This window comes from Dryas octopetala, chromosome 1, assembly GCF_963921425.1.
Source record: "Dryas octopetala chromosome 1, drDryOcto1.1, whole genome shotgun sequence".
NCBI classification, from domain to species: Eukaryota; Viridiplantae; Streptophyta; class Magnoliopsida; order Rosales; family Rosaceae; genus Dryas; species Dryas octopetala.
The window spans coordinates 5,700,315-5,920,568 of NC_141366.1; the positions used below are offsets into that span (position 1 = coordinate 5,700,315).

The following is a 220,254-nucleotide window of genomic DNA, read 5'->3' on the forward strand; positions in this document are numbered from 1 at the left end:
TCGGGACCGGTATCGCCGGCAACCGTCGCCGGACGACGGAGCACGCGTCGGCGACAGCCACGCAGAGAGAGAGAGAGAGAGAGAGAGAGTTTGATTTGTAAGTGAGTCTAATATGATTTGTTTTATAATCAATGTGAGAGATTAAAAAAGGGTAAAACTGGAATATTAAAAAAATAGGAGTCAAACAATTAGTTGACTAGGGAGTTTTGAGAGATATTAAATGTCCAATAGGGGGTTGGGAAATAGTTTTATTAAGAGTGGAGGTTTATAAATAATCAAGCTCGTAGAGGGTTTTAAATAGTTTACTATAAAATATATAGATGGAAGGGGAGTGTGCTTGGGTTCCCAAGAATAAAAGGAGTACTCTTAAGAGGCTTGAATAGCTCATAGGCGAACAGACAAAAAACAAATTAAAGTAACATATAATTATATAAAGTGAGATAAAAAAGTTTCTCTTTAGTTAATAATCTTTCCTGTCATGTCTCATATCACTGGCTGAATATTTTAGGAAAATTGGTAGGATTCTGCGTACTAGCTAGCCCACCATGAAGCAAAAGACCCCCCAATTAAGAAATTAACAAGCAAATGGACTTGAAGACGAATGACAGCAAATCGCCAAATGAAGAATTTAAAAAATCTCGCACCAAAAAAAACTTTAAAATATCTCAGACTAAAAAAAGGAGAATTCCAAAAAGAAAATTAGATTTACAAACGTGTGGGCAAGATACATTTATATGCGGCGCTTCACTTCAATAAAAAGAAGCACTACCAAGTGGAAAAATGACCTTATGGAAAAGGGGTTCCATGTCATGATGGTTTATTTTATTTGTCCACCTTTAATTCGATCTTCCTAATTCATGTTCAACATTTTACGTGCACAAGTGAAGAGTGCATGACATAGACAACAGTAGTTTAACGGAAATGCATGAAAAGTTATAGGCAAAGAGGAAGGATAAAATATAAGCTATATTAAAAAACACAGCATTAGAGCTCTAGTTGTAGTTGTAGGAGGTCTTGAGGTTGAAATCTCTAACTCAATTTCTCACTTTCTTTGTTGGTTTTTGCAAGGCGTAGAATGCGGCTACACCAATGTGTTTTTGTCTAATTGCATTTTTTCGTCTCTCTTAAGTACAAAATAGAATTGCACAAATCAAGATTTGAGATCAGATCAGATCAACCAACGGTGGAGCAAGTTTCTGTCTTTGTTGCAAGTTGCAAATTAGCACATTTGTATAATTGTACATTAATAATATCGATTGCGTTCCTAGTGCATGTGATAATGCCTCTCAGCTATTAATTAAGCATATATCATAAAAAGATTAAGACTCCGCCAGAAGGCATATGTATATATATCATATAATCTAACAATTTTTGTGTAGGATGTCCGTTTTTCAATTAAGATGCGTACATTTTTTGTATTTTTTTTTTTCTACCTTTTGATCTTAATTTTGGCATGATTTAATACTTTGGGCATAAATCGTTAATTCAGCTCGTTTTTCGGTTTTAACTCTCATAGTTTTGGGCTCATGTTCCTTGATTAGATATTAAGTTTTAACTCTAGAGTTTTAGGCTCATAATTCTATATCTTAAAATATAGAATCTTATACTCTAAAACATTGAACTCTATCAAAAATGAAATAAAAAAAAGTGAAAAATCATTAAAAAAAAAACCCACGCACATTCATTCTTTAATTAAAAAAAAAAGACATCCTGCACAAAAAATTTGTGCATCATAAAATATAGCAAGGACACTGCATGTTCTATCGGACAATGTCCTTCTTAAGAAAAATTAAATATTGATAAATTCATCTGTTTTCTTTTGGTGTCCCTTATTCCCCTAGAGATTAAGAACTCCCATTATACTAATTTATTATTTCTTTGATTATATCAATATATTGACTTGAAACTGAAATTGAATGTATCAAAACCTAAGAATTAACCCTATATAATTAACTTAAGTAATAAATATATAATTGATTTTTTCTGTGATGCCATTCTTTTTGGCTCATATATAGCTTTGAAGAAATATAATTTATTTGTTTGCTTAAATCAAGGCTATTGACTTGATTATAGTACGTACTCTCCATATATAGCATATACAATGATATAAAGATATTCTAACCCCATAAACCCTCAAAAGAAGGGAAAGAGAGCGAAAAGATCTTGGCCTTTGACTCCTGTCAAGGGTCAAAGTGTCAATATTTTAAATCTATTATTTGTATATCTTCCTAAGAAAACCTGTCTAGTTTTTCTTGGTCGGCTAAGAAAACCTATATATATATATATCACTTTTAATACTTTTGATATAGATATCCAAAGAGAGCTAGCTGTTCTAAGCAGCAAATGTAATCATGAAAAGACACAAAGATGTGTAGTTGCCAATTTTTAAGAAGAAGATGACACTTGTTTATTAATAACGATGTGGAAAGAAAATCTCCAACATTCAAAGTGGGGGATATACATCTGCCCATAGACCTTAGAAGACTTAATTTCAATTGTATATGAAATCAAATGCATAATCAATATTGATTCCGCATGTGCTGTCTTCAACCTTCGAAGATCCGCATATGCCTGCTTTTACTCTAGAGTTCAAAGGCTTCTGTGTCATTTCTTTAGTCCTTGGGTAAACTTTAGTCCATAATTTATGTTGAGAACTGTTCAAGCATTTGCTTGTAAAGATTCGAGGGTGACTAGACGAAAATTTGTAATCAAGTCCAATTGGTACTGCCATAACAAAAGGGGTCAAAGAGGAACACTGTACAAATACACAGACCAAATTTATTTATTAAATTTTATTTACCAAATAATATTGTAACAGTGTTTTATTTATGAGTTCAAGTATGAATTTGAAAATTTTGGCCAAAAAAAAAAAAGTATGAATTTGAAAATGAACATCAAATATAAAGTGCTACTAGCTAGACTTCAAATTTGTTTACCAACTAACGTGAAAGTGTTTTATTTATTCAAATTTAAACTCACTGGAAATTTTGATAGACAACATAACATAATATATAGCAACATTGAAAAAAATGTGATTGTGTGAGTGGGATCAAAGAAGCAAAGAGTATTACTAGCAAATAGAAAAAGCAAAGATCCACATTGGATTTGTCGGCTTGTAGACGCCCTAGCTAGCATTACAGTATAATATTAATCAAATCAAATAATCGATCTCTGAGGTCTTGTACGTACATATATCTTGGCATTTGACGCACTACTATAAATTTGGGATTGTAATACAAGGAATGACACTACTGCGCGCACAAGCTCTGCTTATACTTTCTCGATCAATTATAATCATTGCATTGATCGATCAAATATAAACCAAAATGGGTGGAGCTTCATCATCTGTAGTACTGAGCATGCGAGTTTCAATGCTGATCATCATCATCGTACTCATCTTGTCATTGCATGTGACTGGTTTGGAAGCAAAAGAGTACTATGGGGGGCGCAAGATGAGCATGCAGAAGAAGACTAGAATGAATAGCAATTCCATTTTACGTGAATTAGGGTATGATCATGATTTGGCGAAGATGGAGATGAAGCATGATGTTGAGAAAAGGAAGACTAGGAGGAGATTAAGTGAGGACAGAGTGGCACCAGGAGGACCAGATCCGCAGCATAACTACGCATGCCCACCAGCATTGCGCGCTCCCTGTGCTACTAAATCTCTTGATCAAAAGACCAAGTGCCGTAATACCTCTGACATCATTGCTCGTAGATGCTAATTAATTAGTATCATGATGATCAATTTCCAGATCGACCGATCGAGTTCATTGTATGCATGCATAACTAGGTGCGTTATCTATCTATCTATCTATATATTAATTAAGTAGATCGAATTCAAGATGCATATTGCTCAGACATCCGTGTGAAATGTACGTACGTTTCATGCAATATGCAATATGCAATATGCATTTTCTTTTTTTCTTTTTTGTTGCTTGCAATCAATGTTAGATTCTATGATTTTCTTTGTCTTAATTTTAAGTGCCTTGCATGTGTGAGACTAGAGAAAATAAAATGTGCTATGTACATCATGTTCGATCATCAGTTGGTATCGTTGTAATATGTTTGCAGAGTAGTTTGACATGTAATAAATGCAGCAACATCAATTAGGGTAAGGTAATCAGGTGTTTAGGGGCCAGATAATCAGAAATTAATTTTCTTCTTCTTTTTTATTTTTATATTTTTTTCTATTATCCTCTCTCAATCTTATCAATTGCGCGCCAATCCTTTGATCCTTTCTCTAGACTACTATGTTCTGTGACTTCTGTCAGATGACTTTTTATTTATTTTCTTCTAAGCAAATTAAAGCTAAATGTAACTATACATGTTCTTTAAAAGGTGTAAACTGGAAAACTCGACCAATGTATTGTATTCTTCGTGATCTATAATCTATTCTATATACAAAAGTGGAAATATTGTTGTTAAATATTTGTTGGACGAAAATAATATATTTAGTAGATCTACATTGTTTTTTTTTTTTTTTTTTTTTTTAAATAAGTTTCCTTCCTTTTTTATTCTTAAAATACGTTACGTGTCAAAATAAAGGCAATTGTAGACGGCACAAATTGAGTGGCACAATGTCGAGCATGCACTGCCCACATTATAACAATGTTGGTGCAGAAACTTTCCATGACATGGCCCAGACTCAAAATGGGGAAACACTCAAAAGTAAACGGGATTGCATATTCACCGTTGAAATCTCTTCTCAGTTATCACGTCTCAATGACCTATTAAGCTAATTACATAATATAATTTAAATGACACATTGTGGAGCCCATGATAATAAAACTTCTTGTTTACCCTAGTGAAGCCTCAATGTACTTTTGTAATGTAAAACAATCGCCTTATTTTAATTTCACACTTCCTATTCAGGGTGTTTCAGAAGTCCATTTGTCAATTTCTGGTCTGATTTTCATAACCAATTTATGGCCCAAAATATTACCGGTAATATGTAAAACTAAAGATTTTTCCTTTTAGGGTCAAAATATAAAACTAAAGAATTTAATTAAAAAAAAAAATCAGCTAGTCTTCACCAGTCAACAAGGCTGCCAGCAAAAACAAAATTCTCTGTTTCATGACTTATGAGCATGAGAGCATCCATGGACTAATACAAATTAACAAAGGTCACACCAAGGGCTTCTGGATTCATCAAATTCACCTTAAAATTGTCACAAAAGAAAAGGCAACTTGAATTAACCTTAATTGAACCTGATCATACAAACACAGTTCTGTTCATAATATTTGAGTGGTAGGGAGACGAACGCAAATTAAAGAAATGTCTAGTTTTCATGGGGGAAAGCGATAGTCAAGTTAATTTCAACTGGTTCAAACCTCCATGCTGTACCTTAAAAACCTTTTTGCCTTTGCACCCAGTAAGGCAACAAAGGAAATGAACTGAAAGAGACTTGTATAAAACTAAAAGAAGTGAAAGAGAGATTAATGTTAATTGGATGAAAGAGTGTTTTGCACCACTGGATGTGAAACAACCACAACCAGAATAAAACCACAAATCAACATCACACGGTCTCTAATCAGTTTGTTTATAATAATTCTTAAATTATGATAGTAGCAAAATAACCCTCAAAAAGGGAAGATCCTTCACATGATACACAAGTGATTTATTTTTCTCACTTTTTAAAGGCCTTAAGAGGGTCACTAGGGTCGATATTGGATATAAGTGGAAGATCAACTGGCAAAGTTTCTAAACTCAAGCCTTCATCCCTCAGCTTACTAACCACTTCTTCAAACACAAGCCTGTTGCCCCGCGGAGTAAGGTGCAAACCATCCCTGCAATTCCAATCAACAAAAGATTATTACGCATTTGAATCATTTCTTAACAACTCACTATTCAGGCAAAAGGCCCATGGTACCAAATTCTCATAACAGAATAACTCCTTAAACGTTTACCATATATTTTTGAACCAGGCATTCCACTCAAAGAATGGCCACTTCAGACATACTCAACCGTCCATTGGTATGCCACAGCCCAATGTGAATTTAAAATTACAGAACAGATTCTTCATTCTTAGTTGAATTGAAGAGGTTCCTATAAAATCATGCAATGTTCCTATTAATCAGGGCAGCTTTTTTTTTTTTCATAGCCAGTTAACTTTACACGATTTGGATACAAGCAAGGTCATATGATCAAATGAGCTGCATGCTAATGTAGAGATATTATCGAGGGAGGGGAGGGAGGGAGGGAGGGACCTTAGATGAGCTTTTTCCCAGTCAGGAAACTGCTGCATTTTGGTCCAGAGATCTACCACTGGGATCCCACTTTCTCGAGCTACAGCAACACATGCCTCTGCATAAGCACCAGCAGCTTCATTGGTCCTCTCAGGCTGATTCAATGGATTTTCAATATAGGGATGTCTGAACCAAAAGCATCAAGATTGAAAATCCAACAGTTTAAATTGTCAGCTTAATCTAATATCTTGATCTCAACTGAGCAAATAATTTACATTACGATTTAAATAATCAAAGAATATTATGAAACTATAAAACGAAACTAATGAACAGAGATGATGAAACTAAAAAATCATAAATATTAAAGCCATACTGAAGGCGCCCATCTTCATCAATTGGAGGAGGAGTGATTAGGAGAATGTGAGTTGTAGGCCATTGCTTCTGAAAGCCAAAAGATGAAAACAAAATGTAAAATATGTAGAAAGCCTAAAACTGAAAAGCAAACATATAGTGTAAGTTGAACAAAAGAGCAAACAATTTTTTATTCATACAACAGCAAGAAAATAATTTTTGTTTCATAGAAGTAGAAAAGCATCAATATACATGCGCGCATGTGCCTCACGAACTTCCCAGTAATGGTAACACCATATGGATGTGGGTGCATTCTTGAGATAATAGCAGATTTTGATCCCAAGGTTCCACAATTTTATGAACTGTATTTGCTAAAAGAAACCTTAAGCTACTTGTTACAGTCTGTAAATAGTTCATACATGTCACCAAATTACTATTATAAACCAATTTAAATGTTGACCATCTAAAAGTCATGAAACGCATTGCTCTGTACTTGCGTGGACATTGTTCTGTAACTAAGAGTTGTCAAGTTAATATAATAAAAAACTTGATTGCACAATGAATGTGTCAAAATCTTAACTGAATCTTGATTATTGGTGGAAAGGGTACAGAGAAGGTATCAAAATCAATGATGGGTTCTATATTGTTGCCTAAACGGGCAACCGAATCGGACCAAACCAATTGTCAGATGCCTTCTTTGTTTCATTCAGCTATTTGGAAATTTATGCCTCCTTCCAAGATACTTTCTCATCATAACAGAAATTGTTAACCAACTTCTCACATACATTTAAATCTCAAAGAATTACAAAGCAATTGAATCTTTTAAAACAAAAAATTTGAGTTATTCAAAATGCCAATGTTATGCTAAGGCAAACAGTGGAACACCGAATCAGAATTGCAATCCCTGGACACAAAGAAATGATGTGATGATTGATGTAGTATGTAAAAAATATCTGGTTTTGGTGTAACAGAGATGTTCCCTACATGATACCCATCATTTGAAGGCCATGTAAGAGTCCTAAGCCTACACTAGATAGACATGCTAAAACCAACTACAACCACAAGCACAAACCAAACTTTAGTAAATTGATCCCACCATCACTAGCAACCATTTTAAAGTTGCCTTATACTATAGGAAATCAAAAGATGCCTACACTGATGTGGACCTAAGGTTCATTATGACACCAAAACAAAAGGACCAGATTCACCCTTGTGATATGAGAACTTTTTTCAAGAATGTACATCAGTGCATCAAATATAGATCAATCCTCAACAGCTGCACAGGCACAAGAAAATTTATTTCGTCTAAACCGCTAAGGAATAATTCTTCATAAATAAGAATACATATCAAAGTAGACTGGTTTAAAGAATGAACTATAACATGATTACCTCATGCACGTTGCTTTTTCACCTCTATATCTATCCATACTATCAAAGTTGACATGCATGAGATCTCAACTCACAGGCTCGCAGCCTTCATTTCTGCCAGCATGTCCTCTTTATGATTGCAACCAGATTATATGAGTCCTATCAATAGGGCTGTAAATCGGCTCGATACAGCTCGAGTTCGTATTGAGTTCGGCTCGAGCTTGGTTCATTTAAGTTCGGCTCGAAAACAAACAAGCCAAGCCGAAGCTCGCTCGTTTAAGAAACAAGCCAAGCTTGAGCTTTAGTATGTTCGGCTCGAAAAGCTCGTGAGCCGCTCGTATTTTCTAGTTTATATGTTTGATATCTCATTTTTCATAGCTTATATGAGGACTTGCTATTTTTATTTCCTAATTTATTTTTGTAATGTTTGGTTATAAGACTTCTACTATCTTACATCTCTTTTTTAATGAGAATTTTTGCAAAAGTTATAAATTATCAATGTTTAGATGGAATTATTTGGTACAGTTGTATTTCATGGAAACCATATTCATCTATATAGTGTTTTAAAGAAGTCTTTGGTGCCTATCTAATTTAATTAACAATATATATTAACTTTAAGTTTAAAATTAACATATTATAATACTTTCAAGAAAAAAATGTTCAATAGAAATTAATATTTTTAAAAAATAGTAGTTAATAAAATATTTTCGATAAAATTATGTTAAAAAGCTCGATACAGCTCGAGTTCGTATCGGGTTCGATTTTTTTTTAGCTCGTTCGAGCTCGGCTCGTATAAGAAACAAGCCAAGCCAAGCTCAAGCTCGAAAAATTTAAAACAAACCAAGCCTGAGCACGGTGGTATTCGGCTTGACTCGGCTCGTTTACACCCCTACCTATCAATTTGCTTGTAAAAGATGGAAATAGAACTCTAATACCTTTTTCCCTCCCCCCGCAGCTGCCCAACCCATCCACATTTTTTTCTGATTTTTCAGATGAGCAAAAGCAATACCTACTTACAGGACTCTTGCAAAAGTAACACCTGTTGGGCATCAGATTCACATGGACCACCATTGAAGAACCGATATGAATCAGGAAATCTAGAATATCTCGTAGTCCCTGGACTATTTTGCTACAATAGTTTGAGCATGTGCAACAGGAGTTTCTCAAATGTTCACTGTCCCATATCTTTATCTAAACATTGTCTAAACAATAGGTTGAAGTAACCCATGATTCTTAGATTTTCATGCAAGGAAAGTGAACAGTCGTACAGTCAAATTCGTTTAAACATGCTGAAGTGACCCATTGATACACCCCAAAACATTAGAAATCAATAAAGGTACATAAGAATTGAGAAACACACATGGAAGAAACCAACAAAGAGAACGTGAAGACTCCCAATAACCACGTAACTTGTGAAATCATGGGATTTTGCTAAAACAACAGTGAAATCCCATCAATGGCCATTTTTAATTATGTGCCAATTCTGAGGGTCCCAGTTTCCAAATCATGAAAAGGAAAACCAGACCCGATTGCCTACACAGCACATGTTATCAGCAAAGAGCCATTTTTCTGTGCAACAATGGCCAAGTGGTGAAGTGGCTAAGGAGAAGAGCGACAACCAGACCTGATCACCATACCCATTTGGATCACTGTTTTTGATCCCTCACCCATGAATGTATATTCTTGCATATTGATTGGTTATGTACCCAGTTGGTGTTGTGAGACTCTGTAACACCCAGTGTAACATTATCACATTTTATTAGTCAAGGACAAAATCAAAAGGGTTGATTGCGCAAGTATCATCATCCCCAACAAACAATGATCACCTTCCTAGGTCCATTTCTCCCTATCCCACAATACCCACATCCTTTAATCCCCAAAATATGACAATTAAGTCAACCCTTTAAAGGACACTGCTCAATCCATAGCAAAACATGGTGATTGTGCTTGAGAGAGAGAGAGAGAGGGTACCTTGAGAAAGGAGACAATGGAGCGGAGATTTTGGTTGTACTCATTGAGAGGCACGTGTTGAAAGGCAGAGCATCTATCGGGAAGGCAAGCGTCATTAGCGCCAAAGAAGACGGTGACAGCTAGCGGCTCTTCACACTCTGCAGGGCCCGGAAAAACCCTCTCCAGAACTTGCAAAGCCCATCTCGTGTTGTACCCACTATACCCTCTCAGCACCACGTCAACCTAATTAGTAATGAACACCAAATTCAAAAGGAACACTCAAAATCACAAAACCCACAAGGCCAAATATAGATTATGTTGATCATGAAAGTAGTGAAACCCAGTACAGTATTCAATACCGTGCGAGAGAAATGGTGGGCAAGAGAAGCACCCCACCCACCATCACCGAAGGACTCCTCGGTGATGGAGTCACCAAAGAGGAAAATCTTTGGCCTCATCTTCTTCTTCTCCTTTGAGAAACTCTTGTCTGTCTCGATGTTGGGTCCGGTACTCCGGTGGGTTTTGACTTGATCACCAAACTGAGCAGACTGAGGCACACTGATCGATCACCAAACTTTGACTTGATTTGTTGTTTCTGGTTCAAAACTAAAAAGGGGTTGTGCTTATATAGCGCCAAGCCAACTACCTAAGCTAAGCTAGCAATCCAGTTTCACGTGGCATGCATTTGCAATACGACACCTCAAACCTCATTAATTTCTCATGCTTTTGCTTTCTCTCTCCTCTCACTGCAAACATATATAGGCCCAATTTAAAGGGAGAGCATGCCATGTGGAGTGATTCTTAAGTAAATGTTTTTATCGAGAGAATAACGTAATTGGGATCGTTTTAACTTTTAACCGATTATTTTATAGACTATTTTTTTAATTAAGGGGAAACTCACTCATATAAAATTTACACTGATAGGTTCAGAGATTAATATTTTTTTCATTAACAGCATTCTTGTTAGGGGTAAATATAAACTTTTTTCAATGCCCACGCAATTGATTAATTGGGTTATTGACCAAAAATAAAATTGATTAATTAGGTTGTCTAATTGCCTTGGGGAGAAATGCAGAAGAGTACAAACAAAGGAAAAAGAGTAAAACTGGTTTTGTACTATGGCGCTCAGTCTTGGTTGTTTGATTAGTAGACTACACCTTCTCCTTCAAGCTGGATTGGTTTAGTTTGGTTTGGTTGGTGTTTACGTTGCACCACCCGGTCCGCCCACTAGTCACGACCGCGACCATTAATTTAGATTTTGGAGGACCAAAATAGCCTCCAGAGATTGTTTTATTTACTGAAATAAGCCATTAATTGATGTTGCTTGGTGACATGACCTACTTGACTTTACATTAAATTGGGTGTGACTGTGAGTGATGGGTGGTCTTATTGGTGGGTCCACTGGGCCCTGCTTCTCTCAGCCGCAGAAAATAATTTCACATCGATTCAGTCGCCTACCTTTTCACCTTCTCAGACGCCTGAGACTAAAAAAACCAGCCGCTTCATTATATTATTTGAGAAGGTGATGACATCAGATGAGGTCATTCATTGCTTTCGAAGCCAAGATGAACGAGTGTATTTCGCACACTGAGTTGATGGGTACAACTACAAGTCTACAATAGCATGTCGTAAGCCACGTTGATGTAGTATAGAGGCCCTCTATACATATGATAGTTAGTAATATATTTTATGTAGGCATGTTATTTGGAATATTTGCTTCTAAAAGTATAAGTGAAAATTTTGGATATAAATATATAATACATTTTTTTAATTCTTTTCAAAATACATGAATAATAAGTAAAAAATACGAAATAATATGTGTTTAATGTGAAAATGATACGTGTATAATTGAAAAAATGCATGTAGTATATGTTTGAATATAGAAAACATAATTTTTGAAAAAAAAAAAAAAAACATAGAAAACATAATTTTTTTTCAAAAAAAAAAATGCTTATACGCAAATTTACTAACTATGATATATATATACAAAGTTCTTTATGCTCAAATTTACTAACTATGATACATATACAAAGTTTTTTATTTATGCAGATGTATTATTTATAAAACTCACTTAGTATTGTAATTTGATGATCCAAATCATCAATTTTCTTAATCTCAATTCAAAAATTATTTTTGTAAAAAATTAGAAAAATTTAAAAATATTTAATTATTTGATTAATTTGTCATCATTTTAAAGTATTTATTGAAATTATTATGTTTGTCTTTATTTGATCACAAATAAATTTTTTAGTAATTTTTTGTAATAATTAATGATCATTATACAAAGACTTAAAACACCTTTGGTGACCAAACTATGCAGAGTGAATCCTAACTACCAGTGATACTTAATTATGTCTAAACTTAATTATATCTCAACAGAAGGATTATGTGTACAACATATTCATATTACTCGATCGGCCTCTTTGAGGCATTGAAGAGTAAACAAGTAAAACTCTTCTGACCTATTTGGGTACACCTACCGAGACAATATCTGCATTATGCAATATCAGTTGTTGTCATTGTAACTGCAAGAACAAAAATACCAATCAAATGTGCATAGCAAATTGAGTTAATTTAGACATGAAAAACAAAACAGTATCATGCATGCATGACCCATTGCCCTCGCAACTCGCAAGCATGGGTGGGGTACTGGCTCTATGACGCACTTATTAATTATATATGATAGATATGGCAATGCCATAAACAAAATTATATGTTCTTCATCTTCTCATGCCCTCTTTGACTGAATCAATTACACAACACCTCTGTTCCCTACATCATCCACTCGATTTAATATTTAAATGGTGTTTTTAGCAGCAAATGAATGGATGCATATATAAATTAAATAAAAGATTGAGGCTGCTTAATTAAGTATCTGCACGCACTTACGTACTATGATTGCGAATTGAAAAAAACAATTAGATTTGATTGATTTGATGTTAAAATAATCAAGCACATGCAGTTGCTCATCATTTCAATTGTTTCATTTTCATCGAGGGCGGAGAAAAAGAAAAAAGCCTTTTAAGGCTTTAACCATATGTTAAACGTGTGGAGATCCATGTCCTTTCTTAAGGTTCTAAAGTCTCCTTTACCATTTTATACATTTCTCAGCATTTAAACATAACATTGGCCAGTGGCCAAAAAAAAAAAAAACATAACATTGGCCAAAAAAAAAAAACATAACATCGGCGGGGGAAAAAAAAAAAAAAACAAACAAACATAACATTAATGTTGCCAAAAAATAAATAAAAAAAGAACATAACATCAATAATAGTGCCCAAAAAAATAATGACATCAATAATTTTAGAACAAAAATAAAAACATAACATTAAACAAATGCGTGTATATTCCATCTCTCTAAAAAAAAAATTCTCTCCAACATGTGTGCACTCACGCAAAGACATTATAATACACTACGTACTCACTACTAAAAGTGAAGCATAACTGTATAAGTTAATTTTTTTGTCTGAAAACATAAGTTGTATAACCATAGACTTAATTACATCTCATGAATTTAAGTGATAATATATATTGCACTAGCTTTGTATTTGATTCAATGAGTGATACCCAAATCTTCAAATTAAGTTATCAACTCTTTTTTTTTTTTGGTTACATACCATCTTATGTCCTATCCTAACAAAAAAAAAAACTGATCGAAATCCTCATTAATTCATCTTTGATACGCAATAAGTGAGATTGGATATCTTAACTGTTTTGATATTAACAAGCCAAGTAATGGTTAATATAAACTTTTTGTTTTAATTTCAATTAGATTGTTCTTTCATTATTATGTGTATGTGAAATGTCTAATATAACCGAATAATTTTTATGTTCTTTTATAATAGTTAGAAATAATTTGGTCATACTGGCCAAAAAAAAAAAATCAATGATTTGGTCATGCACACTACTATTATGAGTAGTACGTGTGTATAATTCAAGCCTAACTATGGGCTAAGAATTTGTCTCATGGCCCGCTAGTGGTTGACCATAACTTATAAAACCCCTGCTCTCTTTGGACAAAGAATGACAGACATGAGACATCATCATAATATATCATTATTAATCCAATTTCAAAAGCATTAAACAAGAGGTCCTTTCTAATGGAAGATACAGATATGGGATAAATATAGAATGTTTATTATTATTAATAACAATAATTTATGATATTTAAATTTAAGACATTTTTTATAATAGAGTGATTAAATGGCACTACTGCACTAAATAATTATTGGCGTGAAAGAACATTTAAACACTTATGGTACGAAAATTATTGTATTAAAAAATTCAAAAGGCATAATGGTGGGCATTTGTGGTATGAGTGGAACTCAAAAGTCATAGCTTGGATCTTAAATTTGATATTTTATAATGTTACTCCATGGACGGTTTTGTGGATTTCGTTTTCATGGTAGGCAACAAAATTGTTAGGTTTTATGAACGAAAGTCCATCAACCCCACTTGGTTAATATCAATCATAGAGACGCAACAAAGCTATAATTATTGATTAGTGCGTGCAATCCCGAAAGTTCGATTTGCAAAGCAAATGCCACCAATTAATTTGTAATTTACGTAGCTTTGTTATATACAACGTTACATTATAATTTATAAAATGTGGTCATGACCACTTGATGAAGAAGAAAGTAAACGACTACTAAAAGGGGACTTGAATGAATCAACTAATCCACTCAAGGGATCAAATGGAAGTTGTTTTCAATTCCTATCCCCACAATGAAAAAAAGTTCCTCATGCGTAGTCACTTTCTCTCAAAATCATTCTTGCAAGTGGGATTGCAGCAAAATCGCTCCACCACTGGCATTAAAGTTAAAATTATCAAAGGAACAAAAGCTTTAGATATTTTTCATATCATTCTTCGTGAATTTGACTATAAAAAATGTTTATTTTGAATATATATTATTGATTCATGATTTAAGGGTATATTTTATGAAATTGGATAATAAAAAATTAAAAGTTAAAGTACAAACAAGCAGGAAAAAAATAATTTGGATCCTATTACTCGTTAACCAAGTCTTTTGTATTGGTTACAAGGGGAGTCAAAGGGGAGGGGGATTCTAACTCTGGCTTTAGGTGTAGCTTTAAGTATATGGGTAAATATTTTTAACCACTAAAGCTACAAACTCCCATACTTCTTAACCAAGTTTCATTAATGGCATTTCCTAGTCTTATCACCTCGAAGGGATGGGCCTGATGACTATCCCTCTTGGGCCTATTGTACAAATCGGGCCTCACCATTGAGGATGAGAGTGGGTTTGGCCCAAAACATTCCCTTGAAACCAAAATAGATCACATGACTGAAACCTTACCCAGTTTTGCAGTGCCTACTACGCTTTGTCGCTTTGAACTGAAACAAAGACATTATTGGTATGAGATCGAAGGGGTGAAAATGAAAATTGGAAGACTAGTCAAAACTGGACCGTCCATATTCTTATCACCCCAAAAAACGCCGATCCAACCAAATCAAATTTTCCCGCCATCACAAGGCCATGTCGCTCACCCAAATGCCACCGTTCTATCCTCTGCTCTGCAGCACTACATCAATTCAGATAACCCTTCCCATGGCCAAAAGATCCATACCCATATTCTCAAAACTGGGTTCAGACCCAATAACAATGTCTCCATCAAACTCCTTATACTCCATTTGAAAAGCGGTTCAGTGGAATATGCACGCCAACTGTTTGATGAATTGCCTACACAAACTCTTTCCGCTTATAATTATTTGATTGGTGGATACCTCAAACGTGGGAGAGTAGAAGAATCGCTTAATTTGGTCCGTAGACTGATTTTATCTGGTGAAAAGCCTGATGGGTATACGTTTTCGATGATTTTGAAAGCGTCTACTTGTGCTGGTAATGTTGCTTTGCCATGTAGTTTAGGAAAAATAGTGCATGCCCAGATAATTAAATCAGATGTTGAGTCTGACGATGTCCTTTATACTGCGCTTGTTGCCTCTTATGTTAAGAATGGTAAGGTCGGCTATGCAAGGACTGTGTTTGATACAATGTTGGAAAAGAATGTTATATGTTCAACATCGCTGATTTCCGGGTACATGAATCAAGGCTCCCTGGAAGATGCTGAAGATATATTCAGGAGAACGGTTGAAAAAGATGTAGTGGTATTTAACGCAATGATTGAAGGTTACAGCAAACTGGTTAATCATGCTAGGAAATCACTTGAGGTTTACATCGACATGCAACGGTTGAATTTCCAACCTAATATCTCCACATTTGCTAGTGTTATTGGGGCTTGCTCTGTGTTGGCAGCTTTTGAAATTGGTCAACAAGTCCAAAGTCAACTTATGAAGACCAAATTATTTGTGGACATAAAGATGGGAAGTGCTCTTATAGACATGTACTCAAAATGTGGAAGAATTGAGGATGCACGGAGAATTTTTGACCACATGCCTGAAAAGAATGTTTTTTCGTGGACTTCAATGATCGATGGTTATGGGAAGAATGGATATCCTGATGAAGCACTTGAGCTCTTTGGTACAATGCAAAGAGAACACCAAATCAAACCCAATTTTGTCACATTCCTTGGTGCTCTCTCAGCTTGCGGACATGCTGGGCTCCTTGATAAGGGGCATGAGATCTTTGAAAGCATGGAAAGGGACTACTCATTAAAACCAACAATGGAGCATTATGCTTGCATGGTTGATCTCTTGGGACGTGCAGGAAGTTTGCGTCAAGCATGGGAGTTTGCAATGCGGATGCCTGAGAAGCCCAATTCTGATGTTTGGGCTGCTCTTCTTAGTTCAAGCACACTACATGGGGATGTTGAGATGGCAAGTATAGCTGCCAATGAACTTTTTAAGTTGAATCCTGATGGTCGGCCAGGGGCATATGTTGCACTCTCTAATACTTTGGCAGCTGCTGGGAAATGGGACAGTGTAAGTGAGCTTAGAGAGAAAATGAAGGAAAATAGGATATCTAAAGATACTGCCTGCAGTTGGGTTGGTACTGATAATGGTTAATAAGTTTTCAGTATCAAATTGCTTTACATGCAGGGATTGGGATCCCCTATTTAATAGATAGAGGAAATAAGGGTACTTCATATAACATATTTGTGCTGAGCAAAATTTATGAGGTTCACTACAAAAAGGTTCTGGAAAAGGACATTGGGGGACTTCCTTCAACTATAAGGTTGGATAGTTGAGGACTTCAAAGCCAATATATGCTGACTGCTAGAGCACGAGATGTTGAAGCTGCAGGATATTCAGGGAAAGCTCTGTTGGTTCTGAGCCTAGTGAACAAATTAAAGGGAGCTGCAGCTCACTGCAAACTCCGCCGGTGGTTCATCGAGTTTCTTACACATCAAGGCAATCGGACTGACTTGGAATTTGGGGCAGAAATCAGAATGGACACAGTGCCTGCTGCTTAATTTGAGAAACAGTGACTAAGTTCAGTCTGTTCAGAGGTAAAGCTATTCTATGCTTCCTTAAGTTGAGCATTGTATGACGAAAAATTCCACGGTAGGAATTTGTGTGGCATTTAAATACTTTTTAATCTTTAGATCTGAACATTTTTACTTTTTTCATATTAGGATTCAAATTTGTAAATAATAGTTGCATTTGTTGGTATGACATAGTGACAAAGCCAACCCAAAAGCCAACCAAAAGATAAGGGTGGGTTGTCGAACTTAAGATCTTTTTTCTTACGGTGGACTTTAAAGTGGACGGATGCAAATTATACCTGTTTGGTCATCGAATGTTGGTCTTCCCTATTTTCCTTCTTCATGCTGAAGAAATTTATACAAGATTCAATATACAAATTAGGGAAAGAGACCATTTATTGCAAACGCATGAGATGTAGACAGACCACTATTTACAAAATTATACTCTCTAAAATAGAAAAGAATGAAACTGTTGATTTAACGGTGAAAAACGCGTCCACACCATATGGACTCCACATTGTAACAATAGCACAATCCCCCCTAGGAAAATAGTACAATCAGCTTAATTACAATTTACAAGTAATGATATTGATTAGTACCAATCAATCAATATTTTATAACAATCTTCCACGAGCCTAAATTGTAGGCAAATTACACTGCCCCTTTTTGTGGGGAAGGTCAAAGTTTTCCTTTTATATTTGGCACTCAATCATTGTTCAATATGGAGCAAGAATAATGTTGTCGATTGTTTTCCTTCTTTGTATATTACAGTATCAATTAGCTGTATCATAGGGGTTGATTACATAGACTTGTGATTATATATAGCTGTATTATTGTACAATCAAATTATCAATTCATGGAAAAAAAAATTCTAAATTTTTTATAATATCAAAACAAGTTATTCACGTTGTAGACCCAACAAACACACGTGCTCCTACGTCATCCGATAAGAATTGTCTACATATTAGGTTTGAGTAACGTCATACTTGCGCGGACGTGTTGAGAGAAATATTTCACATTGAAAATAAAAATGTGAGATTTTACATAATAACTTCTAAGAGTTTGAGCTACTTCTCTCATATCCTAGATTTCTAGGCTTTTTCTTATTTTATACCTATCCATCTTATACAAGCCTAATCAATCAGCTTGATTACACGTGATGAGATGAATCAAAATTAATACCAGTATCAATCATTGAATACGTTCCAACTTGGGCGAGAGGGGGAGGATGACGTGGGAACCTATTATTGGTTGTTCGTCCCGGTTGTTTTCAAAGATTGTTGATGGACTTTAGTTTTGGGTAACGAGGACGGCAGCAGATTACACGTCTCTGTTTGTCTTACTGTTTAGTATTTTGTGCCCTCCGTTAGTCAAACAATATTATACGATCGACATCCCTATTCTCCAGCTGTACACAACAACTCTACACAACAAGAAGCAAAGATTCAAAACAAGAAGAAGCAATCATGAGCTGCTGTTGCGGTGACGATTGTGAATGCAGGCCTTTGGGCTTTCTACTGGGCCTGCCCTTCGCCTTCGTCGCTCTCCTACTCTCCGTCATCGGCGTCGTCATCTGGATTGTCGGGTTAGTTCTTCTCTCTCATCATGGCTTCCTTCATTATTAGAAATTAATCCCAACAGGCAACAATTTAATTTCTTAATCATGTAATTTAATTAGGAAGATGGTGTAATTATGTTTTTTTTTTTTTTTTGGGTAATCGATGCGCGGTGCAGGCTGCTGTTGACTTGCGTATGTCCATGTTGCTTGTGCGTGACCATCATAGTTGAGCTTGCGCTGTCCTTGATCAAGGCTCCCTTTCATGTCATGGAGTGGTTCACATCTAAGATTCCTTGTTAGATTCATGTCCATATATTTCAACACTATGTGATACTTTTATTAGTATTGTTCATTCATCGATTAATGCTCTAATTTCTGGCCATGATTATTGTATATTTAGATCATTGGTTGAACACTTGAACTTGAAAGGCATGATGGGTCGGTTTGTTTAATTCCCAGCTCATATTTGTTGAACGTCTTGGCAAAAAACGTAGTCAGTGAATTTATAGGGCAATTTATGGAATTTGTGTTCCAATTACAAGTTGTTCAGTGCTAAACGAAAAGGCCAACGACTCACCTTGAAAACATGGAGTTGGTGAATTAAGAGCAATGGGGTGGTTGAATGATCCGTACCCAACCCGTGAATGGATTGTTTGGCTAAGAAACAGATGGAGTGTCCATGTGGCACACCATGTATGTGTTTCTTATTAGGTAAATATTCCTTTCAAAGTTTAGCCTCGATGGAGTTCCTGCTTTGAAAGGGTTTTAATTGGCCTAACAATAGATCCTTGGCCTCGGCAACATAACACAACCACTAATTAAATAGGAGTGCTTGGCAACTACTTCAAATATCACATGCGCCTTTTTGATGTTTCTGTCTTTTTTGGAGGTCATTTCTTCTTGTTAATTTGCGTATTGGCTCATTCAAATGCAATCGGGGGTGGAAGAAAAACTTGTGTGTATTATGTATACTATAGGGCAACTATTAATGCCACGCCGCGGTATTGAGCAAAATAAAATCTCAATCAAAAGAAAAGATGTATTTAAAAAATAAAAAATTATCACCAAATTTCCACACAATATCATATTTTAGCTGGAATATTTACCACTTAGCATTGCTTTGGGATCGATTGGTGATGTGCCATACCCTCTAGAAATTAAGGTGGTGTTTAGGATGAAATACAATCAAGGAATGAAATTCACTTCACTCTCTGGTTTGCAAATTTGAAATCCAATTTGGTGTAGGACTATAAGGTCTTGAGTTCATGTTTCAGAGTCACGAGTTTGAGTTTCAAAATTTTGGAATTAAATTTAGAGTTATGAGTCTCATATTTAATTTCGAGTCTTAAGTTCAAAATCTTATGTTCAACATATAAGGCCTTGGTGTGGAGTCCCATGATATACTAATATGCATCATAAATTGATTGGTTGAATTGATTAATAAATTAATTACTGTAGGATACATGATAAAAATTTTATTTAATCTCTATTACACCTATTGTTCAAATTTAACAATAAAGAGACTTTTGTAAGTATTAGTCACATAGCAGATGGTCATACCATTCACGTGTCATGTTGCCTTGTCGTCTCTGGGTGAAAAATTTATTAGCTGCCTTTAACTTCAAACATACAATATTTAATAATTTATTAGCTCCCTTATTTCTGAAATTTATCTTCTCTTTCTCTCTCCCCAAGCACTCTCTCTATGTTCTCTCTTGCTCTCCCTCGCTGCAACTTTCTTCGACGGTGTGTGTGTGCATCCGGCCATGGATGGCGACGAGAGGACCACCCCTGAGTTCCTCTATCTTCCATCTTCATCCCTGTGAGCTCGGAACACCCAGCAACCCCCGGACCCGATCGGAGCCCTGATGTTGACTCTGATCCCGGCCTTGTCGCGACGTTGCCAAAGAACAAGCCAAGTTCCTCACTATAACAACGCCTAAAAAGTTATTGGGGAAGCCAACTCCACCCTCGTGCATTCCTTCTCAGTAGTAGGTTCTTGATTTTTTTTATTTAGTTCAGTTTCTGGAACTGCAAGTGAACTGAAACTACAGTTTATTGGAGTTGCGGACTTGCAGTTTCAGTTTCCGTTCTTTTGGTGATGCGTTGATGCTAGTATTTTGGAAGATGTCAGCATGCTATGTTTTTGTTATATCTATTTTCGTCAAAATAATGCGCGGGGTAGATTGGGTTTTTGTGGCGCGGGGATCTAGTGATGATATGGTGTCCGCAAATGAAAAATGAGTTTGTGGTAGTTGGCCCGCAAAAGAAGAATGAGATTTTAGGTGGTTTTGATTAATAAAATTAGATGTCAATACCTGTATATTAACAGACTCTTGATTAATTAGCTAATGGTTGGACCAGTATTAGTGTTGTTAAAAATCCAAATTGATAGATCAATTCAAGTGTTTAATATGAGATCAACATCAATCCAGATCATATAGTGCCCACTCTATTAAAATTCATAGCAAATTATATTTAAATTAATAAAATATTTTAAAATTACATAATGGTCAATATAAATTTTTTTTCTTTAAAAAGTCAATAAGTTTTAAAATTATATCACACTTTAGTCACTAAACTCTATTCACTTAATAATATCATATATTTTGGTGTATTAGAAATAAGAATTTGCCATTCCTTTTTAAAAATACCAATTAGCCCTAAAATGCAACGGATGAGAAAGGTCAAAACACGTATTTTTGGCAACCGGAAAGGAGCAAACAGTAAACCAAAAGCAAAGACGTAAAGAATTCAAAGTGAAAAGCAGTAATCAGCTTTGGTTTTCTGGTTTCCCAAACAGTGTTCTGCTTTGGTAATCGAATTCCCCCCCCCCCCCCTCCCAAAGTCCCAAGTCACAATCCAAACAATCCAAAGATTCCTACCTTTGTGATTAGAATAATCAAACCCACAGCCTAAAACCAGAGCCCCTCAAAACGCAACTAATAGAAATATTAAATGAACATTAAAAAAGCCAATAAGAATTAGTACCTTTTTTTCAGTCCTTACACACCCACAGTTTCCAAAACCCACTCACACTAACCCAAAGATTTAGACTTTAGAGTGTGTGCATATAAACACCACCAAAACCTCCCTAAAAACCCACAATTAATCAAACACTCTTATCAAAACTTCCAACCATCGTTCCTATTCTTTCTTTCAACAATTCTACATGGAAGCTGCTAATCACGTCATCTCGCCGCCCACCACGGCTCGGCTGCCGATCATACCCACCGCCGCCTGCAGCGGCACGCTTGGCCGACACCTGGCTCGCCGCCTAGTCGAGGTCGGCGTCAGGGACGTCTTCTCCGTCCCCGGCGACTTCAACCTAGCCCTCCTGGACCACCTGGTCGCCGAGCCCGAACTCAACCTCGTCGGCTGCTGCAATGAACTCAACGCTGGCTACGCCGCCGACGGCTACGCTCGAGCCAGGGGCGTCGGCGCCTGCGTCGTCACGTTCACTGTGGGCGGCCTCAGCGTCCTGAACGCGATCGCCGGCGCGTACAGTGAAAACTTGCCTGTGATTTGCATAGTCGGTGGGCCCAACTCGAACGATTACGGGACGAGCCGGATCCTCCACCACACGATCGGGTTGCCCGATTTCAGTCAGGAGCTTAGGTGCTTCCAAGCTGTCACCTGCCATCAGGTAATTGTTGAATTGGGTGTTGGTGTATAGTTGTGAACTTGTTTTTATGTTTTTGTTTTTTTTTTGTTTCCAAATTTGTTGAATTGGGTGTTGTTGGTGTAATTGTGGTTTTAGGCAGTGGTGAACAATTTGGAGGATGCTCATGAGCTGCTTGACACAGCGATTTCAACAGCATTGAAAGAAAGCAAGCCGGTTTATATAAGCATAAGTTGTAATTTGCCTGGAATTTCTCATCCCACATTTGGTAGAGACCCTGTTCCTTTCTTTCTTGCTCCAAAAGTAAGCAATCAATTGGGGTTGGAGGCAGCAGTGGAAGCAACGGCTGCTTTCTTGAACAAGGCTGTGAAGCCTGTCATTGTAGGTGGACCAAAGCTGAGAGTAGCAAAGGCACAGCAGGCCTTTGTGGAGCTTGCAGATGCTAGTGGGTACCCAATAGCTGTTATGCCCTCGGGTAAGGGTTTGGTGCCGGAGCACCACCCACATTTCATTGGGACGTATTGGGGTGCTGTGAGTACAAGCTTTTGTGGAGAGATTGTGGAGTCTGCAGATGCTTATGTTTTCGTTGGTCCCATTTTCAATGATTATAGTTCTGTTGGGTACTCCTTGCTGATTCAGAAGGAAAAGGCAATCATTGTGCAGCCTAATCGCGTGACCATTGGCAATGGTCCATCCTTTGGCTGGGTTTTCATGGCTGATTTTTTGAGTGCATTGGCCAAGAAGCTCAAGAAAAACAGTACTGCTGTGGAGAATTACCGTCGAATCTTCATCCCCCCAGGGATCCCTCTAAAGAATGAGAAAGATGAGCCTCTAAGAGTCAATATTCTCTTTAAGCACATTCAGGTAGAAGCAATGTGCTTTCTTGTATTTTGGTTCATGCCTTCATGGTTACTTTCTCTTTGTCTACGACACACATGTGCTTTCATGTTCTGTTTGTGGTTCTTGTATTGAGTTTTCTAATTTTTAACTTATTTATTGGACTTGTTAACAGGGGATTGTCAGTGGAGACACTGCCATAATTGCTGAAACTGGAGACTCGTGGTTCAATTGTCAGAAGCTCCGCCTCCCTGAGAATTGTGGGTAAGCCGTGCTTTCCCTTTCCCTCAGACAATTCAGTCATATAGTTCTTGAGTTCACCCCTATATAACTATGTATATTAAGCAACAGGCTGCCAACCAGTTATATCATTTTGATTCAGGTATGAATTCCAGATGCAATATGGATCTATTGGATGGTCAGTGGGTGCCACTCTTGGCTACGCTCAGGGTGCCAAAGATAAACGTGTAATTGCTTGCATTGGTGATGGGAGTTTCCAGGTGAGTTATAATAGATTAAAAAGAACACCATAGAACTGCAATCCAACAGTAAACAAAATACGGGAAAATTGTATAGGAAAAAAAAAAAACAAATGATAAGATTGATAAGGGTAGCACGAGTTCTGTTACAACACAATTTTTTCTTAGTTATTTAAACCAATAATAGAAGCTAGTGTTGGTTGGCTATTATAGTTTGTAGGGACCAAGGTTTGGTTGGGTAGAGTTTCTTGCCACTAAAAAGTTCCACTTTTTCTTGAGATACATGATGTTCTAGAGATTGGCATATGGTCGGTAAATAGTATTTCCTTTCAGGTAACTGCCCAGGACATTTCGACAATGATCCGATGTGGACAAAACAGCATCATTTTTCTCATCAACAATGGTGGCTATACAATCGAAGTAGAGATTCATGACGGTCCATACAATGTGATTAAGAACTGGGATTACACTGGTCTTGTTGATGCCATCCACAATGGTGAAGGCAAATGCTGGACTACCAAGGTTAGCATAAAAGAAACAACTTTCAAATCTTTATGGTTAATCAGACATGGGGCATAATGATTCTTATTCACTTTAGATAAGCAGGATGAGGCCATTGTTGGTTTATATTTGTCGTATAAAAGTATGATGTTCATGTAAATACAGGTACGAACAGAGGAGGAATTAACAGAAGCAATTGCGAAAGCAACAGGGGAGCACAAGGATAGTCTATGCTTTATTGAAATTTTTGTGCACAAGGATGACACCAGTAAAGAGCTGCTGGAATGGGGATCCCGAGTTTCAGCAGCTAACAGCCGACCTCCAAATCCTCAGTAGTAGATTGGAATTGAAAGAAGTCAAAACTGGAAGATCTGAAATTGTAAGGCGTTGTAAAGCTCCAAAGTACAACCTGAGAAGACATAATGTGTAATAAAGACAACTAGAAATAAGAGAAATGGAAAGAGTAAAAGGTGGATTTGCATCCAGTGGCTACATTGTCCTCTCTGTTGTAACAATGTAATGTGATTTTGCTTGCTGTATATATACCCAAGAGCTATATATAGAATATGGACGAGTTTGAAATATTTGATGGAGTCTATGTGCATTCCATTTAAGGTAGTTCAAATGCAGTCTATGAATTTGTATTGCTACATTAGCTCGAAAGTTGTTGATTAGTAAAAAAAAAAATAATGTTTTGAAAAAAAAAAACCATCAAAAATTAAAAAAAAAAAAAAAAACAATTACTTCCACCCTCAGTTATCAGTATTCAGTGAACCGGCAAAATGAGTGGCACCGTGTTGAGGTCCGCTCTGAGAAGAAGTGCATCAATCAGCGGCTGCCCATCGTACATCCAGGCTGTCAATCACACTCATCATCGGACCCTGATCAATCTCAGCCGCAGCGCAAGGTGGTCATATTAGGAGCCGCAGGAGGCATAGGTCAGCCTCTGTCCCTCCTCATGAAACTCAAGTTGTTTGGGGTGACCACGCTTGATATCGTCAGGGCTAAGACTTTATATGCAGGCAAAGCTAACGTTCCCACAGATGGTACGGTACCCTTCTTATCTTAGACTTTTCATAGCTGTTTGGTTGCTGAGAAAACTCTTAGACAACTGACGAAACAGCATTTCAAACTTGAACAAATGGGAAATGGCTTCCCTGTTGTATTTGTCTATTAACAAAGTTTCTAATCTTGGCGACGTTGAGCGACCTGCCAGTGTGACAAAAGAAGAAAATTTACTATTTTTTTTGTTCCCACCCCATTTTTCTGTATAATATTTTTAATGCGTTTATTTTATCATGTTGTAAATTGCAGAGGTTAATGTTCCAGTGGTTGGTGGTCATGCTGGAATATCTTCTTTTGTTTTGTTAGAAATTAATTAAGAATCTTTCTGTGACTCAAGTTAGTTGACTGATTCAGTGGTTTTGAATCGATACCCGGCTGGATTTTTTTTTAATGAATAATGTGAATAGGCCTCACCAAATTCTAATAATTTGTCAGATGAAGTGATTGAAGCTCTTACTAAGAGAACACAAGATGGAGCCATCGAGGGACAGAGGTTGTTGAAGCGAAGGCTGGGAAAGGATCTGCAACTCTATCAATGGCGTAAGTTTGCAAGGCTCTTATGTTAGTTTCTTGAGGAAATTTGAATTTCACAACTTGGACAGTTTTAGGTGAAAAGGCTTTGGTTGTGTTGTTTGCAAATAATTTGATTAGTGTAGAAGGTCCATGACATGTTTTCCGGCGATTCATTTCTCTGTTTCTATGCGCTCAGAATCCCCGTCTCATTCTCAAGAGCATAGCCAGCTCAACCTTTCCGGCCATCCGGGATTGTCATGTGTGTTTGTGTTACTTGTCTTATAAGGTAAATAGTATTGATCCGCAAGCAAGTAATATCTGGTAAGATGAGATCTATCTTCTATGAGATGTAGACTCAAATTACATGGAGGTTGCATTTTGGATGGAGCTGTAATACGTTTGTTTGTATTCTGCAAGAGATCTTTAAGCCTCTATACAGAAGGGAATAAAGTTTGCCGAGGAAAGTTAACCTGAAGAATTATATAATGTTTTTGAGATTTGTAACCCTTCTTTATGTTGGGAACCATGGCATTTTTGTTCCACTAAGCTATTGGTTGACTAGCTCGAAATATCTCATTAATAAATGTGGGCACTACGTGTTTGTTGTTGTTGCAATAAGTATTTGAATTTGCAGTTGGGATTTTTCATTGATATTTATGGCTGCTTTTGAAGATTTAGTGTTAGACATGGTGGGAGGATTTGGAAAATTCATATGATGATTTTAGAGAAACCATATACTTATGGAAGATTTGACTTTTGATCAATTAGTGTCGCATTGTCGAAAATTCGAAATATACATATGATGATTTTAGAAGAATCATGTAAGATACCAGAAAAAAAGTGTTTAGAAACTTTGGGAAATATTTTGGTCGTAATTAGAATTTCCAATCCAACACCTCTGCACGTAACAAATATCATATTTCATGCATGAAACACGCGCTATATCATTAATAATTTTACACAAATATACTATATGTCTATATGTGGATCGAACCATGTGCATATACATCATTATATAAACTTTTGACAAAGTATGTGCATGTGCATATGAGTTAAAAAGCAGAGAGAGAGAGAGAGAGAGAGAGAGAGAGAGAGAGATGGGTTTTTCTTTTCCACCATATTTGATCCACCTCCTCCTGCTCCTCCTGCTCCTGATATCAACCTTGTTGATCCCACATGCGGTTGGGTGCTACAGTTCCATCTTGAGCTTTGGCGATTCAATTACTGATACTGGCAACTTATACATCAGCTCCCACGACAAACCTCTCCACTTCTCCTTCCCTCCATATGGAGAGACCTACTTTCATCACCCCACCGGACGATGCTCCGATGGTCGTTTAATCATAGATTTCATTGGTACCCCATCCATCCACACCTTACATACATATATATATATATATCTGATTTTTTTAGCTTCTCATTTAAGTCTTTCCCTTCATGTTTTTTTATTGCAGCTGAATCTCTTGGACTTCCACCAGTACGACCTTATCTTGAAATTAAGAACAACCAGACTGTCCAAAATTTCCAAGGGGGTGTGAATTTTGCGGTGGTAGGAGCCACGGCGCTTGACGCGGCCTTTCTCGAAGCAATGGGAGATCATAATGATTATACAAACAGCTCTCTCACAACTCAATTGGACTGCTTTAAGGAAATGCTGTCATCTTTATGCAACAACACAACTCCAAGTAAGTTCGCAATTTTTTTTTCCCTTTTTTATTTTAAATTATTTAAAGCAAGTGGTTGGCTAGTCTTTTTCAAACCAACCAATGCACCATAAATAAATAAAGACCATATATATGGTAAATCTAAAAAAGTTGACTCAAGGGGGTAGTTGGCTTCCCAGCTTTAAGTATTGGACTTGGTTGACATGTATATATCAAAGAGGAATGGGCCATATCAACATACAAATTACATTAGTAAGAGTGTTATCGAGTGTCATGCTTCTCTTTTCTTTTTTTCTCTTGGGCTACATGTCAGACCAAAAGACACATTTTTTTCCCTTTTTTTTATCTATTATATCTGGAGGAGGAAACACTAAACCAATAGCTTATTGGTTTGCCCCTAGCTACTTTGTGATGGGCCAAAAACATCTATGCAACATATATCTTGCATGGGGCAGAAAATCATAGAAATAGTTCAGTATTATTTTAAAGGGAACTGAAGCAGCAAATATTTGCATATGATTTCTAATTTTCTTTTTTTCCTTTTTATCTTGGATAAGCGATCAGTTTTTAATTGATTCTTGATTTACAGACTGCAATAAAGTCCTTTCCAGATCTCTAATTCTTATGGGAGAGATTGGAGGCAATGATTACAACGATCCATTGTTTATGGGAAAAAGCATTGAGGAGGTTCAAACATATGTACCATTCGTGATAGAAGTAATTGCTTCAACCATCAAAGTAAGAGTCTAAAAAGTTGGAATCATAGTTGATACAAGTCTACAACAAGGCTTCTCTAATTTTTTATGAATGCATTGCTGATCTGCAGGAGTTAATTGAGCTTGGGGCAACTACACTTTTGGTACCTGGCAACCTTCCAATAGGTTGCCTTCCTGTTTATCTAACAAAATATGAGACCTCAGATAAGAACCAATATGACCCTGCAACTGGCTGTTTAAACTGGTTAAACAAGTTTGCTGAATATCACAATGAGCAGCTTCAGATAGAACTCAGTCAGATTCGAAAGCTTCATCCTCATGTCAATATCATTTATGCAGATTACTACAACGCTATGATGGATTTATATCATTGTCCGGATCAGTTTGGTAATTAATTCAACTCCCTTCCCATTTCTATCTACCTATTTTACACTTTTTTTTGGTTCAACCTGTTTGATATTTAATGAGCTATTCGATTGATGCATGTCAATATATATATTGCAGGATTTAGTGGGGAAACTCGTACCAAATCATGTTGTGGAGGAGGAGGACCATACAATTACAACTCATCAGCAAAATGTGGGTCTCCAGAGGCAAGTGCTTGTGACAACCCTGCACAATTTATCAGCTGGGATGGTATACACTCTACTGAAGCAGCATATAGGTGGATAGCCAAGGGTTTATTAAAAGAAAATTACACCATTCCTTCCATTAGTACCTTGTGTTTATATGACAGATCATCCAATGATCTTGAGCTTTGATCTTCATGTGGATATGTTCCAACAACTACTCTAAACAATGTTTGCTTTTTGTGCAAATTGGTTCCTTGGGATTTATTTATTTTTGCAGGTGCCTTCAAATTATGAAATTAATTAACATAATCAGAAAATGAGGCACCTGCTGCACCTCTAATCTTTTGTTTTGTTCAAATAAGAATAAAAAAATGTTTTGTTTTTGGAGGCATGCATGGCAACCAATTGGTCACAACATTACAGGCATACATAATGAAGGCATGCCAATCCATTTTGTGCAGAACAGCATATTCGGCTTAAAAGTTAAAAGATGACTATTGCAAGCTCGATTAGCATGAAAAGAACAATGAAAAAGGCCGAAGGCCTTCATTCTCCGAGTAACAGACAAACAATTACAATAGAAACCCCAATTTTAACCGGCCCAAAAGTGAACTGGGCTCAGTACAATGAAGAAACCCAAAGCCCAAACAGATATTCGGGATCGACAGGCTGAGCTTGTCTCATCAATGCCCAGCATTTTAGTCGTGCATGAAATGGCCTAATAAAGCTAAACCATGTTAGAAAATGTTAGAAAATAATGAAAGGATCGGTAGAAAACTTACGAATTGAAATTTCATGTGCTAGAATTTTGGCCACAACTCAAAACTATAAGGTTGATAGAGTCCTTATTAATTACTTGTGTAACCAGAACTTGTGAAATAGGTATACCTCAAAGGAAAAGGCTTATATATATTTAGTTTTTCTCGGATTGGCAACATTATTAATTTGCCACCCATCTCTCCATCTTCACCTATAACATTGCAACGACATGAAGATGTTAATCCTCCTAGCCTCTTTTATATGCCTGAGTTTGAGCAGATCAGTGTCATCAAGTCTTCAACCATACCAAGCAGTATTTAACTTCGGTGACTCCCTCGGTGACACTGGAAATTTTCTTCTCTCCGGTGCCCTTGCATTTCCGGTCATCGGAAACTTCCCTTATGGAGAGACCTTTTTTCAACACGCAACTGGGCGCTGCTCCGACGGACGCCTTATCATCGATTTCATCGGTACACATACATCAGTTATAATGTTATACTAATACCATTTAGATTCTCTGCTACACTTGTTTTTACTCATTTCATCTAAAGATTGTGATTCCTAGCTACCTCGCATGCACGTACTATATTATGATAAAATTTGAGTATTTGACAATATTATTCATGTAGCTGAGGCATTTGGGTTGCCGCATTTGCCACCCTATCTAGCACTAAACAAAGGCCAAAATTTTCACCATGGAGTGAACTTTGCTGTTGCTGGAGCCACTGCACTTGACCCAGAATTCTTCTACCAAAGACAAATTGGACACATTTTGTGGACAAACGATTCCTTGAGCACTCAGCTTGGTTGGTTCAAGAAGCTTAAGCCCTCACTCTGCAACACCAAACAAGGTGGGACCATGATTCATTCAATGGTTTAATATTAATTTGGGGGTTGAGAGTTAATTCTTAATTAGATTTTTTTTTTCTTAATTAATTGTTGTTTCACACGCAGAGTGTGACAACTACTTCAAAAAGGCTCTGTTTCTGGTGGGGGAGATAGGTGGAAACGATTACAATTATGCCTTTTTTGTGGGTGGGAACATTAAAGAGCTCAAAGCTTCAGTACCACTTGTTGTTGAGGCAATTTCTAAGGCCACCAGTGTACGTTATATACATTCAATGCCCTCAACAACACAGCTAGTACAAAAAAAAAAAATTTGTCACATTCATTAATTGTTGATGGTTATAGGCATTGATAGAAGAAGGTGCGGTGGAGCTGTTGGTGCCTGGAAATCTGCCAATTGGGTGCTCAGCCGTGTACCTGACTTTGTTTGGGAGCCCCAACAAAGCTTATTATGATAAACGAAATGGGTGTTTGAAGGCGTTCAATGCTTTCTCCAAGTACCATAACAGTGAGCTCAAACGTGCCTTGGGGGCACTCAGACAAAAATACCCACATGCAAGGATAATGTATGCTGACTACTATGGTGCAGCCATGCCTTTTTACCATGCTCCTCAACATTATGGTCCGTTTAAGTTTAAGTTTTACGTCCTTGGTTTATTCCTATTTTATTTGAATCTGAATTATTGATTAAGTTGATTTTTAATTGAATGTGAAATCCAAATTTATACATGTGCAGGATTTAATAGTGGGACTCTAACGGCTTGTTGCGGAGGGGGAGGACCGTACAATTTCAATAACTCAGCAAGGTGTGGACACATTGGTTCAAAAGCATGCAAAGATCCATCCACGTATGCAAACTGGGATGGAATTCACTTAACTGATGCAGCTTATGGCTACATTGCCAAGGGTTTGATTCATGGCCGTTTTACCACACCCCTCTAGCTAGATGATCACTTAATCACTCTGTCAGCTCCCAGCGAATACAAATAAATAAATTAAGTCTGTGTTTTCTGCATGTATGGAGTTCAATTTCATTGCTTTATTTACAGTGTTGAACATTAATGTGTAAGCTTCAACTTCATTCCTTGCTGCAATTATTGTTTCCTCTGTAGTTTTATTAGAAGTAATTAATTTGCAGGCGTATCATAATAGTCAAGTGCTGGGATGTATGTGATAATTTTATTGTAAACTTAGAAGGAAAAACACACAAAAATTTGTTTCTTATGAATCCGAAAAAAAAAAAATGTAAGAGAAAACATAGCTACCCGAACTTAATAATTATTTTAAACATCAATTCATAAAAGGTCGATCTTATGATTGGCAGGATTAAATAATATAAAATCTTACTGATATAAAAAATATATATGATATTTTCAAGTTTCAGTTTTTAATAAGGCCTTCCACTATGGTAAAGCCATTTTTTGTGACCCAAAACCCATTTTGGGTCACAAATAGTGCTGTGACCCAAATCTCCCATTTATGGTGCTGTGACCCATTTTGGGTCACAGTGTTTTATACATATTTAAAATATGCCTAATATTGATTAAGTGATATTTAATTGATAATTTTAAATTTAAAGTATAATAAAAATGATTGTAGTGATCTTATTTTAATGAGATCTTTAAAATAAGGTCAATATTGAATATATTTAAAATAAGAAAATTTCATAAATTAGACAACATAAGCCTTACAACATCGGGACTTCAACAACCACAAACAAGAAAAACAACACGATGATTTAAAAGAATAACAAGTACAACATGATCACTAAAACGACAAACAAGAACAATACGATGATTTAAAGAAAAAACAACAACAACAACTGCATTCGACATGACAGAAAATGAATCGAACTTCTTATTCGGAGTCCGATGATGAAGAATTGACACCCACGTAATTATACCAATCTGTGATCTTCTGTTCGGTTTCACACTCATCACATGGTTGAATCGGAGGGTTCTTCCCGCATGTGCATGGCACGGGTGGTTTGGGCTCTGGCAGGTGGTTCAACCATTGGTGGCGAAGATTTGGGTGGTTGGCTAGATCGTTGAGCTCCAATCTCTTGCAAAATGCACACAAAGGGACCAAAATATCATCCGAACACTTGCAGCACCTCCAGTCTGGTTCTTTTGCACGCTCCATCATTAAACAATAATCGCACAATGGTGCAGCACAGTTAGGAAGGCACTTACAGAAGCTTTGATCGCACTGTTGTTTGGAGATCTCACCGGTGCCTTGCTTGGAGATCTCACCAACGCCTTGCTTGGAGCTCTCACCGACACTTTGCTTGGAAGAGGAAGCCATTTCTAAATGATAGTTATGTGGATGTGTTGGCCTTATAGTTAAACCTTGGTATTTATAGGGAAAAAATGTGCATAACTTGCCCATTGGATTCCCTGATGGATAATTTAATACTCGAATCTCACATGTGAAGCAACAGTGTTATGCATGTGATGGAGTGTGGAGTCAGTGTATAGTCTTGTCATTGGTTCAGTGAATTATTTTGCTATATGTGATGGTTGTGTCATGTCATGTCAGGTAAGAGAAATCAATGCCTTTATTTCATTTCAGAAACTGCAACTGACAAACACAAACACACTTAAACGGCAAATACAAAGACAAATAACAAACTTCAGGATCAACTGCGAAGATTAACCTAACAAATCATAATGAGAACAATATGGACGAACCATGATCCAGGTCGTCAATATGTTGGGGCAAGTGGTGGGTTCCCCTCTCGGATCCAGATGTGCTCAATCAAATTAGTTTTTAGGGATTCGTTGACATTTCGGTCCCTAAGCAAATTCCGACGAACATTCATCTCAGGTAATGATGATGGAGCGGCACCGGTCGGACATGGTTCTACACCTTCGTATTCAGCTTCTGCCCTTCTAGTGCTCGCTTCTGGGTCTATTGGGTCATCCCTACCGTCATCCTCAGGGCGCTCATCCTCCACGATCATATTGTGCAATATTATGCACGCCTTCATGATATACCCAAGCTCAATCGGACGCCAATAACGAGCAGGTCGTTTTATAATCTGCCACCGGGCTTTTAAAATTCCGAACGCCCTCTCCACATCCTTCCTGTATCCCTCCTGTCGAGCGGCAAACAACTTATGGTGGGGAAGAACGGGACTGTGCAATGTAGTGATAAGAGTTGACCATTGAGGGTAGATCCCATCTGCAAGAAAGTATGGAATGGTGTAGTCTATCCCATTCACAGTGAATTTCACCCTGTGGTTTCGGCCGGAAATCATATCATCAAAGAGATGAGAACAGTCCAGCACATTGATATCATTATTCGACCCAGGTATACCAAAATTTGCATGCCATATCCACGTGTCGTACCCAGCAACGGCTTCAAGGATAACTGTTGGGACACGATAATGCCCACGGTACACAGCTTGCTCGGCCATTGGGCAATTTTGCCATACCCAATGCATGCAATCCAAGCTACCAATCATACCTGGAAATCCTCTACGGCTCCCCTTTCGCAAAAGTTTCCTCAAATCGGCCGGAGTAGGCCTCCGGAGATACTCTGGTCCGAAGACGTCAGTGATGGCTCTCACGAACTTCAAGAATGATTGTCGTATGGTGGTTTGGCTAATGGTCATTGACTCTGAGACCAAATCATATGGAATGCCATATGCCATCACCCGCAGTGCTGCAGTCACCTTTTGGTGAGGTGTGCAACCCACTCTACCGACGGCATCAACTGTTGGCCGGAAATACTCATCCTGGAGGCAGACCGCTTCGAGAATTCTATTGAATAGCGGTTGGTGCATGCGGTATCGCCTGCGGAAAGTCACGGTGTCCTCGATTGGCGAGGGGATGAAGTAGTTGTCCATGAGACGTTCGTGGGCGGCTTCTCGATTCCGGTGTGTGTACCGGCGATTTGAAGATGTACCGCCATGCCTTGGTGTACCGGCGACGACGGTATGACCCATTGACACAATCAACTTACCCACCATCTCCCTTCCATCCTCTTCCCTATCCCATTCAGCATCAGAGTCCGAAGAAGAGGAGGAGGATGAATACACATACAAAGTATTCATTTGGGTGTTTATGGAATGAGAAATGATCCTGAAATAAGATTGAGTGTAACATGGTAAGTATAGTGGTATTTATACTGAAACCACTTGCATTTGAGATAAGGAATGAATGGTCCACATTCATTTGCTTTATGATGGTGTAGTCATTTCATGCATCAGTCTTATCTACTGCAAAGCATGCATCAGTCTTATCTACTGTAAAGCATGCATCAGTCTTATCTACTGTAAAGCATGCATCAGTCTGTGGTTAATAAGGGAGAATCCAATGTTGGGTGGAAATGCAAACATTAATTGAATAAATAGCAAACCATGACTTAAAACAAGATTGACGTTCAAATTAAAGGATACAATTAAAGAGCAAACATAATTTAAAACAAGATTAACATTCAAACTAAAAAACACAATTAAAGAGCAAGGTCTAATTCTAATTATTAGGCGGGTACCCCTGGTTTGAGTGAGTGAGGTTGGAAAGATCCGGGTAGTATCCAGATGGAGTGGACTCCGAATGGTGGTTAGCACGCATTTGCCTCCTTGCAATGACTTCAGCCATCTTTTGCTCCCAATACATCCGTTGCCCATCATTCATTTTGGAGAGGTCTTGGCCCATAATATTTTGTTCTTCCCATTCTAGCTGCCTCTCGATCCTCATCCTTTCTCTTGCCTCCTTTGCGGCGTCTCTTTCACTCCTTGCACGCTCTCTGTCAACTCTCGTTTGTATGAAAATCCTTGAATTTTCATTATAATGATCTACTGCCTCAACCATATGAGTTTGGACGGGCTCGGCTGCCTTGGCCCGTTTTGCATGGTTTCTCCCTGGTGGCCTTGGCCGCGAGGATCCGCATGGTTGGAATGGTGGTGGGTTTTCGTCCTCGCCAAGTGGTATGACTGGATCGGTCTCCTCGGGATCATCATCGGCGGGAGTGTCGGCATCGTCGGTGGCGGGGGTCTCTGAATCACTAACCCGAACAGGAGCATGAACGGCAGCATACTTTGCACTTTCCTTTATTTTTTCCCAAATGTGCACCCATGGAAACTTGAATCCAGTCTTGTTTCGAAAGCCTTCAAGTGCTTGCGTAAACTACAATAATAGAATAAAAATTAAAATATATAAATTTTCTTGTGGAAATGCAAACATAACTTAAATAAATAGTAAATTTGCTACATTTATAAACAAAACAAAAACCATAATCATACAAATATATAAATATGCTTGATAGATAAACAAAATAGTGAAAATACAATATAATAATATCATTATACAAATATGCTACATTTATAAACACAACCAAAAATAATCATACAAATATATAAATATGTTTGATACATATACAAAACAATAAAATAGTAATACCATTATACAAAGTATGCTTCATTTATAAACAAAACATTATATAATTATACAAATATATAAATATGCTTGATAATTGGATAAAACAAAAAATAATCATGCAAATATATAAATGCATAAAAACTTACCACATTGGCATCATTTGCACCGCTTGCACGCATTCGCTCGGCCTCCAATAAGCAAGCATAAAATTTGTTGCAATCACGCGCAATATCTTTGAATCGTGCTTTAACACCGCCAACCTTACGAATTGTTTCACCCCCCATGTTACGCTTGAAAATTTCATAAATTTGTTCCCAAAGCATGGCGGCTCTAATTTGGGCACCAAGACAACCGTCGGGAGACCTCTCTAGGTATGCCATCACTAGGGCTTCATCTTCAGCTACCAACCAAGCACTTCCTCTTGGAGCCATGACAATGAAAAAAAATTTTTGTGTAAATTTGGTAAACAAAGGTTGTAAATTGTGATGAAACCATATGAGTGTTGTGTGATATATATAGGCATCCTTGAAAATATAGCTGTTGGAGGGTTTGGGGAATTTTTTAAAATTTTTTCGAAATTTTTTGGCAATTTTTCGGATATTATATCTATTTTAAATGATTTATTAAATATTTGTTATCAAAAAAAAGGATATGGCCGATCTGGACCGTTGATTATCAACGGTCCATTAATCCCAGCCGTTTACACCATTTCCGGCCCATCTAAAAAAAAAAAAAAAAAAAAAAAAACCCAAAACGCACCAGCCGTTGATCACCAACGGTCGGCAGATCTGGACCGTTGGTTTCTCTCTCCTTCAGCCACGCGTCATCCAAGCAGAAAGGCAGGCGCTGCTTCCGAGCTTGCTTGCGTCAGCCGACACCTGCGTCAGCTTGCTGCAGCTGCTCGTCAGCTTTGTCAGGCGCGGGGCCCACCTCTCTCTTCAGCCCAAACCGGTTTCTCTCTCCTTCACGTGGGCTTGAAAATATTTTGGGTCACACCACATTTTGGGTCACAGTCCAGCACAAATATGGGTTACACTTTGAGTTACACTTGCATTTGGGTCACACATTCCGGCCCGTAGTGAGGAGTTGTGACCCATTTGTGGCCCAAAATGGGTTTTTGGGTCACAAAATCCGGTGCATAGTGGAAGGCCTAATGTGGGGACCTTCGTAAATCGTAAGTCAACCGGTCAAGGTAGGTGTTCAAATTACGAATTTATGAGCAATAAAAAATGAAAAAATTGTACGACGGTAATTTTGATGTCGTTGGGTCTGGCGCAAGAAAAGAAAGACAAAGGTGGAGATGCGGGGTATCGATCCCCGTACCTCTCGCATGCTAAGCGAGCGCTCTACCATCTGAGCTACATCCCCATTGTTGTTAAGTGCGTCGGTTTTTACTATAAATATCGTGAAAGTCAAAGTGCAGCACTGGGCCACCTCATGTGCAATTAAATAGTTCCATTTTTCAAGAAAATGCAGATTTTGTCGAAATGTTAATTGAAAAGCCCTTTGCGAACATATTAATGGAGAAAACAATCTACTCCTAACCATATATGCCTAATTAAACATGGGTTTGTAACTTTGTATATAGGGACAGAGTCCAATTTGGGTCTCAAACTACATGCATACTTTTCCTTCCTTAATATTGTACAATGGAAACACAAATCAATGCCGTAAATACATATCAAACCGTATATTCCACATATTCTAAGGCTAGTGGACAATGAAAATACATATTATAACATGAAAGCCACATCTCACTATCACATATAATAATTTAATTGTACGTGACATTTAATGACAGAAACATGCAATTCCAATCACATAAACAGTTAATCTTCTATATATAATCAACCCCAAAAAAAAGAAAAATCAAGATTGCAAATACTCCTCCTCAATGTCCTCATGGTCCATCAACTTCCAAGACCCATCTGGGTGTTGAACCATACCCTTGTCCTTCTCACAACGCCAAGACACCGGCACAAGATACTCCTCCTTCAAAGCATCTGTGGACTTGTTAATCAGCGCTATATCACGCTTGACTTCCAACTTGAAGTCTCCTTTATCCCCGTGTGTCCCTGCAACTCCATGCAGGTACCCCTCCAAGTTATGCCAACTTGAAATACTTCCAGGACTCTTGAGGTACTTGGACTTGCGAGTGTCGATTGCCAGCTCTTGTCCCACGTCGGAGTAGCCGAGAAAAAATGGGTAGTTTGGGACAACATCTAAGGCATTGCGAACCCGCAAAGCTCGAAGGTCTTTGTAGCTGGAGAACACTTTCTGGTAGTTTGAGTCTCCAACTCGAGGGCTGGCGAATACAATGGCTGTTACTGGGCAGGCTTTGTTTGGCTGCTCTTTTGGCCTGTTCATTCCACTGGCAACAATGTCTACCGCGTTTAGTGTGGCAATTGCTGCACCCAAGCTGTGCCCTGTTACTGTGATGCTAATTTCTTCATCGTTGTATTGCTCTACTAGTCTCCTAACCTCCTCAAGAACCTGGCATAGATTTAAAAAGTTAAGAAACAAAACAAAAAGACCTCAGAATATATTATGGGTTATGTTTGACCTATGTTAAATTGTCAAATTGTTAATCTAACCTAATATTTATACTTGATCAATAATTCAAATATATCAAACTATCTCACAAAAGATATTTTTTTGTGGTAATGTTTTTCTTACTAGACAATCTGTGTTGTGTTAATGTGTTATGTTATGGTATCAGTCTATCAATAGAATCATGCTCTTATTTATTCAATCTTTCATAAAAAATTTCATTTCACAAATGATATATATAATTAAATCCAAGACTTACTTGGTGTCTGGCACTGTTTTTGTTGAGAGGCGAGCGCGAATCATCTGAAGTGTAGATGGAGTACCAACCTTGGTGCACCTTAGGATCACCTTCCTCCCCAAGTATTTGTTTTACAGAAACCATATTGAATTGGAAGTCATTAACCCACTCCAAGGACTGTATTGTGCCTCTCCAAGCAATCACAATGTCCCTCCTGCCCAACACAGCCTTCCCTTCATCTGTAGCCACAGCAACATACCCCATCCAATTTGATTCCTTGCTCCAAGCCTCCCTTGACAAGGACTTAATGATAAAGGCCTCTGGGACTTGAATTTCTGAGGTTGCATACACAAACTTGGTCACATTGTACTTGAAAGCATTGCCCTTCCCCAAACCAACCTTGGAGAAGAAGCTCTTTCTGTCATATCTGCAGCTTCCAGCAAACTTAGATGCCTTCTCTGTGTTGAAGGCATCATAAGTAGCCTGAGCCATTTCGCCGTAGTGAATTACGTATCGGCGGAGATCAATGTCAAGAGGATCCAATAGGCCTTCCCAGTTGTTTTGGCCGCTTAGGTTCCTCCACTTTTTGGCTATGTTATCCATCTTTCTCTTCTGACCAAACATCCTTGTGAGGATGAAGAGTTTTATTGTCTTCTTTATATACACTCCTTGAAACATTCTAGAATGAATTTAAAACAAAGATATATATGGGCATGCATCATATTCACCATGACTTAATTTAGTGGCTTACTTCCTGTGAAAATTAAACCACGACTGGAAGAAAACATCACGTTTAAATCGATGACTCCATGGATATACCACTTTTCAAATCTTTGCCAAAATGATGACATTTAGTGTTTGATCTCCATTTGGGTTGAGATTGGTCATGTAGTCTCTCATAGTCAGAAAAGCATGGCACCCAAGAATGGGAAATTTGGACTCTTTGGAGTAAAATTTTGTTATATTATTGCTGCAAGCAATGTGATTAATTGCATCCCTTAGACACTAGGGCATTTGCCATATCTGATGAAATCCAATATATGTGTCCAAGTGAGGTTGGATTCCACTATTCTTGGCTTGGAAGGTACAACTAAAACCAGTTAACTCCTCAAATGTGGTGGTTGGAAACTTTATGTTCAAAACTTGGGTCTCCTAGACTTCCTTGTTCTAGTAGTTAAGCATCTTTTGGCAATGCCATCATGGGCCTTGAACAAATGTATGAACAGCTTTTTGCGTTACAAAAGGAGAGGTCAATTTTTTGGTTACAGAAAACAAAAGAGAGATCATGACCTTTTGCTTTAACTGAAAGGAAACATATATGTTTTGGGAAAGTATGATGCCGGCAAGTTGAAGAAGACAAGTCTTGTACATCTTGGATACATTTTGGATGATTTAAAGAATAAATAAATGTGTGGATGTCCCAGAATATTGAGATGTATGTTTTTTCTTCCTTTTAACAAACACAAGTTCTATGTCCAAGAAGACAACTGTGTCAGTTGATTCTTGGCCCTGCAACTGTGCCCATACCCAGATTATAGGATATACATATACATATACTCACATTTAAGTAGATGTATAACAAAATCAGCAGCATGGGCCAAAATTATACACTTAAGGCCCACTGGCACAGGCCGGTTTTCATAGGCCTAATTTGTCACTCAGTGGCAGGCTTCCGTTGTCTTCTTGGACGTAGAACTTGTGTTTGTTCAATTTTTCCTTCCTTGACATGTAATTTTTTTTTTTTTTTTTTGTCAATTGGCATGTTTATTCAACATACATGGAATAAAGGGAAAGTTTAAAACGAGGACACCACATTTGATGTAATGCATTTATGACTCTTAAATTTGATAGGTTCATTTTTTCTAATCCTTAAGATATAAATTATAAATCGTTAAATCTAAATGTATAATGTGTAGTGTCCGCATTTTAGCTGGTCTCCATGGACTAATCATAAGTTTTCATTTTAGTTGGTCTTCTTCTTTTCAATATACATGGAATAAATATAAAGTTTAACATGCAAATATTGTATGTAATGCGGACGCATTTTTTACTTTTAAATATATCGGGTTCACTTTTTCTATCTTAAAATATAAATTATGGGTTGTTAAATCTGAACGTATAAAGTGTGGTGTCTGTAGCTGGTCTCCATGGCCTAATCATGGGTTTTCAGTTTCTTTTAGGATGATCAAGATGAAAATTAAGATGGCATGAAAGTTTTGGCCTCTAAAAAAGGTTCAAGTGGCACTAAGGCAGTAAGGTACATAGAGAAGGGGTCTATTTAAATAAACAGTCTTTTCTTTTCCAGTCCACTTGTTTGGCTGTACTCCACTGCATTTGGCATGGAGTCGTTCGGACAACATATCAGTCCTTATTCTTTTCCAAAATATATCAGTCCTTATTTTTTGGTGCATGATCTATCAAACTCAAATCTTACAGGGATTTTATTCTCCTGTATACATACATACATACATGTATATACATGAGAAATGGGCAACAAGTCCCACCACCACCACCACCAAAGTCCCATCAGAGTCCGTGACCAGGTTCTGCTACAAATTAATAGCAGGTTCACGGGAGTGGTTCCCTAGAGCCTAACCAGGCTAGCCTAGGGGGACAAATCGTTATGATATTGCCGTACGTACCACCTATTCACTATTCAATTATTCACCCCCGCCCCCCCAAATTCAATGCCACACGATGGTGGCATGTGATTTGTGGTTGGACTAAATAAACGATCCACCTTATGTACCCATTTAAATAGTCTACCAAGATGTACGCACGTCCTTCACAACCATATAAATAGGGCATAACCTAATTAAACCCTACAAAATTAACAATGCAGGCAATTAATTGTCCGCGTTTATTAATTATATATTAAATGAATGGACTGATTATTAATGGACCCCCAAATTAAGATGTACATACTACATGCATGCATTAACCGATGCTTGGTTGGCTTTGCAATGTGTTGTTGGGAAATATGCACGAAACTGTTATCCCAATTTGAAGGATATGCAGCATTGGAGGACCACTTTCCATCGATTACATTTACACAGTACACACAACATTGCACTTATTCATAGGGCTTGTTGCATTACTTTCATTCTTTCCTTGAAACCGCTCCATGCATTTATTTTTTTCATTCATACAAGTTAGAACATCTGAGTTTAGCTCACAATTTTTTACCACGTACTGTGCAACTCTAGCTGGTGTACTATAGAGAGATACAAGAGTAATTCCAAGTTGCACAGCTAGTGTGTGTGATAGAGCGAAAGTTGAGGTGACTAACACACTCACATGGACACTAAATGCCACAATTGAACGAAAAAGGGTAAGCAAGCAAGACGATTGAGAGGGCTAGAAGCCCTTTTATACATTCTCATGTCATCCTCAGAGCAGCTGTAACAGAGGTCCCTCCCCCTTACACATGCCACTTCCCGACAGAAAGGCGCACTCTTTCAATTATACACAAAATAATGTAGTAAGCATGAAGAGTTAAATGAAAATAAAAATATGAAGTTGTTCCCAATTTTACACAAACAAACAAAAAGAAAGGGCGCTTCCATATTCTGATTTATAACTTCCCTTTTGCCTCTTTGCAATATGTGATCCTTTGGGGTAACTATACCACAAAAGTTATGAGGAAAAGAGTCAAAAGGCAGGTAAATTCAAGGAGTAATCCTTTGAAATAACTACCCCATAAAACCAAGAAATTCAACAAATATGACATTGTTTCATCACCCTAACTACATCCTAAACCCTAAACCCAACAAATATGTAAGTTCAGTATGAATCTAATTTATATCTTTCTGTGCCTGGGCCTAAAGCCTCACTATCCCACATTGACCCAAATGTAAAAGGGACTACCCTTATTTCTCTATAAAAGAGACCCTCTCCTCACTTAACAAATGATCTTTCATTCCACTATTCACCACATTCCTTACTTTTACTATGCATCTCTACAAAGTAATTGTAACCTTTTTCTCTACACAGTGAACTTACTAAATTATCATCATAAATGTAGCCCATTTAAATCGATAAGATAAATCACTTAAATTACTTATATTCTTATGTGATTATATGATTTTAATCTTCGTTAACCGAATATTGGCACCAACAATTTCTTTTTTTTTTTTTGCCATGGCACCAACAATTTCTAATTGTTCACATATTTGCCATATCATATGCACTATTAAGTATAATTTGAAAAAGCTTTTAGTGGCTATAGAACTATTGGAGTTTAAATCTCTGTGATGTGACTTCGGCATCCTTGGAACTACAATCTTTCATGATTCCTACGCAATAATCCTTCTATCTTTGAGTAATGTTAAAGCAATTAGAATCCTTTAACAACGTTTATGACATGGACATTTTTTTACTTATTTATTTATTAGAAAAAATTGAATGAAAATTATAATATAAGAGGGTAAAATGAGGAAGTGATTAAGTGAACAACCAAGAAAAAAAAAAAGGGAGAAAGGACCTCAAGTAACATTACCAAATAGAGAATAACCAAAGACCTATGTTGACTTCACGCGGCAAATCAAACCGTCAAATTGAAAAACTCAAAAGCAAGTGAGGAGATATCGCGAGCTGATATCGCGAGAAACACTTGATCAAGCCGACCGTTAGAAGCACCTTTCTAGTTTCCAAAATCTTCCCACTCTTTCTAAATCAGTTTGATCACACTCTCACTATCCCACAACTAAACCCCAAAGCAAATTACATTACCCGCCACTCTAATCTCACGCGCCTATTTCTACAACCGCCCCCGCTAACGTATCAGATTTTCAAAAATTGCCCACCAAATCTCCCATCGCGCGTGGATTGCCTTTTCCTTAATTTTAATATTTTATTTTTCCTTTTCTTGACCTGATTTGATATTTTTGTAAAAATTGGATCCGAGAAAAGAAGACCGTTCCTCGTTAACGGTGCCTTCTGCTTTTCCCTCTCTCTATAATTAATTCCTCTCAAAAATCAAAATTGAAATAATATATTTATATATTTATTGGTCGCAAACTTCAAGTTAAGCTTCACTCACTTTCTCCAACACAGAGACAGAGACTCAGACAAGGACGTCTTTGTAAGCCTTCACTAAACAAGAGGACTTCGAGTGAGAGAGAGATAGAGAGAGAAACCGAGTTTAGAGAGAGAGAGAGAGAGAGATATGGTAGCTGGGAAGGTGAGGGTGGCAATGGGCTTACAAAAATCGCCGGCGAATGCAAAACCAGAAACACCTCCGAAGTCGCCGTCGCCGTCGTTGAGCTCCGGAAAGGTCTCGCAGAAGACGGTGTTCTCACGCTCTTTCGGCGTGTACTTCCCGCGCTCCTCCGCACAGGTCCAGCCTAGGCCACCGGACGTGGCGGAGCTTGTTCGTCTGGTCGAGGAACTCCGCGAGCGGGAGTCGAGGTTGAAGACCGAGCTTCTCGAGCACAAGCTTCTGAAAGAGTCCGTCGCCATTGTCCCTGTCCTCGAGAGCGAGATCTTCAGAAAGAACGAAGAGATTGAACGAGCTTCGAAGCGAATGGAGGCCTTGGAGGCTGAGAACGAGAGGTTGAGAAACCAGGTGGAGGAAGTGAAGGCGAAGTTAGAGGAAGAGAGGAGGGAGAGCGAGAGGAAGGTGAAGGAAATGGAGGCTGAGATTTCGGAGTTGAAGAAAATGGTGTCGGATCGTAGTAAAGCGGAGATAACGTTAGAGAGCGACGAGCTTTCGTCGTCGCAGAGATTTCAGGGACTCATGGAGGTCTCTGTGAGGTCCAATCTCATCAAAAGCTTAAAGAAAGGAGTCAAGTGTACGGACATTAATACGAACCAGGAGAATCAGAAGCTCGAAGGTTCGGATTTGAAGGAAGCTGAAAGACCGAGACATTCCAGGTGTAACTCGGAGGAACTCGCCGAGTCGACTCTGTCTAATATCAGATCTCGCATCCCTAGGGTTCCTAAACCCCCTCCAAGACCATCCTCATCCAACGGTGAACACAAGGCCTCATCAACCGAGCAAGCCATTCCACCACCGCCACCTCCACCGCCACTGCCTCAGGCGAATCTGGTACCTCGCCCGCCACCTCCGCCGTCATCGAAGGCGGCACCGCCTCCGCCTCCTCCGCCGCCGAAGGGGCGAAAGCCGGTGCCAGCGAAGGTGAGGCGAGTACCGGAGGTTGTGGAGTTTTACCACTCGCTGATGCGGAGGGATTCTCGCAGAGAGTCCGGTGGCGGAGTCGGTGACGTTCCGGCAACCGCCAATGCCCGCGACATGATCGGAGAGATAGAGAACCGCTCTGCTTACTTGCTCGCTGTAAGTTCCGGTATTTGGTTTTTGTTTGTCTAATTACGATTTTGCCACTGCCTTTTTTCAATGTCAGTGACAAATGCCCCGCCCTACCTGTCCTTATCGTTTGTGGCGCTTTCGATCCTTTATTGTTTGCTTGTTAGATAAGACAGTGCGTAGATTCGAATTGCTTTTTTAAATTTTGAAAAGGTGTAAATTTATTAAAGTTTAGTGGCAATTTTAATGGCTCTGGTTTTAATCGATATAATTGATGTTTTTGTATTTACAGATAAAAACGGATGTCGAAACGCAGGGAGATTTCATAAGGTTTTTGATCAAAGAAGTTGAGAATGCAGCATTTACAGACATTATCGATGTGGTGCCTTTCGTCAAATGGCTGGACGACGAACTCTCTTACTTGGTACCATTTTCATTCCCTATCGGAAAATATATGCTTCAAGCGCATTTACAAAATCTCATATTTGACTTTTATTCTCATTTGTTTAGGTGGACGAAAGAGCTGTGCTGAAGCACTTTGACTGGCCAGAGCAGAAGGCTGATGCTCTGCGCGAGGCTGCATTCGGGTATTGTGATCTCAAGAAGCTTGAAACCGAGGCCTCGTCGTTCCCGGACGATTCCCGCCAGTCCTGCGCTCCAACCCTCAAGAAGATGCAGGCTTTGCTGGAAAAGTAAGTGGATTTCTTGGTTTACAAATTAGTGTCATTTTTAGTGTCCTGTAATAACATTGTTGGTAAAAACTTTTAACAGATTGGAGCACGGTGTTTACAATCTCTCGCGGATGAGAGAATCTGCCACGAAAAGATACAAAGTTTTCCAGATTCCTACCAATTGGATGCTGGATACTGAATTTGTAAGCCAGGTAATTCATTGTTTCCAATTTTTAGTGTTGATGTGAAGTCGATGAACATTTGATGCATATTTTCCAAATAATGTGATTGGTTTTTGTGATTAATTCTTGTATGGTAATTTCATGTACACCCATAAGGTCATCTTTCTATTATTGACTATGATTTTAGGCGGTCCCCTCTAGTGATTCACATGTAGATCATGGAGGAGATAATTGAGAAATCGTTTTGACACGGTCTACCATGTAATCTAGCTAATGGGTTACAACTTACAAGATGACAAGAAAATGGCTAGATTTCCCTCATTTTCTATGCCCACGCCTTCATGCGCACATGTGAACCCCAACATTTCTATATATAATATGTTTGTCTTCTTCACTTTTTATTTCCGAGTTGAGTAAAGAAGTGAGTAAGATTCTCTCCATATTGACTTTATAGATTTTTATGTATTGTCTCGAGACTGGCCCTCAATGTGGTTTGATCTTGACCATTGAATTTGATTGATCATTGAATGGATAGGATGCATAGACATGCTGTCAAAAAATATACTATTCCTTCTAACTTATGCCACGCATAAATGTTGTGTTATGAATCTTAAAAAAAAAATAAAAATAAATGTTGTGTTATGCTGTAGAATGAATGTAAATCAGTGGGATGCATTATTGCGTAACTTTTTCGAAGGCAGACAGATGTTAGAGTTAAAAAAATGCTCATCTACTTTGCACTTTTCTTGTTGAGACGGATCCCAACAATGAATGTAAATTTATAGTACCCTCGATGTTAGCTAGCTAGATTGTTATTGTACTACTGAAAAATGACAATGGTGTTCATCTACCAGATCAAGCTGGCATCCGTAAAATTGGCAATGAAGTACATGAAGAGAGTCTCTGCTGAGCTTGAAATAGTAGGTGGTGGCCCCGAAGAAGAAGAGCTGATAGTTCAAGGCGTTAGATTCGCCTTTCGCGTACATCAGGTAAAATGCTCACTCCAACTGTATCTCTTTAACTTGTTCAGTAATTTCACATTCTTATGGTTGGCGGAATACAACAATAACACGATTGTTCTCTCCAGTTTGCCGGGGGTTTTGATGCAGAAACGATGAGAGCTTTCCAGGTTTTGAGAGATAAAGTTAGATCATGCCATGTACAATGCCAAAACCAGCAGCAGCAGAAATTTGTATGCAGGTCTACACCATGCTAATCTGTAGCAAGCTCAGCTTCAGAATTGCTCTGATCAGTTTTTGTTGTAAAGATAGAACATTGTGTTTGTGAATATAATGGCAGCAGCCATATTGCATTCATATTATTCATTATCGACTCATCATGATGTACTCGATCAGAAATGCTCCTAGGAGCCATTTTATTGCAGAACAACTAACATGTATAATAGCTCATTAGCTTGTAACAGGTTCGGGATTCGCTTGTTGAATCACGAATAAGATCAACTTAACCTTTTTCATTTAGTAGTATGTATGCGATCCATCTTGTCTAAGATTTGCATCTTTCTAAGGAAAAGCCTGATGTTTAAAATTTGCTCCAAATGCGGATAAATAATTAAGCCCCAAAATCTTGGCCCCATTACTTTCTTATTTAGGGCATTGGAAGGGATGGATGTTACTATGTTAGCAAACACTTCCTTCCAGGGGTTCAGCTGTCCAGACTTGATATTCATCAATTTGGAATCACAAGGCATCCGACACGTGTATACGATGTTTGGTGATTATATTAAGTAAGAAGTAAAAAATATAAATAATAATAAAATAAAACTTTATCTAATATAATTTCGTTTAGAAAAAAGCAGATGCGTAATTTATCAAAAAAAAAATAATAATAATAATAATAAGGGCCGGCTTGGCCTGTTGAGCCTTGAGAGGCGGTGCCGATTATGTCGGGGCAACGAAAATATTTTGCTCTGGGCAAAGAAAATGTCGGTGTGCTGCTTCTTGTTCCTAAATCTGCCCCTTTCTTCTTCATCCACTGCGTTTACTTGTCATAGTAATAAGAATCACCCCTCAGCTTCACACCCACTTCTCACTCGAATCCCAACCCAATCCTCTCTTCGAACCCCTCGATTCTCACGCCAAATCGTAGCCGCCGCATCAGCTGCCATGGAAGCCCAGCAAAGTGGGACCAGCTCCTCAGCCCCAATTATGAAGCTTTTGTTCGTGGAGATGGGCGTGGGCTACGACCAACATGGGTCAGCTTCCTTTTCCCATTTGACGATTGCCCAATTGAGAATTTTATGCGTTGAAGATTCAAATATTTGTATTTTTTGTTTGCGACGAAAGTAGTTTGGTAATTTGAAGTTTGATGAAATTTTGTGGTGCAACAGCCAAGACGTTACGGCTGCAGCCATGCGGGCTTGCAGAGATGCCATCTCTTCCAATTCAATCCCTGCGTTTCGAAGAGGTAATATCATGTTATGCCTTTTTAGATATTTGTGACCAGACAACTAAATTGTTATAGCCTTACTGTTGAATTTTGCTTTGTGAATGCAAATTGGGTTGGTTCTGGGGATTTGTGTAATGACTGAGAATGAAGATAGATGTAATAGAAACCCTTTTCTGATGAATGATGATGTACTTCATTGCATAATCTTGTGTTGGATGGTAGTCACATTTGGAGGATTGTTATGGAGTTTGTTTCATTAGTAGTCATATAGTTTAATTGCTGCAGGGTCAATACCTGGTGTTACATTTGAGGAGATGAAACTACAGATCAAGCTTGGAGTGCCTCATTTACTGCAACAGTCACTGGATATCGAGAGAGTTAAATCAGTCTTTCCCTAGTGAGTATCTGGCTATCTCAATCTTTTGATTCTGGATGTGTGAACTTCATTAGCTAGTTTACTTGCAACTTAACCAAATCTTTTAGCAAATTGTGCACTCAAAATTCCTTTGACAGCATTCGTAGGTAACCAAAGGGAGTGGCATGTATTGTTTTTGTGGAATCAATCAAACATAAGCGTTTATAATGCTGCTGCGGACACATAGTTTACAATTGCGCCTGTCAGTGCAATCTAATGTTGGATTTTTATTGGTGACTATAATTATATAATTTATATTTCATTAAGAACTTTGCTGGCAGTACTAATCCTGTTCAATAGGAATTATATTAAGGAGCTTCAAATGGCATCTAGTAGTTTGGTAAGATGGAAAAATATTATGGGTTAACTTTCTTCCTCAGAAAAAATTAATTGAATCTATCTCAATAATCTCCAGTAGGATTATTCCTCTTCAAAGGGGCAAACTTCTCTGTACGTCCATCTTCTTCCAATTAGTATTGAGCTAGCTTACAGACTGTATTAGGGGTTTGAACTAATTGTCTAGGTTTATCCATTGCATTTTTACGCAAATAATCTGTTTTCAATGCAATGATTTTGGAACCACAGTCCACAGATTCTTTTTTCACATTACGTAGTCTCCTCTCTCTCTCTCTCTCTCTCTCTCCCAAAACTTAATTGCAGTGGAAAAATTGTGAACGTTGAAGTTGTGGATGGTGGACTGATATGCTCAAGTGGCGTGTATGTGGAAGAAATGGGAGATAAGAATGATGACTGTTATATAGTGAATGCAGCAGTTTACGTTGGTTACTAGTGTCTTCTTTCCTCTAATCCCCCACCAGAGTTTTTAAGGTTAGTTTTCACATTCCATTTCCCACCATAAGATGCTGAATTTTTTTCTCTTTTCCTGCCTGCATTGGTATATTGTACTAGCCTTGGTTTAATATCTCATATATATTGTTGCAGAACTCTTCTAGGAGGACCATGGCTGGTGCTTCACTGTCTTCAACAGTGAGAGGAATGGCTGCACTCATAAACATATCTGTGATTTTTGGTATCAAGAGATGCCTTCCTCTCATATTTTGTGATTGATGATTATTTCGACAATCATGGTGTCTCTACACCTCAATTTTATTTTCAAGCAACAGGTACTGCAAATGGGTTATTGAAACTTTTTCTGGTGTAATAATGAAGTGTTTGAATTATCTGATGAGTTCTAGATGTTGGTCTTTTAGGCTACTTATTATTATTTAATAATTGGAATTCCTACATATTGCTAAAGATGATCACTCTTCAGCTTAGTATCCAAGATTCCTAATGATGATAACCATCACCAGTTCATTGTCTTCTCGTTTCAATTGGTTTGGTGAACTCACTTCAAACCACTCAAGCCTTGGGCTGAAATTGTCGGCCGAAAAAGAAAAAATGCTAGTTGTTCATTTAATGTCATGATTGGAAGCATTATCAAACATTCAAGAGCTTAAAAATAATAATATTGAGCACAATGCATGAATCCAACTAGTCAATGAGTTTAAGTTACTATCAAACAAGTAGTTTTTGCTTTCTGTAATCATAAATACAGTGTCCCTTGGATGTGACTGTTCTGTCTCTATATATCTACGAACCCCAATCCATCATTTTTATGGTTAAATAAACCATTCAATTTACAACTTCTTTTGCCACCTTATTGTTGTTTACCAATGTAAATGTGTGAAATTCAAAACCTCCTTGATTTGCAAGCAATGTATAGAGAGAAAAGAAACTAAATATGGTTGCTGCTGTTGCTCTGTTTTGATCTTCACATTACGAGAGCTGCATATAGGAGTTGGTTCCAAGTATCAGGCAAGCCAGGTAGGCACCAGTGGCTGCAATCGTTGCCGGAATGGTCGCCACTATAAGTAGAGGGATGAGCATCTTTTCTTAGCTGTGAGAGTGTTGTGATGTCCAGCAAATAAACTGGATTCTTAATCGTACTCAACACCTTATTTACAACAGCAGTAGCTGGAGGTGCACCTGCTGGGTATGATGATCCAGAAAGTGGCTCAAGTTGTCCTTGGCAATTCTTCTTTGGCGAACTCCATTCCTTGCCCCTGGTTCAACAAAATAAAATCACATTGTCAATTACATGTTTAGCTCTATATACTTCATATTGTCAATTAGGTCCATTTTAAAACAAAAAAAGGAACACATATAATTAGAAAGACAAATTACGTTTCACTTACTGATAATGGGTTGGGGAAATTCCCTGGAAGAAAACTCTGGTCTTGGAAGGATCAACATTTGAGTCAACCCATTTGGCCCATGTGGAGAGCCCCTTATAAAATGCAGTCAAGCGGTCCATATCTTTGTACAAGGTCGCCCCTTCCCGAAAGTAATCGAATCTGCATGATTACACAGCCATTTTCATGTAACGAAGGAACTAATCTCATGTAACATGTATATATTAATTATATTTATTTTTCTTATTATGTGACTTAACATGTGATTAAGTTAAATGATGGAGTTGAAACGTACGGCTGAGATTTGCCTGTGTGGGTCCACCAGTGCCAAGAGTTGAAAATCAACATGTCCATTCCTTTCCATGCATTTCCTGCCTGTATGGAGTCCAGCTTCAATACACGACCAACGTTTTCTCTGACTATGTCGACAAGGTATGGTGTACGGTATAGAGTCAAAGTCACTCCATAGTCCTGCACACAGGTAATTAAAATTAATTAATTCCAACTGCTTCATTCAATAAAATACTGCCACAACTTTCAGTGACTAATTAATAATAATAAAACCTCAAAATAATACAATAAAGTACTTGTTTAATAAAGCTAGCTATCACATGCATGAAATTAAAACCTACTGGCTATGAGTAATTGGTTATTTACAATTTTGACGATGAATTAAATTATTGTAAACCCACCAAAGGGATAGAAATGATTGATTGAAGAAGGCAGCCTCCGGCCCACGTACATATGATTATTTAGTATTTACAGATTGGCTGGTTGGTGTTGCTCATCGCAGCCTGTAAACGCTACCTCATGTCTTTCAAAATTGAAACACATCTGGAAACTAACTAATAATATACAACATATATGAAACACAAAATATATATATATATATATATAATTGAAGCTAGCCTCACTTATCTGGCTTCAATTCTGTTTGCCAAGCCAAAGAATATACAGTGAAAAAATTCAAGGGGAAAAGGAATATTGTTTATGCCTGCACTTTCTTAGCTGCTTTGATTATCAAATCTGTAGTAGTATATCGGCTTAGGCCCGCCAATGTACCCAAAAAAAATATATATATATATATATGTAGTAGTATAAATATCCGGACATACTTTCTTTATGAAGCAAGTTTTGTAAGAAGTTCTACCCGTTATAAGCACGTACACTTTAAAGGCAAACAGGACAAACTTTATCTTTTAACATTTTGTTTTCTTTTTCCCCACCCAAACCCACCACAGTTCTTTCACTGGTTTTACTTCAATTTTGTTATCTTGGACCAACAACAAGAACCCTTCATAAACATGATGAGTTTTTACCCAATAATGGGTCCATAATTGAAGTAATTATGAATGTTATATATACTTGTATAGTTTATAAAGTTTAGCATAAACAGCAAATATGGTCATAATTAAACATATCTGTCAGAAAAAATAGATTAATTAATATAACAGTACTGGAAAACAGCGAAGTATATTATATACAGGCCGGGCTTCAAAAAAAAATTATTAAAACGAAAAAGGGCATATATAGAACATGTTGGGAAAAGAGACAAAAGGAGGTTGAAATAAATTATGGTGATGGAGTCATGGGGTGAGAAAATAATCACAAAGAGACAAAGAAACATGCAGTCATGCAGTGAGAGAAATATAATTTTGGAGTGGGAAAAAAATAGAGGGTAGGGGTCTCTGGTTCACGGTCTCACCTGAAAGTTCACAGAAGACAGTCCGTCCTTTCTCACAAAGCTGCTCTTGGCATTTGGCACCGACGCATGTATCATACAAGACAATGATTCCCACATGTTCAGACTCAGTGAGTCACCCACAAACATTATCTTCTTCCCCCTCCACCTCCTCAGAAAATCACCCCCATCAAACCTATACATTAAAGTATTAAACAAGCAATATTTAATTAATCACTAATTAATTAAGACAAAAAGTAGTTACTAATTAACTAGGTACCTGGGCAAGTCACAAGAGTCAGGCTTCCAAGCATACTTGAGGTACTGCTTGTCTGGTCTGCCATACTTGATGCAATCAAACTCAGGATCTATGAAGGGACAGCTTGAAGAGTCATACAAGGGATAAGAGGCATCAAATACCCAATTGCCTTGGAACAAATTGCACCCACTACTCACTTTCTTTCTTTGTCTCACAGACATAGTTGTTCTGTTTCTATGATGCCCTGCTGATTTTGCTTCCTGTGAAAACAGGACCAGAACTTGGAGAAACACAAGCAACAGAGCTTGGAGCCTAAAACCCATTTTGGATTTTGGTCCCTGAATGCCAAATAAAAACATGCACACTAGATTAATGGCTATCTGTGAGGGAAAGATGTCTTGGGTGGGTGTGGGTTTTTATAGTATTAGGAGGAGGGAGAGGTTGACTTCAATTCGGCGGTTCACATGGCTTGGTTTAGAGGCAGAGGAGTGCAGTAATTATTACATATAGATTTCTTGACATATATGGGTTGGAAAATTCTGGGAGTGATTTGGAAATAGTGCAATTTTGGAAGGTGAAGGGGTTGAAATTCAGACTCTGTTTTTAACAGAAAATTATTAAATAAAAAAGTGGAAGTTTCTCTTTTGCATTCCATTGGTCTGCATGTCACGGGCATATAAACCTGTGGATGCGTGTTGTGCTGTGTATTGTATTGTGTGTACTCTCAAGAATTGGAATTTCACATCACAAGGTTTAATCATGTGTTGCTTAATTAAATATAAGATTTCAAGTTTCAATTTACATGTAACTTGCAATTCATATCTATATCTTTGCAATATATAAAATAGAGAGTTAGACACATCTGTTGATGTGCCTGCTGTTTGGTCACAATGTCTTCCTGCTTTTATATTTGCAATCATATTACAATCAAATTTTTATTCCTTCCACACTCATGCAATAATTGTCAGTGTAATAGAAAAAGTCAATAATTTTCATATAATTATAACACTATTCAATAAAAGTTTACTGTAATAAAAAAAAACAATTAATTAAAGTTTATGCAAAAACATTTATCAAGTGTCAATGATGAAACCAAACCTAAACCTTCATAGTTTGACTTAGAGAACCAGATTAACCCAGCCCAAACCTAAATGAATTATATTATTAATTTTAAAATAATTAGACTTACAAGAAATTTTTATTTTGCTCGATCTTCAAATTCTATACTTTCTCAATACATAATAATTCTGAAGCTTGGAAAATTTTGGGAAATTAAAGTTTTGGGAAGGTTTTGCTTCTCAATATTTCTAGTAGAAATCTCAAAAAATTTGGCAAGAATTTGGAAATATATTCTAGCATCTAAGAGATATGCATCTTTGCCTCTTTGGTGATCTTGGAGATGCATCTCCTCGGAGATCAGTATCTTTGGAATGTTAGGCAATAAATGTATGAATTTGGACATCTCTTTAATCTTGGGTAAACCTTGCCTTTTTTCAATTTTGATAGTTTTGAGATTTTTATTGATTTTCCAGTTGTAGTTAGGGTTCTTACAGTTTTAAAATACAAACTATTGTATATTTTTGGTATTGTGCATCACATCCTTAGTTTTACCTTTTCCATTTTCTTTTGATTTTTTTCTTTGATTAATCATCAGAGTCGAGCTAACTGTTTCTAGCTAAGTACTCAAAAAAAAAGAAAAAAAAAAAAAAAGAGAAAAAGATAAGAGGTTGAACCTCTTGAAGCAAACAAGTGAGCAAAGACATAATTTTCTTCACCAGGCCATGATAGCCATATTTTTTCTCTTTCGATTGTAGCCAAAAATACAATTCACTCTGATTGGGAATTGAACCCATGATCTGACATTTCCTTTATATTGCGGAGTACAATAAATCATTTAATTGAAAGAAAACAAATCTAATACAAGTTAAAGAAATTAGCTATTTTTGATGGCTTATGAAATGTATGGCCTCATCTGAGCTTATTTTTGATGAGATAATATTATGCTATGCCATGAAAGAATAAATTATACGGTTGAAACACATGCTTTCATGCAAAAAGGAAAAATCTAATGGAATGACAACAAAGCCAACTCCTATATTGGACATTTGGACATACCCAACAAATCAAAAACCAAAAAGAAAGCATTTACTGTTCATGGATTTTAGGGGAACATGGAATATTACTGAAACCACCAAGGGAGTGAAAACAAAAGGGTGGGCTCCACAGGCTTTTATAGCCATTAGCCTTAGGTAAGCCTTTGGGTTTATGTATTTTGGATTATTCAATGAACTTTGATCCCAAAGCCCCAGGCCCACCACCACACCATACTTCGGCTTCTGAGTTCTGGCCCAGAGTTTCAAAACATTCTGTTAGAGCTCAAAAGGCTTAGCCCCATTGCCAAACTTGGGTCCACCTTGGGTTGGTCCCATAACTCCCATCTCACCTATGATATGGGGTTGGTAAGCAGTCCATTGTGGAACCTGATATGAAGGTTACCAAAAGCAATTTTTCATTGAGATGCCCCAGTTTCACAACTATGGGAAGGCATTTGGTTGGTGCTTGAAAAGCATTAAACCTCCATTTAGAGATACTGAAAAGCTAAATGTTCATTTATGGAATATTTTTACTCAATTAAATAAGCTCTAAATTCTTCCTTTTGAGTTTATTGGATAAAGGTAGCTAGCTGTGGAGGTATAGAAAATTAATTGCTCTTCATCGGTCTATAGACCACCATGGAGGTACAAGCATTTTCAAGTGAAAGACTCTTGTGACTTGTAAATTGTAATGACTACTTTATGATATTTGCATTTTCCAACAATCATATCTTGTTTCAAGTTGATCGGAATCTTCAATTTTAAATGAGTGAACCAACACTTAAAATAATGATGATAGATATTGGTCATTGTGAAGTCTTGCTGGCATGGACATTATCCTCAGAAAATGATCAGTAACACTAACACATACCACATTTGTCACTAACCAATAAAAAAATGGGAGAAAAGAAATGGCACTGATCAGGCACTCACTAGTGGGTCAAAATTGGTTGCCTTTGGAAGCTGAAAGAAGCCTGGCCTACCTTGAAAAGGTTGAAGATGAAATGAAACAAAATGATTTAGTAATAGATTTTTAAACCTTCAGAATCTTCTACTTCCTTCAATCCCACTCTACAAAACAGGCTGCAACAGATATTTTATGCCAAATTGGTTTTATGTGGGGGATTATGATTCTCTGCTTTCATTTGCTTTTGTTTTTACCAAGAAATTGCAATGTACGTCTATCCCAAAATAGAAAACCCCCAACAACTTGGTAATTAATTAGTAATTTGTACATGCCACAAACAAGGGAACAAGCTTGGAAATAGAGTTTCTTTGGTAAGACTTTATAGAACTGAATGAGTGAGAGAGAGGTGAAATCATAATGGATTTGAATAGTTGGGTTGCACAAATAGTGTTAGGCGACCCCTACAGCCCAAAAGCATAGTTCTTAGTGCCTGCTAAACACAATTATTTGTCCAAGAAGCGTGCTTTTTCAGCTAGAACTTAGAAGGGATGGATTAACTTTTTCAGCTAGAAGGGATGGATTAACTTTTTCAGCTAGAAGGGATGTATTAACTTTACACATGCATCTAAAATCTAGTCCCCACCTATTTCAAATCCCTTTCAATCTGTGGCCCAAAGATGATGATATCATGGAATTTATAGTAGCGTAGAATAAGTGGAACTCCAGAGAGGATCAAATTGTGTCTGATATAGAAGGTGCTGGGTGGGATACAGATTGGGCAGTTATCAGAATCTGAATGGCAGAGCACCCACTTGATCTCCCTTTCATAAATTGCTTATTGCCTAAAAATGAAGAAATCACTGTATGCCAATGCCAGTAACCCTTTTGCCACCTTTAATACTTGGAAGTTGGAATTGGTCCAATTGAGCATGCAAGCATTTTGGTCCACCCTCACAAAACTACAAAACTACAAATTTCATAATATTAAATGTGAATTGGCTGGATTTGCTTCGTTTTCCCACTTATGGCAGACCACTGTAGCTAGGTGATCATGTCTAGGTTAGAAACTCTGGTGGATGCCCACGTTCCAATTTGCAAACCTCAACCACCAACACTTCTATCAGAGGATTGGAATCTTATATAGTATGCATGCACTTGGTGTCCAACTGAGTTCATCAAGTTCGTCCATTTCTAATTACTTGGATGTTGACTTCTCTAGCTCTTTCTCTGTGTCTCTCTCACCAAGCAATAATTGAGTACCAAATACCACATGCTTTCAATTTATGAGTAGTTATGCACCCAATTAATTCTTATAATTAGGTGAATGTTTATCTACTTTTTCTGAACAAGGCAATACCTTGTAAACCTGTTGATTTTCATTATTTCATAGAAGAGTAGAATATATAATACTGCATCTACCAATCCATTTGTGACAGAAATACCCTGTTGCTTCTGAGTAATTGAGCAGTTCATTCATATGGTGTGAAAAACATATAAAGATAACAATCATTTCCCATCTGCTTTACCAAACTTTTGTAGGCCTAAGAGAAAAGCTTATCCAAGACTGTTGTTTCAAGCCCAAGCCAAGCAAAGGCAACCACTCCTGGCCTGCAGTGCACACCTTTTCCCCAGCAAGATAAGACAATTGGAGGCTGGAATATAAAGGGGCTGATGGATTAAAACTGTACTTGGTTAGATTCATGAACAAACCCCACTGACCCACTTATCAAAATTAGGATCCACTTTCTATAGGGAAAATATTGATTCAAACACAAATACTGAATGGGAAGAATTAAAAAAAAAAAAAAAAAAAAAAACCAGCAATATGGTTGTTGCAAGTAATAGAAAATGCAACCGAAACAAATATAAAAGAAAATGGACTGGAGATGCAGGGGATCGAACCCTGTACCTCCCGCATGCAAAGCGGGCGCTCTACCATTTGAGCTACATCCCCATTTGCTGTTTAGTTACAAACAGAAGGTAAATAAACTATTTTTATTCTGTCCGAGAAATTGGGCCATAGAAAGGCCTTAAAGTGTCTTCAATCTTGGCCCAGAAGAGTAATGGACTGGCTCAGCCCAGTGGGTTTGATGTTAAGATAAACTGGTCAGAGTCCAAACCAGTTGTACGGACACTGGATAAGGCAAAAGGCAGAAAACCTCGTCTTCGTCTTTGGTTGGGGATAACAAAGAAAGAAGGAAAGCAAACGAAGGAGGCTAAGAATGGCTTCAATATCAGCAATGTCATGGTCACCACCTTTGCTTTCAAGTAGAGGCACGCAACAAGCTTCTACACCTTGTGCTTCTCTCACATTTCTCACTGGGTCACGAACAACAAGAAGCTCTGTGTCTCCGAACGTTGCCAACAACCCCGCCACGCGTTCTTCATTGCTCCACTGCTCATTCATCCCCTCCTCTTTCGCTTCTTCGTCCTCTCTCTCTTTCCCTTCCTCGTTTTCAGGTAATTTTCGTTAATTTTACTGTTACTGAGTGGGGTGGGGGTTGATTTCGGAAAATGGGTGTTTGCTCCTTTTGCTCAAGATTGTGAAGTAATGCAATTTTTGTTGACATTTGTCTTCTGTGTTAAAATGTGGGATTTTGTATGGCCTAACTTGTGATGGGTATACTTTGTTAATTCTAAATTATGCATTTTGGGTGAATTTGACAAGCTGATAGGTTGTTTATTTGAAATTTTGTTGATTTTTTTGTTTGGTTAGATACTCTAGCTTCATGTGGCCCAAAAAAAAAAAAAGATACTCTAGCTTCATGAAAGTAACTTTCTTACTTAGAAGCAAAAATCTGTGCTGTTTTTCTTAGAAAAGCTACGTAAGCACTTCAATTGCTAATCAAAAGATGCCTTGGCATAGTGATAGAAATGGTTAGAATGTTAGATACTTAATATGAGTACTTCGTTGAATATGTGAGAACATTGTTGATTTTTCAACCAAAAAAAAAAAAAATACATTGTTGCTTATAGCTTATCAGTATTGGAATGGTAGTAATGCTGATAAACGATAATACTTTCTTATTTTCCTCGTAGTATCCTCTTTTATTTAAACAAGCTGACGCCTTTGCTCTATCTAGTTATGAAAAGTAAACCTAGTATCTTACAGTGGAAAATAAGTGTAAAATATCTATGCATATAATCGGTAGATGAATTAATCATACTGGAAGCAGGGAACTTCATTTAGGATATTGCTTGGGGCCTTGGTCTAAGTTTGATTTGTAATTTGCAGGTTTATCTTTGGGTTTGGATTTGAGCTCTGATATTGCGGTTGGAAGAAAAAGAGGTTCTGGCTTGGTTGTGAGGGCTGGAAAGGCTGCTCTGTGTCTAACCAAGAGAAATAGGTCACGTAAATCACTGGCTAGAACTCATGGCTTCCGCAGGCGGATGAGAACCACTAGTGGTAGAGCAATGTTGAAGCGCAGACGTGCTAAGGGACGGAAAGTCCTCTGCACCAAGACCAATTCCAATAGTGGCAAGCGGGCCTGATTGTGTCTTTTTCCGATTCATTTCTATTAGGTAACTGCAATGGTATGTAATGATGTCCAATAGCTGATTCTTGTGAAAAATGGCAGAATTTCAAACTTGTTTCTCATGTTGACTTCTGTATTGTTTCATCTTGCAAGGCATGTTATTCAGAACTCATTTTGCATATTCATCATCTTCTTTTAGCTTGTCGTATCAATTCATTATTAGTTGAATTTGGAATGAATTTATGGGCTTCCTTTGAGTTTAATGGGTTAATAAGAGTGTGATATTTCTGGCCTACGTTCATGAATGTATATGTATGCATGAGTAAATTAATGCTAGACGGGTCCCTTAGAGCAAATATTAATATTTGTGGCATGCTTTTTACTGATAAAAATTGAAGCCAGAGTTATTGTTAAATTGGTCTTTCTATAAGTAAAGGTTGATTTTAGAGTATGTTCAAGTTTATTAATATGTAAAAGGCCAGGAGTAGGGAACGAGGGAATGGAAGGCACACTCTTAAGAGGAGATCAACGCTTGCAAACTGCAATTCCAATCATAATTACACTACACACTTCTGTGTGAATCTTGTCTAGATTAACTTGTATCAGACTTTGAAACTTTATTCAGTGGTGTAGTTAGAATATAATTTGCTAGTACAATATTCAGGCATTTTCACAGCCAATAATAGTAGAAACGAATAAAATATACAAAAGAAGAATCTGGCAGTTATTGGTTCTATCTGTAGCTATAGCCTATATGTGAAGTTAAGGACATTACTCCACGCTTTGCTTGTATAATTATGCAGTCGGATAGGAAACGCTCATGCCAAGGCCACAAAGACCTTCTGGGGCATCAACATTTCTAAGAATCTTCATATAGCCTTCCTCACCCCGGTTCTCGCCCCATGAATTCTTGACTAACCAATAGTTGGTGCCATCTTCAGTTATCCCATACCCAATGACTGTAACTGCGTGGTTGATTTCTGTCCCACAAGGACCGGAGAACACCCCACTTGAGTATGACGAAAAGGCTGTTCCGTTGGCGTCAATGCCAACGGAGACTGGTTACATGGACACAGCCTTGAGCAGATCACTTTCACTGTTGGCAGGCACATCTTCATAACCAGTTATCTGGGCAGCATGCACATTTGCCATGTTAGGGTCGCATGTTCCATTGATAGCCTGGTATTTGTAATTTTCTTCACTGGCAATTCCTCCATTTTGTTTTATGTATTCAAAGGCATTATCCATGAACCCACCCGCACAGCCAGCATTATAACTTGTATCACAGCTCACAAGTTGTTGCTCGGAGAGTGAGAGCAATTGGCCAGTTTTGATTTGGGTAATCCCTTCCACAGCTGCCACTGCAGAAAATGCCCAGCAACAACCTACATACATGTATACAAAAGAAAATGGATGAGGTTCCTTAGAAAATTAAGAATGGGCAAAGAAAGTAAACAATACAAGGAAGGTTTGAGATATGGTGTAGACAATGATCTTACGTACCACAGTCTCCTTGATCCTTGATCGGGTTAACAGCTCCATGTTCCCTCCAGTCCATGCTAGGTTGAACATCAGTCAAGCTTTGGTACCTAAAAGATTTAGTTCCAGACGAGTTTGAGAGGGTGGCCGGTATTTTGTATCCAGTATGATGTCTGAGGAACTCTTCACGGCTCACATCAGCAAATTCATTGATGCTTAACTTGTAAGTCTTATTCCCTTCACTGTTGAATTTTTCCACAAATTCCACATTGTTCTTGAATATCGTGAAACGCCTTTCTTTCTCTGCACTGTCCTGGTAAACGCGCCCAAACTGTTCCATCCACTGCTCATGTTTTTCAGCAATGGAAGCTTCATACAGTTTGCGGGATGTGGCTTGAGATGCCAAAATCCCCATGATGATGAATATGGAATAATCACAAGGTTTCTTTCAAAAGCCATTGTTTACAGAGTACTGATCAAGACAGGGCTCTGTAAGTAGTGATTGATTGGCAACCTGTGAAGAAGAATGCATACTATCTTGCGTTTATACTTTATATAGAAGAAGGGCATGCATTTTCTGCTGAGATGTGCAATGTGATGTAATTCTTGGGGTGGAAAATTATTAGGATGGAAATTAAGGGAGCCAAAATTCCAGGCACCTTCCACAAGTTGATGACCACTTGACCAGAGTAACAATCAGTCTGACTGCTACAAGTATATGATAATTTGCTATTTTGTTTTGTAAGTGGAGTATACGCAACAAGATGAACTCCAACGGCCCAACCTCACCATGCATGCAGCCAGGTTGTAATGTCAATTAACTGGCCTCTGATTGATTTGGTGATGACTGTCCTCTTGCTGGAGTGTTTGGCCTTTGCGAGTTATTGTGCTGATGACTACAAGTCTTCCCAGTTTGAAGTCTTCCATCCTCATTTCTTAACCATGTGGAATATTGTTCATCAAATTTAATTTAGACAATAATATTTCAGTCCCCTATGTGACCCAAATTGACTAGTTAAATTAAACCTGAATTAAGACTATTTGTTTGTGAAGAAACTAAAGCCCCCTAAGTGACCTGAGTCAATCAAACGGGAAAGCACCACTGATTTTTTTAGCCCCCTAAGTGACAACTAACGAATTTGACACCTCTCTTCAGAGTCTTCTGATTAACTGGTAACTTAAACTAAAAAAAGCTTGGGCACTTTAAGCATGGGTTACACAGACATGGCCAATTATGCAGGCTTGAGCTGCTAACTAACTGAACTTCACTTCTGGGTGTTGTTGCAGCTAAAGGTTTTCTCTCACAATCTTTCTCTTGGAATTTTGTTGGAAGATGAATGCTTCTGTTTTCTATTAGATTTTAGTTCAATTCAGGATTGTTAAAATATATTGAATTGTTGACTTACTTATTGCATAGGGCCTCCTAAAGTTGAGGACGTGCCCTTTTTGGAAGAAGAAAAAGGGTTCCTGGTGATTATATAATTAGGCAGTATAAAGAAGCTTATATGTGAAGTTTCGAAGATCACTCCACTTTTTGATTATATAATTAAGCAGTCGGATAAGAAGCTTGCTTAGCAAGGCTACAAAGACCTGCTGGATCAACATAATTCCTAAGAATTTTCATGTTGCCCTTCTCACCCCACGAATTCTAGGTTGGTTTCGTCTGTCAATTAGCGGATCGCCGGTTAATATGTTGATATGACTACAAGCTAGTCTTCCAAAGTTTGTAGTCCCCAATTCTTTACCGTGTTCATATATGTGGAACATTTTTCATCAAACTAGCTTTCACATTGACAATTAATAAATTCCAGCCCTTGACGTGAGTTTGATGTTCAGGTTGATGGTGTAAATCGTGGCAAATGACAACAGAAATTGACAAATTAAATTAAGCTGAATATTAAGACTTAACTTTTCTAAAAAGCGGAGGCCCCCCCTAATGGCCTGAGTCAATCAACCCGGAAAGCAAGACTGAATTTTTTTCTTTGTAGCACAGAAAATACTCTTGCACGTCTCCTTAGACTTTAGAGTAGTCTTCCAAATTAACTGGAAACTTCATGAGCTGCCAAAAAGCTTGGACCTTGGATTACACAGACACGGCCAATATGTATTATCTGCAGAGATGTGCACTGTGATGTAATTGTTAGGGTGGAAATTAATTAAGCGAGCCAATTAAATTTTGAGGGATCTTATTCCACAAGTTGATGACAAGAGTAACAATCAGTGTGACTTCGACCAAAAAAAAAAAACAATCAGTGTGACTGCTACAAGTAGTCCATATATGGAGTATATCCATTCCTTATCGGAATGGCAAGCCGGGTAAACAACCAATATAATAAGCACCACGATAAACTCCAACCTCAGCATGCATGCAGCCAAGTTGTAATGACTTTAATCAATCAATGAACTGCCGGGCCGCTGATTGATGTGATGATTAGCGTCCACTTGCCAAACAAAAAATCATTTGCTTTACTGGTAAAAAAAAAAAAAGAATTAATTATTCTGGGCTACATTTTACTTATTATTTGTAACATGTAAATATATAATACACATATTTATAAGGCTCAAGTATCTTTACATCCACCAACTATAGGGTCTATTTCAAGTTGATCAACGAACTATAAAATATTTCAAATTTTCTCATTAACTATAGGGTTCATTTCAAGTTAGTCCACAAACTATAAAACATTTCAAATTTCCTCATTAACTATAGGGTTCATTTCAAGTTGGTTCACGAAATAACAAAAAAATACAGAATGGTAGACAAAATCGGGTTGACAAAAAAACCGAAACGAACCGGATTATTTATATATATTTATATTATATAAAAGTAATATATATTGAATAAAAAAGATGTAAGTTGTTTTTTGCACATATTAGGATTTGAACCCATGACCTTGTGAGGTGAGTCAAAGTATAAATTCACACTACACCACTTAACCACTTATCAAATTCAAGTACATGCAATATATTTATAGGCATACTGATACTTGAAATATAATAATTTATAAAATTAAATATAATTTATATATCATTCCTTTTTTTTTTTTAAGATATTATTTTAGGTCTCTATTTAAATATTATCATTGCAAAAAGTCTAAAAATTTTACTAGCTTATATTTTATATAATTTATAGTTTTTTATTGTAAACATATTACTAAAAGTCCAAAACTATAATTTATAATTTATATACTAAAATTATTAGAGTATATGGTTAATTTTTAAGGTATAAGGTTTCAGACTTTATGGTTTAGTGTATAAGGTTATGGTATAGAATACCAATTATAATTTTATAAATTATTATATTTTAAGTATCAGTATGCCTATAAATATATTGCATATACTTAAATATAAGTGACTAAATGGTATAGTGGAAATTCACACTTTCATTCTCCTCAAGTGGTCATGGGTTTGAACCCAGCATGTTCCAAAAACACCTTATACTTTTTTTATTCAAAATATATAACTTTTATTTAATAAATAAAAAATATATATAAATAATCCAGTTTGGTTCGGTTTTTTTGTCAACCCGGTTTTGTCTACCATTTTGTATATTTTTTGTTAGTTCGTGAACCAACTTGAAATGAGCCCTATAGTTAATGGGGAAATTTGAAATATTTTATTGTTCGTTGACCAACTAGAAATGGACCATATAGTTGGTGGATATAAATATATTTGAGTCTATTTATAATATTTAACAATTAAGTCACTTTACTGTAACGTCCAGATTAGCTGGCCGGCTTCGCTCCTCTCTCTCCCACCCTCCAAAGCCGGAAGAACACGTTAGGTTCCTTACTATAACAACACCCAAAGAGTTATCGGGAAAGCCATCTCCACCCCCATGTATTTCTTATTAGTAGCAGGTTCTTGATTTTTTTTGTTTAGCTCAGTTTCTGAAACTGCAAGTGAAATTGTAGTTTCACTTGCAATTTCAGCTTTGTAGAACACTTGATATGAGTATTTTCTGAAACTCTAATTTCAATTATGTTAAGTGGCTCAGAAGAAAGTTAGAAAAAAAAAAAAAAAAAAACTTGAAATAGATGCTTTTTGGTTTAGGATTTGGCCCGCAAAGAAATTATAAGGCTTTGAGGGTGTTTGAGTAATAAAAAAATTTGTTAGTACCTAATAAAAATAACAGACTAAAAAAAAATGTGATTTTCTGTAGATTCAGTTTCCTAATACCTCACGAGTCACCACTTTCGTATACATCAAGAAATAAAGCCTGTATAAAGAGTGGAAGTTAAGCAGTAAGCCTGTATGTCTGATGTTTATATATTTATTGGGATTACCTTTTTTTTTTTTTTTGGTCTCCTAAGCCAATGGAATGGCTAGCTAGGTGCAACTTCAAAAATCATGTTGGATCGATAAAGAGGCTATGTGGTTGTAGTCCTTCTTCAAGATAATAATTCAATAATTTACATAATAATTCTTCAATAATATATATGGTTAACAAGAGCTTGATAGTTCCGGTCTACATCCATGAGGAAATTAATGCTAGCTAGATGGTCCTTAGAGCATTATTTATGACATGCTAATTTTAACTCTTATATAACTCAATTAAAGCCAGAGTTATTGTTAAATTGTTCTTCATACACTAGAAATGATTTGCCTTGTGCTGTGTACGTCTTTCCTGATAGTACTTTGCAGTGCAATTTGGACTATGCATGGAAATTGGATATGAAAGAAAAGATTAATCGATTTGGGACAATTCTCAAGTTAATTAATATAGGAAAAGCCATGAATATATAGGAAACAAAGTAATAAAAGGCACACTCTAACAGGTGGAATCGAGTAGATCGATGCCTCCTGTGTACAAACTGAAGGCATTTTCAAAGCCAATAACAAACAGTAGAAACGTATAAAAATATGGTACAAAGACCTTGTTGCTTCTGTGTATAGCTATAGAGCCTATAGCCTATGTGTGAAGTTTTAAAGATGACTCCACTCTTTGATTACATAATTAAGTAGTCGGATAGGAAGCTTCCATAGCAAGGCCACAAAGACCTGCTGGATCAACATAATTCCTAAGCATTTTCATGTAGCCATTCTCACCCCAAGTCTCACCCCACGAATTCTTGATTAACCAGTAGTCGGTGCCTTCTTCAGTTGTCCCATACCCAATGATTGTAACTGCGTGGTTCAGTTTTGTCCCACAAGGACCGTTGAACACCCCACTCGAGTACGACTGAAAGGCATCTTCGTAGGCGTCAATGCCAACGGAGACTGGTTGCACGGACACAGCCTTGAGTAGATCGCTTTCACTGTTGGCAGGCACTCTTTCGTAACCACTTATCTGGGCAGCATGCACATTTGCCATGTTAGGGTCGCATGTTCCATCCATAGCTTGGTATTGGTAATTTTCTTCACTGGCGATTCCTCCATTTTGTTGTATGTATTTATAGGCATTCACCATGAGACCACCTTGGCAGCCATAATTATTTTCTGTACTGCAGTCCACAAGTTGTTGCTCGGAGAGTGAGAGCAATTGGCCAGTTTTGATTTGGGTAATCCCTTCCACTGCTGCCACTGCAGAAAATGCCCAGCAAGCACCTACGTACATACAAAGAAAAAAAAAACCAAAAAGGATGTATATAAGAAAGTAAACAATACAAGGAAGGCTAATTAGAGATATGGTGCTTCTCTTACCACAGCGTTGTTGATCCTTTATGGGGGTGACAGCTCCTTTGTCCCTCCAGTCCATGCTAGCTTGAACATCACTCAGGCTTTGGTACCTAAAAGATTGATTTGCTGTTGAGTCTGAGAGGGTGTCCTCTTGCATTCTGTACCCAGTACGATGTCTGAGGAATTCTTCATGGCTCCTATCAGAAAAAGCATTGATGCTTAACTTGTAAGTCCTATTCTCTTCACTGTTGAATTTCTCCACAAATTCAACATTTTTCTTGAATATGGCCAAACGCCTCTCCTTCTCTGCGCTGTCAGGGTAAACGCGCCCAAACTTTTGCATCCACTGCTCATGCTTTTCAGCAATGGAAGCTTCATACAGTTTGCGGGACGTGGCTTGAGATGCCAGAGTCCCCAAGATGATGAATATGGAAATAATCAAAAGGTTTCTTTCAAAAGCCATTGTTTACAGAGTACTCTGCTCAGAACAGGGGCACTGTAAGAATGGCTTTGATTCTAAGTAGTGATGGATTGGCAAGGTGTGAAGAAGCAAGCATACCCACTTGGGTTTATATAGAAGACGAGCATATGTATGTTCTGCAGAGATGCGCACTTTGATGTAATTCTTACGGTGGCAATTAATGGAGCCAAATTTCCAGCCACCTTCCAAAAGTTGATGACCAAAGTCAGTCAGTCTTGCTACTTTGCTAATTTGCTTTTAGTCCCTATGTATCCGCACGAAGATCAAATCCAAATTCTGCATGCATGCAGCCAAATTGTAATTGATTAATACCTCAATTAGCGGGTCGCTGGTTGGTTTGGTTTTTAGTCCCCAATTCCTTGCCGTGTTCACTGTTCATATGCATGGAATATGTTTCATCCAACTAGCTTTCACATTGACAATACAATCGCAGTCCTTGACGTGAACTTGATGTTCAAGTTGATGGTGTAAATCGTGGCAAATAACAATAAGCTTGACTAATTAAATTAATCTGAATATTGAGACTTAAATTTTCTAAAAAGCAGAGTGTCCCCTTAGTGACTCGTTAAGAGAAATCCCACATCTTCGTTAAGAGAAATCTCACATTGAAAATATGAGGGACTTGCTAGTAGTTTATAAGGGTTTGGGCTACTCCTCCCATTGCCAATTGGTTTTGGGATGAATGCCTAGATTTCTTCATGGTATCAAAGCAGGTTATTCACGTGTGGCGGTGTTGAGAGAAATCTCACATTAAAGATGTGAGGGTCTTGCTAGTAGTTTTATAAAGGTTTGAGTTACTCTTCTCGCCAATTGGTTTTAGGATGAATGTCTAAATTTCTTCGAGTCAATCAACCAGGAAATCAAGTAATCAACACTGCTTTTACTCTTGCACTTTAGACTCTTCCGGATTAACTGGAAGCTTCATGAGCTGCAAAAAGCTTGGGCCCTGGATTACACAACGCAGACACGGCCAATTTGATTGGGGAATTGAAATAATCTAATGAAAGCTTGCTAATTCACTGAGCTCAACTTGGATAGATAGGGAAATAATGTACAATAAAAAGACTTAAATTCTTTGTTCGTTGATTCAGGTGTTCAAGCAAGGCAGGGTACATTTAATGTCTTTATGTGTAATAAACTAATAATACTGGATACTGGAAGCAGGGAACTTCATATAGAATATTGCTTCTAGCCATGATCTAAACTTGAATTTCAATACCCAAAAACAAAAAGAAAAATAATAATTGAGCATATGTATTATCTGCAGCCATGTGCACTATGATGTAATTCTTAGGGTGGAAATTAAGCGGGCCAAGTTTTGAGGCAACTTATCCCACAAGTTTGTGACAAGAGTAACAATCAGTCTGATTGCTTCTTGTGCTATCTGGTCATCTGAAGTATAAGCACGAAGATAAACTTCAACCTCAGTATGCATGCAGCCAAGTTTAAGTTCTAATCACTTAATCAATCAATTAACTGCGGGCCGCTGATTGATGTGATGGTCACCGTCCACTTGCTGGAGCCTGGAGTCTTTTGCATTTTTTAACAACAAATTAATTGACTCAACTAAATTAAGCTGATTCAAGACTAATTCTCCTAAACAAAAAAAAAAAAAAAATCAAAAGCCCCCTAAATGACATGAGTCAATCACGCATGAAATAAGCACCAATGATTTTTTTAAGACTTATTAGCACAAATGCCGCTTGAAAGTAACTTTTATTCTCACTTTGTTCTCTTAAAATTTAATCTTTTCACTTTGCCCCCCAAACTTTACAAACCCTTTCAATAAGTCAAGTCTGCCAATGACTCCGTAAAAAGGGCTAACATGTCATTCATCCACGTAGACGACACGTTGAATTTTTTAATGGAGCCATTGACGGACTTGACGAAATATAAAATTTGTAAAATTTGGGGGGCAAAGTGAGAAGATTAAAATTTAAATGGGCAAAGTGAAAATGAAAGATACTTTCAAGGGGTATTTGCATAAATTAATAAGCCATTTTTTAATGTTTGTCGACTCTAACACCTCTTTTTATAATTTGAAGGAAATTGGTATATAGTCCACTAGTTCTTGCCTTAATAGTGAAATCAACTTACTAGTTTTGATTTGGGTAATTCCCCTCCACTGTCACTGCTGAAAATGCCCAACAACACCCTACAGATCACAAAATAGCATCGTTTTGAATTCAAGGATAAGTCTTTTGAGTTTAATATTCAAGGTTTATATATAACAAAAAAGTGTTAAGTGAAAGTCTAAAATGGCCTAATTTTAGGCATAAACACCATATCAACATAACGTGGGTTCATTGTACGTACCACATCGTTACTATTAGAGGTGATACTCAATGTGGTACAGAAATGTTGTTCAAAATCAAATCATACGATTAACACATGCATGAAAGAAAGAGTCATACTAAAATTAAGATATATATTTGGGCAGCTTTGAGATTTTGGTGCTCTTGATCTTACCACAATAAAAACCTTGGCTTTTTATGGGAGTGACAGCTCCATTCTCCCAACAGTCAATGCTACTTGGAAGGTCGTCATTATAAGTCAGGTTTTCATACCTGAAAAAATTATTGATTTTGAATGAGCTTGAGCTGGTGGGCTTTCTGTACCCTGTATGTGACTTGATGAATTCTTCATCTGTCAGGTCTGCAAATTCATTGAGGCTTAACTTGTAACTGTGATTATTCCCTTCATTGTTGAAATTCTCAATGGATTCCGCGTTGTCCTTGAATATCTTGAAACACATTTCCTTTTCTGCATTGTCTCTGTAAACGCGTCACTACTGAGCAATCCATATATAGCTCATGTTTTCTAGCAATGGAAGCTTCATGCAATGTGATCATGGATGTGGCTGTTAATGCCCAATCCCCCAACAGCTTGAACATGATGATGTCAATTATGCATTTCCATTCAAGTACTGTCTTAATAATAAGCTGAAGAGAGCTCTCAAGGACAATGCAGGCATTAATTGATCATTGATCACTAGATGTGAGGAAGCAAGAACACAATTTTTCATATATAAAAGATAAGCAATTGAGCATCTTCATTAATCTTCAGTGTGAAGGAAAGTCTTAATTTGGATATGGAAAGGGACCTAAAAAAAACCCAATAAAAAAGTTGAGTCAAATTGAATCACTTTCTACACTGTGATCACGCACACATAATGTTCTTCTTCTTTGCTGGTTTAGGAACTAGCTCACAGATTGTCTACAATTCTACATGCTATGTGGTAATCAGCTCCAGAAATGTTGTTGATGATGCTAACTTGATGCCTATTCTTCGTGTTATTTTTTGGCACAGGTGGTAACCTTTTGACCCGCCACTTTATATCAAATAGCTATTAATTAATGTGAACGTATTTGAAATTGGGATATCTTTAAATATCTGATCTGCTCAAATACGTACTTGTAAGGCATTTGATAGAACAAATATATTTTTGTCATTGGTGTGAGAGGTGTATCTATGGCCACAATTTGAAAAGGCCTTTTTTTTTTTTTTTTGGCACAATTTGAATTTTTTTTAAGTGTCGGTTGAATCACCTTGCAAGAATTATATTAAACTTATTCAAAGCCCAATGAACCAACTTAAAGGAAGTGTGGCACTTGAGCGTAGGACTTCTGGAATCATAGTCTAAAAAATAAAAAACCTTATAGTGTCATTCTTAAAGAAAAATCCTATAAAAGACATTTTGTATTCAATTGTAGAACTCAAATATGGAAAGCAACTTTTTATACTTTTATTCAATCTATCATCAAGTTTAGATTAGAACACACCAGTACAAACATTTTCATAACATATATGGTCTTATTCAAAGAGAAACTAACAACCTAGTTTATCCAATTTGAGGCTTCAATACACCACGTGAAATGCATATATGTTGAAGTGGTATTGCATACACTTTACATAATCGGATAGAAAGTTTGGGTGGCAATGCCACAAAGACCTTCAAGAGTCCCAACATCTTTGCGGATTCTCATATAGCCACCTTCACCCCACCCCTCTCCCCATGAATTCTTGAGCAACCAATACTTAGTAGCATCTGCAGTCATCCCATACCCGATGATTGTAACCGAATGGTCCACTTTAGTCCCACAATCTCCTGAGAAGACGCCTCCTGAGTAAAACCGGAATGCTGTTCCCGAGGCTTCGACGGCAGCTGTGACCGGTTGCATGGAAACAATGACCTGCAGTGCTTGCTCGCTACCAAATGGAAATACTCTCAAGTAGCCTGTGATGTGAGCAGCAACGTCCTTGGACTTGTCAGTGTCACAAGTTGCATTTGTTCCTATGTATTGGTAATTTGCTTCACTGGTAATGCCGTACGTTTTTATGTATTCCAAGGCGTCCACCGTTCTTCCAGGATTGCAACCCTTGGTACAGTCCACTAGTTCTTGCTCTGAGAGTGAAATCAAGTTACCGGTTTCGATTTGTGTAATCCCCTCCACAGCTGCCACTGCTGCAAATGCCCAACAACTTCCTATATATAGAAAACCAATATTTAATTGTCATACAATTCTTGTTAGGAAAACAGTTAGTTTAATGCTGATGTTATGCAATTTATATCCAAAACCGCTAATAAAATAGTAGCTAATAAAATATTTTAAATAAAATTATGTAAATAAGCTCAATACAGCTCGAGTTCATATTGGGTTTGATTTTTTTTTTGCTCGTTCGAGTTTGGCTCGTATAAGAAACAAGCCAACCCAAGCTCGAACTCGAAAAATTTATAACAAGCCAAGCTTGAGCATGGTGGTATTCGGCTTGGCTCGGCTCGTTAATTTACACCCCTAATTATAAGGCTTTGGTTGTGTTTGAGTAATAACAAAAATTTGTCAGTACCTAAAAAAAATAACAGACTAAAAAAAAAAAAAGTGATTTTCTGTAGCTTCAGTTTCCTAATATCTCACGAGTCACCACTTTCGTGTACATCAAGAACTAAAGCCTGTATAAAGAGAGGAAGTTAAGCAGTAAGCCTGTATGTCTGATGTTTATATATTTCGTGTTCATATATGTGGAACATTTTTCATCAAACTTGCTTTCACATTGACAATTAATACAATTCCAGCCCTTGACGTGAGTTTGATGTTCAGGTTGATGGTGTAAATCGTGGCAAATGACAACAGAAATTGACAAATTAAATTAAGCTGAATATTAAGACTTAACTTTTCTAAAAAGCAGAGGCCCCCCCTAATGGCCTGAGTCAATCAACCGGGAAAGCAAGACTGAATTTTTTTCTTTGTAGCACAGAAAATACTCTTGCACGTCTCCTTAGACTTTAGAGTAGTCTTCCAAATTAACTGGAAACTTCATGAGCTGCCAAAAAGCTTGGACCTTGGATTACACAGACACGGCCAATATGTATTATCTGCAGAGATGTATTATCTCCAAAGCCGGAAGAACACGTTAGGTTCCTTACTATAACAACACCCAAAGAGTTATCGGGAAAGCCATCTCCACCCCCATGTATTTCTTATTAGTAGCAGGTTCTTGATTTTTTTTGTTTAGCTCAGTTTCTGAAACTGCAAGTGAAATTGTAGTTTCACTTGCAATTTCAGCTTTGTAGAACACTTGATATGAGTATTTTCTGAAACTCTAATTCCAATTATGTTAAGTGGCTCAGAAAAAAGTTAGAAAAAAAAAAAAAAAACTTGAAATAGATGCTTTTTGGTTTAGGATTTGGCCCGCAAAGAAATTATAAGGCTTTGAGGGTGTTTGAGTAATAAAAAAATTTGTTAGTACCTAATAAAAATAACAGACTAAAAAAAAATGTGATTTTCTGTAGATTCAGTTTCCTAATACCTCACGAGTCACCACTTTCGTATACATCAAGAAATAAAGCCTGTATAAAGAGTGGAAGTTAAGCAGTAAGCCTGTATGTCTGATGTTTATATATTTATTGGGATTACCTATTTTTTTTTTTTTGGTCTCCTAAGCCAATGGAATGGCTAGCTAGGTGCAACTTCAAAAATCATGTTGGATCGATAAAGAGGCTATGTGGTTGTAGTCCTTCTTCAAGATAATAATTCAATAATTTACATAATAATTCTTCAATAATATATATGGTTAACAAGAGCTTGATAGTTCCGGTCTACATCCATGAGGAAATTAATGCTAGCTAGATGGTCCTTAGAGCATTATTTATGACATGCTAATTTTAACTCTTATATAACTCAATTAAAGCCAGAGTTATTGTTAAATTGTTCTTCATACACTAGAAATGATTTGCCTTGTGCTGTGTACGTCTTTCCTGATAGTACTTTGCAGTGCAATTTGGACTATGCATGGAAATTGGATATGAAAGAAAAGATTAATCGATTTGGGACAATTCTCAAGTTAATTAATATAGGAAAAGCCATGAATATATAGGAAACAAAGTAATAAAAGGCACACTCTAACAGGTGGAATCGAGTAGATCGATGCCTCCTGTGTACAAACTGAAGGCATTTTCAAAGCCAATAACAAACAGTAGAAACGTATAAAAATATGGTACAAAGACCTTGTTGCTTCTGTGTATAGCTATAGAGCCTATAGCCTATGTGTGAAGTTTTAAAGATGACTCCACTCTTTGATTACATAATTAAGTAGTCGGATAGGAAGCTTCCATAGCAAGGCCACAAAGACCTGCTGGATCAACATAATTCCTAAGCATTTTCATGTAGCCATTCTCACCCCAAGTCTCACCCCACGAATTCTTGATTAACCAGTAGTCGGTGCCTTCTTCAGTTGTCCCATACCCAATGATTGTAACTGCGTGGTTCAGTTTTGTCCCACAAGGACCGTTGAACACCCCACTCGAGTACGACTGAAAGGCATCTTCGTAGGCGTCAATGCCAACGGAGACTGGTTGCACGGACACAGCCTTGAGTAGATCGCTTTCACTGTTGGCAGGCACTCTTTCGTAACCACTTATCTGGGCAGCATGCACATTTGCCATGTTAGGGTCGCATGTTCCATCCATAGCTTGGTATTGGTAATTTTCTTCACTGGCGATTCCTCCATTTTGTTGTATGTATTTATAGGCATTCACCATGAGACCACCTTGGCAGCCATAATTATTTTCTGTACTGCAGTCCACAAGTTGTTGCTCGGAGAGTGAGAGCAATTGGCCAGTTTTGATTTGGGTAATCCCTTCCACTGCTGCCACTGCAGAAAATGCCCAGCAAGCACCTACGTACATACAAAGAAAAAAAAAACCAAAAAGGATGTATATAAGAAAGTAAACAATACAAGGAAGGCTAATTAGAGATATGGTGCTTCTCTTACCACAGCGTTGTTGATCCTTTATGGGGGTGACAGCTCCTTTGTCCCTCCAGTCCATGCTAGCTTGAACATCACTCAGGCTTTGGTACCTAAAAGATTGATTTGCTGTTGAGTCTGAGAGGGTGTCCTCTTGCATTCTGTACCCAGTACGATGTCTGAGGAATTCTTCATGGCTCCTATCAGAAAAAGCATTGATGCTTAACTTGTAAGTCCTATTCTCTTCACTGTTGAATTTCTCCACAAATTCAACATTTTTCTTGAATATGGCCAAACGCCTCTCCTTCTCTGCGCTGTCAGGGTAAACGCGCCCAAACTTTTGCATCCACTGCTCATGCTTTTCAGCAATGGAAGCTTCATACAGTTTGCGGGACGTGGCTTGAGATGCCAGAGTCCCCAAGATGATGAATATGGAAATAATCAAAAGGTTTCTTTCAAAAGCCATTGTTTACAGAGTACTCTGCTCAGAACAGGGGCTCTGTAAGAATGGCTTTGATTCTAAGTAGTGATGGATTGGCAAGGTGTGAAGAAGCAAGCATACCCACTTGGGTTTATATAGAAGACGAGCATATGTATGTTCTGCAGAGATGCGCACTTTGATGTAATTCTTACGGTGGCAATTAATGGAGCCAAATTTCCAGCCACCTTCCAAAAGTTGATGACCAAAGTCAGTCAGTCTTGCTACTTTGCTAATTTGCTTTTAGTCCCTAAGTATCCGCACGAAGATCAAATCCAAATTCTGCATGCATGCAGCCAAATTGTAATTGATTAATACCTCAATTAGCGGGTCGCTGGTTGGTTTGGTTTTTAGTCCCCAATTCCTTGCCGTGTTCACTGTTCATATGCATGGAATATGTTTCATCCAACTAGCTTTCACATTGACAATACAATCGCAGTCCTTGACGTGAACTTGATGTTCAAGTTGATGGTGTAAATCGTGGCAAATAACAATAAGCTTGGCTAATTAAATTAATCTGAATATTGAGACTTAAATTTTCTAAAAAGCAGAGTGCCCCCTTAGTGACTCGTTAAGAGAAATCCCACATCTTCGTTAAGAGAAATCTCACATTGAAAATATGAGGGACTTGCTAGTAGTTTATAAGGGTTTGGGCTACTCCTCCCATTGCCAATTGGTTTTGGGATGAATGCCTAGATTTCTTCATGGTATCAAAGCAGGTTATTCACGTGTGGCGGTGTTGAGAGAAATCTCACATTAAAGATGTGAGGGTCTTGCTAGTAGTTTTATAAAGGTTTGAGTTACTCTTCTCGCCAATTGGTTTTAGGATGAATGTCTAAATTTCTTCGAGTCAATCAACCAGGAAATCAAGTAATCAACACTGCTTTTACTCTTGCACTTTAGACTCTTCCGGATTAACTGGAAGCTTCATGAGCTGCAAAAAGCTTGGGCCCTGGATTACACAACGCAGACACGGCCAATTTGATTGGGGAATTGAAATAATCTAATGAAAGCTTGCTAATTCACTGAGCTCAACTTGGATAGATAGGGAAATAATGTACAATAAAAAGACTTAAATTCTTTGTTCGTTGATTCAGGTGTTCAAGCAAGGCAGGGTACATTTAATGTCTTTATGTGTAATAAACTAATAATACTGGATACTGGAAGCAGGGAACTTCATATAGAATATTGCTTCTAGCCATGATCTAAACTTGAATTTCAATACCCAAAAACAAAAAGAAAAATAATAATTGAGCATATGTATTATCTGCAGCCATGTGCACTATGATGTAATTCTTAGGGTGGAAATTAAGCGGGCCAAGTTTTGAGGCAACTTATCCCACAAGTTTGTGACAAGAGTAACAATCAGACTGATTGCTTCTTGTGCTATCTGGTCATCTGAAGTATAAGCACGAAGATAAACTTCAACCTCAGTATGCATGCAGCCAAGTTTAAGTTCTAATCACTTAATCAATCAATTAACTGCGGGCCGCTGATTGATGTGATGGTCACCGTCCACTTGCTGGAGCCTGGAGTCTTTTGCATTTTTTAACAACAAATTAATTGACTCAACTAAATTAAGCTGATTCAAGACTAATTCTCCTAAACAAAAAAAAAAAAAAAAATCAAAAGCCCCCTAAATGACATGAGTCAATCACGCATGAAATAAGCACCAATGATTTTTTTAAGACTTATTAGCACAAATGCCGCTTGAAAGTAACTTTTATTCTCACTTTGTCCTCTTAAAATTTAATCTTTTCACTTTGCCCCCCAAACTTTACAAACCCTTTCAATAAGTCAAGTCTGCCAATGACTCCGTAAAAAGGGCTAACATGTCATTCATCCACGTAGACGACACGTTGAATTTTTTAATGGAGCCATTGACGGACTTGACGAAATATAAAATTTGTAAAATTTGGGGGGCAAAGTGAGAAGATTAAAATTTAAATGGGCAAAGTGAAAATGAAAGATACTTTCAAGGGGTATTTGCATAAATTAATAAGCCATTTTTTAATGTTTGTCGACTCTAACACCTCTTTTTATAATTTGAAGGAAATTGGTATATAGTCCACTAGTTCTTGCCTTAATAGTGAAATCAACTTACTAGTTTTGATTTGGGTAATTCCCCTCCACTGTCACTGCTGAAAATGCCCAACAACACCCTACAGATCACAAAATAGCATCGTTTTGAATTCAAGGATAAGTCTTTTGAGTTTAATATTCAAGGTTTATATATAACAAAAAAGTGTTAAGTGAAAGTCTAAAATGGCCTAATTTTAGGCATAAACACCATATCAACATAACGTGGGTTCATTGTACGTACCACATCGTTACTATTAGAGGTGATACTCAATGTGGTACAGAAATGTTTTCAAAATCAAATCATACGATTAACACATGCATGAAAGAAAGAGTCATACTAAAATTAAGATATATATTTGGGCAGCTTTGAGATTTTGGTGCTCTTGATCTTACCACAATAAAAACCTTGGCTTTTTATGGGAGTGACAGCTCCATTCTCCCAACAGTCAATGCTACTTGGAAGGTCGTCATTATAAGTCAGGTTTTCATACCTGAAAAAATTATTGATTTTGAATGAGCTTGAGCTGGTGGGCTTTCTGTACCCTGTATGTGACTTGATGAATTCTTCATCTGTCAGGTCTGCAAATTCATTGAGGCTTAACTTGTAACTGTGATTATTCCCTTCATTGTTGAAATTCTCAATGGATTCCGCGTTGTCCTTGAATATCTTGAAACACATTTCCTTTTCTGCATTGTCTCTGTAAACGCGTCCCTACTGAGCAATCCATATATAGCTCATGTTTTCTAGCAATGGAAGCTTCATGCAATGTGATCATGGATGTGGCTGTTAATGCCCAATCCCCCAACAGCTTGAACATGATGATGTCAATTATGCATTTCCATTCAAGTACTGTCTTAATAATAAGCTGAAGAGAGCTCTCAAGGACAATGCAGGCATTAATTGATCATTGATCACTAGATGTGAGGAAGCAAGAACACAATTTTTCATATATAAAAGATAAGCAATTGAGCATCTTCATTAATCTTCAGTGTGAAGGAAAGTCTTAATTTGGATATGGAAAGGGACCTAAAAAAAACCCAATAAAAAAGTTGAGTCAAATTGAATCACTTTCTACACTGTGATCACGCACACATAATGTTCTTCTTCTTTGCTGGTTTAGGAACTAGCTCACAGATTGTCTACAATTCTACATGCTATGTGGTAATCAGCTCCAGAAATGTTGTTGATGATGCTAACTATGCCTATTCTTCGTGTTATTTTTTGGCACAGGTGGTAACCTTTTGACCCGCCACTTTATATCAAATAGCTATTAATTAATGTGAACGTATTTGAAATTGGGACATCTTTAAATATCTGATCTGCTCAAATACGTACTTGTAAGGCATTTGATAGAACAAATATATTTTTGTCATTGGTGTGAGAGGTGTATCTATGGCCACAATTTGAAAAGGCCTTTTTTTTTTTTTTTTTGGCACAATTTGAATTTTTTTTAAGTGTCGGTTGAATCACCTTGCAAGAATTATATTAAACTTATTCAAAGCCCAATGAACCAACTTAAAGGAAGTGTGGCACTTGAGCGTAGGACTTCTGGAATCATAGTCTAAAAAATAAAAAACCTTATAGTGTCATTCTTAAAGAAAAATCCTATAAAAGACATTTTGTATTCAATTGTAGAACTCAAATATGGAAAGCAACTTTTTATACTTTTATTCAATCTATCATCAAGTTTAGATTAGAACACACCAGTACAAACATTTTCATAACATATATGGTCTTATTCAAAGAGAAACTAACAACCTAGTTTATCCAATTTGAGGCTTCAATACACCACGTGAAATGCATATATGTTGAAGTGGTATTGCATACACTTTACATAATCGGATAGAAAGTTTGGGTGGCAATGCCACAAAGACCTTCAAGAGTCCCAACATCTTTGCGGATTCTCATATAGCCACCTTCACCCCACCCCTCTCCCCATGAATTCTTGAGCAACCAATACTTAGTAGCATCTGCAGTCATCCCATACCCGATGATTGTAACCGAATGGTCCACTTTAGTCCCACAATCTCCTGAGAAGACGCCTCCTGAGTAAAACCGGAATGCTGTTCCCGAGGCTTCGACGGCAGCTGTGACCGGTTGCATGGAAACAATGACCTGCAGTGCTTGCTCGCTACCAAATGGAAATACTCTCAAGTAGCCTGTGATGTGAGCAGCAACGTCCTTGGACTTGTCAGTGTCACAAGTTGCATTTGTTCCTATGTATTGGTAATTTGCTTCACTGGTAATGCCGTACGTTTTTATGTATTCCAAGGCGTCCACCGTTCTTCCAGGATTGCAACCCTTGGTACAGTCCACTAGTTCTTGCTCTGAGAGTGAAATCAAGTTACCGGTTTCGATTTGTGTAATCCCCTCCACAGCTGCCACTGCTGCAAATGCCCAACAACTTCCTATATATAGAAAACCAATATTTAATTGTCATACAATTCTTGTTAGGAAAACAGTTAGTTTAATGCTGATGTTATGCAATTTATATCCAAAACCGCTAATAAAATAGTAGCTAATAAAATATTTTAAATAAAATTATGTAAATAAGCTCAATACAGCTCGAGTTCATATTGGGTTTGATTTTTTTTTTGCTCGTTCGAGTTTGGCACGTATAAGAAACAAGCCAACCCAAGCTCGAACTCGAAAAATTTATAACAAGCCAAGCTTGAGCATGGTGGTATTCGGCTTGGCTCGGCTCGTTAATTTACACCCCTAATTATAAGGCTTTGGTTGTGTTTGAGTAATAACAAAAATTTGTCAGTACCTAAAAAAAATAACAGACTAAAAAAAAAAAAAGTGATTTTCTGTAGCTTCAGTTTCCTAATATCTCACGAGTCACCACTTTCGTGTACATCAAGAACTAAAGCCTGTATAAAGAGAGGAAGTTAAGCAGTAAGCCTGTATGTCTGATGTTTATATATTTCGTGTTCATATATGTGGAACATTTTTCATCAAACTTGCTTTCACATTGACAATTAATACAATTCCAGCCCTTGACGTGAGTTTGATGTTCAGGTTGATGGTGTAAATCGTGGCAAATGACAACAGAAATTGACAAATTAAATTAAGCTGAATATTAAGACTTAACTTTTCTAAAAAGCAGAGGCCCCCCCTAATGGCCTGAGTCAATCAACCGGGAAAGCAAGACTGAATTTTTTTCTTTGTAGCACAGAAAATACTCTTGCACGTCTCCTTAGACTTTAGAGTAGTCTTCCAAATTAACTGGAAACTTCATGAGCTGCCAAAAAGCTTGGACCTTGGATTACACAGACACGGCCAATATGTATTATCTGCAGAGATGTATTATCTCCAAAGCCGGAAGAACACGTTAGGTTCCTTACTATAACAACACCCAAAGAGTTATCGGGAAAGCCATCTCCACCCCCATGTATTTCTTAATTATTAGTAGCAGGTTCTTGATTTTTTTTGTTTAGCTCAGTTTCTGAAACTGCAAGTGAAATTGTAGTTTCACTTGCAATTTCAGCTTTGTAGAACACTTGATATGAGTATTTTCTGAAACTCTAATTCCAATTATGTTAAGTGGCTCAGAAAAAAGTTAGAAAAAAAAAAAAAAAAAACTTGAAATAGATGCTTTTTGGTTTAGGATTTGGCCCGCAAAGAAATTATAAGGCTTTGAGGGTGTTTGAGTAATAAAAAAATTTGTTAGTACCTAATAAAAATAACAGACTAAAAAAAAATGTGATTTTCTGTAGATTCAGTTTCCTAATACCTCACGAGTCACCACTTTCGTATACATCAAGAAATAAAGCCTGTATAAAGAGTGGAAGTTAAGCAGTAAGCCTGTATGTCTGATGTTTATATATTTATTGGGATTACCTATTTTTTTTTTTTTGGTCTCCTAAGCCAATGGAATGGCTAGCTAGGTGCAACTTCAAAAATCATGTTGGATCGATAAAGAGGCTATGTGGTTGTAGTCCTTCTTCAAGATAATAATTCAATAATTTACATAATAATTCTTCAATAATATATATGGTTAACAAGAGCTTGATAGTTCCGGTCTACATCCATGAGGAAATTAATGCTAGCTAGATGGTCCTTAGAGCATTATTTATGACATGCTAATTTTAACTCTTATATAACTCAATTAAAGCCAGAGTTATTGTTAAATTGTTCTTCATACACTAGAAATGATTTGCCTTGTGCTGTGTACGTCTTTCCTGATAGTACTTTGCAGTGCAATTTGGACTATGCATGGAAATTGGATATGAAAGAAAAGATTAATCGATTTGGGACAATTCTCAAGTTAATTAATATAGGAAAAGCCATGAATATATAGGAAACAAAGTAATAAAAGGCACACTCTAACAGGTGGAATCGAGTAGATCGATGCCTCCTGTGTACAAACTGAAGGCATTTTCAAAGCCAATAACAAACAGTAGAAACGTATAAAAATATGGTACAAAGACCTTGTTGCTTCTGTGTATAGCTATAGAGCCTATAGCCTATGTGTGAAGTTTTAAAGATGACTCCACTCTTTGATTACATAATTAAGTAGTCGGATAGGAAGCTTCCATAGCAAGGCCACAAAGACCTGCTGGATCAACATAATTCCTAAGCATTTTCATGTAGCCATTCTCACCCCAAGTCTCACCCCACGAATTCTTGATTAACCAGTAGTCGGTGCCTTCTTCAGTTGTCCCATACCCAATGATTGTAACTGCGTGGTTCAGTTTTGTCCCACAAGGACCGTTGAACACCCCACTCGAGTACGACTGAAAGGCATCTTCGTAGGCGTCAATGCCAACGGAGACTGGTTGCACGGACACAGCCTTGAGTAGATCGCTTTCACTGTTGGCAGGCACTCTTTCGTAACCACTTATCTGGGCAGCATGCACATTTGCCATGTTAGGGTCGCATGTTCCATCCATAGCTTGGTATTGGTAATTTTCTTCACTGGCGATTCCTCCATTTTGTTGTATGTATTTATAGGCATTCACCATGAGACCACCTTGGCAGCCATAATTATTTTCTGTACTGCAGTCCACAAGTTGTTGCTCGGAGAGTGAGAGCAATTGGCCAGTTTTGATTTGGGTAATCCCTTCCACTGCTGCCACTGCAGAAAATGCCCAGCAAGCACCTACGTACATACAAAGAAAAAAAAAACCAAAAAGGATGTATATAAGAAAGTAAACAATACAAGGAAGGCTAATTAGAGATATGGTGCTTCTCTTACCACAGCGTTGTTGATACTTTATGGGGGTGACAGCTCCTTTGTCCCTCCAGTCCATGCTAGCTTGAACATCACTCAGGCTTTGGTACCTAAAAGATTGATTTGCTGTTGAGTCTGAGAGGGTGTCCTCTTGCATTCTGTACCCAGTACGATGTCTGAGGAATTCTTCATGGCTCCTATCAGAAAAAGCATTGATGCTTAACTTGTAAGTCCTATTCTCTTCACTGTTGAATTTCTCCACAAATTCAACATTTTTCTTGAATATGGCCAAACGCCTCTCCTTCTCTGCGCTGTCAGGGTAAACGCGCCCAAACTTTTGCATCCACTGCTCATGCTTTTCAGCAATGGAAGCTTCATACAGTTTGCGGGACGTGGCTTGAGATGCCAGAGTCCCCAAGATGATGAATATGGAAATAATCAAAAGGTTTCTTTCAAAAGCCATTGTTTACAGAGTACTCTGCTCAGAACAGGGGCTCTGTAAGAATGGCTTTGATTCTAAGTAGTGATGGATTGGCAAGGTGTGAAGAAGCAAGCATACCCACTTGGGTTTATATAGAAGACGAGCATATGTATGTTCTGCAGAGATGCGCACTTTGATGTAATTCTTACGGTGGCAATTAATGGAGCCAAATTTCCAGCCACCTTCCAAAAGTTGATGACCAAAGTCAGTCAGTCTTGCTACTTTGCTAATTTGCTTTTAGTCCCTAAGTATCCGCACGAAGATCAAATCCAAATTCTGCATGCATGCAGCCAAATTGTAATTGATTAATACCTCAATTAGCGGGTCGCTGGTTGGTTTGGTTTTTAGTCCCCAATTCCTTGCCGTGTTCACTGTTCATATGCATGGAATATGTTTCATCCAACTAGCTTTCACATTGACAATACAATCGCAGTCCTTGACGTGAACTTGATGTTCAAGTTGATGGTGTAAATCGTGGCAAATAACAATAAGCTTGGCTAATTAAATTAATCTGAATATTGAGACTTAAATTTTCTAAAAAGCAGAGTGCCCCCTTAGTGACTCGTTAAGAGAAATCCCACATCTTCGTTAAGAGAAATCTCACATTGAAAATATGAGGGACTTGCTAGTAGTTTATAAGGGTTTGGGCTACTCCTCCCATTGCCAATTGGTTTTGGGATGAATGCCTAGATTTCTTCATGGTATCAAAGCAGGTTATTCACGTGTGGCGGTGTTGAGAGAAATCTCACATTAAAGATGTGAGGGTCTTGCTAGTAGTTTTATAAAGGTTTGAGTTACTCTTCTCGCCAATTGGTTTTAGGATGAATGTCTAAATTTCTTCGAGTCAATCAACCAGGAAATCAAGTAATCAACACTGCTTTTACTCTTGCACTTTAGACTCTTCCGGATTAACTGGAAGCTTCATGAGCTGCAAAAAGCTTGGGCCCTGGATTACACAACGCAGACACGGCCAATTTGATTGGGGAATTGAAATAATCTAATGAAAGCTTGCTAATTCACTGAGCTCAACTTGGATAGATAGGGAAATAATGTACAATAAAAAGACTTAAATTCTTTGTTCGTTGATTCAGGTGTTCAAGCAAGGCAGGGTACATTTAATGTCTTTATGTGTAATAAACTAATAATACTGGATACTGGAAGCAGGGAACTTCATATAGAATATTGCTTCTAGCCATGATCTAAACTTGAATTTCAATACCCAAAAACAAAAAGAAAAATAATAATTGAGCATATGTATTATCTGCAGCCATGTGCACTATGATGTAATTCTTAGGGTGGAAATTAAGCGGGCCAAGTTTTGAGGCAACTTATCCCACAAGTTTGTGACAAGAGTAACAATCAGTCTGATTGCTTCTTGTGCTATCTGGTCATCTGAAGTATAAGCACGAAGATAAACTTCAACCTCAGTATGCATGCAGCCAAGTTTAAGTTCTAATCACTTAATCAATCAATTAACTGCGGGCCGCTGATTGATGTGATGGTCACCGTCCACTTGCTGGAGCCTGGAGTCTTTTGCATTTTTTAACAACAAATTAATTGACTCAACTAAATTAAGCTGATTCAAGACTAATTCTCCTAAACAAAAAAAAAAAAAAAATCAAAAGCCCCCTAAATGACATGAGTCAATCACGCATGAAATAAGCACCAATGATTTTTTTAAGACTTATTAGCACAAATGCCGCTTGAAAGTAACTTTTATTCTCACTTTGTTCTCTTAAAATTTAATCTTTTCACTTTGCCCCCCAAACTTTACAAACCCTTTCAATAAGTCAAGTCTGCCAATGACTCCGTAAAAAGGGCTAACATGTCATTCATCCACGTAGACGACACGTTGAATTTTTTAACGGAGCTATTGACGGACTTGACGAAATATAGGATTTGTAAAATTTGAGGGGCAAAGTGAAAAGATTAAAGTTTAAATGGGCAAAGTGAGAATGAAAGATACTTTCAAGGGGTATTTGCATAAATTAATAAGCCATTTTTTATTGTTTATCGACTCTAACACCTCTTTTTATAATTTGAAGGAAATTGGTATAGTCCACTAGTTCTTGCTCTGATAGTGAAATCAACTTACTAGTTTTGATTTGGGTAATTCCCCTCCACTGTCACTGCTGAAAATGCCCAACAACATCCTACAGATCACAAAATAGCATCGTTTTGAATTCAAGGATAAGTCTTTTCAGTTTAATATTCAAGGTTTATATATAACAAAATAGTGTCAAGTGAAAGTCTAAAATGACGTAATTTTAGGCATAAACACCATATCAAAATAACTTGGGTTCATTGTACGTACCACATCGTTACTATTAGAGGTGATACTCAATGTGGTACAAAAATGTTGTTCAAATTCAAATCATACGATTAACACATGCATGAAAGAAAGAGTCATACTAAAATTAAGTTACATAATTGGGCAGCTTTGAGATTTTGGTGCTCTTGATCTTACCACAATAAAAACCTTGGCTTTTTATGGGAGTGACGGCTCCATTCTCCCAACAGTCAATGCTACTTGGAACGTCGTCATTATAAGTCACGTTTTCATACCTGAAAAAATTATTGATTTTGAATGAGCTTGAGCTGGTGGGCTTTCTGTACCCTGTACGTGACCTGATGAATTCTTCATCTGTCAGGTCTGCAAATTCATTGAGGCTTAACTTGTAACTGTGATTATTCCCTTCATTGTTGAAATTCTCAATGGATTCCGCGTTGTCCTTGAATATCTTGAAACACATTTCCTTTTCTGCATTGTCTCTGTAAACGCGTCCCTACTGAGCCATCCATATATAGCTCATGTTTTCTAGCAATGGAAGCTTCATGCAATGTGATCATGGATGTGGCTGTTAATGCCCAATCCCCCAACAGCTTGAACATGGTGATGTCAATTATGCATTTCCATTCAAGTACTGTCTTAATAATAAGCTGAAGAGAGCTCTCAAGGACAATGCAGGCATTAATTGATCATTGATCACTAGATGTGAGGAAGCAAGAACACAATTGTTCATATATAAAAGATAAGCAATTGAGCATCTTCATTAATCTTCAGTGTGAAGGAAAGTCTTAATTTGGATATGGAAAGGGACCTAAAAAAAACCCAATAAAAAAGTTGAGTCAAATTGAATCACTTTCTACACTGTGATCACGCACACATAATGTTCTTCTTCTTTGCTGGTTTAGGAACTAGCTCACAGATTGTCTACAATTCTACATGCTATGTGGTAATCAGCTCCAGAAATATTGTTGATGATGCTAACTTGATGCCTATTCTTCGTGTTATTTTTTGGCACAGGTGGTAACCTTTTGACCCGCCACTTTATATCAAATATCTATTAATTAATGTGAACGTATTTGAAATTGGGACATCTTTAAATATCTGATCTGCTCAAATACGTACTTGTAAGGCATTTGATAGAACAAATATATTTTTGTCATTGGTGTGAGAGGTATATCTATGGCCACAATTTGAAAAGGCCTTTTTTTTTTTTTTTTTTATTTGGCACAATTTGAATTTTTTTTAAGTGTCGGTTGAATCACCTTGCAAGAATTATATTAAACTTATTCAAAGCCCAATGAACCAACTTAAAGGAAGTGTGGCACTTGAGCGTAGGACTTCTGGAATCATAGTCTAAAAAATAAAAAACCTTATAGTGTTCTTCCTATCATTCTTAAAGAAAAATCCTATAAAAGACATTTTGTACTCAATTGTAGAACTCAAATATGGAAAGCAACTTTTTATACTTTTATTCAATCTATCATCAAGTTTAGATTAGAACACACCAGTACAAACATTTTCATAACATATATGGTCTTATTCAAAGAGAAACTAACAACCTAGTTTATCCAATTTGAGGCTTCAATACACCACGTGAAATGCATATATGTTGAAGTGGTATTGCATACACTTTACATAATCGGATAGAAAGTTTGGGTGGCAATGCCACAAAGACCTTCAAGAGTCCCAACATCTTTGCGGATTCTCATATAGCCACCTTCACCCCACCCCTCTCCCCATGAATTCTTGAGCAACCAATACTTAGTAGCATCTGCAGTCATCCCATACCCGATGATTGTAACCGAATGGTCCACTTTAGTCCCACAATCTCCTGAGAAGACGCCTCCTGAGTAAAACCGGAATGCTGTTCCCGAGGCTTCGACGGCAGCTGTGACCGGTTGCATGGAAACAATGACCTGCAGTGCTTGCTCGCTACCAAATGGAAATACTCTCAAGTAGCCTGTGATGTGAGCAGCAACGTCCTTGGACTTGTCAGTGTCACAAGTTGCATTTGTTCCTATGTATTGGTAATTTGCTTCACTGGTAATGCCGTACGTTTTTATGTATTCCAAGGCGTCCACCGTTCTTCCAGGATTGCAACCCTTGGTACAGTCCACTAGTTCTTGCTCTGAGAGTGAAATCAAGTTACCGGTTTCGATTTGTGTAATCCCCTCCACAGCTGCCACTGCTGCAAATGCCCAACAACTTCCTATATATAGAAAACCAATATTTAATTGTCATACAATTCTTGTTAGGAAAACAATTAGTTTAATGCTGATGTTATGCAATTTATATCCAAAACCGCCATGTTTGGGTTGGATAAGCATTTTAATCGGAGTTAAATATTTGGGAGATGATTATTAATCAATTGTACGTACCACATCAATATTAGAGTTATTGATACGAATAATACATGCATGAAACAATGAAAATTAAGAAAGAGTAATAGCTACTAAAAGATGGGGAGCTTTGAGAATTTTGGTGCTCATGATCTTACCACATTGACCTTGTTTTTTTATGGGGGTGACAGCTCCTTTCTCTCTCCAGTCAATGCTACTTGGAACATCATCATTAGTGAGGTTCTCATACCTGAATGAATTAATTTTGGATGACTTTGAGAAGTAGGTGGACATTTTGTACCCAGTACGAGACCTGACGAATTCTTCATCTGTGAGGTCTGCAAATTCGTTGAGGCTTAACTTGTAACTGTGATTATTCCCTTCATTGTTAAACTTCTCTATGAATTCCATGTTGTCCTTGAAAATCTTGAAACGCCTTTCCTTTTCTGCATTGTCTGTGTAAACGCGTCCGTACTGAGCCATCCATAGATCATATTTTCTTGCAATGGAAGCTTCATGCGATGTGATCGTTGATGTGGCTGTAAATGCCCAAGTCCCCAACAGTACTGTGAACATGATGGCAATTGTGGATTTCCATTCAAGTGTCAAAGCCATTGTTTAATTATAAGCTGAAGAGGGCTCAGGGACAATGCAGGCTTTAATTGATTGATCACTAGATGTGAATTAAGAAGCAAGAACACAATTTGTCATCTATATATATAAGATGAGCAATTGAGCATCTTCATTAATCCTCACTGTGAAGTAAAATCTTAATTTGGATATGGAAAGGGACCTAAAACAACCCAATAAAAATTAAGTTGAGTCAAATTGACTCACTTTCTACACTGTGATCACTCAAACATTATCATATCTTCTTCCGAAATTTCTATGATAACTGTCTAGGAACTACGTATACAGCTCACAGATTATCTACAATTCTACATGCTATGTGCATCCACGTACACCAGGCATCTTGTTGATTATGGTAACTTGATGCCTACTCTGTGTCATTTGTTGGCACTGGTGGCTCCTTTTGAGTTTTGACCCACCGACTTCATATCAAATACCCAATTAGCTACAAATAAATAATTAGAAAATTCGACACTTGGTGAACCTGAGACTGAGAGTCAAAGAATGTGATAGTGCAACACAAACCGGTCTTCAATACAAAGAATATAGGCCCATCATGATTAAGAGATCGAGCTCCACTTCCCTCTGGGGCAATAAGGGCCTTAATTGGCAATTAGAATGTGCGAAATTCTCGACTCTTAATAATGGGTCCTACGGCCCATGGCCACCTAAATTGTCTGACACTGCTGATGAACTTGATTTATGCAATTGGAGCTTCTATTGATATACAAATGTTTTAAAATATATTATTCATTATTTTGTAACCTTTCCTGGCGTGCTAAAAAAATAAATTCTTTAATTTGTAACCTTTGTTCAGCTTTTTAAAATATGTCTGTTTGGTTTATGGTATGGTTTTCTTAAGGCAATCACAAGAATTGATCCTAGTGAAATATTAATTCCCTTGTGAAATATATATATCTGTCTGGTTTAATATAATTTATGGTATGATATATTTATTTATTATTTCAAAAACAGAAAACAAAAAACTCTTGACGCACGATAATAATAATGAATGTATTGTGAAAAATATATTGTAATAAAAGTCATAATTTAATTTCTACAAACAATTGCAGAAATTAAATAATATATGAAAATTAAGCAGCATCGATCATATCGTTATTCTATTACCAATTAAGTTTAGATCATAACATACTATATATCAACATAACAACAATGCTTACACAACAGGATACGAAGCCTCCATGACAATGCCACATGCATATATAGCATTATTGTTTAGAGAAAAATCCAATAAAAGACATTTTGCACTGAATTGTAGAATTCAAATATGAAAAGCAGCTGTACCAAGTTTAGATGATTAGAACACACCAGTACAAACATTTTCACGGCCATAACATGGTCTTCAAAGAGAACCTGCCTAGTTCATGCATTAATGTCAAACGTATTGATCGGATAGAAAGTTTGGGTGGCAATGCCACAAAGACCTTCTGGAGTCCCAACATCTTTGCGGATTCTCATATAGCCACCCTCACCCCATCCCTCTCCCCATGAATTCTTGACCAACCAATACTTAGTCCCATCATCTTCATTCGTCCCGTACCCGACAATTGTAACAGCATGGTCTGTTTCAGTCCCACAATCTCCCGAGAAGACACCTCCAGAGTAAAATCGGAATGCTGTTCCCGTGGCTTCAACACTAGCTGTCACCGGTTGCTGGAAAACAGCCTCCTGCAATGCTTCCTCGTCATGAGATGGAAATACTCTCAAGGAACCTGTGATGCGGGCAGCAACGTCCTTTGATTTGTCGGTGTCACAAGTTGCATTCGTTCCTGTGTATTGGTAATTTGCTTCACTGGTAATGCCGTGCGTTTTTATGTATTCCAAGGCACTGACCGTTGTGCTGGGGTTGCACCCGTTGGTACAGTCCACCAGTTCTTGCTCTGACAGTGAAATCAATTTTCCAGTAAAAATATGGGTAATCCCCTCCACAGCTGCCACTGCTGCAAATGCCCAGCAACTTCCTATATATAGAAAACCAATATTCAATCGCGATTCAAGTCTTGTTAGGAATTCAATTAATACCGGCGGCCTTGTTTTGGGTTTATTCGTTGTAAGTACCACATCCATATTAGAGGTGGTTTACAATGTGGTACATAAACGTGGTTCAAAATTCAGATAGTTAATTTTATTGATACGATTAATACATGCATGAAAGAAAGAGTAATGATAATAAAAGTTGGGGAGCTTTGAGAATTTTGGTGCTCATGATCTTACCACATTGACCTTGTTCTTTTATGGGAGTGACAGCTCCAATCTCCCTCCAGTCAACTCTACTTGGAACATAATTCTTAGTCAGGTTTGGAAAGTTGAATGAATTCATTTTGGATGACTTTGAGAAGGTGGACTTTTTGTACCCAGTATGAGACCTGATGAATTCTTCATCTGTGAGATCTGCAAATTTGTTGAGGCTTAGCTTGTATGTGTGGTTCCCTTCGTTGTTAAACTTCTCAATGAATTCTGCATTGTCCTTGAATATCTTGAATCGCCTTTCCTTTTCTGCATTGTCTGTGTAAACGCGTCTGTGCTGAGCCATCCACAGATCATGTCGAGCAATGGAAGCTTCATGCAATGTGATCCTGGATGTGGCTGTATATGCCCAAGTCCCCAACACCATGAACATGATGATGGGAATTATGGATTTCCATTGAAGCGTCATAGCGGCCATTGTTTAATTATAAGCCGAAGAGAGCTCTCTCTCAAGGACAATGCAGGCTTTAATGGATTGATCACTAGATGTGAATTAAGAAGCAAGAACACAAGTAATTTCATACAATTCTTTTTTGTTGGTACAAATTAACATGCTAGCTATGTGCATGGTTTATATGAGTGATAATTCTCCCTCACAAGTCAATGACAGATATCATGCTCATATTAAGCCACAATCTCCTTCAATTCGTCACGATCCACCAATCATTCCCATTGACTTTAGATTGTCATATCACGTTTCTTGAGTTTAGGAACCTCTGAATTATTCTGCCTTAATGTATATTAGCAATTCATTGTAATTTTCTTTCCTTGTACAGCAACAGAAATTGGGGAAGTTGGGGGATTAAATGAATAATATTGTGCCTGATGCTCGACTCTTAAATAATCATGGGTCTTAGATCACGGCCCATGGGTATCTAAATTGTCTGATAGTGCTGAATGCTGATGAACTTGATTGATGCTATTGGGGGATTCTATTGATACCCCAACAAAGTTCTTTTGCTACCCCACACACAAATATTTTTCTCATTTTCACTCTCAAAATATTTAGAAAAATTTAAAAACAAAATCCCAAACCCTCCACCTGATCAGCCCCCTCACCCCGGCCACTACCCTCGCCACCGGCAACCTGTCTCCTTCTCTACCTCTTCCATTCTCTCTCTTTCCAAATTGGTGGTAGACGACTTCCAGAAATTGAGTGTCCATAATAATTTATTTCCAGGAATTATATGAAACTCATTTAAAGTCAAAAAAATGTCCAATGGACCAAAAGGAAGTGTGGCGAGACCCAATTGACCAGTTATTAATTAGGTGCCTAGACAATTATGATTTTTGGAATCACAGTCATTCTTCTTTGTTAGGTTGTTAAACTAAATAGGTACCTCCATGTCTTGTTCCGATCATTCTTTTAGAGAAAAATGGTAATAGAAGTCATAATTTTTTACTCAATTGTAGAGCTTAAATAATATGAAAATTAAGCAGCAGCTAGCTTTATTTTATTACCAAGTATAGATTAGAACACACCATCAACATCAACCTAGCTAGCTACAATGGTTACACAATCGGATAGGAAGGAATGATGGCAATTCCACAAACACCTCCTGAAGCATCAACATCTCTGCGGATTCTCGTGTAGCCACGCTCACCCCATCCCTCTCCCCATGAATTCTTGACCAACCAATACTTAATGCCATCTTCAGTCGTCCCATACCCGATGACTGTAATACCGTGGTTAAGTGACATCCCACAATCACCACCTGAAAAAACCCCGCTGGAGTAAAATTGGAACGCTTGTCCGGTCTCAATGCCAGTCGAAATAGGTTGCATGGAAACAGCCTTCTGTAAATCGCTCTCGCTATAACCCAGCACATGTTCGTAGCCCTTGATATGGGCAACATAGTTTTTTAACTTCTCAGTGTCACAAGTTCCATCTTTGGCTATGTATGGGTAATTTGCTTCACTGGTAATGCCGTTCGCTATTATGTATTCGAAGGCATCTTCTATGAGACCACTTTTGCAACCTTGGTTAATGCCATTTTTAGAACAGTCTACTAGTTGTTGCTCAGACAATGAGATCAATTTACCGGTTTTGATTTGTGTGATCCCCTCCACGGCTGCCACTGCTGCAAATGCCCAGCAACTTCCTATATTGTATAGATCACAAATTAATTAGGAAAAAAATTAATAAAATATTATATGCATGAAAGAAATTAAGAGTAATAGTAATGTTGTTTTTTGATCGAGAGGGTTATACTAGTTAGTAATAATGCATGTTCACCTGCCACGTCCTACTAATAATTTGAGTTTTTATGAATAGTGGTAAACAAACAAATTTTAACAAGGTATGGGAGTGCACGAGAGATCATGAGTTCCATGCAATCACATCCTCTTGATACAAGTTGAAATATTAATTTCACGTATGATCAGTGTTAGAATATGAAACAATCGTTGGCTCACATGCAATAATTGATATATTCTAAGAAAATTAAAACTTTTGGAAATAGCCGTAAATTAACCAACAATAATTATCAAACAGTTAGTTAGCTTTGAGATTTGGTGCTCATCATATGTTACGTACCACAATGACCTTGGGATTTAATGGGGGTGACAGCTCCTTTCTCCCTCCAGTCAATGTTAGTTGGAACATCATCATCTGTCAGGTTTTGATACCTGAATGAATTCAATTTGGATGAGCGGGTGGACTTTTTGAACCCATTATGAGACCTGACGAATTCTTCGTTTGTCAGGTCTGCAAATTCGTTGAGGCTTAACTTGTAAGTGTGATTATTCCCTTCATTGTTGAACTTCTCTATGAACTCCAGGTTGTCCTTGAATATCTTGAAATGCCTTTCCTTTTCTGCATTGTCTGTGTAAACGCGTCGGTGCTGAGCCATCCATAGCTCATATTTTCTTGCAACGGAAGCTTCATGCAATGTGATGGCCTTGGCTGTAGATAATGCCCAACTCCCCAACAGTAAGAAGATGATGGAAATTATGGATTTCCATTCTAGTGTCAAAGAGGCCATTGTTAATTTATAAGATGAAGAGAGCTCTCAGGGACACTGCATGCAGGCTTTAATTGATTGATCACTAGATGTGAAGAAGCAAGAACACAATTTGTCATATTTATAGGATGAGCAATTGAGCATCTTCATTAATCTTCAATGTGAAGCAAAATCTTACTTTGGATATGGAAAGGGACCTAAAACAAACCGATACAAAAGTTGAGTCAGATAGACTCACTTTCTACACTGTGATCACTCACACGTTATGATCTTCTTCATCTCCTTTGCTGGTTTAGGAACTAGCTCACAGATTATCTATCTACATTAATTCTACATGCTATAACGCGGTTCACACCAATTAATCTTGTAATTAACTCGATGCCTATTCTTAGTGTCATTAATTTGTTGGGCACAGGCAGGTGATAACCTTTTGACCCATTGACTTTATATGAAATAGCTATTTGAACATTTTATCAAATTGGGACATCCTAAATATCTGAACTGCTCAAATGCGTACTTATTATAAGGCATTTGAAAGACCACAATTTGCACTACTACCGCTAGACTATAGGGGGTGTAGAGAAATACCACCCATAAAATTTAAAAAAAAAAATTACAATTAACTACCCAAAGAAAAGATTGGATGGCAAAAGGTGATAATTTTGTGTTATTTGTGCACACCCTTTATACTCAGGGTGGTATTAGTGCAAAAAATCCATTTTATTTTTATATTTGGTCTGAACATTTATTATTGACAAGTTGGCCAACAAATAAATAATTAGAAAAGTTGACAAGTGAACCTGAGAGGAGACAAGTGTCAAACAATTAGATAGGAGATAGCAAATGTGAAAGTGCAACACAAACCGGGCTTCAGAAAATGTAGGCCCATTATTATAATGTGCAAAATGCTCGACTAACTCCGGCCCATGGGCATCTATAGTTTCTGTTAGCGCTAATTCATGCAACAATCTGCTCAAATGGACTTGGATTTATGCTACGTGGCCCATTTTCACCAGTACTAATAATTGAATTCAAATTTAATCAAGTAGAATTGCATATCGCCTAGAAATTCAAGCAGGAAAGATCCATTGATAATCAAACTTGAGGAACTACATAGTCAGCAATTACATGATCAATAAGATCCCAGGATGAAGATTGATTCACCATTAACAATTGCTACAAATTCAAGCAGTAGGATAGGAAGCTCTCATGGCAATACCACAAAGGCCTTGCTTAGCACTAACACCTCTTTTAATTCTTATGTATCCATGGTCACCCCAAATAGTACCCCATGAATTTTTGACCAACCAATAGTTGGTGAAATCCTCACTTGTCCCATACCCAACTACAGTGACACCATGGTCTAATTGAGTCCCACAATCCCCTGTGAACACCCCACTAGAGTAAAACTGGATGGCATATCCACTGGCATCAATTGCAACAGAGACTGGCTGGTTGGCCACAGCCTTGAGCAAAGCCGTCTCACTGTTGGCTGGCACATCTTCGTAGCCTGTAATCTTGGCTGCATGAGGTGATACCTTGTTCTTGTTGCAAGTGCCATCAACTCCCTTATAAGGGTAGCTTGCTTCAGCTGTCAGGCCTTTGTTGTGCACCACAAACTTGAAGGCATCATCCATGAGACCACCCTCACAGCCTAGGTCCTCACCTTGTCTGTCACAATCCACTAGTTCTTGCTCTGAGAGAGAGACCAACTTCCCAGTTTTCAGCTTTGTAATGCCTTCTGTGGCTGCCACTGCAGAAAATGCCCAACAACATCCTACATATACACCATGAGTTAGAAAAAGTTACATAAATGTTATCTCTTGTCGCTATTTTACCCATATAATAATGAGCTGTCCAGACTGACAGTCTGACATGAGAAAATTTTCCTAAATAATATTATAACAAAAATCCCATAGGGGTATTAGTATTTTTTTTAATTACCACATTGGCCCTGGTCCTTGATGGGGGTGACAGCTCCCTTCTTTCTCCAATCCATAGTGGGTGGGATTGCAGTCACATTCTCATATTTAAATGGTGGCTTAGACATTGACATGGGATTGGGGGCCATTTTGTATCCATTGCGAGAGACCTTGAATTCTTCATTAGTCAGGTCTGCAAATTCATTGAGGCTGAGCTTGTAAGGCCGATTGCTAGCATTATTGAAAGACTCTATGAATTCCACATTGCCCTTGAATATGTTGAAACGCAACTCCCTCTCTGCATCGTCCCTGTAGGTGCGTTCGTGGCGAGCCATCCACTGCCCATGTCTCTCTAACATGGACTCAGCAGATGCACCGTGCAGTTTGCGGCAGTTGGCTTGAGAAGCCCACATCCCCAAGACTAAAAGTGTCACTAGAATTGGTGACATTGTTTTACTGGATTTTGATGATTTTTTTTTTTCAAGTAATGAATTTGTTTATGCTTATGAGATTATACAAACATGTATATGATGGGGTGAAGGCACACTTTAACACTGAAGAACTGGTGTGGGTATATATAGAAGATGTCATGCACATACACTGCAGCAAACCCCACAAGTGATGTGGAGGGTTTGAAAGGAGGGACTCATTTATCGGTGTGCTTTGACAAACTGGTTGCAATCCGTTTAGGTTGGCATGTTAATAGGCGAAATTTTCTTCTTCTGCGGTTGATTAGGAATATTGCATGTATGATTAAAAGAATAATTATCTACTTATTGTTTCAGTGAGCCAGTCTTGGGACTAATTAATCTAAGCGTCGGTTTTTTTTTTTTTTTGGGTTTTTGAAATCTAAGCACAACTGTCTACTGGTGTTGCTAGCGTACGTATGTTTATTGCTAGTGAGATCCTAGATCCTCTATGGTCGTTAGTCAATTCATGCCCTTATGTAAGAAATGAGGAAAAAGACAGAGGGCACCTCCTGTAGAACCAACTTACTGTTGAAATGTTAGTTTGATTCAAATTTAATCTAAATTACCGTTGCCTTCAGTTTTATTTCTTTTATTACAATTCATAGTCATCATGAAGGACATTTACATTAGTTTCAACCTAACCGTTAGTCCGTTACATAGAAATGGCAATCTTATAGCATTTATCCATTATTTGTTTAAAGAACTGCAGGTCTGCAGGGCTCATATTACATGGTATCTTTCTACTACAGGTCGCTTGAATTTTTTTTTTTATTTGGTACCATAGAGCGGGACAACATGCTAAATGTGCTTTACCCTAGAGTTATAAGCTTACACTACTTAGATCATTGTTGCTTGCCAACTGTTCAATCAAAATTTTGCCAATCTGGGCCCAAAAAAAAAAAAAAATTGCCAGGATTATCCTCATCCCAAGTGTTGAAACTATTGCAGGTACAAACACAAAAAACAGTGCAAGATGATTCATCTGGAAAAGTTGCATCGTGGTTATTAATTACGAATTTTGCTATGTTTACTGTCGATGTGCGACCGCTAAGGCACTAATCACCCCTACGAGAATCGGCATTTGTTAAACAAAATAGCAATCTCTCGAATTCCCACACCCTATAATAATAATAGGACTCGGAGATTACAACTGGGTTTGGGAGAATTTTCAGAAGGATTAATTTCTCATCAAGAATACGAGGACTTGAAGATATATTCAATACGTGGGCCTTAACTATTGGCGTACAAGACACATATATACACAAAACAATTAAATATTTAATACAGCCCTCAAGCGTGCTCAAAAATTGCAGTGACAAACATTTGAGTTTCTTTTTTCGGTTCATGAGTATGTAAGTCAAATCTGTACAGAATCTGAAAACACTTGTGAGAGGGATCAGCGTCTCTGATTCTTTATGGGCACCAACTTGCTGCAGTTCAATTAAATTACGATTTCAACTTTCAAATAACATTACCAAATTTCCTACATATATCCTTGAACTGAAGATCAGTCAGAATAAGCAGGGAAAGTGTTCCTGAAATCAAACAACATAGTCAAATTTTAACATCAGTAATGGAGATGTGTTGTCAAAAGATTTATTTGCTATTGAAGTCGTACCTCAGGAATAAAAAGCCACATGAAAATTACTAGCATCGCTCCTCAATATCATCTTAGTCTGTCATCAGACCACTGTGACACTTTTACTCATGTATCTGCCTATCAAATCAACAAGGGCTTGTATTAACGACTTTGGATCAAATACTACACCCACTTTTGGATCATGTATAGAATCGACAACAATCTGCAAAAAGTCACTCTCGTCTGAGCTTTGATATCCAGTCAAGCACACTAAAAATGGAAAATTGATAGAACGCACTCTACTTAAAAAGCATACATACCACATCAAAGATTCCTTGGGCAGCCAAGAAATGAACATCTACAGGAATCTCACCATCTTTGGGCACTAACAGGGTATTGATGTATTGACTTGGCTGCATTGAAATATAAATTTGAAATAAATGAGCTGTTCCCAAACATAAAACAAATGGCGATGCCTAAAAAAAGTGTCCACTTGATTCAAAGGAAAACCAGGTGTGTACCCAGCTAGTGTCCAGTGGGGTCAGTGACTCCAAATGATAAGAAAACTTTGTTTAGTTTTCTGCAATTATATAATGAAGGGTTATGAGCCCCAACAAAAGGAACCAATCATGTTTGCCACCAGAGATGTCTCCTTAGTAAATAAAAAAACAACAATAGTAGCAACTGCAACTGTATTAACTGACTTACAAGGTTTTTAAGACAGTTATGAGGATCTCCATATGTTCGATTCAGTGCATCTGTAATAGCAGTTACAAAGCAAGAAGCTGAGAAGCCACTTGTCTCTCGATCACGGGTACCATTTAACAAAAGTACCTAGTATCAGGACAAACTAAATCCACTCAACATATAACTTGACATGACAGATTAATAATATAGTTGTTTATGTACATCTATAAGGCAAATCTGAAGGACATAAGAATATTTCGCAACGACAACTGAACAATATGACAGCTTGTACTCAATTGGGCACTTGTATCACATAACATGTAACTTAAAAGTATGATGAAAAGGTACCTTCGGGAAGGATCTTGAAGATATAATCTCCCCAATGCCAATTAATACCTAAACAATGATGCATAACAAATGAAAAATATAAATATACAGGCTTCTCATAATCCAATAGAAGTAACGATAAAACAAAGCATAGAAGTAAAGAGGGATCTTTATAAAACAAAGCAACGCATATTGAAGATGGGCAGTAATATTACCAGCGATGGGCAAATAGAAGTAAAGAGGGATCCCATGGCATAAACAACGCAGTCAACATTACGTAACTGATCCAGGACAGCTGGGTTTGCAGCAGGGAAGACCTAGTCATATAGAAAATCTCTTGTTATGACTTCTGATTTCAGGAAGTGCATAAGCATATACACAATTGAATATACTACATGAACAGCCAAAAAAAAACCTATTAAATATCATGCACCTCGTGCAGCAAGTTTTGGCCCTCGCTTGACATGTAGAATACCCGCTTTATTCGCGAAGGAAGTGCTGTAGCTGAAGAGCTTCCCTGTCCACAATAAGCCATCACTTTCAGTAAATGATAAATTCTGTAATAAAATACTGCCACTAAAATTCAAGTGTTCTCACCAAAAAAGTCAAACTATCAGAATACTTCTAACAGAAAACCAATAGGTTCAGACTTCAAGATCATGAAAACCATATCAGCATACCTTATTGACAGGTTCCATATATCCCTTGGTTGGATGAGAAATTTCATTCTGGCCTCGTATTATAGTTCCATCCTAGAAATAAATGGCATAAAAATGAATTCATCATGATCAAATATCAGCGGAAACTTGCAAACTATACTAGCTACTTGAATTGATGATAGACAAAAAAAAAGAATTCGACAAAGGATTGAATCAACAATCATACCAATAATTCACATCCTAATGTAAGCCTGTCGTTAGTAGAAATCACTGGGAGGACTAGACTTTCTGAGGGGATATCTGACACGCGAGAAAACAAAAATATTGCAGCATCCAAAGACTGAAAAAATGTGCGTGCTCCTGCAAAGAAGAAATTCCCAATGCTGCAAAATTATAGAGTCAGTTAAGATAAGATATTTTATTCTAGAACATATTTAAAAACATTTCATGGTTAAAGAAAGTGGATTACCAAATTTCATGTAATCAAGAGAAAGCAACAAAACAAAAATGCATCAAGTCATAGCTAGTTTGAAGATTTCACACCTGCCATTACTGAAGCAAAACGATTCATCAGATCGCCGGAGAATCTGCATTTGAAAAAAGTAGTTGAAGTTCAGAAGAGTTCAGCAGTACTTTGAAATCGGAATACATATAAATAACATTCCAGGAAGCATTGTAGCATTGCCATCAGATTACTCACCTGATTCTGAAAATAAACCAGAAAAGCTCGAATGGTTTCCCTGTAGGGTTTTGATACTCCCGTCCATAGAGAATGTTCTCCTTCAACAATATAATACCTGTCAAATTCTCAACTCAGCAGACAATTACTCAATACCCCACCATAGTAACACCTATCAAGTAAATGAGAATAATTTAGGATCTAGAATAACATATCACCTAGCAATGACAAATATAAAAGATGTAGGCAAGGGACCAACTACATAAATTGTCAAAAATCAGAATAAAATGTCCATAAAACCTATACATACTTCACCATTCACTCCACATTTTCAAATGCAATGCCTACATAACATCATTTCAAATGAAGAATAATGCTAGATAAATGGTTGCAAAATATTACCATTCAGATTTGGCTTGTCCCGCATCAAGTGGTAAACGATGGCCAAGCAATTTGCGGACGGCAACCGCCTCAGAAGAGCTTTTATCAGCCAATCTCAAACATCTTGACCGTATATCTCCGACGGCGGGACCACCTAACACAAAACCACAACCAATAAGAAAAAACAAAAATCCCCAAATACGAACACAATCAATTTGAATTTGAAACGAAAGACTGAAATTGCTACCAAGGACGCGAACAATCTCGGCCGTACTTCCTCCATCGTCGGAAACAGGAAGGACATGCGCGACACGAGTGGTGAAATTCTTGAGCTCCTCAACGACGCCGTTGAACGCAGTCCCACCTGCAATTTCGAAGCAAGAAGATGTGAGGTTTTTCATTTTCCTGAAATTGTTGATTGCGAATTTTGGATGAACGAGGCGGAGAGGGGACCTGAGAAGACGAGCAGGGAGGGCAGGGCAGGGCTAGGGTTCGGAACAGAGGAGGAGCAACGGCAATGGTTAGGGTTTTGGGAGCGAAGGGTAGACATGGAATGAGATCTGCAAGGAAATTGGGGAAAACTGAGAGGAGTGAGACGCAGAGAGGGAAAGGGACCCGACCAACTGTCTGCCATATTCCCGCGTCTTTCCCTACCGGCCCTTCCTTTTTTTTGGAGGGCAAATCTCTCCCAAATCCCAATCAATCTTTTCCTTTTTTTTTTTTTAAGAATATTCTAATCCACGTATTCTACCCCCACGTCAGCACCGGATTGAAGTTTAGCTAACACTAGTAAGTTGAGGACCTGAGGTAGTCATCTCAAATTCACAATCCCTCTTGTTTTGAATTTTATTTATTTATTTTTCTTCTGTTAATACTTAATATTAAATTTTTTTAAATATTAGAGAGAGGAGATTCCAACTTAGAATATGAGAAAAATATCACAAGACAATAGCTAGTTGGCAGCCCGATGGAATCATGGAAGCTTAAACCAGCTAACATGTCATGTATCAACAAAGATTTTAATACGAAACAGAAAGCTGAAGTGGCAATGGCATATTCTGAATGGTCAAATTATGTTAAACCATATTATTCTGAGTTTAGCGAGAGAAGCAAGAATTTCTTGTGCATGCAAAAACTTCCATCAACTGGTGCATGGTGTGGTACAAGAACCAACTACACTTTGACATCACTAGTAAGTAAATTCAGTGAAAAGATACTCATCAGCATTGAAACTCAGTCTGCACTCTGCAGTGGAAACAAAATCCAGTTTTCATATAATGGGGAGAGAGAAAATTGCATTGCGACCAAGCAAATGGAAGCATTTTTGCAGCCTTTTAGGCACCTCGGTGTTTTCAACTCTACAACAAATAGAAGGCCGAATCTTACATAGACCTCATATTAAGAGTGGTAATCTTATCTAAACAATCTCCCAATCAGATTCGCAAAATTCATAATCTAGTGAATTAGAATTCTCAGAGAGCGTAGGTGTTGTAAAACTTTTCCTCTTCTGTTGATCAAATCTTGCATCAAGTTCCGCAGACCAATCTGTATGCTGCTCATGGTTGTGCTTCTTCAATAATCTCATTTTTGAAGCAAAAGCATCCCTAAATTTTTTCTGAGAACCAAAGGAAGAAAGAAAACAAAATATATCAGTTTTGTCGATGTGGGTAGAGAGAATGAATTTAAGGTCTCATGATGTATATCAGTAGTGTCAATCTAGCAGCTATTTAGTTTTAACTCAAATGCTCTGCTATTGCTCAATGTATTCATTTCATAGTAAACTTCATTTTCACATATTATGATCACCTTCAAGTTTTATCACAAGTTTCATGAAAGAGAGTCATACCTTGTAAGATCTGCATTTTACAGCTTCACAAGAACTGCATTGAAGTCCAGTACAATCTACTAAAATGCAACTTTCTTCAAGCTTCACCTTACCAGGTGATTGCAAAGTTTGTAAGCCTGGCTCGATAACATAATTATCCCGTTCCTCTAAAATGAAGCCATGAGATTTTTATGAAGTCAAGTTGACAGCATATACTATCTTAATATTATTACTTAAACTCTCAACGAGATTAAAGAATATATGGATGTAAAATGACAAGAAATAAATCACAGATATGCATCAAAACAGGTGCTTGCCCTCCTTGGCTGCGAAGTGAAGACTGGAGAGTTTCAAACATTTTCAAGGATCTATATGTGAAACCTAACTAGCAAGACCAGATAGTGAAGCTTCTATCTTTATTAAAGCGCTAAAAAACTGTAAATAAATGAATCCTAAGTTTCACTTAAAACTAAAAAAAAAAAAAAAAAGTAGGGCCAGATAATGTCATGATAATTACATAACACGTTACACCTCAAAGGCAATGTAATAGGATGAATATCTGAACGAAAATCGATGAAATCATAAATTACCACTTTCTGGCAAAGACACAGCAGACTCTGATTCATCCAAACTATCATACACTGGCAAAGACACAGCAGACTCTGATTCATCAAAACTATTGTACGGTTCAAGTCCATCAAGAGAAGGCTCTGTTGCAGGTGTGGTCAAATAGGCTGCACCGTTGTCTGGGACAACACAAAATTAGCAGAACGCATTACAAAAGAAAACACACAAATATTGGGATAATAAATATTCATATACTTACAATTTGGAATATCTGAGGTACCAGCAGGACAAGGTTCAATACCTGTCACTCTTCTCTTACAGGGTTTTACCGAATTAGCAGAATTGGAGAATTGTTTGTCATCTGAAATATTTGAAGACATATCGACAAGGTTACTACTTCTATCCTCTGTTTCCATGAAATAGTTACACCCTCCCACATCATCAGAGGCTGGGAATAATGTATTGGCTCCACCATCCAATTCAATTTTTTGATTTATGTGATAAACCCCATGGAGTAATGATGCAATGCTTGACTCTTTCCTGTCAGATGTCTGAAGCTGAAACTTTTTTGTCTCAATATCATCAATTTCTTCCAATGATAAACCAGAAGAAATGCTCTTAACAGATTCCACAGAACTTAAGAGGACTTCACCATCTATTGATCTTTTACAACAGTCTTCATTAGTGCCTTCTGGGGAGGCTGCATCATTAGTGTTTTGTACCAGAGATGAGTCAGAAGCTTCCCCTTCCTCTATATCTACTGAAGATTGGGGGAGTGCATCTCCTTTGAGTTCTGATTCTGAGCAAAAGTTTTTAACATTGGCACCCACTGCCTCCAACTGGATTTCAGCATGTTTAGATATATTCTGTCCAACAGAGGAATATTTAAGAAGAAGATTTAGATGCTTACCCATCAAAAACTAAAAATATACCTGCTGCATTATTTCATCCACCTCCTGGCACATAGCTTCAAACCTCTGGTATATGTTTTCAAACCATGCTATGCCTTTATATCCAGTAAGACTGGTATCCATTTTCACCACAAATAATTTATACTGTAATCCAACTTTCAGATGCAATTGAAGGTATAACTTTTCAACCTCCCCACTCCAAGAACTATATTAGCTGCAGTCATATAGATTGATCAGGAAAAGAACTATATTTTCTTATACCAAAAAAAAAAAAAACTATATTTTCTTGATCAAGGGAACACTAGAGCAATAGATACTATGGAAAGTAAATGACACCGATCAGCATTTTGATATTTTGTGTCTTAGAATGCAACTATTTCTTCTTACTTCTAGTTTAATTGTAAACTACAAAAATTATGGCCTTAACACGCACAAAACAAAAGCAAAAGCTCAGCACCCCCCCCCCCCCCACCCCAAACCAAAAACACAAAGTGTTTCTTTAAGAGTCGACCATTCTCAACTACATGGGAACGTGGAGATTCAAATAAAGCTCGGAAGTCTCAGGACAAGTCCAAAACCAAACTTCAAATATTATTTTCAAAGGGGCATAACTCAATTACAAAAGAAAACCTTACTTCTTGATTTTCTTTTAATAAAAGTCTGTTTCTCATCAAAATAATAATAATAATAAGAACTTTCAACAAGTAACACTAAAAAACCCTCTGACCTAAAGAAAAAAATATTAAATTCTCCTAAGCCAGTTTAGTATCCACTTTATACCAAACTATATATAATTGACTCATAATAAGTTTTATTCCAAAGGAAACTGGGTTCTGTCCAAATTTACTGAAACAGTTTTTTTTTTTGTCAGAATTTAGCAACATCATCAACTTGTTGATGCCAATTTGACACTGAGTTCAGATATAGATATCCAATGCTATATCTTTATTTACACTACAGTACATAAAATATACTATAAGATTCAAAATATTGCGTCCGTTCCCTGTTTCTCAATTCGTTCTCAGCAACCAAACACATGATAAACAGGACACCAGGAAACCCAAAATCCCAGGCAACCAAAACTAAGATAATCAGCAACCCTTAGAAATACCATGGATTGCCAAAAGCTATATAACAAGCAACAAACTTTAATTGATCACTGGCAACAAGGCCTCGAAGCCATCGAAAAAAACAAGCACAGTAAAGAAAACCCATGAATTTGATCACTTACAAGTTCCAAGAATGGACGCACCGAGAAGCTAAAACCATTAGAAACCGAAAACTCCGTGCAAACCCAATTGAATTTGGGCTCAGTAGAAGCACTACAAGATGATGAATTTTGTAAATAAAAGAGAGGTTTTGGATGGTTGGAAACAAAGAGGTCCCCTCCCTGCATTAAAACAGTTAAATAGAGAAGGACACATATTAAAAGGTTAAAGCAGAAACGGACTGGGTTTCGTGCTTCTTGTTTCATAAAAGAAAAAGGTTTCCTTTAGGTTGGACCGGCTAGTTTCCTATCATGATGATTGATGAGTATAGGACCATAGGTCCCTTATGACTCTTTGAGTCGAGTTTGACTGATTTGGTTCAGTTTGTCTCTTATGAGGTTGAACACTTTAACCGGATATAAAGATTCAGCCTCTCTCTTATTTTTATTTTATTTTATTTGAGTGTTGATATAATCGTACATTCGTACTTAGGAATGGGTTTGGTTCGGTTAAATTACAAACTGACGCTCGTTGAAATGGCTATATTTGATGCCGACACCGAACCACTAGAAGTTAGTTATCGCCAGATTGGATATCGATCGTTTTCGTTTAGTGATGGCCTACTGCGGCTTCCTCCTCTTCTTGCACTTCTGATGCTCTACAATGTGGTGATGATGATGATGATGAAAATGATGACGATGATGGTGAAGGGTGGAAAGGAATATGGTGGTGTTGATAAAAAGGCATAGAAGAAGAAAAATGAGGTTGCTAGGGGCGGGAGGAGCCGTACCGTCCTCGTCAGCGTCGTGGCGGAGCAGGAATCGTCGTCCGACCACTAGGACTCGCCCTACGAACTGCTCAACCTCTGCATTGGGTCCCACTGTCTCATCTACCCCCACTCAAGACTGGCTATCAGTGAAAGAGAGGTGTCCCACTGTCTCATCTACCCTTACTCAAGACTGGCTATCAGTGAGAGAGGAGGCAGAGAGAGTGACTGTGAGAGAAGACGCAAAGAGAGATGAAGCGAAATAGTTGTCGGTTCGATATCAGTAACCGTTAGTGTGAGGAATCTACAATCGTTTTCGACGCCAAAGCTTTCGGTGCGGTTCGGTTATAAGACGGAAATCGAAATTTCACAAAAAAAAAAACAACCAAATCGATCGCTTCAGAATGGTTTGATTGTCGGTATTTTTGGTTTTGTGGGTCAAAAAACCCAACCCTAATTCGTATTGGCCTTTATCATAAAGGTTTTTTATTTTTTCAAAGCTCTTTTTAATGCGGAATGTTGAATGCGAGAATATTGCGGGATGTCGAGCTTTATATTCCATATTTATGTCCTACATTAAAGAAAAATTCGGTACTTAAAATTATTGCACATAATTTCACGAGTCTAAATACTAGCATGAATAACATTTGGGTTTTAAGTTTGAATATTGGTGTAATTACAAAATTTCATAACGTTGGTCTAGCATAAAGGTTCCATATATTTATCTGCGATTAAAAAAGTTATTTATCTATTTTTCATAATAAATAAGTTTATATAATTATATCACATAAGTTAAAAGCAAATAAGATGCATTCATACGAATGGCCCAAATAAAAGGATTAATTTTCATATGTTTTCACTTTATTTTTTGGAAAATGTTTGCATTAGATGGGGACCTTTTGCGGTGAATCCTAAATTTATGAAATTTTAATATTTTAGAAAATATGATATTGTTGATTTGCGTGGACGTTCTTGAGTCTATCGCCATAATCGTTGGATCCTATAACATCCTTTTTTTCTTTTTGGATGCACTACTTGAATCCAAAACCAAACTATTGAAAGAGCAGCAAAATTTCTTGTTGGAAATTTGGACTAGCACAGGTATCAGGGTTGGTGCTAAGAATTGTTTACATCAATGGAATATTTATCAAGGCTGCTGCTTATTTATTTTTGTTAAATGTATAGACAGTATAGGGCTGCTGCTTAGAGCATATAATGGAATATGCAGTCCTGGAACACTAACAAATGTTTCATTGCTTTCATCCCACTTAAATGATATAACTTCATTAATGCAGTAACGGAGCCAGAATTTAAGTGGTCACTTTAAATAATTGTATGGAGCAAGCTAATCCAGCTATTGCTCACCTAATTTTTGTAGAATCATATAATATTCTAAATATGAATTAAGACAAAATGAGAACATATAAGAATTAAAGTTGCTGCAGGTGTCACATTTTTTGATTATGTTAATTTCATAATTTGAATCATATCTCCACCGCTGTTACTTTTTTACTAAATTTTAATTTTTCTAAGCAAAAGATGGAAGTAGAACATAAACAAATTGGAACGCATCAGTAAAAGCTAAATAAATAAATTCGAAGGAACCAATGAAACAAAAGCAAACATGGGGTGAATCGGTGATATTGCAATTTTTTTAAGAGAGAAAAATAAAGTTGCAATAGACTTCTCAAGAATCGTATAGTAAATGGGCCATAATTTAGCAAGACATTTTTCTTGTTATGTGATGAAACGTAGGTGTGATGGGCTGTGGAATGTTCATTACAGGGTCCAAGCCCAACACAATTAGAGCCTACCATGCAAAGGAAGAAGCTCTATTTCAATTTTCAACCTTTATGAATGTAGGTGGGATGTTCATATCAGGTTGAGGTCAACTTTAGACTAGAGGGTTTTGGTCGCTCTGCAAAAAATTCAAGCTGAATGACCACATTTAAAACAAATTTTGTATCAAGGGGCTCTGTAACCAATTATTATTATTTTTTTTTAAGAACTATCAGAAATCCACTATAAACAATATGTTCCCAACCTTTTTGCCCCTCTATGATAACCATATTTGTTCGTATGACTAATCATCTCGGCATAACGACAAGTCACATAAGGCTTAACATCATGTCGTTTGGGCCTAGGCCCAAAGACTAAGCCCTTCGTAGGCTCTTGGGCTCCTAGCCCTTAACCTCTTAGGCTCCGGCCCTCTAGGCTCCGGCCTCCCAGGCTCCGGCCTCATAGGCTCTGGCCTCCTAAGCTCCAGCCTCCTAGGCCCCGACCCGTGTCGACTCATTCGGACCCACGAGACAGGTGACACGTGGCGCTCCTACAGTGCGAATCATTACAAGAGACACGTGTCATCACCGGATTGGTTGACACTCTTCCAAAGGTACTATAAGAGAGGTACCTTCTTGTCACAAAAGGGCAACTGAAATCATTATTATACTATTCACTCACTCTGCTCTCAGATCTCTCTGAACACTGACTTGAGCGTCGGAGGAGCTTTGGCCGGCACCACACCGGTGCCCTTCCCGCTCACTTTTGTGTACTTGCGCAGGGTGCTTTGGATATCATTCTCTCTCATTACTCACCAGTCGGACCCAGCTACCCGTTCCTGCCCCACTTCGACGTGTCATCCTCTCAGTGGCGGGTCAACGGGCCTACGTGGTTCGACTCGACGTTGACTGCTTTACCATTTTTGAACATCAACAATATTCAAAGAACACACAAAAACAAAAGGCCAAATCTTTGCCAAACCCATAAACCCCCAAACAGAAAAGAATAAAAAAGAGACAATCTCTGCAGAATTTAATCAATTTATCACTCTCAGCCTTCACAATATTCATCCAAAAGAAAAGGCAAAAGTGCTACACATATGGTAGAACTTATCCTTCTCTTTTAAATATAATTTAAATGATAAATAAAATATTTTATATTTAATCTTGGTCGTAATCGTTAATGAGTTGAATCTAGGCAAACCGCCAAACATATATAATACTAAAAAATCCTATTGGTAGGTTAATTATGTGACAAAAGTCTGATGTGGAAACTGGAAGGCAAGGACCACTTTTGCTCTTGTGTTGTTTAATTTAAATTTAGGGGTTGGAATCTTGAGAGGCTGGTTAAGGCCAAGCCATTGGAATTTGGCCCTCATGAAGTGGTGTGGTGGGCAATTCTTCTTCACCCTCCAACTATTTTTGTCTTTGTGTGCACTCACATTTGTGGACTTTTGAGTTTCAAACATATATTTAATCATGCCAACCAAATGCCATAAGGAGTTCATGGGTTCAAATATAAAATAAGTAAATGATTGTTGTGAAAAGAGTGGTGATCAATGGGTTTACTTATTAGTAATATTTAATTTGTTTGCTAAATAATACTTAATAGTTTTTTTTTTTTGGCCACTAAATAATTGCTAATAGTTATGAAGAAATAAAATGTAAGTTATTTCTCTTGCATTTTTTTTTCCTCTTTATTGAGCTGCCAACTTTGAATATCTTAACCTTCCTAAGAGGCTAAGAACAATAATGGCAGAGCAAAATGGGAAAAATCATGTGCCATATTGTGTGTTCGTATTTGATGTCTTTTATTATTATTATTATTATTATTATTATTATTATTAATATGTCTGTATTTTATGTCTTAACAGCATAATTAACCAAAAATAATGTTATTATAACCATAAACACAATAGTAACACAAAAATAGAAGCAGATTCTATTTCGACATATTACATGCCTTTTTTTTTTTTAAGTACAGGAAAGGGGGGAGGGTTTGAACCCGGATGTGAAGAGGGAAGCTATTATCCTCAGTCGACTAGGCCAATCCCATTTCAGTGATTTCACCGACATATTACATGCCTTTCGTTTTTGGCCTTTGACATATTCCATGCCTTAATACAACATGAATCATCAGTTCATCACCGACCATGCAAAAGGCATGCGTTTTTTGCGCTTCTTTTGCTCACTGAAGGATTTAAAAACAAAAAACAAAAAAAATCCTACTCCTACAGTCCTACCACCATATTTCCAGAATCTCAAAGTTTTAAGATTCTTTATCACCTAAAGATACCATATGCAAGGTTTAAACTATGGTTAGCACATTTTATTTACATGCATTATAAGAACTTATAATGTTATTTTTATACAGTTTTTAAGGAAATTGCATTATTTTATATGACATGACTAGCAATATGTTTTGTCATATATGTATAAGTGAAATATATGATATATGCCGTATAAGTATATAACTAATCATATCTTAAAATAAAATAAAAGTAAATTAGTAAAAAGTTATAAAAAATTGTAAGTTTCACTCATAAACTTATGTAAAAGATTTATTTATTTTTAAGTCACAATGAGTGGCTTAAAACTAAATTTTTTTTCCTGATGCTGTATGTAACTTTCACATAGTTACACTTTATTTTGTTATGATTGTTATGATGCAGTATGTAAAGAGTTATAATTTATTTTTATTATGATGCAAAATGTAATTTTTGTAGAGTTACACTTTATAATTTCATAAAATTACACTTTGTTAAATGATGTAATATTATTTTAAAATTTAAGTATTTAAAGTTTAGGTTTTATGACTTCATATTTAGAATTTTAGGGCTTTAATCCTAAATTTAAAAAACTAAATAAACTCTAAACACTCAAAATAATGCAAAATAAAAAAGAAAAACTAAAATTTGGGTATGTTTGAGTTCGAATAGTATTAAATGCTTCATACTTCAATTTTTTTTAATTGTAGCTTAAAATATTTTTTATGGCTTAAAAATAAATAAATTAGAAAATTTAGATTTATGATTAAAAAATTTTGTATGCTGTGACTTATTAATAAAAAACTCTAAAATAATTGCATAAAAAAATTAAACATTTTTTATTTTATAAACTATTGCTATTTGTTGGCTAAAAAAAAACTATTGCTATTTAATATTTTATACTATTATATATATGGTGGGACTTGGTGCCCCTCCATCTCAAACTCCCCAAAACATTTGTGCTAATCTCTTCTGCTGCCTAAAAAACTCACTTCTTCATCTTCCAAACTCTCGGTGAACCATTAGCCTTTGACTCTCTGTCTGCCTTTTCTTCTCCATCTTCATCGAAAACCCAACAAAGTTTACACCTTTCACGTAGCATCAAACTCTTTCCCAAGGACCCCAGTTCCCAAAACTCTCTCCTTTTTACTCTTTTTGTTTTGCCCTTTTCGAAAATCCTCGACTTCAAGACCATGAGGAAGAAAATGTGGATGTTTTCTAACTGATCACCTCCTCCAAACCCCCAACCCTTGTCTTTTGCGTAATGGAAGGTATGACCAAACCCACAAGAAGTGTCACCGCCACCACCAGCACAGCCTCCATAATCAACACCTTGCTGAGCAACAAAGCTGGTGCACAAAGCTTCCCTCTTTCAAAGCTCTCTTTCTGGTTCGCCCCAACGACTCGCCCACCTGGTCTACTCTTCTCCAGCTTTGGTTCATAGGTTTTGGGTATCGAAGACTTTGAAAAAAAATAAAAAGAATGGCTTTTTATAGTTTTAACTCCAATTCTTCATTTGGGTCTGATGACTCGAGCCTCTTCCACTCGTCCAAGCATGGTTCGAGTGGGTTTAGTGGGGTTTTGGGAAGTGGGTCTGCTCTGCCACACTCTCTGGTTTTGGATAGTGAGAAAGGTGAGCTTGTTAAGGCTCCAGCGAGAGTGGGAAAGAAAGGGGTGCCAGAGGCAAAAGCTTTGGCGGCTTTGAAGAACCATAGCGAGGCTGAGAGGAGGAGAAGAGAGAGAATTAATGCACATCTCTCTACGCTTCGTGGTCTCGTGCCCTGCACTGAAAAGGTTATGTGAATTTCATGTAGGTTACTGTCAAATTATATTATTTAGTACCAATAAGTTACAATTTTGGTAGTTAATTAGCATAATTGGATTTGCTGGTTTGTTGTTATGGCTTGTTCATTCTTAACTGATTATTTAATATTAGTCATTTGAGAACACTACTAGTAAGAAATTGATCTAACTTAAATTTGAAATTTTTGTCCAATAGTCAAAAAATCATTTTCCTGCTAGGGAAAGTAATAACTTTTGGTCTGAAATTTAGCCTATTTAGGTTCTTTGAATTTTTAGGCCCCTAAATGAGAAATTCAAAGAGAATTGTGCATCTCAACTTAAGACTAGCTTCAAACAGCTATTTGGCTTACTTGAGCAAAGATTTCGTTTTTGTTTCCACAAAAATGGAAACATGGAAGCTTTTGTCTTAAATTTTTTTTTTTTTTTCGGTACAATGGGGGCCGAAAGCTTTTGGCTTAAATTGATATGACCATTTTCCTTCTTATTGTGGCAACCAAGGGGCTGATCAGAATGTGTAGCAAATTAAATGGAACAATAGACTTACAGGGAAGACCTGATAGTTATTTGCTTTTTACAGTCATGTTCTGTACCAAAAAGAAAATTATGGCAAATGCTATGAGAGGTTTCTGTTGAACAGTTATTGATTGCATAGATTCTGAGTTCTAGTGAAGCTTTTCTCTATCAGGAATCTTGTTCTAATATAATTTTATGGATTCCATATACAATTTCTCCCCAAGAAGCTTAATGGTGATCAATATAAAATAGCTCTTTCATTGTGATGTGTTGTTATCTACTTATTTAAAGTTTCCTTTAGTGAGAAATATTGATTTATGAAATTATGTAAAGAGAAGAGTTCATTCATTATTTAATGCACTTCATTCGAATTAACAAAGAGTTTTTCATTGCATTATTTGTGCCTTTGGAGAGTCAACTCTGTATCTGGAAGTTACAAAAGTCAACTCAAAGATGTGTTATAAAATTTAAAATTTGAAAGTGAAAAAGTTTGATTTATGAAGATCATAATTGTAATTGCATGCAGAACATCTTCCACAGTTGGGACTTGAAAAACTGTCTGTAAAACGAAATATGCAGTAAATGTCTGAGTGTACTTAGAGAGGGAGTCTGGCTTTGCATTTTCAACTAAATTAAGCATACCTACAGCCATGTTAACTACTGTCATATGCAAGGGGTTAAAAAATGAAGAGGAAGAGAAAAAAGAAGGGACGATTTTAAACCTGTTAGGTACAGCACACTACACATTACAATTTTAAACCTATAATCGTACTGAGTCAAAGGCACCTAGAAAAAATTATAATTAAGTAGGCTGAACACTGTTTCACACCAACTTCAATTTGCTTATTAATTTTAGAAGCCTGTGGTTGTTTAAGAGTAAGTATATATATATATGAGAATATGAGATGATTTGCTGTCAACGCTTACAGTCTGTAGCATGCCATATCTGTTTTGGGAAGTACTGATGATTATGACTGGATGATGGGGTATAGTGCTAGCTGTGTAGTAGATGCCATCACAAGGTCTACATTTGGACTATAATTTATGTCTTAAATGCGTCTTGCTCAACCATTCAATATCGTATCATATTTGGGGCGGTAAGCAAGAACATGTGTGTGGGAAAAAAATAACCACTAAATTGTCAAGTTTGCTTATTTTGTCATCTACCATGCCTTCTAAGTTGAAGTAAGTAGGAGGACTTGGCTCTGTATTTCATGGACTAAGACTATGCTATGATTGTACGATGGACTTATAAGCATGATTTGCTCATGTGATTAAATACCAAGTCTACTTATGTGAGCTAAGAAATATGTGGAAACTTATGTTGGAATTGTTTTTATGCCTGTGCTAAGACCAAGTTAATTGTGTTTCTGCTATTGTCAAAGAAGACATCTTGCTGATGTTGTTTCTACATATGTAAAAATAGCCAAGTGTTGATGGCAACTGTTTCAAGTTTTTAACCTTGACCCAATTGCTACTCATAGATGGACAAAGCCGCATTACTTGCTAAAGTTATCAGCGAAGTGAAAGAACTGAAGAAGGATGCCCTAGAATCCAGTAAGGGTGTTCTCATTCCAATTGATGCTGATGAAGTGAAAGTTGGACCCATTGACATTGGGGCAGGGGATGGAACCATATCTTTGAGGGCATCTGTCTGCTGTGAGTACCGATCTGAGCTTCTCTCTGACCTAAGAGAAACTCTTGATTCCCTTCACTTGAAAATTGTGAAGGCAGAAATGGCAACCTTGGGAAACCGAGTGAAAAATGTATTTGTTTTCACCAGCTGCAAAGACAATGATGCTGATGCCGAGGCATGCCAACGTCTTTCAAGTTCTGTTCACCAGGCCCTGAGTTCTGTCCTTGACAAGGCTTCTGCCTCGCCGGAATACTCCCCAAGAACAACACTGCTGAGCAAAAGGCGAAGGGTCTCTTACTTCGATACCTCGAGCTCATCCTCATGAAACCATACTGTGTGTTTGTGTTGGTGGTGAAGAAGATGTGCATATTGTATTCTAATACTGATTCTGTATTTGTTATCTTCAGGCTTGGATGTGTGGAAGATCAACTATCGGTGATATCTACATAATACATTTGTACCATAAAACACCAAAAAAACTATATTGAGGAAAGACAAAGCTGCTTGTATGTATGTATTTTGTTGTGAATTCATGGAAAGCTTTAGACTACTAAATGCTTGATGGATATGTAGGATTCAGTTGAAGATTAAATAATGTCTTAGAATGTTAAGTTAGTACATAACAAAAATCTAGGGTACACATGCTTAATCTTTAGAGCCTTTATATAAAATGTAGCTTTGGATAAAACTATGATAATAGAAAAAAAAAAATAAAAGTATGAAAATTTATTCTGATTAGTTTGCATGTTGTGATGAAAGTTTTAATAATAAAAAAAAAAAGAGAAAAAATTTGGATGGTACCCAAAAGAAAATTTGGATGGGGTGGTGTGGAGAACGGGGACGGGAGGAGTGTCAATAAAGGAGACTAAGGAGTAGTTAATCAATTAATTAATTAATGTGTTGTTGGTGGACAATCAGTTGGAACTTGGAAGAGAAGTAGAATTTGTGCCGCACTCAAATTCGTTTCCCCCTCTCTCTTAAATCTAAAAAAAAATTAAAAAATTAAAAGCCTAATGCAGTGGGGGGGTCCAAATGCTGAGTTGGCGAGAATTCATTAGCGGCCCCCTAGAGTACGTCGACAGTCGACGACATCGTTTGAGATTGGACTTGGAGGGGCCATTGTAAATGTGCTGCTATGCACAATACAAAAGGATTGAAAAGCAAACTCCTCAACTCTCAAGTCTCCATCTTAGAATGCACCTTTTAAGGCAGTTTTATCTGTTTGGCTTATGATTTGAGTTTCTGTATAATCATCCAAAGGAGAATGTTAGCTGTGGGAGCTAAAATCTCGCCCAGGATATATTGCAGTATTGCACCATGGATGGAGCTACACCAGAATCCGGTATCAATAAATTATACATAATCAATATAACGATTATCAGACTCAATTTTGCAAATCTCAATTAGTAGGTCGGACATATGATCTTACATGCCATTTAACAAAATAACAAACCAACCTTGGACCACTTTTAACAGATACAAGTTTAACAACACAAATCTTCTAACAAAATCTGAACTTAAATGAAGATTATAAAATAAAGCTAGAAAAGCTGCTTAGAAATAAGACTTCATGCTGCTGCAATATATTACTGGCAGAGCTGCACAACTGCTGTCACAATCTGGGCTGGTTGAACAATAGTACATTCCTCCAATGTTCCAGCATATGGAGTTGGCACGTCCTGTGAGGACAAACATACAATTGGGGCTTCTAAATAATCATGGAAGTTCTCAGTGATAGGCGCTGCTGTCAAAACTAGCACCAATTCCTCCACTGACATGCTCTCCAGGCCTAACCATATATCGATCTCACCAAGACCAGCCCAAGTGCTTCCCGTGTTTTTCATTGGCAGCACTTCTAGGAGGAAGCACTTCCCATGTGCTTTTTCCAAAATAAAGCTGATGTGGTGTCATTTAAATCGTTGAATATTTTTGAACCGCCAGAATTTAAAGTCTGGTATGAGTCTGATAGAAGAAAGGCTGGTAGAGGATCAGGTCCGTCGAAGATAATAGCTTGCTAATGCGTTTTTTGATTTTCACGAAAGCAAACTAAATAAAAAAAAAAACCTTTTCTTAATCGGTTAATGATTCCTAATCCTTGTAGGCACAGATCTCCTCCTGAGTTATACGATAAATACACGGCCTGCATACATGCCTCTCACCACTACAACTCTCAAATCAGTTGATATTGATACTGATTAACATTAGTTTGTTCATAAAATCAATTAAATATGTCAACCCATCAGAGACAGAGACATTATTTTGTTGGCAGAGTCGATCAAGAAGACAGAATTCGACCCGACTACGCACAGCACTATCCGTCTGACTCCGACTTGGTTCCGGTAAGATTATCGCTCTCCAAGTACTTGATAAACGGGTGGTTTGATGCAGAAACTATTGATGACATCGACGATGATGCAATTCCAAGATCTGAAACTCACGAGCAGCTGCCAGAGCTAGTAACCCAGAAAATCACTGCAGTCCATCTTTCTCGTTTCAAGCTGTTATCGAATCGAAGAGCAGCTACAGAGATCATGACTGGGATCCTCTCCAGCATGCGAGTCCCACAAGCTGCGCAGCCGGCTATTCTTGAAAAACTATTTCAGGTGGCTGAGGTGGCAGTCCCCTTCCGGCTCATTAGGGTGTTCATAGCTGACGTCACTTTATATATGCGATTATTGCGAGATTTTACGGGTACTACCCCTATTGTTGATCATGATAATGATGATATCATTGATAGGGTTCTAAGGGAATCCTTACAAACATATAGGCCTAGACCTATTCCCGCAACTAGATCATCCATTCAAGGTTTGGAGAAAGTGAGGCTTAATAATATGTTACAATTGGCTGCTACGGGATACACCACGTCGTTGTGCGTTATTTGTATGGAGGATTTTTTCGACTTTGACTTGGAAGCGCGTGGTGGTACTCTTCAACTATTACTAACTCGCTTGCCCTGCTCCCATATGTATCATGGAGATTGCATTGCTAGATGGCTAGAGATCTGTCACTTGTGTCCTTTGTGCCGGTATTCAATGCCAGTTGTGGAAATGGAGGCCCCATCACTCCCAACCCCACCCTCACCCCAACTCTCACCCTCACCCGCACCCTCACTCCCAACCCCACTCTCACCCTCACCCTCACCCTCACCCCCACCACTCCCAACCCCACTCTCACCCTCACCCTCACCCCCACCACTCCCAACCCCACTCCAACTCTCACCCTCACCCTCACCCTCACCCTCACCCTCACTCCCAACCCCACCCCCACCGTCACCGTCACCCCCACCACTCCCAACCCCACCCCCACCCTCACCCTCACCCTCACCCTCACCCTCACCCTCACTCCCAACCCCACCCCCACCCTCACCCTCACCCTCACCCTCACCCTCACCACCACCACTCCCAACCCCAATCCCACCCTCACCCTCACCCCCCACCCCCACCCCCACCCCACCCCCACCCCCACCATCACCCTCACTTTCACCCTCAGGGCCGCAGCTGCAGTGGCCTAAGTTGCTCATCGTGTCGGCGGGTGGCATAATAACTGCTGTGCTTCTATGCAGATTATTCAAGCAAACTTAACCCTTTCTCTCTCTTCTTCTCTTCTTTTATTTTTTTTATTTTTTTTTACTTTCCTTTTTGATTCGCCCAAGGTCCAAACTCCAAAGCATGTCATGTCATGATTTTGATTCATGCCTTATTAAAAACAGGTTATTTTATTTAGGGAGGTTCACATGTACTCTTCCTATTTTTTTAAATATTCATAATGTCATTTTATTAGTTTTATTTATAAATTTAGCCTTTTAATATATTTCTTCTATTCAAAATTTATTGGGAAATAGACACCACTAGCATGTTTGCATGATCCGTTTATAAATTTAGCACCAAGACACCATTAGCATGTTTGCATGATCTGTTTACAAATTTAACACCCAATACTAATATATGCAAAAATAACATTTTTTAGACAGAAAAAATCTTAATTGCCCCTTCCTCTCTCCCCCAAACCACCACTATGTCATTTTCACACCCACAAAAATAAAATAAAAAAAGTAAAAAATTAAAGCTAGAACATAAATTAAGGCACCGCACCGCCAACCGGCGGCTCCTCTTTTCGGCCAACCACCCCTAACCGCCACCCATCCTCTCTCTCTAAAGCCTATATATAAAAGACTTAATTATCGATTTACCACCCAAAATTGTAACTCATTCCCACTTTACCATCTGAAAGATTTTTTGTCCCAGATTACCACCTGTAACTTACATTCGTGTCTCATTGTACCTTGTTCCGTCAACAATTCCGTTAAAAATGATGACCTGACAGTTAATGCTAACATGGCGCGCTAGATGTGCGCCACGCATCACATCTTTGCTTTTATTTTCAGATTTTTATATTTTTATATTTTTATAAACTTTAAAAATTAATTAAAAATAGCTCCGAACTCAGAAAAATACACGAAAAATTCCTACAGACTCGTCTTGACTAGCACTAATTTACTATCAGGTTACATTACCAATTTGCCCTCTAAAAATTTCCAAAAAAAATTAGAAAGTCCAAAATTAAAATAAATTTCCCTCTATTAAATAAATTCTAGAAAAAATTCTAGAATTTTCTTAAACTCTTAGACAAATTCTCAAAAATATTTTGAAAATTACCGAAAGCCTATTTCAGAGAATTATTTCGAGACTTTACAGAAATTCTATAATTTTTCTAGAATTTATTTTATAGGAAAATTTATTTTCCTCTAAGACCGAGAGGTCTTTTGGGTAACAAGTGTTCACGAGAAAGGTATTGTTAGTTTTTAGAAGACTAACGGTGTAGAACTTATATTTTTTGGAGTTCGGGAGATTATCTTATGAATTTCCAAAGAGTCTAAAGTATTTTAATTTTCTAGAAATAAATTTGGACTTTCCAAATTTTCTGAAAATTTTTAGAGGAAAAATTGGCATTTTGACCCTATAGTAAATTAATACTAGTCAAACAAGTCAATAAAAATTTTCCGTGTATTTTTCTAAGTTCATAACTATTTTTAATTAATTTTCAAAGTTTATAAAAATAGAAAAAAAAATTAGAAAAATACAAGAAAAGATGTGACACGTGGCACACATCCAGCGCGCCACGTCATCATTAACGGACATGTCATTATTTTTAACGGAATTGTTGACGGAACAAGGTAAAATAGGATACAGATGTAAGTTACAGGTAGTATTCTGAGACAAAAACTTTCAGGTGTCAAAGTGGGAATGAGTTACAGTTTTGAGTGGTAAATCGATAATTAAGCATGATCTTTGGATAAAAGTATGAAAATTTATTTTGATTAGTTTACAATTTTACAATTTGTGAACTTTAAAATTTTAAATTAAAAAAAAAAAAGAAAAAAAAAAAAGAAAGAAATTTGGATGGGGTGGCGTGGAGAATGGAGATGACTGATGAGTGTCAGTAAATGAGTAGTTAATTGCTCAATTAAAAGCCCAATGCAGTGAGAGGCCCAAATGCTGAGTTGGCGAGATTTCATTAGTGGGCACCCCTAAAACCGTATAGAAAAGGAGGGAAAGCAACCGTAGGGAGAGAAAAATCGACGGAGCAAGCGGCCACTCAATCGATCGGAGGTATCTTCTTCTCCAGTTCTCCTTGTTGAACTTGGTGTTATATTATATTTATCGTTGAACTTGAACTCACAAGTCTCTGACTTTTACTTACTGGTTTACCGTTTAAATTATAAAGCTTGAGAAGAAAGAAAACGAAAAAAGGAAGAAGAAGAAGAAGAAGAAGAAGAAGAAGAAGAAGAAGAAGGAGATTAGGAGAAGAAGAGGTCAAGTAAGTAGTTAATCGTAGTTGGAAATAATCATGGAGGGGAAGAGTGGTAAATCCTTACTGCAATTCGCACCCTTTCAGAGCTCGGTGGACGAGGGTTTCTGGCACAGATTGTCTTCACTGAAGCTCAACAAGTTTGGCATCGATGACTCACCCATCCCCATCACTGGTTCGCCCTTTTCCTTATTTTCTTTGTTAATTTTTTTTTTCTGTAATCAGATTATGGAATTTTGGGGGAAGAAATAGTAAATTTCAGCATTCTTAGATCAGGAATCGTATTCCTGAGATTTTATTTTATATTTTTATTAAAATTTATAGGAAATAGTGTCTGATTTTTTTTGTTTTAAATTTTTTCTGGTTGACTTATTATTGTCCGGCTTCGAGGAAAAAGTAAAAAACAGCAAAAAAATCAGATTTTTCTGACCAAAGCAAAAGTTTGAATTTTTTGTCATATACTGTAATGGCAAAGTTATAAAGTCATTGAAGAAAACTATATGGTTGTGTGAGGCTCAATTGGGTTTAAATTCCAATTAATTGAAAATTCAGGGTTTAATTCAGATATGAATGCGATACAAAGTTCTTAAAAGTATATGCTCTATTGTGAATTTATCTGTAAATTAAGTCCAATGGCTTCATGTAATCTGTGACATGGACTGACCCTGTTCCAGGTTTCTATGCACCATGCTCACATTCGCAAGTATCAAATCATTTAACTCTTCTGGCCGAGTCTTTGCCTTCGGATTCAAGTGAAGAACCAGCAATAAGTCGAGGCAATAGGAACAGATGCTCCATTCCTGGCATCCTTTTCAACACCAATACGGTAGAAAGCTTTAATGCACTTGACAAACAGGCCCTGATTAAGGCCGAAGCAAAAAAGGTATCCCATACAGATGGCTTTTGGGCTTTGGATGAATTTATTGCATCTGTGAACGATAGTAAATTGTAGCATTCAGTTGAAATATGTTGCAGATAGATGAATCTGATTGGCTAAACGTGAATGTAAGTGTAGCGTAATACATATGCTTTTTGTTTATAATCAGATTTGGGAGGACATTCATAATGGAAAAGCTTTGGAGGACAGTTCATTACTCTCGAGGTTCCTCCTTATCTCTTTTGCGGACCTGAAAAAATGGAGTTTTCATTACTGGTTTGCTTTCCCTGCTCTGGTGCTTGATCCTCCAGCAACCCTGGTCGATTTGAGGCCTGCTTCACAATGTTTTAGCTTGGAGGAGGTATGTAGGATATAGTTATTATTGGATACACAGTAGTAAGCTATTTAGATTTCACTTCTTATATAATGTAAAGACTATTGTTGTATCTTTTAGGCAGAATCTGTTTCAGCAGCACTTAATGAGTGGCGCAATTCAAGCTTAACAGCAGGTATATATATGTCTCCTTTGCTATTTTGTTTATAGTCTGTATAAATATCTTTTTTATTTGTGCATATGCTCAGATGTAAGGTTTTCATTTCAATGGATCTATGGCTTATAAAGACATCTATAGTTTATACATGATTAACGTTCCTCTTTCTAACCTAAGTCGTCTGATTCAGATGTGCCATTCTTTTTGGTTGGAATTGATTCAAATTCACATGCTACCATTAAGCATATAAAGGATTGGGAAACCTACCAAAGTGCTGATGGTCACAAGGTCTGCCTTCATAACTCTTGCATTTGAACTATAGCTAATCATTTAGGTGGTGGAAACTGGAATGAATTGTCTAAATATTAAATTTCTGGATTCAACTTTCTTAAAGCTACTTTATATGCCATTTGCAGTTGCTCTTTGGCTTTTATGATCCATGCCATCTTCCAAACAATCCTGGTTGGCCTCTTCGCAACTTCCTTGCACTTATTTGCTCAAGATGGGATGTCAAGTCTGTTCACTTCTTATGCTATAGAGAGAATCGTGGTTTCGCAGATCTGGGATTGTCCCTTGTTGGTGAAGCCCTGGTTACAGTTCCACAAGGTAGAGCTGCAGAAATTGGGTAACAGCTCTGTTCTTATTAGGAGTCTTTCTTATACTGTTTGAATATGCTTACATACATTGGTACTCTAACTTGGATTTTTGTATCTGTTTAGGGTGGAGAGATCATCATTATGTACCTAATGCTGTGGGGTGGGAACTTAGCAAAGGGAGAAAAGTACCCAGGTGTATTAGCCTTGCTAAATCTATGGATCCAACTAGGTATGTTGTCTATTGGCTCTCTGTAGTCCATAATGTTATTATTCCATTGCTATTTTGGTGTCTTATGATAATTTTTACAGGTTGGCCATATCTGCTGCAGATTTGAATTTGAAACTAATGAGATGGCGTGCTTTGCCTTCTCTGAACTTAAACACCTTGTCTTCTCTCAAGTGTCTCCTCCTTGGAGCAGGTACACTTGGATGCCAGGTTGCTCGCATGCTTATGGTGAGTTCTCTGCTCCTTAAGTTACAAATAAAATTCTGATTCTATCTATTCAATGAGTGAAGATTATGTATTTTACAGGCTTGGGGTGTCCGGAAAATCACGTTGGTTGACAATGGCAGGGTGGCTATGTCTAATCCATTGAGGCAATCCCTCTATACATTAGATGACTGCCTAAATGGTGGTGAATTTAAAACCACAGCAGCAGTTAATAGCCTCAAGAAAATATTTCCAGCTGTGGTAATTAATTTGATCTGTTTGTCCTCTAAACATGGCTTGAACCAAAAACTTGATGATTTTCTTATATTTTCCATCCATCCCTTTGTCCTTTTATCAGGAAGCTGAGGGCGTTGTCATGGCTATACCAATGCCTGGACATCCTGTTCCTAGTCAAGAAGAGCAGAGTGTGCTTGATGATTGTAGACGCCTACATGATTTAATTGATTCTCACGATGCAGTTTTTTTGTTGACTGATACAAGAGAAAGTCGGTGGCTTCCATCTCTTCTTTGTGCCAATTCTAACAAGGTCTGTTGCTTTAATCCTTGAAAATATTACACTCTGGTATAAATTGGTATTGTTCTCACACCTGATTTGAGCCACATCTTGATGAAGATGATCTATTTCCCTGATTCAAGAATATTGGGTATTTGGATTAGTTATCTTTAATTAATTGACATTAATGTTATTTTATGATTATTATTTACTTGTTTGCAGATTACTATAACTGCAGCTCTAGGGTTTGACAGCTTCTTGGTTATGCGCCATGGAGCAGGTCCTTTTAGCTCTATCCATGACTCAGAAGCTGAAGCTGCAAATGCTTTATCTGCTGACATGAGCAACCTTGGCCTGACTGATAATAATGGAGGGCAGAGATTGGGCTGTTACTTCTGCAATGATGTGGTTGCGCCTATTGATGTAATTTTCTAGAATGATATGATATTGGAGCTGTTCTATGTATGTCAAGTACAACAACCATAAGCCTTTTGTTTTCTGTGCAGTCAACTGCCAACCGCACATTGGACCAGCAATGCACTGTTACACGCCCAGGCCTTGCTCCTATTGCCTCAGCTCTTGCAGTTGAGCTCTTGGTGGGGATCCTGCATCACCCTCATGGGTAAATCCTTCGAAAATTGAAAAGTGCCTGACTATTTAGCTGTTCATTGAGTTTTGTAAAGATCCTTAGTTGTCATGACTAAGAGCTAAATAGAAATCCCACTTTGCTTTTTTTCTACGGTTGACCTGGAACTCCGGTTTTAAACTTCTTGTTTCAGGATATTTGCAGAAGGTGATGTTGCGAACTCCAGTAATAGTGGAAGCAGTGAGCAACCTCTTGGTATTTTACCCCATCAAATTCGAGGTTCCCTTGGGCAGTTTTCACAGATGACACTTTTGGGTCACTCCTCAGACAGTTGCACTGCTTGTTGCAGCACTGTAAGTTTTGCTTTGCTCGTTGACTTTTCCCTGGTGGTTCCCTGAGAAAGTCACGGTTGTTCCTAGTTTGATTGAGCCATTAGTTCTTAATGCTATTCAGGGAATAGCAGTTCATATAGATTATTGAATAATTGGTACTATTGGAGAAGAGAGTTATTATAGGGGCAGCAGAAATATCTATTTTGCACATGGTTTTTGTGAGTAGTGTGCTGCTTCCTGCATCCTGTCAATTTGATACACAAGCGCTAATATGTCCATTTATAGGAGGAAATTTCATCGGCATGAAAATTGTGATAATTTTCTTAAATGTTTGTTGTTGTGTCCTCGTTTTGCCTCTCATTTTAGTAATATGTCTTCTTTATAACTGTAATTTTCAATTATTCATTGCAAATGGATTATTTCAGGTGGTGTCTGAATATCGCAAAAGGCAAATGGAATTTATACTGCAAGCTATCAACCATCCTAGCTATCTGGAGGACCTAACTGGACTAACAGAGTTGATGAAGTCAGCTAGTTCATTCCAAATGGACTGGGATTATGGGACAGATGATGATGACGATTGTGTTGAAGTTTGATTATTTTTTTTTAATTTGGGGAGGGGGGTTCTGAATTATTTTCACTGCAATTCATTCTCAATTGTACAGAGACATACGAAGGTGATATTCAGTTATGTATTCTTCAATTAACTTTTTACATAATCGGCCCGACCGAAAAGTGAAAACTATAACTTAATTCGAGCATTTGTCAAAAAGCCCTGCTGCTCTTAGAACCAAAATATTCAAAGCTATACCCAAGATGTAGCCGTTTCTATTGATTCGTAAGCTATGGAAACAGGGTACTGCACTGCACGGCTGAATATCACAAACCAACAATCCAGAGAAAAAAACATAAAAGAAACAAGAAATTTGGATTTTCTATCATGAACTTTTTAATAAATATGGTTCCTGCTAAAGCAGCTAAACACACACACACACACACACACACACACACACGCACACATAAAAAAAAAGAAAACGAAAGTTGTAATAAATATGGTTCCTGGATCAACATCAAAGTGAAATGTGTGGCTTCAAGGAGGTAGAAAGTTAGAAGCCAGTGCTGTCAAATGTGTGGAGTTTGACTATAAAATTATGCAATGGTCGCACAGACCAAAATGTCACGTATCTTCAACTAACATAAAGCATAAGTTGGCAGCCTAATACATTTGTCTTACCTACCTGATGTATTGTTTCAATGACTTTTCGAAAGTAAGAAATATTGGTGCGACGAGGAGACCATGAACTTGGAAGTCATAGCTAGCTTTTCTCTTCTCCTTGATGCAAGTGCTGCCGCCACCCCAGATGATAGATCTTAAAATGCAAACTTTGAAACCAGAACCTGAAAGGAAGCTTCGAACTTTGATCTCCAAGAGCAGAAAAAGCAAACAGTAGTTTCTCAAAGGAGGAGTACTAGGATATGAAAATTGAGTCTCAAACTCAAAGTCTGCCACTTTAAAAGTCTAGCAACATAAAAGGTTAAAGCTGAGTAGTCATGAGTGGCTAATCTGCACTTTTTGTCTCACTCAGTCTCATGAACCATCATCATAATAGAATTACTGAATTAGAATGTTGTTGTGGCTTGTGGCTTGTGGCTTGTGGCTTGTGGCTTGTGGCATGACTAGTACTTCCACCACAACTCAATCAACTCATACGTTAGTGGACTCCCCATTTGAGTTTTAGTGTTAGTTATCCCATGTCACGTGTGAGGATCACATTGTAGGCTGCCAGTATTCCATGTGAAAACACATCGGACTTATGCCGCTTGGCACATTGCAGATGCGCTAAGTTTTGGGATAACAATCCAGGCTCAACATGTAGCAGTGGCTGTGCATATATGTGTGCACTTTGATGCTAAAAGGAACCATTGTGGTACACATCATACAAGCACCACTTCGCATTTTTGGGCTCAATCAACACATGCACCACACCACACCGTACACCTCGTGATTGAAACCATGCCCTTGGCAACTTGTTGCTGTGGTTACTGTTATTTCCACACGTGGGAAAAAATTCATTGTTTGAGGACTGAATGTGATGGATGGATAAAATTGTTAATGGAATCCCACGCCATCATGATATACATGTATGTATGTGATATGCATGGACCTGCCCTAATGCGACTCCACCAAGTCATTTTGAATAAATGGGTCAATAATGGTGATCAGTGTGCCCAAGACTCGTAGTGCTGCACTAACTAGCCATTGTATTGACTATTTGTTGATTTGTTCCCAAAGAAGTAGATTCTTGACCAACACCAAACAACTATAGCAAGGCAGCACGGTTACCATTTTAGAGAATATAGTTTTTTTGGCATTAATATTTGAATATTAAACTCTTGGTGGTTGTTATTTGGCCAAGTTATGCATCAATCAATTAATTGGGAACTTGACTCTTCATGAGGTCCCATTCCAATTTTTAGACGTGATATTAAACAAAGAGTTGGCTAGCTAGTAGTTTCGTCCTCCAATTTGTACGGCTAATGGTCTTTTTTCTCAAATCATGTTATGGGATATAACCTAACTATTATAGAATATAGACCTTTGCAGCAAAGTTCAGAAAGCTGCAGTGCAAGATGGCCAATATATTTGATAGACCAAATCTGGCAAATGAATACCAAATTCCCAATTTTGAGCAAAAGATTCAGTTGGAAAAAATGGCGATATGTGTATGTGCGTATGCAACTAACTGCTGATAGCCGGACTCTCACTCAATTTAAATCTAATTTATTTTTAACAAAGTAAGATATATATTGACATTCATATAATATGTATTTCTGCCAATCTGTACAATACACATATTAATGAGATACACCTGCAAGTAATTAATGTAAAAAGCTATAAAATACCTAGAAACTAGATCAACTTCATCGTATAACGTGCTGATTAACATCAATTGTGCAGATATGTTTTTCTTTTGCAATATATATAGTACAAATGGTGATTGGTGATCCAGTGATCGTCTGATCCTTCCTGCAGAGAAAATCCCAAATGATAATGTGAGAAAATGGCAGCACTGCTAAAGATTAAAACATAAGAAAACTGAAAAAACAAATGACTGGCTAGATCTGAGGATTGATTATGCAGCAACCCATTAATTCTGTGCATGCTTGCCACCTGTACGAGATCAAAATCTCTGACCCCAATTTTGCAGGAAAATCAGTGCAGGTGCTCTCTGTCTGATTCCCACATGCCATATGTAATCGTATCCCACACCACACAACCAAGATTAATTAAGCAACCAAAAGATTAATTAAAGCTAAGCAATTGTTCATAGAAAACGTAACACAGTGACCCGGAATCATTTTTGCTCACTATGATGAGTATTACCACCATGGTGGTTGAGTAGCACATATTATTTAAGCATCTTCTTATAACATGTGTCACAAATCAACCATAGTAATTAATAAGAGTAAAAATCGACCCAGTGACCCTCCAAGAAACTATATATGGCATGCACATATTGATATTGGGGACAGTCAACAATAGTCTTAGCCGTCCGATTTTAATTGCATCCAAGCAAATGGGCCCCACCACACTCAATCCAGAATGGCAATCTCGTAAATCGAGAAAATAAACATGGGCATGATGGGTGGTGTAGGAATTGAATATTGTTTATGTTGAAGATCATATAATCTGTCATGGAGTGTGTGTGTGAGTTTCAAGAGTCAGCACTGTTCCCTCTCCATGTGCTTGTGCTCCCTCTGTTTTTCTTCAGCTCCAATTTAAAAAAGTCGTCCTTCTTCTCTGTCCCACTGATCTCACAAACGCTCAAAAAAGTCAGAATTGTAGAGAAATTTATATATAAAGAAACGAAAACCCAACACAGTTTCTCACCCTCACCCTCTCTCTCTCTCTCTTTCTTTGTCTCCCCTCTCAACGTCAACAAACATGTCTGATTCTAATTCTACAATTTCTAACAATTCTTCTTCTCCTCTTTGGTTATATTCTTACATAAAGCTTCGGTTTTTCAATCGCATCAGACTGTTCCTGCGCTCCAAAGGCTCCCGCAAGCGAAACACGCCGTCGTCCGATCAATTTGACACGTCGACAAGAGTACCCTCCAATCGTATAAGCATTGATAACGAAGAAATGGTACAAGTGGTGGAGAAGGAGAGTGGTGGTGGCCATGAGGATGATGTGTTGGGGTTGCAGAGGGCGGTGAAGAGGCTTCACTTTGGAAGCTGGCGAGAGAAGGAGTTGGCGGCTAAGGAGATTGGGACCTTGGCTAAGGAGGATGTCAACGTCAGGAAGTTGGTGGGTGGCCTCGGCGTTATGCCAGTTTTGGTGTCCATGGCGGCGTCCGAGGTGGTTGCCCGGCGGCGCGTGGCCGTGTTTGCTTTGATTGAGCTCGCTAATGGAATTTACATGTAAGTAATTTTATGTTATGTTACTAAACTGTACCATAAAAGAACATTTTCATATATTATATATATGTCATAATGTAGTTTATCCATGTTGCGTTGCTAGATTATATGATAAAAGAATATTTTTATGTATGTATATATATTATATGATTTTAGATCTCTCTTATATATATAAATTCATTGAATAGGGCTAATAAAAAATCAAGTTGTGTTAAGTTACTGGTGACCAAATTTGACTTTAGTATAGAATTAAATTATTTTTCTTTAGGGCTATTAATTAAGAATGAAAAAAGTATTGAGTTATAGAGAAACGAGGAGTACTTTCATTCATAGTTGATTAAGAAGAATTAAGCGATTGTTTAGTTTTCATTTGAACCTTTGCCCAAGTGAAGGCTATGGCAGGATGAAGCTCTCTTGCTATAAAGGTGATGGCATTTCAAGTGTGGGGTAGGGTTTAAGTCCTTTAGTGAAAAGAGGCAAGAATATAATAATTGACAATTGATGACAATTGTCATCTAGTGGTTGGAAGAATGCTCAAAAATATCAACTTGACAATATGCTACCTTTGAGTGGCTGTTACTGTTCAATCAACTTGACTATATATATAGCTTAGAACATATTGCATTAATTTATAGCCTATACTCACACTACAAAAAATATGATCAAAGCCCACTAATGATTGGCGGCTACAAAAAGGGTGGCAATTTGGAACTTTAGTGCATATTGCCTAATTGTCACCTATTTTTGTTAAAATAGAAGCACTTTAGTCTCTATTGCTAATTGCCACCCCTTTTATAGTCGCCAATCATTAGTAGGCTTTGCTCATATTTTTTGCAGTGCAGTGCAGGGAACCAATTTGATTAACCCAGTGCTTTGAAAAGGGTTACTGGGGCTTACCATCTACAAAGTACGTATCAACTAAATTCATGGGTATCTTGCATTATTTGAAAGCATTAAATACAATTAGGCAAAATAATGGCCTTGAATCAGAAGGCCGCAGGCTGCGGTGGCTGTCTGACCACAAGGTTCCATAGTGGTTGGAAGAGTACTTGGAGAGGAAACAATATAATCAAAGCTAACATGACCCTGTTTTCTTCAAATGGGAAGACTTTAAGCTTGTAAGATTTAGTGTAGTTGTTCAGATCCCATTTGATCTTTGGACAATAAAAAACCCCCCATTTTATTGACCTTCACATTACAACACAGATCTAAATCGTGGAATCTCGTTGACTTGATTGCTCTGCCAGAAATTCTTTATTTTATTTGGTCGGTTTGGTGTGCTTATAATTCATATATAGTAATTGGGTGTGCTTAAACATTATTGACTTGAACTGTATAGTTTTATTGTTGTTGTCAACCTCAAGGTAAACAGAAGTTGATACATTTTGTTGTGCTTCTGTTTCTAATTATTCTTTACCCATTCTCTTGATTCAGGAACAAGGCTCTCATGGTGGAGGCAGGAATCTTCTCCAAACTACCAAAAGACATCAAAATTCTTGATGAGCCAACAAGGCATCAATTTGCAGAATTACTTTTGCTGTTGTCTTCACTGGTAAACACCCCATTTCTTCCAGCCTCATCAGAAATTCTCCCATTTCTTGTTGGCATTATTGAGTCAGGTTCAAGCATTGAAACCAAGCAGTCATGTTTGGGTGCTTTGCACAACCTCTCCACCATGTTGGACAATGTAGGTAATTTGGTCTCTAATGGGTTGGTGGAGGCTCTCTTGAAGTTGTCCTCCATCAAAGAACTTTCTGAGAAAGCTCTCGCAACATTGGGGAACTTGGTGGTGACCTTAATGGGAAAGAAGGCCATGGAAAATAGCGCAATGGTGCCTGAGAGCTTGATAGAGATTTTGACATGGGAGGAGAAGCCCAAATGCCAGGAACTGTCTTCTTACATTCTAATGATTTTAGCCCATCAAAGCTCAGATCAAAGAGAAAAAATGGCCAAGTCAGGAATTGTCCCTGTACTTCTTGAGGTGGCCTTGTTGGGGAGCTCTCTAGCTCAAAAGAGAGCACTCAAACTATTACAATGGTTCAAGGATGAGAGGCAAGCCAAAATGGGGCCACACTCTGGGCCACAGACAGCAAGGGTTGCAATTGGTTCACCTGTAAATCAAAAGGAGACTCAACAAGGGAAGAAAATGATGAAGAATTTGGTGAAACAGAGTCTATACAAGAACATGGAAATGATAACAAGGAGAGCCAGTGCTTCTGGGGACTCATCTAAGCTCAAGGCTTTGATTATCAGCACGAGCTCTAAGAGCTTGCCTTACTAATTGAAAGATAATACAAATTTTTAACATACTTCCTCATTAGTTTTCAGATTTGCATTAGAAAGTGCTATTCATTGTAAATAGCATTTGGTGGCTTCAAAACACTGAGGACAAGGATGCTTCCTCATATGGGGAATACAAATGAAGTCCTTGTAAACAGAAAAAAAAAAAAAAAAAAGAATAATGCATTTCTTGTGCATATAGCTTATGACAGTTGTACATCGTGAAGACGTGAAACAAATATTCTCCACCTGGATAACAATGAACCCTTGCTTGGGACACAAGGAATATAGTGACCAGTTTTTTTGATTCCTTTGTTCAATGTGTTATGGAGTACCATTCTTTGTGTGAAAATCAAATTATTATATCATTTGACAATACATTCTATAAAATATCTTCGTCCTATATATATAATTTTTTAATATTTTATGTTCTCCAATCTTTTAGTTCCGGTAATGGTTTGTCCTTAAACATTATTGGCTGTCTATCTAAGTTAATTGAGTGTTCGTGAGTGGTAACTCAAACAATACTACCTTAGATTTGTATACAACTCTTTTCTTACGTTCAACTTTTCATATGGTAGTCATATAACCAGTTTGATGAGAGAGGGTGATAGAGCTGAAGACTAGAACCGTGGTAGAATATATATTGAAGTTTAGAGGGCCATATATGATATTGGGCCAACAAATTAGATCGCAATTCGCAAGCACAAGTAAGGCCCCGGTCCCCCGCCGTTCTTGTCTTCTTGACTCGTCTATTAAAACTACAAGTCGTATTACTTGAGCATAACAAAACGACATCAAAGAAAGAATCGTCTAATCCACCCAGAAGGATTACGAATATATCAACTAGTGTAGGCTTAGGGTTTATACAAAGTTGTGAGTCCAAGTCCTCCCCCAAATTCCCAAATTTATCACACACTCGCAGAAACACCATGGACTTCACAAAGAAGCGCAAAACCGAAGAAAACGGCACCGTTTCCACATCCCCACCTTCACAACCCACCTCTCTAACCTCAGACGACGCCCGGAAGCTCCTCCAACCCTTGACGCAGGACCAACTCGTCGAAATCCTTCAAAACGCCGTCGTTCGCCACCCCGACGTCCTCGACTCCGTGCGCTCCGTCACCGACAAAGACTCCACCCTCCGCAAGCTCTTCATCCGCGGCCTCGGCGCCGATACCACCTCCGACTCCCTCCGCTCCCTCTTCTCCGCCTTCGGCGAGCTCGAAGAGGCCATCGTCATCCTCGACAAGTCCACCGGCAAATCCAAGGGGTACGGCTTCGTCACCTTCAAGCACGCCGACTCCGCCCTCCTCGCTCTCAAAGAACCCAGTAAAAAAATCGACGGCAGAGTCACCGTTACCCAGTTCGCCGCCGCCGGAGTCTCGGCGTCATTCAATAACAGTAGTAGCAGTGCCGATGTCTCCGCCAGGAAGATTTACGTGGGCAGCGTGCCGTTTGATATCTCCTCGGAGAGATTGTTGTCTACTTTTTCAACCTACGGAGAGATTGAGGAAGGTCCATTAGGGTTCGACAAGGCCACCGGAAAATCAAAGGGTTTTGCTTTTTTCGTGTACAAGACCGAGGAGGGAGCCAAGGCCGCGCTCCTCGAGCCCATTAAGAACATAGACGGCCATCAGGTGGCTTGCAAATTGGCCGTGGACAACAAGAAGAGCAAAGCTGGAGGGCCTCAAGCGCCTCCCGGAGATCATTCTGGCGTTCCGCCGCAGCAATCTTCGATGCCAGGGATGTTTCAGGGACCGCCGCCTCAGGCCGGTTCGTATTCAGGCTTTCCCGGTGGGCATCAGCCGGGGCTGGTGCCTCCCGGTAATAGTTTCGGGGGGAGGTATAATGCGAATTTGGGAGGTGTATATGGAATGCCGCCACCAGCTGAATTCAATGCAAGGATGCCCCCGAGTTCGATAGGAATGCCTCATGGAGGGTTTTCAGATGGTCCACATTATGGTTTAGCAATAGCATCTTCCATGGCGCTTCCTTCGCAGCATCACCACCCTCCTCCTCCAGTGCCCAGAGTCCCGCCAGGAGGACTGTACCAGGGCATACCACCTTACTACTGAGGTAATCTTTGTATTCTTATTTTTCGTTTTTTTCATATATATTTGCTAGTTTTAACTTGCAATATCAAAAGGGTCACAAATTTTATATGTTCTAAAATGCCAAACTTAATAGAAAAGTTCTTGTATTTGTTTGTGCGCTGTGTTGTTGGCTTACATGTCCCTGTTGCGTCAGTCAATTCATCATGTGTGCTCTGTGCATAGCTGCTTCTGATTCATGAATATTTCCCCTTGAAGTTGAATTAGGTTTCTTACAAAACGCACGTTAATTGGAGTCAAGTTTTTGTGTGATTTGCTTGTATATAGTGATTATAAGTACAATATGTTTTTTCTTTTTTTGTCTGAAAAGCGTGTTAAGTTTATAAATCATGGATTTTTACAGTTAGTCAACTAATTTACAAGGCTTTGCAGTAATTCACTAAGCAGTTGCACTAGCTTTTGAATTTTATGTTTTCCTTTTATGCTTTTGATTGCAGAAGCTTTAATTTTGGTTTATTTAGATTTGATTACATGTTTCAGTGGTGAATGGGTATTTGGTTCAGGTCCTTGAGAAGCTTCTTGGGCGCAAATGCTTTAAATGGTTATGGTGATTTCATGAATGCAGCCAATGAAATCTTTCGATTGATTATATGGACTGCTGTGATTCTGTTGCTGCTTCACTTCATCTGCTATTCTGCTTCTATGAGTTGTGTTTTGTTATCTGATCGATCTTGATCTAAATGTAGAACTTATTCGAAAGGATATTATTACTTTTGTGATGAATGGTTTGCTGAAATAGGGATTTCTTATTTTGTTGAGTAGATGACAATAACTCCCCTGTTTTCTGTTAATGTCCTTGAACTTCTTTATGCTATAATACTGCTAGTTGCTTTCTTTACATGATAATTTGTGGCTTTTACCTTTATATCTAGAACTTCTACTTCAGTTATTATGTACAATAATCGTTCTCTCTCACTTGGTGTGAAAGTTGAAATATCTATATTGATTGCTAAAATGCTTGCCAACTGGAACACAATATATTATTTGTTACAAATTTGGAGATTGTGTGCCTTTTCCTTGTCTGTTATAAACCATCGAGATTTCTAAAACTGATTCATTTTTCCATTGCATTCGTGCTCACCTTGACCTTTGTATGGAGGGAGTGTAACCTATCATTTTGAGATGAAATATCTATATTCCAATATAACATAAACTGGTCACTTTACTTTTTTTTTTTTGGTCAAAACACTCCTCCATTATGTTTGTTGTATCTTCTACCATTTATTTGGGTTAGTTTGTGTTGAAAATTAAGTTGATATACACCCTGCCACATAGTTTCAAGGACTCTTACTTTCTATAGAAGCCAATGTTCGCATTTGTGTGATATTTGTGACTTGTATCTTTCTTACTAGGCTTTTTTTTTTTTTTTTCTCCTTTGCTTATGCTGACTTTGTTGTTTGTAAGAGTTACTTACACTTACACCCCCTGAGGTTTATCGTCTTTTCACATATACCCTCTGTGGTTTCAAAAATTACACATACACCTCATTCAAAACTATTGCATATAACCCCCTACAAGAGAAAAAAATAAATAAACAAAAAAGAAAATATTTGTATTGAGGTTGGACCTTACACCTTGAGTAATCTTATTAGGTCATTTCACCTCTTAGCATGCTTTTTTGTATAATTTTTCATCATTTTTCATCTCATATAGGGGGTTATATGTAACAGTTTTGAAACTTCAGGGGGTGTTTATGTAATTATTGAAACTCCAGAGGGTGTATGTGAAAAAACGATAAACCTCAAGGGGTGTAAGTGTAATTAACTCTTGTTTGTAATCATATTTGAAAGAGCAAGTTGTGAGTTTAGTGAACTTGTTTATGCAATAGAGTTGATGCTGCTCTTCAGTTAATCATGATCTCCATTTAAAGTTGGGAGGATTGCTGCTTTAGGTGTTAAGTTATTGTGCTGTACTGGTACATGATATCTTATGACACTTGAGGACAAGTATCATTTCATGTTTCTTTCGTTTGAAATTTGCTGTCTCCTCTTGCCTTTTCCCTTTTTTCATTTGCATAAGGGAAGATTCTTGGAATGGTTTCCTTCCATTTTCTTTTGTGGTTTTCACTTTTCATAACCCACCTTCTGTAGAAAGCCTAGTAAAGCCCTCCTTACATCTTATGGTTTTCATAACCCACTATCTATGGAAGGCTAAAAAACCCCAATGCATCAAATAACTAGAAATGAATGTTTTTATTTTCTCCCCCAGTCAGTGTTGCGGTGTTCCCTGTTTGTTTCTTTACGTAATTTGAGTCTGGTTGTTGTAACAAGAAGCCACTTCCATAAATTTATACATATTATGCCTTGTGGTTTCTGTTGGCTTGTGTGTATATATCATGGCTCACGCTTTCCCTTTTGTCGGCTGCTGCTAACTAATGATTTTTGGAGTTGGAACCACACCAAGACTATATGGGCCCTCTTGAAGCTTGGCAGTGTCCCAAATGACAAAAGTTGTGTGGAGGAGAGAAGCCTTGAGCAACTTGTAAATTCTAATTGTAATCTTCACAATATGGTCATCTATTTGTAACATGTAGACATGCAATGCTCTGTAGTAATGTCGCCAAGTTGAGGAAATACCAACCTAATACTTTGTTTTTTGCGTCTTGACAACCTCATCATATTTTTAACCTTAAAAATTGTATGTCTCGCTTGTATATCAATCATGATGCAACTAATGGTGAATGAAGTTCCAACTTGTTTTTTCATCCAAGAAAAGTGCGAAATTTAAATTATTGGAGATTATTAAGATATAATTGAGGATTATGATACCTTAAAATGTGTTTAACTTATTGCAACGTTGACTGCTACAAAGATTCTAGTGATCTATTTCTACAAATCTTAAATTAATTCATAACAGATCTGTTTGCAATCTTTTTCTTTTTAGTTAATGCAAGTTGAAAATTGTAGACATCATAATTTTATAATTGTTTTCCTTTTTATTTCCAAAATAGAATAAATGTAATGCATCATTAATCTTTAGACAATTAATTTAGTAACTCAAACAAAATAAATGAAATAAATAAAAGCATAAAAGCCTCTTTGATCTTCAAGTTATTGCAAGATTTTCTGCTTGCTAAACGAGTGAATCGTGTGAGAGGAGCTCCAAGACATTAAAAAAAGATTTCAACAAAATTAAAATCTATTCAAATTTCAAATAAAATATAGATGGTTCAATTTGTTTTTTTTCGAAAAAAGAAATTCCTCTTGCACCAAAAAAAAAAAACCTCTCTCCTTTGCCCTTTCGTATAGGGATTGCCGCAGCATCTAGGGTAAGGTTAATGGCGTAAAACCCTTACTCCTGAATTCCCACTGATCACCCAAACATGCCTGTCTGCAACCACTGCCATGGCAACTCCTTCATCCGCGACGACATCACCGAAAGCCTGATCTGCTCCTCCTGCGGGCAGCTCCAAGAGTTCGACAGCTTCCGGGACCAGTACGGCGGCATCAACGGCCCAACTGGCACCTTCGTCCGCGTCGGCACCACCGGAGCCGGCAACATTTACAATTACAAAGACACCAAAATCTACGAGGCCAAGAAGCTCATCGACGACTTGTCTCTCAGGTTGGGCTTGTCGGTCTCCAAAACCAACGACGTTAAGACCATGGTCGCCACAATCACCGAAGGTGAGTACGGCCAAGGTAATTGGTTCACTATTTTCATTGGTGCTTGTGCATATGTTGCTATGAGGAGAGATAACAAGTCCTTGCCCATTGCCGAGGTTGCTTCGGTGATCGGGTACGATGTTTATGAGCTTGGTAGGATGATTATGCGTGTTGTTAATTTCCTCGATTTGAAAAAGCCCGACTTTCCGGAATTTGATATTGTCAATTTGTTCGTGCGGACGCTTAGGAATTCGCCCAGGTTCACCGGTGTTGGGGGGGATAAGGTGGAGAGGATGCAAAAACAGGGCATATTTTTGATACATTGTGCCATTAAGTGGTACTTGACCACCGGGAGGAGGCCGCTTCCCATGGTGGCGGCGGTGTTGGTTCTTGTCGCGGAGTTGAATGGCCTCTGTGTTAAGATTGAGGATTTGGCCAAGGAAGTTCATGCCGTGGTTCATACTTGTAGATTGAGGTATAGAGAACTTCTAGAGGCGCTTGTGAAGGTTGCGCAGGCCGCCTTGCCTTGGGGTAAGGATGTTACGGTTAAGAATGTTGTTAAGAATGCGCCGTTTGTGATTCAGTATATGGAGAAGAAGTCGATGGCAAAGCCTGGTGGGAACAAGGATTTGAAGGGCGTTGGGCTGGATTTGGGAGATGTTGTCAGTGAATGCTTAAGGAAAGATATTGGATATGGGACTGATGTGAATTTTGATGAAGATGATTCTGCAGCACAAATGGATATGCTAAAGCTTTCACATGATTGTCAGTATTTTGAGGTAGAAGATGGTGGGTGTGCATTGGGTGTTGACGACATAGATAGGCTAAAGCTTTCACATGAATGCTTATCCATGGTTTACTCAAAGTTTTTAGAGGAGGTTGAGAATGTTGAGTCCTCTGGCGGGCTTGGAGAGGTTCGTGGAAGAAAAAAAAGGCAGGGTTTTGAGCTCCGTGCTTGTACAGAGTGGTGGAAAGGGAAGTCGGAGTTGAGCAAAAAGCTTATACTTAAGAAGATATTGGAAAAGGATGTAGGGTTGGATGCTATGCCCCCATCATTTGTTGCTGGTTGCAAGGCTTATATGAGGAGGAGAGAAAAGATAAATGCTGCAAAAGTGCGAATTGATAGAATTATGCATCCATCAAATGCTCATTCAGGTGACAACAGTAACACATGCATTTCTGAAGAGGTACCTGCTAGGAAAAAGAGAAAGAGAACACCGAAATATGATATCGATTGGGAAGATTTAATTATTGAAACCCTCCTCCTTCATCGAGTAAAAGAGGAGGAAATTGAGAAGGGGTATTACAATACCTTACTGGAGTTACACGTGTTTGACTCTGGGATTGTGTGAGAGGCTCTGGCAGGTGGAATATACTTGCTCTTTTTTGCAACTGCATGATCAAAGAGACATTTTTGTTGGATTTTGTTTCACTATTGTAAAGCCAGACGTTTGATCTGAGTTCACATAATTCTTTTTTCCTGTTTTTTAAACAGAGAAGTTTTGAGATTACAATAGCATATGTATTTGTTTATTCTCTTAATAGGGCCTTATTCTTTTGTCTCAAAGGTCACTTAATGAGAATGGAAATATTTTTGTCTCAAAGGTTTATCTTTCCTACATATGTGTTGCTTTTTTCTGTTACCTGGCTCATTCATTGCTTTTTCTTGGTTGGGGGGTGATTTGGTCATGACTGCAATACAATACTTTGTTGGCTATTCTTGAGGAGAACTATGAAATTTGTTTCTATATTATGTTTTATCATGTATTTTTAGATTTCCTAGAAGTTGCATTTATTTCAAAACTCAATCTTCCTAGCAGCAAACTTATTTTCTTGAAATATCTTTCTAGAAATTTCAAAAATTACATATTCTTTAATCAGCCATTTCGTGCTCATCTCAACTTCATTACTAGCCATTAATATGATATATTGGAACTTTCCGGAATGATATATTTGAGGCTGTTGGCTTTTTCTGGACAACACTTATTATTAGTTACTGTTTTTCTTCTATGAGTAGGCTGATCAGCTAAGTAAATTTTAGATGGTCCAGAGAAACCGAGGAATCATTGCCAATGCAGGTTTGCTGAATGAGTAAGGCTGTTTGTTAGGTAAGCTTCAATACTCCTTAACTCCTAAATAAATGCGGTAAAATTTGTATTTCTTCCTCCCCCCTTTTGTTGCTTATGCACTAGTGCTTTGACGTGTGATGTTCATTCTACTGCATACATCTCTAGTATGGTGATTGTGGGTCACACTAGATTTCTGTTAATAATGTGGAACCTAAAGCAGTATAGGATTCTGGGGTTTTTTGAAACTAAAATTGCTGGGTCTCTGCCTCCATGATCCTTATTAGGTAGGAGTAGCTTGATCAAGGTCCGAAGTGCTTAGTGTGAAATGCTAAGGCTTGCAAGATTAAACTCATTTACTGGTTAGCTATAAGAGAAAACAGATACGATTTATGCCCAATTCCAAGCAATTTTCAGATTTCCAACTCTCCTTATTTTCTTTTGTCATTTGGGACAGTGTAACTGGGCATTAAGAGCAAGCATGGAATTCTTAAATCTAATAAATTTGTACGTAGATGCAGTTGCAACATATTGTTTCCTAATTTATGACCTGTGTCCAACTAGCTATTAAGTGCATCCTGTACTTCCATCAAATCTTCATATCTCATGTTTATTTGCTGGATTATCATGCATCCTGCTATCCTGTGAGATTGGATGGGCAATCCATTTAAGTTATTTAACAACACCTCTTTCTCCTTGAGGAAGGAAGAATGAATTTAATTTGATTAGGAATTTACTGTTGTGCATGCTAGGTATTGCTTTCATCATATCTGGTTTCATTAAATCCATTTAATACGTCTGGCTGAAAAAGAAAATCCACTTCATATTGTATAATTATCATGAACTGAATTTTTATTTCTCTAGTAGGATACCACAATCAGAAACCTTATCATAACACAAAAGAGAAGGGGGAAAAAGGGAGAAAATAGGCTTCCCCAAAGAGGAAATTGAAGTTGTAAACTGATGAAATATTGAAATGTAGGCACCTACTGGACCTTGGCCTGCTTGATAGTCAGCATGCATTACTGCCCAGCAGCAAATGCCTCAACCGGAAAAGTCTTGGTGATGCCAGCAAGGCTCTTGAAGTGAATTTTTCCAGTGGGTTGTTCATCAACAATAATCTCACTGACTGGAGGCCAGAGCATGAGCTCCTTAGCCTTCACTCCCTTGAGCTTCTTAATTCTCTTCTTTTCAACATAGCCTTTAATCTTCGAGTCGTAACTCACAAGCTTGCTGATTATTTTGAAGCTGTGTTCAACCTTCTTCTTCTGCAGGATCCACATGTAGCCAGTGCTCCTCACAAATCCCACTTCAATCACATCAGCAAGGGGAAGAAGTCCCAGTGGAAGCTCAAACTCTGCAAGAAGTGAAGTTGCCAACGCCAGTCCATCTTCATGGCCCTTCTTCACAATCCCTCCTTCCTTCGGATCTGCCATGATTGAGTATGTTTTGTTTCTTGAAGTTCCAAAGGAGTAAAGGAAGCAGTACAAGTTGTAAGTACTTGGGGGTAAGGGGTTTAATTTATACCAAGTTACTACATGCATGGGACAAGTAGAATGGAGAAAACAAGGTGATTAGCATTGTAGTAGTCACCAAAGTTTCTATTTATTCCGGCCTTGTCCTTATTTTATGATCCACTGGGTGAAGCACTGAAGCTAGCGCTAGCTAGGCGTGTTGTGGTCATCACCATATTTTGCTGCTGTTGTTCGGTAACATTCTTCTTGTTCGTTGAAGACAGTTGCATTATGACAAAGGGGTTGCGTTCAGATTGGATTCCAAATCTGGTACGCGACAGTACAATCCCACCCATTTATATTATTGAGAATTATATCTAAACTGTAATTCTGATGACCATATGTAATCTTAATTCTTAAGCATAATGTCGATTAAAAGTGTCAACCAGGTACTCTGCACATATTAATCGAGAAAGGTAGGAATCTTCATCGGTAAGTAGTGATCTTTAATCAGAAGTACCAACCAGGTTCTCTATATTAATAATAAGACATGTAGGAATTTTAATTATGGTTAATTCCATGGTTAAACCAATTGAGTTTATAAGACTTCAATTTCAAGTCTCGTACCCAATTCATTTATAATTTAGAGACTTTGGTCCAACTTTCTTTTTCAAATGCTCGATCCCTTAGCAAGTTGCAATACATCATCTTCCTATCTCTCACTCTCTCGACTTTTAAAAAAAAAAAAAAAAAATCTTTTATTTTTTATTTTTTTTTATTTTGGTAAAAGTGGGGGCAAAGACCCCGAGACAACAAACTACAAAACAGAACGAGGACTGGCAACACCAGCTAGGTCCTCAAAAAAAGAATCTTTATCTATAGATCCTTCCAGGTATCTTACGCACGCATGGTGGATGTCATATCATGGCGTTTCTCAAATCCCAATTAAATAAAACTGGGAAGTCTGGAATATTTGTTATAAAAGTCGTCTCCTTCACCTGCTGGAGTTCCTGTGATAAAACGTGATTGATCGAGTACAGATATTTATCCATGTCATTAGAAAAAAAAAAACACCATTTAAATTTTGGATACCCTTTTAATTATAAGCCGATTAATGCAACTAGGCCTACTATAATTCGTCTGCCTCTTTTTGGGAAAGAGCTCTGAGAGACTCTTCCGTGTGATCCCACCTCCTCATGTGAGAGATGTCATAAAAAATTTAGTCAAGAGCTCTTGATGGAGGTTGGAGACTGAGAGACAAAGTCCACCCCTTTTTTTTTCGACCAAAAAAAAAAAGTCCACCTTTTCTTTTTCTTTTCGAATCGCTACCACTGGCCTAGCCTAGCTATGATTTGATTAATTGATTGTTTATTATCATGATTATCAGTTTTTTTCAATAGAGAAAAAAAAAAAAAGTAATGTTGTTGCATTATTTGCATATACGGTATTTATTCTATTTGACCACATCTCTCATCACTTAAATGGGATTTGCTTATAGATCGATGTCATTAACAGTTTGAAAAGTAATCATGGTATAATACAGAAACGATGCCTTGAAAAGAGGCCATCTGTGTTTTTAAGTCTTGAGAGACGACATTGCAGACCATTCTAGGAGTTCAAAGTCCCCTTATATATTCTTTTGTAGAATTAACATTTTACATGTATAAACAAATATTGAAAATATTCTCTTGTTAAATCATTTCTAATTAATATATAAATTATTGATGATGATATTTATTTGAATGTGTAGTTCAAATTCACAATTTGATGCATATCTGATAAAATTACATTATTTACCCCATGTCTGGTAAAATTTCATGTATAAGGGAGGGTGGTGGGTAATTGGTAAACATATATAAATTGTACTGATCACTACTTCACTAGCCTGTATGGCTGTATCTATCTCTAATACTACACAGCAGGAACTTTACTATGTCAACTTGCAAAGCTGATATGATGGAATCCATGCATATTTAATGACTATATATATATATATATATGATGACGGTAATTAAAAACCTTCATTTTAATATAGACGATGACGATCGACGATGATATATAATATATATGGTATTGACAACTACATATGCTGACGATCAAATTAAGGGCTTAATATAATTAAAAATGAAAACAAAAATTCATTGTTTATTTTAATTTTCCTTGCACATTTGTCTACACGGTGGAGTCCTTGATAACACAATATCTTATTACTTGTATATTGGGTAAGCCGGCTTGCATTTCAAGTTCTAAGAACTTGCAATGAACTTTACAGAGTCTGATCGAGTCTGTAGTCACGTTTAATTGATTTGTTTGCTTTCAAAGATATATAGAAAGTGATTTGTGGGGACTACTCGTTTTGGTAAAATAATATTCTATCTTATCTTGCGTTGGCAGCGTTGCCCCTAGGGCTTGAAATGAAAGCGATCGAGAAGAATTGTACCTCTCTCTACGATCTATATATATTGAGTGCTATTGCATTTTGTTTCTCATTCTTAGAGTTAAAGGCTCATCAAACACTACTTGCAAACGAAACCAAAGCTATATTTCTTTCTTATTCCAACATGACGGTGAGAAACATACTCTCTCTCTCTCTCTCTCTCTCTCTCTCTCTCTCTCTCTCTCATGGGTTTATGTGTACTTATAGCTTGCTTATAAATGATTACAATACATTATATATGTACTATGAAAGAGTTTATGTGTACTTATAGCTTGCTTATAAATGATTACATGCATTATATATGTACTATGAAAGAGTTTATGTGTACTTATAGCTTGCTTATAAATGATTACATGCATTATATATGTACTATGAAAGATAATATAAAAAAATGGGAGTACATGCAATCTTAAACCTTTAACCCAAAAAAGTTAGATATACATGCATGCAAAATTTCCAATTTTAATGCGAGACTGCAAGAGGTCCCTGAATATGTATATATATGCTTGTAGCTAGCTAGTACATGTAGTACTTTTTTTTTTTTAAAGTTGCATGTACGCTAGCTGAATAGTTATAAAACTTATTAATTATATATAATTACTTACAAATTAAGCTAGCTATAGCTGACAAGAATTGTGGTAAGCCTAAGCCCGGAACCTGCTGGCCTTTGTCAAGTGGCTTGCCATCACCTTTTGATCCAAACCATTTATAATATTCTTCATCAAGTTGATATATATGCTTGCTAGCTTCAACATATATATGTACTCGATCGCGTTTTTAGCCAAAGCCATTAATGTACATGCATATGATTCACAGCCAAGAGTACTTTTTGATCTTCTCCACAAATATTGAACTGTAGTTTACTAATTAACTTGTTTATTGCTTTTTGGCAGATTGTAGAGATGATAGTGCACATGGATTGTGCTGGCTGCGAGAACAAGATAAAGAAAGCTCTTAAAAAGCTAAAAGGTATAATTTTGTAAAAGTTCTTTCTTCTTTAATTTCTTTTTCTAACCATCAAGTTGGAAGCCTTTTTTTTTTTTTTCCCCTTTTACAGGGACCTTGTGGTTCAAAAATGTAATTAAAGAGTTTGATTGGATGGTTCATTGGTAGCTAGCTAGTTAGCTAGCATTGATACACAAGTTAAGAATTAGAGGAATTAATTAATTTAACATTTTCTAATGATACTGCGTTAAAACGAGAGTCTAGCTAGATCTCTGCTAATTAATCTTTTTGGTACTAATATTGTGATTATGTCCAGATCAGCAAATTAAGGATATCTTATTTCATGAAAGGGATAGTAATGTTTAAAACTAATTAAAACTAATCAAAGACCAAGACCAGTAGCAGTTGGTTTAAAAATCTTATTAATTTCTGTTTTTCTAATTAGTTAGTGCCTTAGTGGGTGTGGACTTATATGAATAAAACAATATGATTCTATCAAATTAATGTGATTCTAAATAATTAATATATTGTATATATGCGATCCTCATCTTCAGGAGTAGATGATATTGATGTGGACATAAACATGCAAAAGGTGACTGTAATGGGATGGGCTGACCAACGCAAAGTCTTGAGGACAGTAAGGAAGACTGGAAGGAGAGCTGAGCTTTGGCCTTACCCTTATAACCCTGAATACGGCCACAACCTTAATGTTCAGCATTATAACAACTACCAAGATCAGCATCACCATGATCATCAGAGTCAACCCAATATGATCACTACCTACAATTCAATATCTAATAACAATGATTCGGCCTATTCCTACAACTACTACAAGCATGGTCGCACTGGTCAGGACTATGGCTATTATCAACCTCCTGCTTATTCCTCCATGTTTAATGAGCAGGACACTGCTGTCTTCAGTGATGAAAACCCTCATGCTTGTTCCATAATGTGATCATCATCATGGTGTATGTATACATTAATTAATAGGGTTTTTTTTTTTTTTGCATCCTTGATGTGAATAATTTCGTCTTCACCAGCGTTGTAATAAGATGTGATCATGTATATATATATTATCATAAAGTAATAATTTTTTGTCAAACTCCGAATCAAAACTATTGATTAAGTTTTGTGCATCAGATTTGGTTACCTGGACCTCTTTTCTGGTAGTGTTAGTGTCGAGGCCCAAAGCCCTCTGTCATTTCCATTAGTATCTTTTTTTTTTCAGTTTTTGGGCTTGGGCCCGATTTCAACAAAAAAAAAAGAGTTATTTAGATTACTTTTCCTATATCTTACTATTTAAAGAAAGATACAATCATACAAGGTAGGTTTGACAGTAAATGATTACCATATCTGCCAAGGAGATTGCTATTGTGTTTTTTAAGCCGACAAGAAAACAACCGAACAACCTTTAGACATATTAGGCGGGCCGAAAATCTGAGCACACCAAGGGGATAGGCATGCATGTATCCATGTAGCACTTGGCCCATACCCAATGCACATCCACAATTATTGGCGCTGTTTGATTTGAACACCTCACCAAATGTCACATCACCTCAACCCAAAATAATTTTATGAACATTTACCTCATTATGATATGCTTCTCTTGTCTTCAACATTTTCCCTACTAAAACAATCTTTATTAATCAACTATTATTGTCATAAAATTGAACTTGGAATTTTTTTGTTATGAAAGAAAGGCTATATATCATTACTAAATTAAATGATCATTGACCCTCTATTAACACAATATATTACTAATTTCCTATTACAGTACTGCTTCAATTGGCTATTAATACAAAAATAAAAATTATTTAAATTATTTAATATTTGGAAATCATGTGGGGAAGGTTTGATTAATTGGTTGGTCACCTAATCATCCAAACCTCCATAGGCACATTCTTTTGTAATAAAAAACATGATTTTGCCCCCTTGTTCCAGGCTTCCAGCTCCAGATTTGAAGTACCAATTTTTCTAATAAAAACAAAAAATAAAGTACCATGTTGTCTGAATGTTTATGATGCTTAAATTCTTATTACCTCGAAAAGAAAAAAATCGAAATTACCGCAGAGTGAGGGGGGTGTAGACGTTTAGTGGAAGAAGAGAGTCATGGAATTGCGTATGGCAGTCGATGCTGACTTCTCTTTGATGCAAACGAGAAATTAGGATCTCTCTCCCTCCTCATCTATCTCTGTTTCTGCCATATCTCTATATATACCATATATTTTATTCATATGGCATCCGCTTCTCTGATTCACGCGCGCTGTGCCTACTCTCCGAGATTTAGTAGCAATCGACGAAATAATGGCTCGCAAGGACCTGTAGCCTCTTCTTCCTCGGCCTCCTCCTCGTCATCTTCGTCCTGTTGCTCTTCTTCGTCCTTGGGATTTTCTGGTAATTCTCTATCTCATCTGAGAAGAATTGATTGAGGTTTCATTCAAAAGGTGTATTATTTGCTTTTTTTTCATCAAATTAATGACATATTCAGGCACATATAATAGTTGGAGAAACCAAGGCCTTCGAGCTCAAGCTATGAGTAGTACTCGTCAGGGAAAGTTTGCATCCTCCAGTGGCGTTTCAAGTGCAGAAAATAAGCCTGATCATCTTCTTGTCCTTGTTCATGGCATCTTGGCAAGGTATATGTTGTTCTATGTCTCAAACACCTCCTGTGTGTTTCGATTTCGACCATTTCTTACTTCTTTTGTTTGTTTGGTTCCTCTAAATTTTACAAAAGTGAAAGGAAAATTTTCTCAGAAGTTTGTTTTTTTCATTGAAACAAATGGGGATGATAAGGAAAGTCAGGTAGAGGATGTGTGAAGTCTTTGTTTGTTTGTGCTAGAATTCTTGTGCTGTTGAAAATATGTTTGTGCATAAAATAATTTATTAATTTTCTCTGAGTCTTTGTATTGCTACTTTCAGTTTTTGGATTCTACATGTTCAAGGCTTCCAATAGGCTCTTTCAACAGTTCATTGCTTTGACTTTGTCTTGATGACTATGCTTTTTTTTTTTGGGCTTTTTTCCTCCCAAAATTGATATCCAGTTGACTGATTCTTAGTAATGCAGCCCAAGTGACTGGACATATGTGGAAGCAGAGTTAAGAAAACGTCTAGGAAGAAACTTCTTAATTTATGGTAAATTGATCTCACTTACTTTCAGCTTACTTTAATTTCAAATATGTGAAATTAATAAGTTCCAAGAACAGTAAGAAACAGGGCACCACTCAGAAAAGGCAGTTGGCGTATGTTGACAGCTGTCAGACTAATGAGAAACCTGGACTGGAACGATATAGTATCTTATTTATCTACTGGAAAGAACGCATATTAGGTCACTAAGGTGTGACAGATAATGATAGCACACTTTGCACATAAGATTGCTTTATTCAGTCACCCTGCCTTCGCATGCATGAATTTGATGTAGGTTGTTAGTCTGTGAGTGTTAATGTTATTGTTAATCTATTTGCAGCAAGTTCATCTAACACATACACTAAAACTTTTTCCGGGATTGATGGAGCTGGAAAAAGATTAGCAGATGAAGTGAGTGTTTAAAATTTATAAGCATAACAAGAAACTGTTTAAAAGTCTTAACCTTTAATTATATATCATGCTACCTGTGGCTTTGTTGGGAAGTAGCATACTATAGTTGCATAATCTTGGCATTCGTGATTAACAGGTCATGCAAGTTGTGCAAAAGACAGAGAGCCTAAAGAAAATCTCAATTTTAGCCCATTCTCTAGGGGGATTGTTTGCAAGATATGCAGTTTCTGTCCTTTACACACCCAATGATAGTGCCAATCCAACTATTGCAAATTCACAAGAAGCATACTCTTTGAGACGAGGAAAGATTGCTGGGTTAGAGCCAATCAATTTTGTGACATTGGCAACTCCACATCTTGGGGTGAGAGGGAAAAGGCAGGTATGTTTATCATCTTTATATAATTACCTTTACAATAGTTACATATAAATATTGATGCCATTCTGCACTCTTCTGATGTGCCTTACTTCTTTCTAAAGTCATTCGGACTTGGCATTCCAACTTACATCCATGTGCTTAATGCACTTCATAAAGGATGACTAAATAGTTTAACTTTTTGTGATAAAGGATGCACTGTTTAATTCAAGTATTTTGTTGTCTGACATTCAAAAGTTGTTTGAGGACATTCTGTTTTAGGACTGGTGTAGAATTTTTGATGTACTTTGTAATTGTTAGCTATAAAACAGCTGGGATATAGTATATCCAAGAATCCATACCATACAATTGTCTCATAATGTCAATCAGATGTGTACGTTAACGAGAGCTATATAACATAGTCCTAATACTGAGACTTTGCATGTTATAACAATGACAGAAATCATTGGTTAACTAAATACCTTTCCCGCTGTATGCTGAATTAAGATAGCTGTTTATATCCAGTACCTGGGACTACTTGAACCTTACATTCAAATAGTAAAGTTTGAATTTCCGTCTATGATCTTTCTTCAGCTGCCGTTTCTATTGGGAGTACCAATCTTAGAAAAGCTGGCTGCGCCAATTGCTCCTATTGTTGTTGGTCGAACTGGTAGCCAGCTGTTCCTCACTGATGGTAAACCTGAAAGACCACCACTTCTGTTGAGAATGGCATCTGACTGTGAAGATGGAAGCTTTGTGTAAGCAGAGCATTTTATATTACTTTAGGCAATTTCTTCTTTTTTTTTCCCCAAATTTCTATAGTGATTCTAATATGTTTAATTTTGCAGATCTGCTTTGGGGTCTTTCAGATCTCGCATTCTTTATGCTAATGTATCTTATGATCGTATCCTACTCTATATCATCCACTTTTTAGCATAATAAGATGACTGTATTAACTTTCAATTCATTAGTCCTCTCTTCAACATATCAGTTTCTTTAACACTATACAGATATGGTTGGTTGGCGCACATCATCCATTAGGAGGGAGACAGAAATTTTGAAGGTGACAGTTAATTCTCTGCTTGAGCTATGCCATAAGTTTATTGCTGTTCATTAATTTACTGTTGAGTAAATGAGTAATGCATTAAGGACTGAGATGGAATTATAAAAAAAGAGGGTTTGAATGTGTATTATAATTACTAACTGATTCTTGTCAGCTCCTGTTGTTTGTAATTTACATATGCAAATTTATTTTGGAAGATGCCAAATAAATCAGGGCCTTGTTGAATGTGCGTTTTTTATGACTGAATGTTTCTGCTACTAGTTAAAGCAGGGCCTTGTTTGGTGTTGCCATGCTGGCAATTACAAGTGTCATTTCATAATTGTGGAGTTGTTCAGATGCTACTCAATATTGTGCTGTGGATGGGGTATGCCCCTCAAGTTATTGAGAGGGTGTTATCAGATGATAGGGGTCTTTCTTTTTCCCACTATGTTAACTTCATTTATATGGTTGGATCTGATTATTAATTTTATTTTTGGGAAAGATAGATACATGTTCTCCTGCAAGATCAGATACACAAATGGCTACTAATCGAACATCTTTTCTAGCTGCTATTATATTTTGATGTAATGTAACTTCTGTAAATTTATGTGATCTCCTTCGAAGGAAGCATTATGGTTTTTTCACGGCCATTGTGTTTCTCAAGCTAAATAGTTTAGTTATTGAATAATCTAAATGGTGAGTTTATCCTTGGGCTCTATGTATCCCTCTGATATTTCTAAATGTCATTGGCAGCCCCCTCGGCGGTCTCTGGATGGCTACAAGCATGTTGTAGATGTTGAGTATTATCCCCCAGTTTCCTCTGACGGGCCCCAGTTTCCTCCGGAAGCAGCTAAAGCAAAGGAGGCGGCCCAAAGTGCACCCAACCCACAGAACACATTGGAATATCATGAAATTGTCGAAGGTACGTAATTGCCAACAGAAATTCACAATATGATGACATTGTTTCCCATGTCATTGAGTAACGATTTGTTTAGTATGGTGAACAGAGGAAATGATACTCGGCTTACAGCAGTTAGGATGGAAGAAAGTTGATGTCAGTTTTCATTCAGCAATCTGGCCCTTCTTTGCCCATAACAACATTCATGTACTGTTATCAATCAATCTTTCTTCAGAAGATTTTCCTTCACTGTTTGAGTTTCGAATTAAATCCATTGCTGTTTGTGAATCCAGGTAAAAAATGAATGGCTTCACAATGCCGGTGCTGGAGTGGTCGCCCACGTCGCTGACACCCTAAAGCAACAAGAATCTTCCACCTCATTTGTTACTGCCAGCTTATAGCTATAATGTGTATGTATATGTAAGTACAATGTAGCTGAAACATGTAGAATAACTTGACAATATTATGAGATCAATCAATCACATTTATTGGTCATTATTGTACATCCCTTTACCTCATTGGTTGCCTTATGTAAGCTTTGATATGTCGAAGGATGTCGGAAGACCTAAGTAGACGATCGAAAACAGACGCACACAGACATGCATGAGAGTGAGAGATGTTCTGCAAAAAAAGACTTTCCAGGAAGTTCAACAAAAAATTGAATGTTGTTGGTTTCACGCCAAGGCTTATTAGCATTGGCAACAATAACAAAGGCATCATGACGAATGTCAAACCCAAACCAAGGATAATGCCATCCTTTTGATGCTTTCAATCCGTGAGAAACTCTGGTAGGATTGTCAATTGTCATACGACTCATACAGTCATACTACATTATTATAATCATGTGGTGGATTTAATTACTCAAACTCAAAGAAATTCATTTGCTGATATTATAATAAAAATATAAATTTGTTGAATATAGTGGTACAAAATGTTTTAAATGCATTAAAAGAAATTCCCAAGCAAGGGTCCAACAATGCGATGATTTGTTTTTAAGTTTGTTGAATATCTAAAGGGGATTTCTTAACATTTACTAAAAAGCTATTGGCTATTGCCAAGCAAAAATAATAATATTAATATTAAAAAAAAAAAAAAAAAAATTCTTGCCCCGCCACAATCTTTCCCATCTCCCGCTACATCTAATATACACGCGCTATGCCTAAATCGTAGGGAATACTCTCACGAAATCAAGCAGTACGTGGGCTGACGTTCCCAGTAGCGCGTGGGAATGTTATGTCAGAATTGAACCGGGCCTGTCCTGCCATAGTGGGATGCGGTACCTGTCCGGGCCTCCAACCGGTCCTCACCCAACCATACCACACGGTCCCCAGACCTTTTTCATAAAAGACTGAGAGGGAGAGAAAGAAACAAGGCTGAGAGCTCACAGAGAGAGAGAGAGAGAGAGAGAGAGAGAAATCGGCCATGGCTTCCTCCAAGGACAGAGAGAACTACGTCTACATCGCTAAGCTCGCCGAACAAGCCGAGCGCTACGATGGTCTCATTCCCTCACTATTTTCTATTGTTTTTTTTCAAATTTTTAAGAAAGCCTTATACTTTGTTTGGTTAATGAGAAAACCGAAGAAACCAAAAAAGTAAATGAACTATGAATTGTCTCTCTCTCTCTCTTTTTTTTTTCGATTTAATTAAAAGAATCTGAACTCGATCAGTATTAGGAACTTCTCTCGCAGGCTCGATTTTATTTTATAAAAAAATTGAGATCTAAGCCTTTGGTTTCTTACATTTTCATGCATTTTCTCGGCATCCAAACTCGGGCCTACACTTAGGGTTTTGACTTGCATTTACTTTATCTTTTGCACATTTGGCAGAAATGGTGGATGCGATGACGAAAGTAGCGAAGCTTGACGTGGAGCTCACCGTAGAGGAGCGGAATCTACTATCGGTTGGGTACAAAAACGTGATTGGAGCTCGTAGGGCTTCGTGGAGAATTCTATCGTCGGTCGAACAGAAGGAGGAGGGCAGAGGTAACGATCAGAATGTGAACCGTATCAAGGAGTACAGGCACAAGGTCGAGTCCGAGATCTCCATCATTTGCAGCGACATCATGAGGGTTGTTGATGAGCATCTCATTCCGTCCTGCTCGGCCTTTGAGTCCACTGTGTTTTTCTACAAAATGTTGGTGGTTTTGAAGCTTTTGTTCGAGTGTTTTGGAGTGGATTAGGGTTTTTAGCGTTTTGACTTTTGAGTTGTTTATTTTGTGTGATTACAGGAAAGGAGACTATTACCGGTATTTGGCAGAGTTTAAGACTGGTGATGAGAGGAAAGAGGTTGCTGATCAGTCAATGCAAGCTTATCAGGTATACGAGATGATCTTTAATTTGGTGTATGGGCTGTTTGTTTGCTAAGAAAGATAAGAAAAAGGAAAGTAAACAGTACTATGAACTTTTTGTTAATGTTAGTAAACGGTAATTTGGTTTATGCTTGAACAGGGAAAAAGTGAAACTTATTTCTGATTTTAATGTTGGTACTATCTACTTGTATCTTCTTATGTTGAAAATGACTACCTAATGCTACGGTTCTGTATACATTATACTGGATTTGATTTCAACAGACAATGCATCATATGGTGGTCCTTGTCTTTGATTAGGTGATTCTAGTTGTGGTGGGGCTGGGGTATATCTAAGCCTTAGGATAAGTTCTTATGTGTTTATAAAAATTCTTATGATTAGGTATATGCTATAATTGATTAAGGATGTAGGTAGGTCTGGTGCATTTTCTTACAGTCTAAACTGCTTAGCTGATTGTGCATTGTGTATGCACTTTTTGAAGTTATTTATTCTTTTTGGCCGAAGCAACCTATTAAGGAATCCTTCAGTGAGGGATTCTGCTAGGTCCCTGTTCTTTATCTTTTCGCTTCTGGTTGTTTGCCCTAATTATGAGTTGCATCTGACCCTTATCATTTATATGTATGATCTATTGATCTGTGAGTAATGAGGAAACTGCAGAGGATGCTTGAAATGGTTATACTGATTCTAGTGCAAGTACCTGATTTGTCACTATTAGTTGTTCATTATGTTTATCTATTTTGCAGGCAGCTTCTAGTAAAGCAGAGAGTGATTTACCTCCTACACATCCCATCAGACTGGGTTTGGCCTTGAACTTCTCTGTCTTTTATTATGAAATTTTAAACTCTCCTGAAAGGTATGTGTGTAATTATATTTATTGTGACCAAGATTCATGATATCGTTTTTTTCTTTATTAACTATGTAATGCCTATTTTGATTGTTTTCGCCGAAAGCAAAATTAGAAGAAAAGAAATTTACCTGGTTGTACATTGGTAACTTGTACCAGAGCCTGTCACCTTGCAAAGCAAGCTTTTGATGAAGCTATCTCAGAATTGGATACCTTGAGTGAGGAATCATACAAAGACAGCACATTAATCATGCAGCTCTTGAGGGACAACCTTACACTGTGGACCTCTGACATTCCAGAGGATGGAGGTATTTTATAAATTACTTTAATATCAATAGAATATCTCTCAAGTTTGATCTTATCCTTGTTGCTATTGTTCATGTTAGTGGTGCTAATGTTAGTGATTTTCATGTTGTAAATTATAGTTTGAATTTTGTAGCTGTATTATGAGAGAGAGAGAGAGAGAGAGAGAGAGAGAGAGAGAGAGAGAGAGAGAGAGAGAGCATAGTTTTGCATGCTCATGCATGTAACATGGTTATGTAATAACATTAGTTTGATAGTGGTTACATACTATCAGATGAGTCTTGATGCTTTATCAGGTGAAGTTGAAATGGGTGGGGTAAGTCATAACATATTGTACCTATGCTTTTTATGTAGCAAATAAAAAATAATAGTTGCAGAATGAAAATGAATACATAAAAGTTATAAATAAAGCAGAACTCGGAATTTAGTCCAAAAAAAAGTAGAACTTAGAATGAAAGTTTTATGTGTTGTTATGTTGCAAGGGTGTGAATTGTGATATATTTTTTCCCTTTTCTTTCCCAGCTTGAGTCTAATAAGATGTCCAATGGCCCTTCTGTTTTTTTTTCATTACATTGAGTTGTTACCATTCCAGAGTGCTTGGATTTATAGTATTCTTGTATCATAGAAATTTGTCGATTATATTGAGAGATATTCGATATTAATTGGCTGACATAAAATTTATATTGTGAAAATGGTAATTCTTTTCCTGAAAAGAAGAATTTTTATATTTAATGATCCATAGTTTTCTTTATAGAATTTCTTCGCAATCATGAACTCTGCAATCTATAAAGTGGAATCACTGCTATATGGATTAATGCAGATTATAAATGTTGTATGAAAGAGATGAGAAATTGTTGTGGGGGCTTTTGTAGCTCTAGTGGTTAAGAGCATTCACCCCCCACACTCGAAGCCCCGAGTTCGAATCCTCCTTCCCCCAATATCGTTTGATCAAAAACGAAAGAGTTGATAAATTTTTTGGGTACACTGCAAATAATCTAATAGTACTGTCAAGATGAGCTGGAACTGTGTTGTTGGAACTTGCTTTTGTTCTTAAATCTTAAGTTGAGTTGCACTATTGTTCCAAATGCCCCTAAGCTCCAAATTTTATTAACGAGTTAATGTTAATCTGCATTATTTATTCATTTAATACTTTTCTACAGCTGAAGAAGTCCAGAAGGTGGACAGCTCTGCTAAAACTGGAGGTGAAGATGCAGAGGTAATTTATTTGCTTATCTAGCCACCATTTTGTTCTTTCATTTTTGGCCATATTGGGTCCTTGACATCCTTATTTTCCTTTTTCTTTGGGCAGTGAATTGAAGCGGACCATGGCTACGGCTTCTGTATTCTATAGATGGAGCAAAGTTAATGCATGTTTTACTCTTTTAGGGTGCTTTTTCATATTTTTCCTTTTTGTGATTTTTGTTATTGTAGTTTGGCCTTATTGCTAGTACATTTTCAAACCTCGACTTCATCTCTCCATGCTCTTGACCTAATGCAAAGGCTTTCTTCTACATATCCATCCTCTGTTTAGATTTGAGAATGTGGCTCTCCATTTAGTTGGGGTTTGACATCATATTGTCATTGCTTTATCTGCTGATTCTGAATGTGTGGTATGTTTTCTTGGGCTGTTTGTGTTGTTTCCTTTTAGCCGTGATATCTGTAATGACAGAGCATCAATATCCAACGGCAAGAATAACCTGATAAGGGAGATAGCCAGTTGAGTTGACCGTTTGCTTGGCAAAAGATAATTTCTCAGGGAATTTTCTCTAGACTAAAAAGAACTGAAAAATATAGAAAAGTTGTTTTCATTTGATTTTCACACAAACGGGTTGCTATGATTAGAAAGTGCTGGTTGAGAGCCCTTGCCCACAAGGACTGGGCTGCAGGGGCATCATTCAGCAGTTAGCACCTTCAATCAACAAGTTAACTACCATTTCCCCATTGTTCTCACCGGTCACCATTCACCCGTGGGTCTGTATTTCTGAAAACATATTCAGACATAACTCGTAGTGCGCAACTATCACCGAACGTTTAGCAACAAAATTTTAACACAGGTGAGTGTTGTTTTCTGGGTGAAGTTTTGAGGGTAAATTCTCATTTTTTTCACTTTATTCTCTCTTAGAGTATAAAATAGACTTGATAGAAGCGTTATGTTAAGGTTTAACTCTAGCTTAAAATTCCGGAGTTAAATTATAACATGAACATCTTTGAATCAGTGCCGAACGCTCGGCATCAAGTGCGAATGTGTGGACGTTCGCACTACGTCACACCTGAATAGGCCTGTTCAAACATAACCTGACAAAAATTAAGGTATTCCTTAGTCATCCATTAAAAAAAATAAAAAATACTAACCTTTCTCCCTCAACAGCTTAAAAGGTATCATGAAGTCCTCCTTCAATTCTTAACCTGCCATTTTGACAATTGTATCTAACAACCATTATTATTGGACAGAGCTTCTTTTAAACGCTCTTGGTTTAAAGGAAATAGAGTCAAGAAAACAAATACTACAGCTCTAATTTAAATAACAAAAAAAAAAACAAATACTTTGGGCTTTCGTTAAATTTACTGTTTTTCCATGATTTTCCGGCAAAAAGAAACGCAACCTTAACCATTGGTTTTGCAGGCATAAGTGCATAACTCGGGCGACAAAGCTACTTGTTAGTAATGGTCTAGTATTCCACCAACACTTTTTTTTGTTTTGACAAAACACTTATTTTCCGAAAACTAAAAAATTAATAAATATAATCCAAGACAGAGAAATTTAAGAAGCAAAAGAGCGGGTCAAAATAATTATCTCAAATTCTCAACCATATATAAATGAGGTGAAAAATGACAACCTCAGAAAAATAACTGCTTACTAAAAGACAACAAATTCCCCAAAATATGCGTAGTACTGTTTGACCTTATAAAAGAGAGAGCCATGCTAATTCATCTACATATAGTCTGTTCCTCCTTTGAATTCAACTCCAAACAAGCAAAAACGAGATAAATCAACAATGATGACAAAGTCCAGAAGTATTATCCTTGCCTCTGCCCTTTGCTTCTTGTCCCTCCTCGGTTTCGCTCACTGCGAGGAGACCCTCAAGGTGGAGGGCACAGTTTACTGTGACAGTTGCCGTATCCAGTTTATAACAAGGATCAGTGAGTTCATTCAAGGTATGTATATATACATTAATTGATTAAAGGCGACGAAGTCAGATATATATATAAATATGACACAAATAGTTTTATGGATTATGTGATGCGCATGGTGCAGGTGCAAAGGTGCGGTTGGAGTGCAGAGAGCGCGAAGGCGGAAGTATAACATACAGCAGAGAGGCGGAGACCGAGGAGCAAGGAAGGTACCATATTCAAGTGGAGGGAGACCATGAGGAGGAGGTTTGTGAGGTGGCTCTGGTGAGCAGCCCCAAGGCTGAGTGCAGTGACATCAGCCATGACTCCTTCTCCAGAATCAGCGCCAGAATCAGCCTCACAAACAACAATGGAATCGCCGGCCCTGTACGCATTGCCAACCCTCTTGGCTTCCTTAGGAAGGAGCCTCTTCCCCACTGCCCTGAGGTCCTCAAAGAGCTCGGACTCACCCCCGACGGCAACATCGCATAACTACTTACGTCACGATCACGTCATCTCATCATCTCTTCATCCTCAACCAACCATTTTTGGATAAATAGGAATCCCTCTTGTCGATCTCTCGTCTATTCAATAAATGGGTTTCGTATAGTTTCCCTTTCCCTACTAATTAATTCGTACTCTTTTCAGTCTTGGTGAAGAGAGTAAGATGCAAAGGGATTTATTATATTATTCACTGGAACAAACCTACATTTCTTTCCATTTCATGACTACTTGCTTTGTCTTTTTTATCTCTTCTACGGATAATTGCCTTTTTTTTTTTGCCAGGGGAGATAATTACTTTTAATTTAATTTAGTGGATGGTGCAAATTACTTTTGATTTTTGAACGACAACAATTAATGTATATTAAGCTAACATTTACTATATCAAATTAATTGCGATGGCATTTGGGTATCGATCTCACTATGTCAGTGAATCATAAAGCAATATTATCCCCTTCTTGAATTGCAATTTTAAAAAATATATATAGCAGAAAATTATGAAACAGTCTATTTCTTTGGATCGACACTCTTGAATTGGGTGTTCTATATATATAATTAACTTTAACTTTCTTATTTGAATGGTTGGCGTTTTCAGTTCACAGCACTAGAACTTGTAAAAGTGATGAAACCAATTCCTCATCGAAAGAGATTAATTATAAGCTAGAAATTGTAATATTCTCAAATTAATGGTGCGGGTGCAGAGTTTGGGAGAGGAATCAAAGATATTGGATGTTTGAATTTGAGGTTAACAATAAAATTGGTGTGTTTGGTTGCTTGGATAAAAAATTAAAACAGGGACAGATGGCCTCATTTAGTAGACCACATCAACTTTAAGTATATGAGGGGTCCCAAGACCCAAGTATTTCCCCAAAAAGCAATATGTATATTTTGAGAAATTTGTTCTGTCTAATGTCTATGCCTTGTTCTTCTGGTCCTTAACATGTCTGTTGGATTATTTTTAGGGTAGTGCTTTTCTTTAGGTAATTTCTTGCACTCTTCACATGTGAAGTGAAGGAAGCTTTTTGGGAAGTGTGAATACCACTCCCCTATATTTTATTCAAGAAATAAGTGTTTTAACAAAAAAAAAAATTTAAGTGTTTGGCAAATGGAAAAAAGAAATCCAAAGCTGAAAATTAAAAAACATAAAATAGATTTGTAAAGAAGATCAATCTTCATGATCAAATTAAAAGCAATATAGGAGCTAGTAAAGCCGCTTTATTTTTTATTTTTATTAATGATATTAATGCATGAAATAAGGAAGAAAATTGTTAAAAACAATTTTCAAATGGAATACCAAATGCATCCTTAAATGCTTTTTGAGACGTTTACATTTGCTTGGTACTTGTCCTTTTTATCACTAGACAACTTGTAATTTTAATAGACGCAATTCAATTTATTCTCTTATTTTTGTCAATATTACAGTTACGAAAAAAAGGGTTTTCTTTTCAATGCTTTAACTACTTCATCAACGGTAGAGACTAGAGGTAGTAGTTAAAAGAGCATTTAGTTTTACATTTGAGATCTTAAGTTTGAATTCTTCCTCCATAAATTATTTAAATTATTTAATTAAAAAAACTTTTATTTAATTTATGAATATATATATAATTTATTAATCTCTTTTTATTTTTTCAGTAGTGCTACATATACCACATTTTTATACCATAATTTTATACCACCTTATGTGGCAACTTACATGGCATTCATACATTGGATACTAAAAAATAAAAAGAAAAACTCAAAAAGAAAAAGAAAAACATTGTCCAATAAAGTAATGACACGTCAGATGGTATAAATATGTGGTATAAGAATGTAGTAAGTATAGCATTATCCTTATTTTTCTTCTCAATTTATTTGAAACTTAAAATAAAAGGAGAATTTAATAAAGAGTGGATAGTTCGATTAATGACCCATAAACGCACAATTAACCCATTAACCCGATTAATCTAAAAAACGGGTGCCCATATATCACCCATACAAAAAAAAAAAAGCCAAACCCATCTTTGCGGCTTTGCCTATACCCACTGTCCCGCTCGTTCTATTAGCCGCCGCAACCCGCCGTTTAGCACTCTCTTGGCTTCCATTGCTCTGTACGTTCCTTTTCCCATTACTGAATTTGCCTTTGATTTTTTTTCCCCGAATTATTTTGTGGGTCGAAATTTAAATCATTGAAAGAATTCTAATTCTAATTTTTATTTTATTTAATTATTGAAAGTCATGGCGGCAAGGGCTTCAAGAAAATTACTGAGAGACTTTTTGTTCAAAAGGGCATGTACAACTCCTATTGGAAGTGCCAGACATTGTTCTTCTGCTGCAGAAACTACTCCAAAGATCCCTCATTTTTCTAAGAAAGTATGCTCTCTCTTTTTCCCCTTTGTATATACATGACTAACTTTTTGATTGCAAAGAATCACAGAAAATGAATTTTGACGATTATGATGTTATTTGTTTCCTGTAAAATGCAAACCCATCTCACCAAAGTGCTGCCTTTTCACTTTATCTTGCTTACAGTTTAATTTTAAGTCCATTTTGTTGAAAACCAAGTTTGTTTAAACAAGTGGAAGACATTGTTGTTGATTCTGAAGTGGTGTCTGCTTATTTTGAACTGCAGGGGAGGTTGTTGACGGGGGCCACCTTAGGTTTAGTTATAGCTGGAGGAGCTTATGTGAGCACTGTGGATGAAGCAACTTTCTGGTACCTCATTTAAATCTTTTAGTAAAAGTTTTGCTGTATTTGCATACCTTTACTATGGTATACCAGTCTGGTGACAGTATTTCTCCCACTATGGTATGCTAGTTATCTTTGTATTTTCACTCCCCACTATGGTATGCCATCATAATGCCTGGCTCCTGGTGGATGCACTAAAGACCCAAATTGGATGGTAATTCAATGGTCATCAGAGAAAGAATTCTGGAATTTTAATTTTGTTATGCTTAATTCTTGCCATGGTAATTACGGTTTTTATTGTTATGGTATTGCATACTTAATTTGTGTGGATGAAGTTGAAACTATGTAATCGTATTCATTATCAGTTTGTTGAATGGCCTAATTTTTTGTGAAATATTGAATTTTTAAATTTAGTTACGTTTATTGCTAATTTTTGGGTATCAAATTTTTGAAGTGGCTGGCTATTCTCAGCTACAAAACTTGTGAATCCATTCTTCGCCCTTTTGGATCCAGAGGTTGCTCACAGACTTGCTGTATCAGCCGCAGCACGTGGTTGGGTTCCTAGAGAGAAGAGATCTGATCCATCAAATTTAGGGCTAGAAGTTTGGGGAAGGAAGTTCTCTAACCCAATAGGTCTTGCTGCTGGCTTTGATAAAAATGCTGAGGCTATTGACGGTTTACTTGGTATAGGCTTCGGCTTTGTAGAGATTGGTTCTGTAACCCCTGTTCCACAGGAGGGTAATCCAAAGCCTCGTATCTTCAGATTGCGTCAGGAAGGGTAAGAGCATATTCTTATCTCATTTTGTTGTTCTGGTTATGTCTTGAATTGACTCAAACTTGTTGAGTTGAGTCAATTTTTCTGTTTACTTTCTAAAGGCAATGAAGGTGCTTTGCATTGTGAAGGTTTGATTTCTGATGACTTGGACTGGTTAAATTTCGTTTTCTGATTTATGTGCTATCAATCTGCCTGATTTTATGTCCAGTGCTATCATCAATCGATGTGGCTTTAATAGTGAAGGAATTGTTGCTGTTGCAAAGCGGTTGGGTGCTCAGCACGGTAAGAGGAAGTTGGATGAAACTTCAAGCACTTCACCTTCCTCTGGTGATGAAGTCAAAAAAGGAGGCAAAGCTGGCCCTGGCTTACTAGGGGTGAATCTTGGAAAAAATAAGACAAGTGAAGATGCTGCTGCAGATTATGTACAAGGGGTTCATACATTGTCCCAGTATGCTGATTACTTGGTAGATTGTTCTCTACTGATTTCTCATAGCCTAGTAATTTTTCAGTTTTTTATGCTAAATGTTGAAATTTGATTTATAAGAAATAGATGTAGAGTTCTTAAGTTAATGTCAATTATGTCTTCTGAGGGGTTTTAAAGTTCATGTTAACTAGATATTTTGGCAAATAATTGGGAAGTCTGGCTTTGATTATTTAACTAGGATATATGGACATCAAATTGTATCTGGAATGATTCAGATTAAGATAAAGATTGCTGTTAAACTTCTGTAGTGAAAGCTGAATAATCAATAGCCTGAACTTTGTATGCCCTAAACTTCCATAAGTTGTTTGCTAATAATTCACAAGCTGCATGCAAAAATGTTTTCATGTCTGTATAGATGTCTCAAGTTCAAATCCAGTTGCAGTAATTTGACAATATATGTGCTTATCACTTTGCAGGTGATTAATGTTTCATCACCCAACACCCCTGGGTTACGTATGCTTCAGGGAAGAAAGCAGTTAAAGGACCTTGTGAAGAAGGTATGGAGCTCAAGTCATGAACCTCTTTTCTCTCTTTATAATTGGCAACAATCTCTGACGCAAAAGTTGGCTCTTGTAATACTTTCTTTCTTCAAGGTTCAAGCTGCTCGTGATGAAATGCAATGGGGTGAGGAGGGCCCTCCTCCATTGCTCGTGAAAATTGCTCCAGATTTGTCTAAAGAAGACCTTGAAGATATTGCTGCAGTATGTATATATGCTCGTAATTTGAGTACTTTTTTTTTTCTTCCCCCCAAAGGATGGTGTTCTCATGGTTCTTTGTTCATGAATATAGGTTGCCCTTGCCCTTCGCTTGGACGGATTGGTATCTTTCCTTCTATCACAAACTTAACTACTTTCCTTGTTAGCATATTCCTATGTTCTATCATGCCTATCAATACTTGAGTATGCACTGAAGCTAGCATTAGGAGGCCCAACTGTGACCAAATTTGATGATATCACCAACGCTTGAACTGTGCTTTATTAAACTCAAAGTTCTTCTGCTGAGTTCCGCTGCATGATTTTGATTTTTTTAATCAAACAATTCCACTGCATGGTTGATACTTTATGATGAAGATCTCATGGAATTTGTTGTCTTCATTATTCCATTAATATTTCTGATAATATTTAAAAAATTCTTTACATTTTCATTTTAATAAGAAGAATCTCCAATAACTCACAGCCTCTATTTTTTTAAGAAAAGAGGGAAAAAGTTTTACCTTTTGTTATTGTTAGTAGTAGAGTCTATATTTGTTGATGAGCTTATGACTATATATCTTTTAGTATAGGTTATACTAACATTTATTGCAAGTTAAATATTATCGTTCAATTTGTTCTGCTATAATGAGTTGTTTTTATTTTCCTTTTTCCTTCGAGATTATATCAAATACAACTGTTTCAAGACCAGATGCGGTTAGTAAAGATCCAATGGCTTCTGAAACTGGTGGCTTGAGTGGGAAGCCACTCTTTAATATCTCTACCAGTATCTTAAAGGAGATGTACATTTTGACTAGGGTAGGTCGTTTTTTTCTAACTTGTGTAACTTGTTATTCTTGATACTTCCACTGAGATAGTGTAGGTAGAACATGGCTTGTACAAGATGCACTTCTTTTTAGTTTCTATCATTGAAATTTTTAAATATGTTGAGTATTCAGGCTGGAGATCTCATTTTACTGTTGTGCTGACCGATCATTTTAACATGGCTTATGCACAAGAAAAGTTGCAGTACTGTTGATAATCCTTTTTTTTTTTTTTTTTTCCTGTTTCCATTTTTATGTTATGTATCAGAGTTTGATACTGTTAATTTAATATCAATCAGGGAAAGATTCCTTTAATAGGGTGTGGAGGCATTAGCAGGTAAAATCAGAACATCCATTTGTTAATAATATTATGACTGACATCTATTCATGATTAGGCATTATCTTTTTTCCTCTAAATTTACCATGTTTATGCAATTGATTTAGTGGTGAGGATGCTTACAAAAAAATAAGAGCTGGAGCAACTCTTGTTCAGCTTTATACATCATTTGCCTATGGGGGGCCTGCTCTAATCCCCCAGATAAAGGTATTTTCTGATGCACCCATTCTGCAGAAGCCCTATTTTCTAATGTCAACAACATGCTTGTTGTCTTATTATCTTTTTCTTTGTTTCCTTAGGCCGAAATCACTGAATGCTTAGAAAGGGATGGTTTCAAGTCCGTCCTTGAAGCAGTTGGTGCAGATTGCAGATGACTTTGCCCGGTGCGTGGTTTCAAGTCGGTCCTTGGAAGCTTAAAATAGATGTGTGGTGCACTTATTTGCGGAGAAAATTCCATTGCATGGTGTAGGTTTTGGTTCTTAAAACTTTTTTTTTTTTTTGGGTGGGGGAGTGTTAGAGATTTTTGAATAGTGAAGTATGAGAAAATTTGAGGCAATAGAAGAGTCATTATTTTGTACCTATGAACTTTATAATGTGAATGCTAAGTTTACTGTAGCGAACGTTGCCAAATATTATTAGAAAGCGTCTCTAACAAAGGCTCCAGATACGCAGGCTTAGAGGTGTTTTTTTTTTTTTTTTTAGTCTTTTCTTTTCCATTGAAATTCCAAATTATATTGATAAGGAACCCAGAACAAGAGTTTGCAGGCCGGCTTAGAGTTGATATATAAAAGTTCGGCATTCCCTGGTTTTATTACTCTCTTATGCAGGCTCTAAAAAAATGAGTGTATAAAAATCAGATTCTTTTGGGGTTGTTTTGCACCAAATTTTCAGAATTCGGAAGTGTATATAAATTACAGAAAGAGAAAATGGTAGAACTAATGACACTTTACATTTTAACCTCGCACTTTAACTGAATATCTTATAATTTTTTTCTGCACTTTATTTAACCTTGCACTCTAACTAGCAATAATGGTCATTATCACTAATTCACTATCTTATAATTTAGGCTAAATATATGTTTCCCCTAATCTTTCCATCACGCTCAATCACTTTCTTCATGGAATACGATTTTCTACTTATCTTTGTTCATAGCATTTATTCCTTGAATTTCTAATTCCCAAAGTCATTTTTTTTTCTCTCTCTTCAACATTCGGCATCGCCAAGATATGATCGGACTTAGCTTGTAATTTATGCCTCTTCCCTGTTTAAGTTTGGGTCAGTCAACCAATCTTATCCGTCCACTTGGTACATATATATATATGGTCAACTGTCCCAGCCCTCATATAATATTCATGCCGCGCTGCAAACACAAGAACTTTCTATATGACTTCATTTGCATGATTGAATTTGATAGCACATTTTCTTTTTCAATTTTATTTATGAACGATACTGATATCGTATATAATAAAATAAGGAATTAAATTTCAGATTTCAAAGAAATTTCGAGAATTAAAAAATATAAAAATTTTGAAGAAAATTTCGATTTCATTGAAAATTTAGACTAAAACATGCAATTGAAACTTTTAACAAAATTTCGACAATTTCAAATCGGTAATATTTTGAAATCTTAAAAAAATGAAATTTAATTCCATGTAATAGAAAGATGATTCCATTAATTTGCACACAGACACACACATATACATATAAGGGTTAATTGATTAATACCAATTTGTATATACACCATTACTATATTTAGGTTAACACAATACATATATATTAAAGTTTTTCATTTTCATGAAATTACTACAATATATAAGGATGACAAAATTTAGGAAGGAATCAGCTGCACGTTTGACCAGCTGAGCCGCTCCTCCGCCGCTTGGTGACCGGAAAAACTTGGCAGTAACCGCCTTGTGCCTCTGCGACCACATGCCACTCTTCCACCATCCCATCCAACTCAAACTGGTGCACTACCTCTGAAGCCTCGTATATACAACCCTCCGGGAAGCCGGCCAGCCCGCGGCACGGGGGCTTAGTTTTCCGTCGACCGGCCCCTATGGGCACGTTCCGTAGGGCCCCGCCGGCAGTCCAGTACCTCTGGCAGCCCTTGCAGAAGTGTCTAGGCTGGTTAACATTGTAGTTATTGAAGTAACAAAATTTAGTCTCCATGCTTTTGCATCTTGGGCATGGTATGATCCTATCTGGCCTCTTCATCTCCACCGTTTGATCATGATCACCAGCTTTCTTGGGTTCATCTTTTACTACTTGTCTATTTTGCAATGAAATGGTTGTCCCAAACAGCTTAATTCCAGGCACATGATGATCTTGGCTGTTGCGGACCTCAGCCATGGGATCGAGATAACTAGAAATTAAGAGACACAACAAACACACAAACTTTGTATGGTTTAAGGAAGGTTGCTAAGTGCTAGATTATATATATAGAGAGGACGTGGGGGTGATAAAAAAAATGCTTAAATTAAATCAAAAGCAGAAGGCAAATAAAAATTCATGTGACAGCCGCCAATTAAGCAGCCAGGAGGGATGGTTTTGGGAAAGCTGGGGATGAGCTTTTTGTACACATCATTACTCCACGTCATCATGGTGTAGTTTTTTTGGTGAAAAAGAAGCCTAGAATGTGGGTCCCAATCCAGGTAGGTCGCGTACAAAAGTGTTAGTGGTGATGGGAGCATAAAGAGATAAAGCTTGTTGCTAATGAAAGTTGATGTTGTGTACATATTCTATGTAGCCAAAAAACTAAAGGAGTTAAAAAGCAATTATAAAGCTATAAAAGGCTTATTAGCTTTGAGAAATCGATCTCCATGCATTTGGGCATTTGCTTTTTGGTGGATTATATATTCACTGCCATATCTAATGAGTCCCCAACTGTAAGCAGTACTGGTGAAGCTCTAATGCAACTTTATACTTTGTAACAATTAAAAGAGAAAAAGAGATCGAGATTATTAGTTTTGGTGGTCTTATGCAAGTACCCCAACTTTTGGCTTTTGCAAAGCAAATTGTGTGCATTTGCTCTCAGTGGAACCAGCAATTAACATGGTGGTGCTAACATGATATCAAAAGGTTCCAATTACAGTATATTATATATGTGGATCAGTAATGACTTTTAAGATATGAACTGGATTTTTTAATAGATAAAGATCAATCAATGACTTGGCCAGTGTACGTTGAGGTTAATGTATTGAATACGGCAGGATTAATGTATATCCTCAGTGAACCTTATAATAGTGATCATTACTGAGAGTATTACATTAGTAATGTTAAGTCTTGTATTATCATATATAATTAATGTTCGGAGTCTCTTGCCAATTGATTTGGGTCGAATACCCTACTATCAGATCCCATTAGCTGAATAATTAATTTCTCGTGAACTGATGCATTTATTTGAAAAATATGAAGTATACTACAGCTTAATAATGAAAAAGAAGTATGTATATATATACACACATATGCCTTGAATGAATGGATTTTGTCCAATCAGATTCCTCCAGCAATGAGCTAGCTATAGCATGCCTCCTAGCTAGCAGGTGATGCTGTCTTTAAAGTTGGATGCTAGCTTGTCAATGGATTTGATGATTAACTTAATTTGTTGCTTCCCTTTTCATCCCCTTGACAATATTTAAGTTGCTATGGACCTTGTGGTCCGGGTTGCTTTCAGATTGCAATTACAATAATCAAAAGAAAGTAATGTGAAATGGGGTTTCTTTAATAAAGGAAGCTTTATTTAATTAATGCAAAAGGAGCCTTATTTCTAGACAAAGTAGCATAATTTCGTTTCTTTTACTTAGACATGCATGCCATTTTTCTTTTCTAATCGATGCTTTCCAAGTCTCTTTTAACTAAAAGCTTAAAGGATGTTGAAAGAACAAAGTGATTTGGGTGCATCTTTTTGATGGTTGGGGCACTTGGTTCTAGGGGTAAAACTGCCTTCTTAGTGTATAAAAGAGAATTAGATCAGCAGAATATTATCGGAATTTTTTTCATCCACTTTAGAAGTTTTAGTTCTTGTTATTCCATTTTGTCCACGTAATTTGCATTTAACATATGTTATATACAGACCGGTTCATGTGCAAACTTAAACTTTTTTTCATCTCTACCCACTCTTTAAGAAATTAAAAGAGTTTAGTGGCCAAAAAAAAAAAGAAATTAAAAGAGTTTCCTAATCACATCCTGGTATTATCTTTTACAACAAAGATATCAATTTTGGGTGGAGTTTGAAATTAGATTAAGTACCAAGTATAGCTTATTGCTTGCTGTCATGATTTTGCGTTATCCAAGTTGCTTTTTTTTTTTGGCCAAAATCCAAGTTACTTTTTTTTTTTGGCCACATCCAAGTTGCTTTAATCAAATGAAAAAAGAAAGTCTTCCTTTTCTTCTTTATTCATTTGCTTAATTCAACCGATGTGCCGGTTGGAAGCTTTGCAGACTTGCAGTGCCAGCCCAAAACTAGATTAATTAAATATAAGAAGTTGTAGAGAATATTATTGATAGAACTTTTTCTTAAAGAAAGGAGATAATTGATTACACTTCTAATTTCTAAATTCTGATGAATTGGAAACGCAATATATGTATAAAATACTCGTACTTTTCACGTTTCTGCTTCTGTTTCAACTTGATTAGTCATTAAGTCTGGTTGGTAAAGCTGCATGCAAAACATTGCAGATGAGAATAGTTTCCATCTGAAAACTCGGGGATTGGGGTTTTGGTCAACTAATCTTAAACATTCTTTATTCATATGATGCTTAGCTATCTTCCCCATGATTCTTGATTACAAAGCAAATGACATAATCAAATTGCTTGGACTGACATATTGCAGATATTAAACTAATTATATACATGGGAGTTCCTTTTTTCTAAAATTAATTGTAATTATTGACAGATTGGAATAAATGGTTTTCTTAAGCTTCATTAAATGATACCAATTCCAGATCATTTTAAAGCATCCTCACCGGAAAAACTGTTTCAGTCATTCTGAAAGAGAAAGAAATGGCCCATATGAAGGAATATGTGCGAAGGCAAGTTAACCCATAAACAGATAGATACCACAACAAGGTGCTAAAGAACACTTGCTGAGGTTGATGGCTGTGGCACCTCATCTCCTCTAAGAACAAGGATGCATGATTGGATGTATGAAATGCATGTGCCATGCTTTTACGTTTGACAAAACACACAATACTTGCTGAGGAATTACATGAAATAACTCAAAATAAGAATTGTACAGCAGCTGACGGCACAAAAAGAAATTAACTGAAAAAATGGATCAATAAACCAGTGTTCAAGGAACAACACTACATTCAGGCATTATGGCATATTTTGTATAAATGGTTGCCTTAAATATGTAGATAGTCATACTCAACCTGACAACTTATCTCATCATTCTACCTAGGGGAATCAATCAAAATTACTGCAATGGAATGGATACAGGATTAGCCCTACGCTTAATTACAGAAAAGCTAAAATTATTCACATATATATAACACAGGCTCGACCAAACTTTGTGAACTCCAACCAACAAGAGGTTTGTTTCTCATGGGCTGGCACAACCATGGTCAAATCAAGTGTCGCTCCAGCTATCGCCATCTTCCCCTTCATCACTCCCGACAGCCTGACAAGTTTTGCTAAATTGTGAATTTGATTGCATGATACATATAAGAAGAAAGAATAAAAGGCAAGGGACATAAAAGGGGCTAATGGACAATGGGGAACCTGGCGAATGGCATTTGCTTTCTCCAAAATTGCAGTGACTTTGACATTGGTAACAGGTACTGGTGTAGTTGTTGCCTTTGCTGGCACTGTGCGTCTCAGGTTGAATGACTGAAGGATATAACAGATAAAGCACAAAGTTAGTAGTAGTTTACTTTGTACTTTAATCTAGTCTCAGAGGTCACAACAGATTAACATTTAATGATTAAAATACAAAGATTTACCAAACATATAACCACAAACAATCATGGACATTCTCATGCTCAAAGTATTTAGAGCTTATATGGATCCACAGTAGTTGATGTCTTTTTCTACAAAAGCGTTTTTATTTTCAATTTAAACGAGGCAGAAGAGATGAAGCAAAATCTGCATTTTGCACATTTTACATATGAATACAAAAAACTCCAATAAACAGATTAAGTGACTTGTAGAACTTTTTTTGGTCGTGACTTGTGGGATTTTAGAAATCAGCCAAATGACAACAAAAATGGCAATTCACCTTTGTTCTGATTTGTTGTAAAAAATCTTCCTTTTCATCTATCCCTTGGCCATTTAGAGCCTTATCAGCTTCTTTCTGTCCATTCGCGTGCTGGTCCTGCTGCTGCAAGAAGAAATTGATAATATGTCCTTTTGCACTTCGCAGTTTTGACTCCCCACTATTTCTATTTGAATACCTTAATGACTTAAAGAATAGGATTGAATTACACTACATGATACCTTGCCCTTCGGTTTGATAGAAATGAGCTCCACATCTATTTGTTGTTGCGTTGCTGGGGCTGGCTTAGGTTGCTGGGAGGTGATAGAACCCAAAAGTTCTGTATCAAGCACATTCTTAAGACCTTCAGTGACATCTTGTTTTTCGTCTGTAACATCTAAGTGAGGTTTTGTAACACACCATTGCACTGGAGGGAGAGGTGGTGGTCCTGGTGTAGAATCCCCTGGACATCTCAAACCATGGAGATCCTTTGGATCAGAATCATCTTCTGCTTCTTGCTGAAGTACAGGTTTCAAAGCATCTAAACTTGGAAGATCAAGTAACGGATCAGAGATAGAATGTTCCAGACCATTCTCAGTGTGCACGCTTTTAATTCCACCATCAATATAAATGGCATTATGAGCTATTCCCTCTAGTTCCAGAGAGGTGGAAATATGTTCCGCTGATGAGATTCCACACAAAGCATCATATAGTTCGTGGTTATTGATTTCTGGAGTTTCACTAGACTCCCATTGTTCAGAATTCGAGTCAGAGTGATGGCTAAGACAATCATCTGATACACATGGAGATGATCTACAGAATGTGTCATCATCAGAATCAGAATCAAATTCATGCAGAGGAATAGCAGGCTCTGGGATCAACTGAAATGACTGAAACGTGTCTCTTACATCCTGGCTTTGATTCCCATCGGATAATTTCAGTTTTAGTTTGGAAGTTTCAGTGCCATTTATGGGATGGAAAGATATCTTCATGAGCTCAAGTGGTGGTGAAGAAGGAGATGAATCAACAGCAAATCCATGCTCAAACTGCTCTTTGAAGGCTGTCTCAGGAATTGTTTGGTACACTACTCTGTGGTGCCTGTTTCTCTGTTCCAATACATCATCATTCAAATAACTAGCAGCCTCAGATTTGTCATCATGGGCATGTGGAACGTTTCTACCAAAACCATTCACAAGTAACCTACGACCAAGTCCAAAAACCCGAGAAGAGTTTTCATCATTCTCCTGATTCGCTTCATTGGAAGTTGATTTACCATATGGAGCAACTGACAACACAGTTCCAGGTTCCATTATATTGGATTCTTTCAAGCCATCCACCATGGCATGGCTAAATCCATTACTCATATGAGAATCACCATTAACATCACAGCATGATATAGAGCATTTAGAATTTAAATCCTTTTCGTTACATTCAGCATTCTCAGCCAACATACTTAGTTTCCTTTCATTCTCATCAACTATAAGTGTGTAAGCATGATTTGAGAGACCCACTGCTTCAGCTCTACTTCTGTTAGCCGAATCCTGACTTACAGGACTTGGCATGGTGAAATCAGGTGGTTTTGATGGTTCAAGTCCTAACAAGCCACCATTAGTCCAGAAATTTATTGAATTATTCCTGGAAATGTCAGCAGAAGATTCCTGAGACTCACATGAACTGCTTATGATCTTATCCTGCACATTACTAGTTCCAGAGCCAGAGGATGTTGAATTACCAATGGCAGACTCTAACCTTGAAACATCAAGAATGTCAGTTCTATCAGTGCCTACATTATGGTCTGAATTAGAAGGTTCAGTAGCTATTTGAGGCATCTGGGTACAGGCAGGACTCTCTGATGAGGCTGAGTCTGGTAGATCCGCCGGTATTTCTTTTTCCAAAGAAATGTAAGATGTTGCAGTATAAGATTCAGGCGTTGGAGTTTGACGGCCCGAACAATCCACAGTAATCTCATGCATGCCATCTGGTCCTTCATTGTTGACAAAAGAGGAGAAATGTTCCACTTCTCGCTTTGTTTGGCAATCAAGATCATTTTCAGATTCTGATTCAATGGTGTTAAGCGCATCCATGAAATTGTCTGGTTCACTTTCAATTTCATCAGTCTGGTTCCTGCTCGGGATTGATTCCAGAATGTTTTCATCATCAAAGAGGACGTCCATTGGCTCAACAATTTTAAGGTTACCAGCTCCCTCTTCATGTGCATCCATTTGCTCAAAAATTCTAAGGTTACCAGCTCCCTCTTCATGTGCATCCATTTGCTCAAAAATTCTAAGGTTACCAGCTCCCTCTTCATGTGCATCCATTTGCTCAAAAGTTCTAAGGTTACTAGCTCGCTCTTCATGTGCATCTATTTGCTCAAAATTTCTAAGGTTACCAGCTCCCACTTCATGTGCATCTATTTGCTCAAAAATTCTAAGGTTACCAGCTCCCACTTCATGTGCATCCATTTGCTCAAAAGTTCTAAGGTTACCAGCTCCCTCTTCATGTGCATCCATTTGTTCAAAAATTCTAAGGTTACCAGCTCCCTCTTCATGTGCATCCAAGTCATCCTTTGTCGGAAGCATCTCTGAAGTTTCATCCATATAATTTTGTCTCGGATCCACTATTTCTGCCTTCTCATCCCAGTTAACACAAGATGAACCAGAGGTAACTTGGTCCTGTAGTGAACTGCCAGGAGAGTTACCATCTACAAACCCAGTTTGATCATCATGCAAAACAGAATCAAGAGTATCATCATGCTGCACCAATTTAGAAGTAGGAGATTCGTTGAATTCTTGTTGTTTGGCTCGCATGGAGGAACTTGTATGACCAACAGACTCAATATATCCTGACTCAGTTCTTGAATCAAAAGAATTGGAATTGTCTCCCAGGTCAGATTTTAATGCCATGTCAGTCATGGAGGCAGTTTGAGAAGACAAGGTTCGCCCATTTACAATAGGAGAAATATATTGAATTCTGCATAACCAGACATCAAATGTTTGTCAGTTCCATCAAATCAAAGATGGGAACCATAAGTCACTTGTATATTATGCATATTTTGAATGATTACCTGATCTAATTAGACGTTAAAAATATATTAGTGCTTAATGCGGGAAAGACTTTTCCCATGAGTGGATTATAAATTTCTTATGAGTCCTAACTATTAGCTATTCCCCATTATGGGGTAGAGATAAATGTGTAGAAGAAGGCAGTATATTGATAAAGATATATTTTATTTTATTTTTCAAAATCAAAAGAGCGATTGGATTGAAAAAAGAAAAGATTTCTAACCATCTTGTTACCCTAAACCTAAAATGATGTGTGTGTGTACATATATAGGATACCTGCTACTGTGATCGGATATTGATGCACCACGTAATACATCTCCATGGCGTTGCGATCCTCTTTTTTTCTGTCCATTTCAACATTAAATCAGACAACTTTAATTGACAGAACCATTGAGTCACTTAAAGTTTGAACCATCCAATAATTCATTGCACAAAAACAGATAGCAGAAAAACAAGCTCTCATCATAAGAAATTGATGTGAGAGTTCATTGCACTTCACGATCTTATCAATGAATTGAATATGCATTAATCTCCATTGAGAAGACCTTTGAATCCAAATTCATCCACAATATTACATACCTTGCTTCTTTGAGCCTTCCTATATCTTTGGACCTTTTCAGCATTCATTTCATCAGGGGTAGCTGATGCTCTTTTGAAAAAGGTTGGATCTGAATATCTTTTTAAACAGGATCCTGGTCCACCACTATCAAATCTGAATGGTAAAGCAGAAGATTCCGTCATGTAACAGTTAGGACGCAAATTTAAACTTCACTACTTAGCCATGCTTATAATCCAAATAAGGTAAAGTTAGGTAAAGAAAAGAAATAGATTATACTTGTCAAGCAAGTCCAAACGCGGAGGATCCCGGCATTCTTCATATGAATCCATAATAAAACGTGGCAAGTCATTGTAGATGAAATGATTTTGTTCATTTTGAACACGAGGATGCCACTCTAAACCTGCAAAGCAACTGCTTTCTATTAATGATGTATTTATAAGGATAATGGTGTGGTACCAATGGAATCTAGAGTATATAACAAAATTTTTACCATAATAAAGAAAATATAGAACAAAAATAAAAATCATTTAAAATCTCATGTGTAATCATGCACTCATGGTATAACAAGGATAAGCAAGAACATCTGGTGCCAAATCAATCATGAAAAGGATGTACCAGAATAAACCCCTCACAATTAACAGTATATAAATGATGTCACATGGTTGTATGCATATATGCACATTTGCCTCTATGGTAAGTAATTAATATTTTCCAAGGTTTCCAAGAAAATAATTTCCAAGGTTTCCGAGATATTTTTATGTAAGATTTCTATAAATGGCCAAAAAAATATTTTCCAAGGTCTCCGAGATATTTTTATATAAGATTTATTAAATCAATTTTATATGGAAAAAAAAGAAAAAAAAAACCCAGTTGTAAGAAAACTATTTATCTCATTAACAAGATGATAAAAAGAAAAGTAGAACTAAATATTTTTTGATAAGAAAAACTAGTACTAAATATGAGTCAACATGTAATGCTGTTTCCTAGACTTTCTTTTAAGCCTTATTTTAGGCTTCAATATTTGGTTCATAATTAGCTCACTAAAACAAACTTATAATAAAATATGTAATGATTGAAAGCAAAAGCTTAAACTAACCATAGATAATTCCTTTTTACATAACAAATTTCCACCGTCAATATATACTATATGAGAACCTGAAGCATTTATTAAACAAAACTAACGAGCAGTTTGCACAAGATAGAACGGCAACTGCAGATACAAATTGTCCATAACAGGCATATAAGATACATACAACAAGGTGACATACAAAAGTCATACCAGCTGTGTAAGCAAAATGTATGTGGCTTGTTTGAGCAAGTACAGCCTTCTCAAGGGGAGGAAGTGCAGCTTCAATGTGTTGTGCACGAACCATCAGTTTATGGCTTCTAGAAGCTGTAGCCACCACTTGCTCTTGCAAGCCATGAAAAACCTCTGCTGCAAATCTACATGAAGATACTTTCTGAGTTAGTACTATTTTATGATAATATACAGACAAAAGTTGCTATAATATATAATAATCTTTAACCAACATTCAAACAGTTTAAAAGCCTAGTCATTATGTTCACTTGGAAGTATTACGTTCTATGTTTCAGACAATCGCCTATATCAGAGATCCAAATCACATTGGAAAAAGGATGAGCATGCAGGAAAAAATTATTTTATGAAATATATATTTATTTACTCTATTTTTCAACAAATTCTGATCTTTCTTTGTTTAGGAAAAAATATTAGCATAAGACTGCCAGATTCTAAAATATAACATCTAAAAGCTTAACAGTTTCAGTGGGCAAGGTCTAGATATTGTTGGCAAACACTTGCACGTTTTGTTTTTCACCCAACTTGAGGAGCTCCCACTAAGCACAGGAGACATATCCAGCCAGAGAACTTTCAACCAACTTCATCTTAGAGGCACATTAAGGTGAAAACTTATTTAGTCATGCTGTCAATGTTATTTAAACCCGAGACATATCTTGATTCTTGCATAGTGAGATTTTGTTGCAGTGTCTCAGTGCCATTTTCACTAAAAAAAAGAACTGAAATACCTGTCCCATAATTAAAATGATATGTATTGCCAAAGAAAAATCAAAAAGGTATGGAACTCAATCTAGCAGCATCCAAGAGTATCCCAAAATCCCATATACTGCAGTGAGGCATCATGACATAAAACACTTAAATTTACAAATTTTCTGAATTAAAAAGAAACAGTCCCCCCTTTTTTTCAATAAGAACATTAAAACATTCCTTCAACTACACTCCATGCAGTCACAGCTAGTATGGAGGATCCATAGATACAGAAACACAAACAGCAAGCGACAAAACACCTATCGTTTAAGCACACAACGTTTAAGCAAACAAAAAAAAATGCAAATTACCAAGAATTTGTCATCTATATAAAAACAAAATCATTGCGCAAAACCCAAATCGTCCAATGAGGCAATGACCCAAATGACCAAATTGCATTTCACTTCAACACCAACATTAAAATCCCAAAGTAAGCTTAAAATTAAAAGCCAAAGAGCTGAACCCAAATGGAGCAATAGACAGAAAATGGAAGAAAACGCAAAAGCGTAAGAAAAACATGGAATGCGTGAGAGCATAGGAGCAAAAGAGAGGGTAACATACTCAGCGAGATCGCCCAATTGGCGCAAGATCCCGACGAGGCCAGCAACGGCGACACCATCGAGCACAGCTTTGGGATCTTCTCTATCGACCTCTTTGTAGAGCTGAGGCTGTCCGAGGCCGTACTCGTTCCTCACCTGGAACCTCACCAGAGGCATCTCTCAGCTCAGCTGACTCTCTAGCTCTCTCTCAAAAACTTTGAGAAATGATTTTCATGTGCAGACAGAAGAGCTTTAAGGCTTCGACTACAATGAATCAACGAATGAAAATGAATAAATGAAGGGAATTCAAGACAGAGTAGGTGGGGCGATTGGAGCAGCTGAACTGCCGAGAGAGAGAGAGAGAGAGAGAGAGTGAATTTGTGTGTGTTTGTTTGTCTTTTGGATGAGAAAGAGAGGGGGGGACATTGCCAACTCCGCAAGCCATTCCTCGTTACAAATTGGAAATCATTGTGTTCGAACCCGGGTCAAATTACTTGGATTGCCCTTGGTGTCTGGACACAATTACTTGGGTGCCCCTGTAAGCCAAATCGAGAGAACGTGGTGCCCATGAATTTTTCCCAGTTTTTAAAAGAAATTTGGACAAAATTGGAATTTTATATTGGGTTCTTCGGTTCTTACTTCTTGCATCTTTTTCAGTCCAGAATCCAGATTATAAAATTGTGACTGTAAGCAGCCACTGGCTGACTGGCCAAGTGGCCAGAGATGTGAAAGACAGTGATATTTTTGCTAAATTGCGGATTAAATGGGCGGCAAATTATGATTATATGATAACTTTGTTTTTTTGGTCTGATGAATAATAGTGATGATTATATGATAAATATCTGAAAACTGCATTGGAGTTGTACTGTTCACGAGTCAATTATGAAATGGACTGCGGGACGGCCATTGTCACCCTCATTACTACTCTCTTTATGCATTCATTACTCATTTTCTAGCCATAAGGTAATATTTATGGAGTATTATTTAGTGAGACAATGTGATATTATTTTGGTCCATGCGCTGTTTGTATCATAATAGATGATATATTATTAGAACAATTATATCCTATGATAAAAAAATGTGATGTCTCTACATTTTTTTTTTTAGAAAATTAAGATTAATACCAAATTTCAATAATTTTTTGGTATAGCACGAATACCATATAATATTTCAATTGAACTACTAAATTTAAATGTAGTTTTTTAAATTAGGTCACAAATATGTTGGTCCATTTGATTTGAGCCTTTTCCATTTGACATTTTTATCTTTTGGCCCACATATGATGGGTGTTAGTTAAAATTTATAAGGTTTTGACAAAATTGCCCTTGAGGCTTTTATATTATCTTGAAAATTTGCTAATGTAGTCTCAACTTCACATTTAGTTGTGACTATACGACACTCACATCTTCAAATTTAGTTATGATTGAACAACAGTCACATCTAAGTTGTGAGACAGTCACAGTTAAGTTGTGACTAAATTGATTTTTTTTAATACAATATAGTATAAATTAATGTAATATTTGTGATGTAATATTTTTTTATTTTATTGTAGTGGGATGTGATGTAATATTTGTATTTTAATACCTTTTACTTTATTATTTTATTTGACTTTTCAACTAGTACTTAATCTAAAATGCTATTTAATTTTGATACTTAAACTAAAAAATTATTAAAATTTAATAGTTAAAATGAATGAACTTTTTTTTTTTTTTTTTCCAATGAGATTGATCTACCCCTTTGTCCTTATTATCCTAGCGAGTTGATGGTGCCCTTAATAATTGCTTGTTAAAAGATTGTATTTTCAAGTGGCCTGTATTGAGCTATAAGAATCATCTGAAGAGGCCAAAGCTTATCTCACCAAGATTCCTGTCCAAATAATATATGACACATATATACAGCATAACCAGCATTAAGGTCACCATCTTCTGTCAGTCAGTGGGGTTGACTCATAACATCTTAAATTTGGTGTGGGATTTGACCCCAATTAGAACAGCAATCCAGGATCTTAGTTAGCTACTTAGCTTTCACTTCACCCCAAAAAAAAAAATAATAATAATAATGCAAATATTACACTAGATTTTATTATTCTATATTAAATTTTAACAGATTAATGTATTATGGAGGTTATGAAGCCGAGTCCTAATATATATATTGCAAGTCATACCTAAATGTTGATGATCATTACTATATTTCATGGAACTACTAAATTAATTAATGCTAATCTCACCAAAAGAATTAACTAATGCCAATTATGCGACCACGTACGGCACACAGCCAGTCTACTACCAAAAATAGCCGCGGGTTCGTGGCGGGGCTTCCACGCTACCACTCCAATTCTACCACCATCACCAGGTACAGTTCCAGATGGTAGGCATGGCATGGTGGCAGACCAAGTAGATCATTGGGTCCAAACGTGCTGCTATAATGTAGTACTTAAGGCATATCTTGCATAATTAGAAACAAAAAAATAAAACTAAGCAGGGCATGTAGTGCATGATTAAAGTCGTTGCTAAAAGCGAACTAAGGCGCCAACTACTAATGCAACCATTACCACCTCTTGGTTTTAGAAAGCACTTTTTTTCTCACTCCAAATTAAATATCAAATAGCAATAGAAAGAGACATATAAGATTTTTATAAGCACTCATATAAAATTATAATTTTTCAATGTGTGATAACATATTTTACATTCTCACATTTTTTACAACAGAAATAAAGTAGTGTTGATAATATTCAAAGTACTTTCGTTTCAACAAAAAAAAAAAAAAAAGACAATATTCCAAGTACATGATGGGATCCCTAAAACATGATTCAAGCTGATTTCCAGGGGAGTTGCAAACAAGAAAAAGAGAGAAGGGAGCTGGTGGGCTATTCTTGAAATGATCATCACATGGAATATTTATGTAGAATAGTACCGCATTCATTTCTGCATACCCAATAAGAGATGAAATTTTAAATTTGATGACGTCCATACCGTTGCTCCCACACCATAAATTCAGGCTAGCTTTTCAATTGCTTATATTATTAATAATTAGCTCCTAAAATATTATTTTTTATCACGAGAAAATTTTCATAACTTAATACTTTATTGAGTATGGAGATTTAATTTAAGATAAATTCTGATAAATGTGAAATTCACCTAGCTCTCCAATTTTCTTTTTTCGGTACAAACCTCACTCTCCAATTTTCTTGCTTGTGTATTGTTAACAATTTGATTATGCAACTAGCTAGAAAAGGTTGTCAGTGACAGCCTGGTGAATATAGTGCAGACTGGCATAAAAATTGTTTGTAAATATTTTCAAGATTGGGTTCAGCTTAATATATCACGGTTTATTACCAGAGCACCAGTGTAAAGATTCCTACTCACATGACCAGAACCATCAGGTAATTACTTCCAAATTCAAGTCCCAAAATATATACCTCACTTTAGTCCAACTACAAAAGCCACCACCAGGTATTAATTCGGGCTAACCCACAAAAAAACTTTCTCGTCTTACAATTTATCTCTAGCCCACTTTTTAGGCTCCAGCTTAATTTCTCCTGCACTCGATCTTGGGTCGGCCCAAAGCCTTTAGAGTCGAGTGGCAAGGGGCAGGCCCAACAAAAGTATTCAGGGTTTGACTAGAAGGTCAAATCATAGACAATTGGACAAGGATATGGGGCCAGTCACGTGGATCGGCTAGTCCTTGTGTTTGTTAGGAAATTAAAAGCATCAATGTAATAATTCATAGTAAAGTTAATTACAATATATATAGAGAGTTACTGTTTGCACACCCTATTTTTTTATTTTTTTGCATATCCCACTTAAAAATAAAAAAATAAAAGAAAAAAGACCAAACATACCCTCCCTCTCTTTCCCACTCTCTCATTCCCTCACCCAACACACCCCTCCATTCAATTTAGACCCAAAAAAAAAAAAAAACACAAACCCAGCAGCCCCTCCCCTTCCCTCACCAGTCACCCCGACCATCTCCCTCCCCAGCCCAATCTATCTCATTCTCTCTCCTAAACCCACTATCTCTCTCGAACCAACTATCTCTCACCTCACTCTCCTCTCTCCCGAACCCACCCTCTCCCTCACTCTCTTTCTTTCTCCCGAGCCTCACTCTTCTTCCTTGACGCCGCCGGAAACGATGAACTCACCGGAGAAGATGGTGGCTGGTTCGATAGTAAAAAATTTTCTAGGTGGTGGCTGTTTCGGCACTGGCCCGCCGAACTAGCCACCATCTGCATTTTTTTTTAAAAGTGGAGAGAGAGAAGAGAGGGGGAAAGGGATAGGGTGGTCACAGTCGGAGGGGCAGGGAGGGGGTGGGCTGGGGTTATTGTTGGAGCTGGACAGAGACAGAAAATAAGGGAGGGGGTGGTCGGTGAGGGAGGGAGGTATCGGGGTGAAGGAGAAGGGGTGGGTCGGGGTTGTTGTCGCCGGAGCTAGACAGAAACAAAGGGAGGGAGGGAGGTGGTCGGTGAAGGAGAAAGAGAGGATGGGAAGAGGTGGGCTGGGGTTGTTGTCGCAGAGCTGGACAGAAACAAAGGGAGGGAAAGAGGTGCAAGGAGAAGGAGGAGATGGGAAAGGGTGGGCCGAGGTTGTTGTCGCCGGAGCTAGACAGAAACAGAGGGAGGTGGTCGGTGCAGGAAAAGGATGGGCTGTGTGTGTCAGTGTGTGGTTTTTTTTTTAATTTTTTTTTTATGGGGTGTGTTATGTTAAATTTGTTAAATGAATAAAATAGGGGCATTAGGGTAATTAGATGAGTGTGTTAAAAGAGTTTTAAATTTTAGAAGAAGATAGAGGGTGTAGAAAAAAAAAAAAAAAAGTGTGCAAATAGCAACTCTATATATATATATATATATATATATATATGCACTATGTTTTCACCAACAAGCTAGCATCTACGCCTACTCCACGTTGATTTTTTGTCTTACAAAAGCAGCTGAGATTCAGTGCAATACGCATAACTTTCCTTTTACTATCTGAATGACTCAACACTGCCTAATTGCCTTTAAAGTGCCTCTGCTTCAATTCATTGAATATCACATAATAAGTTTGATTCTCTACTACTATTTCAAAACAAAAAAAGGTTTGATTCTACCAAAATGTAAAGTATTTCGATTTTTTTTTTCGCTGTATAAGTTGTCAGTCCTATGTAATTTTGGATAGAACAAATTCTCTAAATTAAGAAAAATATTTGTGTGTCCGTATTGTGTAGGATACTAATATGGGTATGTAGATCTCGCATCATATAAAAATGAGCTCATCGTATTTTTTTGTGAGTGTTTTTTGAAAAAGCGTTAGCCGTATGCAATAATTTTTCTTCAATGAAAATTGCAATTTAACATTTTTATAAAAGTTTATATAAATTAATTTAGAGTTCTTTATTAATTACATTTTTATACTTCCCTGTAGGAAGTATTTTCATCATTCCATTACATGGTGATGAGAGAGAGAGAGAGAGAGAGAGAGAGAGAGAGAGAGAGAGAGAGAGAGAGAGAGTAGTAGTGTAACTGTCTAGTGTGGTTGGGTGGTTGGGCAAGGGGCAAGGGGCAAGGGGCAAGGGCCAAGGCAGGTTAGATTTTTGGTGAGTAGTGGTGACTCTTTAATAAGCAAACACTTGGTCCCATTGTCCACGTTGGGGGACGGAATAATTTACCATAAAGTTATACTAACTTGTCCCACACAAGATCTTCTCATTATTTGAGTATCATCCATATATAGAGTACTCATTCGTTCATAGATAGACTAATGTTTTCTTAATTTCAATTCCAAATTAAGGACCAAAAGATTCATCACTGTGACTTTGATGAGCATACATCATCCCCAATTTTAAAATTTGATTAAATTATGTTTGAAATAATAAATCACATGGACTGGAGGCATAAGTTTGTGACTTTGTGTATTTCTATCTCTGCATCCTCACCTACTTGGATTATTCTAAGAGCTTTTATAATAATTAGGCACTTGTTAATTAGAATTATATTATATATAGCATATTAGCATGACATAATAATTTTTTATTTATTGACAATAGAGTGATGGTCTCATTGGACCCACCAAGCATTGAGTTACAATTAAATATGCATCTGTAAAGGGCACTGAAGTCACGTACAGAATATTTATGCTATTAGAAAATGTGTAACTTGTCAGGGGACCTGAACAATCAATCAATGAATATCAATCCCTGAGTATATAATCCGAACGATAAATAGCATTTGCATGTACGTGTAAAATTTTGGTTGCCGAGAAAGTTTTGTTTGCCTTTAGCACTCCACCATCTGGGGCAAAAAGCCTGAAACCAGCATAAAGGTTTTGATTAATTAATGTCAGGGCCAAAAAGAAAAAGTTAAAAATATTAAAACCCCATAAAATATCAACACTGAATTTGAGTCTTAATATTTGGATAATATTTTGTCCAAATATACCCTAAATTTCTTATTAGAATGATAAGATAGATGAGATTTTGGGGTTTCGCTTTTATGAAGTTCATATTGCTAGCTGAATGTCACCAGATCTTGTGCATCATGGGTAAAATTAGATTGCACCTTAATTAAAGGGGTTGTTTCGACCACAATATATTGCCTTTATCACTATGCTTTGCAACTAATACTTCCAATAATGGAGACTCCTAAAAAAATGATTTCACATATTCATATGCAACCATGACTAAATTAAAACTTCCATCAAAATGTTTCTTAGGGAGTTTTTTTTATTTTTTATTGAAAGATACTTTTATTGAAGAAAACTAAACAAAGTTACAATAATATTGAAGTTGCCATATATATAGGAGCTCCTCCCCCTAACTAATAAAATCCCTACAATGTAAAATAAAATGGACAAGAGCATTTGTCATCCCATTACAATTCGAGACACTTAATTATACAATAAACCTCGCACAATTGAATTCAAAACTCTCTTAACTTTCTTCAAAATGTGCCCATCAGGAATAAAATCCTCCTCCATCTTTTGAAATCATACGAACTCTAAGATAATAGAAGAAAAGCCAGCACCCAAGACAAATCGGATTCCATGCAAAAACGTCAATATCTCTACTTGTTGGGAGGAAGGAATATGACCAAGAGGGAGGGCCATAACCACCATGTACAACCTCTTTGTGCGATCACAAACAATCATACCCAAACCACTCACCCCGAAAATGGGATCGAAAGCACCATTAGACTTGAAAAAAACACTAATAAGAAACTAACCAGAGTTCAAATCTATAGATAAAAGGTCGGAGAAAAACTCTAAACAAGCTCTCTTTGAGAATAAGAAATGGGACTCAACAAATTAAATAAAACTAAAACTAACCCTTAATCAACAGGCCGCCGTAGACACAAATTTTGGGGGTTTTTTCCACTCTAGTGGCTAAGGTTTTTTAAGTTAATTAGGATTTTTTTTTTTTTTTGTTAGGGAGTTAGGGTTATGTATAATTAATCTCGTTTATTCACATAATTAAAATTAATATGAATAATTAAGTTAGCAACCAATTATTTAAGAGCCACTATATATACATAGATCGAATGGCAAACAAGTGGTACCTGTAAAGCCGGTGCCCAAACTTGAAGCAGCATTATATACAATGAAATTTATTAGGAACATAACCTGAGGGTCGGACCCATCTCCCTCTCAAAGATGTCTCCACAATTTGCGTCATCCCCTCTTTTCAGTGCTTCGTTTTCTTTACTCTTGATTACACATCCGTATCATCATTGTAAAGGAATATATTGTTCTTTTTTTTTGCCCCCCATAAATTTTCTGAAAGAATTAATTTCAAGTATCCAAGCCCACACGGCGTTCATTGATCTTCATATCTCAATCTGCTGTTATTTATTAATTCTCCACACACGGATCAGACTCTAATAAAAGACAAGTATAACTCATTATTCTGTGGTGAATGTCATGCGATGATTATTAGAATCCTAACTCGATATCTACCCGAATTTTTCTAGGTTAATTTCAAATTTATGGCCACTAAAGGTAGTCATTATTGGCAATATAAAAGTACCCTATGAGTATTAGTTTGAGCTAAAAGATAAGAATCTGAATTCTGTAACTACACGGGTTTAAGAAGAAATGACTTGTTAATTAATTAACGAATGAAGTTTTGGATCCAAGCATGTTGTCGTGGATATATGCGTCTGAGTGTAATATGAATGTTCATTGCATGCAGCAAAAGCAGAAAGTCTTAATGTGTTGTCTTGGATATACGCACCTGAGGATTCAGACTCAACAATTTCCAAATTCAACCAGTGAAAAAAAAAAGGGGTTACCTTTTACATATTTACTTTATTCTGAGGGTGAGCGTGCGTGCATGATGATCGATCATGAACATTTGTTATTACTCAAACACACCTCACATACAGTGTTGAAATTTGCAATGCACGATTTAAGGATATCTCTGATGTGCTCATTCAAATAAATCTCAAGAAAAGATCGATAGAGACATTTACAATATTTCCAATTGCAACGCCCAAAGAAAAAAATTACACAAATTTCAAGGGGGAAAAAAACAGTGTCACCAATAAAATAGCTAGGGTTCGTATATACATTATTAGTCATTATAAGATAACTTTATTAGTGGGGTGAATAGATAGATCATGGATATTCATGGTGGTAATAATTTTTCACAATAATAAACTACCTTTACCTCTTTAATAATCCCATATATAGCTATTACTTGTGCTCGGCTAAGTGCAACTACTGCTGTTAATTAAGGGTGGTAATCGAGTCATTTTATGTCTTATTCAATAAATTGTATTAATTATTTTGTGGTTATGTTAAATATTATAAGCCTAACTACTGCTGCTAGGCTGCTGCTACTATGATACTATCGATACCAAATAGTTTTCACAATGGATTTACACTAGTGAATGAGTAAATTAAACGCTAGTTCTATTTTTTTTTTCCTTGGTGTATGAAGATGGTAAATTGGTAATCATTGCATATATAGATGATCGATCATTAGATTACTATAGCTATATTTTGTTTTATTTGTTTTGGATGAGTACCATATTATATTATATTATATATATATAATATGGATGAGTACCATATTATATTATATTATATATATATACACATACTATAGATTACATTAAAGAAAATAAAATATAGTTAGTGCTAATAGTGTCACAATAAGAGAGAGAGAGTCATTGAGAGAGAGGAGAAAAAGAGGAACATAAAGCACCTTGCACAGGGCCCATGAGATGTCCCCTCCGAAGACCGAAGATGTGATTTCCATCTTTTTTTCCTTGGTTGCTTTGCACACTACTAACCTTCTCTCTCTCTCTCTCTCTCTCTCTCTCTCTCTCTCTCTCTCTATTCTTCCCCACCTCCTCATCCTGCTTCCATAGCCTTCCTCTTTTCCCCCCTTGTCACTTCTCCAATTCTTTACCCAAAATACACAGGAATTCCTCCACCACCATAATCACCAATCATGTCTGCTGCTGCTGACAGACGAAAAGATTCCGTAGCAGCAGTGGATCGTGAGGGTGCTGGGTCGTCCTCACGAGCCAGTGCTTCTGCACCCGATCACCACCAACAACAACAACAACAACCTCCGCCGCCGCTGAGCCGGTACGAGTCCCAGAAGCGCCGAGACTGGAACACCTTCGGGCAGTACCTGAAGAACCAGAGTCCTCCGGTCTCGCTCTCTCAATGCAACTGCAACCACGTCCTCGAGTTCCTTCGCTACCTGGACCAATTCGGAAAGACCAAGGTCCACTTACACGGCTGCGTCTTCTTCGGACAACCCGACCCGCCCAACCCTTGCACGTGCCCGCTTCGGCAGGCGTGGGGCAGCCTGGACGCGTTGATCGGGCGCCTCCGTGCCGCGTACGAAGAGCACGGCGGGTCCCCGGAGACGAACCCTTTTGGGAATGGAGCTATTCGGGTGTACTTACGTGAAGTGAAGGAGTGTCAGGCTAAGGCCAGGGGGATTCCATACAAGAAGAAGAAGAAGAAGAGAAACGGTCAGCTTAAGGGAATTACCGACCAGGGGGCTAAGGCTTTCAAGCAGATCACGTCTTAATTAATTACTTGCTTTGCCTTCTTCGGATTATTAATGGTAATTTTTCTTACCCCACTGCTATACATCTATCTATCTATAGGGTATATAGCTAGCTACTGGCTACTGCTTTAATTTCAAACTGTTCCTTACAAAATATATGCTAGCTAGCTAGCTAGCTAGCTATAATAATTGAAGCTTCATATTAAACAGAAGAAATCAATTATTCAAAAAGGAGATTAGTTTTCAACATTAATTCTTCAAGTTGGAGTACGTTGATTCTGATTTTTAAACACGGAGGTCGATCTGGACCAATTCCATCAAAACGCTAACCCACAAAAACCCTAATTTGCATAATAATCAATTTTTTATTAATTAAACTGCAAGGATAACAGACGGGGAGTACATGAACATATCTATGACCCTCCCTATATACTTGATGCCATGATTACTTTCTCTCTCGTGATGATCAATCACGAAAAAACTCTGTTTCTGTTGTGTCCAAATTAAATATGTCTCACTTTACTTTTTGTTTGTTTTGGGTCTTTTGTGATTTTGTGCGATTTAGTGCTCCCCATGGCTGACCATATATATGTACGTGATATCTCATATCATATATGTATATACGTACTTTGCATGTGATGTAGTTGTATACTCTAGTCTGGACGTAAGAACTAACGTACCTATACATATTTGCTGCTTGCATATATATTCTCATTATTAAAAACAGTATGATTATTCCCCATCAATCTCCATTTATATATATATATATGGATCGATGCATGCAACAATATTATATTCTAATACTTTTCTTGTGGTGGATCCAATACCATATATGTTATGTTTCACTTTGTTGGAATATATAGGATTTGGTTACTTGTTAATTAATTAAACAACGATTGGATTGCCTTTCTTAGATTGCTAGCTAGCTTAAATAAAATCACCAATGCACCCTAATATCTCTGTGATCTTATAAACATATATATGAACTACTGTATCTAGTGTGTTTTGTATATAGATAGGGCTGTAAAGTGTGTTTGACTTATCTTGATTTTATTGTATTACATACACGATTAGGATTCTATGTCATTAAAAAACCAATTAATTAAGTAGCTAGTTTTGTTGCTTAATTATGCATTAATCTTAGAATATTAGGATTTGATTCCATGCATCTTCAACTATGAGAAGTGAAAACTGGAATTTGGAGTAGACAAATTAAATGAATTCTGATCAAAATTAATGAGAAATTAATTAAGTGACATCGATCAAGCTGCTATGGCTAGCTCTTATAATTAACTATTGAAGTGAAATGCAACCTTCATTTACCGATTCAAATTTCAAAATTCGAGGCTCTAAGTTGAAACTCTCATAAATGATGAATAAGGTGTGAGTTTTCCCTACTGATTACCTTCAACTTTCAATGTCGTTCTTTAATTCATACTCCACTATACATACATCATATTTAGGTATATATAATAGTTTAGTTTTGTAAATAAACTACTCTAGGCTAACATATATTCAAGCATATAACACACATTTTTCACATGTTTATTGAACCCTAATTAAGTACGTTTCTTTTATAAATGAAAGGAATGCATTACATGGCCATAAATGAACCCTAAATGTCTATATGTCTTATTAACTCTAAAATTAACCGTACGTTAGCATTCCTTTCTTAGTTTTCTAATTCTACATACATCACAAACTCTAAAATTAACCATATGTTAATTAAGATTCCTTAATTTCTTAGTTTTAAAATTCCACATACGCCATCTTCACTTTGATTTTCAACTATAATAACTTTAGATATAGTACATCATATGATCCTCTAATTTCCTAATTCCAATTCATCTAGTTTCAATAATTCTACATCGTCACTCTCATCATATTCAGTTCGGTTTTCAACTATTATAATAACTTTAGGTATTGTACATCCTATATATGATCCTCTAATTTTTTGATTCCAATTTATCTAGCCCCAATCTAATTGTAGTTCTAATCAAGGATCGTCTGACAAGGAATGTGATTTTTCACTCGAATACGGTAGATATCACCAAAATTTACCTCATTTGAGTTTTATTTCAAATATTTTAGCCATATTTGGGTTACAATACTTTTAATTACTACCTCTACATATGTAGTTCTTCAAGATTAGGTGATCATCCGTGTTGAAAATCTCAGTAATTCTTTCTTTATTTTTGCATGGTCAGATCGTTAGGACTCACGTTAAAAAAAAATAGTCATCGTTTGATCTTTTGGGCGTTGATCATGTGCTTAATTATATCCTACATATATCATGTTGTATACAAGTTTACAAATTAAGATTTAGTTTTAAACCTAAATACAAGATCAACACTACAAATATCAATATCAATGAGAAAGTAAGAAACCCAAAATTAGGACATGATATTTATACAAAATCTAGATCTTCTACTTGTTTTTGCTTGACTTAATTTTAATCTTAACTATGTATTTATTATCTAATCCTCATGATATATATACCATCTTTACTACTTTGGCAGTCCATTGACAATTGTTTGATGAAACCTGTACGTGTAATTGGAAGCAAAAATTATAGAAGTAATATTTCTTTATTTCAGATATATGTACGTACAAATGATCCTTTAAACATGCTACATATTTAACCAGCGTACTAAATTTTTCTGAAATTTAACGAATACATTGTTGCACTTTTGAATGTACATGTCCTTTGCAGGCCGGATCACACAACAGGTGATTTGGATCTGGGGTCGATATTGAAAAGGCGCATGGGAAAAACCTCATCTCTGAAAATAGTAGTATATATATATATATGTTATATATGAGCCTAGCTAGTTCTAAATAATGTTTACTACATCAAGCTAGCTATCTCAATATGGTTTGTATTTTAATTAACTGGTAGCAACTAAATCAACACCTTGTAAGTTTTAGTTATTACATCATATATATCTGGCCTAGACTTTTTGAATATTGTAGCAAATTAAACTAGTCATTATACACACATATATATGCCTAGCTAGCTCTCTCTTCATAAGTACTATTCAAGCAATCTGATAGAATTTATATAAAGTAGTACATGTATATATATGTGTGTATATGTATATAACTATAACTATATAAGGCAAACTACCTATGATATAATTTTCCTTTTTTGATGCGATCGATTGGATAATAAGCTTCCACTGGATACTAAGGTTCCACTGGGTGATAAGCTTCCATAGCAATGCCACAGAGTCCCTCTTTGACATGGTTATTATTCTGTCTGCCAATTTGAATAGAATTGCAGATTTGTATATATGATTGGCAAAATTAAAACTATAGGTATATGATATATCTCAAGTAGAAAATAATATAAATTATAGGGACCAAAAACATAATTACTGGGGCAATGATTATTATCGCTCCAAGAGAAGAAGACGGAAGGCAAAGGCATTGTTTTCTGATAGGGGTGTGTTTCGGCCGGATCGGATCGGAAATAGGGTGTTCCAATTCCAATCCAAAAAATTTTGGAATGGAATTTATGTTCCAATTTCCATTCCAAAAAATCGGAATTTCAACATCTCATTCCGATTCGGAATTTTCGGATTTTTCGGAATTTTCAGAATTTTTTGGAATATAACATTTTCGGAACTTTCGGATAAACATTTGAAATTTTCGAATAAAAAATCGGAATTTTTCACATTTTCATAATATTTTTTAGAACATGTTCGGATTTTGTTTAGAATAATGATGAAATTAACAAACAAAAAATGTTAAAAGACAATAGATTATGATGCATTTCAATATTTATATTAAAATGTAATTAAAATATATGTCCAATTTAAAAAGAAAATTCAAAATATTAATTTAAATAACATTTAGAACCATACCATCCCATACCATTACTATAAAAAAAAATCTAGAAAAGAAGGGAAAAAAAAAAAAGATGCAATCTAGCAAGGTTTTCATTGCTAGATTATGTATGTTATAAGAGAAATAAATTATGTATGATATATATATTGTGTATGTTTAATGGTATATATTATATATTATAACATACATAATATATAAGAGAAATAAATGTCACTATGAATGTATAATAGGCTTAATAGCACATATCTTAGAGGTGGGGGATTAATCTTTAGAACTCATCCAACATTGTTAGAATAAATGTCACTTGTAGATACATGTTACTCACACACACACACATATATATATATATGTGTATATAAATACATGTTACTCAAATAATATATATCATGTTTGAAATTTTGAATATAATAAGCTTAAATATTTAGTAATTAGTAATTACAATTGGTGGGATATTCCAGTTGGAACAACTGTAGAATTGCCTCATATCTTCAATTCCCCTCCCTAATAAAAAAAAAATAATTACATGTACGGAAAAATATGGGTGTTTGTGTTACCAACTTACCATTTATGTTATTATGATACATTTATATTTATAATTACATATGTTTATATTAATATATAGTATTAGTCATCTTTTTAAAAATATATGTTATATGTATCATACTAAATAAATGATAAAATATATAATATGAAATAAATTGGCATAATTTCGGAAATATCGGATCGAAATGCCATCGGAACATTTCAGAATTTTTTGGATCGGAATCGGAATTTACATAAACATTCCAATTCCAATCCAATTTTTTTTCGGAATTTTCGGATTCGGAATAAAAATGGAAATTTTCGGATAGAAATCGGTCGGATTCGGATTTTCCAATCCAAATCACACCCCTATTTTCTGAAGAATGAAACTGGATACTTTTTTTGGACCAAAAAAATTTGCGGTTTTCGTTTTTCTTTTTATACTTGGGTTTTATTTTTTTGGGCTAATTAAAAATAAATCAATAAAACTTTTCAAAATTACAGATTAATTAATGTATTTTTTCATATTTTTATTTTAGTCACTATTGTCCAAAATGATAAATTACAATAGATCAATAAGCATACATTACTATATAAATTTATATTTGTATTAGGTTTGTGTTTGACTACTACGCAGCAAAACAACTTAAAGCAAGAAAAAAAGGTTTGGGCGACGAACCTAGTTCCTCTCCCAAAGTCGGATTTCATCGCCCAAAAGTTTGGGCGACGAACTCAGTTCGTCGAGAGTTTAGCCGCCCAAGAGTTTGGGTGAAGAACCAGTAACTTTCGTCGCCCAAAGACAGCTTGGCCAACGGATTTTTTTCGTCTCCTAAATCATATTATTCGTCGCCCAAAGCATGTTTGGGCGACGAATAATTTCTTCACTCAAGGCTTATTTTGGGCGACGAATAAGACATTTCATCGCCCAAAGAAGGTTTGAGCGACGAATATATTCGTCGCCTAAACATGCTTCGGGGGAGGAATAATTAATTTCCTCTCCAGAACATATATTTCGTCGCTTAAACATGATTTGGGCGAGGAATAGTTATGTTCGTCGCCCAAATCATGTTTAAGCGACAAAGGTGTTCATCGCCTAAACATATTTTTTTTTTTAATTTTTTTTATTTAGATTATATATTTGAATTTAATATTTAAAAAAAAATCTTTATTCAAAACTATATAAAACAAAATTAATAAATTTATATATCAAAATATCCATACAAAGTAGTAATAACTGTAATGATCAATCTATTCTAAACCAGTAGCATCATCATCATTCATATCTGACGGAGGTTGATGAAAAGATGGTGGCGAGACAAACCCAGGTATCGCCTTAGTCAATGCAGCATACAACGCCTCATTCTCCGCTCTCTCAGCTCGTAAATCCTCCTGCAACTTCTTCACTTGAGCGGACAACCCTGCAACGACTGCAGATGGTTGAGAAGAAGATGAAGACGAAGACGAGGATCGAACATCACGAATCCGCCCATATCCCATGCCGCGTATTTCCTTACCGGGCCTAACACCCAATGAGTCTATCACTACTACAAAAGCACTTATTCTATATCATAATACGAAGTCCGATATCGGAATCGGGTACTGGAATCGACTCCAACGGAGTACCCGGAGGGTGCTGCTCGGCCAAGCTCTCCAAATATATTCTCGAGTTGGCCACCATCTCATCCTTCAAAATGTTATATATACAAGTAACCAATTAGAAAAATAAATATAAAAAATTGTGAAAAAAATTAAAATATACATAACTAACATGTTTTGCCTTGGCCGCATCACAACCGAGATGAACATAGATATCCCCGAAAGTGTCTATCTCCGGGAATTGCGACCCACGCTAAAAAAGAAAATAATTTTGTCAAAGACCCAACCAATATTAAAGAATATATATGTATTAAATTAAATAATGACGTACCCGACGTCGCGACTCCACTCGATATGAGATGGGCGTCGGACCACTATGATGGTTAAACGGCTTCCCTTTTCGGTTTCTGGCGTTGGCGACCGACTTCTTCTGTTAAATATTAAGCAAATTATAAATGTGTTAGTGTATGTATACAATAATAGAATAACAAAACAATAATCGATTTTTTAAAGATCGCACAAAAAATGATAAAACGTACCAAAAACGACGGACTCATGAAATGATCGCACAAAAAATGCCACTGGTCAGACCGCTCTACCAACTCCATAGGGGGGTTCGCCAATGCCTCAACTGCCGACCAAAATCCCTTGAAATACACGTGTAGTTCGTGCTTCCACTGCCTGTAGGACTTGATGAGTAAATTTGTCATGTACGTGACGGTGAGCGGATCATCCATCTGAATGTCAAAGTTAACCTGAAAAAAATATTAGATTGTTATGAATGATCAAATTTATCATTTTGAATTAATTATTGAGCTATATACTCACTGAGATTGAGCGGATCACTTTGTGTTGAATCTCTGCCGGCAATTTTTTTCAAGTGGTTGCAACCATGGCGCACTCGGCACGGATAATAGCCCCCACATCGTGCGAGAACAAACTGTCAACGTTAGGATCTAACGGTCGTCGGCCATTTTGCACACACATGACTAGAATCCACGCCCTAGTACTGCGCACGATCCGAGAGGACTTCAACCCACTACATGGTCCCCTCGTCGCAGTGGATGACGTCGCAGTAGATGAAGCGGAAGCGGAAGCGGTGACCTAACTAGAGCGGTGAGATCGACAGGCCCTCCGTGGCATAGAGGGGCTCCCAGTACTCGAGGATGGCTGAACTACATCATTGGGAGCTGACTCCATCGCCTTCCATCTTATAACTAAATTATATTTCTCAAACTAATTAATCTACATTTTGTAATTAAACTAGTTTTTATATTTAAAAACTAACAAACTAACTAATCTACATACAAACTACCTAATAAATTTTATAATTAAAAAACATATAAAACTAACTAATTTTATATGAAAACTAATTTGTTATCTAGCATAAGAAAATATCAGCAAACTAATTTCCCTAAGAACAATGATCAGGATTAAACTAATTTATTCAACACTAATAAACAAATTTAAGAACAAAAAATTAAAAACACTAGCCAAATAACATTAAAGCAGCGATTGAGTCATAAGTCTGACCTGAAAAATTTTCCTGGGTATTACTATTCCCCTGGCCACCTGCACTTGATCCCCTGAAAAAAAAAAAAGCCAAAGCTAATGAGCAGAAAACAGAAAAACAAAAAACACCAAAAAAAAAAAACCCACATTCAATGGGGCGGGGACGGCGGGGCTGGGCGGGGATCGGCAGTCAGGGAGGGAGCGGGTGGTTGAGTGTGGGTTGAAGCAGCGGATGGGTTTCGGGGAGCGGGTGGGGTGGGGTGGGTTTCGGTGGGGAGGGCGGCGGTCAGGGAGGGAGATGGGTGGTCGGAGAGGGAGATGGGTTGAACCAGGGGAGAGGAAGAAGAGATGGCAGGGAGAGAAGGAAAAAAAGAAAAAAAGAAGAAGAAAAAGAAGAAAAGCAGATCTGGGAGGTATAATCGAAACTCTTTAGGCGACGAATTTGAGTTCGTCGCCCAAAGATTTTTAGGCGACGAATATAATTTATTCGTCGCCTCAAGTCCATTTGGGCGACGAACTCAGATTCATCGCCTAAGTGTGTTAAATTTTTTGCGCGAAATGCCCCGCCAATTTTTTGAGTAAAATTCGCACATAAAAAAGAAATTAGACTTTGGGCGAGGAATATACATATTCGTCGCCCAAAGTGACTTTAGGCGAGGAATTTACACATTTGTCACCTAAAGTCACTTTAGGCGACGAATAAGTTTGTCGCCTAAAGTAGCTTTGGGTGACGAATTTATAAATTCCTCACCCAAAGTCCAATTTATTTTTTATAGCCCTTATTTCATTTTTTGCAAATTTATAATTTATATTTAGTATTACAAAAATATATATAATAAATCATTATAATAAGATTGTATACTTAATAATATATGATAAGATTCTAAATTTTAACTTAATTACTAAATTATATTTATAATTTTAAATATATACAAATATAAAATAACTTAACGATGTTATATAATCACAATTTTATCAATTCTTTCATTGAAACCTTGTCATTTCAATAATTGTGAAAAACGATCAGAGCCGTTCATTTTCTATGTTCATACTCAAAGATCATTCCTACAAAAAATCAGCCAAATCGGAATTCAGCTAGTCATTGAATTATCATTATAAAACTCACGATCATTCTTTAATTTGACCACCGTTACCTAATTTCTACATCTTCAATTGAGCTAAATTTTTGCATGGATGATCTTTGAGTAGGGAACTAAAAAATGAACGGTTACGATCGTTGTAAACACGATCAAGATATGCCCATCTACATATAAATGAACAGTTTCAACACTTGATGAGTATAATTCTATTAATTCTTTCGTTGAAACTTTGTCGTTTCAATAATTGTGAAGACCAAAATGTGATTTCAACGATCAGAGCTGTTCATTTTCTATCTTTATACTCAAAGATCATCCCTGCAAAAAATCAGCCAAATCGGAATTCAGCTAGTCGTTGAATTATCATTACAAACTCACGATCGTTCTTTAATTTGACCACCGTTACCTAATTTTTACATCTTCAATTGAGTTAAATTTTTGCAGGGATGATATTTAAGTAGGGAACTAAAAAATGAACGGTTACGATCGTTATAAACACGATCAAAATATGCTCAACTACATATAATGAACGGTTTCAACACTTGATGAGTATAATTCTATTAATTCTTTCGTTGAAACCTTGTCGTTTCAATAATTGTGAATACCACAATGTGATTTCAACGATCAGAGCCGTTCATTTTCTATGTTCATACTCAAAGATCATCCCTGCAAAAAATCAGTCAAATCAGAATTCAGCTAGTTGTTGAATTATCATTATTAAACCCACGATCGTTCATTAATTTGAGCACCGTTACCTAACTTCTACAACTTCAATTGAGCTAAATTTTTATAATGATGATCATTGAGTAGGGAACTAAAAAATGAACGGTTCAAATCGTTAAAAATATGATCTCATCGTATTCTTATACCTAAATATAAATGCACATAAAAAATGAGCTAGACTTTGGGCAAAGAATATATGAATTCCTCTCCCAAAGTGACTTTAGGCGAGGAATGTATAGATTCCTTGCCCAAGGTAACTTTAGGCGAGGAATAATTTCGTCGCCCAAAGTATGGCCCTACTGAATATCATATTTTACAAATTTATAATTTATATTTAGTATTTAAATATATATAATAAATTATTATAATAAGATTGTATACTTAACAAGATACAATAGGATTCTAAATTTTAACTTAATTACTAAATTATATATATAATTTTAAATATATACAAATATAAAATAATTTCACGGTTACCTAACTTCTACATCTCCGATTAAGCTAAATTTTTGCAAGGATGATCTTTGAGTAGGGAAATAAAAAATGAACGATTCGGATTGTTGGAAACACAATCAATATATGCCCATCTACATATAAATGAACGGTTTCAACACTTGAAGAACATAATTCTATTAACTCTTTCGTTGAAACCTTATTGTTTCAATAATTGTGAAGACCACAACGTGATTTCAACAATCGGAGCCATTCATTTTCTATGTTCATACTCAAAGATCATCTCTGCAAAAAATCAGCTAAATCGGAATTCAGCTAGCCATTGAATTATCATTAGAAAACTCACGATCGTTCATCAATTCGACCACCGTTACCTAACTTCTACATCTTCAATTGAGTTAAATTTTTGCAGGGATGATCTTTGAGTATGGAAGTAAAAAATGAATGGTTCAGATCGTTGAAAACACGATCGCATCGTATTCTTATATCTAAATATAAATGCACATAAAAAATGAACTGGATTTTGGGCGAGGAATCTATAGATTTGTCGCCCAAAATTGCTTTGGGCGACGCATCTATAGATTCCTCGCCCAAAGTTCCGTTTAGGCGAGGAATAATTTCGTCGCTCAAAGCTACTTTGGGAGACGAATATATAGATCGTCGCCTAAACTAGGTTTGGGCGAGGAATATATGGATTCCTCGCCCAAAGTATGGTCCAAGATCATTTTGGCGCGTACCTTTAGGCGACGAATACCATATTCGTCGCCCAAAAGGGCTTTAGGCGATGAACACTATATTCGTCGCCCAAAGTCACTTTAGGCGATGAAAATATTCGTCGCCCAAACCTTTATTAGTTTAGGCGACTAATTTTACAATTCGTCACCCAAAACATCTTTGGGCGACAAATTTGAGTTCGTCTCCCAAAGTTTCGTCGCCCAAATATATTTTTCTTGTAGTGCGGGTTTTGGGCTTCGAGACCTAAACTCTAAGCCCTAACTCTAGAACCCTATTTATAAACTCTATACTCCATTTCTAAATCTTAAACGTCATTTATACACCCTAAACCTCATTTCTATACCATAAATCAAATTAAGGACAATGTTATAATTTTACGCCCGACCATAAGTACAAAAAAAAAATGAATGGGCAAATTGGTATTTTTCAACGCACCAAAATAGGAATAAAATTTTAAAAACCATTGACCTTTATGGGAAAAGAAAATTCATATTGACTAGCCATTATGTAATATTAAAATGTTTTATTGATTTAAATGTAATTTGTTATATTTTTTTCCTTAATTGGTTGAGTATTGGGATTTTCTTATTAGTCCTTCACTGACTTTTTTATTACTTTTTTTTTTGTGCAAATTTCCTGTTTGATCGATGCTAGTGGTCCTCATTCATCCTCTGAATCCATCATTCGGCAATTTCCTTCGAGTTCGAGTGTTTTTAGGAGAATATCTTAAACATATAAGCAAACCAAATACTTATATTTATTGTAGGAACTGTGTGCTAAAAGTAGGAGAACATACATATATAGATCATATATTGTTACTATTCAAGCGTACATAATCTTCATAAATATTCAAACAATACGTACGTACTGATAGAATTTATTATACACGTATGTATAACTATATAATTCAAACTATCATCTATGATATCTATATTTTTTTCTTTCATGCGGTTGGATAAGAGGCTTCCATTGCAATGCCACAGAGTCCTTCCTGAATTGGCAGGAATGTCCCTTTGCATCCTTACATATCCACTCCTCCCCCAACCTGTGCCCCAAGAATTCTTCACCAACCAATACTTAGTTTCATCACTACTAGTCCCATATCCAACTGCAGTAACACCATGGTCTAAGTTTGTCCCACATGTTCCGGTGAACACACCACTCGAATAAAACTGGAATGCAGAGCCACTTGCATCAATGGCAACAGAAACTGGCTGGCTGGCAACAGCCTGCAACAGAGCATTTTCGTTGTTTTTAGGCACGTCCTCGTACCCGGTTAAGGAGACTGCTGGGGATTCTTTAGTCTTCTGAGTGTTGCAAGTTCCATCTACACCCTGGTAGGGGTAATTAGCTTCAGTTGTGAGGCCCTTGTTGTGTTGGATGTATTGGAAAGCACTATCCATTAGACCACCTTCACAACCGTGATCTTCACCTGCAGTGTCACAATCCACAAGCTCTTGCTCTGATAGAGGAATTAAGTTTCCAGTTTTGAGCTGGTTAGCCCCTTCTGTGGCTGCCACTGCTGAAAACGCCCAGCAACACCCTATGATATTGAAACATTAACATAAGTGATTATCGAATACCATGCTATGTTATCAGATATACATGCATGTTATGTTAACAGACTATCAATTTGACACTAGATATACATGTTATATTACTAAATCGTCAATTTGACACATGGGTCAAGATTGAACTAGAGAAAACTTCACATATAATCTATGTATCTATATATATTCTCAATGCTTACCACATTTTCCTTGGTCCTTGATAGGAGTGACAGCTCCCTTTTCTCTCCAATCCACAGAAGATGGCACATCAGTGACATTTCCATATCTAAAACTTGTAGTAGCTTTCATGACCACTTTGGAGGATTGTTTCTTGTAGCCATTACGGATTGCCTGAAATTCCTCATTAGTTAGGTCTGCATATTCATTTATGCTTAGTGTGTACTTTTGGCCCATCACCTGTTTGTTAAAAGCTTCAATGAATTCCACATTATCTCTGAACACCAAGTAGCGTCTCTCCTTCTCTTCTGCGTCTTTATAAACGCGTCCACACTACTACAAAAAACGTAATACACAACGGATAAAATCCGTTGTGTAAGTTACCAAAATACCGTCGTCTAATCGACCGACGTCTATTGGGGTACCAATAGACAACGGGTAATATCCGTTGTCTTGTAAACATTAACACAATGGTTTTAATTTAAAACCGTTGTATATACACCCTCAAAAACTAATGATTTAGGAGATACCGTTGTTGTGTACTTATCTAGACATCGATTTTTATTTAAAGACCGTTGTGTACTAATAGGAGAGACAACGGTTTCTATACCCTAAAGCATGTATTTTACAACTGTTTTAAGTATAACCACGAGGTGAAATAGCCATTAAGACAACAGTTTATGTATAATAACCGTTGTATAAAATAACAATTTCAATTTGCTTTTGATGTATATAATGCTTTGGTACATCGATTTCTATTGAAAACCGTTGTAGGACGACACTTTAAACAACGGTTATAACCATATAAACGTTGTACAAGATAATAATTTCAATTTGAGTTTGATGTATATAATGCTTTGGTACAATGGGTTCTGTTGAAAACCATTGTAGGACGACACTTAGTACAACTGGTTTTAATCATATAACTATTGTGTAAGATAATAATTCCAATTTGATTTTGATGTATATAATGTAGAAGGCATAAAACTCATACCTCAAATAGCAACTATGATAGTTAATATATTCTTGCACCAATGGAGAAATAATGCCAGTTTAAAAAATCTTATATGGCTCTCTGAAGACCATATAACTAGGCATGCCATACACAAAAACCATCTATAACACAAAAACCAGCCATCAATATTCTAATCTACCAATTTGCTACCATCAATCTAATCTAGCAATTAATTAAGCCTAGCTATCAATCTTGGCAGCACCCAAAAGAATCTAACAAAGTGATCAATGATATATATATATATATATATATATATATATACCCCAAGCTAGTCTAGCTAAACACATGACCTACAAAATCAAGTTCAAAAATGTTGCACGTCAAAAATCCACCTTCTACTCGATTTACATATACTGCCCCACAAAGTTTGCCCATTCAGCCCGGACTTCATTGATATCTTCTTGGGTATAAGTGTTGTCATTCCTTCGCTCCCACTGAAACAAGGCAAAAATGGAGTAGTAATTAAAAAGAAAATTCAACCCAAAATGAAGACATAATGAATCTAAGAAATGAATAAACAATATGCCCCTTAGGTAAAAAAGGCCAAGACAGCTCATGATATAAGTGCACAACTACATTAATTAGGAATCAAGCACATACATAACCAGCAAAATATCCTAAGCTAATTACACCCAAAACAGAATCTCCCAATGGCCTAAAGAAATTGCACTAGACCACTCATAAATTTGTTATTAATAATATAAGTGCATAACTACATTAATTAAGAATCAAGCTGAAATCAACCTCAAATTCACACAAGTGATCATCAAACAGGGGCCTAGCTATATAACATGTCCACTTCCACAAGTTTGAAAGAATCCACCCAGTATTCCCAATCTGCATGCACCCAAAACACTCTCCTAAGCTAATTTGTTTCCTTTTATTTCTTTACTACATTTCCAATTTTTCAGCCACAAAACAAATAAAAGAATTTCAACATTTCCAAGTAAAAGACAATTTTCATATCACTGCTCAGAGTTCACATGACCAACATAATGTCAAGTTACTTATACTTCACTAATGCATACCTTAGTCACAAAAGCTAAGCTCTGGAGCAGGGGCTACAGCTGATGAAGAGCATGGCAATGTGCAACTGACTGCATCAGGTTTCCGTTTAGAATGTCCATTTGAACATATTACATGTGAAGCTGGTGGTTGACAATTCGAACCACGTGTTCCCCTGAGCAACGAACATTCAGTATTTTTAGTGTTCATTACAATCATAATCAGTGTAAAAACAAAAAATGGATAACCAAATACCATGAGGCTGCAGCTGGAAGAGCAATAGATCTACCAGAGCTTCCATTTGGAGGAGAACCTCTAATAAGGCTTCCAGTATTCTGCAATATAAAAAAACAAAAAACAAAATCAAAACAAGAATATATGCCTCAAAAATAGCACAACTAATATTCAGCTAAACATCACAACTCTGCAACTTGATAGTCACATCTACTAAATAAAGAAAAATTTAACTTCCATTTCAGATTATTCCTCCAGAATTTTAATCAAATACACCTAAACTATATCAAGGCAAAACAAGAACGCAAATAAAAAACAATAGCATCCAGCTCATTCTTACAGTTCCATAACTTTGTAGTAAATATATGACACTTACACTTGAACCACTAAATCAGTTTATTCTACAGCATAGCATGTTCCTCTCAAATGAAACATAAACTATGCTGCGACTCTGTGAGGATGACAATCTCAGCATTCTTTGGGTGAGATTTAAAAGCTCATTTCCAGAAGCACAACAACAAACAAGGTATAAAAAATAAGCATAAGAACTTACTTGTCCAGGATAATAAAATGGAAGTTCGTACTGCATAGAAAAATGGAGACCAAAGTCAACATATTTGGGTAATTTAAATAAAAAAAATGAGGAAAGAACAAAAAATCACAATCCATTATACCATGCCCTCTTCGTAGTCCTTGCCTCTCTTCCTCCTACCCGGATGGTAATCTTGGTCATACTGTATGTCCAAATTCAACCCATTAAAGAAAACATTGAATTTAATGAACTAATTCCAATCCAATTATGACCTTTTTACCCAAATTTCCAATCTTTAGAGTCAAATTTGCTTGACACTATAACTTGAAAAGTTAACAATACCCATAAACGCAATGAGAGAAAAGCTTCAATCTTTGCACACCTTATACGATTCCTCTTCCAAAAGATCCTTATTCGCGGCGACCCACTCCTTATACTGCTTCAAGAATACCTTATACCTATCCAAACACATATTATCAGTCTCAGTCCTCGCTTCTCTCTCCATCTCCTCCAATCCAACTCTCACTGCCTGCAACTTATGAGCTCCTCTTATATACTCCAGCTCCTCCTTATCAACCTCCCACCCCCTCGGCGGCCAATCCCTCGGCGGCACGTGTCTCACCACCAACGGCCCAGCCCAAACCGTCTTCAACGGCTCCGGAATCTCCCCTTTAATCTCGAACTGTTTACGATAGTAGTCGTCTTCTGTCAGACCCATTTCCTCCATCTTCTTCTTGCGGTAACTGGGGCGGAGCATCTTGAAGGCTTCGATGGCCTCCGGGGATTGGAGAGCGACCTCCTCGCCCTCGTTCAAGCTTTTACGAGCGAAACCTAGGGTTTGCAAAACTGTTCGAAGTGAAGGAAAACAGAAATGGAAAAGCCAAAATGGATAGAAAAGGGAAAGTCGCCGAGAATCACCTTTATTAGGGTTTCAGAGAGCGAGGAAGGTCTTCCTCTTCGTCCTCAGAATAAGAGAGGTGACGTGCAGATGGAGAGCGAGGGACAACGTCGGAGATGGAGATTGACGCGCGATGAGGACGGAGATTGATGCGCTAGAGGGAAGATCGATCGGTGAAGCCAGAGGACTGAGTTGAGGAGGGAAGATCAATCGATCGATGAAGACTAAGTTGTGGGCTAAGTGTGTGTGTGTGAGTTTCTGAAAGGTGAAGTCAGAGGGCTTTGACCCAAAAAGACCTAAGGCGCGCGCGATATGTTTCATTAACACGGTCATGGACTTGTCAAATAGAAAGACCCGCAAAATTTTTTATTTTTGTGAAACTTGCCCAACACAACGGTATTCTCTAATACTATTGTCTGTTAATTGTTAGGAAAAATTATCAAACCAAATACCATGAGATAATATATATTAATATAACGATTTGTTAAAAACCGTTGTGTGGTAAATTAAGATAACGGCAAAAATACAAAACGTTGTCTATTGACCGATGTCTATTACGTTTTTTGTAGTAGTGCCAGAACAAGCCATCCACTCCTCATGCCTCTTCAACATGGTTTCCTCATCATGAAGTTGGCGACACAATGCTTGAGAGGAGCAAATGGACAGAGTTAAAAGAGTTAAGGCCAAGCAGAGGTATTGGCCTAATTGGTTTGTGATCATCAGAGCCATGGTGTATACACTAACGAATGGTATCTTAGTAGTGTAGAAATTATGTATATTTTGATTGGGCACACAACATATTCAAAGTGGGTATGGGATTTTATAGACAAACGCTTGTTGTAATTAAATGGTGTGTCCTTTCCTTGATACTGCTAGATGGAGACCTGCCTAGCTTTCTACGTGCCTGAAAGATTTTCTGACTTGGACCCAAAATTTTTGGAATCCAGTATGTTAAATCAATTACTGCAATTTGATTTTACCAATTGTGTCCTTGTACTTCAAAATTTTTTTTGAACCAACCATAAATCATTAACTCTGTATATATTGATAGAAGAAATGATCATATGCTTTACATGTGGATGGGCATTACGTCTTTTAGATTCTAAATTTTAGCCACTGTCTTTTAGATTCTTTTCTTTTTTTGGTCGGGGTCTTTTAGATTCTTCTAACTAAGAGCAAATTTGGTTTCAATGGTTGGGATCATTTTTCACTCTGTTCTTTGTGATATGGCAACTTTTCACTTTAATTAGTCCCTCCACGTACAGGGCACATTGGTCATTCTGTCTTCCAATTTAAACAGAGTTGCGTTGCTATTTTTTAAAGTGGGCAAAATTAAAACTATATATCTATCGTATTTAGTGAGTAAATATAAAATAGGGATAAAAATATAATTTTCCCAATAAAATCATCTTATGTAATATGCGTGTGGTTTTAAAAGTTTAATGTGAAAAGAATCTCTTTCAATACTAACAAGAAGCTAGTTTCCATAGGATGGAGAGAGAGAGAGAGAGATGGAATTTTCAGCACGGTTAAGCAAACTTTGATGGTGTATTATGGGCCTTTTTTCCTCTGTTGGTTTGACATAGCATATGAACACAAATTTATTATTGGGATTTGAGGTAATCATCATTATCAGTCCAAGAGAGAGACGGAGAAGCAAAGGCAAACGTTGCTGAAAGAATTAAACTGGCCTTTTTGTTTCTTCTTTCACATCTAGGATTAATTTTCTTGAGGAATGCTATGTATCTTTTCATTTGTGTCGTCCCTCATTTTTAAGATTACTCTTTAAAGATAATTTTTACACAAAATTAATCAAATCATGAATCATTTAGTTATTTAATTATTATCAAATAAATAGACAGTGAATCTAACTGTTACCAAAACTGTCTGTTTATTTGATAACTAAATAATTTTTTATTTAGTCAATTTTTTGCAGAGATAATCTTTAAAAAGTAATTTTGAAAATGAACAGTTTCGATCATTAGATTACTTTGCAAAATAGACAAAAGAAGAGATAAAGCACAAAAGGTCCGTTTGGTTCACATAATTGATTTCTTAGGAAATCAATTCTTTTGCATTTTTCATGGGGAAAAGAATGTGAAATTCATTTTCTTGTATTTGGTAATCTTGGGAAAATAAACTAGGAATTGAAAATGAAAAATGTCAGTTTTTCACTTATACCCTCATCTATTATTTATTTTAAAATAATAATAGGGTTAGTTTTGTCCAAAAAAAAGTAATAAATATTTTAGCAAGAGGGGAAAAACAAAACTCAAGCTGGAGCAAGAATTTCATTGTCCCCCCAATAAGGGCATCAGATTCTTTTGGACCACGAATTGATTTCCCTTATATGTACTTACCAAACATGAGAATAAAATTGATTTATCATTTTCAGACTTCTAAAACTTAAACCAAACAGTCCGAAAAAGAAAGCATAAAAAAGAAGGCACATAACATTCCTCATTTTACTTCTTCGGTTGAGTGTTGGGATTTTTACGGTGGTGATCATAGTATGAGAAGATCCTAGTATAAGTACGAGAAGGTCATATATAGTATAAGTACGAGAAGCCTGAATCAAACGAGAAGGCACATGAGGAAACTAAGCCTGCAAAAGTAGGGGAAGATCATAGTATAAAAGATCCAACTCTAGTTTGAATGCAATATCGTAATGCAAATGTTTCCTTTGTTGCTAAAAAATTGTATTTTATTCTTAATAAATGAAAATGTTACTAATCACAAAAAAGAAGAAGAGAGAATTAAGGGAGGAACTTTCAAGTTTCAAATCAAATTAAAACCAACCAAGTTAGCAAGAAAGATCCTCATCGAGAGGAAACAATGGATGAGGAACACTAACAGTGTGCTTGGATGCGGATCTTAGACTCGGTATATATATGAGAAAAATTTGACATTCGGGAAATAGAAATCTCAAATTTTCATGTTTGGTACAATGAATCAATGATTATCAACAAAGAAATCTTGAAATTTAATACGAAAAAGAAAATCTCAGTCATACTGACAATAGCAAGAATCATCTGATTGCATACACGGCTACATAACAGCATGAAATAGAGTCAAAAGAAAGAAAACGCAGATATCGTCACAGGCTTCCCCAACATTGGTAAAGAGAACAGATAACTTACCTACTCTACTCATATATATTGCAAGAAAGTCAGATTGTGGTGTTCGAACTAATAAGCTATTACAGCCAAAACCAAATTCATGGGACCAATCTAAAGCCGAGTACAACAGCCAAGATCATTTTAAGTCATTCCCAAAATAATAATGATAACACTTTTTAAGGGGAAAAAAAGAAAAGAAGAAATAAACAAAAAAAAAAACTTAGGACTGTTATGCCAGTAGTTGTGTCTCTAAGTTCAGTATCAGCTGCAACAATATGTACTTAGTAGGATAATCAAGAAGATACTACTACATATGCTCCCATGGAAGTAGTGTGCCATTAAAGCTCTCCGCCGCACATGGCTGCTAGCTATAAATATCTGTAACAGAGAACCATAAAACCCTTCTTAAAAATCGAATCTACAACAAATTAAACTGAATTCAATAGAGAGAGGGAGACAGAGAAAAGAAGAAGAATGCAAACCATAGTTCAACACAACAGAAACTCAGGTCAAGACCACAATCAGAAGCAGCATGGATTTACTTCATACATCAAACAATAGAAAAATTCATTTTCCCCCAAACAATGGGCACATATCATTTTGAATTCTATTAACTGGAAAGATGTCAGAGCCCCATACCCATTCGCACACAGAATAAATGGATATGCTGAGTAGATACCTTCAAATTAGTTTTGTAATCACAAATTGGTATCAAGGCTAACATGATTAAGATTTTTTCACATGGTTCCGTCAGAATTCAGGAGAACACATCGTGGAACAATTGCCTCTATTGTAGAGAAAACAGATGAGCTAAACAAGAAATATTCTGGAATGCATTCAACATGAATAACATAGACCTCTAAATATCACTACAAAATGGCTGGTGTGCAGGAACAATAGTTTAGACCTCCAAAATGCATTGGCCAGAACAAATAAAAAAGAATCCCTTGTGGTGCCAGGAATTTTGGAGATCCATTTCTCCATGTTAATTTACTGGGATAACAAGTTTCCCATACTTGGAAGTCACTCGAATGTTACAAGCTAACAACATATATTATACACCACATGCTGTGTGACATGTGCAGGTTTTAGACCCCCCTAACCTCAATGTGCAAGGAATTAAACTCAAATTTTCAAACATTGCAACTTATTCTTGTAGAACATAGGTAAGTATAATGTGTAAGCATGTCCTAACTACATTATGCTATTCATTCACGTAATACAAGAAAGACCAGAAAGTATCTAATTCAGAACCTTAGTGAGGCTCTGCAACAATGGCATGCTCAGGATATTTCATCTTTTGCTATTCAATAAGCCTTGAAACCACATCCAAAACATATCTTATGACCCATTCTAATGCCAAATCATGTCCACCTCAAGTAATTCGAGTCTACAACATCACATAGCTCCAACAATTTTGTCTATTAAAAAAAAGGACTAGCAAGAGAATTTAGTGAAGAGTAAAGGCTCTGAACTTAATGCCCAGGCAATTGATGCTCTGACATTCTCTAAATCAACCTTGTGAGTAATCAGATTATGAACACAGAAATAAGATGGCAATCTTAGCCAACACACACACACACACACACATAGGGACAAGGGAGGGAGAGCACCGAGACATTAATGGATTAAAAATCTAATGCATAAAAATTTACCAGGATATGTTTTCTGTTCTTTCATACTACAAATTCAATGAACTCTTAGTAAAACTCTCTGAGCTCAAGTTTACAAGTTTACAAGTTTACCAGGATATGTTTTCTGTTCTTTCATGAACAAACATTATAGACAACATTAGGGTGAAAAACAAGCTATGTTTGTTGAAATCATGGATTATACTGTAAACTAAGAGGATGTAAGAGAAGCATGCAGTATAAGGTAACCGAGCATGTTACGTTTCTCGGATAATATAGAAGATAGGAAACAATTATGGAACAGACCATACAAGAATTATTAGACATCTGGAATCCACACCGTGAAAGTGTGTCATATCATAATCAGATATCTGACATAATATTAACTCAAGTTTCTAAATGATCCCAATTTGAACCAGCTGGTGATGAGCACCAAAAGGCTTCTAAATGCATGAAAAATCAAGGGAGAAATGTGTGTCATATCATAATCAGATATCTGACATAATATTAATTCAAGTTTCTAAATGATCCCAATTTGAACCAGCTGGTGATGAGCACCAAAAGGCTTTTAAATGCATGAAAAATCAAGGGAGAAATGGTTATCATACCCAGAGACAAGGGATGTGAGAAGCGTGTCATATCATTATCAGATATCTGACATAATATTAATTCAAGTTTCTAAATGATCCCAATTTGAACCAGCTGGTGATGACCAAAAGGCTTCTAAATGCATGAAAAATCAAGGGAGAAATGTGTGTCATATCATAATCAGATATCTGACATAATAGTAATTCAAGTTTCTAAATGATCCCAATTTGAACCAGCTGGTGATGAGCACCAAAAGGCTTCTAAATGCATGAAAAATCAAGGGAGAAATGGTTATCATACCCAGAGACAAGGGATGTGAGAACAGGATTTTCACTCCCTTACAAAGCTAAGCAAAACAGGAGGCAGATTGAAGCCCAGCTTGCTCCGCCCAAATCTGTCAAAACAGAGACAACTATGAACAAGCTCAACCCACTCCCATCCCTAGCCAGCTAGACTTGTCCTCCATAGGATACATATGTTTTCTATCATAAATTTTCATCAGTCTCAAAATTAAAAACCAATATTAAAACAACTTAGTTCGCATTAAGTTAAGCCCGAGCCAAACCAAAGCTTTGAAATTCCTCCCAATAATTCAGAGTTCTCCATATCAGAGTTCTCATACATGAATTGCTTGATAAGAGCTCTGGCAACTCAAACCCCCAACCAAAATCCTAACCTAATGAAAGCCATTTTAAAAAACTAATCCCTCCTAATAACGTTCTGAATACCTAGCCAGATAAGTGAAATGCATATAAGTCTAGGAATCAAACAATAGCGACGGCATTCCTGTCATAACCAATTCAAAGGGGAACTGAACTTTTGGCACTGCACACAAGCAAATAGTTTCTAATTAACATATACAAAAATCAAACTTTGCTATTACTACATCGCCAAAGCGCACTATAAAGTTCAAGTAAGAACTCTAATTTTAAATTTCTCAATCAGGGTGAGTTTGGATCTGCACAATTAACAGAAGCTTCAAAGTCAAGGCCCATTCAGATTATACACAAATTCAGTACACCTTCTTCTCAAAAAAAACATACGAACAACATCCAACAAAATCACAAACCAACAGATAAAATCATCAGAACACAAACCAAAAATAAATATAATATACAGAAAGGAAAGATGAGAGATTTGCCTTACCATTAGAGCCAGATCGCTTGCCGTGCTTGATCCGCTCGAGCTGGACCTGCGTGTCCATGAACATCCCCATTCTCTGTACCTCCAAGTCCTTTGCGAACTGCATCCTCTGCTTCTCCAACTCCACCATCTGCCTCAACTTCTCGGCCTCCACTCTCTGATACACCTCGCCGAACCTCTCAATCGCCCTCGCCAATCTCTTCAACCCCTCTCCTCCTCCAATCTCGCCCTCGCTGTCTCTTTCCCTCTCCACCTCAACATCCTCATCCACCTCTTCGTTCTCCTCCTCCTCATCATCCTCATCGTCCTCATCCTCCGCCTCGGCCGCCGCGGCCGCAGCCACCGCCGAGTAATTCATCCTGAAGAAGCCCTCGTCGACCGCCGCAACCGACGCCGACCTCTTCTGCGGCAGTGCCACTGCCGTCACAACCGGCGCCGGAGATGGCGTCTTCCGGTAGGACAAGGGAAGGGGCACAGCGACAGGAGGCGAAGGCGAGAGAGACGGAGAAGGCTTCTTGACGTTAGATCCAATCAGAGCGTCGAGGCGTTCGAAGAAGGGCCAGGACGAAGTTAGGGTTCCGTTGGAAGACGAAACCCTAGCCTTCTCGACCTTGTACTTCTTCTTGATAGTGTCGATGCGGTTCTTGCACTGGACGTCGGTGCGGTGGGTCTTCTTGGTGTGGCCATGGAGGACGTTGACGGCGTCAGCGACTTCCTGCCAGTCCTTCTGACGGAGGTTGCCGCGATTGAGCTCGAGATAACGGCGGCCCCAGGCGTCGACGAGAGTGGAGGTGGCGTCTTCGCTCCAGCAGTCTTCGCGGACGGGCATGGAGCGAGGGGTGGAGGTGGTGGTTGGGGTGGCAGTTGACGGCGTTAGGGAGTCCGTTAGGTCGCCCATCGTCGGGAACGGAACTGTTAAAATTTTGGGGGTTTGGGTTTGGGGGTTGTGTTTGTGTGGGTGGGAGTAAGTTAGGGGGGGGCTATAGGGGGTCGCGTCGGTGGGAGGACAGCGCCGGCCGCATGAGCCGCGAGTGTAGGAGGCAGGTCGCCGGGATGAGCGCGTGAAGCTTTGTTGTCGATATCATTATGGCTTTAGTGGCTTCGATTTTACCGGCTCGGCTCGGAACGTTTCCCATCGCTTTACTCTCTCCCCTATCGGATTATTTTTTTTACCGTACTTGATTCGATACACAAAACAAAACTCTTGTCCTTTTCTTTTTCCTTTATTTTTTTGACTGAAAAACCAGCTTCAATTATTTTTATTTAGGAGAATTTCAAATTTGTTGTGGTCTTTTGGTTTGAACTTTGGAGGACACAATACTCTATAACACCTACCATCTGTAAACCCTCTTCTTCAATTCATTACATTTGGTATTATTGAGTACAAACACATGTTATTCTTCATTTAATTATTTATCTAAAACAATTTATAATTGTCTTAAATCGAAATAGTATTGAGTAAGCCAATCAAAAATTAAAATGATATCAAACACATAATTGATAGATACGATATGAATGCGCAAAGTGATGTTTACTCATTATTTATGTTAATCCAATCAAAATGGAGTCAAGAATACACTTATACTTACACAGATATATAAACAAGGTGAGATTACTAGATAATGTTTCAATTTATATCAAAACAAGATTAAATAAGGTTATTTTAGTGTGTAATATGTGGTTATACATATGTTAATATACTATGTTTATTTGTGTATGTCATGACAAGCTAGCTCAATATGACACCACAGTTGACTATAGGTTTATGGCACTTGAACATACTATGTTTAATTGACTAGTGAGTTCTATTTGAAATTGTTTCGAGGTGTAATCAAAATAATTTCTAATATTTTGAGACAATTCATGTTCATTCAATTATATATTAGTCGATGTATTTGAAAGTCTAGGCTTGATTTTGAAAATTTATTTCTTATGTAATTTTTCTGTCTAAATATGGTTGATTATTGAAAAGACAATAAACTCTCTCTCTCTCTCTCTCTCTCTCTCTCTCTCTCGGTTTGAGAGCCTACCATTCTCTCTCTCTCTCTCGCCTCCCCACTTCCTTCTTTCTCCTCCCCCCCTTGGTGTCTATTTTGTCGAATTGGTGTTCGGGAAAGGATTTGGTGGTTATGTGTTTTACGTTTATTTTGTCAAATTTGTGGTTTTTTTTTTTTTTTGTTCCCTTGGTGTTGTCGTTGCTGAATTTCTTTCCATATTGTGGCAGCTCCCCTTTAACAATACCATTCATGTCTTAGGGTTTGTTTTTTCTGTTTTGTCTCTGTCTCTGTCTTTGTCTTTTGAGTTTTTTAATCTCTTGTAATGAGTTTTATTTATATATTCTCATTTATAACAAAAAACAAAATTTAAAGTTTCTCTAATTACACACTGATCAAATTCCTTTTTAAGATTTGTAATTTAAGAAACACAACATATATGCAAGAATTGGAAGATGTTGTGTATGGATAGCCAATTAGCCATATAGGAATAAAATATAGATATATGGTTGATGGTTTAGCCAAATTTCAAGGAGATGAAACTATGAAAGTCTAGTGATTCACTCTTTATGTCCTTGCTACTACAGAAATTAAGTTGCGTGCCCAACTTGTGTTGAGATTTTCAACACTTGTACACAAGTCGTAGGAAATGTCACAACTGTTGTACGTACGTACGGGACAAGTTACATGCATGCCAGCCTTCTACCAGCATTGTATTTATGTACCTATAGAACATAGATGATGAGGCTACCGAAAAAGTAACTGTATGTCACCCTTCACAATTCACATGGGTCAATTACGTTGTATGTAAGTAAGTACCAAGCTTGATATCCCAATCAACCAACTCAGCTAACAACAAATCTCTTTGGCCTGTTTTGCAATTGTACTTGTGGAAAAAAAAATAAAAAAACTGTATAGCAAATTATGTACAGGAACTAGGGTGTGTTTTGGCCAGATCAGATTGGAAATAAGGTGTTTCAATTCCAATCTAAAAAATTTGAGAATGGAATTTATATTTCAATTTCCATTTTAAAAAATCGAAATTTCAACATCTCATTCTGATTTGAAATTTTTAGATTTTTTTGAAATATCACATTTTCGGATTATAAATTAAAATTTTCACATTTTCTTATTTTCGGAATATTTTTAGAGCATTTTTGGAAAATCAAAAGACAATAGAATTTGATGCGTTTCAAAGTTTATATTAAAATGTAATTAAACTATATGTCCAATTAAAAAAATACAAAATATTAATTCAAATAACATTTAGAATCATACCATACCAAAAAACAAATCTAGAAAAGCAGGAAATTAAAAAAATAATCTAGCAAACTTTCATTGCATGGAAAAACAAGAAGGCAGTGTTTTCACTTGTTTTCATAAACTAAATAAATGATAAAATATATAATATTAATATAAATACGAAATTAATTGACATATAATATTAATATAAATACAAAATTAATTAACATAATTTTGAAAATATCGGATCAAAATGCCTTTAGAAAATTTTGAAATATACAGAAATATTCCAATTCTAATCTATTTTTTTTCAAAATTTTTGAATTTCGACATTTATGAATTTTGGATTTAATTCAGGTGTTCTAAAATTGAAAATTCTAGGATCAAAATCCGTCGGATTCGGATTTTCTAATCTAAATCACACCCCTAACAGGAATGAAGCCAAAGATTTTCTCACACCAAAAAAAAAAAAAAGCCAAAGATTTTCAAGTGAAATGGGCTGTGAACTCTATGGGCTTTAAACTGACCTTTAATTAAGTCGCCCGCAGAGCTGGGGTGACAAGGTGGAGTAGGTGAAATCTGCCACATGCAAACTTGGAGTCTTGCTGACATACAACAGGATTGAACGAGCCATACGTGTCCACGTGTCAATTTAATTAAGAAAAATTAAGAAATTAAAGAGATATACATACGTTTGTCATGTATGGGCCGGTGGGTACTTGGTAGACTGGGTAGTGGGTACAGTAACAAATTCATCAAGAAATTAAAAAAGTGGAGCAATGAAATTGCAAGAAATTCATATCTGAGTCTGCCACATAAACAGGTAGAACCAAAAGGTGGAGAAAGCGACCCTTTTGTTCTTGTTATCGATGGAAAGTGCGAGGCGCCGCTTCAATAAAAGAAAAAAAAATTGTATTTATTTTTGCAATATTTTCCATCTCCATTATTCTTCAACACAGAGATAATAATAAAATATATCATTTCTCTAGTCCTTATGATCTCTGGACCTCTGCTTCTGGGCATGGGCCAAGTGTTGTTTGGTCCGTCCACTTTAATTTTAGAAAGTTGATATTCTTTTTTTCTCTTTTTTAACTTTTGGTAGGGATTTTTATTTTCTAATTAATTACTAGGACATTATTTGTCTCTTATTTGTATCATCTTGCGTATTAATTAAGAAAGAAAATATCCAAGGTTCTAAACGAAGGCCATCTTTCAGGAGAACATAATTGACTGCAGAATTAAACAAACACAAAAGCCATGCATACTACGATCAATTAATGAAGGGTGGCTCTCACAAGTCACAACACATAACCACTTCAGAAAATCTAAGGACATATTTAAGTGTCATCGATCTTTATAGTGATGAGAGACAGTCAGATACATATAAAATCTTATTTCATATTGTAATGTAATTATATTTAATCTAAAGATGAAAAAAGTGAACTCGTGAAATCACAGAGTAAAAAATGCATCAAAACATAGTATATGCATATTAGCATTTTCCCTTAGTGTGATGTATATCATGTATATAGGTGTAATTGATTGACCCACTGCTACCTGACATGTGCCAGGGGATGAGATAACATTTCAATCATATCTGAACTCTGTCACACCTTTTTCCGTTGGCCCCAGATGGTGGGTCTGTCTGAAGTGTCAAGAAAATTCATATATAGGCCGGTTGGGAACATGGGTTTGTTCGATCATCAAATTAGGCTGAGCCATCTGCAAGCAGCCAATTGCAATGTGAAAAATAAATAAATAAAAAAGGTCAAACCCTACGGTGATTACCTACCTTTACAGGATGCCATTGGCACCATCTAATTAATCATACTCTAAGAGAACAACATGCTTAAAGACATGCCTTATACCCACTTGTTTAGCTAGTGCAAGCTAGATTTTCATTATCCTATATATATATATATGGTGGAAAAGCTATGTGGGGGACTATCATTCCCATCCACCTCAAATGTGACTTTAGTTCATCATCATATTAACAATTAAATATGTATAATCTATTTAGTTATTTTTGAAAAAAAAAACACAAAATGAGTTAATTTGTAATATATATATATATATATACAAAAATACTCTAAAACTAACTAGTTAGTAAGTTAATACAAAACTAACCACCCTGTTGGGCCCACTGCACAATGTTATCTCAAAATCCGAACCATTTATTTTTTAGGCCCTTGTTAAGAAGGATGATATGTTTCCATCAAAGGGTGCTATTCTTTTATTAGAAAATGATCAACTTAATTGATGATTGAATGAAACCAAGTCACATGAACAATTATACCTTTCACATATGTGAGATACATCAAAAAATGGAGATATAACGAAAGATATGTTAATAGATCTAATATTCTAAAAGATATGATCGATTTAATCAATAATATGATCAATAAATATAAATATTAGATATAACGCCTCCATCAGAATGCAATCGAATATGAGATAGATACATAAGATCGACTATATATGTAACATTTTAGTATGATGGTCATATCTTTTCTTTTCCTTATAAAAAGTCGATCCACATAAGATCACTTATGTAACTAACATATATACAATATTAATATTGTCAACATAAACGACGACCGACACTCGAAAACTACTGAAATGATCATTTTCATTTCCTCGACGAAATCATGGTATAAAGTAAGTAAGATTGTTCCAATGTATGGTACTAGCTAGCTTAATTCATCGATCATATATATCTCTCGAATATTACAGTCTCTTAGAGATGGACTAGTCCTAGCTCCATGAAGAACGCAGCAACCAAATTTGAGCAAAACCCATAACCAGTTTCTTGATCTTTACTCCTCAATCGATCTCCAACATTACAAAATTAAATTATTTCATGAAATTAATAATAATGCTTCCAAGAAAGAAAGAAAAAGAGAAAACACACTTGATCATGGAGTAACTAGCTATGAGCCAATTATTATTGGCCTTCATATATTTCCGTGAGATCCCACCACCCACAATTGTTCAGAACCACCAAAACAAATTTAAGACCGTGATAGCTACCTAGACCTTGTTTGCATTATTTCTTTTATCCCTTTTAGTTCCAATATATACAAAAAAACAAAAACAAAAAGAAAGGAAAAAGAGGTAGAAAGAATAGGCAATACTAGTGGCACTTTGATACTATATATGCAACCCTACTGGGATATGATCGATGAAGCTTCAAATTTTGAAAGATGAATGATGATAATATGTAACCGCCATGGCCATTATACGACATGATCACTCGGTGATTCAGAAATGCTCTCCAAATGAGGCCTCCAAACGCCGACACGTCCTCGCCGCCGATCCCTCTGCGTTGAAAGCTTCTCCGACAGTATTTCGCTCAAGTACTGATCCGATATCAAAAGATTAGTCATCGAAATCATCGCCGCCGCGTTGTTGGAGTTGTTATTGTTTTCCGTACTTTCTCTCCTCTTCTTTTTGGTCGACGACGACCTCGCACGAGTCTTCTCAGAGGAGGTCGTCGTCGAGGCAGGCGCCGGCATCAGGAAGTAAATCTTCCCGCGCTGGAGTTCCGCGTCGGGTGGGACGATCACGATCTTGGGGACGACCCCGCCGTGATCGGACGACGGAGAGGAGGAGGGTTTCTTGAGGACGTGTTTCGGGTACGCCTTCATGATCTCGCTGGCTCGGATTGTGCCGCTGATCTCCTCAACGCGGCCGTTTGAGTGCACCACCCGAATCACGTCCAGAGCTCCGCATGGTAGAATGCAAGAGATGCAGCATCTGATGGTGTTTTTCATGGCTGCCTGCTGCTTTCTCTTTGATCTCTAAAGGTCTCTCTCATAGAGAGAGAGAGAGAAGAGGAGGAAGTGAGTGAAGGAGAAAGAATGAGAAAGTGAGAGAATGAGAAAGAGAGGTGTCTTTAACTACTACTACTGCTGGTCTCTTTTCCTTTTTTTAGTGTACCAAATGATGTGTTTTATTATATATATATATATATATAGCTGGCTTTTGTTTTTCTCTTTTGTGATGTTTTTGGGTTTGTGGGGTGTAGAGGGATTTTTTCTCTCCTCTATGTCATTAGTTGTGTTGCTTGGGATGAAATTCATGGCGTGAATAATTGCACCTCACTCTGTAGTCTGTACTTTGGCATTTGGGGATCCATCATTTAGGGCCCCCCATCCCTCTCTCTCGATCTCTACTAGCCTCCATGGAATTCACCAAGTTCAATAATTTGGGGTTGGGTTTGAAGTTTGAACTTTAAAGGGTTGGGGTCCTTATGGGTGGCACATGTACATGTACTAGTGCACGATTGGGACTGCCAGCAATTAGGGGTACGTGCCCTGGCTGGCTAGCTAGCTCAAGCCTTTCAGTCAAAGACTTACACGTGTCGATATAAGATTGAATATCTACATACTCACTATTACTGCCATAAGGTGTGTGGAGGCTACTTACTTGTGTGGCTTCATTGAGAGAGAGAGAGAGAGAGAGAGAGTTAATTTGTTGGGAGTGAATTAGGAATAGAGGTGGGAAATGGGGCATAGGGAAATCTTCTTTTAAGAGGGGTTGTGATCTTTCAAAGTTTTCAATAGCCCAAACAAGATCATGTGGGTTGTGGCTTTCGTTGGAAAGTGAGGTGTGACCGTGTGATATGGACTTGTTTTGCTTTATCTCTTGTGCTTTTTCGCTAGGTTAGTGAAGTATTGGTTTGACTCAAGTAAATCCATATGGCTTAGCCTATCTACAAAGGGATTTTGCTGACATCAGCATGTGATCGGTGATTGGCATCGTCCGTCTCTTCCTGTGAATTTCATATCAATGAGTACTTTTTAATAGTTCGTACATACAGCATACGTAAATAATTATATTCCTTCCTTTTTATTTTTTAAGAAAAAACTAATTAAACTTATGAGAATCACTTTAGAAAGACTGCTAATATTCGAGGAGAAGGTAGATGGGGATAAGAGAGGTGATAGTTCTTTTTCCCTTGTCATAATTTAGACTTTATGGAGATGCTGTTGGAAGTAAATCACAAAGTTCAAAGATAAAATCATGACACTGAGAAATTATTCAAGCTGATCTCTTCAGAAAAGGAATTTCTAAGATTGATTTGATGTCTATAATATTATCATATCGACCTTAATTAGGGCATATACATTTCCTTTGGACCGACCTAGAGATTTTCCTTTAAGAAAAGAATTATTAGGTAGTTAAAAACTGCTGAAAAGTGTTTGGTTGCTTACTTGCTTGTTAATTTATGTCCCATCAAAAACATGCCCCGCCCATTAATAAATAGGTTGAGACGTAAATGTTAGTGGGCAACATGTGAGGTATGGAGGGGAGGGGCCATACAGGGTTTTTTATTTTTGTATCTGCAAATTAATTCTGATTTCAAAATTGTATGGTGTGGACCCAAAAATTACATATCCACTATATTGAGCCATTGAGGGTGCAACAGAAAATATTATTATAAGCGCCTTTTCTTTTGTTTTTTTTGCAAGTGAAGGTGTTCAAATAGTGGATTAGGTAAATTCAAATTTGGGAGCCCACAAAGTCTACCACAACCTTGGAAAAAGAAAAAAATGAAGGAAGTACTATTGACACCTTAAAAAATAATTCTGCACTCTTTTATTATTATTTAATTATGTTTGATGATTGAATTGTCAAAATTACCCTTAATTTCTTTTCTTATTTAGAACATTTTAGGTTCCACCAATACTCTTCTCAATCCTCTACGCAAGCATTCATGTGGGTCAAACTCATCTGTGGCTTTGATTTACTGCGATTCAAAATTTACAATGACAGAGGCGGGGGGGCAGACATTTTTCTCACCAATTTAACTTCTTTCTCTTGCAGCATAGACACTCCCAGTAGTCCCCCACCTCTGCTTACAATAATGACTTTTTACTTTTTTGTCAAACAACAACATTAATGAGATTTTTGACCTTGCCATACTCATAGGCCATAGCTTCTGACAAAAAAAAAAAAAAAAGAGAAAAACTCTGGCTATAGCCTATAGCTGTGATCTTGAAAGGGTGAGATTGTAATTCCACGTGAACGAAAAAAAAATCTTAGTTTATTGATTGAAAGTTTATTGTGTGTGATTATAATTTCACATGATATAACGCTGTAGTGTTTAACACGTGTATACTAAAAATAAATAAAGTAAACTAATTGAGGCAATTTTGACAATTTAATTCATTAAATAAAATTGAAATAAAAACAAATTATTTGAGGAGTGCAAGATTACTGTTTTGGAGTGCGAACAGTGCCTTCCAAAAAGAATTGAATTTGAAAATGCTGAAAATATTTATGAATGATTGATTGATTTAACATAGTGCAGATATTATAATAATGAGGCGCCATATATGATATATGCAAGGGCCGCAAGGCCAAAGAAATCCAAACAATATATTATTAATGAGTCGTTAGGGAAGGCTCCAAAATTGGGCAGCTGAAATTCAACTGCGTTCAAAAATTACGGGACCCTGTTTAAGTGTTTAGTGTTTGGTACCCCCTACGACCAAAACAATGCATTCTTTATGTCAAACTACCTATCTACGTGTTTGCGGGGTTTGAACACATAAATTAAGTTGAGAAAAAAGATAAAAAAATGTACGGTTTAGATACTCTAAATGAGGCGTATATTATATTGATGAGGTTTACTTACAAGTTACAACAGTGTAGTATGTGTGGGTAGTTGTCCACTATAAATGTATGTGAGTGTTGAACCATAAAAATAAAAAATTAAAAAGGATAGAGCTCCACGTCAGATAGGTAGCTGGTGCCAAGTTGGATAAAAGAAAAACTGTGCATCAGCTTCACATTTTGAAATGCATGAAGTTGATAAATATAGGACTTCTATGATAAAGGATAATTGGGAGATAATTATCAACTTTGAACTGAAGATTATCAATCCCTGATAAGATCAATTTGATTTCAAATAAATTATCTCATCACATCCTTATCTCTTAGCGTCCCATAATGCCTATAAAATGAGGTGAGCAACTTCAGAAAAGGAGGAGAAAAAAAAAAAAAAAAGGACGCCAAAAGGCTGAGGAAAGGGAGGTGTAGAAAGCAAAAGTGCAGTCGTCAGAACAATCATTGCAGGTAACTGTCCTTCTATGCCATTCATTTCATCTCTGTTTTGAGATTCAACCAAAATTCTCCTCTAATGGCGTGTTGAATCAAGCCTTTGGATTCATTTAGAATCCTCTCAAGACGGCTTTTGGATTCGTTTATAATCCTTTCAAGATGGATCTCTCATATGCCTCTCCCCTATCGTTCAGTCACAGGTTCAGAATGAAGTCACCCCAAAAGAAATGATCTAAAGAAATGCTCATGAGCATTGCATTTTCTAAATTAGTTGTCTGTGGACAACAATTGGATTTCATGTGAATCCTCTCAAGTTGATGTTTATGGGCATCAACCTGGAGTCATATAAATCCATTCAATTTGTTGCTCTTGACATCTATCAAAATTACACACCAAAAACAAGTGGCACAAAGCCAAGAAAATAAAATGAACAAGAAGGCTTGCTTTCTTGCCTTCTGCGGGTATGTACCTGCAAACCAAATGGGGTTATTTTAATTAGCCCACAAAAGCAAAGTCATAAGCCATCTTTGCTATTCAGCCACGTAGAGGATTACGAAAAGGTTGCTGCACAGATGGTGAAAAAGATAGAATAGTAGGTTGCAAAGCTCCAAGTCTTAGTTTGACTCTACTGTTCAGATCATGGCAAACCAAGACAAAGGATATAGGCTTTTCTTTGAGCCCTTGCTGCACTTCTACACACAACCAAAAAAAAAAGAGAGTTAAAAATACTAAAGCTTTTGACTCTTTTCCTCTCTATGCAAAGATAAGTGGTCAAAAGCCAAGGTCTTTGTCATATATAAGACAAAAGAATATATGCAATCAGCCAAAGATCAAAACAACATTACAATTTACAAAGAGATCAAGAAGAAATATCTCTTTGAAAATAAAGAGGCGGACATGGTGTAGTAAATCCTTGCCCTCTCCCAACCTTTTTGTTCACCAAGTTTTGAAGCTGAAATTTTTGCATAAGCAAGATCAGAGCAACGTGACTTGGATTCTATTGACTATTGTGCTAAGGTCCCTTCAAGACTTCAAGCCAAGCCTACGGGTACAGCAAGGAGTAAGAATAAAGCAAATGTGGGCTGCTGCATTTAAAGAGTTGGCATGAATGTTTACTGTACACAAAGACAAGTTAAGCAAAAAGGAAAATGGCATAAAGCCTGGCTGATGTAGTGCTGCGGTACTCAAGTTGTTGTCCAATCCATCAGGCTAGCTAAGTCAGAAAGCTACTGGACTTGGGCCCGCAAAGGCTAAGAGCTCCCCCCTAATTGAGAACGCTCCCAGCTTGTTTTCAAAGTTATTTTTGCCCATTAAAAATATAGTATGTGTCAATTAATAAATAATTGATACAAATATATTAGTGGGCATATAATCAAATTCATGTTAGTCCATTATAAAAGAATGTATCATTTAACAAATAAATGATACAAAAAATATTAATAGGCACATTTTCTTCAAAATCTCAAATTCTTAAATTGGTACAAAATCAACACTCTCAAATCGGTATAAAACCAACTCTCTCAATCGGTACAAAATCGAAACTAAATCCAAATCCCAAATTTAAACTTTCAAATTGGTACAAAACCACCTTTCTCAAATGGTACAAAACCATCTCTCTTAAATTGGTACAAAACCAAATATCTCAAATCTAAATCCTAAACTCAACTCCAAAAATGGCACAAAGTCAATCAAGTCAAATTCTTTTACCGAAACACGTCCGGTTTGATCCCATCATGGGTACGTAGGCAATGTGAGTAAAATTCACACTTAACCTCATTCACAAAATTTTCTAAATTCCCTTAGGAATTAATTCATATAAATTTTTTTGAATTAATTTCGCACCAAATCAAATCCACCCAAATCCTTCAGAAATTAGTTCTACACACAAAAGTCCCTGAATTAATTTCTCAAATCAAATCCAAGGGCTTTAAACCCTACCCAAATTACACAAATCATTTAAATGGGTCATCCACCCATTTAATTCCCAAAAACTCGGAACTACGTGTGGTTTGATCCTGCAATGGGTACGTAGGCAACCTAAAATACAGGTGCAACCGCAATCACAAATAAATTCCATTTCAATGGGTCGTTTACCTATTGGAAATCCAAATACTTACAAGATGATCCGTTGGTTTCATTGCAATTGGAATCAAAGGGTATTCCCTTGAGTCAAGGGATTGTAATTAAGAGATGTACTTCATCTTGAATGGGTCGTACCCAAAATAATAAAACCCTCCTTCCATAAATGAATTTGGGTAAAATTATGTTGGGTAATATTTATTATTTATTTACAAATTTTGTTTATACTATATGATCTACATGTATATGTGGTTAACAGTCATTCATGTACTAGGTGTGATCAACTTTTCGTCTATAAGGTTCCTAGGAACACATTTATGGCATTAAACATAATTGGGCCTGACCCCAGCAGACCATCGAAATGACCCAGAATCAGTCTGACCAAAAAATAAAAAAAGTATAACAAGTAGGGTTTGGGCTTGAAGAAAGAGAGCCCATGGTCAGCGGTAATCGATTCCAGGCCCGTATAATAATGACCCTAAAATCCCATCCCTGACGAAAATGAAAACGAAAATAAAATAAATAAATCAGTGTGGTTCGGACTTCGGACTCAGCTCCTGAAATCCCCAAATCCAAAGGCAAACGCGGAAGAGAGCAGTGGATTCGATTTACAATGCCCGTATTCAAAACCCCATTCAACGGCTACTCCGTCAAGTTCAGCCCCTTCTACGAGACCCGCCTCGCCGTCGCCACCTCCCAAAACTTCGGCATCCTCGGCAACGGCCGTCTCCACGTCATCGACATCTCCCCTGCCCCGCCGGGCCCCACTCCCCATCCTCCAATCACCGAGCTCGTTGCCTACGACACCGCCGATGGCGTATACGATGTCGCTTGGTCCGAGTCACACGACTCCCTCCTCGTCGCCGCCATCGCCGACGGCTCCGTCAAGCTCTACGACCTCGCCCTCCCGCCGACCTCGAACCCCCTCCGCTCCCTCCACGAGCACACGCGCGAGGTCCACTCTGCCGACTACAACCCCACGCGCCGCGACTCGTTCCTCACGGCCTCCTGGGACGATACCGTGAAGCTCTGGACCGTGGACCGCCCCGCCAGCGTCCGCACCTTCAAGGAGCACGCCTACTGCGTCTACTCCGCCGTCTGGAACCCCCGCCACGCCGACGTCTTCGCCTCCGCCTCCGGCGACTGCACCATACGCGTCTGGGACGTGCGTGAGCCCGGGTCCACCATGATCATCCCCGCCCACGAATTGGAGATCCTCTCCTGCGACTGGAACAAGTACGACGAGTGCTGCATCGCCACCGCCTCCGTGGACAAGTCCATCAAGGTCTGGGACGTCCGGAGCGTTAGGGTTCCGGTGGCCGTGCTGAACGGGCACGGGTACGCCGTGAGGAAGGTGAAGTTCTCGCCGCACCGGCAGAGCCTGATGATGTCCTGCTCCTACGACATGTCGGTTTGCTTGTGGGACTATATGGTGGAGGACGCGCTGGTGGGGCGATTCGACCACCACACGGAGTTCGCAGTGGGCGTCGACATGAGCGTACTGGTGGAGGGGCTTTTTGCTAGCACCGGCTGGGATGAGCTTGTCTACGTTTGGCAGCACGGGACCGACCCCAGAGCGCCTTAAAAGGGGAAGTTTTCCATCTTCTTCGAATAATTTTGAATTGTGAATGGTGAATTAGGATTGCTCCAATGCTGTTACTGAATCACCACTTCAACTTGTATAGCAGATTTAATAAACAAGAAGCTTTTTCATGATAGGTTTCTTCTGCAAGATGGAAATGATAGACATTGCAATTGTTGGCATTTGTGTGAATGATGTAGTTGTAAACTTGTAATTCATCTCATTTTATACCAATTCCCCATCCGGTTTGAATTGAATGCAAATAGTTAACACTTACTGCTTTGAGTGTCGAATTATACACTAAAGTGTTGTTGAGGCATGTTAAGTTTTTGAAAGTCTTTAATGGATTCAATAGTAGAAACAGACTCTACAAGTGTGCTTTTGCACAACATAATTGCTATTTGGATTTTTAAAACTAGTGTGTTCTAGATTGCATATAGGAATCTGCAAAGCATAAGTGCTACAGTTTCAGTTGAATCATGCAGTAACTCTTTGATACCTTTTCCTACAAATTGTGATTTAAGGATGAAAAGCTAGAATACAAAATGAAACTAGGAAAAGCCTTAAAAGACTTTCTTTGCCAGGCAAAGCTCTAACTACATTTCATTTTTATTTACTTATTACCATCAGTACGGTGCAGGCAATGAGGAGGATTTTTACTATATGGTCACACTTTCTCACTGAGAAACCTTCCCAGCAAACTTTCTCACTTTGTCAATAAACTTATTAGCTGTGTTCTCCAGAGAACAGGTGGAGTGAGAAATGGATGTTTGTTCTTTACACCATATAGAAGCCAACTTTCCATTTTCTGTTTGGGGGAGTGATCATAACTTTCCCAAATTTGCAATCTGTACAATTTATGGCTTGGTGTTATTTTTAGGGATTCTCAAGTGATTTAGACTGGTGCAATTTGTATATTTAAGGCCTCGTTTGTTTCACAGGACTGTCTTGGCATGGATTATCTATAGGGACTGGCATGGACTAGCTTGGCATGGACTAAGTTAGCTAAGAACTGCCTTTATGTTTGGTGTAGTGCAGGACTAACAAGGTGGAGATACAGATTTGAATCTATCTCATACGCAAACCAGAAATGAAATCCCAGATAACAAAAAAGATAGAAAATTTAACACCCACTTCATAAAATTACAACAACCAAATGAAATCTCAGATAACCAAACCGCACAATCAGGAAAAAACCAAGTACGTAGACAATACCCACTTCGCAAATCTCACAGAAAAGACAGAAAAC

The 220,254-nt window shown here is 37.1% G+C and overlaps 35 protein-coding genes, 1 long non-coding RNA gene, 2 other non-coding genes and 8 pseudogenes across 54 annotated transcripts; 21 read left to right on the forward strand and 25 right to left on the reverse strand.

The window, feature by feature from the left end:
• Window positions 1–5,479: 5,479 nt before the first annotated feature.
• Window positions 5,480–10,573, reverse strand: LOC147296919 (SGNH hydrolase-type esterase superfamily protein). Its single transcript, XM_086244916.1, has 5 exons — window positions 10,218–10,573; window positions 9,880–10,101; window positions 6,563–6,630; window positions 6,211–6,375; window positions 5,480–5,790 (listed from the first exon to the last, which is right to left on the reverse strand). The coding sequence occupies exons 1-5, from the start codon at window positions 10,314–10,316 to the stop codon at window positions 5,631–5,633; spliced, it is 714 nt and encodes a 237-aa protein (XP_086101042.1). The 5' UTR covers window positions 10,317–10,573; the 3' UTR covers window positions 5,480–5,630.
• Window positions 10,574–15,195: 4,622 nt separating this feature from the next.
• On the forward strand, window positions 15,196–17,534 carry LOC147296920 (Tetratricopeptide repeat (TPR)-like superfamily protein). Its single transcript, XM_086229408.1, has one exon. The coding sequence runs from the start codon at window positions 15,257–15,259 to the stop codon at window positions 16,841–16,843; it is 1,587 nt and encodes a 528-aa protein (XP_086085534.1). The 5' UTR covers window positions 15,196–15,256; the 3' UTR covers window positions 16,844–17,534.
• Window positions 17,535–18,593: 1,059 nt separating this feature from the next.
• On the forward strand, window positions 18,594–19,275 carry LOC147296921 (signaling peptide TAXIMIN 1-like). The gene is made up of 2 exons (XM_086229101.1): window positions 18,594–18,847; window positions 18,997–19,275. Exons 1-2 carry the CDS (start codon window positions 18,729–18,731, stop codon window positions 19,118–19,120), a joined length of 243 nt encoding a protein of 80 aa, XP_086085227.1. The 5' UTR covers window positions 18,594–18,728; the 3' UTR covers window positions 19,121–19,275.
• Window positions 19,276–21,716: 2,441 nt separating this feature from the next.
• On the forward strand, window positions 21,717–24,843 carry LOC147296922 (pyruvate decarboxylase 1). The gene is made up of 6 exons (XM_086248269.1): window positions 21,717–22,466; window positions 22,581–23,306; window positions 23,455–23,543; window positions 23,662–23,779; window positions 24,092–24,280; window positions 24,425–24,843. Exons 1-6 carry the CDS (start codon window positions 21,993–21,995, stop codon window positions 24,593–24,595), a joined length of 1,767 nt encoding a protein of 588 aa, XP_086104395.1. The 5' UTR covers window positions 21,717–21,992; the 3' UTR covers window positions 24,596–24,843.
• Window positions 24,844–26,739: 1,896 nt separating this feature from the next.
• Window positions 26,740–29,114, forward strand: LOC147296923 (GDSL esterase/lipase At2g27360-like). The gene is made up of 5 exons (XM_086254895.1): window positions 26,740–27,193; window positions 27,292–27,522; window positions 28,091–28,239; window positions 28,328–28,604; window positions 28,722–29,114. The coding sequence occupies exons 1-5, from the start codon at window positions 26,935–26,937 to the stop codon at window positions 28,976–28,978; spliced, it is 1,173 nt and encodes a 390-aa protein (XP_086111021.1). The 5' UTR covers window positions 26,740–26,934; the 3' UTR covers window positions 28,979–29,114.
• Window positions 29,115–29,631: 517 nt separating this feature from the next.
• LOC147296924 (GDSL-like Lipase/Acylhydrolase superfamily protein) lies at window positions 29,632–31,537 on the forward strand. The gene is made up of 5 exons (XM_086228826.1): window positions 29,632–30,018; window positions 30,178–30,399; window positions 30,503–30,651; window positions 30,740–31,016; window positions 31,131–31,537. The coding sequence occupies exons 1-5, from the start codon at window positions 29,778–29,780 to the stop codon at window positions 31,334–31,336; spliced, it is 1,095 nt and encodes a 364-aa protein (XP_086084952.1). The 5' UTR covers window positions 29,632–29,777; the 3' UTR covers window positions 31,337–31,537.
• Window positions 31,538–33,098: 1,561 nt separating this feature from the next.
• On the reverse strand, window positions 33,099–35,211 carry LOC147296925 (uncharacterized). Its single transcript, XM_086229845.1, has 2 exons — window positions 34,892–35,211; window positions 33,099–34,479 (listed from the first exon to the last, which is right to left on the reverse strand). Exons 1-2 carry the CDS (start codon window positions 35,209–35,211, stop codon window positions 33,099–33,101), a joined length of 1,701 nt encoding a protein of 566 aa, XP_086085971.1.
• A 1,862-nt stretch (window positions 35,212–37,073) lies between these two features.
• TRNAA-AGC (transfer RNA alanine (anticodon AGC)) lies at window positions 37,074–37,146 on the reverse strand. Its single transcript has one exon. It is a non-coding gene; the product is annotated as a tRNA-Ala (tRNA).
• Window positions 37,147–37,647: 501 nt separating this feature from the next.
• Window positions 37,648–39,184, reverse strand: DSEL (alpha/beta-Hydrolases superfamily protein). The gene is made up of 2 exons (XM_086229849.1): window positions 38,588–39,184; window positions 37,648–38,271 (listed from the first exon to the last, which is right to left on the reverse strand). The coding sequence occupies exons 1-2, from the start codon at window positions 39,167–39,169 to the stop codon at window positions 37,648–37,650; spliced, it is 1,206 nt and encodes a 401-aa protein (XP_086085975.1). The 5' UTR covers window positions 39,170–39,184.
• A 4,434-nt stretch (window positions 39,185–43,618) lies between these two features.
• On the forward strand, window positions 43,619–47,178 carry LOC147296928 (Tetratricopeptide repeat (TPR)-like superfamily protein). The gene is made up of 6 exons (XM_086254483.1): window positions 43,619–44,861; window positions 45,124–45,255; window positions 45,342–45,523; window positions 45,603–45,714; window positions 46,539–46,673; window positions 46,772–47,178. The coding sequence occupies exons 1-6, from the start codon at window positions 43,734–43,736 to the stop codon at window positions 46,898–46,900; spliced, it is 1,818 nt and encodes a 605-aa protein (XP_086110609.1). The 5' UTR covers window positions 43,619–43,733; the 3' UTR covers window positions 46,901–47,178.
• A 350-nt stretch (window positions 47,179–47,528) lies between these two features.
• LOC147296929 (50S ribosomal protein L34) lies at window positions 47,529–49,691 on the forward strand. Its single transcript, XM_086234196.1, has 5 exons — window positions 47,529–47,896; window positions 48,032–48,108; window positions 48,376–48,487; window positions 49,166–49,333; window positions 49,448–49,691. Exons 1-4 carry the CDS (start codon window positions 47,625–47,627, stop codon window positions 49,293–49,295), a joined length of 591 nt encoding a protein of 196 aa, XP_086090322.1. The 5' UTR covers window positions 47,529–47,624; the 3' UTR covers window positions 49,296–49,333; window positions 49,448–49,691.
• A 257-nt stretch (window positions 49,692–49,948) lies between these two features.
• On the reverse strand, window positions 49,949–53,252 carry TBL38 (TRICHOME BIREFRINGENCE-LIKE 38). Its single transcript, XM_086234187.1, has 5 exons — window positions 52,662–53,252; window positions 52,406–52,577; window positions 50,996–51,171; window positions 50,704–50,862; window positions 49,949–50,571 (listed from the first exon to the last, which is right to left on the reverse strand). The coding sequence occupies exons 1-5, from the start codon at window positions 52,997–52,999 to the stop codon at window positions 50,280–50,282; spliced, it is 1,137 nt and encodes a 378-aa protein (XP_086090313.1). The 5' UTR covers window positions 53,000–53,252; the 3' UTR covers window positions 49,949–50,279.
• A 4,269-nt stretch (window positions 53,253–57,521) lies between these two features.
• TRNAA-UGC (transfer RNA alanine (anticodon UGC)) lies at window positions 57,522–57,594 on the reverse strand. The gene has a single exon. It is a non-coding gene; the product is annotated as a tRNA-Ala (tRNA).
• A 178-nt stretch (window positions 57,595–57,772) lies between these two features.
• Window positions 57,773–59,314, forward strand: LOC147296932 (Ribosomal protein L34). Its single transcript, XM_086228134.1, has 2 exons — window positions 57,773–58,100; window positions 58,876–59,314. The coding sequence occupies exons 1-2, from the start codon at window positions 57,863–57,865 to the stop codon at window positions 59,130–59,132; spliced, it is 495 nt and encodes a 164-aa protein (XP_086084260.1). The 5' UTR covers window positions 57,773–57,862; the 3' UTR covers window positions 59,133–59,314.
• A 424-nt stretch (window positions 59,315–59,738) lies between these two features.
• Window positions 59,739–61,054, reverse strand: LOC147296933 (senescence-specific cysteine protease SAG12-like; annotated as a pseudogene). The gene is made up of 2 exons (XR_015122845.1): window positions 60,620–61,054; window positions 59,739–60,501 (listed from the first exon to the last, which is right to left on the reverse strand). The product of XR_015122845.1 is annotated as a senescence-specific cysteine protease SAG12-like (transcript).
• A 4,254-nt stretch (window positions 61,055–65,308) lies between these two features.
• On the reverse strand, window positions 65,309–66,766 carry LOC147296934 (senescence-specific cysteine protease SAG12-like; annotated as a pseudogene). Its single transcript, XR_015121504.1, has 2 exons — window positions 66,239–66,766; window positions 65,309–66,142 (listed from the first exon to the last, which is right to left on the reverse strand). The product of XR_015121504.1 is annotated as a senescence-specific cysteine protease SAG12-like (transcript).
• A 3,837-nt stretch (window positions 66,767–70,603) lies between these two features.
• LOC147296935 (senescence-specific cysteine protease SAG12-like) lies at window positions 70,604–73,353 on the reverse strand. The gene is made up of 2 exons (XM_086229857.1): window positions 73,326–73,353; window positions 70,604–71,181 (listed from the first exon to the last, which is right to left on the reverse strand). Exons 1-2 carry the CDS (start codon window positions 73,351–73,353, stop codon window positions 70,604–70,606), a joined length of 606 nt encoding a protein of 201 aa, XP_086085983.1.
• On the reverse strand, window positions 73,038–74,616 carry LOC147296936 (senescence-specific cysteine protease SAG12-like; annotated as a pseudogene). Its single transcript, XR_015121538.1, has 2 exons — window positions 73,968–74,616; window positions 73,038–73,871 (listed from the first exon to the last, which is right to left on the reverse strand). The product of XR_015121538.1 is annotated as a senescence-specific cysteine protease SAG12-like (transcript).
• A 3,715-nt stretch (window positions 74,617–78,331) lies between these two features.
• Window positions 78,332–81,087, reverse strand: LOC147296937 (senescence-specific cysteine protease SAG12-like). Its single transcript, XM_086229859.1, has 2 exons — window positions 81,060–81,087; window positions 78,332–78,909 (listed from the first exon to the last, which is right to left on the reverse strand). Exons 1-2 carry the CDS (start codon window positions 81,085–81,087, stop codon window positions 78,332–78,334), a joined length of 606 nt encoding a protein of 201 aa, XP_086085985.1.
• Window positions 80,772–82,365, reverse strand: LOC147296938 (senescence-specific cysteine protease SAG12-like; annotated as a pseudogene). Its single transcript, XR_015121663.1, has 2 exons — window positions 81,702–82,365; window positions 80,772–81,605 (listed from the first exon to the last, which is right to left on the reverse strand). The product of XR_015121663.1 is annotated as a senescence-specific cysteine protease SAG12-like (transcript).
• Window positions 82,366–86,079: 3,714 nt separating this feature from the next.
• LOC147296939 (senescence-specific cysteine protease SAG12-like) lies at window positions 86,080–87,366 on the reverse strand. The gene is made up of 2 exons (XM_086227875.1): window positions 86,946–87,366; window positions 86,080–86,657 (listed from the first exon to the last, which is right to left on the reverse strand). The coding sequence occupies exons 1-2, from the start codon at window positions 87,361–87,363 to the stop codon at window positions 86,080–86,082; spliced, it is 996 nt and encodes a 331-aa protein (XP_086084001.1). The 5' UTR covers window positions 87,364–87,366.
• A 1,434-nt stretch (window positions 87,367–88,800) lies between these two features.
• LOC147296940 (senescence-specific cysteine protease SAG12 pseudogene) lies at window positions 88,801–90,103 on the reverse strand (annotated as a pseudogene).
• Window positions 90,104–91,197: 1,094 nt separating this feature from the next.
• Window positions 91,198–92,669, reverse strand: LOC147296941 (senescence-specific cysteine protease SAG39-like). 2 transcript variants are annotated; one of them, XM_086253017.1, is made up of 2 exons: window positions 92,222–92,669; window positions 91,198–91,787 (listed from the first exon to the last, which is right to left on the reverse strand). In XM_086253017.1, the coding sequence occupies exons 1-2, from the start codon at window positions 92,667–92,669 to the stop codon at window positions 91,198–91,200; spliced, it is 1,038 nt and encodes a 345-aa protein (XP_086109143.1). The 2 variants fall into 2 exon arrangements, with proteins under 2 accessions (XP_086109143.1, XP_086109152.1); XM_086253026.1 differs by having other exon boundaries at window positions 91,198–91,783; window positions 92,218–92,621.
• A 1,065-nt stretch (window positions 92,670–93,734) lies between these two features.
• On the reverse strand, window positions 93,735–95,019 carry LOC147296942 (senescence-specific cysteine protease SAG39-like). Its single transcript, XM_086236044.1, has 2 exons — window positions 94,593–95,019; window positions 93,735–94,425 (listed from the first exon to the last, which is right to left on the reverse strand). Exons 1-2 carry the CDS (start codon window positions 95,017–95,019, stop codon window positions 93,833–93,835), a joined length of 1,020 nt encoding a protein of 339 aa, XP_086092170.1. The 3' UTR covers window positions 93,735–93,832.
• A 1,186-nt stretch (window positions 95,020–96,205) lies between these two features.
• On the reverse strand, window positions 96,206–100,045 carry MEE18 (maternal effect embryo arrest 18). The gene is made up of 14 exons (XM_086250769.1): window positions 99,806–100,045; window positions 99,600–99,716; window positions 99,374–99,506; window positions 98,993–99,089; window positions 98,836–98,879; window positions 98,519–98,675; window positions 98,314–98,385; window positions 98,067–98,150; window positions 97,849–97,950; window positions 97,655–97,702; window positions 97,328–97,453; window positions 96,940–97,032; window positions 96,659–96,842; window positions 96,206–96,575 (listed from the first exon to the last, which is right to left on the reverse strand). The coding sequence occupies exons 1-13, from the start codon at window positions 99,984–99,986 to the stop codon at window positions 96,723–96,725; spliced, it is 1,374 nt and encodes a 457-aa protein (XP_086106895.1). The 5' UTR covers window positions 99,987–100,045; the 3' UTR covers window positions 96,206–96,575; window positions 96,659–96,722.
• Window positions 100,046–100,584: 539 nt separating this feature from the next.
• On the reverse strand, window positions 100,585–104,156 carry LOC147296944 (uncharacterized). 3 transcript variants are annotated; one of them, XM_086229385.1, is made up of 6 exons: window positions 103,887–104,156; window positions 102,677–102,869; window positions 102,004–102,583; window positions 101,768–101,923; window positions 101,199–101,344; window positions 100,585–100,967 (listed from the first exon to the last, which is right to left on the reverse strand). In XM_086229385.1, the coding sequence occupies exons 2-6, from the start codon at window positions 102,776–102,778 to the stop codon at window positions 100,770–100,772; spliced, it is 1,182 nt and encodes a 393-aa protein (XP_086085511.1). In that variant the 5' UTR covers window positions 102,779–102,869; window positions 103,887–104,156; the 3' UTR covers window positions 100,585–100,769. The 3 variants fall into 3 exon arrangements, with proteins under 3 accessions (XP_086085511.1, XP_086085510.1, XP_086085509.1); XM_086229384.1 differs by having other exon boundaries at window positions 101,768–101,911; window positions 102,004–102,610; XM_086229383.1 differs by having other exon boundaries at window positions 102,004–102,610.
• Window positions 104,157–109,630: 5,474 nt separating this feature from the next.
• Window positions 109,631–113,346, forward strand: LOC147296945 (transcription factor bHLH30-like). Its single transcript, XM_086252745.1, has 2 exons — window positions 109,631–110,468; window positions 112,475–113,346. The coding sequence occupies exons 1-2, from the start codon at window positions 110,157–110,159 to the stop codon at window positions 112,949–112,951; spliced, it is 789 nt and encodes a 262-aa protein (XP_086108871.1). The 5' UTR covers window positions 109,631–110,156; the 3' UTR covers window positions 112,952–113,346.
• Window positions 113,347–114,042: 696 nt separating this feature from the next.
• LOC147296946 (uncharacterized) lies at window positions 114,043–115,799 on the forward strand (the record flags this gene model as incomplete). Its single annotated transcript, XM_086229867.1, has 1 exon — window positions 114,043–115,799. A coding segment is annotated over exon 1 (945 nt), but the record flags the coding sequence as incomplete, so codon positions are not given.
• A 2,296-nt stretch (window positions 115,800–118,095) lies between these two features.
• Window positions 118,096–123,013, forward strand: APG7 (ThiF family protein). 2 transcript variants are annotated; one of them, XM_086242805.1, is made up of 15 exons: window positions 118,096–118,235; window positions 118,351–118,609; window positions 119,109–119,317; window positions 119,481–119,672; window positions 119,766–119,820; window positions 119,993–120,090; window positions 120,219–120,408; window positions 120,522–120,627; window positions 120,708–120,852; window positions 120,931–121,089; window positions 121,187–121,375; window positions 121,565–121,765; window positions 121,849–121,964; window positions 122,122–122,281; window positions 122,686–123,013. In XM_086242805.1, exons 2-15 carry the CDS (start codon window positions 118,474–118,476, stop codon window positions 122,854–122,856), a joined length of 2,127 nt encoding a protein of 708 aa, XP_086098931.1. In that variant the 5' UTR covers window positions 118,096–118,235; window positions 118,351–118,473; the 3' UTR covers window positions 122,857–123,013. The 2 variants fall into 2 exon arrangements, with proteins under 2 accessions (XP_086098931.1, XP_086098932.1); XM_086242806.1 differs by lacking the exon at window positions 118,096–118,235 and having other exon boundaries at window positions 118,314–118,609.
• Window positions 123,014–125,977: 2,964 nt separating this feature from the next.
• Window positions 125,978–129,269, forward strand: LOC147296948 (ARM repeat superfamily protein). Of its 2 annotated transcripts, XM_086254831.1 has the most exons (3): window positions 125,978–126,208; window positions 126,299–126,685; window positions 128,117–129,269. In XM_086254831.1, the coding sequence occupies exons 2-3, from the start codon at window positions 126,408–126,410 to the stop codon at window positions 128,961–128,963; spliced, it is 1,125 nt and encodes a 374-aa protein (XP_086110957.1). In that variant the 5' UTR covers window positions 125,978–126,208; window positions 126,299–126,407; the 3' UTR covers window positions 128,964–129,269. The 2 variants fall into 2 exon arrangements, with proteins under 2 accessions (XP_086110957.1, XP_086110949.1); XM_086254823.1 differs by having other exon boundaries at window positions 125,978–126,685.
• A 561-nt stretch (window positions 129,270–129,830) lies between these two features.
• On the forward strand, window positions 129,831–131,914 carry LOC147296949 (UBP1-associated protein 2C pseudogene; annotated as a pseudogene). Of its 2 annotated transcripts, none has more exons than XR_015122803.1 (2): window positions 129,831–131,041; window positions 131,557–131,914. The product of XR_015122803.1 is annotated as a UBP1-associated protein 2C pseudogene, transcript variant X2 (transcript). The 2 variants fall into 2 exon arrangements; XR_015122802.1 differs by having other exon boundaries at window positions 131,580–131,914.
• A 2,361-nt stretch (window positions 131,915–134,275) lies between these two features.
• LOC147296950 (POLLEN-EXPRESSED TRANSCRIPTION FACTOR 2) lies at window positions 134,276–136,783 on the forward strand. Its single transcript, XM_086246341.1, has one exon. The coding sequence runs from the start codon at window positions 134,399–134,401 to the stop codon at window positions 136,031–136,033; it is 1,635 nt and encodes a 544-aa protein (XP_086102467.1). The 5' UTR covers window positions 134,276–134,398; the 3' UTR covers window positions 136,034–136,783.
• A 788-nt stretch (window positions 136,784–137,571) lies between these two features.
• On the reverse strand, window positions 137,572–138,659 carry LOC147296951 (uncharacterized). The gene has a single exon (XM_086229779.1). It carries the CDS (start codon window positions 138,289–138,291, stop codon window positions 137,770–137,772), a length of 522 nt encoding a protein of 173 aa, XP_086085905.1. The 5' UTR covers window positions 138,292–138,659; the 3' UTR covers window positions 137,572–137,769.
• Window positions 138,660–140,712: 2,053 nt separating this feature from the next.
• Window positions 140,713–142,695, forward strand: LOC147296952 (heavy metal-associated isoprenylated plant protein 28-like). The gene is made up of 3 exons (XM_086229504.1): window positions 140,713–140,768; window positions 141,532–141,607; window positions 142,138–142,695. Exons 1-3 carry the CDS (start codon window positions 140,763–140,765, stop codon window positions 142,536–142,538), a joined length of 483 nt encoding a protein of 160 aa, XP_086085630.1. The 5' UTR covers window positions 140,713–140,762; the 3' UTR covers window positions 142,539–142,695.
• Window positions 142,696–143,485: 790 nt separating this feature from the next.
• LOC147296953 (Hydrolase-like protein family) lies at window positions 143,486–147,948 on the forward strand. 2 transcript variants are annotated; one of them, XM_086242802.1, is made up of 11 exons: window positions 143,486–143,977; window positions 144,072–144,219; window positions 144,648–144,715; window positions 145,047–145,117; window positions 145,254–145,496; window positions 146,064–146,227; window positions 146,318–146,373; window positions 146,480–146,532; window positions 147,265–147,433; window positions 147,519–147,616; window positions 147,703–147,948. In XM_086242802.1, exons 1-11 carry the CDS (start codon window positions 143,818–143,820, stop codon window positions 147,808–147,810), a joined length of 1,338 nt encoding a protein of 445 aa, XP_086098928.1. In that variant the 5' UTR covers window positions 143,486–143,817; the 3' UTR covers window positions 147,811–147,948. The 2 variants fall into 2 exon arrangements, with proteins under 2 accessions (XP_086098928.1, XP_086098929.1); XM_086242803.1 differs by lacking the exon at window positions 147,703–147,948 and having other exon boundaries at window positions 147,507–147,616.
• A 794-nt stretch (window positions 147,949–148,742) lies between these two features.
• Window positions 148,743–152,375, forward strand: LOC147296954 (14-3-3-like protein B). The gene is made up of 7 exons (XM_086242804.1): window positions 148,743–148,904; window positions 149,236–149,542; window positions 149,637–149,724; window positions 150,459–150,568; window positions 150,719–150,867; window positions 152,023–152,078; window positions 152,172–152,375. Exons 1-7 carry the CDS (start codon window positions 148,832–148,834, stop codon window positions 152,172–152,174), a joined length of 786 nt encoding a protein of 261 aa, XP_086098930.1. The 5' UTR covers window positions 148,743–148,831; the 3' UTR covers window positions 152,175–152,375.
• A 1,355-nt stretch (window positions 152,376–153,730) lies between these two features.
• Window positions 153,731–154,717, forward strand: LOC147296955 (Pollen Ole e 1 allergen and extensin family protein). Its single transcript, XM_086228926.1, has 2 exons — window positions 153,731–154,018; window positions 154,119–154,717. The coding sequence occupies exons 1-2, from the start codon at window positions 153,859–153,861 to the stop codon at window positions 154,463–154,465; spliced, it is 507 nt and encodes a 168-aa protein (XP_086085052.1). The 5' UTR covers window positions 153,731–153,858; the 3' UTR covers window positions 154,466–154,717.
• Window positions 154,718–156,463: 1,746 nt separating this feature from the next.
• On the forward strand, window positions 156,464–160,912 carry LOC147296956 (pyrimidine d). Of its 2 annotated transcripts, XM_086254722.1 has the most exons (12): window positions 156,464–156,561; window positions 156,687–156,823; window positions 157,083–157,165; window positions 157,593–157,916; window positions 158,122–158,377; window positions 158,814–158,894; window positions 158,991–159,098; window positions 159,187–159,216; window positions 159,768–159,905; window positions 160,210–160,247; window positions 160,355–160,454; window positions 160,547–160,912. In XM_086254722.1, exons 2-12 carry the CDS (start codon window positions 156,689–156,691, stop codon window positions 160,619–160,621), a joined length of 1,368 nt encoding a protein of 455 aa, XP_086110848.1. In that variant the 5' UTR covers window positions 156,464–156,561; window positions 156,687–156,688; the 3' UTR covers window positions 160,622–160,912. The 2 variants fall into 2 exon arrangements, with proteins under 2 accessions (XP_086110848.1, XP_086110853.1); XM_086254727.1 differs by lacking the exon at window positions 156,464–156,561 and having other exon boundaries at window positions 157,610–157,916.
• A 1,079-nt stretch (window positions 160,913–161,991) lies between these two features.
• LOC147296957 (Dof-type zinc finger DNA-binding family protein) lies at window positions 161,992–162,660 on the reverse strand. The gene has a single exon (XM_086229611.1). The coding sequence runs from the start codon at window positions 162,594–162,596 to the stop codon at window positions 162,087–162,089; it is 510 nt and encodes a 169-aa protein (XP_086085737.1). The 5' UTR covers window positions 162,597–162,660; the 3' UTR covers window positions 161,992–162,086.
• Window positions 162,661–165,490: 2,830 nt separating this feature from the next.
• On the reverse strand, window positions 165,491–173,099 carry WAVE2 (SCAR family protein). 2 transcript variants are annotated; one of them, XM_086234649.1, is made up of 9 exons: window positions 172,685–173,099; window positions 171,341–171,504; window positions 170,338–170,461; window positions 170,082–170,214; window positions 169,779–169,846; window positions 166,683–169,410; window positions 166,465–166,563; window positions 165,969–166,076; window positions 165,491–165,867 (listed from the first exon to the last, which is right to left on the reverse strand). In XM_086234649.1, the coding sequence occupies exons 1-9, from the start codon at window positions 172,837–172,839 to the stop codon at window positions 165,817–165,819; spliced, it is 3,630 nt and encodes a 1,209-aa protein (XP_086090775.1). In that variant the 5' UTR covers window positions 172,840–173,099; the 3' UTR covers window positions 165,491–165,816. The 2 variants fall into 2 exon arrangements, with proteins under 2 accessions (XP_086090775.1, XP_086090774.1); XM_086234648.1 differs by having other exon boundaries at window positions 166,465–166,566; window positions 172,685–173,097.
• An 8,888-nt stretch (window positions 173,100–181,987) lies between these two features.
• Window positions 181,988–185,626, forward strand: LOC147296959 (protein LIGHT-DEPENDENT SHORT HYPOCOTYLS 10 pseudogene; annotated as a pseudogene). Its single transcript, XR_015121006.1, has 2 exons — window positions 181,988–182,718; window positions 185,375–185,626. The product of XR_015121006.1 is annotated as a protein LIGHT-DEPENDENT SHORT HYPOCOTYLS 10 pseudogene (transcript).
• Window positions 185,627–194,091: 8,465 nt separating this feature from the next.
• Window positions 194,092–199,288, reverse strand: LOC147296960 (senescence-specific cysteine protease SAG12 pseudogene; annotated as a pseudogene).
• LOC147296961 (uncharacterized) lies at window positions 196,237–198,820 on the reverse strand. Its single transcript, XR_015121334.1, has 4 exons — window positions 198,580–198,820; window positions 197,151–197,230; window positions 196,919–197,070; window positions 196,237–196,324 (listed from the first exon to the last, which is right to left on the reverse strand). It is a non-coding gene; the product is annotated as an uncharacterized LOC147296961 (long non-coding RNA).
• A 2,393-nt stretch (window positions 199,289–201,681) lies between the features above and the next one.
• Window positions 201,682–206,181, reverse strand: LOC147296962 (trihelix transcription factor ENAP1-like). Of its 2 annotated transcripts, none has more exons than XM_086238001.1 (2): window positions 205,039–206,181; window positions 201,682–202,056 (listed from the first exon to the last, which is right to left on the reverse strand). In XM_086238001.1, exons 1-2 carry the CDS (start codon window positions 205,936–205,938, stop codon window positions 201,940–201,942), a joined length of 1,017 nt encoding a protein of 338 aa, XP_086094127.1. In that variant the 5' UTR covers window positions 205,939–206,181; the 3' UTR covers window positions 201,682–201,939. The 2 variants fall into 2 exon arrangements, with proteins under 2 accessions (XP_086094127.1, XP_086094134.1); XM_086238008.1 differs by having other exon boundaries at window positions 205,044–206,178.
• A 4,588-nt stretch (window positions 206,182–210,769) lies between these two features.
• LOC147296963 (phosphatidylinositol 4-phosphate 5-kinase MSS4-like protein) lies at window positions 210,770–212,195 on the reverse strand. The gene has a single exon (XM_086229364.1). It carries the CDS (start codon window positions 212,047–212,049, stop codon window positions 211,513–211,515), a length of 537 nt encoding a protein of 178 aa, XP_086085490.1. The 5' UTR covers window positions 212,050–212,195; the 3' UTR covers window positions 210,770–211,512.
• Window positions 212,196–217,937: 5,742 nt separating this feature from the next.
• PEX7 (peroxin 7) lies at window positions 217,938–219,187 on the forward strand. The gene has a single exon (XM_086228574.1). It carries the CDS (start codon window positions 218,037–218,039, stop codon window positions 219,006–219,008), a length of 972 nt encoding a protein of 323 aa, XP_086084700.1. The 5' UTR covers window positions 217,938–218,036; the 3' UTR covers window positions 219,009–219,187.
• Window positions 219,188–220,254: the final 1,067 nt, after the last annotated feature.

What these genes read in the sequence shown, in the direction of transcription:
- LOC147296919 (XM_086244916.1), bottom strand. Translation starts at nt 10,316, where the DNA reads ATGAGGCCAAAGATTTTCCTCTTTGGTGACTCCATCACCGAGGAGTCC. An exon ending in CCATTGTCTCCTTTCTCAAG is followed by an intron (nt 6,631 to 9,879) that starts GTACCCTCTCTC and finishes TTTGGCTTTCAG; the next exon opens with AAGCAATGGCCTACAACTCA. An exon ending in GATGAAGATGGGCGCCTTCA is followed by an intron (nt 6,376 to 6,562) that starts GTATGGCTTTAA and finishes CTTTTGGTTCAG; the next exon opens with ACATCCCTATATTGAAAATC.
- LOC147296920 (XM_086229408.1), top strand. Translation starts at nt 15,257, where the DNA reads ATGAAAATTGGAAGACTAGTCAAAACTGGACCGTCCATATTCTTATCA.
- LOC147296921 (XM_086229101.1), top strand. Translation starts at nt 18,729, where the DNA reads ATGAGCTGCTGTTGCGGTGACGATTGTGAATGCAGGCCTTTGGGCTTT. An exon ending in GTCGTCATCTGGATTGTCGG is followed by an intron (nt 18,848 to 18,996) that starts GTTAGTTCTTCT and finishes TGCGCGGTGCAG; the next exon opens with GCTGCTGTTGACTTGCGTAT.
- LOC147296922 (XM_086248269.1), top strand. Translation starts at nt 21,993, where the DNA reads ATGGAAGCTGCTAATCACGTCATCTCGCCGCCCACCACGGCTCGGCTG. An exon ending in AAGCTGTCACCTGCCATCAG is followed by an intron (nt 22,467 to 22,580) that starts GTAATTGTTGAA and finishes TTGTGGTTTTAG; the next exon opens with GCAGTGGTGAACAATTTGGA. An exon ending in TTCTCTTTAAGCACATTCAG is followed by an intron (nt 23,307 to 23,454) that starts GTAGAAGCAATG and finishes ACTTGTTAACAG; the next exon opens with GGGATTGTCAGTGGAGACAC.
- LOC147296923 (XM_086254895.1), top strand. Translation starts at nt 26,935, where the DNA reads ATGGGTTTTTCTTTTCCACCATATTTGATCCACCTCCTCCTGCTCCTC. An exon ending in TTTAATCATAGATTTCATTG is followed by an intron (nt 27,194 to 27,291) that starts GTACCCCATCCA and finishes TTTTTATTGCAG; the next exon opens with CTGAATCTCTTGGACTTCCA. An exon ending in TAATTGCTTCAACCATCAAA is followed by an intron (nt 28,240 to 28,327) that starts GTAAGAGTCTAA and finishes GCTGATCTGCAG; the next exon opens with GAGTTAATTGAGCTTGGGGC.
- LOC147296924 (XM_086228826.1), top strand. Translation starts at nt 29,778, where the DNA reads ATGAAGATGTTAATCCTCCTAGCCTCTTTTATATGCCTGAGTTTGAGC. An exon ending in ACTCTGCAACACCAAACAAG is followed by an intron (nt 30,400 to 30,502) that starts GTGGGACCATGA and finishes TTTCACACGCAG; the next exon opens with AGTGTGACAACTACTTCAAA. An exon ending in CAATTTCTAAGGCCACCAGT is followed by an intron (nt 30,652 to 30,739) that starts GTACGTTATATA and finishes TGATGGTTATAG; the next exon opens with GCATTGATAGAAGAAGGTGC.
- LOC147296925 (XM_086229845.1), bottom strand. Translation starts at nt 35,211, where the DNA reads ATGGTTGAGGCAGTAGATCATTATAATGAAAATTCAAGGATTTTCATA. An exon ending in CTCACTCACTCAAACCAGGG is followed by an intron (nt 34,480 to 34,891) that starts GTACCCGCCTAA and finishes ATCTTATTTCAG; the next exon opens with GATCATTTCTCATTCCATAA.
- DSEL (XM_086229849.1), bottom strand. Translation starts at nt 39,169, where the DNA reads ATGGATAACATAGCCAAAAAGTGGAGGAACCTAAGCGGCCAAAACAAC. An exon ending in AAAACAGTGCCAGACACCAA is followed by an intron (nt 38,272 to 38,587) that starts GTAAGTCTTGGA and finishes AATCTATGCCAG; the next exon opens with GTTCTTGAGGAGGTTAGGAG.
- LOC147296928 (XM_086254483.1), top strand. Translation starts at nt 43,734, where the DNA reads ATGGTAGCTGGGAAGGTGAGGGTGGCAATGGGCTTACAAAAATCGCCG. An exon ending in ACGACGAACTCTCTTACTTG is followed by an intron (nt 45,256 to 45,341) that starts GTACCATTTTCA and finishes TCATTTGTTTAG; the next exon opens with GTGGACGAAAGAGCTGTGCT. An exon ending in TCGCCTTTCGCGTACATCAG is followed by an intron (nt 46,674 to 46,771) that starts GTAAAATGCTCA and finishes TGTTCTCTCCAG; the next exon opens with TTTGCCGGGGGTTTTGATGC.
- LOC147296929 (XM_086234196.1), top strand. Translation starts at nt 47,625, where the DNA reads ATGTCGGTGTGCTGCTTCTTGTTCCTAAATCTGCCCCTTTCTTCTTCA. An exon ending in GTGGGCTACGACCAACATGG is followed by an intron (nt 47,897 to 48,031) that starts GTCAGCTTCCTT and finishes GTGGTGCAACAG; the next exon opens with CCAAGACGTTACGGCTGCAG. An exon ending in GTTAAATCAGTCTTTCCCTA is followed by an intron (nt 48,488 to 49,165) that starts GTGAGTATCTGG and finishes ACTTAATTGCAG; the next exon opens with TGGAAAAATTGTGAACGTTG.
- TBL38 (XM_086234187.1), bottom strand. Translation starts at nt 52,999, where the DNA reads ATGTTTTTATTTGGCATTCAGGGACCAAAATCCAAAATGGGTTTTAGG. An exon ending in GACTCTTGTGACTTGCCCAG is followed by an intron (nt 52,578 to 52,661) that starts GTACCTAGTTAA and finishes TTTAATGTATAG; the next exon opens with GTTTGATGGGGGTGATTTTC. An exon ending in CACACAGGCAAATCTCAGCC is followed by an intron (nt 50,863 to 50,995) that starts GTACGTTTCAAC and finishes GTAATCATGCAG; the next exon opens with ATTCGATTACTTTCGGGAAG.
- LOC147296932 (XM_086228134.1), top strand. Translation starts at nt 57,863, where the DNA reads ATGGCTTCAATATCAGCAATGTCATGGTCACCACCTTTGCTTTCAAGT. An exon ending in TTTCCCTTCCTCGTTTTCAG is followed by an intron (nt 58,101 to 58,875) that starts GTAATTTTCGTT and finishes TGTAATTTGCAG; the next exon opens with GTTTATCTTTGGGTTTGGAT.
- LOC147296935 (XM_086229857.1), bottom strand. Translation starts at nt 73,353, where the DNA reads ATGCTTAGGAATTATGTTGATCCAGCAG. An exon ending in GAATTATGTTGATCCAGCAG is followed by an intron (nt 71,182 to 73,325) that starts GTCTTTGTGGCC and finishes TTCTATATATAG; the next exon opens with GAAGTTGTTGGGCATTTGCA.
- LOC147296937 (XM_086229859.1), bottom strand. Translation starts at nt 81,087, where the DNA reads ATGCTTAGGAATTATGTTGATCCAGCAG. An exon ending in GAATTATGTTGATCCAGCAG is followed by an intron (nt 78,910 to 81,059) that starts GTCTTTGTGGCC and finishes TTCTATATATAG; the next exon opens with GAAGTTGTTGGGCATTTGCA.
- LOC147296939 (XM_086227875.1), bottom strand. Translation starts at nt 87,363, where the DNA reads ATGTTCACAGTACTGTTGGGGACTTGGGCATTTACAGCCACATCAACG. An exon ending in AAAAAAACAAGGTCAATGTG is followed by an intron (nt 86,658 to 86,945) that starts GTAAGATCATGA and finishes TTCTATATATAG; the next exon opens with GAAGTTGTTGGGCATTTGCA.
- LOC147296941 (XM_086253017.1), bottom strand. Translation starts at nt 92,669, where the DNA reads ATGGCCTCTTTGACACTAGAATGGAAATCCATAATTTCCATCATCTTC. An exon ending in TAAATCCCAAGGTCATTGTG is followed by an intron (nt 91,788 to 92,221) that starts GTACGTAACATA and finishes TATACAATATAG; the next exon opens with GAAGTTGCTGGGCATTTGCA.
- LOC147296942 (XM_086236044.1), bottom strand. Translation starts at nt 95,019, where the DNA reads ATGTCACCAATTCTAGTGACACTTTTAGTCTTGGGGATGTGGGCTTCT. An exon ending in CAAGGACCAGGGCCAATGTG is followed by an intron (nt 94,426 to 94,592) that starts GTAATTAAAAAA and finishes GTGTATATGTAG; the next exon opens with GATGTTGTTGGGCATTTTCT.
- MEE18 (XM_086250769.1), bottom strand. Translation starts at nt 99,986, where the DNA reads ATGGCAGACAGTTGGTCGGGTCCCTTTCCCTCTCTGCGTCTCACTCCT. An exon ending in CTTCAAGATCCTTCCCGAAG is followed by an intron (nt 97,454 to 97,654) that starts GTACCTTTTCAT and finishes TCCTGATACTAG; the next exon opens with GTACTTTTGTTAAATGGTAC. An exon ending in CCCAAGGAATCTTTGATGTG is followed by an intron (nt 96,843 to 96,939) that starts GTATGTATGCTT and finishes GACTTTTTGCAG; the next exon opens with ATTGTTGTCGATTCTATACA.
- LOC147296944 (XM_086229383.1), bottom strand. Translation starts at nt 102,778, where the DNA reads ATGGATACCAGTCTTACTGGATATAAAGGCATAGCATGGTTTGAAAAC. An exon ending in TACCTCAGATATTCCAAATT is followed by an intron (nt 101,924 to 102,003) that starts GTAAGTATATGA and finishes GTGTTGTCCCAG; the next exon opens with ACAACGGTGCAGCCTATTTG. An exon ending in TAAAATGCAGATCTTACAAG is followed by an intron (nt 100,968 to 101,198) that starts GTATGACTCTCT and finishes TTTGGTTCTCAG; the next exon opens with AAAAAATTTAGGGATGCTTT.
- LOC147296945 (XM_086252745.1), top strand. Translation starts at nt 110,157, where the DNA reads ATGGCTTTTTATAGTTTTAACTCCAATTCTTCATTTGGGTCTGATGAC. An exon ending in TCGTGCCCTGCACTGAAAAG is followed by an intron (nt 110,469 to 112,474) that starts GTTATGTGAATT and finishes TGCTACTCATAG; the next exon opens with ATGGACAAAGCCGCATTACT.
- APG7 (XM_086242805.1), top strand. Translation starts at nt 118,474, where the DNA reads ATGGAGGGGAAGAGTGGTAAATCCTTACTGCAATTCGCACCCTTTCAG. An exon ending in CCTGGTTACAGTTCCACAAG is followed by an intron (nt 120,409 to 120,521) that starts GTAGAGCTGCAG and finishes GTATCTGTTTAG; the next exon opens with GGTGGAGAGATCATCATTAT. An exon ending in ATCCTGCATCACCCTCATGG is followed by an intron (nt 121,965 to 122,121) that starts GTAAATCCTTCG and finishes TTCTTGTTTCAG; the next exon opens with GATATTTGCAGAAGGTGATG.
- LOC147296948 (XM_086254823.1), top strand. Translation starts at nt 126,207, where the DNA reads ATGTCTGATTCTAATTCTACAATTTCTAACAATTCTTCTTCTCCTCTT. An exon ending in CTCGCTAATGGAATTTACAT is followed by an intron (nt 126,686 to 128,116) that starts GTAAGTAATTTT and finishes CTCTTGATTCAG; the next exon opens with GAACAAGGCTCTCATGGTGG.
- LOC147296950 (XM_086246341.1), top strand. Translation starts at nt 134,399, where the DNA reads ATGCCTGTCTGCAACCACTGCCATGGCAACTCCTTCATCCGCGACGAC.
- LOC147296951 (XM_086229779.1), bottom strand. Translation starts at nt 138,291, where the DNA reads ATGCATGTAGTAACTTGGTATAAATTAAACCCCTTACCCCCAAGTACT.
- LOC147296952 (XM_086229504.1), top strand. An exon ending in AGCTCTTAAAAAGCTAAAAG is followed by an intron (nt 141,608 to 142,137) that starts GTATAATTTTGT and finishes CCTCATCTTCAG; the next exon opens with GAGTAGATGATATTGATGTG.
- LOC147296953 (XM_086242802.1), top strand. Translation starts at nt 143,818, where the DNA reads ATGGCATCCGCTTCTCTGATTCACGCGCGCTGTGCCTACTCTCCGAGA. An exon ending in TTCGTCCTTGGGATTTTCTG is followed by an intron (nt 143,978 to 144,071) that starts GTAATTCTCTAT and finishes TGACATATTCAG; the next exon opens with GCACATATAATAGTTGGAGA. An exon ending in ATATCATGAAATTGTCGAAG is followed by an intron (nt 147,434 to 147,518) that starts GTACGTAATTGC and finishes TATGGTGAACAG; the next exon opens with AGGAAATGATACTCGGCTTA.
- LOC147296954 (XM_086242804.1), top strand. Translation starts at nt 148,832, where the DNA reads ATGGCTTCCTCCAAGGACAGAGAGAACTACGTCTACATCGCTAAGCTC. An exon ending in ACTGTGTTTTTCTACAAAAT is followed by an intron (nt 149,543 to 149,636) that starts GTTGGTGGTTTT and finishes GTGTGATTACAG; the next exon opens with GAAAGGAGACTATTACCGGT. An exon ending in AGTCAATGCAAGCTTATCAG is followed by an intron (nt 149,725 to 150,458) that starts GTATACGAGATG and finishes TCTATTTTGCAG; the next exon opens with GCAGCTTCTAGTAAAGCAGA.
- LOC147296955 (XM_086228926.1), top strand. Translation starts at nt 153,859, where the DNA reads ATGATGACAAAGTCCAGAAGTATTATCCTTGCCTCTGCCCTTTGCTTC. An exon ending in GATCAGTGAGTTCATTCAAG is followed by an intron (nt 154,019 to 154,118) that starts GTATGTATATAT and finishes CGCATGGTGCAG; the next exon opens with GTGCAAAGGTGCGGTTGGAG.
- LOC147296956 (XM_086254722.1), top strand. Translation starts at nt 156,689, where the DNA reads ATGGCGGCAAGGGCTTCAAGAAAATTACTGAGAGACTTTTTGTTCAAA. An exon ending in TCCCTCATTTTTCTAAGAAA is followed by an intron (nt 156,824 to 157,082) that starts GTATGCTCTCTC and finishes TTTGAACTGCAG; the next exon opens with GGGAGGTTGTTGACGGGGGC. An exon ending in CCCAGTATGCTGATTACTTG is followed by an intron (nt 158,378 to 158,813) that starts GTAGATTGTTCT and finishes ATCACTTTGCAG; the next exon opens with GTGATTAATGTTTCATCACC.
- LOC147296957 (XM_086229611.1), bottom strand. Translation starts at nt 162,596, where the DNA reads ATGGCTGAGGTCCGCAACAGCCAAGATCATCATGTGCCTGGAATTAAG.
- WAVE2 (XM_086234648.1), bottom strand. Translation starts at nt 172,839, where the DNA reads ATGCCTCTGGTGAGGTTCCAGGTGAGGAACGAGTACGGCCTCGGACAG. An exon ending in GGAAGGCTCAAAGAAGCAAG is followed by an intron (nt 169,847 to 170,081) that starts GTATGTAATATT and finishes TGAAATGGACAG; the next exon opens with AAAAAAAGAGGATCGCAACG. An exon ending in ATATCCGATCACAGTAGCAG is followed by an intron (nt 169,411 to 169,778) that starts GTATCCTATATA and finishes CTGGTTATGCAG; the next exon opens with AATTCAATATATTTCTCCTA.
- LOC147296962 (XM_086238001.1), bottom strand. Translation starts at nt 205,938, where the DNA reads ATGGGCGACCTAACGGACTCCCTAACGCCGTCAACTGCCACCCCAACC. An exon ending in GATCTGGCTCTAATGGTAAG is followed by an intron (nt 202,057 to 205,038) that starts GCAAATCTCTCA and finishes TCTCTGTTACAG; the next exon opens with ATATTTATAGCTAGCAGCCA.
- LOC147296963 (XM_086229364.1), bottom strand. Translation starts at nt 212,049, where the DNA reads ATGAAAAACACCATCAGATGCTGCATCTCTTGCATTCTACCATGCGGA.
- PEX7 (XM_086228574.1), top strand. Translation starts at nt 218,037, where the DNA reads ATGCCCGTATTCAAAACCCCATTCAACGGCTACTCCGTCAAGTTCAGC.